The sequence below is a fragment of the Sceloporus occidentalis genome, unplaced genomic scaffold (genome assembly GCF_023333645.1).
Source record: "Sceloporus occidentalis isolate IW3139 unplaced genomic scaffold, rSceOcc1.0.p SCAF_95, whole genome shotgun sequence".
In the NCBI taxonomy this organism is placed as follows: Eukaryota; Metazoa; Chordata; class Lepidosauria; order Squamata; family Phrynosomatidae; genus Sceloporus; species Sceloporus occidentalis.
Genome location: NW_028317075.1, coordinates 1,965,275 through 2,253,632, shown reverse-complemented (window position 1 = coordinate 2,253,632; position 288,358 = coordinate 1,965,275). Strand labels below are relative to the sequence as shown.

The 288,358-nt window shown below is 37.7% G+C and overlaps 1 protein-coding gene and 1 non-coding gene across 4 annotated transcripts; both read left to right on the top strand.

Moving 5' to 3' along the window:
• The first annotated feature begins 111,217 nt into the window (after positions 1–111,217).
• On the top strand, positions 111,218–238,355 carry LOC149284317 (ephrin type-A receptor 5). Of its 3 annotated transcripts, none has more exons than XM_089496869.1 (16): positions 111,218–111,277; positions 134,161–134,824; positions 181,614–181,769; positions 182,809–183,144; positions 206,920–207,044; positions 209,962–210,121; positions 212,218–212,323; positions 217,008–217,075; positions 218,052–218,177; positions 225,046–225,231; positions 228,201–228,262; positions 228,392–228,601; positions 228,905–229,054; positions 231,364–231,551; positions 236,806–236,967; positions 238,250–238,355. In XM_089496869.1, the coding sequence occupies exons 1-16, from the start codon at positions 111,239–111,241 to the stop codon at positions 238,353–238,355; spliced, it is 2,844 nt and encodes a 947-aa protein (XP_089352995.1). In that variant the 5' UTR covers positions 111,218–111,238. The 3 variants fall into 3 exon arrangements, with proteins under 3 accessions (XP_089352995.1, XP_089352994.1, XP_089352996.1); XM_089496868.1 differs by having other exon boundaries at positions 231,364–231,557; positions 236,812–236,967; XM_089496870.1 differs by lacking the exons at positions 111,218–111,277; positions 212,218–212,323; positions 217,008–217,075 and having other exon boundaries at positions 134,164–134,824; positions 209,962–210,117; positions 218,057–218,177; positions 231,364–231,557; positions 236,812–236,967.
• Positions 234,301–234,430, top strand: LOC149284318 (small nucleolar RNA SNORA35). The gene has a single exon (XR_016277858.1). It is a non-coding gene; the product is annotated as a small nucleolar RNA SNORA35 (small nucleolar RNA).
• Positions 238,356–288,358: the final 50,003 nt, after the last annotated feature.

Below are 288,358 nucleotides of genomic sequence, written 5' to 3'. Positions count from 1 at the left end.
GGGCACAGGGATGCTGAAAGTGAGGTGCATGTGTTGGCTGCTTGTGCATGATAGGAGTGTGATTGCTATAGTAAATATACATGATTACTAACAGCAATAACACTCCTATCATGCCCAGGCATACCCAGATTCCAGCACAGCTAACATCACACTCATCCTAGAACCTGGGCATGATAGAAGTGTAATTTTCGGGCCCCAAAATTAAGGTGCGTCTTATACATGGGAGCGTCTTATACATTGGGAAATACGGTAAACATGATTTTGTTTTCCCCAAAATCTGCTCTACTCATCCGTTCATTATTACTAAAAGTTGTGTTTGTTTTCTTCAACTCTTGTCTTTTTTTCATGGGTCACTGACTTTAACCCAGCTCTCACTTTTCCACGATGAACTGATTTTTTTCTGTAAATATTTATACAGCACTTCAATGATATCTTTCAGGTTTGCAGAAGTTAAAGTCCACATGAAAGAGTCTATATAGTATTGATTAACAGAAGGTGAAAATGGAATCACTGACAATGCATGAAAAGCTAACTGACTTGAAACACTTCCTTTATTTATAAGGCTGCAATGTCATATAACCCAAGCTCTTTGCTGATGAAAACATTGGTAACAATATAGTGTATTTTAAGGCATAGAAGAAAAAAATCGAATATGGGGTTGACACACAGGGAAAGATTGTGATACACTTTTGCATCACTGGTAGTAGCGGAGTCCCAGACACCGGAGAATGAAATTGGGACTGTGGGATTGTGGTCCTGAATTTCACTGTCCCACGGAGCTCTATCTCTGTCAAGGAAAGTGGGACAGTAGTTGAGCTTGGGATAAAGTGGCAAAATCAGGACTGTTCTGCGCAAAGCGTGTAATGATATAAGTGGATGCAACCATATCACTGGACAATTTTGATGTAAAACTGGCAGCTTGCTTTTACGAGTTCAAGAAATCTATAACAACATTAATCATGGTAAACCCTTAGTTCCTTCCCTCTAGATTAGACCCCCCATACATCTACTTGCTGTATCATTACATACTTTGTTATTTTAAGAACAGACACCTTCATGTTATCATCTTATATTTCACAATTATATGGGTGCTTTATCCTAAAATTTATGTTACAACCAAGCTTTTAGATAAGCTCTTTGGGGCTGAAGGAAGAAAAATGACAACTTCCAGCCTTAACTTGTCTGGACCATTGTTGAAGGGACAAGCAATTTTAATTCAAGGTCATGGATAAATAGAATTGGGGTTCAGTCATCCATGCTAACTAGAGGAGACTAATCTGCTGGGAACTTAGCTTGTCCAATGACATTATAAAGACTAAAATTTACTTATTCAAAGGTGCATGAAAATCAAGTATGTTTATTTTTTAATGGAACTAGAAGTCTATGTGTGTTTATGTGACACACATTGAAGGAAAACGTATAGCTTGCTATGGTCTACAAAGATGCTTTAAGTATACAGCATGTTGTTAAAAAGTTAAATTATGTGTAGAGGATGGTTTTTGTTTAATTTCTAACGTTTAACTTTGATTGCCTCCTAAGCTCTTTTAAAGCAGGCATTCACCACCATATTGTATATGGTGCACGTGGACGCTTGGGGGAAGGCTCACACAGGATCCCTGGAGCAGTTTTTGTGTTGCTGAATGCCTCCATCAACCATAACTGCCCCTAAATTAACCCTAAACATCCCATCAACCATAACTGCCCCTAAATTAACCCTGAAGACCCCATTAACAATAACTGCCCCTAAATTAACCCTAAATACCCCATCAACCATAACTGCCCCTAAATTAACCCTAAACACCCCATCAATCATAACTGCCCCTAAATTAACCCTAAACACCCTATCAACCATAACTGCCCCTAAAATTAACCATAAAGACCTCATTAACCATAACTGCCCCTAAATTAACCCTAAACACCCCATTAACCATAATTGCCCCTAAATTAACCCCCACCTCCCCTGACTTTCAGCAGCCCAAATATTAATTTCATACTTACTGTTAGATGAGTTGCTGAGCAGTGTGGATGCTATATGGAAAGGGGCGGAGCCAATTGTCAGTGTGATTGCAGGATTGCAGTCAGTCACAGTGGAGGGCGGGAAGACTCAGGGCTGGGCGGGCAGTGTGTTGTCTGGGAGCTGACGGCTGGAAGCTCCTCCCCCACTCGCATAGCTTTTACTGTGCGAACAGGGTTCAACTGGGCGGCTCAGCCGGTGCTTTAGCAAGCGCGGCAGCACTTGAGCCATATAGGGTCTTTCTTCCTATCGCACGTGCGATACAAGGCAGGCTACATCAGGGGACAGGAAGCTTCATGGCACATAAACCCCAAAGCGCAAAAGGAAAAAAAATAGCAAAAATTCATCAAAAATGTTTTTCGTTTTGCGCTTGGGGGTTCACGTGCGCATGTGTTCCTATGGAGGAGCCTCCACTGGCCACAGAGGTATGAACGCTGGCAACACTTATTTCAGCTATGGCAGATTGTTTACTGAGTAAAACTTTCAATTTAACTGCCATACATGCCATCAATAAAGAAGTTGTTTTTATCTTCATTTAGTGTCCAGCAATTTGTGGACTGTGGGGCATCAAACCACCCATATTAGTTATAATATTTAAACAAAATTCATTTTGTAGGACAAAATCTAGACGTTGAATGCAAACTGCAAGAAGTCAATTTTGTTTAGCTTTGAAGGAAAAAACTCACCATAAATACTACAGATTGATCTTCCTTCCTTCCTTTTTCTAGCTCCTGTACTTGCACAAACCTGTCACTAAGAAAGGCAAGACTGCTTTCACAAGTGAACTTATATAGAACATGTACAGGGAACAGACCATGTGTTTGCAGTTCTCAAGTTAACCACCGTTGACAGTTACACAGACCAGTGGAAAACTCTACTTAAAAAGCGCAAAACCTAATCTCAATCAAACTAACACTGCGTCATAAAAGCCATAGACTGAAGCAACTTAATTGTAGACTGACATAGGACTTTAAATACAATTTGTTTACTCTGTCCCATGATGCCTTTACCAAAACCCTGTGAAATCTAATATATATGCAAATTCACATACAGATTTTTTTAAAAGGACACAGTCATGCCTACATTCATTAAAACTCAACTGATATAAAGCCTGGCAAAAATGTTAAGTTGTTGGGGTGACATTTCAGTTAGTTGCACTGACCTTTCTCAAGATGTCTCAAGAAAAGTATACCCGACTGAAACATCTCCCTAGTAATTCATCATTCTGATTAAATTTCACTCCTTAGAGTGTTGTTCCTCATGAACATGTACATATGATGTGGTCCTTGGGTTTCATTTGGTAAGGAATATTTTTACTTCTGATTTATAATGATAGTCTCTCTGCTCCTGTCTCATTACATTAGTAAAATGAGTTAAAAGCATACATTATTAAAAACAATGTTATCAATAGTAGTAGTAACAATTTCCCTTTCAATGCTAACATTTACATTTTAATAGGTAGTCACTGTTATTCTATTCACATTATCTTTATTGATTACAGACAATATTGCAATTACAAAGTACAGTTCTGGTCCAAAGTAACAAATGCAGTGCAATTAGAAGGAGCCTTCTTCTATTGGTTTTCATGATGACTGCTACACAATTAGAACTCCAGAATAATGCCTTATAACTAACTAGAATAAAAGGGTCCAATCGGCATATCAGATAATTTACAGATTCACTATATATTGAAATGTTTTAAATGCAGTCTAATATTTTACCATAGATAAGCATGTATTGCTTGTTAATCTAATTAACACACCCCGGATAATGCCACTATCTGTTACCAATCCTTTAAATCTCTCCATAAGTATACTATAGTTATAGAACTTACTAACTAGAGCTAGGATCACTTGCTGGTTCTTTGTTTGGCCTTAGTTGCATTTACCAAACAGACTTGTTGGACATTTCAGGAAAATCTTAGCAGCAGAAAAATGATCTGATTGTGTTCTTGTAAAAAAATAAAATAAAAATAAATACATTTTATATATATATATATACACACACATTGGTGGTATTAGAATAACAATTAGTATCTAAAAATACAAATCACAACAACAGGGTACAACTGGTGAGACATCAGGACATACTTTAAAGATTTAGAACTGTTCTGTGGAAAGCACACATTGTTTAACTTATTTGTGGTCAAGGCAAATTCAAGCTACTGTGTCACCAGCATGGGGTTTAGAGAGCCAATTTTGTGACCTTTCAGTATTTTATGAAGTAGATCTTTATTTTGCTTCTCTTTGTTTTGATAGTAAAAATAGTAAAAATGTAGGTACATTTTTCCGTTGATTGCGTTTAAAGGAACTTTGTCTTGCATTTCAATTCTAGCTTGCCCTTGAAGGGAACTAAGATATGTTTGACAAAACTGCAGAGTACCCCTTTTAACCAAGGGGGAGAGCAATTGGCCCTACATTCCATTCCATTTATTTATATAGCCCCAGTAGATTCTGTAGCGCTGTTATAATAGTGTAAAGTGAAAGTAGATAAGACAATTTAAATATCATTAACAGACATAAAACACACCGGTACAGATGGAGAAGAGGGCACTGTTCTTGTGAACTTATCATCTATTTGGTGGTTCAAGGGGGAGAAAGACAGTAGGAGAGATCCGATTCAGTGAGGATGAGTTGGTTGTAGCAAGGGACAATATGGAGAACTGTGTTGACCTGTGTATGCAGATGGGGGCTTATCATTTTTCCTCAAGTGACATGGAAACTCTGTGCCCTCCATCCCCATTTGCTGTAGTGAAGGATTGGGGTTAAATAATTTAAATCTACTATATGAGGAAAAATGGCAAGTCAATGTAAATTGAATGTAGTCATTTACTCTGCCATAGGTGTGGTGCAGAGCTGACTATGATAATGTTCTACACATAGGTATTGTCAACTAAGTTTAAGGCTTAAGCACTTATTTCATCCGCAAATTGGTGAAATTAACCCAAATGGAACCTAGCAAAGATATGAGGTGAAAATGCAAGCAAATAATTAAGGACTATCAATAAAACAATCCTCTGTGGTAGAGTGACAAAAAAACCAGGGGCTCTTATCTAGAATCCACTTTCCAGGGCAGATTTTTTTTGTTGCAGCTTTGCAGTATACCTATTTAATGTTACCTTCAAATCTGATCCTTGTACACTAGAGGGTAGCAATGCTAGAGCTGTGCCGTTTCCTGCCTTGGATTTATAACTCTATGTAGGGTTTGGTGGTGTTCTTTTCTATTCTTCAATATGATTGACATTGTAATATTATGTAATTACCAAATGTGTCTATAACCAGTGGATGGTATTAACATTGAAGAATATTTTGTTTTCACTAATTTAGTTCACAGTATGTTTTTTTCAATACTTTCTTTTTTAATGCTCATTGAACCATGCTGGGCGCTTGATGTTAGCCACACTACGATCATAGAAATACATGAAAATAAAGTAGAATTACTTAATACTAATGCAAGCACCATGTCCCAGTCAATTATTACCTAAATAGCCAGCCTTATATCTCCTATGGTAGTACTTAAGGGATTATTGTAGCAATGTTTGAAAAACTTTGTTATATTTCTCATGAACCTGAAGTGGCATATTACACAGGCTGCAGACAAGAAGCAATAATAGCTTTATTCATCCGGGGACTGAATGCCTGATAATGGGCATGCAATAGGCTTATCTTGGCTGACAAAATACCCCCTTTCATGTCTGTTCAATTAGAGATAATTGTGGAAGGCATTAATCATCTCACATATTTTCAACAAAACTTTGCTCAGCTAAAGACATCACGCACATGATGGTCGACTGCACATCTGCAAATTAAACCTGCTGCAGTCAGTGTGTGACCAATTTCAAAAGCAGGATGTGATCAGAACCAGGACAATAGACATTTTTTTTATATATATTCTGAATGGAAGGGATTTTAAGCTTGGCATAGAAATGCAACAAGATGACCCCAATCTAACCTTTTGATTTTGGATGGTAGCATCTATTCTTAAGTAACACTTATTTTTATGTATTTATGTATACACACGCTGTGTCCTCTTAGGCTCAAGGCTATTTTGTTGCCTGTGAAATCTGTAAAACACATGAACACTTGTGATCAGCTAGAATTGTCTTTTAAAAAAATTAAACCCTGAACAGTTGTTGCAAATTCAGAGATCACATGGCTTAATTTGCATTTATTAGAATAGGCTTTAATGTCTAGAATTTACATCAAACCTAATTATGATAGAGGCAGCTGGCAGACTTAAGCCAAGAGGCAATTGAAGCCAGGTGGTCTAAATACACCATACACACATATTTACAATCATAATATGCATGCACTGCTGCTGTCAGAAAAATCAAACACAAAAAACATGCACTATGGTTAATGGTTTGCAGGAGAAAGACTAAGGGATCTTAATAGGTATAGTAAAGAAGACAGTAGATCTGATAGAAACAGTTAAATACTTAAGGGGATATAACAACATATGGGAACAAAGTGTATTTTAGAATAGAAAGGTTAGATCACTTTTAGGCTAGAGTTTAAAACTGGAGGGTCAGAGGTTTAGCTGTAATGTAAGGATGTTTTATTTTGATGAGAGGGTGGTAGAACAGCATCCCATCAGAAGTGGTAGAGGTTAATACAGTGAGGGAGTTTAAACATGCATGGGGTAGGCATAAAGCCATCCTGAATCTAAGACAAGACCAATGACTAATTAAGGTCTGTGTGCCTACATCGGGAAAAATGGGCAGACTAGATGGGCCGAATGGTTCTTATCTGCCGTCTTGATGGAGAGACCTCTGAGGTCTCAAAAACTTATGTATCTTTACATAAGATGACTCAGATGCTACTTACCTGGGCAAAAACATATGTGTTTTCATAGTACTTAAGTTTGTCCCGATATAGGAGGACACTCCATTTTTAGAAAACCTAAATGTTTTGTGGGTATGACAGTGTTCTACAGTCTAAAATTACTGTGATATGTATATAAACAAAAGATGTGTTTCAAAATAATTTGATACAGTGAAATAGTATCTGACTTATAAATGACCTAATGAGCTATCAATGAGCCACAAGGTCACATAGAAAGATTAGTAAAGGCCTCTTCCCGCTCCCCCTGAAACTAAAGATCCTGTCTTTGGCCATTTAAAATGTTGGGGGTGGGGTGATAAAAAGGGTAGTCCTGTGGTAGAGGACTTCCTTACATTTGATGCATATTATAGGGGGGGGCAAGAGGGAGGTGCGCTGCACCTATAGAGCTGCAGCTTCTCCTAAGGTAAGTACTTATGTTTTGACCCTGAGTTACCAGATGCATACAAAGTCATCACAAAGTACTTTAACCCCTTCAGGACCGACATTGGCAAACTGCGTCTTCCCTTGAAGGCCGCATTTTTTTTGTAAATTCCGCGCTCGTGATTCGCTTCAAAGCGATCACGTGCACGGAATTGAGGGGGGGTGGCTGCTACGGATCGCTGGGGACACCCAGCGGTCAGTAGCAGCCGCCCCTCGCGATCCCAGCGTTCATAGCGACGCTGGATCGCGCATCATCGATGACGTACCTGGTACGTCCCGGTCTTAAAGGGGTTAATATAGATCCTTTACTGCTATGACTGTATGGGGCAGAGAGCAAACTTATAATGATAATTCCCTCCATTAAATTGTAGTCTTTGTGGGACAAAGTGTTTCCAGTTTTGTTTTTTTGCAATTAAAAAAGTCAGTGCTACTTGAAAGTCAACAAAATGCTGCAGAAAAATACAAAGTAGAAGATTTTTAACACTCAAGGTTACTAAACACCGAAACAGAACACCAGGATATTCTGTATAGTGTTCCCTGGGGAGGAAAACTATTTGTTATAGCATTAGTGTAACATGATGAGTTGTCAATTGATGGAAGCATATTGAGATATTTAAAGATATGAAAAAGATCAACCCTCAAGGACTATCTTTGTAACCTTCCTGTTCCCATTTATTGCCTTGTAAAACTGACAGCTTTGGAGTTAAAGTTCAAAAAAAGATTGTGCCTGAGAGTTACTGATTACATTGGACTTCATAAACAGTGGATACTTAGGAGGAAATGTGAAACCACAAGATGTTTTGCTACATAACAATAGATATTGGTCACAGACTATTTTTTATTTTGTTAATTGAACGTATCCTAGTAGAAACAACACTATTGATGTCTGTGTATAATAAAACATAAGGGTGATTCTTGAAAGTGTTTGTGAGCTGGGATGGAGTACCCCAAGACACATAAAACGCTTCAATTAATACAATAGTATACATTTTTCCTCTTTTTAGTATGGCTTCACATTTGAGATATTCTTTATAAATATACATATTAACATTAATGATTTTTAGCATAGCTGTTTAAATGCATAAATTTTAAGCTTGCTTGCAGGGCCCTCTTTACCTAATATAACAGTTTGTCTTAGTCTGTCAGTTCTAGATTTGAATGTATGTACTATAAGAAAGGCTGTTTGAATTGTTGCCGCTGTATAAATAAAAGATAATGATAATCCTAATGAATGGTTCGTTCAGAAAAGAGATAGGTGTCGGATCTTAGGCAGGATTTTGGTCCATCAAATTTGGGACATCACAAAGACCTTTCTTCTATCGAGCCTGAACCCTACTAGGCTGCAGCTGGCCTGCCCATCTCTACTTAGGCAATATTTTTTTTTACCATGCAATCAGTAGACCCCATTGATTTTAGATATTTTCTCCTGAATATTAGCATTCAATTTATGTCCAAGTATATTGATCTCAAAACCAATGTGGTGAGTTTGTCTGTCTGAGTTAGCATGTTAATGTCTGTCTTTCTGGGTATGCATGTCAATGTCTGTCTGCCTGGGCATGCAAGTGTATGTCTAGGTACGTATGTTAATGTGCATCTGTCTGGATATATTAGTGTGTGTCTATCGGAGTATTTGAATGTGTGTTTGCCTGTGTATGTATGTTAGTGTCTGTCTGGCCATGTATGTTAGTGTATAGCTGATTATGTATTTGTATGTCTCCCAGGGTATGCATGTGTGTTTGAGTATTTTAGTGTGTCTCTGCCTGGGTATTTAAATCTGTCTGTGTGTCTGTATGTTAGCATCTGTCTGCTTATGTATATTAGTGTTTGCCTGGGTAGGCATGTGTGTCTGCCTAGGTATGAAGAAGCGTCTGCCTGGGTATGTTAGTGTGTGTGTGTCTGGGTATGTTAGCGTGTGAAGTCTTAAATAGAATATACTATGAATAATAATAATCCTCTATTATATTTTTATGCTCTGAAATACATTTCTTCACCTAATTCCTAAATTGTCAGCAAACAAAAGCAAACAGAAAATTCAGGTTTGTCTGGAAAAAAATGTAGCTTATTTGACGGTTACTGATACGGAAACACCTTTGAACAGCATAGATGGACTTTGAGCCATTTGGGGCTCTCTACCTTCATATCTGCTGTACACTGCTGTTTATCATACATGTAATAATTTATTTCATGGAACCCCATGTTTTTTGTTCTAAAGACAGGAGTCATTAGAAACAAATTGCAGGTTCCCTTGTCCCAGCCAGATGTAACCCATTAACTGGGTGTATTTCGAGCTGAGATAACCAAGATGAGGGATTTACTGATTCATATACTGGGAAGCTTGAACACTTAAGGTAAGATGCTACTCATGATGCTTCACTGATATATAGACCCTTGAAAGGTTAAGTAATACTTCATAAACTTTTAAGATGGGAGATGACACATCTACAAATGAAAATAGATTTATTCTGTCTAAAAATGTCACAAAATACCATTCAAGTGCAAGATAGAAATGATAGTCCATTAAATGGATCATAACTTAAAAGGTATGATAATTTTTGCACAATCAGTACAACCGCAAATCACGTTTTATTATGTTTTATTCGAAAACAAAATGTATTCAACAGACTTTGCAAAATATATTGTCAAAGCTTAACATTTTGTGGATATTCTGATGAAGTCATTAATTTGTAAAGTCCTTGCTTCATAAAATAAAAAAGAAAAAGAAAAGAAAAAGAAAAAATGTCGGTGCGCTAAGCTAGTCTCAGGCTCAAATAATACAAATATGTAATACGAGGCCTACCAAACAGGTGTAAGCATGCAGCAAGAAACAGTGTATTGGCCGTACAATGTATACAAAAAACAAAAACTGTCTGCGCTTCTTACCCTAATAAAGTTGGCAACAAATATATAAACATAATATAAATGAGAGGTTTTGGTTATATGAATTGGCCAAAGCATAATTAAGCTCGCCCGCCACGTCAAGGCACACTCTCAATAGGGTGAGATCCTACTCTCACCTCCTACATAGTGGGCACACAAAGCAGTTTATACTGCTACCAAAACCTTATTAATGTGTTGGGGAGGTGCAATTAAACCTCCTCCCCATTAACCCCTGGACAGCAAGCTGCAACCAGACTGATGAGGAGCCAACAACCTCAAATATGTGATCTTCCAATATCTTCCAAAACACCTGGTAACCCACAACTAGAAATGAAACACAACCCCCGCTGTCCATCAAGGAAAAATACTAATAAAAAATAAGAATAGTGATGTGTATAAGCGAGTGTTTGTCCCTCAAAAAAACATATTACTCCTGGATATTGGTTAACATAATAGGCCTTATTAAAGGAACCCAGCGAAACCTTAGCTGGATTTAACAAAGGTAAAAATATACATGATTATTGATTCAATCACCTGTCTAAACTTATGTTGCATTGTTAAAATACCACCGTAAGTACTAAAAAAAAGGCTGCATAGAGATCCAATGAAGCAATCTCTGGGGGTGTGCCAAATTGTAGCACATCTTAAATTGATACTTTTAAATAAAACTTACAGAAACCACATGCACAGTATGTCCTAAACAAATGATTTTATTTAATTTCCAGTTGAAAAAGTAGGTCTAGTTTTTTTATCCAGCATAAAAAAGTAAAACTTACACAAAGCACATGCACAGAGGGGCCTAAACAAATGATATTGTTTAATTCCCTGTTGAAATGTAACATGTACCAGCATTGCAATACAATACAGAATTTTAACGTGTATGTAGCCCAGGGATGGCAGATAAGAACCATTTGACTCATCTAGTCTGACATTTTTTCCTGCTGTTTAACATGTTATTACCTAAACAGTAAAATGACATACTGATAAATGTTATTCTTCTATGATTTTATTTTTGGTGATTTCTTCACATTAGTACAAATTCACACAGGTACACTACTGTATGCAGGGCCGGCCCGACAATGGAGCTGAGTGGGGCAACTGCTCCAGGCAGCACTTTTGAAGCCCTTTTTTTTTTAAAGTGGAAGAGAGAGAGAGAGAGGGGCGCCGAGTGGTTTTCGCTTACCAAGTTGCCAGTACACGCTCGGTGCCCCTCTCTCTCCTCTGCAAGCCCTCTAGCTCGGTCTCGGTGCCAGCTTGTAATGCTGAGTGCCGGAAGATGACGTCATTTCCGACGCTCAGCATTACAAGCCGGCACCGAGACCGAGCAGGGAGACTCGCCGCAGGACTGCTAAAAAGGTAAGTACAAGGGGGGGAGTAAGGGTAGATAATAGGGAGGGAGGGAGATGAAGGATAGATAATGGGGGGGCGGCATTTTAAACTTCGCCCAAGGCAGCATTTTGTCTTGGGCCGGCCCGGACTGTATGAGTATAAATTTTATACTACTGTATAAAAAAAAAGTAAATGCCCGTTGGACCATATTATGATGTGCTGACAAATATATTCCCATTAGAACAATTTAGGTTAAAATACAACAATTAAGTAACTGAAAAGTCACATTTACAAAGCAGTGTAATATGATAAGCAGTGTAATATGATCTGCCATCAACCAATGAAGTGCACCTGCACTTCATTGGTTGATGGCAGATGGGCGCCCTGCTGGTGACCAATAGAGTCGCTCTTACAAACTTTTAAAATCCTGGTGCTGAAACTCGGCCTGGGGAAACCACTGGTCTCCACGCTCCAGGAGTTGAAGGTCCGTACGAGCAACGAATAGAGTAGCTTGTACCGACCTTTAACTCCTGACAGTGAAACTCCGTCTGGGAAGACCCCCTGCTCCAGGAGTTAAAGGTCTGTACGAGCGACTCTACTGGTCGCTGGCAGGGAGCTCCTCTCTGGGTTGATGCTAGAGGAGACCCCTGCAGACAACCAATAGAGTTGCTCACGCGGACCTATGGATTTCTGCTCCCGTTAACCCCTGCAATGCTGCGTAGATAGGGTAGGCTAGATGGGGAAGGGACCAGGGAGATTATTAAACGAAGATAAACACAAATATTCTTCATGTTGTGTGTCTTCATCTTTGTGTACGTTTTGCCGCCGCCATGTTCGTTTCTTTGGTATTCGGGGTGAACAACGAAAACCACCCTTTGTGTTCATTTTAATGTTCACCTGAATTTTTAGTCTGTTTAAGTTTTCTTTAGTTGATTAGTTTCTCACAAAGTTCATGATTTTATTATTTTGCAGCAAACATGGCAGTTTTTTGGGGAGGGGTTAAATCTATTATTTTTCTACAAAATGTGAACTTTCATATTAAATCTTATTTACTAACTTATTTACTACAATTTCTAATATAAATATTAATACGCAACATATATTTCTGTAAATGCATATATGCTACATAGGGTTAAGTAGAACGGTCACATTCCTAATATCCATACTTTATTCTTCTTTTATCCAAAGTACTAACTTAAAAAATACATCTGTTACGTTTTGTTCTGCTGTGTGCGAGACCTGCCATGTTGCTGCTTATGATATGTTATAAAATGTTGTCACTCTCCAACATATCTGTGATGGCAACTTCACAGAGAAACAGCAAGGTTGTAAACAATCTGTAGTGCTAGAGGCTCACTGATTTGATAGTAGGATACTAATGAAATATTTGCTGGGGGCAATGGTGAATTAATGAATATTTGTATAAAATTAGCTAGATATCAGAGCTAAAATTATATAAAAATCGAATTAAGTTGGAAACACAACTTTAAAAAAATAGATGAAAATATTATATTTAATTTTTGGTACTGTTATCCTTTACGGTATCCTTTATAAAAGCATTGAGAAGAAGGGCAGATGAAGTGTAATTTGTATAGAATAGCTAATTATGGAACGTTTACTATTATGAACAGATGCACACTGGCAAAAGTACCACGTATCTTTGAATTTTAAAATAAACAAAGTTCTGTTTTTATTGAAAATATTGCTTGCCAGTCAAAGGACGTGAACTGTATACTAGGTCTAGGATTTAGTTTAATGGTGACTGTCAAAATGCAAAGGTTTAAGCTGACAGGGTATTTTGACCAAGTAATGCGAGATAAATCCTCCTAATTTAGCCCATTAGTCTGTCCTGTGGTTAGATGACATTATGTTACTAATGGATTCTCTCTGCAATACGACACTAGCTGTGCTCCCCATTGGGAGTCATAGTCATATAATACACATGTACTGTTCAGTTCTAGAAGGATATTCTAATAGCCTCAGCACTTTTTTGTTAAGTAACTGACTTGTTTCCATGCCTGGAATGTGTGTTTGTAATGCAATCTTTGTTTTCCTGGGGTAAATGGGCTTCTTCGGACACCAGGAAAGCTAATGATAGGGATTGTGGGACACCAGATAGAATTCCAGTACTTTGCATGAAGGTTACATACATGTGATCTTTCTGATTTTGACTAACAACTACAAATATTCGTTATTTAACTAATAAAGGCGCTCTCTATGCTTTTTTTTTTTACCATAAACTTTTTAAGGAATGCACAATGCATATCGTATGTGTACTTCTTTAGGACATGTATGATCTTTTCTCTCCTGATTATTTGCAGGGTATGAGTGTATCGCAGTTCTGAAAGTCAAAATTATATGAAAAGTAACAACAATTCATTAAAATATACATATCCTTCCAAATATTTTGCTCAGTTTAATAAATATCTATTAATAGTTTACACATAAATGGTTTCACTAATGCTTCCTGTGACAGAAATATTTTATATATATATATATATATACAATATTAATCACACCTATCATGCCCAGGCAACAGGCACATGCTGGAATCCGGGTATGCCTGGGCACGACAGGAGTGTGATTGCTGTTAACAATTATATATATTTAATATAGCAATCACACTCCTATCGTGCACAAGCAGCCAATACATGCTGAAACCTGGCTAGTTGCCCCCCTTGAGTATTGATGCTGTCAGCACAGATAAAATGCTGCCCTGCAGGATGGGGTCTGCACATCACTTACAGCGATTCCTCCCCATTTACACATCCATGCTATCACACACCTATTCATTCATTCACAAACATCAATTCCCTCATTCACAGATACTCATTCATTGACAGATATTCATTCCCTCAATTACGCATACTCGTTCATAACCCTCCGTCACCCTCTTACCTGCACTGCAGATCTCTGTACCGCTCGCAGACTTCCACAGTGGCCGCTCCTTGCCTCTCTGTTTCTCGCACTCTGTGCGAGCAGCTTCTCTTTCCCGCCCAGGGGAAGCAGGAACGGGGCAGAGTCATGTGACGTGACGTAAATTCATGTGACTCCGCTGGGTTCCTGCTTCCCCTGGGCGGATTCAAGAGACGTCAACATACGGGTAACCAGCAGGGCCCCTGCGGAAGTGAACATTAATCCGGCCCTGCATCCGGGGACATGTCCGGGGACATAATTTGTCCAGGGACAGTGTCCTCAATCCGAGGACAGTCCTCAAACGGCTCCCCAGACAAAAAGTTACATTGTCGCCCCACCTGTCATGCACAGAGTAGGCAATGGTAGACAGACACATTTCATTCAGCCACAAGACTGACTCCCCTCATTCATATTAGAAAAAAAAATAGATCCCCACAGATGACAAAGGGGCAGGTCACAGGGCAGGCACATCCACTATTCATTATAGAAATAAAAAAAGGTTCCCCCATAGTTAGAACAATCAAACAGGTGTAGCAGCAGAAGTAGTAGGGCACTGGGCCTGGGCAGGCAGATACTGGCAGATGATAGGTACATGAAGCCCCGTGGAGCAGGACTAAATTTCCCCAATATTATACATTATAATGCCAGATTTGGTCACCTATATTTATTTTTCAATGAAAATAATATATGATAAAATTATAATAAAAAATTAAACAGGCAACTGTCTTAATCAACTCTACTCAGAAACAGGGGGAAAAATGTATGCTGCAGCCCCTGTAATACACTACAGTAGTCACTACAGCTTCTCCAATCCATCCTACAACAGTACATTTTCTGCACCAAAATAAACTATTAACTAACCTGCGGTAGCCGAACAATGAGCAATAATCTCAGCCTCTGCTAAACTGTCACTGTCTCATACTCCAACTCTAATCAGTCTGTAACAGCTGCTTCTGACAAGTTAAAATGGCGTCCACACATATATCTAATGCTTCCCCTTGTAAATGCTGATTGGCCAGAGTGAAAAAAGTAAGGATTGGACCCAGCCATAACAATCAATGAGACCACCCCCATTTTTTTGGCTAGTTTTAATTTTGATATGTACCCTTCCCACTTTACCTCATCAAGGAGCGCCAAAACAGCTTGTAATGGTGACAAATTGGTTTGTTATGGTGGCGGGTACACATGGCAACAAATGGATGGATCCTAACAAATTTTCAGAACGTTTACAATTTGTTTTTGTTAGTTTAGTTGGAGATGCAGGAAACTGGCAATTTCCTTTAAAAATTAAAGTTTTTACGAAAACGAATGCACAAGTCTAGTATTGAAAGGCATATGTCAATATTTGCATACAACACGGTTAGGTAAGGTTATAGAGAGTAACTACTCACTTACCTTCCTGTAAGGAAATATGTTCAATGTGCAAATTCCTTAACCCCTTAACGGCCAATGACGGCCCACGCACCACAGACACAAACGGTCAGGTAACGACCAATGACGTGCCTGGCACGTCATTTCATTAAACAAGGTTAGAAAGTGATCTACGTTCACTTTCTTCACTTAAACAGTGTTGCTATAATGCCTCGATGTCAAGGCATTCAGCAACACCAAGATCAGCATCAGGGCCCATGTCGGGCCCCTCCCCAGGGCATCAATGTCCACCATAAAGAGTTTAAAAGAGTTTAGGAGGCGATCAACGATCACCTTCTAAACTTTAATGGTGTCGCTGAAATGCCTCGATAACGAGGCATTCAGCAACACCGAACACTCACCCCAGGACGCACTGTGACCACTCCGAAAAGTTGGGAAAGTTCGCTAGATGGTTTTTGAGAACTCTGGCTCCAGTTGCAGGTAGAATACAGGTACTGCATTCAACCATGAAAGTCAATGGAGCACAGCTTTCTAATCACATTGTGATTAGTAAAATATTTAAAAAAAATAAATTAAAAAAGCTAAAAAAATTATAAAAAGTGGTAATGTTTAAAAATAATTATGCATCACAGTAAACCATCCAGTTCCAGCAAAATGTTGACACCCCTGGGAGGGGCCAGGCATGACCCCAAGCCGATCTTAGTGTTGCTGAAAGCCTCGATATCGAGGCATTACAGCAACACCGTTTAATCGAAGTGACTGTTTTTGCCTGACGTGCCTGACCCGTCGATGGACATTAAGGGGTTGACATACTTCCTTATGTGACAAGGGTTGGAGAAAATAAATTTCTGCAAGTGTCCTATCATTTCTGAGTAATAATACAGTTTGAAAGCATACAGGTAAGTTGCTACATTATGTTTAGTGACCCTTCATATACCTCTTAATGGGTATTACCAACTGGAACATACTGAACAAGTATTCATAGAAAATCAAATTACTGGCGTCTCTCGACCAGTTTGCAATGCATCACATGCTGACCTTGTCTCACAAAACATATTTCATAAGTACTGGATGAGAGTTTAATTATATGGACTTTATTTGCTTGCCTGTCATGTAGTATCTATACAATGGATAGTGACTTAAGAAAAATGTAATAAGCATCCCAACTTGGCCTGGTGACATAATTAGGGTTCCTAATTTTATTGTCATTCGAGTTTTTGGAAAAAGATTTAAGTACAGCTGTAAAGTAAACAACTATTAGGGTCTTACATTTTATTTAAAAATAAGGAAATAATAATAAAAAAGTATTTAATACATATACTTATAAATGCAACAATGCAACAATGCACCATGCAATATTTCATGCAAAATTCAATGGCCTTTGGGTAACAGAAATCAATTTGTTCACATCTAAACTCATGGACTACAGTAAGATTTAACTTAATGCTAGAATGCTGATTTTTATGGCGACAAACAAATGAAAATCTAAACAAAGTGAAGCTTTTATTTTATTTTTTACTATGTATGAAACAAAGCCCATGCTGTAGAGCTACAAATGTAATTTGTGGGATAAATACACCTGAAATTGGGAAGGTTGTCACTGTTCACTCATATGTTACTGCAGATATACAAGAAAATAACCCTGGGCATGTTTGCAATGCAAAGGAGCCTGACACATGAGATGAAATCATATTTGAATCTAGAACCGAACGCTATGCATCACTGTTATTATTGTTATTATACTTTGTTATGTACTGCTTTTATATTTTTGAAATTTATGTTTTTCAGCTGCTATTGAACATTTGTATCCCCATTTAATTCCCGATGATCCCTCAGTGAACATTGCACTAGAATCCTACTATCAGCCAAAGTAAGATGTTTCTGGTCTCTGTATGCACTGGCTTACCCAACAGTGGCAAATTTAATATTAATGAAAAAGGAAAGAAATGATTATTGTGTTTTATATAGCGGTATGATTTGAAATAAGGAGGAAATCTATAATTTAATGGTTCCTTCTTAATATTTTAAAACATATTTACATTTCCCCCTGGCATATACATAAAGTATTTTCAAACTCTTTATACTCATTAACCCCTTCACAACAAAAGATATACCAGGTACGTTATCAAGTACTGACTGCGCCAACGTTAAACCATCGATCCCGTCACAATGTTTGGGGCAGTTAAAGGCTATATAGTTTATTGAAGACCATTACCTATCATTTTTCCTACAAGCTCAAAGGCATCTCCATTTATTATTCCATTTTTCAATATGTAAAATGTGGATTCCTGAGATCTTTCAAGCATACATGACTTTAGGTCTCGTTCTAGGATCGGATGGCCAAGTAAAAAATGTATCACTAACGTCTAAAGATAAAGTTCCTCTGGGACAAATATGGCTATATGTTTTTCAATGCACATACTATTTTAATGTCTACCGCTAGCTCAACCAAAGGGACGTCCGAGCCGGAGCCTTGCTGGATATGTTGCCTCCTTTCCTTATCTACTGCATGATTTTGCTCAAATTGTACACACCTGATGCATACTGTCCCATGCAGTTATTTGAGTTTGCTCCATAACCTTTTTACCCCTCAAAATTACACCTCTTAGAAGCCTCTAGTTTGGATAGATGACTAAAATGTTTCTAATGACATTTTTATCTGGTGGGTAATTCACTGATCCAGAAGGTTTTGATAATGTTTAATAATCGTATGACTTAATTGTATCTGCCTACACAAAGGGGCACTGTTCATATCACTCAAATAATGAATAATAAAAGGTCATCATCTAACAGAGAATAAATTAGAGTATATCTTAGTATGTTAAATACCAAAACATCAAACTATATGCTGTGTAAAAAGGAAGGTAATTATTGAACAAGTCTAACACACCCTTGATTTTTAGTTAAATGTGCAGTCGAAACAATGCTTTGTACATCATTTGTGTCATTGAAAGTTTCATATTCAAAACACATAAATTGAAGTGCTTTCTTGGTGAAATCTGTGATTATCCATGGCTACTGAGAAAACGATTCATGCTATTCTTATCATAGAAATGTTTCAAACCAGGTAATGTGTAAATATCCACTACAGAATACACATTAATGTTTTTTATTAATCTAATTAAGGCAATTATTTGTGTACTGTACCAGATTGCAGCCAAAGCCAATCTTTAGGACTCATGACCTACATGAACTCAAAAGGGAATTAAGGTTAGGCTTAATGTCCGTTGACTGGCTCCAAGCCAGAGTGTACGCTCAGTAAGTACCACTTAACACATTGTGGATCATTAAAATGTAATATAGCCGTAAACATTGAAATTAAAAATTAATCAGTTGTGTGCATAGATGGGAAATAAACAAGCACTGCATTATTTAATTTTCTTATTTTACAGGTTTATTGGGCAAGTACAGGATAAAATGTATATAGAGTTTTAACACAGTGCCAGAAACCCTAGAGCTCTATTGTCATGTAATTTGGTATTTTGTATTTTGACTTCCAGGGAGGCGGTTTATGAAGATGGCTGCTTTTTACACAAGCCCCTGGATACCAAAGTGAATCTATTGGCTTTGCATAGAATTCTCCTTCAAAATAAACTCTTGAACTAGCAACGCAATAACTGAGCTGAAGTTCGGCATCTACAATTACCTACAATTTTATAATCAGTTATAGCTTTGTAATTGTTAACCTTTTTTCTTCTTCTTCACTGTTTAGTAAGTGTGTGTATTTTTGCATCTCCAACTGCCTTACGTTTATATGCCTGATTTTCTTATGGGTCACAACATTTTTGATTTTGGTTGCAATAGTCTTCAAGTAACTCTCTGGATAAATGTGGTCCTTCATTATATTGTTACATTTGGGGTATTTTCGGCACATCCTACAGCCACTTTACCAACGGGAATGCCCCCTTCCCTCTATACTCGAGATTTGATTCGATACAAGATTTCATCATACACCTTATGTACAGTATAACGATTATTGTAACTCCCATATCCCTTATTGCACATTTTCTATTGTATGATCTTACCACCTGCTTATTGGAAAATAAAATTCAATGTTAACTGAAATTATTTTCTTCTGTTAGTCACCTTTGCATCCCTACTGAGTATTTTTATGTGAACTTAATTGAACGTTCTATTTACTATTCTTAGAAAATTCACTTATTACATGCGCTGTATTATGAACAAATATTTAGAGTTGCATATCAATAAACTTTAATTATAAAAATGTTTCAATAGGCATTGTACACATATGGTGCTAGGTAATGCATATATAAATGTCCATGCATGAGCTGTCCCATTTCAAAAATCTTGAATGTTAATATCAAGGTACACATTTTATTCATATATATTGATAAGAGCCTGCATGCTGACGTATTATTTTAGGTGTACATGCATGCAAATGATCAGTACACCTGGCTGATCAGGTTTGGTGGGACTCAGGATGGGTACCATGCCCTTCTGATGGGGCTTTTAGGCACTTTAACCACCTCACCCCAGTTGGCAGTGGATTTACCTCCTAACCCCACATCCTGTTTAGTGAGCAGGTGACCTGTCTTCAGGTATTTTTCTGTCATATTTTAAGCCCCTATCGACGTAAGGGGGTTGGATAAAGGGTGTTTATTTTTTTACCCCACACCTGCACTGGGCCAGGAAAATTGGTGCTACTATTGTCCCCCTTGATTGTGGACCCCTTCATCTTTTTATGTTTTTGTTATTTGTATATCAAGGGTGAATTTTGAGGTGAACTCACATTTTCAACTTGCCGACAATTTGCAGGTTAATGAATTTGTGATCTTGTCTGCATTTTTAAACTTGCATATACTCACCTCACCTGCATGCAAGTGTTTCTGAGTTGTGATTTTTTTTTTTTTGCATGTGCAAATGCATGTTGGCTTTTATGAATTGTGATTTGTCCAGTTTTGCAGTAGCAAACACGCATTTTTGCCAACTCACAACCACTCGCAGTTTACTGAATAGACCTGGCTGTGAGCGTAGGATCACATTCACCTTAGCTCGGAGAATTCAGAAAGATGGACATTAAAACTGAGTGTGAGACAAGACGTGAAGCAATTTGCAATTTAATATAAATGCTCCAAAAACAGATGATACGGTCACTAGCTTTCACTACACATTACATCATGTAAACCTATAATGCACAGATACATTTCCAATCAAAACGTATTGCATATTAACCAAATTACATTTTTCCTATAGAGTGCAAGCCAGTTCTAGGGACCCATCCCAATGTTCATCAAGAGACCCAAAGGCAGTAAAGCCACCCTCTTTAAAGCCTCCCAAGATCACTGCTAGCAAGACTTTTTCCTCCTTTTATAACTCCTGCCCAGTCAACACAAACCTGAAATCTGGGCACGAGGCCCAAAATAATTTTGGAGAATTTTTTGTTGTGTTTTTGGATCATTTCTTTTCTGCCCTTAATTATAATATAATCCTTGCTTGTCTGTAAATTCATTTATTAATTTGTCATTTGCATATTAATTAAGCTCTGTTTGGTAATTTTTTAGATGTATTAGTTTTATAACATGTGTTCCTCTGCCCATAAAACGTATGTTTAGCTCAAATGCCCAGTATTATGGAAAGGTGTGCCACATTGCGTGAACCTGCTGCATTCCTGTTCCCCTGGGTGGTAAAAGAGAGGTTCTCCAGACAGCATCTGAGTGCCACAAAGTGTAGCTGCCAACAGTCCCAAATTTGCCAGAACAGCCCTGTTTGTTTTGGTCCTGTCCCGTCATGACTCCACCCGAAGGGTGCATGTACTCTCCCTACTTTAGGCAAGTGTGACAGAGGTAAGCTGTGAGCCCATGCAAGCCCAGCTTGCAGGCCCATGGATGTGGACAAGTGCTCGGGCCCCTATAGTGGCGGGCACCTAAGACATCTTTAGAAAATGCCCTGCTTGGGTGCTCTTCATGTTCCACTTATTTTATGGTGAGGTCTGTCCAAGATTCCTGATCTTTCATTGCTTTCTAAGCTCCTTTAACCTCATGACGAGCCAGGCATGGCAATTGTCATGAACTGCATGCATTTCAATTCTCGTCAAGGGCGTTAATGTGATACCAGTACAAATTAGTGGGGGACCTCTTTTAAAGGCCTGTAAACCAAAGGTCACTAAGGTGTGCCTTAATGGACCATTTGCATGATTATATGTGACCAGTGACTTTCTGTATATTGTTATCCAGTCAAGTGGTCTCATGGAGACAAATACCAATTGTAGCTGAAGCTATCTGTGTGAATTAAAACAAATTATATTTTTTTCCACTCAACAGAAAATTACTAACGACAGATCTGTACTTTATGAATGAAGCTTCCAATGCATGAGTAAACGCAAAAACAATAGCACCATGTTTCAATTTCCATTGTGATTGTAATCAACAAAAGACTGACACTGACAATACCATGCAAGCGTGAGCAGAGATAACTATCTGAATGCATATTGTGGAACCTGACAGAAAAATGCAAAATGTATACCGTTTCAAACAGATGTATAATCTAATTAAATAAGAAGTGCAATCATATTGTCAAAACCCATTAATCACTGCTTCGAGAAGGAGAAGCAAAGATATGACTTCCCTGACACCTGCACTGATAAATCCACCTACAGTATACAGTAAAGAAAAAAACATGCACTGAATAATCTGCATATAAATGTGATTAGTAAATTATCATTAAGAATTTTGGTAAACTGACAAAAAGAAGTTCACCTTTTTGTTCACCTGTTAATATCCAAATGAATTTAGAAATTGCAGCTGACCTCATGAGCCTGTGTATAAATTACAGGGGTCTCAGGCAGGCAGAAGAAAAATATCTGTATCTTGATTATCTTTGTCAATTAATCTCATCATAGCTGAAAAGTTCATGTATTTCTCTGACTCACAAATCCAGAAACAACAATATGTTGAAATGCTCTTGATTAAGATCTTAGAAGTTCTCTGGAAATAGCTTTACTTATTTTCAAATCACAAAATGACAATGGAAATATCAGCATTTAATAGCAAACCTCCAAACAAATGCATTAAATGATCATGACATTTTAGTATTCTATTTTCTGTCGAAGTTCAACCTTTACACCAAGTAAGTATCCAGGACCAGACTGGCCATCCGGCATATCAGGCAAATGACTGGTGGGCTGCTGGCCATTTGTGCCACAATGTGTCAACTGGATGGACGTTTCCATGCCCATACCATACATGAGCAATAAAACCTGCGCTCAGACAGACCATCAACAGCCAGTAAAAGTAATCTGCTTGCATATGCATGAAGAAGGTTAGATGACAAAGTCAATGTTAGTAAAGATTGCCTTTGTCCCTGTTCTCTGCATTTCTCCTCTTCACGCTGATCATGAGTAGGGGAGAAAGAGAGAGACAGAAAACTGTGATACAAAGTGTCTCTAGCATTTCAGACTTGTTACAGTCAATATGTCTGCAGCAAAACATTTTATGTTTGAAACAGTATTAAAAACATGCAGCATTTGTGAAAAAAGGCCAATCTACAATACAACTAGCGTTGGCATTTGAAAATTAAAAAAAAGTCAAAAAAATTATAAAAAGTAGTTGGCTAGTAATTTTGTTAGGTAGTTAGCAATGAAATTAGGTAGAAGTGTAAGGGGTTTATATTTGATTCAGATGCCACTCACATCCAGTGATTCACATGGCTCCTATGAAAAAATGCCAATTTGCAATACAGCTAGCTTTGGCATATAATGATGGCAAAACCCTCAATAAATGCTCTAGACTGACTCCTTATAAAAAAGAAATTAACTTTGGGGGCTCTAATTGGGAAATGCAACACAATACAAGTGCTGAAACATGGAGTCTTAATTTTATGCATCCATTACTATGAGTCTTAAAGTTTTCCTAAAACATGCCAAACCTGTGCATTATGGGGCATCGCTGTAGTCGGGGGATGTAGCTGAATAGATATTAGGAGTATTTTGTAGACGTGTTCATTCGGATTCATACAAACTTTACACAATTTTCCAATTTTGTAAATTCGTACGAAGGTCCAAAACCAGCAGGGACCCACAATGAAACCAATGCAGAGAACTCTGAATATTCATTTGTATTTGTTGCTTTCATCGCACTCTCTCTCAATGTCTCCCTACCTTCACCACCGACCGCTTCAGTGTCCCTGTCTCCTTTTTCTGCTGCTCCGCAAACTCAGGACAGGTGTATGAATATATTTGTTTTTTTCATTTCTCATTTGCACTAGCAAAGTTCCATTTATAAGAGGTAAAAGTCTTTTTTTCAATTTTGTTATGGTTTTTTTTTTCATATTAAACTATGAACTATATATATATGAAAATCATATCATAAGTAAGCCATACCTATCCTAAAAAAACAATATGTGGGTACATTAAATGAGAAAGATAGACATTATAGATAAAAAAGCATAGGAGAAATTTTGAAAATTATGTCATCCACAAATGTCCACTGCATGATTATTCCTCCTCATTAAGACATCTCTGTCCTGTTATATTGCTGATTGTTTTTAGTTGGTTCAAACAGCATTTGTTAGGAAGGGTAAAGAGAAGGGACAGAACTTCAGGGCAAGATATTGATTACATAATGCTGGTTGTGCTGCTGACTGCCTCTGACCTTAGCTTTTAGCAGGCAAACTTTTAAATGAAATATATCACTTATAATTGATATAATTACACTAACTGCAATCAAAACAATCACAAGCTTTGGATCGTTTTAGTAAATTAATTTAGTTATAGTAAAAGCTGTGACAGCAACATTTCCACTATAAAATTTCATGTGGATTATAGACTGTTGATATGGGACTACATCAATAAAAGTTTTTAGGGCAAAGGGAAAATGGCATCAAACTATGGCCCATTATGGAAATTAGTAAAAGTTAAAACAGTATCAAACAATGGTAGGTTTTTGCTTTATTATCCAAAACTGGACCTTTTTTTGCATAGATAGATAGATAGATAGATAGATAGATAGATAGATAGATATAATGATACATGTATTTTGCTTACATAGCATTGTAGAAGCAAAAGTGCCATGTTTCCGCTCGTTTGTTATTGTTATTTGCGAATTGTTTTATGAAGTGCTCGTATGAGTAAAATATCTGCTATGCCAAATACCTGTTAGAGTTAGAAGTGTTTCAGGGCATGATATACTAATGTTCTGTAGGGATACAATTAACTTTAACAAGCTAGCACAAAGTAGTCATTGTAAAGAACCTCTGGACATACTAACTTTGTGTTTTCATGAAACTTGATGAGACTGATGATTTGTACCAGTTCTGGTGATTTCTGAGTTTATTTATGCTGTAAAAACAGAATTATTATGACAGAGAAATAAGGTAAACAGCGGGAAGGTATTAATAAATTTCACATATGTTCAACAGCTCCGGTTTAAGACCAATGTTACACTGTGTTTTTGTTTGGACTGATGTCTTTAGGGATTAAGAACAAATACACAATTATTCATGTAGAGTGAAAGCATCCTTTCAGTAATTTACCAGGCCCCAGCACTAAGTAGTAACATGTTGCTATGTAACGTAAAACACCTGTTTTTTTTGTGAAGCTTGTGTGGTATATTAATACTTAAAAATTAAACTTAGTAGACGTCACTTAAGTAATTAAAAAAACAGTTATCTGTCACATACCTGGCTGCCGGTTCCTCCGGGTCCTGGGATCTGCAGCCGCCACGGAGAAGGGGGAGACCTCGCCTTGCCGCAGCAGCCTCAACCGCCGCGGAAGAGAGGGAGACCTCGCGGCTCGGGTCGGCAGCCGCAACCGCCGCGGAAGAGAGGGAGACCTCCCGCCTCGGGTCAGCAGCTGCCGCGGAGAAGGGGGAGACCTTCCGCCTCAGCACAGCAGCCTCAGCCGCCGCGGAGAAGAGGGAGACCTCCCGCCTCCGCGAGACAGCTTCCGCCGCCGCGAGGACGGGGAAGACCCCGCAACTCCAAACGGCAGCCGCCACCTACCGGAGCCAGGTCCGGACCTGCCGCGTGCACACGTTCTGCACGCCACCTAGTGGCGCCAGCCGGTACTACCGGTCCTTTTAGGAACTTGCGATCTCGCTAATCCCAAAATGGCCGCGGACCGGAAGTGACGTAACGGCACTTTGAAAATTTGGCGGGAGAACGCTAATTGGTGCCTGGACTTCCTCTGCGTATTTAAGAGCCTCAGAAACCTTCCAGCTTTGCCTTCTAATGGTTGTACCTATCTTGCATAGTGTCTTCTCAGTACGCGTTCCTGTTGATTTCCCGTTACCGACCCGGCTTGTTCCTGTTTTCGATTTCCTGGCGTTTGACTCTGGCTTTCCTCACGACGATCCTGACTTCTGGCTTCCTGACCTCGGCTTACCCTGCAACGATCCTGACTTCTGGCTTCCTGACCTTGGCTTGCTCTTCGGCTATTCTGTACTGGACTCTGGTGTTCTGTCTATTGAACTTGCATACGCTGCTCTACCTGATTGCAGGTTCTACTTTACGCTGTGCGTGACATTATCATTTCCCATTGCTGTAGAATGTGATAAACCTAGTGGTAGACATTTCATTGAGAGTCCCAGTGGTATAGGCAAGTGGACACTAGATTTTATCCTTGCTTCAAGATCTAAAGGCATAAGTTACCTAATAATACTTGGACTGAAGGAGGCAATATCACCTTGATTCATAATTTTAACTAATTTTTAAAATTTCATATCACATATTTCCAAATATAAGGATTCCAAGAAAATAAAGGAGGAATTCTCTTCTTGAAGGGTCCTTCAAAGTCTGGTAAAGGACACAATAAAAGAACAAAAGTCATCTTATTTAGCATAGTTAGCTGTAATGAAACACTTTTTTGTCTTAAAAGTTGCTCACAAGCCAGATTTATATATATATATTTTAAAACTGGCATCAGTTTAGGCTAGGAATCAATGCACAAGCATTTAGGTGGTCATTCAGGATACTTGAACAATGGCTGAAACTTTCCAGTATGGCAACTCCCAAAAAGTTATTGCAACTTTCTAAACAGGGTCTGACCGGCGATCACGAGGCGTTACTAGCAAGTGGCATTTGCCTAGTGTGCCAGATGGCAATGCCAGGCATGCTGCCATCTGGACTGATGACTTGGCTTTTTAGTTAGTTAACCCAGAATGTATCTGTATTCTTGAAAAATGGCTAATAAAGCCTACATTAGAAGTTTAAGACAAAACAGAATAAAAATGTCCTATAATTCCAATGTATGATCAATATTCATATAACATATAAATTTGGTTCGCAGAGTAAATATGTGGCATGAAAACACATGCTAAAATATGTTTTTAAATTCTTCTCTCTCTGTAAATCTTTTTTTATATTCTTGTTCTGTTGTCACTATGTTTATGCAAATTTTATAAAAATTACAGTTCAAAGAACGCATGTCAGATACTGGCACTCAAGACGCAGCACTTGGCTTTCGCAAGGGAAAATATCCACTAAAAACTAGGTATGTTCTATAAAATATATATCTTTTCTGAAACTGCACCACATGAAATATCTCTATATGTTTAAAAGTTGCTGCCACATTTTTTTTTTCCATGAATCCTTTAATATCTGTTCTATAAATGTGTTTTTATCCTAGCAATATTTAATTCAAACTCGATATAATTTAAAGGAAAACAAGTGTTAAACCATATAGAAATAACAAACTATTTTTAGATTTTATGTGTAAATATAAATATCCTTTAGCAAACCTGGATTATACAGTGCCTTGCAATTCAGACAGTTGGCATTTTTCCTATTTTGTTGCATTACAACCTGGAATTAAATTGATTTTTATTTGGATTTCATGTAATGGACATACACAAAAAAAGTCAAAATTGGTGAAGTATAATGAAAATTAAAAAAAAAAAAGTGGTGTGTCCATATTTATTCACCCTTTTGCTATGAAGCCTCTAAATAAGATCTGGTGCAACCAATTACCTTCAGAAGTCACACAATCAGTTAAATAAAGTCTAGCTGTGTGCAATCCAATTGACACATGATTTGTCACATGATCTCAGTATATATTGACCTGCAACACAACTGAGCAAGGGGCACCATCAAGTGACACCATGAAGACCGAGGAGCTCTCCAAACAGATCAGGAAAAAGTTGTGGTGAAGTACAGATGAGGGTTGGGTTATAAAAAATACTTGAACACCCACAGAGCACCATTAAATCCATTATTAAGAAATTGGAAGAATATAGGACCACAGCAAACCTGCCAAGAGAAGGCCGCCCACTAAAACTCATGGACCAGGCTAGGAGGGCATTAATCAGACAGGTAACAAAGAGACCACAGTTAACTCTGAAGCATCTGTCCATGGGACCACTTTACGCCTTATATTCCACAGAGCTGAGCTTTATGGAAGAGTGGCCAGGAAACAAGCAAACATGTTGGGGAGACTCCCCAAACATATGGAAGAAGGTACTCTGGTCAGATGAGATTGAACTTTTTGGCCATCAAGGAAAACACTTCTCATCACCCCAACAACACCATCCCCACAGCATGGTGGTGGCAGCTGCGGAATGTTTTTCTTTGTCAGGGACTAGGAAACTGGTCAGGATTGAAGATATGATGGGTGGCGCTAGATACAGGAAATTCTTGAGAGAAACCTATTTCAGTGTTCCAGAGATTTGAGACTGGGTCGGAGATTCACCTTCCAGCAGGAAAACCACCCTAAGCATACTACTAAACCAAAGCTTGATTGTTTTATGGGGAAACATTTAAATGCTTTGGAATGGCCTAGTCAAAGCCCATTCTTCAATCCAATGGTATGACTTAAAGTTTGCTATACACCAGCATGTTGAATGAGCTGGAGCAGTTTTGCCTTGAAGAATGGGTAGAAAGTTGAGCGGCCAGTTGAGTTGCTTTAATTCATTTTAACTCACATGCCACTAATCCTTATACTTGCACCAATATACAACATATTAATAATGTTATTTTATTTGTTGTAGGTACTATATATATATATATATATATATATATATATATATATATATTGTATGTATAGTGTAGGGATTAATTAAAATGTAAAAAGATAAAACATAGGTATATATGAAAAATGTTTGATACCATATGCAGATCTATTTACTGAACAGTGAGCATATGTGAACTTGCAAAAAATGTCAGTGTGATGTAGGGTTTACAAGTGATAAAAATCCTTTTTGGGGAATGAATTCCATCTATGGGGTAAGATAAATGAGTGTTACATTTTATTGGAGTCATAATTCCCTGAAAATACAAGTTGCTTTGCGAGTGTTAGCATGCAGCTGAAGTTGACATGGGACAGTCTAATTAACCCTTAACTCATTTCATAGGTCTAAATGATAACGATTTACGTTTGTTTTTTTACACAAATAGTAATGGACTTTTTTTGGTAAGTATTTAGAATTTTTTATCATTATAACTAATCCGTTTTTACAACCAACTCTAAAGTGCTTCATAGGTATATCTTACTAAGGTAACAAAATGTTTGTTTACTTAACACTTTTGATTTTTTGTAAAATATTCTATCATTATTGTTACATATCTATCATATGATATATCAAATCCTGACAATGTTTCTAGTAAGCTGAACGGTGGAAGGCGTTCACAGGCTGCATGTAAAAGCCAGAAAAGAGGCAAAGGTCGTGGATATAAATTTTATTTTAGTAGAGACAATAACAAATATACAGAATAAAACTGACTGTCCAGTCGTATAAAATACAATTGTAAATTTATAACAACCATATACTGCCTGTAGACAAATAACAGCTGGTGTGGGATCTAGCAACAAATAATAATATTAATGTCAAAGCTATTAAAGGGATTGTGTTACCTAAGCAGTGCTCACATGTTTACTGAATCCGAGGCATACAGGCCTTAAACAGGTTTTCTAATGTAAGCCAGATTTTGTGTTTGTATCCCAAACTGATGACTTTGTTCCCCCAAAACTGAGAAATAACCAAACTGAATCATTGTTTTAGTTAAAAGGCCAAGGAGTTGTAAACCAAATATTAACAAGTCAAATATATACAATTAAATACTAAAACCATCAGCACACATGATGTTTTTCTACCCAAGGCCTGTCTTCTTGCTTGTGGAATACCACATACTGTTGTACTCTGAGCTCGGTAGTATAAGGATATCCCATCATTGATGCCTATACCGACCAAGAAGTGAGGGCACTCCATGCTACTTGAAAGTATCCACTATAATTCGATGATTTTGCTAACTCAGTGACCTAAAGTCAAGATCTTTATTAAACTGAAACAAGAAGAGAAAAGATATGAGAGGGTTAGTAAATTGATTCTTATGTCACTGCTTTTGCAAAATCACTGATTTTTATTGCAGACAGGAGGCTTATATTATGCATGTTTAAAGCTACGAAATAATGTTGATTTGGAAGACCAGTCTGCAGCCTTAAGAATATTGTGTAATCTAGCCTTACTTGCCATAGCAGAACAGACAGAATGAGGTTTATCAGGAGAAATGCCAATTTACGCTAACTAAATTTACGCTAATTAAAGCTAAAGGGGTGAACTTCGCCCACTGGATTCGTCAATACCTCTGGAAAGGATAGTATGTCGAGAACTCCAGAATATTGGGGAACGACAGCTGAGTGCGCCAGAAAGGTACAAGACAACTGTCGCTTCCTGGAGTCCTAGTGTTGAATGTACTTGAGGGATTGTGGAAAAGCGTAATGGTAGTTACGGACCAATTCTGAAGAAAGCCGTCTGCGGTAGTGCTTCAAGGTCAACTTTATAACTTAAGAAAAGTGGAAGTTGAGGAGATCTAAATATAGTGGACCTAGAGTTTGTAAATTTCATTAAAGAGAAAACTGTTGAGTGTCCAGTTCTGTGGTCTGATAAGAAGCTGGAGTTCTAGTCCGCTATGACATTGGATAGACCTGGGATATGCTCTGCCTGTATAGTAATTGATTTCACTATGTAAGCAGAAGTGCCAAAAAGTTTTTGATACCAAGATGCCAAGAGTTCTGACCGGGTAGCTGCCCACTGGACCTGCCTCCCCCAGCCCATCCGGGCACAGCTTCCAGATACCACCACTTCCATGCTGACCAAAAGGGGGGAATCTTCCGTGCTGGGACTATTAAATAAGAACCACAGAACAAACAAGAGCCAAACACATCCATGATTAAACATTACAATATTACAATACATTTCAAGGGGAGGGAAGTGCCTGACCTTAGGCTCTAGGCAGGAAAAGAGGTAGGAGTGCCTTTGTCCTCACCTTTTAAACCCAAGCATGCAACAATGTTGCACCCCAGTGCCCAGTGAGGGCCACGGTTATCCTGACCTCCCCATGACCTTACCTGGGCAAGGAGTCATATTCCCCCTTTCTCTATATTTCAAGGGGGGCTTTCTCTAAAGTGAAAACATAATTAAAATGTTCTTGTTTTGGAGGGTACATTTTTACAACTAAATTATGCTATGTGATAGACTGTTTGCCTTAAGCTAAGGGAAAATGTGTCCCAACCTAGTGCTTAGAGGGTTAATGTATCCCCTAACACCTCTACTCGTGTGAACTTTAAACTCCTAGCCTAGGGTCTTTAAATGGCATTTTAAATCACATCATATATATTCATTAAAACAGTGATGTTTCAAAACTGCGCACACAGAAATATTTCATTAGTCACTGTACTCAAAACTAGCAATTACAAAATGTAAAAGGGGATTAATTAGCTTATGTGAAAACCAGACTGTTAAACCATTCCGCTTTAGAGATACCAGTTGGCGTCCTATCTCTTTATCGTTACAACAGTCACAAGATCAATGTTATGTGAGTTTCATTTTGGCTTCTCAACACAGACCATCTGTTTTTGATGAAAGCTGGATGATAGCAGAAAACATTTTATGTTGTCATATGTGAATTTCAAAGACTACAGTTGATCTCACCCATTCCTGTAGATTACAAAATAATGGACTTCCACCCATTTTGCAGGAAACCAAGTGTGGGAGACAATCATTTCATTGTAAACACACTCATACAAAGGAATTTTCTTGAATCGATTTAGGAACCAAATGGATCTGGGTAAGATATTAAAAATTGCGGAAAACCCCAATAAAACTTAAAACCCAGGGTGACAAATTTATTTTTTTAATTAAAAAATAAAAATAAATGTTACGTTTTATCAGGGTTAACATACACTCTTTTTTGTTTCATAACATATTTAGTGATAAATAGATTTAGTAATTTTGTTTATATCCTAATAAATATGAAATATGCCAATGAAAAGTATACTTCTTAATATACCATTAACATGTTTTGGTCTGATTTTGTATGCCGAAATTGTGTAAAGTATATTAATATTGAGATTTGTTTGGTATTTTTTAAGGCAAATTAACAACATATAGTAAAGCTCTTTTATTAAAACATACTGGGATTTTATCTATCAACCAATAGCTGCTAGCAAACTGATTACTATTCTTTGTTTTTAAGATTCTGCAGAATTCAGGAGAACCAACTAATCGAGTTTGCTTTATATGTCTTTATTACCACCTGTCTCCATGGTAGATAGTGTATGTTAGGCTGGGTGGTGATGGGGTCAGTAGCTATTCTCAGAGCAAAATGAAATTGCATAAATCTGCATCAATATTAATTTACAAGCTGATATACAGAAATATGAATTGCTTGCCTCCTTCATATCCAAAGTAACCTTGATCATATAATTCTGACCCTTTCTGCAAGAAAAGATAGAAACTGATTATACTTTTGCATCGTGGTTTGTCATCTTTCAATAAAGATGGTATCAAAACAAAAGGAACCAATAAAGACTAGAGCTAGACCACCCTGTGTTTCAGCTACTGCAGTTCAAGTTGAGCTGTCATCTATCATCAAAATATAACTGGTGAAGTAATCCAGAGAAAGTATTTATTTGCATAAAGGAGAAGGGTTAATTATAGAAACATAGAAATAGAATTTGACGTCAAGAACAATTCGGACCATCTAGTCTGCTACTTTTCCTGCAGATCCTCAGACCTTAATCAGTCATTGGTCTTGTCTTAGATTCAGGATAGCTTTATGCCTACCCCCATGCATGTTTAAATTCCCTCATTGTATCAGGCTCTAATATCTTTGAACTGGGGAGGTTGTTCAACTTATCTACCACACTCTCAGTTAAGTAAAAACTCCTTACACTAAATAAAAGACTGGCCTCTTATTCTAACTTTTCTCTTCTGAAATAAACCTCCCTCCTCTACTTGTTAAAGCTTTTTAAAATATTGCTATCATATCTCCCCTCTCTCTTCTCTTCTCCAAGCTCTACATTTCGAGATCCCTTAGTCTTTCCTGATCATTATTATTCCGCAAACAATTTACCATTTAACTAGGCCTCCTCTGAACTCTTCAGTATGTCAATATCCTTTTGGAGATGGAGTCTCCAGAACTATACACAACACTCTAGGTGAAATTTGACCAGAGATCTTTAAATTGTCAGCACCTCCTCTCTCTTTCTGCCTCTGGGGCCACTACTTAAAATACCTAATTAGCTAAGGATATATAATGTGCTATAGAATATGCATATTCTGTTGAAAATAGGGAAGGACCTAACTCCTACATAAATTAATTTTAGCTTCTACCAAAGTTCTGCTTTTTTAAACTTGCATGTGCTGTCATATACTTACTACACATGTGTGAGTTTTTTTATTTTTTTGCAATTGCTAATGCAAAGTGGGCTTTAGTGAATTTGCTAGTTTTACCAAATCCCAAACGCTCATGCTTTAGTGAATTGCCCCCTTTGTGCCTAGACGACTGTACAAATTCAGGTAGGGATAATTAGTGAAGGTACACGATGGATATTTGCTCAGGTTGAGACCAGGGCTGGGCTGGCATTGAGGAAGGTATCTATGAGGAACAAGGATCCATTGTATCATATATAATTAAATCAGCAGATCCAAACAGAGGTGCAAATCATCTTTTAATTATAATGGGAATATTTGTTTTACATGCTTTATATATTATCATACACAATTCATTAAGTGGTTGCTACATCATTGTCCATATTTCTAAGCCAGAGAAAATTTCTGGGGGAAAAAACACGTTGTGCCATAGATGCAGTGACTAAGATTTATGTATAGCATCTTGCTCTTCATTTTTTTTAAGCAAATCACTTTCCATTTGTGAATATAAAACCATAAAAAGCTGTGTTTAAGTATATATATATACAAAGGTGTTAGTGATGAACGGTGTCAGTGATTTACTATTTCATTTACTTCGACCTCTTCCTATGAAATAAACTTGTCATGTTTTTTACATTTAACATAAATCTTCCATGGGCTTGGATTGAGTATATGCCATCTCAAACAGAACCATTGTTACTGTGCATGAAAACCATGCAAGTGGCAGGACAGAAGATAACTAATTAGCTAGCTGAGCCTGTAACGTGTCTCTTTAATGGACCAGCAATCATAGCAGCGCATAGAAATTAATATTCCATTAAACCTCACATTTTCCAATGTGTGATCCAGCAATTAACCTTGAAATATCCCTGATAATTGGTCAATAAAAATATAAACATTATTGTAATTAATGCAAATAGATTTAAACATCAAATTTGCATATCCATTAGTATTTAAGTTAGGCCTGTGATCAGTTAATTAGATGGTAATGGTAGGATTCGCTGTACTACGAAGAACAACCACCTATAATTCTACACCTATATATAATTTTAAAATGTATTGTCCAGATCCACTTAAATTTTTTGTCTCACATTACTTTAGATATATATACCACAAAATAGGTTCCCGATAGCCAGTGGATTATATTAAGAGATTCCTTCTAATGTTAATAAGGGAAACGGTCACGTTTGCAGCTTTTAGCTTTGTGATTTTTGTGATATCAGAAAAAGCGCAGGACTGGAACTGGCAAGGCTGATGCCGGAATAGAAGCCCACCGGCAGGGCACACAACTGGAAGCTCACTGGCAGAGCACACAACTGGAAACGCAGCTGGCAGCCCTCAGGCAGGGCACACAACAGGAAGCCCACTGGCAGGGCACACGACAGGAAGCCCACTGGCAGGGCACACTCTATTATTCATTCTATTTCAATCTGCATATTTTATTTAAAAGGACAAGTTGCAGTAAATTGTGGCTTCAAGCGTCCCGTGTATGATGACTTTTTTTTAGTGTACTGATGTAATCCCATCACATTACATCGATATGCATTTGAAAATCAGGAAAAGATAGGCATGGATAGTGGGCTGATTCGGTGGCGCAATGGGCCACTTGACTAGACTTGCACCCAATCCCTTAGGCTGCCAGGATACAAGGGTGTACAGATTTGAGATTAAAGATTGGTGGGTTAAATTTCAGCTCTAATGTGTATGGCTTTTTAGTTCTAATGTGTAAATGTGTCCTCCTTTAGCTATATGGTCCAGAATCAAATGTCTAATCAGGCTCTTTTGTGCACATTTTGAGATTTCCATATTTATCAGGCAATAAAACTACAGCATTCATGTGGTCTAGCACCACTTTCTGAATTTCTTAAGTTGATGTAATGACCTAGTTTTTCAGAGTTGATAGTAAATCATTACTGATTTCTCATATAATTGCATCCATAATATATGGGTAGAGGTCAGGGCTTCAACACGACTTTATATTTTGTGACCTATTTGTAGCTATGCATATAATTCTGTAAGGATTTAATAAGAATGTATTTCATATACAGTTTTATTTAGTGTGACTCTTAAGGCTGAAGAACACTGTAATACACTCATACGTAGTATGCATTCTGCTGACATAGGGAAAACAAAAAAGGCATTTAGATGACAAAGAGGGACTACATTTTTTAACATTTGTATGATCCTCCTTTTTAGAATTTAGGAATAAATTATATTAGAAAGTATTTTAAAAGCTCTAGCTGTTAGGATATTGTTCTCTATTTAACATTCTACACTGCAGAATTTGTAATTTGTGTTAAACCTCTTGCATTAACTGCCTGTTATTAAATCAACAACAGCCCCTGTTGATTTTTATCTCTATTGAGCACATTAGCAAATATTTTCTGCTCCACGTTATGCATTAAAACAGGTGCTAAACAGAAGCTTTTTATTAACATTATGAATAAAAATATTGCTTTCATGTGCCACACAAATGCTTTAGTAATATTATATATTGATATTGATATACATCAGGCTCTGCTTGAACTGAATGAGAAAAAATAAAAGTAGGCACAGAAAATCCAAACATAAAATGTATTTAGAATTAAAGTGGCTATATAATCTTGACAAAATAAAGATGTGGTACAAATACCTTTATTTTTATGTATAAATGAAGGATAAAATGGTAGCATTGATGTAGTTAAATCAAGCTGTAAAAGTTGAGTAGGTACATACTAGTGAGATTTAATAGGCATTCTATAGCATGTTTGAACATTCCTAGGTTTTGGCTCCTGAAGAAAATAAGGACAGAGGCTGTTCATTGATGGGGTGCTTAGTAAATACTGGGTTTCCAATATATCTCCCAGAGAACATTAGGTACGGTACACTTAAAAGAGGTAAGTGGTGAACCACTGAAGTTTTTCAAGAGAATGTGGTTGACAAAAGGTCTTCAGGGACCCTTTTCCACTAGATTATTTCTAGAGAGTGTGAGCTCTGTCAAAAAATCAATGTCAAAACAAAAATCCCATATGCACAAAAACAACAAAATGTGAAAAGAAGGCCATATATGACAGTCCAGGTTGGAGCAAAAAGAATACAGTGCTCTGTGACCAAACAAGGGGAAAAACAGAGTAATATATAATAGAGAAAACCTATAAAGACAGAAAAAAGGCTCAAGGAGACAGCGCTAAAAAAAATATAAAATGTATTTAATAAATACAGACAAAGCAAATACAAACAGGACGCGTTTCTTTAACCCCTTAATGACAATCCACGCACATGTACAGGGTGACGATGCAATGCGTTAGTGACAATGCCCGTACATGTACGTGGTCGTGATATTTGCCGGTGATTGCAGCGTTTTCGCTGCGATCGGCGGCATTGGGGTTTTCTTGGAAGCCTCACAAGTGAGGCTGTCCAGGCAAACCAAAAAAAAAGTTTTTCAAACCTTCCGATCACCGAGATCGGAGGTTTAAACAACAGACTGGCGATGTAAATCACCGATCTGTTAAACATGCCCCCGAGCCCGATGCAAATCGGGTGAGGGTCATTCCAGGCTGCCTCTTCATTGAGGCAAGCCTGCAATGCTCCAGAGGGGGCTTCACAACCTCCCGATCCCCGTGATTCACAGTGAATCACGGCGATCGGTGGGTTAAACTAAAGACCAGTGACTGAAGTCACTGGTCTGTCAATCATGCATTCCAGCCTGCCTCTTCATTGAGGCAATTACATTTTTTTAACTATACACTGAGGTTGTGTATAAAAAATTATATATATATATATATATATATATATATAAATATATATATGGTTACATGTAAAAATAAATCCCTACTGTTACGAAAAAAGTGCAAATAGATATATATGTATAAGTTTTTTACGCACAAGTCCTACCATTAGCGCTATATCTTCCCAAAAAATTCCCACACGGAAAGAGTTAAAATATTGGCATTATAAATGCCCATAGGGTGTCTAGTATTAACAAATTTATGATTTGATGGGGTAAATTGAATTGGTCAGCTTCAAAGATGCCCCAAGTATGGGACGTGGGCACAGAGTGACCAGATGTCTAAATGGCAAAAAAATACACACTTCACAAAGGTGGCCTTTTACCTACCAAATAGCCCAACAAACCCATGCATGTGGGGTATCACTGCGCTCAGGAGATGTTACTGAACACATATTGGGGTGTTTTTTGACACGGACATATACCAGGAGCGGTAAATTTATACCTGAAGTACAACGTGTATGAAAAAAATACAAAAAAATTCTACTACCCTAAAGTTTGACAAAGGCTAATGGTAGAATTAGTGCATGGAAAGGGTTAAAGTACCAGCATTTGAAATGCCTTGGGGTGTCTAGTTTTTAAAAATATATGGTTTGATGGGGTAAATTTCATTGGCCGGCTTCAAAGATACCCAAAATGGCACATGGGGCAGAATGACCAGCTTTGGGGAAAAAATGGTTTTAAATAGCAAAACGCTACCTGTACTTATTGCCCCATAACTTGCAGAAAAAAGCAAAAAAACATAAAAACATTGGGTATTTCTAAACTCAGGACAAATAGTAGAAACTATTTAGCAGTTTTTTCATTAGTTTTTGCAGATGAGTAAAAGTTTTTTGTTCAAAAAGTGAGAAATCTAAGAGAAGAAGAGAATCTAAAGAAAGCCCTGTTTGTCCTGAAAAAAACCCAATATATAATATGTGTGGGAGCACGAAATGAGAAAGAAGAAAATCACAGCTAAACAGCAACACTGAAAAATGTTAAACGAGCCATTGTCCCACAATATACTACGAGTAAGAACCCCTATTGTCCTTAAGGGGTTAAAAAACTTCTTCAGCCGTGGAAGAAGTTTTTTTAACAAAACGCATCCTGTTTGTTTTCGGCACGAGTCTGGCCAGGCACAGTCTTTTTAGTGGTGAGTATTACTTCTGTTTCTTTAAGCCTTGGTAGGGCAGGTAATTACTTTCTATTGCTCCTGAGACTGATTATTTATATGTATATTTATATCTGTATTTACTTTAATATTTGGTGTATTATTTATATTTAATATATATGTTTATATTGTATTGTATAATTTGATCGTATCTTTGTTTTGTCTGTATTTATTCAACTAATTTTATATTTATTTAAGCGCTGTCTCCTTGAGACTTTTTTAGTCCATGGTTGGCACCATGAAAATTCCATCACCTACCAGCCTTAGAATAGCCCACTGAGGAAAACTATAATAAGGGCCCTGAAGGTTAAAAGGATGTGACCATCTTAAAAGTGCCATCAACAGTGGATGCTCCCACTCCCCTCCCTTAAATCACTACTATGATGTGTGCCCGGATGGACTAAATCCTATTTTATTCTTATTGGATCTCATCAGTTGAGGATAGGAAAAGCTCTGATCCATGCATGCAAATCTAAAATCAGTGATTAAAAATGACAAAAGCATGCAAACAGTACAAAACATAATCATTACATGCATACCTGAAACTGCACTGGTATTTGTAACATATTTATTACATACATCCAGATGGAACAGTGACCATACTTATAATAATAATAATAATACAAACATTGAAAAAAAATCACAGAAATAATTGGCTGGGCTGAAAAAATATTCATCTGGTTCCTTTGTTGGGGGGGATGAATTACTCCTACAGTGCTTTCCATAATTTAAATAAACATTACAAATTATGCAAAAATAGCAGTTATAAAAAAGATTAAGACATCCTTTCTCACTTAAAAACTAATGCTGATTTATATTATGTGCGTATGTGTTCATTTCAAGGATCTTTATAATAGTCAATGAATCCATTTATAATATAGTTTTGTTTTTATTCATGACTGGGCTACCTAACAATCTAAATGGAAGCACAGAAATGGACTGAGTTCTAGAGTGGAAGCAGAAACAAGACAATTAAAGTATTATCAGAAAGATTGACTCATCTGAACATGGAACACTTGAGCACATTGAACAGATGGCAGATGAGCATAGGCGTTTTAAGAAGGTAGTAGATCACTTGAAACTAACCACTGGAACAAGATAAAACTGTGTTTAAAACCATTTTCTCCTGGTTGTAGGTAAAGATTTGAGATCGTGCACCTCGCAGTGTACAATGGTTAAGGAACATGATGACTACCAGATTAATATGTATCAACTTTTGTCTACACCTGTTAGGCACTACAAGAAAAGGCAGTTAGTCTATGGTTTGATTTGTACAGCATAATTAGATTAATATGCCTTTTGTTGGCTTGACTCTTTCTGTTTGGCTATAATTAGCTATCTTGTTATAAAGAAAACGAGTGAATGGAGGTTCTCCCTAGTGAATCATTTGGTCACAGCAAACACATATTTAAAAAAGTATAAGAGGGCAGCCCTTATTCACATATCTTTAAGAAAACAAAGAGTTTGTCGAGCCTGTTCTCAAGCTGGTTATAGGAGTGATACAGTGCCCAAGCCCCAATGCTTTTCCTGCTTGATCTTTATGGCACATAGTTATAGAGGTGCTACTGTGCCTAAGCCCCAAAGCACATTACCTGTTTGTACTTCATCAACACCTTCTCTATGGTGGCTTCGCCCACCTGGCCAGTCACTGCCACGCTCCCCAATATTGAGCCCATTTACTCATATTGCTCTCTGATTACAGTGTCATAGCTATAACATAGACACCAGACACTTGTTCTCTGGGGTCTATTGAAAAGCTGTGAGTGTACGGAAGTTGGTTACAACTTGTTGATTTGGACAAAATCCCTCTCTGCTCATAGACAATTGACTGCATCGAGAAGATAAAAGTTACTTTTAATAAAGCAAGCAACTTGAGGGTTAGTGAATCTTTCTTTATTTTTGGAAATAAATAGGGCAATTGAACCTTACTTGATGCCGGACATCCTTAAGAGTCATTGCATGGAGGACGCCACCCCAGATCTAAATTCATGGGGGCCGCTGGAAAGTTCTCCTCCGTCAGACAGGGGGCAGCGTTCCGTTACAATACACCACTGCAAATTCAAAAGAATGTTGTTATATCATAGCTTTCTAATATTCTTTTTGGAAAGTCTGGTTTATAATCCAGCTAAAATTGTATTTTTTAACAAATTGTGTTTTATTTTGTGGTAACGACACTAGTCTATTATTTAGTCAAAATGACAATTTACAATTAAACACATTTTTACACAATGCACTTCTTATCTGTTTGTCTCTACATTTTTAGCCATCTAGCAATTCAATGGCATTGTTTGATGTATAGTCTAACATTTTAAATACACAGCTGGTATTGATTTAGATGAAAATGATCTTTATAGCCTAAATGTGTTCTTACTCTTAGACAAATTCTGCTTATGTAGCAGAGTTTTACGAGTGGGGTATGCATGTAGCAGATTCATTACTGATACCTTAAAAGAAGTGATCACTAATTAAAACATCTGTAAGCCATAACTTTTAAGAATTTCATTCTGCTTTCAATGTCTAAAGCCATGGAACTTGGTTCATTTACTTTGCTTATCTTATCCATATTAAGGATTTCACCACAAGATGACTTGGTCCTCTTTGCAACCTTGGTCATTTATTATCCACTTAGTTTCAATCATGATTCATGTTTTCTAAGAAGGCAGGGTAGTCTATGATAATATCACAACTAAAATCTGATTGCAATAATTCACAACAGGACCACATGGTCTAAAACAATTTCCAATTCCTGGCTAGTTGCTCAGCCATCAAAACCTAGAATGACTTAAATAACAATAGGACAAGCATTATATACAGAAAAGTGTCATTAGAACAGCCACAGGGATTTCAAAAGTATATATTTTTTATGTTATACACTTTCTAGAAAATAGAATATAATCATTATAATATTATTATCAGCGTATTCACTGAACATTGTTAACATCAGTCTGGAGTCAGGATTTCTATAGTTCAGCTGATTCTACACTTTCACAAGTATTTTAACATCTGATGTTATTACATAGAATATTATATGCTTACGATCTAAAGATCTAACCTTGGTTTGATAAATATACTTTCTAACCTAAACCATTTAACATGTATTAATTTTAAAAATATGTTGCAATATTACATGAAACACAACTTCTGCTTCACCCCAATCAAAAGTGATGGGATATATATTTTTCACCAAAAATACATATTTTAAGTACAGTGTCTTTGTAGTAAAAGACTAATTCATAGTGTCCTACAGTCTGTCTAAAAAAACAAACCTATTACTTTTTTTATAGTGTTTTATACTTACCTGTTGGGTTGTTTTTTGTTTAGTTTTTTTTGTCACTGGCACCCACCAAGACATATATGTGCATCTACACTTTCTAATAAAGATACATTTACTTCCTTGAGAAGCTCTTAAGACATCAATCATATTTCTGGCTTATTGAAAAATGCAGAAAACAACTCATAGACTTTGAAAATGACCTTTTTTTTAATTTGTTTGAACCTGTAATTATAATGTCTTCTATACACTGTATGTAGGAACATATTTGATTCCCTTAAGTAGTTGTTGATTGTTGTATAACAAAAACTGCCTGTGTCACAGTTATATTTATATAAAAACTAGAGTGACTAAAAATAGCCTTCTGTTGATTTAACATCACTACAAATCTGTTTTCTTGTTATATGTTTGTTGTTCTTGAGTTTTTTAACGTTATTGTTCTAGTCTCCATTTTATTATGATGCAGCATCTCGATATACAAATTCTTAGAATCATTATGTAGATCTACCAGTTTGTATAAAGTATAAATATAATCGGAGTATAGTATAGCATTTTCAATTACTCTAAATATACATTTTTAAGATGCCTTCTAAAAATGTATAAATGCTGCCCAAAATACGAATTTCTGAACTGTAACATACACCTTATCTATTTTCTAGTAATATATTGCATTTAAATGGTGTTATGGTTTGAGCCTAAAAATACATATAATAATTTACAATTCTAGGAGCACTGGGCATATCCACAACATAATTTCACTTGGCTAATTCTTCGCAAACATGTCTATGTTCGGATATTTTAAGTCAATTTGCATCAAAGTGAATTAAAACTGTCTACAATTAAGCCAAGTGTTACCTCTGCTTTGGCAAAATCTCATTCTTTCCAAACTTCAATATTATAGATTATTTCTCTTTTTTAAATACCAGCAACCATCATCAGTAATCTAAGGATGACTAGTTATGTGGCTAATACACTATATACCAATAATTTAGTACATCTCTGTGGGATCATTTGGGCAAATGTCCAGCCCTGGATCTAAGGGTAGATGTAGTTGAGTTATTTTGGATATTATTTCAAACATCTTTTTCTAAAGAGGACTAATATAAGAACATGACCAAAGTATATGAGTCAAGGTGCCTATCTCCTCACACCCAATCCAGCATAAATTTGAGCAATTAGGTTGCCTTTTATGTCATCTAACTGGACTATAATACAATATATTTTTTTCGATTTCCAGATGATGTGCAGATGGTGACGTTTTAGGTTACACTGCTTTTTCTAATCTTTCTGCCCAATTCTTTCTCCTATGTAGCCATGTATCATATATATATTTTTATTTTGTTGTGTATTATGAAATTAGTTGTAACACTGAGGTATGACTTGGGATACCTGAGGGACTAGTGAACACAACCTCTCTATTAGTGTCAAAAATGTGGCCCCTACAGAAAGAAGAGTGGAAGTTACAATATACAACACCATACTTGTAAGCATAGAAAAAATGCTGATTCTAGAATTTGCAATTTGTCTTGCAATTCTCAGAAGAATAATACTCTTGTTCCCTATCTTCCTAAATCATCTTACATTCCTGAATATTTTTATGTGTTCCTATGTCTCTTTCATTTACTTAAAAAACCAACAAATAACATACATATAGCTATGAGCTGTATTGAACCTATAAAACAATGATCCTTAATATGGCGCTCAACACAGGTCATCTTTACTTTAAGAAGGTACTGGTCCATTCTGTACTGGACATACATTGAGATATACAAGTATACCCTACCTCCCATTTACTTGCAAACTAACAAAATATGTATTTTCTTGAAACGAATAACACTTATTTTTAATCTGTCAATAGTGAGTCTTGCCAGACATGGTCAATAACTCATCGTATTACTAACATAACAATATGCAGTGGTGATTCTTGACCTTTCCTTCTGTTTTTTGGGGGTCTTATTTATGCTCAAACTGTTTTGTGAATGTCTATTTCTCACAAATATTGCCAAAATCAAAGGAATTCCTTTCTCACTGCCAAAATTAAGATCCTCTAGTGTAAACTAATACCAACTTGTCTCAGGCAACATATTAAATATAATCTGACACATGTAGCTCTGTATGGAGTAACTGTGATTTTATACCGGTAATTTCAAAAGAGTTTTGGTAATCCATAGTATGGAGTATAGCCCCCAAATAAACCTTGGGTGCTTTTTAAATTTCTGCAATGACCAGCAAATTATCCACCATCTGAAGATATTTTTTCAATAGAGCATTGCTGGGCAGAGAGATTCCAAAAAACATATTAGTATATAATAGTGCTGACAATTTACTGAACTGAATAGTGCTTTGGTAACATGCTGTTGGGCATCTCAATATTTCATTGCCATATCTGCAATATCTGTAATGTCTGTGGCCTGGAATGAGCATTCCATTAAATTTCTGTGGAATATTAAACATTAAAGTCTTTTAACCCTTTATTTATCTTTCCCAAATTGATACTAGCCAGTAGAATCATAGGGAAATGTAGTTGTAGCTAGTCACAACTGAATCACAGGAGGGGGTGTCCACAGGGTGAATCTTCGCTGTTCATTATTAAAGAGTATTTTAAGATGGTGTAGCCTGAGATAGTTGAAGGGTTTGAGATTGAGCTGGAACATGAAAAAACACAGGTGCTATCTGTTTTTGTTTCTACAACCAAGGAAGGCTTGGCTGGTGCCAGATAATTCCTCCCGCCTCATGCGGCAGACTCCATTAGTGTGCGCCCCCTAGCCACGCTCTGCAAAAGTGTAAGAGCTTGTAGCTCTGTGTATCCACGCAGAAGCCGGACACGCAGTATACTTTTGGATTGCCAGTGCCACGACTGATTTAATTCCCCAGTCTGGCTCTGAGGACATCTGTAGGCCCTTCTTTACATTAGAATGTTCATTGTTATGGAAAATTAGCATGACGCTCTCACTATCAGCTCCATATAATGTGGTTGGTTGATGGTCATCTCAGTAATCTTAGACTTAGATATTTGCCAACTAAATAGGAACCTTCCCATTCCAGTTTAATCTCAGGTCTAATGTTTAGTGATATACATAATAATAATCATATTTTATTCACTTGGTAATTTCTGCTGTGCTGTGTGTGAGCGTTGCCATCTTGCTGTTCTATAAAAAAAATCTGCTATTCCCTTAAGGAGAAGAACTACATGGTTGTACACAATCTGTAATGTTAGAGGAATATGCACAGTCTGCTAAAACAAGGCAGGTAGAGTCCAGAAAGAGTGTTACAACCTCCTACGTGAGTTAACAGTGATATTGCAATGTTATATTCTCTGATGGATAGTGGAAAATGAAGGGAAATTCGATAAAAAGCCATGGCTATGCATTGGATACCAGAGCTGGAAGAGATAAATATGAATAATTCAAAGTGGATCTGTATTTTCAAATCTTACAGTTTATAATGCTATATTAAATAAACTCTTGTAATGGTGTTTACATTAAGCAATGCACATGTATTAGAAGTTTACCCTATGTGTATACCACCTTACCTTCCTGTTCTCAAGATCGGCATTATTATTACTTTCCCTGAAGTACAATCTCACCCATGTTGTTATGTTGCTGATTGTTGTTGATTGGTGCAGACAGCCCTTACAGGAAGGTGAAAGAATGAGAACAGAGGACAGAAAAATTATCAGATATTGCCAGACCTCTTTCAGGCATGAAATAAAACTTTAAAACTAAATTTGCAGGCCTGTATACCTTGGTCACTCAAGTGGCAGATCCCTTTCTTTAGTGTGAGGCTGTTTGAATCCAGCCAGTGCATGTGTATGTCATTCACTGGCTGCTGTCCTTAAAGTGCCAGGATGATTTTTATCCCCAGTCTGGGATATATATACATAGATAGATAGATAGATAGATAGATAGATAGATAGATAGACAGTGTGATTAAATAATGCCTTATGTACATTCAATTTAGAGTTTCATAGATTACATGTTTTACTCCCTAACTAGGTAAAAACTGCTGCATATTCTAAAATATTTGTTGGAGAATTGCCCTCTTTATAATCAATAGCCTTTTTAATACATGGAGATTTATGCTTATCTCCTGCAATTTGCCATTTTGTATGGCAAGTACATACCTAGTACCTCCAATTTTTTATTGAAATTATGATTCTCCAAGTATGAAACTCTTTAGCTAATATAAGCATAATTAGCATGTGGCTTCTTGCTACCCGGTTGTATTTTTTGTAATTTTACAGTCCCAAATCTCATCTGCTGGTTATCTGGACGTTCTCCCAATGTAATACAAACCCACCTAACATAAGTGAGTAACTTTTTGGATCAGAACATTTGACAGGCTGAGTTAAAGTATTAGAAGGGTTCGCTGAGTTTTTTGTAGTTTTGCTGTATTGTATTTACACGTGAGGTGTCTTGTAAATATGTTTCATCTGAAATCTATTGCCATTTCAAACAGAATGTTTGGTGACCCTGTTGAAAGTTTGTATTCATTTTCTAAAAAGTATTGCTGTGTCTAGATAAATTAAAAGAATGGGTTAAATTGTTATCACAAGTACTAAAGAATGCCAAAATCTGAACTTTGCTGCACACTTGACCTCTGAAAAGGATCAAGAGCTCAGAACATGTAATTAAAAAAGCAATTATGAGTTGAAAGATGGTATAAATGTGCCTTTTCTCCAAAGATCAGGGATATAGAACCGCAAGAGGCAACTTAAAAGAGTGGTCACATATATGTAAGAACATTTCACACTGGACAAGAATACTTTTCATTGAAAAAGCAGCAATATTGTTGTCAGCATGAAATTAACTTCAAAATCGTAGGGTCATGTTGCAAACTCTTACACCTCACACTTATCTCATTGAGGAAACTCTTGTCATGGGCATCCAGAGGGGGGCAAGAGGGGGCACTGGAAATTCATAGACAGCCACTGGAGCAGCAGCAGGGGAGGGAGAAACAATAGGCTTAGATTAGGTTATCTAGATACAGAGAGCATCAGAATCCCTGCTTGGGTAGAGACACGCTTTGCATGTTGAGGACACAGGCTAGTTTATTTCTAACATGTAGTGCAAAGTTATACTCCAGCTTAAACCACAGTTCTCATGACTCTCAGACGGTCTAGTATGTTAAGCGTCATGAGAAAGTGAATGCTCAACAACAGCCAAATGGCTTTTATATCGTTATGGACGTGCTGCTGTGGAATCCACATATAATGCTCCTCAGCCATCCATTTGGTTGGCCAAACATCATGTGAATTGTAATAAAAGCACAAATGTTGGTCATAACTGCTGGGAACAAGCACATTAACTTTTCTTCACTGCAAGACCACTGATGTTATGGAAGCAACATTGCTGGTTGATTATTATGGGAATAGTAGCTAGTAACTGTAGATTGGTGCTACACACAGTACAAACACTACTTTTAGTTTTCTGCATCTACAATAATATTCAGCCTGCCATATTCCTGCTCCAAATTTATGGGAGTTGTAATTATAGAATTAACTAACATTTCTCTCCCACCAGGAAACCCTTCTCCTAAGCCAACAAAGGTAGGAAATGGGGAGGAGGTAAGGTGGTATTGGGATGTTAGAGGGGAAAGGATATTTTGCCCCCTAATTTGGTATGGCTGCAAAACAGTTAACTCCTGGAACCATCATTAAGGTACTCTAACCAACCATGTGTTTCTTTTTCTTTGAAATGCTTATGTTGTCATCTGTTCCAATTTAGGCCAGCTGGACATAACTCATGAGCAGAGTTACAAATCTGCATTCCACTACACTGAAAGGTGATGAGGTCAATTGGTCAATTGAAGGTGCACTCTCTGCTTGCCAATAATGCCACTGATGCTCCACGGTTCTGTAATGTGGCCATGTGGGCAAAATATGGACTGGGGACAGGTACCATAAAACCATGCCGTAATGTGCAGCCTGTCATATCCAGCCACCCGTCTCCCCATTCCGGCCCTGAGTTGGTGTATGAGCTTGCAATGTAAAGGAACAAATTACATGACTGCCTTTTGCAACAATGTGCAACAAAAACAGTCCTTTGTCAATGCTGAAGTGCATATCTGTATACAAATTGAAGCTGATCGTCCTTCAATTGGCCACCTAAGCACACAGCAGTTCTCCAGGGTCTGGATGAAGACCTCCCATTAAAACTGGCCCATGTGTACTGCCGAGGCCTGTACAGACACCACCCCCTCTGCACATAACTGGGATTGTAGATACCTAGAAAATGGTCACACAGCCACACATTAAATTTAAGAACAGAATTAGTTATGCTGGTTATTTTAATAATAAATTATTCATTTTGTAACATATGAAGTATGTTTTTAGAAAATGGTTATAAATATGCAACACTAAACAATATACTATTCTGTTATTCAAGGTGCCTGTCTATCAGCACCTTCTCAGTTTCAGTAGTTTGTTTTGAATAGCTTTGGATCTCTGTGTCTAAATATGGAACTCATAAATCACCCAGTTCATAAACCAGAGTTCCAGGCATCAAAAAGTGACAAAATCAAATGAAAAATTGCAAACATGTTAAGCCAATCATTTCAGTTCTAAATCTGTGTGTTTTTAATATTGTTCTCTTATAGCTATTTGTTCTTTTTAGTTTTACAAAATTACTTTGATGTAAACTACAAATCTGACATGCAACATAATTAACAAATGAAATAATGAAAAAAGAAAACATTGTAGAAAATGATATAGTATATATCTTATATGAACATAAAAAAATATAAATATAATATGTGTTTAAAGGTACACCTAGCTTCTAAGGGTGAATAGATAAAGTACCCTAGTTTATACCCTTATTTTGCTTGCAGGCACATTAAGCTTTGTGAACCAAACAATGCCTCATTCTAAATTCTACTGCAATTGTCAGCCATATACATATCTCCCAATAGTATAAATGGCCAAAGTGGAGCATAGGCATGGGCGTAGAAACCCCTAAAAATCTGGGGGGATAGCATTTCTCCCCATCAGATACCTCTTTCCTCACTATCCCCTAACCCACTTTCTCCTCATCTCTTTTTTTGCAAACACGTACAATAATATATAACCTGAAACACTGGTAAAAATAATGTACGTTTAATACATTAAATATAGGAAGAAACATTGGACCATAGACAAGCATTTCTTTGGGCCCCGCTCCACACTCCCTAGCATGCAATCACTCCCTCCGCTCCCACCGGGATGTGGGAAAGACTGTGAGTCAATGCAGTCTTCCCTTCTTCTGACCCTAGCGTGACATTGACAGGTCCTCTCCCAGTAAATAGCCCCAGAGTCCCTTTGTCCCCTGATTCAGTAAGCCATACCTCTCTTTTACTTACTCCCTGTAGTTCAGGTATAGATCAAATAAACACATTTAAACAGAACTGCAGGTATAGATCAACTGAATAAGAAATAAAAACCCTATATTTGCATGTATACAATTATAATGTATGGAAACATAGCATAGCAGGTGTATATATATCAACAGAACACACAAACCCAGCATTGCAGGTATAGATCAAGTGGAAATCACATGTAAACTCAGCGCTGAAGGTATAGATCAAATACACAACACATGAAACAGCATGTGCATGTATAGATCAAGTGAATAAGACATACAAACCCTATATTTGCAGGTATACAGAAATAATGTATGGAAACATAGCATAGCAGATAGAGATCAACAGCACAACACATTGTAGGTATAAATCAACTGGAATTCACATAAAAACTAATTAAAGGTATAGATAAAACCCCCTAAATTACAGGCATAGATCACAGGTCGCACACCCCAAAGGCCACATTCCCCACATAGAACCTGACCAGCACCCAGATTACACAAACATATTACAGTCCAGAGTGAGCCAACTTTGTCCCCAAACAGCCCAGCGTGAGCGATCTTTGTCCCTAAACAGCCCAGCATAAGCCATCTTTGTCCCTAAACAGCCCAGCATGAGCCATCTTTGTCCCTAAACAGCCCAGCATAAGCCATCTTTGTCCCTAAACAGCCCAGCATAAGCCATCTTTGTCCCTAAACAGCCCAGCGTGAGCCATCTTTGTCCCTAAACAGCCCAGCATAAGCCATCTTTGTCCCCAAACAGCCCTCCCTGTGCCATCTTTGTCTCATAAACACCCTGTCTGTGCCATCTTGGTCCCAAAGGCTCAAACACCCTGCTTGATCCATCTTTGCCTTTCCCTAAATCATCCATGTTACACATATCCATTAATGCATTCTCACAAATCATTCAAGCAATTCATCCATGCATTAATTCATTCTCTCACTCATCCACACAATTCATCCACACATTCATTCATTCTCTTACTCATTCACACAATTCATCCACATATTAATTCATTCTCTCTAATTCTCACTCTTTATTTCAATATTCTTACTACCCCCTTTCTTACTTTCTATCCCCCCTTTCTCACTATCTACCCCCTCTCACTCCTTCTCACTATCTACCCCCTCTCCCCTTCTCACTACCCCTTCTCCCCTTCTCACTTTCTACCACCTCTCCCCTTCTCACTTTCTACCCCCTCACCCCCTTCTCACTATCTACCCTCTCCCAACCCCCCCTTTTGTAGTTCACTTACCATGCTGAAGTCCTGTGGTGAGAGCGTAAGGCATCAGTTTTGCTGCTCTGCCGCGGTGCACGTGGCTTCACTGCTGAGCACCGGCATATGATATCATATTCCAGCGCTCAGCGTGAAGTGCCGGCATCAGGAAAGAGGCCTCGCGCTCCCACCACTGCAGTCAGGGCAGTGCTGAGGTGGGTGGCGGCAGGAAGCAGAGGAGACAGAGGGCCGGCGAGCGGTTGTTGAAAACTCTTTCATGAGCGACAGCTCGGCTCGCCCCTCTCTCTCTCTCCTACGCCTGGGTGCCGTACAGCGTTTCGATTGGGGGGGATTCCTATGGCCCTGGGGGGATTTCTTCATTATCCCCCCCCCGCATGATTTACTGGGGGGATCTGTTTATGTAAAAAAAATGCACTATGCCGCCTAATGAGGATCACTTGGGAGGTATGCATATATTCCTTTACAGAAAATAATGTTGTTTTTTTTTTAAGTTAAGTTTGTTTTAACAAAAAGGTCAATATATGTTTATAAATGTCACGCCACAACTGTTTGCAGATGCAGGTGAAGAAGTATATAATCAGGATATTACTCGGGTCACAGAAGCCAAGCTAAAGGATTGATACATCATAAGAAACAGGATAGCCCCACTTTATGTTGTAGTGTGTGCCATTGTTCTTCTTCATCCAATCACCTGAAATCCCACTTCCTGTTTCCATTTTCCAGTTTTTAAAGCTTCCTGCCGTCAATGCTCTTTTGTTTTAAAATCAGTTTCTGTACTAAATAAAACAGTAGGGGTGATAATCGGTAGGGGTGATAAGAGTGCAACACTTAATCTAACTATATAAGGTATTTACAAATCAGCTAATATTACAGCAACATTAGGCTGCTAGTTTTGTTGTGCGCATATTTTGAGCATATTTATTTTGGAAGCATAAAAAGGTAAATGATCATTACTATTATCATAAGTTAAATTTGCATACTCTTCCCTTTTTCATTTTCATTGGAAATCACAGAGACAAAATCAGTGCTGTGATTGTTCTAAAAACATTTTAAATGTTTTAATAAAAAGGAGTGCAATATTTTTTAGTTAATCCAGCCCTTACCTGAACACGTGTAGTTTATTCACTAAAGGTGGAGTTAGCAGGATAGTTGCTGTTTTAACACACTCACTTCACTATTCATTCTGAAGGACCAACTCTGGCACATTTCTTCAGCAAGAAGGACTTAGTTGACTTTGTAGCAGATTGCCTCACAGGTAGATTTGACACCATTTGCCCATTTGGACTTCAGAGTCAAAAGTCAGTTAGATACATCACAGGATCCCTTCCAAGTGGCCTAGTTGGTGTTGGTATTGTCAACAGGAACAGCAATGGAATGTCTGGCCTCTCTGGGACTGCTTCTATGCTCCCCTACATGGGTTGCTTTGATTTCCCCCTATCCCACTGCACACAGGACAGGGGGAAAAGTCTGAGCAAAAAAAGTTTCCGTGTTTAACTTTGTAACAACAAACCTAGAAGCCACCGGCACTCAAGTGTTTATGTGCACTTTTTTGGTTTGAGAACCCTATTAATGGTTAATTGGAAGAGGCATATAAAGCCAAACTTCTTTCTTATCATAGATATATTTATTAGGTCTCAAATTCTAGCAATTTTATGTTAAGTAACTTCAATTTTAAGTAACTGATTTTTTTCACCTCCCATGATGTGCCTTCACCTGACAGGTGAGTTTGCTTGCTTTGGCCAAATATAGCAGTAAAATCTCATGTTTATTTAATGTTTATATTTGCAAACTTGGCTTTGACTACTGGTAAATTGTTCTTCTTCAGTTAGGAAATGGGTAGATACATTTTAAGAGTTCATTTTAAAGATGCTATTGTTCTCCTAATGGTTCTTTAAATGGTGGAAATGATACAGTTCCTGGCCATCTGTTTTGCAGACAAACTGTACTTTATGTTATAGTCACATGCATTATCATATTTTTGCAGTTCTCCTGGAGTAGCCAACTGAACAACACATGTTCCTTTTTACCTGACAACTGAATTTTGACTTTGCTATGAGTTTTTTAAGAATTCCATTGGAACCATTAAAGTCTTACTGACTCAGCTCAGCAAGAACCTCACATGGTCCCGGCACTGGATATAGGTTGAAGGCCCAGGAACCTTATGTCTTAGCCCCTTCGCTCCCACTTATACCCCTTCTCCCTTATAATAAAAGTCTGACACATCTGCTGTTTGTTTTATAAGGCTACAGTTTTATTAAAACAAAATCACTGTGACACACATCTTTTTTTAAATGTAAGTCATATTGATAAGGATTAGGTAACATCCCCAAAGCCCAGGGCTCTTCCCCAAGCACTTAGAAGTCACTAATGACCGCATGGAGGTTACCCACCCATCTTGCTACTAAGACCTATGTTTCACAATTCCTGTGATGGGACGCCCTGTACCCCAATTGGGTACTCCCGCCAAACATTGCTTCCTCCTGCCGGGACACCAGCAATTATTATTAAAAAAATATATATCCTAAAAGGACAACAAAGTATCATAGCAGCGCACCCCAAGAATCAGACAGCACTCATGTTGAGGTGAAAACAGGACTCAGTTTATTTGGAAACACAGGGGTATTTAAACACTACAAGGGGGTAATTGACATACAATAGCAATTGACACAGCAAGCCACACAAAGTTCTCCATCAGGTCTTCCTTTGCACACGGCTCAGTATTTGCACTCAGCCCATCTCAGCCCAGTAGGGAGTTGCTACTATAGTCTGTGAGGAGGATGGTTAACACGGGCGTTTCCCTGACTTCTGACTGCAACCTGCTGAATATCAGATCCAGGTGCAAATACTGGCCATAGAGGTCTCTGTCCTGTAAGTCCTGACTCTGTGGAGAATAAAACTCCACACATAAACCCCCTCCCAAAATGCAAGTGCCGCAAATCTGTTTCCGAGCTCCACAGTCTTCAGAGTCTCTTGTACTATGGGAAACCTAGTGGACCCCCCTACCCACCTCCCCAAAAACAGAACACCTTCCAAGGCCAGGGCCCATAGTCTGATGAGAAAAACATATCACTTAAATAAATAACTTAACCAGGTAACAGAAAAAGCACCCTCATTAATCACCATTTGGAACCTCAGTTTCCCGCCTCCTGCAAGGTCCCAAAGCTAGCAACCTCAAAACGGCGTCTGGGAAAATCTTTCACTCACTTGTCCTAAACGGAAAAGGAAGCACTCACTAAAACCCACTCCTTATATAGCCTACCCAAAATTCCTGTCACCTCTATGATTTTAACCCTAGCGTAACCTATTAACTCCCTAAATGCCAGAGCTAGCCTCTAACCTAATCAAGGCTGGGTCTTTTGGGGCATCCGGGGATCACTAGAATGTTGTGCCACTTGAATTTGCAAAATTGATAGTGCAGAATAATGTACTGATTCATTAAATTTGTGACTAGCATACATTTACTTTGTAGCTTTAACTACCGACTAAAATCATTGTCTGACCAAGGAGCCCTTACTGTAAATATATAAACCAGGGGTGTCCAAGTTCTTTCTTCAGTGGGCCACTTCATCAGAAATGTATGTGTGCATGGGCTGCACTCATTTTTTACTGAGAGAAAATATGGCCTTTTAGCTTTATAATGCATATTAATACAGGGTTAATTTGGCTACAATGAAAAAAATCAGTGAAAAAGTTTTTTTGATCAACTTTTATATGTCATTCTATCAATGCTGAATTACTTAAAGAGTAAAACACAGTCAGTCCACAAACCATTTTAAACAAGTTTAGCCAAATAAAACTGCACAAGGCTGGATCACACTGTGGGTACGAGCTGGATTTAAGCTGTCTGCTGCACACTGGAGGCAGGGCCGGATTAAGAGCATCATGGGCCTGGTTCTGAGAATTTTGGGCCATTTTATGGAAATAAATAAAATAGACAGAATCTTAACTCATCAGCATCAATGTGTACTGAATAAAGATCACATCAGTGCTTGGCAGATAATATAAGATAGAATCTTATGTGATAGGACAGGGAGTAATCAGTACACAATTTACTGTGATCCTTTTTGATAAAATATGCAGATTGAAACAGAGTAAATAACACAAAATCTTTACTTTTCCTCTCACAGATTTCTGGGCCAAGAAAGTGTTGTCCTCTGAAGTGACTACAAATTCAGGAGGGCGTTTTATCTCTGGATAAGTAAAAATTAAATTGTTTATTCCTGCAGTAAGTAAAGTGGCAGAAAACAGACAACCAAATACACACCAGGACAGGTTCTACCACACCGATACCCAAACATACACACACCAGGACAGGCTCTGCGACACCGACACCCAAACACACACACCAGGACAGGCTCAGCCACACCGACACCCAAACACACACACCAGGACAGGCTCTGCCACACCGACACCCACACATACCAGGACAGGCTCTACCGCACCGACACCCAGACACACACACACAAACCAAGACAGGCTCTGCCACACCTACACCCAGACACACCAGGACAGGCTCTGCCACACCGACACCCAAACACATACACCAAGTCAAGTTCTGCAACACCCAACAACGAAACACACAAACCAGGACAGGCTCTGCAACACCGTCACCCAAACACGCACAGGCTCTGCTACACTGACACCCAGACACACACCAGGACAGGCTCTGCCACACGAAGGATAAAACATTTATTTTCTACACTGCTTTGTCATTAATTGTATTTTTGCCCTTATGTATTGATGCACCAGCCAGGCCCCCCTTTACTATTGATTGTACCCCCCCACATCCTTGTGTATTGCACCGCTTTGTGCATTTTTGCCCCCACACCCTTGTGTATTGATTTGTGATGCTCCCGCCAACCCCCTCCCTTGTGTATTGATGCCCCCCTCAATGGTTAATGTGATGACCAACCACCCTCTTGTCTATTGATGCCCCAATGCCATGTGTATTATCCCACAGCCACACACACCCCTGTTTATATTCATTTTGTAATGCCATAACCCAGCCACCCCCCTTGAATATGGGTCCGTTTTCCTATAACCCCTGACTATCTTTTTGGTAATACATTTTTGTTTTTTTTCCTGCTCTCCTCTGATGTGATGACCCTCTCCTTGCCACGAGGAGCTCTTCTGTGAGCCCGCCCCCGAATGTCACGTGTTCAAAGCGGCCGCCTGGCCGCGAAGTTCAAAGCAGCCGTCGTGCTGCTGTAAGACTGCCTCCGCCTGCCACCTAATGAAGATTGCAGCCGGGCGGCCGCTTTGAATGTGGAAATTTGCCGGGGGGGCCAGTCCGGCCCTGCTCACGTGGGCCGCTTGTTGGATGCCCCTGATAAAAACCATTACGCTAAAGATAGAGAACAGGGTAACATCAGCAAGTTTAGTGAGCCTCTCACCAGATTAGGTTCTGATAACTTCTATACTACCTAAACTGAAGGAATGCTTCTGAGCCTAGCTGGAAGTGTTTTCAAGTTATTGAAAGGTGCTAATTAAAATTAAAAAGTGAAAATAAGTTTGGAAAACATTCCTTGCATTCAATACGGAAAATATTTATTTTTAGATTAGTTTTGTATAATCTCTGAGGAATTTCATTGATAATAGTAGGTATTTACATAAATCCTGTGTTAGAGAAAAGGGAGTGATCAGAGGTAAGATTATCATGGGTGTGTGCCCGCATGTGGCTGGGAACAGTGGAGGGGTTGCAGGCATCATCACTCCCCAGCGGCTGAGTGAGGACCTGGAAGAAGTCGCAGTAGGCCTATCTCTCCAGCGGCAGCTCCCAAGTTTGGGAGCAGAGGAACCCGTCCTCCCTCCCCAGTGGCTGACTGAGGGCCTGGGAGAGGGCACAGCTGGCCCATCTTCCCAGGGGCAGGAGGAGCACCAGGGAGGGGATGCAGGCGGCATTACTCCCCAGCGGCTGAGTGAACTCCAGGGAGAAGAGGCAGTCGCCACTTCTCTCCACTTCTCTCCTCCTGTGTTAGTCCTTGCGAAGGGGGAGAAATGTCACAGAAGCCTCGGTGCCATGTGCTCCTGGAGGGGCCTGAGGGCCAACCTCCTTCCAGACTATGGTCTTGGAAGGGGTCCTGTTTTTGGGGAGGTGGGTACAGGGGGTCCATTGGTACTACTTCTAACCCCTGGTACAGAGGTCCACATTTCCCCAAGTACCAGAGACTCTAAAGACTGTGGAGCTTGGACACAGATTTGGGGTTACTGCATTTTGGGAGGGGGTTTATGTGTGGGGTTTCACTCTCTATCGGGTCAGGACTTACAGGACAGAGACCTCTATGGCCAGTATTTGCACCTGGGTCTGATATCCAGCAGGTTTTAGGAAAGGCCCATGTTTACCAACCTTCCACATAATACAATAGTAACCCCCTACTGTGCTGAGGTGGGCTGAATGGAAATACCGAGCCATGTGCAAAGGAGGACCTGATGAAGAACTTTGTGTGGTTTGTTGTGTCTATTGTATGTAAATTACCCCCTTGTACTGTTTAAATGCCCATGTGTTTCCAAATAAACTGAGTCCTGTTTTCACCTCAACATGAGTGCTGTCTGATGTTTGGGGTGGGCTGCTATGATACTTTGTTGTCCTTTTAGGACAATAGCCACAGTGTAGCTAACCTTCGGCTAGCCACAGTGCCAGCGCAGCTCCTGTGCAGCAATGCGTCCCCCCTTCTTTCTACAACGCTGCTTCTGTCTGGAGCTGAAGGGGTCCGGCAGGATGAAGCAACATTTGGTGGGAGTACCCAGTCGGTGTACAGTGTGTCCCATCACCGTCAGGTTGGCTGAGATGTATGGTGTGTGGGGTTGCATGTGTCTCATGAAAAAATAACAGACCATTTTTTTGATCATATTTTTTGATGGAGCGTGACACTTCCGCACCTCCTAGGGGAGGCGTGGCCACACTCGGCCTCTAAAAGGAGGAAGAGTCAGCATTGCTATGGAAACACCATAACAACACAATAAAAAATCATCCAGGTAGACCTTCTCAAGATCAAGGATTACTGCCCTATAAATAGTCACTGCTCTTCTTTTTCTTTGGTTTGTTATTTGGAAGCTGTCATTTAGTGTGGTCTGTTGCTGTTGTTTCAGATTTCTTTCTGCTTGTTGCCTTAACCACAAATTACCCGGACTTTTGCTATCGTCTGACATTGCCTCTCCTGCTTCTGGATAATTCTTTATTTGCCCTTGTGCACCCATTCACCATCCTTATAGTTGTTACCACCTTTAACTATTTGTTACAGTGTGTCTGTTTGCACATGCGTGCAGCCTTTCTCCTGCCCCTGGACATCTGCGGTAATACCATAACAGTATAGCTTGGAGGACAGAAGAAAAAGAGGTAGTGTCCTAGCATATTAATAATAGCATCACAGTGCCATGCATAGCAGCTATATTGTCACATAACCACCCATCAGTTTTAGCACATTGTCTTCATTATGTCCCTACAAGTTCTGCACTCCAGCACTGAAAAGGTTAATTACACAAATGCATGAATGTTTTGCCTTCCAGCAGCAAAGAGGTTAACTACACACACAAACACACACATAAAAGTGGTATTCAATGGCAACCAACCATAAAAAAACTGGTCAAATAGTAATACAAGCATTTAATCCTTTAAGTGCCAGAGGTCTGGCCATATTTTTCCCCTTGAGAGGCCAGGACATCTTCAACTATTTCACATCTTTTCGTTTAACCATAATTCCCTGGAAAAGTTATGTATATATATATATTGTGTATAAGGTTCATTGTTAGCTAGAGGTGAATTTTACATTTTGGAAAAAGATACGAAGCCTTCAGTACATTATCTTCTAAAACTACCTAAATGCATGAGGTTTGTTAAAATTAAAATGTTTTTAAAGCTACAACATCCACTGAGTATATTTTTATTGCACGTGAGTAGGTTTTTTTTGGTAACCATAAAATGAAAATTGGTAATAACACAAAACCATCACTTGCCGGATTCCAGGGTAAAACTTGTGGAAAGTGTCATAATAAATAAACAAAAGTATATATTACCAGAAAGTTTGCATCTGGGGAAATAAAAGAAGCATACCTTTATCATTTTGTCACAAACAACTTTGAAATATAAATTTTTAAGCATTTGTTTTTAAAAAAATTCTTGCTAGACAAATACATGATTACATAATTTTCATATGTTAGCTGAATGAAGGAAAAAATATTGAATCATTATATGAATCTCCACAATTCTACAATACTACATGTGCTACATTATATAATCGTACGGTCACAAAGCAGTTTCAAGCAGTGTTCCCTCTAAGCTGTGCGCTTATGCGCGCGCACATAGCTTTAAGAGGGAGCGCACACAAACAAAAATTGTGCGCACAACCAGTAGCGTACCGAACGGGGGGGGGGGGCGGTCCGCTACTGGTTGTGTGCACGGCACCCCTCCAGAGACGGACAGTAATGTCCGCCGCTAGAGGTGCAGGCTCGGTTAGAGGGAGATCAAGGATCTCCCTCTAACCGTCTTAAAAAAAATCAAGGGAGCGGGAGGTCTGTTAATGCAGGCCTCCGATCCTGCTCCCTTGCGATGCGCGTGGCAACTGATGCTGTGCGTTGGGATTTGATGTCATATCCCAGCGCACAGCACTGAAGCCACGCCCACCGCCTCCACTGCACTGGAAGGAGAGGACACAGAAGAGGAAGAAAGAAGAGGAGGAAAAGTGACAGGTAGGAAAACATAAATATTTTACTTATCACATTGTGATTAGAAAGCTGGGCTCCATTGGCTTGCATGGTTGAATGCAGTACCTGTATTCAACCTGCAAGTGGACCCAGAGTTCTCTAGAGGGTCTGGAGACCCTCTGGCAAACTTTTCCAACTTTGTTATTTTTTTTAAAGGATGCGCAAGTGGCAAAATCACTCACAGTGGCGGTTGTGACCGCTCAGTCACTCCTGGGGTAAGTGTTCTGTGTCGCTAAATGCCTCGTGATCAAGGAATTTCAGCGACACCATTGAAGTTTAGGAGGTGATCGTTTATGTTGACGCCATGGTGAGGGCCAGACTTGGCCCCTGATGCCGATCTTGGTGTTGCTGAATGCCTCAACATCGAGGCATTACAGCAATACCGTTTAAGCGAAGAAAGTGATCATAGATCGTAAGCTTGTTTATTGAAATGACGTGCAAGGCATGTCATTGGTCCTCACGTGACCTTTTTGCGTGACGTGCCTGACGCGTCAATGTACTTTAAGGGGGTTAGTTTGCTGAGAGCATAGTAAACAAGTGGAACAGCTATGAAGCGGAAATGCTAGATGCTGCCACAGGCATTTCGCTATCCTGAATACAAGACCAGGCCACAGTCCGATTAAGGTTTGGGTCTAAGTGGCAGAAATAGTGTGCAGACAAGATGGGCCAAATAGTTCTCACTTGTGGCCAAGTACTTTATTATGGGCTTGCATGCTTCAAATGCCCAGGCCTATTTTTAACCCCAGGTCTGGCCTGTTGAAGACTGCAGCTCCCACTATTTCACTAATGCACTTATATTGCACACATATAATACACAGGCTTAGCAGGCAACATATTTTTTTATAATTAATATGGCTTCTGCTAATAAAATACCAAGCAAGTAAGATCACACATGCACTCTTTTTTTAAATCAATCATAAATTGTGCTAAAAGGTAACTCAACTTGTTTGCCTTGCAACAACACAATCTATAAAAAGCATCAAATTCATATGCTTCATCAGAGCTACTAATTTTATCATTGGTATGATTTCACAGTTTATCCTGATGTGCAAATTAAATGTGAGTCAAGTTACTTGCTGAGGAAAACTGATTTTCTCCCACCATTGCTCCGTGGGTTGTGTGAAATGACGTTTAGGTCTTAAGAGACATACAACGTGAGAGGAGGTGAATTGATCATTAAAATAAAGGCTAGCTACAGCATTAAACTCAGGTTCTTTAGCAAGATTTATGCATACATGTCAAGATTTTGAATGCAAGAAAGGAAATTTTAGTTTGGGGTATAGTTAGAGATATGGCTTTATTAAGACATTTTAGTTGTATATGTGTGTATAATTTCTTGTTTAAATAAGATTCACTTAAAATAAGAGCTTTAAGCAAGAACTTTTTATATTTTATTTAAATATAGTAAATTATATTAATGCAGTTTAAGTTCATGGAAAAGGAACATATCCAAGGTAGGAAATAAGAAACAAGGAAAACAGTATACTTTTGTCAAGTGCCTTTTGCATCTACTATAAAGTCAAGCAGGACCAGACTGGGGACAACAAGGTGGTCCTTGCACTTTAAGGCCTGAATATGAGAGGCCCCACGCTACATTTATATTCTGATGCAGCCATGCATATCTAGCCGTTTCTTGGAGCAGCACATCGGGTCAGTATGGAAAGATCTGCCTGCCAGGCATTTGTCCAGTGGGCCAGATGGCCAGTCCAGACCTGATCTTGATTTCTAATGTGATTGTTGCCGGTATGAGATATTGGAAGATTACACTAATTTCTTGCAAGTCTGACAGCTATTTTCTTAAAATATTGTTATGTCCTGCCTATAAGTCTCAGTTTCATTTACAACTCTTCATCAGTTACTGATCAAATTATTGTTTAAAATCATATATGTAAAACTAGTTAGGCCATCGTTTATTTAGGGAGGAAATATTTTAGACAAGCTGATGGGTATGATAATCATGACTTTCTAAACTCAACCATCTATTAATCTGATCTGCTATAGACGTCAACTTTAAATTACGATTTTATTTTTTACACTAAAACAAGTGAGATGAGTGCAGCATTTTAGCCGTTTACTAACCTTTAAGAATTTACACAAGTGATATAATTGCACGACTAAGCCAACATAAAGCTATGGACTATTTGAAACATGCTATATTCTTAGTTCTTGATCTCTCAAATGCGCGCCATGGTCTCTGGTATTTGTTAAACTACAAGACTTTTATTTTACAACTTAGTCATAGCTCTTAACACATTTAGTGATATGGGGTAGAAATCACTATCTATGTAAAACAATTCCATATACTCAAAGACTGACACATTAAATCATATAAACAAAATGGACTGATAGGTCTGTCATAACAGATAAAGTTATAACTGAGCTAATACATTTCTTTAGGATTTATTCAGGTTTCATTTAAGAAACTTATACCCCATATCTTAAAAAACGGTTTAAGTTTGTACTGGCTGGATAATAATGATTACTATAAAGAAATACTTATTTGAGCTGAGACCCCCTTCGCTTACTAATTTACTAACAAGTATTGCACCATTGCCTAGACCGCGCGCTCATGTACCTGCACTGGCAGCAAGTTAGTTCAGAGTTTTTATCTCTGATCAGTATTAGGTCAATATGTCTGTATTATGTGAATGTTTTAAACTTATTTGATATTTTTTATATTGATGGGTCTTCAAATTTTGGGGTAAAGATAAGGTAGAACATCTAAGGATGTCACTAAATTTAGTCTCATTTAATGCCAAAGGTCTGAATTCTCCACAAAAAAAGAGGGTATCTGTATTAAACACGATGTCAAAGCAAAATACATATCGCTTTTTATAGAAATACTCATTGTTCATATTCTTGGATTGACATGCTCTTAACCAAGCCACCATAACTAGACACATTTTACACTTCAAAAAGCTGCTCAATTATATATATCGAATTAACCCTGAATATAATACAAGAACAAAACTGTCAACGATCTTAGTAGACAGGTCAAGCGTTTTCTTGAAATTAATGATAACTTTGCGGTTTTTGGTGCACCTTTAATCGTATCATGCAGGGCCTTTTCATAAAACTAGGCCCTGTGGCTTTCCTTGGCTTGTCATTTGCTCTTCTGGTCCTTTAAGGCATAATTTCCCCACTGCTGTTTTTAATGAAATAACTGAATAGAAATACATACAGGCAATCATCATCTCTATTTTAAAACCAGGAATAGATCCAGCTACTCTGTCAAATTAGGCAATTTCATTATTTTATTTTTTTCTAAATTCTCACAGAAAATTCCAGATATTATACATCAAGACTAAACAGAGTTTGTTTAGGGTAGAGACCTTGCCAATAACACTTGTAAACTTTTTGACTTGATAAATTAGATTAATTTACATAACATTAACACAGTCTTTCTTGCAGTGGATGCTGAGAAATTTCTTAAGGATGTACTAAGGGAATCTGGAATAACAGGGCCTATTAAGTCAAATATAATGTCCCGCAAGCTAAAATAGTCAGGCCGAGAATAGATTCCAGCTGGTTTGACATCTGAAATAGTACTAGGCAAGACTGCCCTTACCTCCACTCCTTTAACTTATAGCAATTGGAGCCTTGGCAGCCTTGATAGGATTCCCAAGATTCATGTTTTACCCTCTGTGGGGATGGCATTTTTCTGACTATAACTCATCCAAAAACCTCTATCCTTGTAAGAAAATTATGACCCTCTTACAGGGTTACTCTTTAAAGAATGTGTGACGAATAAAGCAGAAAGACAAGTACAGAAAAGATAGTATAGAAAATGGTTTGTTGATATTGAATTAAGACACTGTTACAGGTTATAAAACATATAATATACGCAAAATGTTTGATTATAATACAAAACAAAAGGAATACTCAAGCATTAAAATGATGATGTAGTTCTTTCAATTTCTCCTTCATCATTGGGAAGCCTCTCAGCTCACAGCATTCTCACAGACATCATCTCACATGGCAGCAACTCAATGCATTTAGGCATGTAGATGTGGTCAAGACAACATGCTGAAGTTTAAAACGAGCATCAGAATGGGGAACAAAGGGGATTTAAGTGACTTTGAACGTGTCATGGTTGTTGGTGCCAGACGGGCTGGTTCGACTATTTCAGAAACGGCTGATCTGCTGAGATTTTCACGCGCAACCATCTCTAGGGTTTACAGAGAATGGTCTGAAAAAAAGAGAAAATATCCAGTGAGCGGCAGTTGTGTGGATGAAAATGCCTTGTTGATGTCAGAGGTCAGAGGAGAATGGGCAGATTGGTTCGAGATGACAGAAAGGCAACAGAAACTCAAATAACCACTCGATACAACCAAGGTATGCAGAATACCATTCTGAATGCACAACACGTCGAACCTTGAAGCCGATGGGCTACAGCAGCAGAAGACCACACCTGGTACCACTCCTGTCAGCTAAGAACAGGAAACGGAGGCTACAATTTGCACAGGCTCACCAAAATTGGACAATGAACATTACCTGGTCTAATGAGTCTCGATTCCAGCTGCGATGGCAGGATCAGACTGCTGGTGGTGTAATGGTTTGGGGGGACATTTTCTTGGCACACTGTGGGCCCCTTAGTATCAAATGAACATCGTTTAAACGTGTCAGCCTATCTGAATATTGTTGCTGACCATGTCCACCCCCTAATGACCACAGTGTACCCATCTTCTGATGGCTAATTCCAGCAGGATAATGCTTCATGTCACAAAGCTCATATAATCTCAAACTGGTTTCTTGAATATGGCAATGAGTTCACTATACTCCAATGGCTTCCACAGTCACCAGATCTCAATCCAACAGAGCACCTTTGGGATGTGGTGAAACGGAAGATTTGAATCATGAATGTGCAGCCAACAAATCTGCAGCAACTGCCCGATGCCATCATGTCCATATGGATCAAAATCTCTGAAGAGTGTTTACAGCACTTTGTAGAAAGTATGCCACGAAGAATGAAGGCAGTTCTGAAGGCAAAAGGGGGTCCAACCTGGTACTAGCAAGGTGTACCTAATAAAGTGGCAATATCAATAATTACTGATTAGATAGATAGATAGATAGATAGATAGATAGACTGTAGATGACAAATGCCAATCGATAATCAAATTGGAAACAGATGGCAGACTAGGGGGAAAGCCTTTATGCATATGAGGAAAATGATTCATAATTTAACCTCACATGAAACATTATATATAACAAATAAACATTTTAATACATACATACGCACCAGGAGTTGAGAAACCTGCCCCTGAGTGGCCATCTAGCCTTATGGCAGTTGCTGGCAGGAATGGTGGGCTTTTAAGGGCCCTGCTCGTGACCTTACAATATGTATATTAGTATATAGACAAAAATCGGGGCGCATAGATATGTGGGAAAAAATAAAACAAATATAGTGTAATAAGTTCGAACGAAAAAACAAAAATTAAGATATTTGTTGCACTCACAAGTGTACTTGAAAGTGATAGCTCGTCAAAAAATCCAGACTCTTTTCTGTCTTGGAACTTCTGTGTAGAAGATAGGAAACGAAATAGTGCAATAAAAATAGTGCAATAAGAAACGCGTTGAGAAACTTTATAATTATCGAAATTTGGACTTTACAAGGACTTGCTGATTACCCATTTACCTTCGTGGAGGACACTGCTTTTACGCATAACCCATATGTTATGCCCATCTGTTTGTAAGTTTTTAATCTATATTTATTAAACAATACCTATTTTTATTGCACCATTTCCTATCTTATACACAGAAGTTCCAAGACAGAAAAGAGTCTGGATTTTTTGACGAGCTATCACTTTCAAGTACACTTGTGAGTGCAACAAATATCTTAATTTTTGTTTTTTCGTTCGAACTTATTACACTATATTTGTTTTATTTTTTCCCACATATCTATGCGCCCCGATTTTTGTCTATATACCGTTTGTTGTAACACTTATGAGGAGTGTTTGATCTACGGGAGCAGCAAGATCTGTAGGGTATTGCACATTATTTTTTATATTTTTTAAGACACACTCACTCGTGAAGGTGTTCCTTTTCCGTTTAATATGTATATTAGTGTAAGTTTTTCAATAATAAGAATTCTCTTATACAAATCTAACACATTCCCTGGAGTTCACATAAGGTGAAGAAAAATGAGTCTTGCAAAGTATTTGTTTATATTAAGAGGTAAAATACATATGTTACCTTAATCTTCTTTTTAATCAATGTATTGCTTCCAAATATATTACAGGAAAAAGCTATTAGAGAACTGTTTCTGAATAAGAAAACTTTACAAACATAGGCAAGGTATAAAATGCAAAAGTGCTGCACATTATTTTTTCAGTACTACAAATGTTGCTTTTATCTCATTTATCATGCTTTTTATAATGTACCAATATCAGATGCTTAGGAACGAATACGCATCTTGCTTGTTAGTAGGTATAGTTATGTGATATTTTTGATGTATATGCCTCTTATCTTGATGAGCTAAAGCACTAGTGTTATGCATGTATTTCCATCTTCACTCAAAGGTTAGTCCATTCAGCTCATCATAACCAATCACTCAAACATAAAAGCCATCATTAACAGCTCAGATCCTCAGGGACTGATCAATGAGATAATGACAGAGGTCAGTAGTCTCCTAGGATTGTTTGCCTGGCTGCCCCCTACGTGAGACATAATTAACTAACTAAAAGCTTACATTACCTTCAAAAAATAATGTGTGATGAATGCTACAGTACAAAAAAATAACGATAAACCTAGGCTTAATCCATACTTACTAAAAAGCTGCTTCTCTTTAAGTCATTTTGTAATTAGATTAATAAAGTTGTACTATAAATAGTATTTATATTATGTTTGCCATACAAGATGGAAAAACACAAAGGTCTTGAACCTTCTTTTGGAAACCATCAGCTTGGCTGTTGTTTAGTTTGACTTATAATTATTCACGGACAATATTTACAGGGCTGAACATAATTTAGATAAATCCATTAATTTATTTCACTAATGTAGTGGTTAGTTTCCAGAAATGCATTGGTATTCTAAGGGAACTAGGGTCTTGCCTTAAAAAAACGTTTATATTAAGTACCTCTTTTATAATGTTTCTTATCAAATATCAAGTTTTTAAACTAAAATGATTGGAAGCATAGCTTCTGTGGAAGCAGTGTCCATATTTGTATCTTAAATATTATTTTTAGCAGGGTCTACCTAACCTCTTGTTCTTAATTTGACCTAGGCACCTGCTACTTCTGGTTAAGGCCCCCCATTACAAATAAGTAACATATACCAAAGAAAAAACACACTGAGACGTATTGGATTTTTGAATCGGCTGATGCATTTATTTACCAAATGCCCCAATGTTGTTTATTACGAAAACAAACACCATAGCAGCTCAGTATTAGAATTTCAAACGTACAATAAAGTTTATTCTAACTCTGCGTCTCTCAACAAATGCCACAGGTCATTCTGAACTCCTGACACAATGGGCCAGGACAATAACATAATGAATACTCTTTGAAGTAATAAAACATATGGATATACCTCTAACATCTACCATCTAGCCATTTTCAAACCGCATGCTCATACCACCTCTATTTTAGGTGAACTTCTAAATTCCAAATAAAACTAAACCAACTGTGCCAATCTGTCCTATTATCCTAATATATCATCCTAAAAATACTTCATAAACTGGGGAGGGAATCTTTTTCTCTCAGGTAATAATGCTTCCTAACCAGTTTCCAACTTAGACTTTCCCGGGTATATATACTTTGTTCCTTCCCTCCAAAATTAGACTTCTCATTAATGCTGACAGTCTCTCTGCATGGCTGGGTCATGTAACCCTTTCCGCCTAGGGGTCTCTTTCTTATAAATTATTACAAGTAACAAGGACTGTTAGATTAGGTTCCTAAATGCTAATACGAATGCTAATAATAATACTGACCCTGAAACCTCATGTAACGAAGAATGAATATTAAAGGACTCCATGAATCGATGGAAATGCTTTCCGCACAGCGTTCCCCAAGCCAGCACTGGAGGTGACTGGAGGTGAGTGTATCACGTGCATATAGATGTGTTTGCCTGATAACTAGCTGGGAGGGGGTCTGGGAAAGGGGCAAACGCATTTGTGACAATTTTGTAGACTTCCCAATGCTTCTGCAAAAGGGACACCATGAAAATTTAAAGGGGCCACACAGTTATCATATGCGTGCGCGATGGCTGGAGTGTCCCTTTATACACTCAGTTTGCATAAGTAAGCAAAAAAGTATGACCCAGCTATTTATGCTCTATGGGTTTTTCCCAATAAAAAATGATTAAACATAACACCTTTTCTGAATGCCATTAGAACAGATGCATTAAGACTTGTTCCTAATGTGAGATAGATCACAGGGGACACAGTATTAGTAATATTGTTTCATACTATTTCTCAAAACCTTAATTGTCACAAAAATAATGCTGATGAGCATGTGGTGCATTACTCATTAACATTTACATTTTTGTATTATTCGCCACAATGCCAATAAGAGGCTCAGCCAGTTGTAACTTGCTGTAGGCTAAATTGCACGTTTGATATTATTAATATGAATCCAGTCTTCTACCTTCAGCAGTGGGGAGAATTACTATTATAGTTATATTTTGAAATAATATAATCAACATATCCATGGGGAAGATTACTTACAAAATCAAAACAAAAAAAATAAGTGAAAATAACAAGAGGCTATTACAAATTAAGTATATTAATAGTTATTGTATTTTTTATTATAACAATGTTTTCTAATGATCATTATGATTTTTTTTTTCTGTAGTTGATGTGTGAAAATCCAGACTGATTCAGTTTATGTTGCGGTGTCTAATATTCTCTTTATTAATAGATCCTGATGGATCCAGTAGTGAAATGTGTTGGGCAGTCTGCTAGACAATTGTAAGGTTATGTTCATGTTGCCTTTATGGAACATTCGCCTTCCTGCTGTGCTTTCTAAATGATTTATTATTAAAGTAAACTACTAGAATAATTTAGGTTTACTTATTTGTTTATTTTGGCCACTATTAGTACGATTTTAGTATGGTATAAAACAATATTGGAGGAACTCTGATGGTTATATAAGAAGCAATTCTGGTGCAAAGTGTTATATGTATACAAAAAACAAAATACTGTCTGCGCTTCTCACCCTAATAAAGTTGGCAACAAATATATAAACATAATATAAATGAGAGGTTTTGGTTATATGAATTGGCCAAAGCAAAATTACGCTCGCCCGCCACGTCAAGGCACGCTCTCAATAGGGTGAGATCCTACTCTCACCTCCTACATAGTGGGCACACAAAGCAGTTTATACTGCTACCAAAACCTTATTAATGTGTTGGGGGAGGTGCAATTAAACCTCCTCCCATTTAACCCCTGGACAGCAAGCTGCAACCAGACTGATGAGGCGCCAACAACCTCAAATATGTCCAAACAGGGAAAAGAAAAAATGTCGGTGCGCTAAGCTAGTCTCAGGCTCAAATAATACAAATGTATAATATGAGGCCTACCAAACAGTGTGAGCATGCTGCAAATACAGTGTGTTGGCTGTACAATGTATACGGATATATGGATAATCCTTAGCATAAAATGTTGGCTAACATTATTGACTTTTCTGTACATTATGTACCATGGCTTCAGAAATAATTGGAAATGTGCCTACTTTGTATTATTAGAATAGTTTAATGGGATGTCCAAAGGTATTCTGGAACAGCATCAAAGATACCCTTCCTTAAGAGTTGATTGCACAACCATTGGTAACAATGACAAACATTTCTTGTAGATGTCTATAAGCTTCTTGGAACTATCTGCTGGTAGTTTCTCCCAGCTTTTCCGCTTGAAGGTTTTCAATCGAATTGAGATCAATACCAGGCCAGGATCATAGCAGTATAAAACAGTCCTCTTTTCCTTTTTAACCAATCTTTTGTGCTTTTGAATGTGTGCTTTTTCCTGCTGGAGGACCCATATCTATTTTTCTGACACGAGGTAGCACATTTTCCTGTAAAATGTCTTGGTAATTGTGTGATTTCATGATTAATATGTTCAAGGCCCCCAGAGGCAGCAAAGCAGCCCCATAATATTACAGATCATCCACCATGTTTTACTGTAGGTAGGATGTATTTTTTGTAAGCTTCAGTTCTTCACCTATAAACATATCACTGGTCAGCATTGCCATTACTTGGATTTCATCTTTCCAAAGAACATTTTCCCAAAACGTATGTGGTTTCACTAGGATTTGGTAAAGATCAGTTGTGACATTTTATGTTTTGCTTTTAGCAGTGGGGTCCTACTTGGCCTTCACCCATAATGCATTTCTTGGTTTAGTGTGTGATGTATGGTTGCAAGCATCACTCTAGCTTGCTTCAGGTGAGGCTTAAGCTGTGTGGATGTCTTACGTGGTGTTTTTTCCACAGTTCGCATCATCCTTCTAAGACACCTATGATCAATTTTCCCATTGCCACCATGTCCCAGGAAATTCTTGACAGTTTCATGAGCAGTAAACTTCCTAATAATATTGTTGAAACAGCAATGTCAAGCTCTTTGGAGATGATCTTGTATCCGCATCGATAATAATGTTTCTGATGCTCTCATACATCTCTCTTGTCTTGAAGCCTCCTTAGTAATGATTATTTAGGCTCACTTGCATGGCCTTTTTAACTCCTGAGGGGTGTGTGATGGGTGTTTTAGATGACTATTCTACTGGGCCATGTGGCTGTGCTTGACTCTGTGCTAAAGATTGTCAACCCACCCCAGTGGGTAGAGGAGGATCAATCTCTGTTTTTAATACCTGTGCTTTTTTGGGTCACACATTTACATGTATTCAAGCTGAAGACATTTTAAGACATAAGATTTTAGTTTTGATCTGAGAACTGGACCATCTTACAACAAGTACAGTTTTAAAACATGAAGAAAAATTGCCAAACTAGAAGATAGTATATTTGTACATTTACTGCATCTCTCTCATTTATTTCTCAACTACTTGTTTGGTTAATTGGAGTTTGCTTTAAAGAGATCATACATTTTATGGCTCTATTTTTATGTACAATGTGCTAGTTTTACAGGAGAAAACCTTGTTTTATCATTTTCTACAAATAAGGTTTTTACATTTTTGTCTTTATTGTTCTAGCATTGGTTTATTGGTCTAGCATTAAGGATTCTTTATATGAATTGATCAGTAAGTGATCTCGACATTAGACTGTATAGATAACATTATTTTTTCGTAACACCGGGAGAGAAAAGGAGTTTAAAGGAAGTGATTTGATCAATACAGAGTGATTTCCATAGACTTCTGTTATTCATAACTTTGTTCTCTTTAAATAATAATGAAGTGTAAGTCATTGATCCCTATCACTATGATCAGTAGCATTTGACATAAAAACAGTATATGAATTTGGCCCATCTAGTCTGCCCATTTTTCTCTGATGTAAATTAGTCCTTGGTCTTGCTTTTATTAATTACAGACATACGCCTATCCCATGCATGTTTAAAGTCTCTTACTTCACTTACGTCTAGGAGGCTATTCTACATTTCTACCACCTCCCTCAGTAAAGTAATATACAGTATATTTCAATGAAAACAATTTTGCATATAATTAAACCTGTAATTGTGTACAGGGCAGAGCATATCACTGTGGGATAACAATCTATCATATGATTATCATATCCAAAACTAATCCCTTTGTAAAACCTATGTTTGCGTTTCGGATATTAAAGGGTTATGCGCAAGAGGTGTCCCCCTATCACATGGGTAAGACAGAGCTAAATCTGGTTCAATATTTTATTTATTATTAATAAATGAAAATAGCTTTTGTTAATGGCATGTAATATTCCATTAGGAATGAATGAATGGTTGAATGAACAAGTGCATGAATGAATGTGTAATTGTGTGTTAGCGTGGATGTGCATGTGCAAGTGCCTCTGTGTTAGCATAGATATATGTATATATAAGTGTTTGGGGGCAAAGATGGCACAAGCAACCTGTTTGGAGGCAGAATGGCACAGGCAGGCTGTGTGTGGGCATAAATGGTACAGGCAGGTTGTTTAGGGGGCAGAAATGGCACAGGTAAGCAGTTTTAGGGCATAAATGGTACACACAAGCTGTTTGGGGGCATAAATAACACAGACAAGTTGTCTAGGGGGGCAGAAATGGCACATGCATGCTGTTTTTACAGCAGAAGTGGTACATGCAGGCTGTTTGGGGGGGCATAAATGACACAGGCAGGCTGTTTGGGGCAAAATGGCACAGGCAGGCAAAGATGTATATATATATATATATATTTATATACACCGATCAGCAATACCACCTGCCTAATAATGCCGCCAAAACAGCCCTGATCCGCTAGACCTCTAAAGGTGTCTAAAGGTATCTGACACCAAGACTTAGATAATGCAGCAGATCCTTTGAGTTCTGTAAGTTGCGAGGTGGGGCCTCCATGGATCTGACTTGTTTGTCCAGCAAATTGGTTTGATTGGATTGAGATCTGGAGAACTTGGAGGCCAAGTCAACACCATTATAACTCGTTATTGTGTTCCTCAAACCATTCCTGAACCATTTTTGCTTTGTGGCAGGGCATGAACTTGTTGTTGTGTTCCTCAAACCATTCCTGAACCATCAGGGAATACCGTGTCTATGAAAGGGTGTAGACAAGGGTGTACAATTTGAGCTACAGTAGCTCGTTTGTAGGATTTGCCACAGACACACCCAGCCTTCACACCCCCACGTGCATCAATGAGCCTTGGCCGCCCATGCCCCTTTCGCCGGTTTCGCCAATTTCCCTTCCTTGGACCACTGCAGACCAGGAACTTGCAATTGCCTAATTGTCTGCTACTAACACATCAACTTTATCAGTGCTATTCACGTCACCTGTCAGTGGTCATAATGTTGGAGCTGATCAGTATATATATATATATATATATATTGTTTGGGTGGCCCCTCCTGCCCCACTATGTATACCAAAGGGTACATTAATTGACTATTCCTAGCCTAAAATAGGCAGACTAGATGGGCTGAAAGAATCTTCATTGTTGTCAAATTCTGATTATTGTATTATAATGTATTTATGGATTACATTAATTACAACATTACTTGTACATTTCACCTCATCCTTGTTTATTTTTAATTTTTTTATATTATATTGGACACTTTTCTGTGATCTTTTGTTTCGTGAATTCATATTGATATCTTCCTCCCAGCCATCTAATTAGATCCTTTCCCAAGACACAGATCATTGCTCTTAGATACAGTAGTTCAGATAATTATGATTCATTTTTATAACAGAATAAAATATGAAAACAGAGAGTCATAGTTTTAATTTGTAAGCAGTACCTCTTAATATTGATTATCTCATATACATGATATATCTGATGAAGAAATGGATGGTGCAAATGATTCTCTTGAGTTTAATTCATTTTGAAATGTCAAGAAGTTTTATTCTGTCTTTACAATTGGATAAAACTTTTATAACTTGTTTTAGCTGGAAAAAATGATGGTTTTGATGTGAGTTCTAGATAATCCTGGTGCAGTCTACTAAGTAGTTTAAAATTAAAATTTTGCAAAAAATGTACATCTAAACGGTTAACATTTCTTTTTATGCTAAAGTGATTCTTATATTTCTGCTTCTTTATTTAAATACTGTAGCTTCATCCTGTGCTATAATTGTCGAACATTACGGCTAGTGCCTTAGGATGTACTAATGCACGTGTGTGTGGTAAGTTAATGTGCCGATAGCACCCTGCTGGGTTCATTAATGAATCCATAAATGCTGCCTCTTGTCTTAGATCACAGGAGCCCAGTCCTATATCCCTAACCCCTCAAAAAACAGCATCAAGGAGAATGAAATTAAAATTGAAATAAGAATAAGGAAACAGCTTTGTTAACATTTACCATTTAGAACATACCATCTTTTAGATTTTTCACACAGTAATTGGATCTTGGCAATCAGACTTGGTAGTTGGATAATTTGACTAGCACTATAGAGAAAATATTTTGCAGGGAGAAGGTGTTGTCTTACATTGTCAGGGAGCAGGCAGACACTCAGCAAATGTTATACAGTGTACAATATGGTTACACCTTGTTAAGCAGTAACTTCTTTGGATTTTCATTCTGTTCCTGTGTGTAGTTAAAGTGTCACCCCAGCCATCATACACATTTTAATCCATATGATAGCTGCGTAGCTGGTTTAAATTTTCATTGTGTCTGCTTTGCAAATGCATGGGGGATTTTTCAGAATCCCCCCCATAACCATTTACCCCTTTCCCTACCAGCTAGCTAAATACCATGCAGAAGATTTGTTCAGCCAACTAAATCTCACTGGACGTGATACATTTTTCACTTACTGGCTCGGTGAATGCTGTGTGCCTGTGTGGCAAGTACTTCCATTTATTTCAGTGGAAGTCCTTTCCTGCCACTGATTGGCTGCTTAACCCCTTAATGACAATTGGCGGTTCTGGCACGACACGGAAAAACAAGTCGTTTAAACGGGTGCAGAAAGCGATCTACGTTCGCTTTCTGCACCCAAATGGCGTTGCTGTAATGCCTCGACCTCGAGGCATTCAGCAACGCCACGATCGGCACCAGGGGCCATCTCTGGCCACTCCCCGGGGCGTCAACAACCACCATACATTGTATGGCGGCGGACGCCCGTTTTAAAAGCGTTTAGGAGGCGATCAACGATCACCTCCTAAACTTAAATGGTGTCGCTGGAATGCCTCGATCAGGAGGCATCCAGCGACACCAAACACTTACCTCTAGATGGACTGTGACCGCTCCGGAGAGCGGTCACAGCCGCAGCTGCCGGTGATCTTCGTCATCAGCAAGATGGCGGCGGCCCGGGAAAAAAAATAATAAAGATGAAAAAGTTCGCTAGACGGTCTCCAGACCCTCTAGAGAACTCTGGCTCCACTTGCAGGTTGAATACAGGTACTGAATTGGCCGGGTTCAACAATGTCCCAATTAACACGGGGGGAAGGATGGCCACACATCTAATTTCCAATTAGAAAAATGCACACGTACCAAATGTGGCCTTTTAGTTCCCCCAAAAAATGACAAACCCATGCATGTGGGGTATCACTGTACTCAGGAGATGTTGCTGAACACATATTGGGGTGTCGTGTGACAGCGGCATATACCAGGAGCTGTAAATTCATACATTACATAGGTGTGTGGGGGAAAAATACACACAAAAGAATACTACTGCAAACTGTGAAAAAATTCTGGTGGTAAAATGTGTGCATGCAAAGAGTTAAAATACCAGCATTTAAAATACCCTGGGGTGTCTAGTTTTCAAAAATATATAGTTTTGTTGGGCACACTGAAATGGCCCGGCTCAAAGATGTACCAAATAGGGCATGGGCAGTGGATCCCCATATGCCAAAGTTCAACATTGAAAAATGCGCATGTCCCAAATGTGGCCCTTTTGCCCCCAAACAGCCAGGCAAAATCATTCATGTGAGGTATCGCTGTACTCAGGAGATGTTGCTAAACACATATTGGGGTGTTTTATGATACTGACATATACCAGAACCTGTTTATTCATACCTGAAGTAAAATGTGTGTGAAAAAACAAATGCAAAAAAAATTACTACCATAAAGTTTGACAAAGGCTGATGGTAGAATTAGTGCTTGGAAAGGGTTAAAATACTAGCATTTGGAATACCCTGGGCTGTCTAGTTTTCAAAAATATATGACTTGATGGGGTAAATTGCATTGGCCGGCTTCAAATATACCCGAAATGGCACATGGGGGGAAGAATTACCAGATTCGGAAAAAATGGCTTTGAAATAGCAAGACGCTACCTGTACTTATTGCCCCATAATGTGTAGAAAAAAGCAAAAAAACATAAAAACATTTGGTATTTCTAAACTCAGGACAAATAGTAGCATCTATTTAGCAGGTTTTTTCATTACCTTTTATAGATGAGTAAAAGATTTTTCAACTAAAAGTTAGAAACAGTCATTTTTTTCTAAATTTTTCACCATATTTTATACTTTTTTTTTAATAGTAAATAATATGATACAATCAAAACAATGTCATCTAAAGAAAGCCCTTCTTGTCCTGAAAAAAACAATATATAATGTGTGTGGGTTCAGTAAACGGGAAAGAAGAAAATTACAGCTAAACACGAGCAGCGCAGAAATGTTAAAACGGCCATTGTCACGAAGGGTACAAAACGTAAAATCAGCCTTTGTCACGAAGGGGTTAAAGCAACCAATCAGTGGCAACAAATGTCGGATCATGGAGGAGGTAAGTGCTTTTTTTAAAAGTTAGGAAGAGCGAATAATTAAGTACTCACATATTACTTTAACATGCATTCTTCTTCAGAAAGGTTGTAAGGAACACTAGACTGTCACTTTAAATCTGAAGATCATCACCTCTTCAATTTATGACAATAAGGTAGGGTGGCAGAGATCCTTTAGCTGTAAAGTCCACATGAAAAAGTGAATGTGAAGCAGTAAGGTGTTAAATTTACTACACTCACCCGTCGGCTTATTACTGATAAATTAAATCAGGCATAGATTTGTTGCCAAGTGCTATAAGGTGCATATGATGGCTGGAGTGTCCCTTTAAGAAACACATCTACAATATGCACTGTATTTTCAGAGCTTCATATGTAACTAGCATTATTTTCATAATGTCCATAGCTAGGTTTTGTAGAAAGAATACAAACATACAGTAACTTTTTTATATACTAGTAATAGAAAGTTTTCTTACAATAATGGTTTATTCACAAACAAATTCAATACAATTCTGTTGCTGGCTTTGTGACCTCATCCAAATTAAATAACCAACATAAAACTTTCTATAAACGGCAAGCAGTAAACTTTAAATGTTCAGAAACCTTGACATCCAGTAAGGTCATTACATATATATTTTTTAACCTTGATCATGTTTGCTGGCATTGCCACCTGAGGTCACACATATTATACATTACATACAGCAACTATCAAGCCTTAATCATTTTAGACTAGAGGTGAGGTTGGAAAAGTACATTTCTGTAAGCATAACAAATGCTATTTCCAGAATCCTCATTAGTGAAAACAGTGCTTGTTTCAGCAGAGGTTTAATCCCTCACTAATACCTACAAAACTACTATATAGATATAGTATACTATCCCCGACAGAAGTCAGAGCTCCAAACTATAATGAAACAAATAAGTGTGGATGTAGAGAAAATCCTGTGAGTGTAGTTGGAATACAAACCAATTTAATTAATTGCAAGATACACACAGAAATCCATCTGAAAAAAACGAAAACAATACAAAGAAGTCAGGTGAGATGTTTGGGTAATATGATGTTGTTTGGAAGGTTAATGCAGACATACATAGCTCATCTAGAATTCCACAGTGCACTTGGTTTAGATCATTTTTTTAAGATTGAAGAAATGTAAAAAGAAACCGGCTACATTATGAGTCATCTATTGACCAGGTGGATGGAACATGTCCCCCAGAAGTAGCTAGCTCAAAACATGGGTTGGAAATTATGTTCAGGGAACTATTCTGCTAGTCCTTCAGTTATATCTGCAAGAAGAAATATGCTGTAACAGAAAAGAGCAGGGACATTTTTTAGTCTACAACATATTAGTTTTACTTACTATATAATCTACAATAAGGCTAGTTTTTCCATGTGTGGATGTGCTATGCGGTGTTTTTTCCACAGTTTGCACCAACATTCTTATTAACATTGCAAACTGTTGAAACAGCGATACCGAGGTCTTTGGAGTGTGTACCAATAATTGTGTCATGGCATTCTTTCCATTTTCTTACTTTTTTCCCATTTCTTTTCTTTTTAATTTATATTTGTATCTATTTTTGAGTCTATAAAGAACAAAGCTGTTTCACTAAATACTTTTAAAAGCGATATTGTACATGTTGTACAAAATATTCAAAGTTGTCAATAATCCTGACCATTACTGTATCTAGGCAATAAGTAAATATCTTCATTAAAACAGTAAAATGATATCATAAAACCATTGGTCACTATCAGGTTATTAAGCTCTATTAAGTATAGTGCTGAACACATTTTTTGAAGAGTGAGAAGCACTGTTGCAATTTAGTCCCCACTGCTGCTGATCACAGAGTGATTAGAAAGCAGGGTTCCACTGCCCTGCATTGTTGATCGCACGGCTTATCAGAGGTCTCAGGAGGGTCTGGATAGGCCCTCTGGAAACCTTCTTACTTTTAGCATTGTTTCTGGTACTAACACCGCCAACAGAGAGTGTCTGAACAAAGGTTTGGGCATTCTCTGTTATCATGGTGTAAACGGCACTCGTCTAATGGCGCTGTGGTGTCATATTGGTCAGCAGGAACTCAGCAATGTTGGCTCTTGGTGATAGAGGAGACCATGATAATCTGATCTTCTGTGTCTCAGATTTGTATATGATATTAGTGAACTAAAGAAGATACAAAAAAATGACAACTACCTCAATATAATTAGTGTCCAACATAAACCTCTGTTTGGCAAATGTTTACTTTAACTCTCTTCTTCTATTAAATGGACACACATATGTAGCCCTATACTATATCCTATTTAGATTGTTTACTTTAAAACTGTAGTTAACTGATATTCAGGGGCTGCCATTTACTATATAATTTCAGTTTCACACATTATTTTCTTTAATATGGTATGAGATTTTCTTGTTGAAGTGGAGTTTAAATCAGTTTCCTTGGCAAACTAGGAGGTGCTCTTTTTGTGTTTTGTATATTTCAATATTTGAAAACACAATTACTTATGAATAACTTGAACAGTTGTATCCATTTAATTAAAGTTCAAAATGTATATAAATTGGTAATTAGGATGCAATAATCTGAGTGATCTTGAAAAATTATTCTTCATGCTGTTAGCGCTCCAGTGCATATAGTGTTGTGTGGTTTTGGTTTATTACATAAAATACCTTAATGTTTGATTTTAAACTACATGAACGTGGATAAATGTACCTACAAAGTGAGTAACTATTTTAAGAAAAGAAAAACTGATAATAATTATTGTATAATTGCTGAATGGATGTGAGTTTCCATATTCCTTGAAACTTTAAATTAAAATATCAATTCAAGTAACTAGTTTAGTGCACATCTGTTTCCTAAACACTACAAATTACTTCAAAGACAAGATTATGTACACATCCTTGTAACACAAACTTGCAGGCTAATGTTCCCATTTGAAGCATGACAACTTCCTTGCTAGAGATATAAAAATGTTCCATTATTTACACACAAGCCACACAACTTTATCTATAACCAACCAGCATCTCAACTCATTCATCAAGCACTTAATAAATCAAGGAAACCTAACCAAGAGGTAGAGATAACAGGAGGTTAGGAGATAAACCATACCTGAAACTTTACTACTGCAGTTTAGACAGTAAACACAAATCTGTCAGCCTCTGTACATCTCAAATTGAATCCCTAGTGGTGTAGTCAAGGACTTACAAAGTACATGTAAAGGTGACATTAAAAGGTGAATGAAATATCTGTATACATGCTAGTCATTTCTTAAGCACAACCCTGGTCATTTATTTATGTAAATCTTGAAATCTCTATGTAGGACAAGGATCTAATAAATAAAAAGTAATTGATGCACACTATGTTGCTGAAGAGAAAACCACTAAAGCTTCCAACCAGCCATGGCTTCATTTTCTATAACCAGACCAGACATGAGGTTGAATCCCATTTTATTAACTGCTAGAGGCAAAAGTACTCCAGCACACAATTTTTGCACTTGCCCACCAAATGCATATATTTATTTATTAGAGCATTGTGGTCTTGAATGTAAACATTTTAAATAAGACTTGAACTCAGAAATGTCTGGGTTTTGCATAGAGACCTGTCACGTCGATGGGACCCGTTACTGGCAGACAGGTCACTGCCAGCTGACACCAGGGTTCTGAGCGACATGCACTCATCCGATCCTGACTGCGCAATTCCAGATGGTAAAGTCTATAGGCACGCCGGTGACGCATATAAGTAGGCACACACGTGACACCCAGCTGGAGCCAGGGCAGGCTGGGGTGCTGGATTTAAAAATCTGAAACTGCTAATTTCAGGTGCCCTTGTGTCAGGGGCGTACCTAGAGTATTTGGCACCTGGGGCGGATCCTGTATGTGGCACCCCCCACACACACACACTTTAAAACTGCATAGCTTCTATCGTTATATACTGACGCAGACACTGAAGGTGGTACAGCATTACTGGTATTATTATATACTTAGGCAGACATTGAAGGTGGTACAGCATAACACCTATCACTATATACTGAGGCAGACAATGACGGTGGTACAGCACAACACCTATCACCTATCACTATATACAGAGGCAGACAATGATGGTGGCACAGCATAACACCTATCACTATATACTGAGGCAGACATTGACGGTGGTACAGCATAACACCTATCACTATATACTGAGGTAGACATTGACAGTGGTACAGCATAACACCTACCACTATATACTGAGGCAGACAATGACGGTGGTACAGCATAACACCTATCACTATATACAGAGGCAGACATTGACGGTGGTACAGCGTAATCCCTATCACTATACATTGAGCCAGACATTGACAATAGTGCAGCATATCTCTTATCACTATATAGTAAGCCAAACATTGATGTGGTGTAGGCCTACCACTTCATTGTCTGGCTTAGTAGTAGGGATGCACAGAAACAAATTCTGGACTGAAACCGAAAATACAGCATTTACCAGGCCGAAACCGAATATGACCCCCCACCATAAAAAAAAAATCTCACACTTTTATTTAAAGTAAGTAACACACCAAAATAGGAAAAAAAATTAAATAACAATATTAATATATATATATATATATATATGATTGTTAACAGCAATCACACTCCTATCATGCCCAGGCATACCCAGATTCCTGCATGTACTACCTGGCTTGGCATGATAGGAATATGATTGCTAACAATGAATTCTCACAAACTCCTTAATTTTATCCCTCATTCAGACAATTCATCCATTCTCTCACTCATTCTCACAATCCATCCACACATTCATTTATTCTCTCACTCATTCTCACTGTTTATTTATTCCAATACACTTTCTTCCCCCCTCCCTTCTCACTCTCTACCCCCCCTCCCCCTGAATTCTTTCCTACCTTTCCTCCTCTTCGATCTCCTTCTTCTGTCTTCTCTGTCTTCTTCCGGTTCAGAGGGCACGGACGGCAGTGGGCGCGGCTTCAGTGTTGTGCGCCGGGATCTAACAACAAACCCCGGCGCACAGCAGCAGTTGCCGTGCGCATCGCAAGGGAGCGGTAACGGAGGTCTTTAACAGACCTCCGGCTCCCTTGAGTGATTTTAAGCCGGTTAAAGGGAGATCCTTGATCTCCCCAACCAAGCTTGCTCCTCCAGTGGCGGACATTACTGTCCGTCTCTGGAGGGGTGCCCGGTGCCAGCTAGGTACGCCACTGCCTTGTGTGGTACTGTGTATTGCATTTGCTGCGTTTGAGTCGTATGTTTCTGATATTGACCCTGACTACTTGCCTGACTACTCTACTGCCTAGTAATTCTGCTTCAGTTTGATGTTCCTGTGTGCCATACGTGGCTTGGCTTACTACCTGCTCCGTGATTTGACCTTTGGTTTGTATGACACATTTGATGAACCAAACCCAGCTGTGTCTGACTCTCCATCTTGCATTAACACCTGGCACACTGTGTTACCTGCCCAGGATTTTTTCCTACAGTATAACTATACAGGTATACAGCTTCCCAGGTGCTTTGCCTATTATAATCAGTGCTGAACTTTATCTGAGCCTCTTCACTGTTAGGATCGTCTAAGTCCATGTCCCCTGAGATGGAACACAAAAAGGTTTCCTGAAGAGTTACAGCTTTAACCCACCTATTTTATTATGTCTTAAGGGCCAATCCTGACAGGTTTTTCACAGCGTGTTAATGTCTAGAAACCTTGTTGTATTTGTAAATTTGGGGGTCTGTGATTTTACAAGCAAACGAAATTATGTTCTAAGTGTGTTAAAGGGGCAATTGGCCAGTATAATGGAAACAGAGAAATAGGCATTCCTCTTTCATAATCTTTTTATTTTAATTAAACAATTGATTTCTCCTAAACAGTTACTTATACGTGTCACACTCATCAAAATAAAAAGAGCAAGGCAGAATATCAAGTGTGATATTTTTTTAAATATGCAGTTGCAAATTTTATTTTCATTGCGCTCTGGTGCTGCATCAGTGGTAATTCCCATGTGACAGCAGCTCAGCTGGCATTATCACAATGTGAATAACGTCAACAGCTGTGTGACAATCAATATTTCTATAAACTGAAAACTAGATTCAAAATAAAACATCTGCCCAGAGGCGTATGTTCGATATAGTTCCCTTTTTTCTACACTATATGGACAAAAATATTGGGACACACCTCTTAATTATTGAATTTTGGTGTTTCAATCAGACCCATTGCCACAGATGTAAAAAACTCAAGCACCGAACCATGCAGTTTACAAACATTGGGTCATTCTGAAGGGCTCAGTGAATTCAAGAATGGTACTGTGATAGGATGCCACCTTTGCAATAAGTGAGTTTGTCAAATTTTATCCCTGCTAGGTATTCCACGGTCAACTGTAAGTGGTGTTATTAAAAATTGGAAGCGTTTAGAAACTCAGCCACGAAGCAGGCGGCCATGTAAAATTACAGAACGAGGTCTCTGCTGATTCCATAGCTGAAGAGTTCCAAACTTCCACTGGCATTAATATTAGCACAAAAACTGTGCGGCTGGAGCTTCATGCAATGGCTTTCCATGGTCGAGCAGCTGCTTGCAAGCCTCACATCACCAAGTACAATGCCAATCGTCGGCTCAAGAGGTGTAAAGCACGCCGCCACTGGACTCTGGAGCAGTGGAAATGTGTTCTATGGATTGACAAATTACGCTTCTCTTTTTGGCAATCTGATGGCAGAGTCTGGGTTTGGTGTATACCAGGATAACATTACATGCCTGACTGCATTATGCCAATTGTAAAGTTTGGTGGAGGAGGGAAAATGGTACTGGGGCTGCTTTTCAGGGGTTGGGCTAGGCCCCTTGCTTCCAGTGAAGGGAAATCTTAATACTTCGGCATACCAAGACATTTTGGAAAATGCCTAACCCTGCAAATGCTCTACTGGATGAATGGGCAGAAATTCCCACAGAAACAATCGTGTGGAAACGCTTCGTAGAAGAGTGGAAGCTAATATTGCTGCAAAGTGTGTGTGTGTGGGGGGGGGCAACTACATAATGTCTATGTATTTAAAATGTGATGTCATAAAAATACTTTGTCCATATAGTCTATGTTATGCTACTCTATTTTATATCACCAAAGCATCCCTCTGTAGGAGTAAAACTTACTCATTCGTCTCCTGATATTTTTAGGAGCTGGGAATGTTTGCTGGGTATGAGTATATTATAGCATTCTACGGCCCTAAAGGTAAAGCAATGTTGGAATGTACACAACCAATCCCGCAAATCATATACACTTGATAATGCAGCATTGTCACAAGTTCCCAGTGTGTGGAACAATGACATAGGAAGAGCCAAATAAACCCTTCATGGATCTGAAATAGAATTTCTAGCAGACCCTGCTGAGTCTCTCTGAACTTCACTGAGGATTTTTGAGACTTTCTCATCTTTCTTAACAATATGTTCCGAGGATACAAGAATTTGTGAAATGTCCCTGCCAAATGGGTCAGTTCTTTTAGTTCAAGAATGAGATCCAGCCAATCCAGAAGACGTCGATGTAGTCTGGTTGAATGTTGTCTGTGGCCTTTAAGGTCTGCTTTAGGTAGAGATAACGTGTTGTACAGCACTGACAAGCATGCATCAGTCTATTAACCAAATGTGTTTCGGGGCTTCTAGAATGAGCTTCCCTAGAGTAATGCTTAAAGAAACAAAGTTTTAAAGTAATTTTACATTTATGTTCCCCATGCATTTACTGTGCCTCTGTGGGGTGTTTCTATGAGAAACAATTTCTGAAGAGATTAATTCCTCAGTCACCAACATATTTCATAGTCATCCATTCATACAGCATGGACAGGGTGTCATTCATCTTCAGTGCTAAATCCAGCCACCAGGGAAGGACGCTCTGTAAGTACATGACCTATTATTATTCGTCCCTAACCAAGGTCATTCACTGAATCCAAAAATCAAGAGGCCATGGGAAATAACTGAATGCAAAGTCAGCCAAGGAGATGCTTGTTAGATCTGTGAAATAACAAGAAAAACAACAGTTGGTCAGATGAAATAATTGGAAGCTACACATTTGGCAAATTGTGATTGTGCCTTACCTATTTTTTGGATGACTTTCAATATACCATTATCCTGCATAAATATGCTAACCTAAAATACTAACCATTTACTAGCCAATCACAAATAATCCATAGTAGTTACTTGCAAATTATGTCAATGACAGTGAAAAACCAAGTAGCAGAATTATCCTTAGATAAGTATTAAAGTGTTTTTTATTTTATACAAATAGATTTTGTTTTATACAACACCAGTTGGGATATAAACATATAGTTAAAGCAAACTAGAATAGAAAGTTAGCACTAGGGCATGCAACCCTGGGTGTCATCAGATATGTGCATATCTGTATTCAATTATGAAAAGGTTCTGGGAATCATACATTTCTATATTCTAAGCACGGCTAAGAGAATATTCTGTATTTTTTTAAAAATATATTTTTTAAGCCTAAAAATTCTATTTGAATTCAGGTACACTACATATACGGTATGACAGCGTCAATGTAATTTTTATTAATATAAAATCATAAATATATGATACAAGTGTTCTTAGAAATTTCCAACAATTATTCTATACTGGCAACATTAAACTATGTAACACTCTGCTCTCGGTGAAGGTGAATAGAAATTGGTAGTTCTTAAGATGTGCCATGAAATAATTTTATGCTTATCTTTTAATAGCAGTAATTATTAATTTTCTGTATTTAGAACTTAAATAGCAGTGATGTTTATCTAAGAAAGAACACATAATGAAAGCAACAAGGAAAAAATATTTCACTGGAAACCCACTATTAAGACAAACTATTTAATGTGACAGGGTTGAAAAAATGGGTTTCTAAAGGTTTTTAGACTATTCCGTTTTGGAATTTTCTAAAAATAGGTTAAGAGCTTTGACGCAATTTTTGTTTAGCTGTACAAAAGCCTTTCTTTGTTTCCACATTAGCTTGATAGCTGAAATGTCAAGTTTAACAATGAACTTGGAAGGATATAAGCACTAGAGGAACCCTGTGTAGGGTGACTGCAATTGCTATCTGGGTACAGCATCATGAATGGAGAGATGGTTTCAGTGGTTTTGACAGTCAAGTGCTCATGCCTACTGACTTGACTATTTTTCTAGACTATTCTGTGGGGCACCGGCAATTGTGACTGCATACACATCTATATATATATACAATGTATCCCTCACGCACATATGCAAATACACTACATTTAGTGTGTATGAAGCTGATGTCAGGGTGTTCTGGAACCCTGAATTACTCATACACAGTTATTCTGAAATTATATCGCCTATGCAGTTCAACCAGCATTGCGCTTGAAATTGTTGTTCATACATAAAAGTGACACCGCAGCCAACATATGCACTTTAATGGAGGGTTCGACAAACCCCAGGTGCCAGGTCAACATGGCGACTAGAAATCATTTCTGACACCCAGGCTTTTTCAAGACCAGTGGATGGGCCAGGGTGGGTGATTGTGTGTTAACATAGGTGGATGTCATTGGATGTCACCCCCAGCTATTTCTGGCCAGTCAGCTCCAGCGCTCCGCATGGGGTGTAAGGAGACTCCTGTGCGAATACGGGGAGCCCTTTTTGCCACGATCGGCTGCTTTAACACAGGACATAGATTGGGACACAGAGGGGAGGGGAAGTGGCACCTCAATCAAGAACACTCTCTGCCCCCTACCACCTTTTCTAATCTAAATGTTATTGCGATTTATTGGGCCTTATAAAACTGTGATACACTCATACATACAAAACATTCTGAGTTCTTAGGAGAATCAGGGGCACAGGAAATTTAGAATAAAACTGCTACCACTTGGGACATGTCTCTGTAGGAACAATACGGCACTGTCCAATGCCCCACCCGATTCAGGTGCCCCATGCAGCTGTCTGGGATGTCTGGTGCTATGACCTGCCCTACATGCCAAAACACTTTTTTAACTATATTATAACACAGTAGCGTATTTATCTTCAATGCTGCCCTAGGCAACCATTCTGCACCACTATCCAAGTGCTCTGCTGTTAAAGGAAGTGGCAATAGGGCCATCAGATGTCATGTTATGTGGCAGAAGGGATACCGCCCCCTCGGCTTGCTACCCTAGTCAGCCTAGTCCAAAAGACACCACTGTTATACATATACATTTTTAGGACAGGCTGGAGCCATCATTATGTCTGGGGTGCTGCATAAGGCCCCCACAGGCCACCACATGGGTACCAAACTAACAATGCCCTTAAAACAGATGTAAATACATTTATTTTTTTTTAAATTGAGAATGCATTAATGTACTTAACTTGTTATCTTACACAGATCTCTTAATACCATAAAAATAAATTATTAAAAAACTAAAAAGGCAACCAAATTCTAAAACACAAACTTTTCTAACTATATCCCAAAACAAATTGATCATTTTCTAATGGCTTTTATCAAGGTATCTGCAACAATAGAAATGCATATCTCCCTGGGGTGTTAGAGAAAATATGATTTATTTGAAAGCTGAACCGGCCGCTCCTCACATTTCTAGCTTTCCAACGCACTACCACTTCTGGATATACCAGCCATCTCATCGACATTAAACTAAATTATAGAGAACACTTCATGGAAGAATTGGTCCAGAACTGCATACTCAGTGACTGTTTTGGGAAAGAAAACGAAAAAAAAAAACCCAGCCACAGTGCTTCGATAATATAATGCACTGATAAATATTTTCAGAAATTAATATTTCCTAGAAAAATTCATTGAAACAATACGCTAAAATATTAAAGTCTAGTTCAAGTTACCAGCGCTTTATATTCAGCAAATTTTATGATTACACATAATTCCTATTTAGCCCCATAACTATGGTATGAATAAATACTACAATAATTATTATTAAATTATTATTCTGCATCACTGGCCTGGTGTGACTTATTCAAAGTATATGCATTTATATTTATATATTTATAATAATATAAATTAAACCAGAAATAACAAACCAATTATAAATGCTTGTCTTGTAGGATACACAATAGAATGAGTAACATCAATTTTAAAACTTTTTTTTTATCCAAGACATTGTTATGTTCAACCAATCATTTAATCAATCTTGTAGTACAACTCCCATAACCTCTAGTCCAATGCCACCTAATCAGGTTGCTGTAGTCCAAAACAGGGCAGTGTCTGTCCAGCCTATGTGCACTATAAATCCCATCATTCTCAGAAAACTAGAGGCAGATGGTAAGCTAAGCACGATGGGGGTTGTAGTCCACAGCAGCTGAAGAGCCAGAGGCTGGCTATCAATGACCTCAGATATGATGCATTGCTGGCTGCACAGATCAGGTATCACCAGCCCTGGATATATTTCAATTGTACTGACAAGTAAGACGTATTATGGAGATTCCTTGTAGTTCTGCAGCCTCTGCATTCACATCTCCTTTGCCTTTTTCTCTCTCTCTCTTTTATATCTCTCTCTCTTGTCTCTCTGGCAGTGTTTGGTTGTGTTGTAGGGCTCAGGTCTGTCTGAATAGCTGAGTGCAGGGTATCTGTCTCACAGTGAACACTGGAGTTGCATACAGAAGGATGTGAACAGCAGTAGCAGCAGCTCTGAGAACCACATCCACACACAGACAGCAGGCACAAAGGCTCCAGCACACACACACACTCACCCCCCCCCCCCCGCCTCCTGTCACAGTCTGTCTGCATGCACAGATTCTCTAGGAGTTCAAGGGCTATCTCTGTACTTGTGATATCTCTCCATTTCCTACACAACACCTCTTTTACTTGAACCAGAGTTAAAAGTGAAGGAAGAAGCTGTCTGGAACACTTGAAGGCATCCATTTCTCTTTTCTTCTTCTCCCTTTCCCAACAAAACCATGTTTTTCTCTTGTCGGTGATGTCCTCCCTAGATTAATTTTCACCTCCCTGCGCTTCTTTAATTTGGACATCATTGCTAATTGCAGTTCTTCCTCTCCTGCTCCAGGAATCTCTGCTCCATCTTGTTATTGCCTATTTTTGGATTTTTAAAAAACTTTTTTTTTGGGGGGGGCATATGTGATGTGTGCTTCTCTTGTCTCATCCCCAACGTCCTCCTGTCCTCTCAGCCATCAAACACAACGCATATAAAACACATCAAAATCAAAGTGCAGAAGAAGAGGAGGAGAGTAGAAGACACAACAGGATTATTTGCCAGAAAGGAGGAGGAGGAGGAAGGAGGAAAAAAAGCCCACGAAAAAAAAATCTTACACCTGATCGCATACCAGCAAACGAAACCCACACTAAAAACCAAGGGATAAGGACAACTTCTTGGTTAGCAATTTGATTCATTATCCAGAAGGGGGTTGTGTGACTTTGGCAGCAATCTGAAGACCAGCAGCTCAGCAGGATCCGACGGACTGTACGAGCAGAGAGACACACAGAGCAAAAGGTCTTCTTCTCTGCATCAGCTGGTGGGAGAAGATGCTTCGAACCACTGGTGCCAAGCCCGGTGCCCTCCTGCCCTGCTTTTATGGTGGATATTCTTGGACTGTTGGGACATGGGTCGGATTTAGTACTCGTTTAACCCTTTGGATATGGCTCATCACTTGCACTAACCCCAGGACCATCGCTAGTCCCAGCAATGAAGGTAAGAGTCCCCATCACACCTCCAGCACCATCACACCGGTAGCCAAAGGGTTTAGTTATGTATAGATCACTGGCGTGAACGACGAGCTTCACACATTAACAACACACATAGTCATTACTGGTGTGCAAGATCACTGACACATACACATCCATCAATCCAGCAGAATAACGAGCGAGCCATAAAAAGCACCCATTTATTTAACGCACGTACTGCCTCCATACTGTTTTACTGTACATATACAACAGGGTTATTTATGTCTGCAACCATTATAAAGAAAACATAGTTATTAAATGTCACCAGAATGTCGATGACGAATTATATTCACAAACACACAGCAAGTAACAGTTACGTAATGTGGACACACACACACACACTACCATTATATAATGTTTTTTGGCCATAGACAGCTGACTCTAGCATCTGATTGAATTAAAGAATTTTGGAGGAAATACATACAAATAACCTGTGTGATAAAAAAAAAACAAAAAACCTGAGGACTTTAAATATATACTTAAAATAATAATTTTCTATTTATGCATATGTTTATTTAATGTTTGGATTTTAAATACACTGAGTTTTGTTCCACCATAGCCACATACAGGTGACTCTCCAGACTAGTCTCAGAAGCCTTTCTATTAGGAGGGTAGAATACCTTTGATCTTAGTGTTAAAATAGTCCACTCTCCAAACCTGTTGATATTTTTTAGAGACAGACAGCCAATCTACAATACCATATTTCACATCATCAAAAGTATTATTTTTTTATATTAATTTATAACATATATATATATATATTATGGCTAATATCTATAGATTATTTTTTATTATTCTATATTATATTGTGCTAGTATTCAGTAAGCACAAATATTCTGCTAAATATTGCAGGATTTTATTGTTTATATTATTTAATAAATGATATAATAATAATAATAATGTTTTAGCATTGGTATACTAACCCTTCTTTTTTGATAATGTATTATTCCAATTAATATTAATTATAGAAATTAAAACTATAAGAGGGAATTTATTATGTATTTCAAATGAGGGGAAATATTACAATAAGAGATAACAGTGTAACCTAGAGGGTCAGAGGTCTAGATGTAATGTAAGTTTTACTTTACTAAGAAGGTGGTAGATAAGTGGAACAATCTCCTAGCATAAGTGATAGGCACAGTATGGAAATTTAAACTGTTTAGGATAAGCATAAAGCTGTTTTATGTGACCATGGACTGATTAATGTCTGAGTCTTTACATCAGGAAAAATGGGAGGACTAGATTGGCCGAATGGTTCTTATCTGCCATCAAATTCTGTATTTATATATGAAAAAAGTTAAATGCCAGTGGTGATGGTATCATAGCTGTATTTTAAAACCAGGATTTGAAGAAAGTTGCTTGCTGGGCAGTCCTGTTGGAGATGTGAATGCAGTTGACTCTGGGGTCAGACCTGCACTGTAGGGATGGTATTGATAGGAAAGCTGCATCTTTATCCTGTAAAGTGAATCAAGTGTGATATCTTATTATACTTTTGAATGGGTATACACTCCTCTGGCGTGTTTTTGTCCAGAGATATTTTTCCATATGTAATTAAAGAAAACATATCCAATTATGAAGACATATTGAACGCCATCACGCGAGAGGGAAAAAACCCACCAGGAAAAAGTCACATTGGACAATGAATTAGAATTATTTAAGACATCGCCATCCTTTTTTTTATGCACTTTTAGTAGCAATGCTTTTATGTTTGTGAAATGTGATTTTTTAAAAGTGTTTTAATGTGCACAAGCGCGTGCTTCCCGTATCTTGGTAACAGTTGCTTTATCGCTTTGCCTTGCTTTCAATGGATTACAAGTGTTCCCACTGGTGTTGCTATTTGAATTTGGAAATAGTTCTTCCTGCAAGTAACTGTATTGCAAACAACTTGTAAATGTAACATGCAGTAATTTCCTGTACTCAAGTTATTTTTTTTTGTTTCCGCCCAGACATCTGATAGAATACATCAAGTTTAGTAGACACGGCACAAGCGACTTGGATTACAAAAATAGGCCAAACTCCTTAATGTTACAATAAGTATACAATTCAGTTTTGTTATAATGATGACTTTTCAGTAAAGAAAAAACATAATGCCTCACTATTTTGTATTCATCAATACTAAAAAAATATTAGAACCACATACCACAGTTCAATTAAAAACAAGTTTAATGGAGATAGATAGATGGGACTAGATCCCAACTAGTCTGCCTAACACATTGTGGGTTTTTTGTTTTCTGATGATGGCTGCAGAATAATTATATTCTGGGAATATATACGTAAAGTTGTTTTGGTATTGACTGATACTTATAAGAGATTTATAATGTGGCATCTAAAGGTAATTGTTTTTTTATATAGTCATGTCAATGAGAGATCTCTTGTATCCTGATAATTAATTATATTCACTAGGTCTTCAACTCCTTTGCACTTTGTTATAGCTGGAGAAATAAATGCAACATTCAGTTTAATACAATGTTATTTTTTCGAAACCTAGTATGACAGATACATAGAATAAAAAATAAATATACACATCTGTAACTCATTTTTACGCTATACATAAACTGTTTCCAAGGCATTCTCCAACATTTCCAGGATATTTGTATATTTGTTTAAATATATTTTTCTTAAATATTTTACAAATATTTTCATTTCATTTAATTTTGTTATCTCCCAGGAAATCAAAGTGAAATTAAGGATTAAAAAAAACCCCAAACATATTGGATCTGTAGAGAATAAACAGTGGTTCTGAAATGCTGGGGGGGGGGGGGTCATTGCTGTGTTAAATCAGGTTATAGACCTAGAAAGTTTTCAGTAATATCTTTTATTTTCGGAAATGTTTTTAAACACAAATTGATAGAAGAGGGCTCTCAGCAGCTGGCCATCTTTGCCAATTATAATTCAACAGCTCTGTTGGCTCACTTTCCAATGGAAAACCTTAAATCCATGGGAGATATCTTTTGATTCTGTATTCAGAAGTCACTTAAAGAATCTCATCTGGTGCCTTCCTGTACACAAACAGCATGAGAAGTACACAGCGAAGTCTACAACTCATTCTTGTATAACAGCTCCTACTCTAATTCCACTATTTGTGTACATTATCACCAGTAAATAGACAGTAAAAATACAATATGTGGAATATATATAAAAAAAAAAACTCCAGAGAAAAAACCTGAAAAAGCACTCTCAGGAACTAAAACAAGTGCTATATTAAAATGTCAGTCACATATTGTTAAAGTAACAAATATCAATAGCGGTCAATGTTCTGGTCCCCTCCCCGTGGACCTCTGTCAAGACCTACAAGTAAAGTAGTATAAAAATATTTTTATTTATATATATATATATATATATATATATATATATATATATATATAACACCCTTGGAGCCCAACTTACTTTTAGCTACTTCCACCTTGTTTGTATGCGATTGTGTTTTAAAATGTAACAATACGTGTTTTTGAATTGTATTATAGCAGCCATAATAATATGCAATAAATTAGCCTCTTCCTAACATGAAATAAAACCACACTTCCTTGCTAGACATTGTACTTATGTATCATGATTACATAGAAATTTAGCAATTAACTTTCTAAAATTTTACTACTATGTTATGTGGTACTGACGTATAAGAACAATATTTAAAATAATATATATTAAATGAATAATATATACTGTAAGTTCTAGAACACAGCGTGTTCAGACTTTTACACAAACTTCAATATGCACTACTTTAGTTGGATATTTGATATGCATATAGGAGTTGAATATTAGTCAATGAATGTCATGTTTATGAACGTACACTTCAGTCATCATATTCACTTTATTGAATATGATAGTTGAGTGTCACCTTGTACCATACATTTGTACATGCAACTATGGGGATATACATGCTTAACGCATATTTTGCTACTAGTGCACATATGTGGACACCCCCTACCAGCCAGCTCCAACGCTGGATCACGTGAGATTTCCATGAGGTCTAATGAGACCCCCCCACACACACACACACATGGGCAAAAACACTTAATGATTTGATTTACAAAGTACTTTAATATGCATTCTTCGTTAATGAAGTTTATTGGGGCAGTAATACCATATTTTCATTAAGCTAGCACTGTAGCCGTTATATGCACTTTAATGTATATGATAGTTGTATGACACCTTTAGGTTTAGGTGGTGTTGCTTGTGCAACTGTATGGGGGGTACTACAGAATCACCCCCAAATGCATTTGTCCCGTCATCCACACCTTGCTGTTTTGCATGCAGGAGATGTGTCCAAGCACTGGCTAGGCGACTGCTGCAGGCAGGGCGGGGGGGGGGGGGCTCAAACCCCCTGTATGCATGTGTGGCAAGCGCTTCCATTGATTAAAATGTAAGCACTTCCCTCACATTGATTGGCTGCTTCAAGCCAATCAGTGGCAAGACATGTCAGACCATGGAGGAGAGCTGCAGCAACAGGGCTGCAGCTTCTAGGTCAGATACACTCTTTGCAACTACTTCTAAATGCAGCTTATATACACTACTTTTTAAAGCTATATTATCTCATCTGCTTCTGGAGCAGATTGTACTCATATACATTATAAATGTCAATATACCAGAAAAAAAGCTCATAGGTTATTTATACACAGTACTATATTACTATAAAGAATTCTTCCAAAACTATAATCATGTCAATTATAGAGTGTGTGTGTTTTTAAATACCTATATTCTGTTTTATTATTGTACGTGTCGCAGATATCTTTTGGGAAATAATCATATACGTATTTGGTTTTTTCTCACATTTATTTATTTATTGAGCCCTTTTATGTGTATATTGGTAGCAGACATACCTAAATGTTCATAATAAGAGGTTGGATTTTTTTTCCTCTAAAATCTAGTAAATATAGCATATTAAAATAAATATTCAGTTTGCATTAAACTAACATTAATTATAATTAAATATATTATAACAATTTCATTTTGTGTAGTATAAGATAATATTAATATTGGTGTAATTAGTGATATATTCTGACTGACATGTTCTAAATTACAGAGCTCTTTTCATTGTTGTAATAAACTTTTATTTTTATTAATAAAATTACTTTTCTGCTTTTCACTGCCTGATGGCAAATGTAAATCCAGCTGCCTATTTTATGTTAAGAATAAATAATAGTGGAAATATGAAAGATAGATTTTCAAAACACATCTCATTAATGGACTGTCTGAAAACATTGTTGAAAAGGATTCAAATCCAAGAACAATTAAGTGATCTACTATAGATTGATTTAGTGAGTAGGAAAAGAAGAACTATATAGAATTACAATGTAGAATTCCCTTAGTACATTGTAAGCAATCTTGCTTGAAACCAAATTAAAGGAGTCACATACACATAGTTTGTGGAACAAAGTAAATGCAAGTCAAATGAATTCGAGAACTCTAGAAAATTAAATAGAGATCGATGCGGAAACATGAATAAACAAACACGCATTATAGAAAAAAGTAAATAATTTTACTATATCAACTCAATTTAGTGTTTGAAGGTATACCACTATATTGGGGCCCATCCGAAACTAATGAGGTTAACTTTAATCCCTATGTTACAAAACTCTGCTCTAAGCCTATTCTTTTACTCTTAAACCAAGCAGCACAAAGGCTGTCTTTTTTTTTTCTGCCAGCGTCTTTGCCCCCCCTGACCCTGTCCTACAAAAAGCAGGAGACGGCCACAAAGCAAACGGGGAGGGCACAGGAGGCAGAATTTTCTGAAATTGTGTGAGGCTTTTCAGCTGTTTTCAGAGGATGAAAACGTTAAGCTTTTCTTATGGTAAATAGCCAATGGAAACTGGTGAAGTACATAGGTTTCCTATAATTTGATGACTTCCTCTCCTATACCGAGTCAATTATATGACATCTGGATTTTCTGAGTTCTCTAATGATAACCATATCACTGGAACACAGTGAGGTCAAATATATTTATTCTTGATCAATAAAAAAAACAATGTTATGCATTTTATTCATCAATCTGAAAACCCTTAGTGATTGATCTGGGTAAAGGAGAGTAATATTCTATCGTTCCTTAAACTTACCAGCTCCATTTAAGTGCCAGATGGTTAAACAGATCAAAACATTTAATGTCTTGACATCTCAATGGGGATCTCATATATCGATCTCTTTCTGATAAGGATTATCATATAAGGATTTTTATATTAAAAAAATATTAAAATATAATGTTATAATATGTACATGTGATAGGAGAATCATAGCTCATTTCAGGAATAAAATAATTGCTTTTATCTTAGTCAGAAATGTTTACTTTTCTCTGTAAGGGACTGAGCAAAATGCCAATGACATTAGGGTTCTAGCAGACTCATTTTTTTTTGTAATTAACATTCAAGTGGCTTTAGAAGCATCAATTTAACATTTTGAGCATATGACAGATGTAATACAGACTTATCTTAATATGATATCAACTTCAATTATTTGCATGTGATTTTGTGCTTTTACAAAGAAATATTGCAAAAAGAACAAAAAATATGTTTTTAGCAGATTTTTTTTTAAAAGCATGGCTTACTGGGAGATATACATAAGTGCATTACTTGCCTAGCTTAAGACACAGCTATTTGCGTACCTACAAAGAAGATGTTCACCGTATTTGGACTAAAATTCTGTTTCATTCCTTAAATCCTTGTATTAAATAACTATATTTAATATATTTAATATCCGCAATTTACTTTCACTGTTAAGATGGGAGAAACTGAGTCAGTTCAAAGAGTTGAGCGTTTCTCTTTCATTAGTGGTTCTTTGAGAGGTTTGTGACAGTGTAGTTCATGCATAGGCTGCATTATGCATACAAAGCATTATGTGTGCCATGCATTGGGAAACAAAGAGGATCTGTTTTGTCTCACAAACATCAAACATGGACATTAGTAACATTGATGGGTAGGGGTTCCATCCTTGAAGTAATGATACATACTCGTGGGGGCCGTAAGTGGTCTTATTAATAAGGTATTGGATTTCGGTTGACCATATTTTGGAAAATCACCATAAATTGGATATTATTGCCTCACATATCTTAATTTCTTTATTGAGCAGGTACGTGAGGCCGAGGAACTCCACATGGTGTAGACAATGGGTTCTTGATGGGACAAGGCAGATATGGACAAAGCATATGCAGAACTAGCAAAAGACCCTTCCCCTTGAGATCCAGCATACAGTTATGAATCCCCTAAGGCTCCAGGGCAGACACCAACAGTGTGGTTATCTCTTTTTCACAGAATACTATGAGAGTATTGTATTGATCCTGTTTTAAGAACAGCTGTTAAATTACAACATGCATCACCCTTAGTATAGATCTTGCTCAGGGTGGTAGTTATCGTGGTTTACCAACAGCTGGAATTATTAAAGGCTGTTTAACTAAAATGCTGTGTATATCACAATCAGGATTTTTTTTTAGACTGTTAAAGTGTACATTTCATGCGTCATTTAAAATTGCCAATACATTTCTCTCTGTAGGTTGTACATATTGTCATATTGCATTATCTCAGCAGAAAACAACAGTTAAGCAGTTTGAAGCAGTCTGTTACTTTTATTAGGACCTCAAGAATCAGGAAAGGTTTATTTTTATAGTCCTTATTTGTAAAATCAGATGCTATTGTAATGAAATTTTTGTCTGTTTTTTTTGTTTTTCCGTATGCATCTAGTTATTCATTGCTTCATCAGAAAAACATTTGCCGTGCCAGGCCTCATCTGATTTATCACTACAAGTAGAAGCCAATAAAAGTTACAAAATAAGAAAAATGAAACATGTTCTTTAACCCCTTAATGACAATTGCCGGTCCTGGCACGGAAAAGCATGTGCTTTACGACAATTGACGTGCCAGGATCTACTATCGCTTTCTGCACCCAAAAAGCGTTGCTGAATGCCTCGACCTCGAGGCATTCAGCAACGCCGCGATCGGCACGAAGGGGCCATCTCTGGCCCCTCCACGGGGCGTCAACATCCGCCATACTTTGTATGGCGGCGGACGCCCGTTTTAAAAGCGTTTAGGAGGCGATCGACGATCGCCTCCTAAACTTAAATGGTGTCGCTGGAATGCCTCGATCAGGAGGCATCCAGCGACACCAAACACTAACCTTTTGATGGGCTGTGACCGCTCCGGAGAGCGGTCACAGCCGCAGCTGCCGGCAATCTTCGCCATCAAGGAAGATGGCCGCCGTCCTGTAACAGGAACCACAAATTTTAAAAGTTCGCTAGATAGTCCAGACCATCTAGAGAACTTTGGCTCCACTTGCAGGTTGAATACAGGTACTGCATTCACCATGCAAGTCAATGGAGCCCAGCTTTCTAATCACAGTGTGATTAGTAAAAATAAATTAAAAAATAAAATAAAATTAATAATAATTAGAAAAAAATAGTAAAAAAACAGTAAAATGTAAAAATCATTTCCCACTGATGTCACTGGGGAACCTCCAAGTTGAAAAAAAATGTTAAATTTTTTTTAAAAAAAAATAAAAAAAAAATATATATATATAAAAAATATATTTTTGTGAGCAAGTCCTAAAATTAGCATATTAGCTTAAAACAATTCTCGCATGGAAAGAGTTAAAATACTGGCATATTAAATGCCCGTGGGGTGTCTACTTTTAAAAAATGTATGATTTGATAGGGTAAATTGAATGGGCCAGGTTCAACAACGTCCCAATTAACACGGGGGGAAGGATGGCCACACATCTAATTTCCAATTAGAAAAATGCACACGTACCAAATGTGGCCTTTTAGTTCCCCCAAAAAATGACACACCCATGCATGTGGGGTATCACTGCACTCAGGAGATGTTGCTGAACACATTATGGGGTGTCGTGTGACAGCGGCATATACCAGGAGCTGTAAATTCATACATAAAGTAGGTGTGTGTGGGAAAAATACACACACAAAAATATTACTGCAAACTTTGAAAAAATGCTGGTGGTAAAATATGTGCATGCAAAGAGTTAAAATACCAGCATTTAAAATACCCTGTGGTGTCTAGTTTTGAAAAATATATGGTTTTGTTGGGCACACTGAAATGGCCTGGCTCAAAGATGTACCAAATAGGGCATGGGCAGTGGATCCCAAATGCCAAAGTTCAACATTGAAAAAAGCGCATGCCCCAAATGTGGCCCTTTTGCCCCAAAACAGCCAGGCAAAATCATTCATGTGAGGTATCGCTGTACTCAGGAGATGTTGCTGAACACATATTGGGGTGTTTTGTGATAGTGACATATACGAGAACATTTTAATTCATACCTGAATTAAAATGTGTGTGGAAAACCAAATGCAAAAAAATGACTACCACAAAGTTTGACAAAGACTGGTGGTAGGTATGGTGCATGGAAAGAGTTAAAATACTAGCATTTGAAATACCCTGGGGTGTCTAGTTTTCAAAAATATATGGGTTTATTGGGCACACTGAAATGGCCCGGCTCAAAGATGTACCAAATAGGGCATGGGCAGTGGATCCCCAAATGCCAAAGTTCAACATTGAAAAATGCGCATGCCCCAAATGTGGCCCTTTTGCCCCCAAACAGCCAGGCAAAATCATTCATGTGGGGTATCGCTGCGCTCAGGAGATGTTGCTGAACACATATTGGGGTGTTTTGTGATAGTGACATAAACTAGAACATTTTTATTCATACCTGAAGTAAAATGTGTATGACAAAACAAATGCAAAAAAATGACTACCATAAAGTTTGACAAAGACTGGTGGTAGATATGGTGCATGGAAAGAGTTAAAATACTAGCATTTGGAATACCCTGGGCTGTCTAGTTTTCAAAAATATATGACTTGATGGGGTAAATTGCATTGGCCGGGTTCAAAGATACCCGAAATGGCACATGAGGGGAAGAATTACCAGATTTGGAAAAAATGGCTTTGAAATAGCAAAACGCTACCTGTACTTATTGCCCCATAATGGGTAGAAAAAAGCAAAAAAACATAAAAACATTGGGTATTTCTAAACTCAGGACAAATAGTAGAATCTATTTAGCAGGTTTTTTCATTACCTTTTATAGATGAGTAAAAGATTTTTCAACTAAAAGTTAGAAACAGTCATTTTTTTCTAAATTTTTCACCATATTTTATAATTTTTTTAATAGTAAATAATATGATACAATCAAAACAATGTCATCTAAAGAAAGCCCTTCTTGTCCTGAAAAAAACAATATCTAATGTGTGTGGGTTCAGTAAACGGGAAAGAAGAAAATTACAGCTAAACACAACCAGCGCAGAAATGTTAAAAAGGCCATTGTCACAAAGGGTACAAAAAGTAAAATCAGCCTTTGTCTCGAAGGGGTTAAGCAATATCTTTATCTAACAGACAGCTCTTAATGTATTTTCACTTGTTTCAGAATAGACAAATAAGTATGTATCCACAAGTAATGGGCCATGTATTCCCTAATTTTGCTTTGGGAATCAGTGAAACAAACCTGGTTGCATTAGTGTTCTCTTCTGCCTCAGTCCTATTTCTTTGATAAATGCTGTTTAGTTACTTAACTCCCAACAAACACCTGGCATCTAAGACCAAACTTGTCAGGAGGGCTCAATTCCTACACACGCTTACTGTCTATATGCGCCAAGGCCCTTCAAAATCCTATATGACGGCCATGGCATTGGCGCATGACATGCCTACCAAATGCCCCTCATTAGTTGGAACGTTTTAGGACCAAATATGTTCAGTTAGGATAGGAGGGCTTGGTGCCTACGCATGCACATTGGGTTCATGCTTCCAGGCCCTTCAGGCTTCCTCCCATGTGACAGATATGTTATTGCCTCAGCACATACTTACCGAATACCCCTTTTGTTAGGAGGAATCCATTGCCCCTCTCTCCTCTACCGATGAACCTAATTTCTAAAAGTTCCGAATGTTGGGTAGAAAAGAGTACCGTATTTGCTCGATTATAAGACGAGGTTTTTTTCAGAGCAAATGCTCTGAAAAATACCCCTCGTCTTCTAATCGGGGTCGTCTTCTAATCAGACCTCAAATAGAGTCTGATTAGGAGACTAAGATCCAGATCCCCCGCACCGCTGCAGGGGACCTGGATCCTCCTGTCTCACCCCCCCCCCCATCATACACACTTACCGGTGCTTCCTGCTGTATTGCCGGGGCAGCGGGTTGACGTCTACGCGATCCGCGTAGACAACGTCCGCTGCAGCCGGAAGGAGGTGTGGCTAGCAGCGGGGGTTGTCTGCGTCCGTCGCGTAGACCTTCCCCGACTGTCAGAGATCTCTGATCTCTGACAGCCGGGGAAAGTATACGCGACGGACGCATACAAACCCCCGCTGCCAACTCCACCTCCTTCCGGCTGCAGCAGAAGGCGACGTCAACCCGCTGCCCCGGCTGGAAGCACCGGTAAGAGAGGGCTGAGAGGGGAGAGAGGGGAGAGAGGAGAGAGGAGAGGGGAGGGGAGGGGGGGGAGAGAGTGTGTGTGTGTGTGTGTTAGTTAAATGGGGGCATAGGGCATTTCTGGAGTGGCGTTAAGGGGGCATTTAATAGAGCACTCTGCCTCCTGAAATGCCTTATACCTCCCTATATGCCACTCTGCCCCATAATATGCCTTTTAACCCCCTAAATGCCAGAGTGGCATATAGGGGTATAAGGCATTTCTGGAGGCAGAGTGCTCTATACAATGCCTTTTAACTCCCTTAATGCCACTCTGCCTCCTGAAATGCCTTATACCTCCCTATATGCCACTCTGCCCCATAATATGCATTTTAACCCCCTAAATGCCAGAATGGGATATAGGGGTATAAGGCATTTCTGGAGGCAGAGTGGCATATAGGGGGTCAAAAGGCATACCATGGGGCACAGTGGCATATAGAGGGTTAAAAGGCATATCATGGGCCACAGTGCCATATTGGTGTGGCAAGCCTGGGGGCAGATGTGCGTAACTGGGGGACAGGCTGGAAAATACAAGAAATAAAAACAAAAAAAATATTTTTCTCAATCATAGCTTTTATTAAAAAAAATAGTTTACATGAATTAACATTTACTGGTAAAACTTTTTTCCTTTATGGTCGTCTTATATTCAGGCTTTTTCTTTTTTCCTAAGTTAATATTCAGATTTTGGGGGGTCGTCTTATAATCAGGGTCGTCTTATAATCGAGCAAATACGGTATATTATAGTGTTTTACAGCTCTAATATTTTCAATAATGTGAATATAAACAGCAGGAAATGTGCTTATAAATTACATTTTGTGAATTTTCTCCTGGGTGCTCTGCTCATTTTTTTTAAATCTCTATATAGGTCACAAAGTAATCAAATGGAAGCTGTAATATGGAAACACTATGTAGTTGTATAGTAAAGACAGATTGATATTTTTTTACTAAATACGATTAAAAAGTTTAGGGGTATTTTGTTATTTAATAACCTTGTCTACCTAGGAGGTTATTATGCTGGCAGCATGGATAGCAGACCTGTTTATTAACCCTTCACCTCTCTTTAATGGCTTGCTGTCTGATGAACCTTGCACTAACTTAAAAACAAGATTGTTAAAAAGGGAGCAAACGACTTGAGAACAAACTACCTGAGCCACTAATAAAGAAGATGATGCTAGATGCACGTTGTGAATATTGTGAGATGGGAAAAAGTAACACATATAATTGTAACAATCTCAAAGGTAAGAAGAACTGCATCATTAAAAACAACTTTAAAAATGTAAAGTTTCAAGTATTTATTTTTCGTAAAACATTTTTATGCTTTATATCGTGTGGATACATATTTTTGTGTGACCACCATTACGACTTTAAAACACAGAACTCCAGTGTTCTCCTGGTTGTAATATTTGAGCAAATAGATTTAGTTAAGGACAAATATGAAACCATAATTATAGGCAGTGATGAAACTACAAAACAGATTGACCCTCAATGTAGTCATTAAGACACCTTTTTCCTTTTCTATGGGCATTGAACAGCACTAGGAATCACACTACCATGAGTTATAAACGTGCTCATTTCAAAAAAGAGGAACACCTCCTTTATTTGGGACTTGCAGACCTCCACCACCTTAGAAACTGTATTATTAACCATTATTTATCATATGCCATTTCACATTGCTGTACAATTCAGTTAACAATTACATTTGCACATACATGAGTTTAGGATCCTACAAACTTGATGGCTCTTTCATACAAGGTTCGTAGCAAGGATGATGGTGGACATATAAGAATCAAAAAATGTGTTGAGTAATTCGATTCATGATTCAGATATTCAGTGACTAATGACTATATAATGCTAAATAAATAAATATTTACAATTTGTTTCAACACATAGTATAGCTATACTTCAAAGCCTACACATACAACCTAGCACCAGTGTGCTATTTTCTTTGCATGTTAGTGAGAGCACATCTGATACTTTTGCCCTATTTCTGTTCTCAGGGGTCAGTCTAATTTCATGCTCTCACGATACGTGAGAAATTTAAACACGTTTATTCAAAAGCTCAATCAATACTGTGAATTTGTGCGATAGCTGATAAAATGGATAATAGTGCCCCCAGATGCTGCCATAGATCTCCTGCAGATTGTGATGCCTTCTGCCCTAGTGACACCTGCATCTTGTTATACCACCTTAAAATCAGCATTTAAGTGATGCTGTGACTTGTGGCAGATGGCATTCTGCAGACTTCTCTATACCAAAATCAATGGCAACCATACTATACTGGTGATCTATATAACTGGTGTGGATAATATTGAGTGCCTGCCTTTAAATCTAGTATATTATTCACACCTAAAATAGTTTAGTAAATTAACTGAAATTCATAGTTTTGGGGAAAGGTATTCCTCCCCATTATTATCTCTCCCCTGTGGTTTTGTTGCCGATTTTTATAAATTCAGGCAGGCATCATACGGATGGATGAGAAGAAGGGAGAGACCTTCAGTACAAGAAATTGACCAGATACTGGTGGCTTTGCCACTGGCTGCCACCAACTTCAACTTCTTTGTAGTAAAATTCTAAATGAAATATCTAAAATACATGTAGATTGATTGACAAGTAAAAAAAAAACAAACATAAGCTATTGTTCAGATAAATTCATTTACTTAGGCTAAAAGTTATGATGGTGACAGTAACCATTTCACTTATGTGACAAAATATTTCCAAGCACAGCAACTGCTGCCTGAAACATGACTCTACAACTTAACCTGAGGGGAAGAGGAACTTAGTTAGCTGACAACAGCGATCGCATTACAGCTAGGTACTTTTTTTATTGTAATGCTATCTTTCTACGTGACGCACAAGAGTACAAATTCTTAAACCCAATATGCTATTCAGTCATTCGCAATTCATATAAGTGTGAGGGAAGATGTGTGTAGATTACAAAGAGTGAGAGGACAAATTGGTTAAACAGAACAGACGGGCAACAGGGTGAGGAAAACAAGTGCCCTTAAGATACAGTTAGACAACATAAGGCAAAGGAGAGGGTGCGGACCATTTTTTTTGTATTTTTTTCTACGTGCCCATTCACATCTTTTTACCTATAAGCCTACTGTGTCTACTAAGTCTGAGACACAGTCCCATCATGTTAAACAACACACACCTCATTTTGCTTTAATTGTTCAATCTTAAGGTATAATTAAAGCAGCGTATCTAAGGTCACACAGAGGGAAAATGTGCCTTTCATGCCCATGCAGAAATCATACGTTTAACGTAAACGTCCACACCTTAAATTTCTATGCCTGTGCATTTTGTTTCCATCGGAAAAAATACAGAGAAGCTAAAGACACTGAGCTACCTGACAGAATTCTAGAGGAGTATGATATAATGCATGCTATATATTGTATATTATATACCGGTATATATATATACTTTCATATGTATATGCATTGAATCCAACATGTTTATATTTTAACTTGTGCTCCAATTTTCTTTAAAATTTTCTTTAATTTAGTTATCCAGAAAAAGTAAACCAGCAGTAAAAAGACTCCATGTTTTTTTTTATATTACACTGAAAATGGTGCCTGTGCATCGTTATTGTTCTTAGTGCCTAGCTTTTATAATAGCTTTTCCAAAATCTGCAATTCTTTGTAATTCTGACTCTTTTTTTCCAGATTTATACTGCAGAATTACGACACCTTTTGCAGTTACGTACCCTTTTGGCCCCTTGGAAAAAAAAGACTGCCTTTGTGTCAGTAAGAGTAGGAAAATAAAATCTGTCAGCCTTCCGCCATGACATCTGCTCATGGTGATCTTTTTTTTTGTTTTTACTAATTCTGCTTATGAATCATTTCTTCTGGGAAATAAATCTCCTGCAGCTGAGTGTGTATAGAGATACTAAAGCTGTAACACTAGCACTGCTGGGACTGCACATTGACTTGATTTTTTTTTTTTTAGGATCCTATATTTACTGATGGTAAAATGAATGTTCTCGTAAAATGGAAGGTGAAGTTATTAACTTGATTTCATCATAACTAAGGCATTAGGAACATTCTTAACAGCTGTCTGGGAGTCATTTGGAGGTGGGCGAGCTGTATAGAAGTAGAGGAGGACTTGTCTGCCTCATCTTTCAGAAGTTATGTGAAAACCACAAGACAAAAGGATAGGAGGTGTTTTAGCTGGCTTGTGCCCATACCCTCTTGATGATCTGGAATGAGACAGGTGTTGTATGAGAGCCTGGCTAGAGCCAACACTGGTTTGCCAAATCTCTAGTCATTACCGTTTGCTTGCATATGAATAAGTGCCACAAAGTACATTTCAGTATCATGTCAGTGCTATTTCCAACTCACATTATGTTTTTTCTGTACTGCCCTATATGATTGCGGTTAAAACAAAATCTGCTGGACCTTGAAAGCCTTGTAGATTTCTCTATTGACAAACAGGGTGGGCCTGTTTAGTAAAGGTTGAATCACAAGAAGCACTTGTTTCTATGGTGGCACAGCGGCGTAAGATTAGATAAGGACTTCTATTATTATTTTTAGTATACAACGTTTTGCACCTTTTTTTATGTGAGGCTAGTACTCATATTTGTGAACTCTCAGGGTTTGACCCTGAGCCCTAGGGTTTTTTTCTGCAATCTTAGGATCTCAGGGTGACAGGGTCTGGAGCTTACTCCTTCCTATTGTACACTGCTGGGATCATAGATAAGGCTCCCAATTGGTGTTTTTTTGCTAACTTTATGTTATGATAGATATACCAGCTTAAATTGAGGTGATTCAAGTGCATCATTAAAAAAAGACAAGTCAGGATTTCCGTGATTAAGCATAGAATCTTTACAATAATATTTACTATTTCAATTCTCAGAGTTAACTCAATTTGAAAGTTCTGGAGTGCAAAACACTTTTGAGGCCTACAACACCTTTCTTACACTACAGCATCTTTAAAAAATGAATACATGGGATATAGTCAATAAAGATGTTATGCCTTGGGGTGCATGTGCATAGATGGGAACAGACATGTTGTGGAATCAGATCCTATTTCACTCCCTTGACCAGTACAGTACTCTACCTTTGGGACAACAATACTCTATATGTCACTTCCATTTCAACACTGGAGTAGACAAGAAATGAGGTACCTGGGCAAGGTTCTGAAGAGTTTCCCCACAACCGCACCCTATGTAGACATATTCCTATGGCACATATTTAGCCCTGCGCAGAACTTCCAACAGAAGAGACTAAGGATGTGTCTACAAAGCTACATGGTATACCTAAACCAGCATACACATTCAAATGAGAGAGTCCATGTAACCTTGGTAAGAAATCAAAATGTGGTGGACCTTTTGTCGTTGTATATGTCTTATTGTTAGACACGTCCATATTGGAATATATATAATTCTGCGTGCTATTAACTTAGCAGCCAATTTCACTCATTTGTGGTATGCCCATAGCATCTTCTGTAAACATATTCCTGCAGAGCCTAATGCGGCATAGACAAAAAAGTTTGATTTAATTTATTTCCCGAGAGAGTAAAAGACATAATATAATTAGGTGGCTGTACAATAGGGTTTTATTCACATTTGCTTTTTTGTTTTGAAGGATTATTTAGATTGCAATTGACTTTCTTTTGGATCATTGCATTTATTCATTTACTTAATAGAAATGTGTAAAATGTGAGCTGGATAAAAAAATCTACAATCCTACCAAATTAAATAGGTTGATTTGCTTTAGTATTATTGTCATTAAGATGGTCTGCATGGCCATGTGCACTTGTATATCTCAAAAGGTTTCTATTTGCTTAGTAAAGTGGTTTAGTAGAATGTTCTGTTGTTTTATGAGCTTAATGTTTCCAAACATTTGTTTAACGGCTGTTTATGTGAACGTTTACTGGCGCTGTAATTTATTTTTTAATATGCATATATAGATATACAATATATGTACAATAAATACCATTATAAATTGCCTCGTAAAACCTTAAATACCAAATGTCACAAGACAGCAGAGATGCATGGTTGTTAAATAAAAAATAAATAAAACAATATTTATCTTGAAGGTGTAATGCATTGTACAACCCTCTGGCACACAAGAGGTTAAAGGCAAATGGTCAATGTTACACCAGTACTTTTGTATTTAGTAAAACCTATTGCGCATGTTCTGATTTTGTGCTTGAGTACAGGTGACAATTCAGGATGCTTTTACCTCTTGCTAAGCATTTTTTAATTAGGACGCTGATTAGAAGGCATTTGGTTGCCACCATTATCAAGTCACTACAATAGAATATTTGTGATCACAACATTCCAAACTTACAAAGCGGGCAACACTCTATTTACAAAGAGTGCTGTAGGATGCACCATTTTACTTACATGGCCATATCTGTGATGAATGTGACAATGGGGATCGGCGTTAAGGTGTTTTAACACAGTGAAAAGACATGTAGTAAGTCGAAAGCGTGTGATTTATATCAGAATCCAAACTCGAAGAGGTCAAAATGCTCAGCCTAGGATCTGTTTGGTTTTATACGAGCTCAATTTCGGATTATATGTCAAATTGACAGTTGTGCTCATAGCAATGAAATACATTCAGGAGAAGCAAAGCATTACAAATCTCATTCAAAAGTCCTTGAATTCAGGTATTGTATAGCAGAAAGTGTATGCGGTGATTTATGCCAACTAGACAGAGTATAAATTAATATTGATCAAAATTAAGCAATCCTAATTTTTAATTAGAAATGACTCAGTAAACTTTTTAAATGCACACTAATATCCTGTAAATTCCCCTGTGTTAAGGTAGATTTTAATCAGCACCAGGGGCTGGCCAAAGAGGCACACTTTTGTTTTAGTTGTGTGGCCAGTGTGGGGGTTTCACAATATTTATAAATGTGACTTTGTGCCCTGTTGATACCTGGGAACTTCTCAGATTAGGCTACCCCGAGCACTTCTGAGCGAGTGTTTTGGCAAGGAGGGGCTAGCCACATGCAATGGACATGGTTAGACATGTGAAGGGTGGCGCTAGCATTACATGGGCATATCTGGGAACTCTCCGTGTTCAACACCCGAATCCTCTGGGTCGTGGAAGGGGTTTCCCCTTTAAATGGGGGTTTTTCCCGCAGTGTCTGCGGGACCACCCACTGACAACAGCAGGGCCGCCCACTGACATCAGCAGTACCGCCCACTGACATCATCATGATCTCCCACTGACATCAGCGGGACCACCCACTGATGTCAGTGGGCAGCCATGGCTGCGTCCCGCAAGGGTAGGCTCTGGGTAGCCTACAAGTTCCCAGGTATGTACAGGGGTTGGGAGGGAAATTAAGTGGGGAGTGGGCATGGGTAAATCCCCTTACCCAAAGAAGGACCAGGATGAACCGGAGACTCTGGGTGAAAACCTGGAGAGATCTGAGTTATACTTATTGATAAAAAAGGAACTGAATAAAGCAGTTATAAGGAGAGGATTTTCTTTTAGTTAAACAATTTCAGGTTATGCTGTTTCTGTACGTATTATTGTGACTTTTAAGGCTGTAGAATGCTGTGATACATTCATACCCACTGCATTAGAGTTGCTCAGTTCCGGCCTTGGGAAATCTCTGCCCAATACATCTAGATTATAAAATGTGTTTTTGTAAGATGTCTTTATTCGATAATTGCATGAGTGTCCCTTTAAAATTCAATGCTTGGTACTGGGTAGCATTTCCAAACATAAAATAGAACAAGTTAACCTTCTTGTCAGGAACTCACGAAGAGTATTCGTTTCTAAGTGTCAAAAGGAATTTTAGAAAAGTGGACCATTACTAGTAAGTCTTGGAAACGATAATGCTATTATGTGAAAATCAAGAAAATATCAAAGCAATAAAATGTTATATAGATAGAACAGATGTTACTTAGAACAGGAAAGCATCAAGACTGGCTCAATATTAAAGTAATATTTACACAACTAGCATTCTTTAGGTCAAGTCTCCCGAGCCTCAAACAAAACAGCCAGAAAGAAAATGCTGTATGTTTTTGCAAATCCTGATGTAAGGATACTGATACAAGCCTCCCAGTTAGTATGAGATTAATAAGACAAAGATCAAGAACTCATAAAATAATTTAAATCCTTACAGCCATAGAATATATATATATATATATTTATATACAGCATGCAAATCAATGGTTCTTGAGAAAGGCTCATTGAGCCGAAACGTTGAACCTTTACTAAGCTAATAAACGTTACAAAGAAGACCCGCGGAGTGCATCAACTTTATTTGCGTGCTGTATATACTTTTTGGATTGTTAGCACTGGGGCATATTACAACTGCTTCCAGTCAAGTTAGTGCGTTACATACCATATCTTTTGTTTATATATATAAATCTGCCCTTTGTTAGATTGGGTTTGGTTACATACCGTATTGGCTCGGATATAGGCCGCCCCCGTATATAGGCCGCACCCTAAAAGTTTGGTGCTTTTTTAAAGAAAAAGTTTTTTTCTTTAAAAAAGCACCAAAAAAACATGCTGCCACTCTGTCCCCCCCCCGAGATATGCTGCCACTGTCCTCCCTGCCCGAGATATGCTACCACTGTCCTCCTCTCTGCCCGAGATATGCTGCCACTGTCCTCCCCCTCCCCCCCCGAGATATGCTGCCACTGTCCTCCCTCCCCGAGATATGCTACCACTGTCCTCCTCCCTGCCCGTGATATGCTACCACTGTCCTCCTCACTTACCGGAGCCGGAAGTTGTATACGCGTATTGCGTAGATGTCCCCCGCCGGCCCCGCAAGACACCCGGGAGTCTGCTCCGGTAAGTCGGGGGGGCAGATGCACTTAACAACCTCCTGTGCCGGCACCCCCCCCCCGTGCGAAGTGCTGGCAGGGGCGTATCGGGGATTAGGATGCAGGTCCCCTGCACCGCTGCGGGGGATCTGTATCCAAACCCCGCTGCCTGCCCGGCGCCCGGGACTGCATGTCCTGGGCGTCGGGCGCTAGACCCCGAATATATGCCGCACCCCCACTTTAAAGACTTAAAGTGGGGGGAAAAAGTGCGGCCTATATTCGAGCCAATACGGTATAATGGACATATAAAGAACTTTTATACATTTTCCACGTGAAGGAGTAAACCCCTGCCCATCTCCAACTGACTATACACTGTATAAGATAAGAACTCATATATATTTATATATATATATATATATATATATATATATATAGATGTATATATATATATATATATATATATATATATATATATATATAGTTTTTAAATTAAATTAAGTGCGATCCAGCAGATCATTCAGTTGGGTCACATAACTTTATGTGACTGGCACTAGCAGCAGTATCGTCAAGCTGGTGTTGTGAGAGAGTTAGTGAGTGTATGTGTATGACGTGGTGGGGGATAAGCTTATATAGAGTGGCTCTTCCCTGTAAGCCCGAATGGCTATTTCTTCCTATGATGATGTATTTTTAGAAGCAACCTCAGAACTACTTGTGTTGTTAAGGTTGTTATTTTGTTTTTGTCCCTGATTTTACTTTGAAAAATGGTCATTTTCCTTACGACTGCTAAATCAAAACAAATCAATACTGTTCAACAAATTATCCAGAATGGGTTATAAACTCTTAAAACAAAAAATAAAATAAATAAACCAGTGTCAAGGCGGAACCAACATCAGTATGTTTAAAAACAGATAAGATGTTTTGATATAAGCCATCCTTTATGATAAAGAGACAAAAAGTGTTATCTAATTATATTCATTTATGGTTTCTAAAAAGACATGATTGTGGGCTGCAGTTTGTAGATCAATACTCATTGTACAACCTATTATAATTTACATGAAAACGTATGCTGCGCTGAAGCACTTAATTACTATAATTGCAGCTCAGAGAATTCTTGGTAAGTATGCCAAGAAATTCCATATTACAACTTGCAATCAATGAGATGTCACATGTTAAATATATTTACATCTTAAACCCTTTGTATGATAACATAGCAACTGTGCTTTTTTTTTTTGAAGTGCCAGTTAAAATAAAATAGGCATAAAACATCACACGATACCAAAAACTTAGATCCCGTTTTATATTGGCTTATTATTAATTTTGTGGCGTACTCAGAATAGCATTTTACTATTATAAATGTAAGAATACAAGGCAACAGGTCTGAGATTTCAGTCTCTCTATAATTTTTCTTAAGTCAGTGTGGATAAAATTAGGATACCTACTTTGAAACTTAGGGACACAAACACACACACTCTCGCTAACATGTTTGTATTCTGCTCAACATCCCCTTCTTCCTATTTGGCTAATGACAGATCGTCCAATCCCTGGACAAGGTATCCATTCTCTAATTTATTGTAATTATTATTTTCTTTTTAAGAAAATCATTTTATGGTAGATTTACAAATTTTAGTGTTAATGCTGTATTTCAACATCTTATTTAGAAATAAGTATGTTCTGAGTAAATTATACTAACATTCAATACAATTTTGTAAAGGTTGTAGTTTTTTTTTAATCTCTAACAGTGATTGTTTTAGAAATATTTCATTGTATGGTGCTTTTTGGACATCATTACACTATAAAATATATTGTGCAAGTGTTGAGGATTTGCAGTTGAATGTTATTTCATGCTGGACTGAAATAGATTTAACAATTTGGCTCACAGAGTTCCAAAGGGATATTGGACTTTTTTTTAAATCTAATCGCAAAACCTTTTATTCAATATTAAAAAAATTCTGCAAGACACGTTTTAGTATATTGCATTTTGCCCAGTATTCGTTTAGAATTGCTAAAGATACTCCAGTTTGTTTTTATTATTTTACCCCCACTGTTTCCTTTAAAATAAACCACACTGCTAAGTTAAATACACAAGTTGTCTATCTAATGTGTTGATTCAAACTACGACATATGGGGTTTCTCAGGTGTAATTCAATATACGTTTACAAAGGAACTCAAAAAGCCTATAGCAATACATTATTTCTGAAAACCTCCTTCTTATTCGTCATTCAGTTTAACTGGCATATTTGGACTAAACAATAGCTGCTATTTTATCTAAGACATGCTAAAATAGTTAAAAAGTGGTAACAATACACTGTTTTTACTAAATGTAAGCATCCCATTCCTAAACCATGGGCATTAATATGGAGTTGGGCCCCGTTTGCAGCTATAACAGCCTCCACTCTTCTGGGAAGGCTTTCTGTGGGAATTTGTGTCCATTCAGCCAAAACAGCATTTGTGAGGTCAGGCACTGATGTTGGACGAGAAGGCCCGGCTTGCAAGTACATTCCAGTTTATCCCATTCCCTATTCAGTGGTGTTAAGCTCATGGATCTGTGCAGGTGACTCAAGCTTCTCCACACCAAACCATGTCTTTGTGGGCCTTGCTTTGTTCTCTGGGGCACAGTTGTGCTGAAACATGAAAGATCCTTCCCTAAACTTGTACCACAAAGTTGAAAGCATATAATTGTCTAAAATGTATTTGTATGCGGTAGCATTAACATTAGCCTTCACTTGAAGTCAGGGCCTAGACTTAACCCTGTAAAACAGCCACAGACCATTATTTCTCTTCCACCAAACTATGAATTCCACTAAACTATGCATTCCAGAAGGTAGTGTTCTCCTGGCATCCACCAAACCCAGATTCATTCATCAGACTTCCAGATAGTGAAGTGTGATTCATCACTCCAGAGAATCAGTTTTCACTTCTCCAGAGTCCAGTGGCGGTCGGTGCACTTTACACCACACCAGCTGATGCTTGGCATTGTGTATAGTGATCTTTGGCTTGTGTGCAGCTGCTCGGCCATGGAAACCCGTTTCATGAATCTCCCAATGCACAGTGCTAGTGCTGATGTTGCTTCTAGTGGTAGTTTGGAACACTGCAGTGAGTGGAGCTACAGAGGACAGGTGATTTTTACAAGCTACGCACTTCAACACTCAGTTGCCAAGCTTTTTGAGTGAGACTGGTCTATCGCTTTGTGGCTGCGCTGAGTTGTTGCTCCTAGATCCTGCCACTTCACATGTACAGTGGAGTGGGACAGATGTAGCAGGGCAGGAATTGTGTGCTCCTCTCGTGCCACGGGTGGCTTCCTATGACAATGCCACTTTCTACATATCATATGCTTTTATACAGATGTATGGTAATTCAGACTCATTTCAGATTACTGAGAGATTTTCTTTTGTTTCCACAGTGAATTTATTGGACTCTCGCTCAGTCATGGGTGATCTTGGATGGATTGCATATCCGAAAAATGGGGTAAGTCTATTGATGTATAACACATATACATTATATTTCAAAAGATTAGTGTTTTAGGTTCAGGTTTATGATGAAAGTATAAAAAAAAAAGAAATAATAGTTGTAGTTTAGGGCCATATTTTTTAAATGCATATATCAGTGCATCACACATTTCCAGGTACTGTACCATTGTCCTGCCAACCTGGCAGAGGGATCATAAATAATATTCCTACCAGTAATAGGAGACTCTTCAGTAATCACCAGAATTTTTGATAAATATCAATATATAAATATAAATATATATATATATATAAATACACGTAGATGAACATGCCTAATTATCAACAATTAACACCAAACAGTATAGTACCAAAATTAAAAGGAAAAAAAACAAAATTGCATGAGATTCTTCTTTCCTTTAGACCCTGTGAGTTTCCTTAGTTCTTTTATTCACCTTAGTTCTGTGTCTACATTTTCAATTCAGATATATGTTGTCATCTATTGTAGAACAAAAGCACACACCTGCTTTTCTTTGGTCTAGTCACTCATGGTCCCTGATGGCTTCTAGGAACTTCCTGCTCTATAAAGTAGATAACCCTCTTCAGTCTAGAGAGAATAGCAGTGTTCAATGTGTCCTATACTATACAATAACTGATTCTGATTGCAAAAAAGATGGTTTCTTTATGTTATCAGCCCCCCGACCAACACGATAAAACTCACTTTTAGCAGAATGTTTTTATTGCCTACTCACAAGCTTGGACTACAAATTAATGGATGTTGCTGTAACTACACTTTGCAATTTAAGTAGATTCTATTGATGTCAATGTTTTCAACACAATGATAACATTGGAATAGACATAATCATACTGATCCATCATCACATTCTCTGTCTTTGCTAAAACTGGCCTAGTTTCAACTCAGAGACTCAGAAGTGGGCTGATCAATTTATATACATTTCTCGTAAATTAGCAAAAATGACCTCATTTATTTTGCTTAATTCTAAAACTTCTTATTTGTATATATGAGGCAAAGAGTTATTAAACTACCCATAAGAAATTATGGAGAGTTGGAACTTTCCAACTCTTTGCTATGTTTTTCCATGGAGCAGTCGTGAATTTTTATAGCATTAATAATTAGGTAATATAATGAAACACTTTGATACCCTGTCCCAGAAATGAAAAATATAAATTATATATATATATATATATATATATATAATAGAAACCACGCACACAACTTCCAGTATATATGTATATAATGGATTTTTGGTAAATATATCAAGTTAAGTAAAAAGTCTGTATTAAATGTTGTTTGTACCATAATATATGCAGAATAGGTGATTTCACCCTGAGCGCCATGTCAGTGTTTTGCAGGGCTTCTGGACTACCACTGCTTAAGAGATAATATTAATTAATAGCTAATATACGACAACCCTACAGGATTGCATTGGTACAGCAGTATGGCGATACATCACCGCCATGTTGTTTTTATATGGAGTTGTGCTTTATCAGTAGTATATTTTTCACAAATGTAACAATCCATAAATTAAGCAGAGACAGTATGCTCTGTTTACCAGACTTCCATGATTTAGCTGGACCCTTTAACTTGGTATAAATGCATTATGCATGAGAGAACTTTCCATAAAGGCAAATCTGATAACCTTGTTCCATCTTGCCAAACAATCCATATTAATGCTTTTATTATGTGCCACTTTGGACTTTTTTTTTTAAGCAAAGCTTTTTGCTTGATTGTAAATATCCGCGAAACAAATGTGATGTTTGTGGGCATTGGCTAATTATGTTTTCAGATGGAATAAAACAGATGTAAATTATAAAAAGCATTTTAATCAAGATGTCTGCATGAAAATACTTTCATATGGAAAATATGGTACTAAAAAACCCTTGGATTGAAGCAGTTAAAAATATGATGCAGGTGAAAACAGGTTAAAAAGTATAAAAAAAAATTTTAATCTAACAGCAAAAAATAAACCTGTGAATGAAAAAGCACACATATTAAGCTATCCTCTCAATGTATAGAAATGTGATCCTACAGAATTTAAGTGACCTCTCAGCTATCATGTCCCTTTAATAACCATATACAAAGTAGTAGTATTGCATCCAACACAGGCATACTATTACAAATGCTCAGTGCATTATTGCTAAAATATCCAATGATGAAAACAAGATTGATGCTGTCCACAGTTTTCCAAAATGTTGCAGAAATTCCCTTCCAATTCAGTCTATTTAATACAATCATAGTAGCCGAAGTTATAATAGTTTTCACCTCATTTTTCTAGCCGGAACATATTTCTACTAATGGTGCATTATCATTAAATATTATCCTACTTAGAGTTCTTTTTAGAAAAAAGAAAATAAACACATTTGTCAGGATTAACTAGGTACTATTTATTTTTTCTCCTTGTTGAGTTGTATAAATTACTAAATGCTGTGAAGAAATATATGTACTTCTGTAATTCTCATTATTACAGGACAAAAAAATATATTTTGGTTTTTTTTAAAAATATAGCTAGCTGTAAAGTCTTATAGGTGGTAATTTAAACACATGCTATTTTAGACTTTCCTATAATACAGAGAAAGGAACTACATGTTGAACTAATAAACATGTTGAATTTAAACAGCAATTAAATAGAACCTGTCTTGCAAAGTTAAGTAGGCTAAAGGGCAAGTTCAGATGAGAAAGAAAGTCATCTATTTGTCTGGAAAGCCATTTCTAAGGCTCAGGGACTCAAGCGAACCACGGTGAGGACAATTATCTACAAATGGAGAAAACTTGGAACAGTGGTGAACCTTCCCAGGTGTGGCTGGCCTTAAATTTCCTCTAGGAGCACATTGCTGACTCATCCAGGAGGTCACAAAAGAACCCAGACTAACATGTCAAGAACTGCAGATCTCAATTGACTCCATTATGGTCAATGTTCACAATTCCAAAATTAGAAACAAGGAAAAAAAAAAAAATAAAGCAAAAAATAGCATTAATAGGAGAGTTGCAAGGTAAAAACCTCTGCTGACAGAAAGGTAGACGAAGGCTCCCAAGATTTTTGTTATAATATTATGTGGACTGATGAGTCAAAAGCGGATCTTGATGGAAGACATGGGTCCCATTACATATGACGCAAAGCTGACACAACATTCCACAACGGTCAAACACAGTGGTGGTAGCGTGATGGCCGGGGGCTGCTTTGGGACCTGGGCAACTTGCCATAATTGATGCAACTATGAATTCTCTCTACCCAAAAATCCTGACGGAGAATGTCTGGCCATCGGTTTGTGGTCAAGCGCAGATGGGTTTTGCAGCAGGACAATAATCCGATGTATAGAAGCCAGTACACCTCCGAATGGCTCAAAAGAAATGAAGATTTTACTCTTGACTTGGATCTGTTGCTGTGACATGACCTTAAAAAGTCAGTTCATGCTGGAATACCCAACAATGTGGCTAAATTAAAACAATGTTGCCAAGAAGAGTGGGCCAAAATTCCTCCAAAGCGATATAAAAACTCATTGCCAGTTATAGGAAACATTTGATTGCAGCCAAGGGTGGCACAACAACTTATTAAGTTTAGGGGGTGATTACTTTTTCGCATGGGTGATATAGGTTTTAATTAATTCTTTATCTTCCATAAATGAAATTATAATTTTAAAACTTCATTTTATGCCTACTCACATTGTCTTTGTCTTATATTAAAATTAGTTGGATGATCTGAAACATTTAAATCGGGAATGGGCAAATACTTTTTCACAGCACCGTCTATACAGTATAAAAAATGATTTTTCCACCTCGTTAGTTTTCATAGCTAGTAGAGCTTTGCTGTCCCTGGAATGTTCTGCTGTACTGCTTTTCCGTGTGTGTGTGTGTCTTCAGAGGTTAAAAAAGTACACTTTAGATTAGTCAGCATGAGCACATTAGTGTTTCTATCTGAATCTAGAGATTTAATAGAGATGCCTTTCCATGCTCTGCCAGCTCTGTGTGGTTTTTAAGAAGCATGTGTTTCACCAGAGATAGAGACTAGTGATAGGGAAAGGAGGGTAGTTGGCAGTCTTGAGCCATGCCATGTTGCTGTGGTGGTAACTGGCATGTCAAGGGCACAACATGCTACTATAACATGTTCCTGTGCTGTATTATGCTCCGTAACAACATTTAGAAGGGGTGAAATGGAATAAACTTTGTGATATTTATATTGTAACAAATATAAGTGTTTTAATGAGTGTTTTTAAGTGTTTTGTACTTGAGACAGTTGGGTTAAATGTACTAAGCTCTTCTATTTCTTGTGACATTGCTAACTCAGGCACACAGTTTAGGGGTATTAATCACAAGGCAACCTATTGGTTAGCATCCCAAGCATCCTGCTTAGAAGGAACACTCGCTTTTGTGGCACCCAAATATCTCTTTCCTTCTTTACATTCTCCTTGTTCCTTTTTTCTAGGAGCTCAACATGTTTGCTGGATAAAACAAACATTTATATGCTGTCTAGGGTCTAAATAATCAGGTTTCATATATTTATCAGGTTGTATCAGTTTTAGGATTTTTTTCTTCCTTAGCATTGTAACACCGATCAGCCAACATTATGACCACCTTTCTAATATTATTATGACCACCTGCCTAATATTGTGTAGGTCCCCCTTTTGCCTCCAAAACAGCCATAACCTTTCGAGGCATGGACTTCACTAGACCTCTAAAGGTGTACTGTGGTATCTGGCACCAAGACATTAGCAGCAGTTCCTTTAAGTCCTGTAAGTTGGGAGCTTACAACATGATTCATCAGACCAGGGCCCCATATTCTATTGCTCCATGGGTCAGTTCTTATGCTCATGTGCCTGTTGTAAGCGCTTTCGGCGTTGGACAGAGGTCAGCATGGGCAAAATGACATGAGCCAGCGTTCAACCCCCCTCCCCCACGTACATCAATGAGTCTTGCCCGCCCATAACCCTGTCGCTGGTTCACTGCTTTTCCTTCCCTGACTGCTGCAGACCGGGAACACCTCACAAGAGCTGCAGTTTTGGAGATGCTCTGACCCATCTAGCCATCACAATTTGATGTCAAAGTCAGTGGCGGATCTACCGGGGTCGCAGGGGTCGCGACTGCGACCGGGCCCCGGCGGCAGGGGGGCCCAAGCCAAGGGGCCGCCCGAAATCTTTTTGAAGTTTTTTTTTTTTTTTTTTTTAAATAAGGCAGGGGCGTCCAACATGCGGCCCGCGGGCCAAATGCGGCACGCGAGACCTCGAGGTGCGGCCCGCGTAAGATCGGCAGCCAGGGCAACCGATCTTACACGAGCCGCACCTCAAGCCCTGCTACTTACTTGTGGGAAAGTCTTCTGGACAGCACAGAGGAAGCGGAGTTCACGTGACATCCTACTTCCTCTGTGCTTTAGCAGAGAAGGCAGAGGGAGGCCGCACCCCCTGCTGAAGTCTGTGAGCGGCATCTAGGGAGCTGCAGTGCAGGTAAGGGGGTGGGGAGGGTGTTTGAATGAGTGTGTGTGATTGAGGGAATGAATCTGTGAATTAATGATTATATGAATAAATGAGTGTGTGTGTGTGTGATAGCATGGATGTGTAAGTGCTGGAACCTAGGCATGATGGGACTGTGATTGCTGTTAGCAATCACAATCCTATCATGCCAAGTCAGCCAGTACATGCTGAAACCTAGCTAGCTGCCCCCCTTGTGTAGTGATGCTGCCAGCAGTATGGGGTCTGCACTTACAGCCACCCTGTACCAGCATGTACTGGCTGACTTGGCATGATAGGAGTGTGATTGCTAACAGCAATCACAGTCCCATAATGCCTAGGTTCCAGCATTTACTGGATGGATGTGTAAGTGCTGGAACCTAGGCATGATGGGACTGTGATTGCTGTTAGCAATCACACTCCTATCATGCCAAGTCAGCCAGTGCATGCTGAAACCTGGCTAGCTGCCCCCCTTGTGTATTGATGCTGCCAGCAGTATGGGGTCTGCACATCACTTACAGCCATCCTGTACCAGCGTGTATTGGCTGACTTGGCATGATAGGAGTGTGATTGCTAATAGCAATCAGAGTCCCATCATGCCTAGGTTCCAGCATTTACTGGATGGATGTGTAAGTGCTGGAACCTAGGCATGATGGGACTGTGACTACTGTTAGCAATCACACTCCTATCATGCCAAGTCAGCCAGTACATGCTGAAACCTAGCTAGCTGCCCCCCTTGTGTAGTGATGCTGCCAGCAGTATGGGGTCTGCACATCACTTACAGCCACCCTGTACCAGCATGTACTGGCTGACTTGGCATGATAGGAGTGTGATTGCTAACAGCAATCACAGCGAGCACAGTCCCATCATGCCTAGGTACCAGCATTTACTCGTTGCCTGGGTATGATAGGAGTGTGATTGCTGTTAGCAATCACACTCCTATCATGCCAAGTCATATTGCTAATTTTGTCCAATTGTGTGTTACCTACTTTTATTAAACATGTGAGTTTTTATTATTATTTTTAAAGGTGGGGGTCATTTTCGGTTTTGGCTAAGTGAACCCTGAATGTTTTGGTACAGAATTTTCATTTTAGTTCATCCCTAGAATAAATCTAGGGAATCCTGAATTTGTAGTCGCAAAACTTTCAAGGCCCAGAAATCAGTTGAGAGGAAGAGTAAAGGTTTTGTGACATTTTACTTTATTTTAATCTGCATATTTTATTAAAGGCCATATTTTTTGTCACAGTGAAAAATGAGTGCGGCCCGCGCACGTATACAATTCTGATGAAGTGGCCCACTGCAGAAAAAACTTGGACACCCCTGGATTATGCCCTTTGTACATGCGCCCCTTTTTTTCTTTGATTTTTTTACAGATATGATTCAATATGTAAATTGAATTTGTTGGGTAAAAATCATGTTTTTTGGGGGGGGTGAGGGGGCCCTTAACAGATTCTCGCACCCGGGCCCTGAGGCGTCTAGTTACGCCCCTGGTCAAAGTCACTCAGATCCATACACATTGTTTCTGCCTAATATATCCCACCCACTGACAGGTGCCATGATAACAAGATATAAAGGGTCATAATGTTATGGTTGATCGGTGTACTTTCTTATACTTTTTATGACATGGCGTGGCATGGACAGAATTCTGCTTGTCCATGGGTCCATCTGTTGAATGATTTTCTAGGTGGCTTGAAAGACTAAAATTTAGAGGGGTATCTTTTTATAAAGGACAGTGCACCTACTGCTAAGCAGTAAACAAACTAACCAGGAGCCTAAGTGTTGACTGCACATCCATGACACATTACCGAGAAAAAACACTAACTATATCACTAGTGTATTTGACAACAATATCTTTGACATCTGACTGGTATTAACGGGGGGCTTGCAAAGTCTATTATATTATCGCGTAATGTCCTTTATATAGCAGCAACTGTGCACATATGCCTCTAAATAAAATAACACTGTGGAGAAGATATGTATGTGAAAAACCAGTGCAGTCAGGATAAGATGTAATTCAGGGTCAAGCAATAAACATAAAAAGCTATAGTGAATGATCTTCTTATTTGCAGTAGCAGAAAAAAGTAGCAGAGCTTTTAATCTTGCTTTTGGTGCCAGATATCCTTCAGTGGAAATATGAGAGTATATTTTATCAATGCAGATTTTATATGGGAACCATAATATGTTATAATATGGCATCCATTCAGAGTTCAATAAAGGAGTTTTCACTTAATGCAGCGAAAAAGGTTCTTAACTTACTTAAGAATAATAAAGATGCAGCATTCACTACCCAGGATGCCTTTACATTTGGGCGCATCACCTTTTAACAAAAAAAAGAGAATATACAGCTATATAACTGGCTATAAGAACAGGATTAGCTCTAGCTTGTTGATCCAGTGTGATATCAGATTGCCATTTTGAGTTAAAAAGGATTTTTCCACTTTTTGAATCACAGTTGGAAATCTCTTCGATTAGGATTTTTTTTGCCTTTTTCTGGGTTGATGTTACTATGTAATATTGTATTTTAATATATAATCTTCAGGTAAATGGTTAAATAAACATAAAATGAATATATATATATATATATATATAATATTGAATTTAACATAGCTATAATATATAGATGGAATGTCATACATTGGAACGGTATTCATCCCTGTTCAATTAATAAGTTGAACAACAGTGCTGAAGGCATTACTGAGTAAAGAGATCTATGTAATGTTTGGCTTCTCCTTTCAAACCTTTTAGTGACATTCCCCTTGAATATTGATATTGTAATAAGCGCTGTGTAATGTGTTGGCACTATATAAATAAAAGATAATAATAATAATAATACTTCTTATCTAGCTCCATGTATATAGCTTGTTAGAAACAAATAATCTGATGGCATTGACTGACTGGTCCTTATTCCATCTTGCTTCCGAGAATGGGTACTTGGGTTATGCTAATTTGCTTTGATGAGGACAGGGATTGTCGTTAGGCTTTTGCAAAAAATCTATTAAAAATGCTAGAAAATGAATGTACTTTAATACTCAATATGCACTATATATATATATATATATATATATATATATATATATATATCCATAAACCCGCATGATTATCCAGAACTGATCAGTCTCCTAATCTATAAACTACTTTTCTTGCTCTTGACTTAAATATTTTTTTATTGTGAAACGCACAAAAAGTTTTCAACCAGCCCAAAATGAATAGTCACCAATCTGATCACAATAATGAAAGATTAGTAATTTTGTGTCACAAATCCTTCTGGATCACGCAATTAAAATCATAACCACACAGATAATCCACTTTGATAGAATCAATTCATTATATGATGCAGCCTCCTTCTGTCGAGCTATCAGCTTTATTTTGATGCCAAATTGAACAACTGGCCCTTCTTGTGTGATTAACTTCATTGGTGTCGTGTCTGCTCTGTGCCTCTTGGCTGGTTTGAGAGTACATTTTACACTCTCAAAACATAACATTTGGGAAGAAGCATCCCAAAGAAGCCAATCAAATCACCATTAAAGATGTGTAGTCAGATCTGGGATTGTCTCTGCCAAGAACCATTTCCTATCCAAATTATACTTTATTAGATCTGTCAGATGAATTTACCTGAACGGCATGTAATCAAAACACAGAATTCACAAAATTAAAGTTAAATCTTGGGAATAGCATTATGCACACAGGGGTTTATTTCAAATCAACGTGTCACATTTCAAGCACACCAGAGAAAATTGGATGCGGAAACAAAATGTGCAGAAAATGTTAGCGGGTGAATGACAGCAAAAACAAACAAAACAAGCCGTAATTCAATTGGCGGCACCAGTGGGGTGAAGGGAAGCTGGTACAATGTTAAAGGTATTTTATGTCTACAAATTAATACTCCTTTAATTAACAATATATATTTCCACTGTGGAAACACAGAAGTCATACTATAGATAAGCCTATGAGGCCCTTGTTTCGTAAACATGTCCATGTTGTTTCATGCAAAAAAAAACCATTGCAGTAACACATTCTAGTTGACTTATCCTAAACTGATAATTGTGTAACATGCTAGTCCAAAGACCCGTGTTAATAAGTGCAACGTAGATTAACTTATTTTTTCAAGAACTCTAAAGTTCTTTCTTCAGATAAAATTGCCCCAGTCTTGGTGCTTAAAATTTTTGAAAAATCAGTAAATGTTAAACACAATTAAATTGCTTGATTTGTAAGACGATTAAGTTGTCTGCATTTCTCGGACACACAATCATCAAATGCTTTTAGTTACAAAGCATAAGAAGTAACACCCAGTATTTGTATCTGTTATGTCCTAATATTCCTTCCTGGTAATTATGCTAATAAACCCAAAAGACGCTATTTCTCTATGCACTCCTATCAAAAGAGGACCCACCAGATGCCGTAACAGATTTTTTTTCATTTTGTTGCTTTTTATGTGGCAGTTCATTGTTATATTTAGTATGACATTTCTGCTGCAGCTTAGCACTTTGAGTTCTTTTTGTGCTTAATAATTGAAGGATGAGTGCACACATTATTAAAAAGCTTAACGCATTGTACACCGCGTTGGCAATTATTCAGTGTTTGAGTGACATTTCTTTATGCATTCGGTTCGGCATCTTTTTAGAATGCAAGCTGACTAACGTGAACTGAACTATCTCTGACAGTTGTGCTAATTGTTTTTGGTTTACAATTCTTCCTTTTTTTCCTTTTATATTTTTCTATTGATAGGATCCTCATGTGCAACAGATCCATATAATCATCTTTGATTGCACATTATGAAGAAGTGTGATTAACTGTGAAACATTATATAAGCATATGAAAGTTAATGACAAATCTATAGGAATAAATATAAAAATTATACAGTGTGTATATATATATATATATATACATATTTATTTTAAAGTCTTTCAAACATCTAAAAATGAACTGGCATTTTAAGGAAAAATACAGCTTAAAAATATTCTAAAAATATATAATAATATATAACAACATTTTATTATTATTTATTCACTACTCATAATGTTTATTATTATTTTAATACATTATACATAATATGTATTTGTTATCAACATATGTTCAAATTTTAATTAAAAAAGCTAGAAATATTATACCAGTTTCTTTTTTTTTAATTCACTTTCGTTCTTCAATATTGTTATTATTATATATTTTTCAGTTATAAGAAAAGGCATAATAACACATGGTGTCCACATTGTCAGAAGAAGATAAATGCTCAGTAAAAACTCTTTGGAAGCAAAGCCATGACATGAAAGCAAGATAGTTTTTTTGGCAAAGGAACCAATTACTGGTGGCATAATTTATGAGCAAGCAAGTAGGAATGAAATATATATAATATATATAATACCTCAACATTTCAAAAAGCTGAAGAGGGACATATTTTAGAGTTATTTATTTTTAGAGGTACAGTATATCTTATTTACACAATTTAATTTGTACACATGTTCATATACGCATTATTGCGACTTTTAAGGCTACAATCATACAGATAACAAACACAAAGAAAAATCAGTTTTATGTGTCTCCTTAATAGACGTACATCAGAGGTCTGTAGCATTCATGCCTAGGGTTACATGGTATGTAAGTCAACTTGATTTTGTCTATGGCTTGTCTGAATCAATTAATTATTTTTTATGTACATGCCATAGCATGATTTACCCACTGAGGGATCCAGTTGATCCTTATGATTACATGATTGAAGTGCTGTAAAAAATAACTAGTTTCAAGAAAAATGGATATAGCAGTATTATCCAAAGAGAAAATAGAGTCTCCACCTTCACCAAAAAATGTAAACTTACATAAGCTTCTGGAGATGACCCCCCTTAGGTTCCAAATGCTTATTCAATTTTAAATAATATTAATACAGGGGTGGGTGAATTTTTGGGTTGTGTAACATTGCCGAGAACAAATCAGATCATCTATGCTAGTAAATAAATAGGTCTTTTAATTATTGAATAATTTATAGTTAAAATGATTCCATCCTTAATGGCATAAGAGGTCATGTGCTTCCGAGTCAGTGTTTTAATCTCGAGGAGAAAGTAGTGGCTTTTGGCCTCATCCAATCACTTCCCAGGTTCTCACTGTTTCTTCCTCCAGTAAATGTATGGGGTAGCCCTTTCATTGTGATTAGCTATTCAAGACCCCTTTTTGAAGTCACCAAATATGTCCCACAAAATCCCTGTCAGTGCTCCTTTACTTTACGTTGTCTGCAATTATTATTTTTTTTATTAAGTATCCTTAGTGCATTTGCGCATATGGACAATAAACAATTTAAATAAAAAACAGTCCAGAAAGCATTAAAAGCACAGGGAACAAGCGCACATAAAATGCAATGTATTCTTTACTTTTACATTTTATGTTTATTTTTCAAGCCATAAAGTGATACATTACAATAATGGTATTGATTCCACTTACATTTTTCTTTTATATCTGCTACATAATGGAGTTCGATTGACTTTTCTGCTGTAAAAAAGACATCTTAGAACCATTTATACAGACAGTGGAACCAGTCTAATCTTCTTATCTTAATATCACATTTCACCTAATTGTCACAATGGAATTGGTCCATGATTGGTCCATAACTCTTTCCATATGCTTTTCATTCACAAGTTCTAATTTCTCCATAGGATTTTATTTTTATTATTCACTCTATGTTTAAATGTGAATTACATTACGTTACATTATATTATGTATATTTATTTTATATACATTTTATTGGTATTTGTTACATTATAAGGTTAATATTAATTTATACACAATACAACATATTTTTCTTCTCTAGTTGCATCATGGATTGAAAGAAGGTGTTTTATAAGATATTTTGATTCATGAGATTATGAGGTCATATGTAAAACGTTAACAACATATTTGGCTTGGTCGGGACTATCCATTGATTTCAATAAATGTCCTACAAAGCTATGGAAAGCCCTGGATTAGTGTTTTATGACTTTACAATCAAAGAAATAGTTTATGTACCTAAGATCATGATAAGATATTAAACTAGGGCTGCATTTTGCAGTCTGTGTCTAGGGACATATGAAGCCTGTGATTTTGTGGTTATTTTACATTACATACTTAATAGTTCACTTCAAGCCATCAGTATGTTGTGTTTTTGTGTGCATCTTATTCCATGTCCATATTGACAAAAGTGCTGAACATGTGACTATGTGACTACTAAGTCAAATCATTCAATAATAACATCTTGTCAAGATTATTGTAGCTCTTACCAACACTAAACACAATAGCACTAATAATAACACCAAACACAACTGCTTCCTACAATTATTAAATTATTCATTTATGTTCTCTATGGCAAACGTACTAAAGACTGTAAAACTGAGCACACACCAGGAATATAGGATGTCCAGTGAGCCTCCCAACCGCTTCCCTACGTTACATGCCACAAGGACAGGAATACGAATGGATGTACCTGGAACCTTCCAAGGGTGGGCTACCTAGAGCTCTCCTTCTTCTGGGAAGAAACTGACCCTAAGATCTGTGCTTTCCAAGTATTTTAGTGGGTACGTGTTGGAAGAGACAATGAGCTACTCTTATATAGAAAATATATTTGAACATGTGTATGTCTATATGTGATGTATTTAAGCGCACAAAACATGGGTTTTGAAAAACTCATGTCTGGCAAGAGCCACTGTATGTTGTTTCATCATGTTGCTGCTCACTAGTCTCCAAAACGTTCATTTTAAATAAATTAGACTGCGTATAAAGATAAAAAAATAATTTAATCCAACTGGTCTTAAAGTTCTGATTAAAATAAAAACTTGTGTTAAATATTCTTATTGACTTGGTATATAAATCTATAACTAACAGGGTGTTAAAAAAGGATGTGGAAAAAAAGGTTATCCAAAAGGATATCTACAATTTAATAACGGCTAACTCTTCAATGCTCATTATGATGCCCAGAACTCAATTAACTTTCCAGCCAAGCTCACAAATTAAATGAATTCTGAAGAAATTTACAGCTCCATAAATAATCACAAATCCTTGATCGTGACCTATATTAACTCTGCAGAAATCAAATTCAGGATGTGCAAAACATATTTTATTATTTCTGAAATATCCATACCTTGTCAAATTTTGGATCTTTATAGATACTTTTGCCTAGTTACTCTGCATCAATCTTGGTGCACATAATTATGTGTAAATAGACCTAGATAGAGGAAAGAACTGGATGTTTATTTTTTTTATATTCCCTAAACAACTATTATTATTGCTAAATCTTTAACATGAAGCATGTTGTTTTTATTGTTTAGTAATTTATAAATCAGGAGACGATCTCACCTTTCATCTCAACTAAATGTGCATGGGAAGTTTTTAGCATTAAACAGTACTGCTTAGCAATTAAAAATCTGTTCTTAGGGCCATCGCTCTTTTGCTGGATCACTAGAGCCTCGTGAAGGTCAGTCTCAGTGAAGCTGTGCTCTGCTTGGCATGTATTGTATTTATATGTGTTGTGTTTCATGCGTTTGCAATTCCCAGTCTTATTTGTGCAAATTAACACCAATCAGAATGCTCAATAAGCTACAGCATAAGCAATGACCTTTTGGGATGAGCAGTGCTGTCACATCATGGTGGAGGTCTCTCATTAGTGAATTAATTCCCCATATTTTCACAGTTTGTCTACCGAGTGACTCTACTGATAACAGAAAAACAATTTATATAATATATATTAACAATTTATCTAATTACCTTTATCTTGAATTCCTAGAATGCACTTCATACTACATATAAATATATAAAAAAATACATATCCAAGTTTTCTATTATGTTTTTCTGGGTGTTTTTTTATTGGCTTTACGTTTTTTTTTTTGTTTTTTTTATTTTTATCAAAACCCCTATTACCAGGTTCCTTATTTATTTATTTACTTTTTTTTTGTTGAAAAGGATTTCCGTTACAGAGTAACAAAGTAATTAGGGCAAGTCCCAATAATGATCAACTGGGATGGATGTTTAAAAGGGTTTCTCTTTACACAATTCTCTGACCTTTCTGCTTTGTGCTTGTAGAACACCAGTGATGACTGCCGTTGGCATTCAAAAAAGCAGAACGGTTGTTCTCTTTAGAGTTCCTGCCACCAACAGCAAACAATGCTGACTTTGCTTAGCTCCTCTTTTTGAATCACATTAATGCTACTCACGCCAACCAGACTGAAAGGACTTAAGTGTTTATTAGGGGAATATAATCATTTAAGCCTGAATAAGCTTTAGAGGCCTAATGTGGCAGTTTGGTCAACAGAAATGAGATGTAAATTTGTGCTGAATAGCTTCTGATTACAGAAAAAAAAGATTAATGCAAGATTTGAAATTGATTTATGGCTGCAGTTGTCAAGACGCATGTCATGAATGTAATACTATCTTTGTGAAATGGTTTAGACAGATTACAGCCCATGGAATAAAACTACACTGTGCTTTACGAGTGATATTTACTATGTGCTTTTTATAAGACTGCTTAATATATATATATATATATATATATATATACTATTAATATAAGGTCAGTGCTTACTAATAAATAAATATGTGCTATTTTAAAGCTAAGCATTAATCCCTACCGCATAGTTTGTTAGTACGCTTGGATGTATGCGCAAGGATTGTTGAACAGACATGATATTGTCGACAAACCTAGTGGCAGATTAGTTAGTGAGGGTTTGCCAAAATCTGTGCTATTGAACTTGGATCTCCCCATGCTGAAAAACAATCTTCAAAGAACAACAAAGAATTGCAGAGATTCTTCTCACTGGAGAGTCCAGTCTCACATAACTAGAACATCTAGGCCAGCGGTGGTAAACAATTAGCTTCTAGGTGTTGTTTAACTACTATGATGATTAGCAAGCCATAGGCTAGTGGAACATCTTAGGAGTTTTAGCTCCATATAGGTGATGTATCTCCTTGATCTAGGCTTTTGAATTGTTATCTAAGTCTGTCTGTTTTTCCAACTATTATCTCCTGGGACACAGGGGTGGAACAAGTTCAGATGCGGCTCCAGGCAGCTGACATAAGGGGCCCTTTACCAAAATTATATATATATATATATATATATGTCTATCTGTATATAGATAGATGTATATGGATATCCATATTTTCTTTCTACAATTTTGAAAGTTTTTTCTTAATTCACATGACACAGTCACAGCATAATTCATCAAAAGACTGGTATTCCACAGGAATCATATTTAAGGGGACCACAAACATTTAGAAGGACGCCACAAAGCCAGACTAAAATGATTACAACAAACTGAATGTCTACACATAACCAAGTATATATAATTCCTTTCATGCACATGGATCCAAACTCCTAGCTGCACAGAGTATCTCTGCTCCTGTGACTGCAGGCTGTTTGTAAGGGAATAATTATGCGGTAACTTTGAGCCTTGCCTTTTCCTTTCAAGAAGAGAATTATGTAGCTTCTGCTCTTACTGACCAGAACATGTGGCTACAAAAAGGAATATCTTAATAACTGCAGCCACATATGACAGGAAGTGAAAAGCTTCTTCTGCTTCACTAATCATGTTCCAGAATTGATGCCTGTCTGTATTTCTGCAGGGGTGGGACCCCATGCACTAAGTGGTCCCCCATCTAGGCCTCAAACATATAAATGACACAAATAAGCGGCAAGTGGGGGGCTCTTGTCACCACGGGTCCTATGGCAAATGCTCTTTTGCCTCATTGTTAATCTGCCCCTTCCACTCGACTAGTGCACTTCCTTGCTCTGTTTCGGTACAGAATATTTGAGCTTGGAATATCATCAGGCAGCATCTAGAAGGAAGAAGACAGACTAGAAGGAAGGAGACAGACTACTGCAATACGTGAGTATATATATATATATATATATATAGATAGATATAGATATATATATATATGGAACCTTTCTAATACAGCTGGCCCATAAAATATTTAAAGAGCTGGTAAACTTTTACTGTAAGGGTGAAAATATTTTCCATTTTCTGTAGGAACGGAAAGAAGACAGGTGTATCTGCTAAGTGATACCAGTAAGAATAGATTTAAAATCCATTCAATGTTTTCATATAGTGTGATGATATTAGTGCCATTATTTTAGTTGTGAATGATGACTTCCTAAGCATCCTAGCAGTCATCAGCCTGAGTTAATATTGACTTACTGTAAGTCATTGTTTGCTTCAAATTAAATACTAAGTTAGCAAGCAATAATAGGATTAAGGTTTAAGATGCAAGATCCCAGAAGGAATGACTTGAACTAAGTGTTTAATACGTTATTAAAAAATTTAAAACGAAAAACATCTTCTCCATGTTATCAAACCACTTACTTGTGGCCCGATTCAGTGGGGATTATTTAAATTGTTTTAATGATATGCAAATATATGCAATGATAGATGAAAATGAGAATATATCTTCCATTCCCACACACGGGTAAAACAATGCTATTTTCTGAAGGATGTATTTGGAAAGAACGTTGATTATCAGTGTGCCATGAAAAAGTGTATTCATTCGAAACCAATGGATGTTATTGATCCAAATAATATATTTGTAGGTTGTCATATGCATAAATAACAAACTGAGTAATGAATAAAAAAAAACCTTAGAAAGATAAAAGATATCTGAGCTAATAATAATACATTTTGAGTTGTAAATTTTATCTTGAATGGACAAATGTACATGCAAGCAAAATTTTATATATATATATATTTATATTAAAAAGGAAGAATATTTGTTTCAGTCTATATAAGAGGGGTTGATCTGATTTAGAATTTATAGAAACTTTGGCAACAGATGTGAACATATGGATGGCAGAATCTATTGAAATTTTTGAGATTCAGCAAAAAAGGGATTTTCGCCATTGTTCATCAATCGATTTTCACCATTGTTCATCAATCGATTTTCTTCTAGGCAATGCCCCTTTAGCTACCCTGTTTGATTATAGGCAAGGCTAGATGGATGCCGTTTAGAAGCAAATGTCACATCTGGGTTAGACTGCTATGGAATATAACATCAATAACGATCACGTTATTTTTTATTTGTGCCAGCCCTCTCACAAAGCCAGTTTGTGTATGGCCGAAACATGCATCAGGAACTATAGACAGAATACAACCTTTTCATATACAACCTCTAAATCTGTCCGTTATACTCACTTATGCATTCACTATCATGCCTAGTGAGAGGGAATAGTAATTGAATAGTGTACCAATCTACCTTTCTAAGTAGATCATCTGTTTGTAAATGCCTGCTTCCCTTTTGAAGGGGAAAGTGGAAGTATACACAGTAGGTGCCTTAAATTTTAGTCTTGAACCTATGAGGAGGTTATTCTTTTTTATTTCTCAATATTTCTGAGTATATTAATAAAAGTTTTAATTATTTAGTTGCTTTAGATGTGGTCACGGTAACTGAATAGGATTAATTTCCCTTTGTTCCTCCAAATGTGGCACAAAACCATGTTTTTTGCGGGATTTTTGTAAGCAAGGTAACTCGGAATAGCTTTAGGTTTCTCCCTATAAAGCTATAGGTTTCTCCGGGTAAAGTGTTTGTGTGGTTGTCATCAAAACATAACTAGCAAAACTATGAAAATTACCCCAGCCTCCCGGAAGGGAAAATATGCCCCGACCTCCAGCACTCAAATGGTAAAGGATATGTCATCTTGAGCATTGTCTCTGAAAGGATGAATGTGTGAAGACTTGTTAACTGCTTTACTGCTAAGGATTAAAAAAAATTACTTAGAATTAACAGAGGTTCACTTTCATCCTCAGAGAAATGTGGGTAAAGCTAAAGTATTACAATATATACAGATAACTAAACAAACACTTCAAACTCCTTCCAGTATAAGTAATAAAAACATAATAAGGTAGAAACTTAATCACAGACAACAGAAAGCGAGCAAGTTTCAGCAGAAACAAGCAAGAATACCTTTTATTCGATAAAACCAACATGTTTTTGGAAACTGAGCTCGAGATTTTAACTGCTTTACTATAAAGATAAAAAATAATGGGTACCAACTAGGACTTTCTTCAAAATGTGTGCAGTGTCACAACATACACTTTTATTGCTTACACTTGCTGGTAATTGGTAGGAATCATGACAACATACCAAGCACAGATCATTAGATTTTAATAGAGAAGACATTTCTTTACCACACATTAAGGGCTTGTGTGAGTTTCTCATTAACTATTTGGTAAGAAAAAAAAATGCATGGAGACTCAGAGTCGTGCTGAAAGACAAGCAGGTGTTGAAAATCAAACATGGAAGGGGACACATTATGGATTGTCTATATTAAAATAACCTACTTGAAACACTCAGTGTGTTTGTAATATATTTTCATACATGCTTAACCAACAGGGATAGACAGGAACATCAGCTGCCAGAGAGAGCGAGATTATTTGTTTCTGTGTTTTATGTGTTAAAATGTTTTTTTTTTACTGTGTATCATTACCGCACTTTTGTCTAATGAATTATGCAGCCAATTTAACCAGTTTAAAAATATTGAAATGAGCTTGATTCAGAAGCATTGTTGGTTCTTATAGATCATTAGATCCGTAGGCCACTTAATGTGGTGTAGCAACTCAACAATTAGCTACCTGAATATACTATAACAGGGCATGTAACTGAACTCTTGTCAAATAGGGGGACATATATGAGTTTTTTTCATTTTCCATTTAAAAGTCTTTAATTTATCTGCATGGTGATAACATTCTGTAGGATGGATTTTGCTAAATAACAGCTGGACTACTTACTTGGTGTGCACACTTGGTGTGGACAGTGCAATATCCGTGATTTGTTTTAAACTAGAGTTGTACTAGTCTACCATTGTCTAATAAATCCAATCTTATTCTAAATGTGCTTTGGGGAATGCTTTTTTTTTGGGAGCAAGATAAAACAGGCATGGGAAAAAGAACGTGTTGCTTCTCATGAGATATAATGAAAGTTAATTTTGGGACACTATTTATAAAAATGTCTTTGTTTGACCTAAAAAATTATTCCAGAACATCAGTTTCTCTTGGACTTTGTTTCTAAAATCAACTGCTGTAAGGCAATGAACTACATCCAAGGGAGAGAATTTGATGGCAGATAGGAACCATTCGGTCCATCTAGTCTGCCCATTCTCCTGATGTAAAGGCTAAAACCTTATTCAGTCCTTTGTCTCATCTTAGATCCATGCATGTTTATCTACCGCCCTTTCAGTAAAGTAAACCTTTCATACATAACACCAAATATATTCATATCGTGAAAAGAAACTATGATCTTAGGAAAACTATTTCTGTGGTGCAATAGATTTCTGTTTTGGTGCTACTTGAACCTAGTTTTCTGATCTTGCGTTAGTGAAAAAGCACTGACATAGAAACATTGCTTTCATGAATGATTGAAGACCCAACAGTTGAATTGCATTTGTGTTTTGCTTAGTGTTGCTATCATAGACTCCAAGGAATATTTAGCACACAGTAAATGCAGAACAACAAATTTCATCCTCCCGTTACACATGAATTATGTCTTAAATTTCAATCTGTGCTTTGTGAGGATTCAAAATGATGCAATAAATTCTTCTGATGGATTAGTTTGTGTAGAGAATATACTGGGATAATTGTTTCAGATCCGTCACCTTAACAAATAAGTAATTTCTCTTGTAGTGATAGGTTGTTGTTTTTTTTTAAAGCAACAGAAGGATGAAGCATACTATTATGAATGTTTACACAAAAAAACCCCTCTTTTGAAATATTATTAAGCATTCTTATTTAAAGAAATGCATAACCATATATATTTGAATGTAAAAGGTAAATTAATTGTTTTAATAGCATTTTCCTTATGTCCAGAGTGGAAAGAATGAATGAAAAGGTGTATGTGTCACCGTAAAAGCTGTCAAACTGTGTTACGGTGTCATCAACTGTAAAACGTAATTATTAAAGGTACCAATTTACTGTATGAATAAGTTTAATATATATATATATATATCGGTATATACACATATTTTTTATCTTTATACATTATTGAATATCAATATTTTTATTGAAAAAAAAAGAAAGATTAGGACCTGAATGTGAAAACTAGCAGTAATTAATACATAATATACTTATTTCTACAGGGGATAAGAGAATTATACCATTTAGAGTATTCTAAGCCATTTTCTGTTAATCAGAGAATAAATACAGGGTTTATTGTTTGCTTTCAATACAGATGACAGTGATAAGGTTGGGACACGAAAGTGAGGCTTACGCAGAATTGGTTAGGAGTGTGCCAAGATATGATTGTGTCTTTTTCCCCCTGTGGATTTAAGGAGATAAGCAGCCTTGGGAAATTACCATTTAATGCATCTCTTCTCATGCTTCTTCAGTAGTTGTGTTCATTTTAATGGAAGCCTATCTCGGGATTTGTATTGGATTAGCTGGGTACTTTCACATTCTCTTTGTCTTCTGGAAAGCAGGTCATGTGTTATGGCATAATTTCATCACACATAATTATTGAAAGTCTACAGAGTCTATTACATCAGCAAGGATGAATGAAATGCAAAAGTGCAGATTAGCTGGGTTCTATTTTATAACCTTTTGTGTGCCAGGTGCCAAGCAGTGCATCGGCCACTCCCTTACTGAAAAGGCTGGAAAAATTTACAGATACAGCGTACATACAGGGCCGGCCCGACAATGGAGCCGAGTGGGGCAACTGCTCCAGGCGGCACTTTTGAAGGGGCGGCACTTTGCCGCCCCAATCCCTTTTTTTTTTTTAAAGCAGAGGAGAGAGAGGGGCGCCGAGTGGTTTTCGCTTACCAAGTTGTCTGTACCCGCTCGGCGCCCCTCTCTCTCTCCTCTGTGAGCCCTCTAGCTCGGTCTCGGTGCCGGCTTGTCATTTCCGGTGCTCAGCATTACAAGCTGGCACCGAGACCGAGCAGGGAGACTCGCCGCAGGACTGCTGAAAGGTAAGTACAAGGGGGGGGGGGTGGTAGATAATGGGGGGGCGGCAGGGAGGGAGAGGAAGGGTAGATAATGGGGGGGGGCATTTTAAACTTCGCCCCAGGCGGCATTTTGTCTTGGGCCGGCCCTGCGTACATACTTCTGACAATGCTATGGACACCAGATCGATACCATTATACTGAATTTAATTAAACCATATCTATGTACAAAGTGCAGTTATTACAATTAAAAGTAAGTAATATATTTAATCACATCATAAACAGATATAGTGTATACAGCCTACCCCCCATCAAGGTTTCCAAATTAAATTCACCACTACCTTGTATCATTCATAATCACAGGCCAGTGTCTGCAGAAGAATGTCTGCAAATGAAAATGTTGTATTTTAGTTAATTTTTCAAGGAGCCTTTCTTATAGTAAAACCCAGAAGGTCATATCCAAGACTACCAACAGGTTCTTTTGCCAGCAGTATGTTATTGTTGATATTCCTGGTTAAATACAGGTGACTCAATTATGTGTATCGTTAAATAATGACAGGTCAAGGTTTGCAAGAGGACCGGTATTAGAACCATTTGGTTAACACATTTGGCGAGTTACTACATACAAGTACATTCAGAATATTTTTGCCTCCTGACAAGTGATAGTCATGAGATAATCAACATTAATAAGTAGCTGCAATAAAATGTTTGTGGTGGACTATTAAATGTTTAATATGTAAATGAAATTGAGCCCATTAGTTCCAATGCCTGGTTACCAGTGTACTTCCTGAAGCTAGTACAACTGGGAGTGAGCTCACTTCTTCATGAACCTTTGTTTACTACTCAACTTAGAAGTCCACTCTGATCAATGGCAGGTGTAACGTTTGTTTCTGCATGTAAAGCATGTGTATTTTGTGTTGCATACTGTATTCCTAAATCTGATAGAAAACTAATTTACCCGACTTCTCAAGAGTGTGTGCCTACCTTTATGAAACTACAGCCTAAAAGCAGACAGTGTGAGCGACAGTAAATTACCAGTGACGTAACTACAGGTGTCACAGAGGTCGCAACTGCGAAGGGGCCGGTGCCTCTGGGGGGCCCGGGGCAAACACTGTGACCACCTGTTCCTGTTCAATATAATAAAGAAAGGGCCTTTCTGACCTGGACTGCGCTGGTATCAGGGTCATGTGACCCTGCGGTGAAACCCAGGCTGTTTGCACAGTGTGAGAGCAGGCTGATGGAGGCATGTTTGTTTGTATGGATGTAAGCATGAATGTCTGAGTGTGTGAGCCTGGATGTGTAATTGTGTGTGAGCGAGCATGGATGTGTAATTATGTGTAAGCATAGATTTGTAATTGTATTGATGATATGGAGCTAGTCAGAATGTAACTACTTATTTATTTTATTTATTTTTTATTTATAATACTTTATAAAGCTATATCATACAATATAAACTGCATAGTATATTGATAATACATTTTTAAAGTCTGGTTTGAATTTTGGTTGACATTAGTTTTAGTGTGCTCTACTGAAGCCTTAAAAAATGTAATAACCTTTTTTTTTACTTTATTACACAGTGGGAAGAAATTGGAGAAGTTGATGAAAATTATGCTCCAATACATACGTACCAGGTATGTAAAGTGATGGAACAGAGTCAGAACAACTGGCTTTTGACAAGCTGGATCTCAAACGAAGGAGCCTCAAGGATCTTCATTGAGCTTAAATTTACCCTTCGTGACTGCAACAGTCTTCCAGGTGGTCTTGGTACCTGCAAAGAAACCTTCAATGTGTATTATTTTGAGTCCAATGAAAAAGATGGCCGCAATATCCGGGAAAACCAATATATAAAGATTGATACTATTGCAGCAGATGAGAGTTTTACTGAGTTGGACTTAGGCGACAGAGTTATGAAGTTAAACACCGAGGTTAGAGATGTAGGACCTTTAACCAAGAAAGGGTTCTACCTTGCTTTCCAAGATGTTGGAGCTTGCATTGCCCTTGTCTCTGTACGTGTATACTACAAGAAGTGTCCATCAGTGGTACGAAATTTAGCGTTATTTCCTGATACAATAACTGGGGCCGATTCTTCACAGCTATTGGAAGTATCAGGGATGTGTGTTAACAATTCTGTGACAGATGAAGCTCCCAAAATGCACTGCAGTGCTGAAGGAGAGTGGCTTGTTCCAATTGGAAAATGCATGTGCCAAGAAGGTTATGAAGAGAAGAACAACACATGCCAAGGTATGTCCCAATTTTAAAAAATAAACTAAAACATGTGGAATCAACTGGTATATATTCTGCAAAGAAAACATTTGGAACATTTTCACCTGCCTAAAATGCCTCACTTTGGAAATCTCATCACCAGTAGAGGAGATCTCAGAATGGTGCTGAAAGAAATCATAGTAAATGTCCTGTTTACATTTGAAGCCTATACTCCCAACTTCCAACACCATTTTTTATGTTCCTAACAGTCCCTGCTTGTTCCTGATTTCTGCTGGTAATCTGTAAAAAAAATATAATCTAATGAAGAAAGGAGTGAGGATACTTGCTGGTGGGCAGCTCTGTAAAACACTATTTTTACCACCCTAATCCTATGATATTGCTGAAATTTGATATACCATCCAGAGCACAGTGGAGTAATGATTAGTCTGAAAGACAGTAAAATAAGGAGAAAAAGAAAGCCTCTAGGGGTTGAGGTTTGCTGGGTTTGGGAATATTTCCAAAACGTTGAATTTCTCAGAAAAAAAATACAATAAATATTCTGGCTGTTGTCCTGGGTGACTGCCAGCCAGGCCACGCTCATTGTTTCCCTCAAACACATTTCAGTTGAATGAATCTAACTCCCAAATGATTTATTTAGCTGTTTGGTGAGCACATTGACTACACAACTGGCGGAATAGCTTTCCTAATTTACAAAAAAAAAAACTGGGGCATGTTATTTGATTTTTCAACAACAGAAAAAGTAGTATATCAATGGCTAACATTTTGAGCTGTTTCATTATGATAGTAAAAGAAGCAGACATTGGTGGTGCGGAGCGGTATATCCTGGCCCAGGCCAATTTGGCCTAGGGTAGCAGAAATGGGGTGCAGCAGTTCTTAACTAGGGTCCAATCTTACTCTCTGATAATTGGCACAAGTGCATGCTTCTGCTATAGTGGTAGCTATAACAAAGTTTAAACTTTGGTTTTTCCTCTTATCATCCTGATCTCTCCACCAATTCATTAAACAACGATCAAGAAGTAGGACTCTACAAATCTACTTCCATGATCACACAGTGTGGTGAGCTTTAGGGGGATCATCAGAGGCTCATGCACATAACTTGCAAGGTCTCTGTAACAGTTCGGGTTCCCCTTCCAATATGTCACTGATGGCACTGCAGCAATGGAATGCTGGAACTTCAATTCAGGCAATTTAATCCATTTACTGAATCTGCCAGCTAGGAGCCAGAGATGATGCCTCCTGCTGACATACTGGTGACCAGGTTGTTGGTAGACAGCCTGATCTTCCTCATGCAAAATTGTGAGGATGTACTGTACATACTAGTGATTGCAAGGTACTAGATCCTTAAGGCAGAAAATGATTAAAAGCAAACTGATTTGAAGCAAAGAAAAAAAATAGCTGCTCCTGAGAATCATGAAGGGATGGCTCAAATTATACAGAAACCAACATAATTAAGATCTCCAGTTTTTCATCCTGTGAAAACGTAGAGACACCACATAAGTAATTTTACTTTTTGTTAATATATTCGTTTTTATTTCATTAATATTTATATTTATAATATTCAGTTGATTGAATCAATTCAGTTAAATCAATTATCATTATTATATTAATATTGTTATTATTTAGTATATTTATATGTATATTTATTATTATATAGTATTTTTTTTTAAATACCATATATTATGTTTCCCATCTTAGAAGTTTAGTTAGAGGCTACTAATTTAAGAGCTTCCCCTTTTACCAGTATAGTTTGAGGGCTTTCAATAAGTTTAATAAGCTGGCCTCTATAGACGGGAGCACTGAAATCTTGAAATCAGGCCCATTCTGAACACACTACTGGGATCCTATTTTCATTGGTTTTAGCTTCTAGAAAAAAGTTGTGTAATTCTTATGTAATAATATAAACATAATATGTATAGTTTGGAGGAAAGAAGAGAGATGCAAAACATTAAACTACTTAAAAAAGAGTTAGGAGTACTAAGTAAGGAGGAGAAATGCTAGAACTAGTGCTAGTAAGGAACTAAATGCTAGTAAGGAAGTTTAACTTCTTTTCTGCTGTCAAATTCTGTTTCTATATAAAGCTATTTTAAAATTTATCAGGGATAAGCATTGATTTAAACCACGTGTTGAAGCACTAATATGCTAGCATCCATTCACAACACAATTAAAATAATATTTTTTTATATTGTTGTGTTAGTAAGAACAAAGATTAGGGATAATATAAAAATGTGTCACTTTAATGAACAGTATTACTCTTATATAAATAACCCAGTGGGGTTTCAAAACCATAACTACATATTTTATATATAATTAGGTGAAATTAGCCAACATAGTATTGCACAAGAATTATATTACTTACGTTTAAGACACTTTGTCCCACAACATTTTACGCCACGTCCCATGCTAATTCAATTATGAACTTGGTTGTCTCTACCTCTCCTTCGGGACAAGGTCTTTGACAGATTTCTGAAAAAGCTACAAATAGTAATAACTCTTAGTCACCAAACTGGAATGTATTTAAAGAAAAAAAAATAAAGGCCATGTGCTGTTGTATAAAACATTTGATTCTCTAGAGTTGCACATAGTTTACCGTAGAATTTCACAAGTGAACCTAATGTTTTTTTTACCTCTTTTCTGATTTACTACTCCACGTCCACTAGCTTATCAACATACTGTGTTGGTTGTCATATATATATATATATTTTTTTTTTTATTTTTTATTTTTTTTATTTTTTTTTTACAAAAAGTAAAGTTCACCAAAATAAACTTGATGAAACATACAGTGCAGACTTATTTAAGTGTAACCGTCAAGTTAAATACAGAAAAAATCAATTATCACCTGATTGAGATGTTGCAAGGCGTTCAGAACAATATTATTTGTTTAAATAATAATATATGATATGTATTTTTATGTGAATTACTCAAAAGCACCGATCATCTTGACGTTGCAAACTTTAGGTTTAAGTAGTTTATTGTTTAAGCTTTAAGTGAATAGGTGGTCCTTTCGAACCATGATAGAACACAGCCCGCCCCTCTTTTTATGCTGACATATATTAGAAATATATTTGCTTTTTATGTTTTCTGCACATAAGTAGATTTTTACATAGATGGTTTGTGTTTTGTTCTAAAATAATGAAACAAAAAGAAATTATGAAATGCTTCTGCAAATCTTCTTAGCTTCAAATATAGGTGTATGTTTCCATGTTACAGTGCATACATGATAGCAAACGAAATGTACCTTTAGCTTTTGTCTCAGTGTAGAAAAACTCATGTTATATGCTAAAGTATATTCTATAGGGAAGCCTAAAAAAAAACCTAAACAAAACGTAATTTTGCAGATTTTGACAACTAAATATAGGCTTATGTTCAGCCATACCTACTTGCCCCTTCACAGTGGCTTAAACATTTTGTTGAGCCAGTTGAATGCATATTGGCCAAAAATGATCAGTGCTTATAGTGACACGTACATTATGTTAATAAATACAAGAAGCTTAAAACACTATACATTTGGATATACAATCGATAATCTTTGGGTTACTGGAAAACCCCATGTTATAAATTGTCCTTAAAGGAAAGATTTTATCAGGCTGCACATTATTTATTTATTTCGGGGTTGTTTCTACATTATTTTTGCTCTTAGAGTTCAAGCATGATTTAATATGTCACAATATCTTTGCCTAACTGGGTCTGATTGTCTGACATACTTCCTCTAAAACAGGGCAGCCGTCCTTTCAAGCATGCTGCTGCCCAGACAAATGAAGTGTCACAACAGTTAGAACTTGTCCTTGTATTGTGACAGCAGTTGCTTCCTGCAACAAAGCCAGCAGCAAAAGAATTTCTACATCAGTAATACCACAGACTCATCTCAGGTCATTACAATCTAAGGCCACACACACAGGTACTTATATATATATAGCCTCGTACACCAACTAAAGCTTGAAATAATTAGTTACTCATTCACGTGACGTGTTTGGGCTTGGGAATAAGGATTTGGTCGCTGGATGGGCAAAGAGCTTAAAAAGTACCAGTTAATTAAATAATAAGTAATACAAGCTAGGTAATAAATTGTCTGTTTTTACAAAGAATCCAATTTAATCCAAACAGTAAAACAGACTTCCAATTTATGATTTAGTGAATAAATAAAAAAATTAAAAAGTGGTAGTTAAATACTGTTTAGCCCTTGACCATTCAGTTCTCTTTACTAAATTATCAGTAGACATAATTCGTATAATACTGTATAATTTGTTTTTTATAATTGTTCACCACTATTGCCATTTTTGCCTTTTAGTAGTTTTTTTCTTTATCATTGTGTGAAGGAAACACTACAATGTTGATTAACATTTAAGATTGTATTCTGAGTGCAAGTGTCTCCTATGTATGCAAAATTCTGTCAAATATTTCTTTTTTGCTTTTGAGATATTTCAACATGTAAATATTTAAACCTGTTTACAGCCAAAAATTTGTATAAATATCTTCCAATTAATTCTTAAGCAAAAGTCTTGAATTCATATCATTTGCCATTTACTTGTACAAATTGACTATTGCCTTGAGTTGGTAGTTGAGAAGAGTCTGCAACAGCATACTGATAAGTTGGACAGAATGTTCAACTCACATATTTACTACTGCCCAATTGTTTTTCAACTAAAGCTATACTACACTTGCATTAAAACTTGACTGTAGTCGGACTGGACGGCTGTGGATAACGAAGGGACACACATTACCTGGAAAAAATAGCTGGGGATTACTGTATTTCATACATATGGTACTTTTTTTTATTTTCTTTTCTCTTTCTTCGTTATTTGATGCTTACATATTGCGAATAACACCGTACTTTAAGTATGGTAAACATAATGTTATATTCATGTTGTACAATGTTATCTACATGTTATGGTTCACAGCGGGTCCTTGTGACTCCTCTGCATTTTTTTATGCAGGCGACTCTACATGCACTCACACACCCTTCACTTGTACTTTACCAGCCTATTTGTCTGTATTCACGAAAGTGATACGATGTTACCATAGCCTTCTCCGCCTTGTGACGCTATCACACCATCTATGTTATAAGTGCAATTTCCGACGCGATGTATCATCGACCAGTATTGTACTTTATTGACTGTTTGTGGTTTCTGGAATGTACGCATGTACTGGGTTTTTTTTATGACCAATAAACCACACTTTTCAAAAAAAACAACAAACAAACTTGACTGTAGTACCTCACAGACAAGATATATTTTAATGAATACACAACCTGGTCTGGCAGTGGTAGCATACAAGAGCATGTGGCTTGAGTCGTCATCAAGTTAACCCTCAACTGCACTTTTTAGTAAATAGTCCCATTTATAAAAGTGTACGTTGAATGAGGCACAGATCCCTCTTCCCCTTGATCCTCACCGCCTGGATCTCTTTCCACCCAGGCTAGACCATAAGGAAGTACTGTACAACTCTTCTACAATATGGAGACACATGGAAAGACACAAGCACTGGTGATGGCCATAAAATAATTAGACATTCACTTCTTAAAATAAATAATAATAAAAAGGCTTTGTGTGCTTCTGGATCCACATTCAGCTCAAATAAGGATCATAATGTTTAAGCTTCTGATTTTACAAAGTACTTGTGTTTAGAATGGCTACTACGCACTGCTTGGTTACATAGAGATTTTTTGTTGATGTTTCACTGTTCTGTGAACATTTAACTGCAACAAATGTTGAACAGCACAAGTTTGGGCTATAAATAAAGTGATGTGTGGATGCAGATGGCTGTTTTATGTTTTTGTAATTGCTTTTTGGGAAATAAGAGGAAATATAATACAGTAAGGGGAAATACTTAGTGGTTATTTATAGAAGTTTACAGAATCAAAAATAATGGAATACATTCTGGAAAGACCATTTAAAGGTGTATAAAAGTTTAAACAGTTTTTGTTAATGTAAAATGTCTGCATTTTTTTGTGAACTAAAGCAATGTTTTATGTTACTTTTTGACTATATTTCTTGTCATAAAACAATAATATATTAGGCCAAAACAGTAAAATATATAACTTTTTCCATTTCATATTCTGCTATTTTTGACTAGACAGTATCAAGTTCAGTTCAGTCCAGCAACAACAGATTTCTTATTCAAAACAAGATGTCACTGTAAAACAGTTGTACAAGCCCCCAAAAGTACATGTTATTACAGTTACCTGAAAAGATTAAACATCTAAAAATATTGGCCCCTCTATTTATTTCCAAACGTTAAGAAACAAATCCAAGGTATACAAGCATAACAAAAACGGAAACTTATAATTTGAAGAATAATTTATGAAAATGTTTACGGTTTAATACCACAATGACTTTTCTTTTAATTAACGGATTGGTTTGAGTACACGTTTTAATTACTGATGTTACTCAAGAACCTCTGTACTCCTGCAATGATCAGGTTATAGATGCAATGTCTAATGCAGGAGGCCAACATTACTTTTTTGTGAGAATATGATCTACATTTCCTGCTTTAGCTTTTCAGGTGTCTTTAAAGTTGTAGTTCCATAATGGTTTGAAAACATTTTGGTTCCTCATTGTGTATTTACACTGTTGCAGTGTCTGCAAAGTGCATGCTCAGCCAAAACGTTGAGTGTCTTGTTCCCAATTATTTGGATTTTATCCCAATGATCCACATACTTGGTAGATTGTTGGGGCCACTGGCAGTACATTATCAGCCGATATATGGGAGCAGTTGTGCAATATGCACCAGGGAAGTGCGTCCTTGAGGTGTTAATTGTTGCTTTGTTATAGTGCTAGGAGATCGCCATATAAAGTATATCAAATTAATGAACATGGCTGATTCAAGAGAAAAAAAATGGCTCGCCTGACGTAAAATAAAAAAGGAAGAGAGACATAGACAAATGAGGGAGTTAGAACAGATTAAACTGAGAGACAAAATGAAGGTGTTAATATAATATAGGTGGCATGTCATTCTTGGCTGTTTAGAAAACCAAAAGAAAACTTTTAGAGGTGACTAATAAAATGAATCAGTATACGATAAATAAATTAATGAATATCTGGGATAATGTTCAGCCGTTTCTTTGAGATGTCAGTGACTTATACAATATGTGTGGTTTTGCTTATTTAGGTAGTTAAAATGATAAATGGGCAAAAAATACCAGCTTGCATTTAAAATATAATAATGTTTTACAGTAATTTCATTTTGGACTTCTCCATTTGCTGAAAGTGACCTATTCCTGCTTCTTCTTTCCACGAAGTTTGGCTTCAATTTGACAGTTTGATTTAGATGTTTCTTCAATATCCATAACCAAAAACACTCATACAAGGCATGCTTTGTACTTCTCTTTTGTTGTTCACAAATGAGAAAGCCCAATAAAACATAGGATCTGACTGTGAAATTTTGGTTTGTGAAATTCTTGGTCCACGGCCAAGTAAAAGTCAGCTTATGTGATATGAAAGTGGATGTTTTACAGGATGCTAAAAACTGAGCTGTATGTATATTTTCACCTAATGAATGCCAAAGTTAGTTTACTTTTCAAACACAGTACTCAGATGTATAAAACATCATTGATGGAAATAAAAAGAAACTATAGCAGGAAAGTAAAAAAAAAAATAGTGTTCAGTATATTATTTTGATAAAACAAGCATCATTTTTTTTGTGCAAAAAACCTACATTTTCATTCCTCAAAATAACAAACATTATGAAGCTATATGAATTCCAGAGTGCAACAATTTAAGGTTGCTCGCACTTTTTAGTGGGAGCATAAACTACTCAAAGGACATAACAGAATGCTTTAAGACAAGAAATGGATGTGTCCAGTAGCCTTTTGTACTACATGGAGTTTTGTTTTTCACATTTTGATAATTGTAGACAAGAACAAACCTAAATTAAATTCCATGTACCTATCAATATTTTTATTGAATTTATAACACCTTATTTTAACTTTTTTCAAGATTATTGTGTGAAATTAGTGATGAAAATGTTTGGTTTCCTTTTTCTTAAGAATAATTACACATCTATTTATCAAGTGGTGCTTTTGGACAATAGCTGCCCTTGGAGTTACTAGCAATTTAACACTGAAAATGATGCAGTGATCCACATTGGTGCTTGATAAATGGAGCTGTTCATTTTGTTCTGGGTGGTTAGGGAAACCTGGTCTACTGTGTTAATATTCACCATATTGTGAGCTGGATGTATCATTACCCACAAAGCCCATTAGGAGAATATTTTTATTTATAAGGGCAGAGTGACAGAGTATAATGAGTCTGACATTCCATTACATTTCTTATTCCAGCATTGTGTGCTCTGTAATTTAAGCTCACTTACATTTGTTAAGCATTTTTTTTTCTTACAGAGGTTTTAAAAATATTAAAGAAGATATATATAAATATATATATATATATATATATATATATATATATATAGTAATATAGAAATTAGGTACATAACACACATGGCGCTACCATAAAAAATGGTTTTCAGAAAACTGAATATATAGGTTGTAAATTTCAGGGGTTTTTTTTAAAGCTTCTTTCCTCAAGGGTTCAAAAATATAATTCTGCCCCAACTATACCAAAAACAAATATCTCACTGCTATAGAATAATATACATATTTCCTTAAACAACACAGAATATCATTAAAGGTTATAACCATTGACTATATTACTATGGTTTTCTGTTGATGTAAAGTGAGATTGTCCTGGTCTATTGCATTGGTTCTAGGGTATGTTTGCTAACATAGATAATTGCAGAAGTTTGAAAGCTGAATGCTTTGAAATCCTTTTGCATTAAGCTTGGTCAACTAAACTCATCTTTCAGGGGAAACTCACAGGGTGGCCCTTTATAATTCATAAGAGTGTATTCATTAAACCAAAGGTTTGATGGTACTGAGCTGGTCCTGTATTACACATAGTAAAATTGTTGAGATGACTTTCAAGAAATTGTACTGGGCCAGTTCAGCACTTTTTTGCAAAATGAGCTTGTTAATTACAGTGAAATCAGGGAGATGGAATGTTCAACTCTCCAGCAAACTCCCAGGTTAATAAATCCAGTGATTTCCGTTATTGTATATTTTGGTTTTTAAGTTATTATTTTTTTATTTTGTATTTCCACTAACCAAAATGCCTTGAACAACACAATGAAAGGAGAAAAGTACTAAATCTGCTTTTCTCGTTTGTTGTGAAGTAATAGGGTGTTTAAATAGAGCCCATATTGATCTAGTGGAGTTTTGGTCTACAAAGAGACGTTTTACATTTTCATAAGTAATAAGTCACATTTTAGCATTTGTTTAACAAATGTACTATATCTTAAAGCATAGCTAGTACATGATGCTGATTAACCTATGGTAAATAGGTATAGCTATAGGTTGAGCTAATTGCCTTTCCTTATATGGGGCTACAGGATTTGACAGCTGATGAGAATCAAGTAGCCCATATAGTCACCAGATACTTAATGTTCATATCTGGGATTAACTAGTAGTGTTTAAAGTACTGGCTGTCAGCACTTAACATACTTGCTGAACCTGTCCATGAGCATGCACTATAATTATCAAACCTATTACAAGACTGATGACAGAACGTTAGAGAAGGGATTGACAGATGTACCAAATGAGCGTACCCTGAAATTAAATACTTCCATCTCTAAGCATACAGTAGCTTTAGAGAGCTGAAGAAGAAAAAAGAAAACCCCAGAAAAAAATGGTATGAATTGCAGAATTCTATTTTGTCTGTAGTGAGGAATATTTCTTTAAAACCTATATGACATAGTAATCGGTATTTAGGGTAGAAAACATACATCCTAATTATGAGCTACAGTGGAGTCAGATTAAAGAAGTCATCGGTTAAAAAAGATGTAAGGTTACTAATTGATTCCAAACTTAGTAAGCATATGCAATGTCAAGTAACCAGCTTCTAAGGCAAATTGCTAGCATTTACTAAACGGTATTAATGTGAAAATATGATTATGTCTAAACAAACAATTAGGTATATATGCAGTAAAATTATTGGCACCCTTTCATATAAAAAAATCTTCCCTGTGGATGGGGTGGCTGCCAGTAAAGTATCCAGCCTGAGCAATTACCTGGGGCTGCAACCCAACCACACCCCACCATTGATCTGTGTAGCAGTCATCCACTGTGCTGAATTCCAGGTTGTGTCATAAGTTAAGGATGTGAGGTACAGAATATGTTCACGAAGGCTGTGTGGGTTAGGCACTGTGTTCCATAGTGTGTATGGATCGGTTATAAGGAAGATCTCTGACCTTTTCAGCTGGATCATGGGGCAGTGGTCCACTGGGTAGCCTGATCTCTCCCTTCTCCTCATTCTACCCGTGCAAGGGCTACCTTAACCTCAAGGAATCATGTAAACATTACGTTAAGATAGCTCCTACCGGTGTATACACAAACAGAAGGATTTCAATACATATACAGTCGTGTATACCTTCTTTGAATTATATGGTTTTACATATCTGGACATAATAACAATTATCCGTTCCGTACCAGGATTAAAACTGAGGTAAATGCAACCTCAGAAGAAACATGACTTATTACACCGTGTCATGATTTATTTGACAAAAATAACACCAAAATGGAGAAGCTATATGTGAAAAACGAAGTACATCCTTACTGCTTCCATAGGAAATGAGATGCTAAGTGGCAGGCAGATGCTGCAAATCAAATGTCTGATTAATTGACCATCAGCAAGTGACCACCCAAAGTTTTAGTAGTTTGCTGGTCTGGAGCATTCAGGTGTGTGTTAACACAATGCCAAGGAGGAAAGACATCAGCAATGGTCTTAGAGAATCAATTGTTGCTGCCCAACAATCTGGGAAGGGTTATAAAGTAATTTCCAAATCTCCCAGGAGTGGAAATCCCAGCAAAATCATCCCAAGGCCTTGCAATGCTCAGAGAAATTGCAAAAAAACCCATCTCAGACTCATTTACAACTCAGACTCTCCAGGCTTCAGTTAAATGTTAAAGTTCATGACAGAACAATTGCAATAATACTGAACAAGTATACGTTGTTTGGAAGGGTTAGATTTGCAGTGTTGCATCTGAACAAACCACGAGACATCTGGAGCAGTGTCCTTTGGACAGACAAGACCAACGTGGAGATGTTTGGCCATAATGCACAGCACAAAAACCAAATCGAAACGTTGTGATGCGACCTTAAGAGAGCTTTGCATAAATACATGCCTGCAAACTTCAATGAACTGAAGCAAAGTTGTAAAGTAGAGTGGGCCAGAATTACTCCACAACGATGTGAGAGACTGTTAAAGTCATACAGAAAACGATTACTTCATGTTATTGTTCCTAAAGGTGGGTCTACAAGCCATTGAATCATTAGGTTTAACGTTAGGCTTAATGTTGAATAAATCATGACACTGTGTAAAATGTCATGTGTTGTATTTACCTAATTTTTAGGCCTGCTAAGGAACAGATGATTGTTATTTTATCCTGATATGTAAAACCATATAATTCAAAGAGGGTGTGCTTTCTTATTTTAGCCTAGACTTGTTTTGTGTAGTAAAATGTCAAATTTATTAGCAAAACATAATTATGCAATATTTTATCTCACAAAAATGCATAAACACACAATAACATTAGATTCATTTTATTTTAATATACCTTAACAATACTTTTAGCCTAGCTGTGTATTATTGCATGCTGTTACTTCCAGTGTGGGCATTATTTTCTGTTTTTCTTGCAATGCAATTTTGTGCACAGCTCTGTTATTGAATTGATATAATCGAATCATATGCATACACATTATTGTGTTTACATTGCTACAACTGTGAAATCAGGTTTGAAAGTACGCTGCAGAGGGAAGATATAACAACGCACAGAAAGGTAAGCAAAAAAAGCTAAATAAATGCAATTACCTATGCATAGTCAACAAACAGTATCACTGAGCAGCCATTTTTAAAAGTATATACAAAGAATCAATGGCAGTAGTTTTGTGCATTAATGGTGAACCCGTTCCAAAATACCTATTAAAGGGTTATTTATATAGATTATTCCTGCTGAAGGAATCCTGCTGATTGCTCAGGTTCTTATGTATAACACCAGTAAGCACCTATGGTGTAATCATTTGTGGGCATTAGCCCGAACTTATGAGGTTCCACCGGCCTTAGCAGTTGTCCATGGAGATCAGCTACAGAGTCTTTTTATATTCCAGTATGACTGGGAATTGTCCTCTCCTGAGTTCAAGAGATGGGTCTAGCAGTACAAGGGGGTGAGGCAAAACACAGATGAGAAGTTGGCAGAGCCAACTGAGGAACCAAATCTGGAAAGATCACCTGTATGGTGAGGATATGTCTAAAGTGCTAGCTAATTAATTAACCAAAACGGGACTGTAGATAGGAGTGAGAATAAAACAAATCCTTATATTTTTTTAAAATGTATTAAAGAAGCACAACTAGACAATTTTCAAAAGTAATTTATTTACATTGATATTTTGTATATAGTTTTATTCTAAAAAAGGCTGCATTTGAATGGTAAGCTGGTGAAGGGAAGATCTGCTTTACAAATGCCACTAAGTGATCAAAATTAAGAGAATTGTTTGTTTTTGGTGTGTTTGTTTCAGTGTAAAATAATACAGAGTACATGGTTCAGATGTCAAGTTGTTGGAACAGTCAGGGCCATTAGATATTACTGTTCTCTTCAGGGGAATTTTATGATAACAGTCTGACTCAGTGTGCTTCATTCCGATTCACACTGAAGCTATCAGTGAAGTGTTTGTCAACTGATGAAGTCTGGGTTTCGGTTTTTAAGTCTGAAAAAGGAAAACAAATATCTCTGGAGTAGCTCCTCATGCCTAATAATTAGAGTTTTGTCACAGTGACTGCCTCCTGTTGAATGTATCTTTCATCTCCAGTACTGAGATTCCTATGTTCACAGTGCTGACAGGACTTGGCATTACTAACTGGCAGATGTTTCTAGCCACTTCAGGGTTATGGACACCCAGCTCCACTGCTGTGAGTTAAATTGGAGTAGTGTTGTTCTGCCTTGTGGGATTTCCCTCAAAGACCAGTCTAAAGATTGAGTGGGAAAAAATCTACGGAAAGCATGGCTGGTTCAGATTCACTGTTTACGTTTCTAATTATCTCACAGATAATTACGCTGATATTTCATTCAATGGATTTTTACACACTTACACATATTTGGGGGTATATAACTTTTCATTTTTCATCTTTTAATTGGTATAAAACACTTTATGAATTATCTTGTCTAACAGAATAATTCAATTTTACACTTTGGTTCATAATAGTCAGACAGCCATGATAGGGGTTTTTGCTTCCTCTGTGTTATATATTTCTGTACCCATTATATATATACCTATCAGACCTGCACAATGTTCAGGAGGAATTTTAGACCATTCTTCCTTACCGAACCGCTTAAGTTTCAGCTGGCCATCCCGACATTATCCTGTATGATACCTTGATAAGCTTTCAAATTCATTGTCCTCTCGATGATGGCATGCCAATATATTTCCATTAAAGGTGTTGTTACATATAACAAAGGCAATAAATAAAGCAATTTTTAAATGGGCAGTTTTTTTATATATATATATATATATTCCAAAATATTTTTTTTTGTGCGTTTACATTAAACAATCAAGTGCTATTTTGTTTTTCTGTGTTCCTGTTGTCCTTTGATTGTTAAAAACTTGGGAGAAAAACAATAGAAGATGTTTATGTAATATTCACAATTACCCATATAAGCATGAATGCTGTTGCTGCAAATTATGCACTACACGGTCCATTATGTCTTGTATAGTAAAGTAAAACAGTACAGCATATAGGTAAGTAATCAGGCAATAGCTATAAAATTGTACCATGAGATCTGAAAAACAACAGAATATATTGTGTTGAGTATAATTACCTATTCAGTAAAATTTGAAAACAATTATGTAATTGCAGAGTAATTATGTAACTGTCCTCTAACAGAAGACATTCAATTATTTTTTTTTAAATAAAAAAAACTGAATATTGAAATTATGAAGCTTTGTTTGACTTGCTGTTGTGTAAATGTAAATGTTAAAACAAGCTGTTTTCCTTGAGCGAGGTAGATTATAGTGTTGATGTAGATATATTTTATAGTGGAATTATGGCTGTAACCATAAGGGATACGGGCAGATGCTTGGCACGAAAGCTTAAAACACCAAATATGTATGGTTTAGACCCACTAGAACTAGAAGGGGTAGGCAGACCAGTAGAGTGGCATAAGCCAACAGAGACCATGGGCTCAGCTTGACAAGCTACCTCGTAATCCATAAACAATTGTAATGTAATCTTTATTACTATTTACCAAGGAAAGTGAAGTCCACAAGAGACATAGACATTACATCTAGACCAATTTATTATTAATGTCAAGGTAGTCTTTCACTTTAAATATGCAGAACATTTTGTAGTTATTAAAACAATACCAAATCATTATAATCGCTTATTGAAGGTTATCTTGCTATGATGATTAATGCATGTCCACAATCCATGTTAATAGTACTCAATATTGGGTTCTAACCCTGAAGCGATCAGTTTCAAGGTCAAATATGTCTTGCTGTTATTCAACTTTATAGGGTCTCCACATCTAGAATGGGAATTGTCAGCAGTTAGAAAATTGGTTCATAATTAGTGTTCTGTAGCTTCGAGGGATGATTAAATTGAGTCTACAATATGCTGAAACTGCCAGGTCTCCTATAAAGTGCATGTACTGTACATATGCATACATCCCAATCCTCCTTTTACAAAAGGGTATAAACTAGACGGTTCAGTGTTGCGTTTATTTTATATTAGGAAGACTACTGGTGTTGTTCAATTGCCTATTTGATATCAAGAATATTAGTAGTTAACCAAAATCCTTAACCAAAATCAAAGAATAGTTTACATGTACCTTATAATTATTAGTCATTTACTGTGTTTGACAAATATTGGCAGGAATAAGATTCTCAATTGATAATAATGCTGAATATCCTAGATAAACGTCAGAAGCCATTTTTTTGCAGTGAGATAAAAGTCTAGTAGTGCATATTGGGGAACACATTGTGTGAAATTCTAAAGGTATCTGACATTGATATAAGTTAAGAATTCTGAAAAATGTGTTAAAAGTTGTGTACTACTCTTTTTACCCATCCTCCATTGTTCTGTGCAGATGTATGCTTTTTGTGGATTCTTGTAGATATACTTCTGCCAACAGGTGTAATTTGGTTGCAACATATTCTTTGGGTTCATATGTATAAAGAACAATTCTAAGGAAACCAAGGGAATATTCGTTTTTACAAATGACCCTGTATGTTGTTGAGTTTCCAAGTTAACGTTCTATAGATTGGTCTATAGGTTATTCACTTTTGACACGCAAGCCCAAGCCTACTCTAGCTCGCCTTGTAAAGAATTGGAAAATTATTGCCTTTGGTCCATCTAGTCTGCCTATTTTTCCTGATGTAAAAACTATATATATATATATATATAATATAAATTTAGTTATAAATATGACTAAATATATATATGTACTGCCATTACAACTGTAATAAAAGTTTACCTTTCAAAAGGCAGATGGTCTCATTCTGTTGATGATTTCTGTTCTGTAATAGTATATCCTACAATATGTGCAAATTTCTTTTGCATATTAATCGTTTTGAAGTAATCATTCTCTATTCATCATAGATTTTAAACCTGTCATTAAATTGAAATGCTTTCAACATAAGTCAATTATACTGTTGTTTCCATTCCAGATCCCACAAGTAGCAAAAATCCCTCAAAATGCAAATGGTATACATGTATTGCATTAACATCTCTTAAAATTGTGGATATTATAGACAGACAATTACAGGTTTAACTTTGAGAATATACAGTATAAGTAGCATTTTATATTTCCTTAAAATATTCATTACTGAGCCGAAAGTAATATCTGTGGGTCTGTTTAACTGAAACATTTTCTTAGTTACTTTGTGTACCTAAAGAAAGCGTCCTTCTAAAATTGTTTAACGGTGCTATTCCAACTGCACGCCCTTAATACACTTTTAATACACAAATGTGAAATAAATGACATTCCCAGTGAAAGCAATGTGCGAAAGAAAGACATACAAAATCTGTTTGTGCCGTGGGGCCCCTGGGGTTCTAATGTGGCATTGATCTTGAAATGTCTCATAAGGGACACGAGTATGAAATGGAAGTAAAAATCCCCCCTAATAAAAACACACACACAATAAGAAGGAGCTATTTGATGTTCGCTGAGGGCCTTTATTTGTGAATAACCATCTGTGGGTACTGGTTGGGCCACCATTTTTCCATTTTCCTAACCTGGGTGAGCATTGCTTTCCAGTGCATTGGAAAATCCTGAGCCTCCAGGCAGCTGAGGTGGAAAAAAATGCTCTTTGCAATAGACTTGTCTATTGGGTCAATACACAGAGTTTTATTAATACAGGACAACATTATTGAAGATAAATAGTTAAATGAGGATTTTAGCAAAGGAATCAAAGAGAAGGAGAAAGGATATGGAACCAATCACAGAGACAGAACATATGAGATCACTTACTGTCCTTTAATGTCCAGTCGTTTCCTCACTTTCCAAACTATATTGTTTAAGTTAGACAGGTTGTCCTGTAAGAGACAAATTATAGAGCATCAGGGTGGACATGGAGGAGTGTAGATGTCTGTTATACAGGGTGGGCCAAAACTAGATATACAGTACTGATCAGATCATGGCGATTTATTTGTATTTATTTATTGTTCATTTTCATTTATCTGTTATTTATTTTACTTTACAGGTATTGCGAACAATGGAAGGTTCTAGGAATGTTGCTATAGAGACTAAACATGACCCGATCAGTATTGTATACTTACTTTTGACAATACTTATCACAAACCCTTTCATATTTGATATATGTGATATATATATATAGAGAGAGAGTATCAGACCTGGACGAGCCATCTGGCTCACTGGGTAAAAACCTGGTGAGCCAATACCGCCACATACCACTTACCGCTACTGCAGCTCCAGGGGCAGATTGTGTCCTTCATTGTGCGCCTGTGCACTGCATGAGTAAAAAATATAACCTCCGGCATTTGGCTTCTGGCTTTAAAATGCCAGAGCTGTCTGGCCATCCTGTAGAGGAACAGCCAAAATGTAGGGTCATATATGGATTTGTACAATGCCAAATTACATTCTAATGTGAGCTTAATACAAGGCAGGACTGTTTTTGCTGTATGGAAGAGTAATACTACATTTTGTAGATGTTCACATCCCCCCAAAAAAGATATATTTTTTCTATCCTAATAGGGCTGTGTTTTTCCAGTGGCTTTTATTATTTTTCTGTGCATTGAAAAAAATGTTATAAGATACCTAAATCAGTATGGGTTGCTTTATAATGTGAACCTTCTATATATACTGAAATCAGAAACATAGAAATAAACCCATAAATTATGTTTGTCAAACTGATGAACATGCTGTGTGGATTAACATAAATGTTTTTACTCTGTAGAATTTATTTTAGTAAACCTATCTATCATGGGAGTAGCCAACAGGCAGCTGTCCAACTTTTGCTCACCCTAGGTCAGCAAGAGGCTGGCAATGAATCATGTGATGTCAACAACTGTTGGAGTGTGCTACATCTTGGCTATCCGTGACTAAAGTAAAATGTATAGAAATGTTACTTTTTTGTAAAAAAAAAAAAAAAAAGAAACAAGCTCAAAAGACACTTATGATTGTTTCAAGTGTTCTGTTTTTGGAGTACTATGTTGATTAAATTAATGTTTATTTAATTTGTTGGTGCCTCATTATAATTTGTAAATAGAACATATTTTGCAAAAACAAGATTTAAAAGGGATTTGTATAAAATATGTTCTAAATGATTTAATAAGTTTAGCAGTAAAAATTCAGGAGGGTTGTGAGGCACGCAGCCCATCCAGGGAGTGTTAAAAGGGTAGGATAAGATATGAGCCCATTACGGCCTCTCCCCTTATCCCCTGCCTTAATGAGGGAAGTGTTTAGTGAATAAATAGATAGTGTCCCCACCTCTAGATCCTGGAGGCAGGCACCAGGAAGGTTGATAGCACCATGCACAGAAATAAAAGATGTTTAAAATGTACGTTTTAGGCACCATCCAGAGATGTAAAATCAATGCCTTCAATAACTTATCTTGGAAAAATGGCAAACATGCAATAACAGAAAATGGAATCCAGTCTGCACCTTATGGCCACAGATCCTAAAATGGCTGCAGGTCCATTTACATTACCTGTGAGGTTACCAAGTATGACTATGCCACAGTTATTCATTGCAAAATCAATTTATGCTTGTTATTAATATCTTTAGTGCAGATTTGAAAAATTACTTAGCCTAGACTACTTCTTCAAATATGTATCATATTTGAAATGAAAATCTGGAAGTTAAATTACAGTGTTTCAAAAATTGGTCTCCATAGTAATGAAGAGTGGATTTTACAAGTCAGGTGCCATCTTTTTTACATCAAGACCCTTGAAGTGTCTTTATTAGTCCTAATAATGTTTAACCCTTTAAAGATCAGCTATAATGAAATCAACATTCTCCTTGGAGTCACCTAAGAAATAATTTGATATGGTTCCAGACAAAATTTGATCAAATGAACAGTGCTTGTCAACATGTAAAAAAAAAAAAAGACATTAGAGCTTCAACTGTTTCCTCTGGCAGAGATCTTGACCTTTAAAAATGCACCTTCGTACCTTAACAAAAGACCAGTGGAATAAAAAAGAAGCACTTTAAGCCTTAAACCAACTTGACATGAGTGCATTGTGGAATTTGTGATTATCACAGCAACTATATGAATGTCAGCGTGAATGTCGCTGTGTCTGTTAGGGTTACAAAAAAGGTTTTACACACTAGACCAGTATACAATTGTTCCGAATCTCTGTGAGTTTTAGCTGCTCAGAGACATTTGGCAATTAACCCCTTAAGGACAATAGGCGGTCCCAAAAACCCATTGAAAACAATGCATTTTGACCCCGTACATGTACGGGCTTTGTCACTAAGGGGTTAAGAGCTCAGATGTATGTTATTTTCAGTTGTAATCTTTGAGACAAACACCGTTTTTTATGTATATGTTTTTTTTGTTTTATTGGGGGAAAAAGTTTTTGCGCAAGTTTTATGCACACATTGAAAATCTTAGATTGTAGCAGAGGCGTGATGTAGATTTAATGATAAAAAGGTTTTCTGATGCTTCTAAGGATTAAATATATTAATATCCTGCATTCAGAAAGCTCACTCTAAATATCTTTCTAATTTCCGTGCATTATTTATTTGATTTTTTTAAATTTTATTTTACCAACAACATAGACAACCTGCAAAAATAACAGGCAATTGGAAATAACTCTTGCATACCTAATGGTATTTTGCCCATTATTTTGTTGTTTCATAAAATAGTCCATTCTCTGTGTACAAAAAAAGTGTCACCTCCACATGATAAAACCTAACCCATATTTAAACTGTTGAATTATACTTAAATGATAAATCATACAAAACATCACAATCTAACTATTTGATTAAAATGTCCTCTTTTGACTCTAGTGTCTTCTACTCATGCTACCTTCTGAAGATAGAAAAACAAATCAGCCACATTAAAGAGGATGGAATATATTGCCTGGAGAAACTAAATGCAAAACAGATCAAAATAATTGTCCCAAGTAAACCCTACTTTTTAGGAAACCCACTTCAACTACTTATACAGGGCTGGTGAATGTAGCATTTTTGCCAGATGATGGGGTCATGATGTGGAAGCCCCAAGCCATGCTAAGAATTAAAATAATTTAACTGGCAGTGTCAAGCTGGTAGAGGAGGGTGACGACTCCAGCTGTTTTTCACAGGAAAGCAGCAATGACATGAAACTGAGCTGTATTGAACAAGAAAAAACTAATTACCTGCGCTCAAATCCAGACCAACTGAATATCAATGACAAGAAGGAGCGTAGGCTTAATATGGATCACATAATCACCCCTTTATAGTGAGCTCAACTCAAAAAGGTCTTACATTTGATACCTTTTTTGAGGCAAAACACTTTCGGAGCATTGGCTACTGCTACAAAAAGCTGCTACTCCTTGTCACCTCTCATATCGTTACAGTTATCCATATTAACTTGGGGCCCTCAAAAATACAATAAGGCTAGATGGCAAGTTCTCAATTCTTGTTGCATCTCTACGTGTTGATGTATATTTGTCATATATGTGTGAACCATCTCATTCAGACGGTACAGCCCTGCATAATTTGTTGGCGCTTAATAAATAAAAGGTAATCATAATAATTGTTGGTTGGCTACTACCAGATAAATAGGCTTACAAAGTTAAAAACAGGAGTACAACATGCTTGCGCTCAAAACCAATTTACTAGGCAGCAGCATTGATTCATTATACTTGCAAATTGTTTATTTCGATCAGTTGCACAACACAATATCCCTGATGTAGCAGAAATAAGGAATTTAAATTTCACATAGATCTGTAATGTGGATGGATTGTTGAAGCTGCATCTTGGAAGATTTTGTAGCTCAAAATGTGCAAAATAAATGTATATTTTCCCGCAGGGATGCAATATTCTGGGATCTAGCTAAGTTAAATATAATACTGTCAGTGTGCATGCTTCCAAAACTGTACTTGCATATGCTGCTGACTGTCCTAATTTCAAGGGACAGCCAACAGCTGGGAGATCAGGCTACTTGTGGGCAATGACCTCCCCAATAGTGATTGTTGTCTCCAATGGGAGTTCTGGAATATGACATCATATACTAATTCCATTTTCAACATATAACAAAACATCAACAGATCTTTGAAGACTGATATGTAACAATAGCAGGCTAAATGGCTAGCAAGGCTAGCGAACAAAAAGAGTCACCAAAAGCAGTTGTGTCTAATGTTTTATATACCGGAAGAAATGTAAATACCATATACAACAAGGCTTTCCATAGACTAATTCAACTTATCAACCCCCCTTTCTGGGAAATTATTTTTTCTTATTGCTGAATGTGCATACACTCAGATATATATATGAGATATATGTTAAAAGATCTAAAATGCAGAAACAAAAGCAATGCTTTTTTCATGGGTTTGAATTAAAATTTTTTACATTGAGATAACCTTTTGTTATCTAGTTGTAAACCTTAAATAATATTAACCTGATGGTACTATTGCTGTTAGGTTTCAGGAAAAAAAAAATCTCATGAATACTCATGTCATATGGGTCAACGGTGTTCTAAATTTTACATTTTTTTCCTTAACCTCCACTTGACATTGGTTTTTACAGATTATACAGGTCATAAAACACATACCAAACAAAATATACTTTACAACCACAAAATGTCATAATCACTTGTCCAGCTGCAGTATCGCCGGCCAGATGTGAATGTCAGTCACTGGTTGGTGTTGGCATTTTGAATGACAGAACATTTCTGTTACATTACGGAGCCATGCCTCCTTCTTTTTATTAGCAGGCATATACACTTACATCAATCATTTGCTGTTTGCTCATTTTTGTGTTAGCATGTTAAACCTGATGCATACGAGAGGAGTTCTACAGCGCACTGGTCACCCCTCTGGCACTAATTGTTACTGTCTATCTTCCGTTACATGATATCTGTAGCTATTTATCAAACCCAGCATGAATGGGTTCTAATTCATTAAGTAAGACTTGGGCATCTTTTTTAAACTCATGTATGATAAATTGATACATTCTATGAAATAAGTTCTAGGGCAGGCACTGGAAAACAGTTGGATTGTAACTTACATTATATACTGCATAATAGTACAAAGAATTTGAGGGTGTAAATAATGATGATTTAGTTTGAGTCATATTTATTAATGGGATACTCCAGCCAACATATGTACTATAATGCATAGGATAGCTGCACGTTAAATTTTCATGTTGCATTTGCACTTTCCCACAGCACCCAGCTTAATCCCATGCGGGAGATATGAAAATATATTCACTGCAGAAGACATTATGTTGTCTTTTGGGGAATTCCTGAAAGACTGTAAGTTCCTGTTGAAGGTAGGGCAGCTATAGAAAGTGGGTAATGTAGGTATTTGTCCAGGGCATATACTGACCTTGGGCAGCCAGTCTGGGGCAGAAGCCAGGGGTAGATTGCACTTCAGTTTCCCTGGTGTACAGCTGCTCAAAGGGCCAGTTACAGGGGAGACTTTTGATCTAGGCCCCAACCAGCCCATTTCCAGTATAGTAAATTGTGTGTATCCGGCACAGCCTTCATAGCATGCTTTATGATGCTGCATGTCCTTCAGAGGTGGAGCACCGTGATGTGCATTACATCCTTGTACTCATTAGGAAGAACAGTGGCCGCAGAGATAGATTCTGGAGGCACAACCCTGGGTAAGGCTTAGGCAGCACCCAACATAAATATATCACTGACTTTCACCTTAATTCTACAGACTACCTTAATTCACTCTTCACCTTGTGATTTTCCTGAAAAGTGGACCAAAAAAGTTTAAAAAAGCCGTGGACCAATTTGTTTCCCTCTAAAGTTGAAATCGCATTAAAACTTTTAGGAAGCTTTTTTCAGTCTATCAGTGCCTACCTTTGTGACAATTTAGCATTCCATAAACATTTATAACCGTGCTAAAAATAAAAATTAGGAAGATTTTTTATATTTAACAGTAAAAAAATTTGGTACTTACGGGGCATTTATAAAAATGTAAAAAAATGGGGGAATGAAGTGTCAGTTATACTTAGCATATTAAGGTATATTTCATTGTTTATAAGTTGATATCCACATGGTAAAGGACATACTTTGTATCAATTATCCAGTTTCTTTTTCTTAAGTTTCCAGTACTTCGATCTATTGCAGAGTGATGAGAAACTGGATCAGGAAAGGGTTAAATGACAAGAAGGTAAACTTCACTGTATAATGTTAATTGCTCACTGGACGGGAGATGCACTTTACAGTATAATGTTAATCGTACACTGGACAACGTGGGTTTTTTCCGGAGGTCACAGTTGTGTCCTTTTGTAGAAACCCAAATGAGGTTTTGTTATTCAAGCATAGCTAAATCTAATCTCATCTAGTAACAATGGGAGAACACGGACCAGAAAATGATCCAATTTTCAGATTTCATGGTCAGGAATACCTTTCGGAAGCAGTAGAAGTAGCATTTAGGCTCTGTAACTAAGGTGGCATGCCAAACAGCTCTAATAACAAAGCAACAACATGGAAATATACATAGTTTTTACAATTTTACAGCTGCAAAGTGTGAAAATTATAGTGCAGGCTTCGGAAAACTGATGTTGAGCACAAATCAAGAGGAAAACAATTTCTGAATTGGCAGACATTTGTATGGCAAATTTGTTATGTCTTTATTTTGTTCTGTTATTTGGTACATTAAAGTATTCTTCAGAACTGATGTTTGTTTTTTTCCTGATTTTTTTTTCCAGATCTTGCTATTATAGAGCCAACATAGAAAAAGATGGTTAGTTAAGATTTCAGGACTTAAGATGTAATCCATCTGGGCAAAAAATGTTTTACAGATGTATTATTTTGCTAAACTTACCCTTACACACTGAATGATAAGTTTTAAATTGTCTGACTAAATGGCACCATGAGGCCACAAGATCCTATATGGCAGGTTAGCTGGTTAACTTTGAGGCCATTGGAAGAAGTTTGTTATAACAGGCTGTTAATAGTATTATTAATAAAGTTATATTAGAGGAGTCATTTGTTCTGCGTTATCAAGTACATCAGTAAAGTTTTTAAACTTTTTTGATATATATATATATAAAAATATATATATATATATTCACCGATCAGCCATAACAATAACAGGTGAAGTGAATACTCATAGTTTTGAATACTCAAAGTTCATTTGTTAGAAGCAAGAAAAATGGGCAAGCATAAGGATCTGAGAGACTTTGTCAAGGGCCATATTGTGATGGCTAGACTCAGAGCAACTTCAAAACTGCCGCTCTTGTGGGATGTTCCCGGTCTGCAGTGGTCAGTACCTATCAAAAATGGTCCAAGGAAGGAAAATCTGTGAACTAGCGACAGGGTCATAAGCATCAATATTTGGTGTGACCACCCTTTGCCTTTAGAACAGCATCAACTTTGTACAAAGTCAGGGATTTTTGTAGGCATATAATTAAGCATATGACAATTATAACAGGTGCTAATGATCATCAATTTCATATGTAGGTTGAAACACAATCATTAACTGAAACAGAAACAGCTGTGTAGGAGGCCTGCAACTGAACATAAGTTAATGTCAAAAGACATAAGCCATAGTAAAGGTACAACATCAATGCACAAGGTAATTATTCTCCATTAGCAAGGTCTCTCCCAGGAAGACATTTCAAGGCAGACAGGGTTTCCAGGTATTCCATCCAAGTTCTTGAAGAAGCATAAATATATGGGCAATATTGAGGAAACTTAGTGCAGCAGATGAAAGACGCTTCATGCCTACTTGTGCATTGGCAGTAAACAATGGGACACTGGTTTACCTGGTATACTGTCCAGAGAAGTCTGGTGAGAAGTGGTCTTCATGGAAGACCTGTGACCAGAAAGCCATACCTCCAACGTAGAAACTTGGGTGCAGAAAAATGGTTGCAGGTGCTCTGGACTCATAAGTAACAATTTGAAACGTTTGGCTGTAGCAAAAAAAGTTTGTCCGCTGAATGCCTAGAGAATAAATGTTTGCAGGCAAAAGTGCATGGTGGAGGTTCCTTGCAATTTGGGGGCTGCATTTCTGCAAATGGAGTTGGGGATTTGGTCAGAATTAATGGTCTCCTCAGTGCTGAGAAGTACAGGCAGACGCATATCCATAATGCAATACTATCAGGGAAAATACAAAATACAGTCATTACGAAATATCTTCAGTGCAAAAAATAGAGAGACTACAATGATGTTGAGATCAGGCCTCTGTGGGGCCCTACAATAACTTTTGGGACTCTGTTCTATTTTTTGCACTGAAGATATTTTGTAATGACTGTATTTTGGAGGAAGTTGACATGGGGCCAATCAGAAGCTGTTTCCAAAATCATCAAATAAGAGCAGATAAGGGATTGCATCTTTTGTTCCTTTAAGTTCCTCACTAAGTTAAAACACATATTGTTGCATATTTTGTTCTTCTTTACTATTGAAGGCTTCTGATATTATTGTTGATACTATTGATATTATCTGTCTTATTGAACATAGCTAAAACGTTAATAAGAAAGTTATAAATTATAAAATTATATTTACCTGACATCAATCATTACAGTTATTCAATGCTTAGTAATCCATTTTCAGTGTTTGTTTAAGTTAAAGGAAGGGAAAAAGATTAATTTAGAAAAAAAATATTCAGTTCGGATACTTTAGCTTGTAATAACTGTGTGCTGTAGACATGTTATTGATTTTACACGGGACTCCTGGGAATCTTCATATTAACTAACAATGCACGAGTTAATTAGTGGTTTAGTAGTATGTCTAGGAATCAGTGGGTCTAATTATATTTTTTATTGTACAATCTATAGTTCTTTATGATAGTAGAAGCATTACTGACTAACAATTCCATGAGACAAACGTGTAGGAAACATCCAGCTTTTTAAGGAATGCTAATTCAAGGGTCCTTAAAATTCTCTCATATGGGTGAGATTTTTCATACATAAAGTCTTCCAGGGGAATAAATTGTGTGTAATGAAAAAAAAAAAGATACAGCACATTAATTAATGTTCGTTATTAGAAACAGTGTTACTGCAGTGATGGGATTTATAGTTAGATCATAAGCTATATAAATAAAAGATAATAATAATAATAAAGTGTGTGATTCTTAATGGAGCAGGATTGGGACTTCTTAAGAAAATGTGCAACTAAGCAGTGAATTTTTATGGTCAAAGCAATAATTTTTTATGTGTATGTATATTTTATTCAAGTCTAAGAATTAATTATGTTATTTTTAATTAACAGAGTGATTATAGATTAAACTCCAATTAGCATGTGTTTATTGAAAAACTGAGTAGTTCTTAGCAGCTTAAACTTACAAGCCTGCCTATTTCACCACCGCCTAATCGTAACTTGTGTTCTACTCTAGAAATCAAGGAGTCTCGCCAGATGTACTTCTCTACATTTGTCTTTTTAGATCTGTCTGTTTCTCTGTTTGTTACCATGTGATTGTACAACATTTAAGAACACAATGAAAGGTCATAATGTACAAATGACTTTTTTTTTTCCATAATTTTTCTTTTTTCATTACACATTCCAAGTGTTTTTTTCTTAAATCTTCTCTCTATAAAATCTCTTTCTATAATTCTAATTTACCCTTTATCTCTGCCCATCCTTCTTTTCTTTGGTTACAGTTTGTATATTTTGCCCCCCCCCCCCCCGATTGAAGTAGCATCCAATTTTGGCCCCCCCACCCTAAATAACACAAGAGACACTTCTTTATTTAAAACTTTTATTAAACGTCAGCTATAGATAAATATGTGGAACACATATTGCCACAGCACCGCGACACTGAACGAACTTTATTAATGTTTAATTGTTAACCTTAACCATTTATTTGCCAGACTCATTTTGACATAGTATATAAACAGCTTTAATACCATTCTTTTTACCGTCAAACCAAAAAACAATAACAATTATAACCAAGTAAGTTACTGGCTGGTAGGGGCGTATCCACCTATATCCCTGCTGGAACTGCCGGCGTCCCCTAGGACAGCAGCCACACGACCATACGATTCACAGGGGAGAATGCCCCTGGAGTGTCCTGCACTTACACCTCTGTGCACCACAAGTAACCATACCTATAGATGGTTAATTCCTGCCCCTTACCAGCCTCAAACCTGAGCACCCGGCTGATGCAGAACATAGGGGAGGCTAAGTTACCCCCTCCCATGTCTGGCCTTGCTCCGGCTATGGGGTATTAACTCTTTCCTTGCCTAAATTTTGCCTAGTCATACCTTAACCTATTATTCCAAGCACTCTAGGGAGGTACCTTGTCCTGCACTTCATTCATGGGGCCCCTCCGTCCTATTCTTTCCCTCTGGGGTGTACTTCGAAAATAAGATGTTTTTAATCTATTTTTCTTTGAAATCTGTGAGGTTTGCTATTATATTGTTTGGAATCTTTAGTCAGGGATGATACCATGTATTTAGCCAACCTAGAAAAAGGATGTAATATAAGCCCTTGGGACCTCAGATGATTTAACCCTTTCATTGCCAAATGTTTTACTATACAAGGTGCACTTTGTAGGGGGTAACTTCCTACTATACATTGTTCTGTCCAATTGTCTAGAGACTGTATGCATAAAAAGTTATTTTAACCCTTTCTTTACGAAGGATGTTTTATGTCCAAAAACCCAGGCTTTTCGGCAATTTAACCATGATTCTCCTTCATTTCATGCACCCACACAAATTATATATTGTTTTTTTCAAGGACAGATAGAGCTTTCTTTTGATACCCTTTTAGATGCATAGTCCAACATTAAGGAAGTCTCTTGTGATCACATCATCACTTAAGACTTCCGATGATGGGGAGAATGAAGGACAGTTAACGAGCACTGGTGAGGAGCAGTCCCCTGCACAGGGAACTGTCCTTCATAGTGATCCAGCATGCCGCAGGATAACTTTTTTTTATTATTCTTTTTTTTTAAACTTGACTGAATTTTGTTGAATATGGTTTTATTGCTTCAGGGGGAGTTATCATTATGGAGTTCATCATTGCTTATGCCTGTTTGTAAAAACCCACCAGTTATCCTTAGGTAATACATTTCTATTTGCATACCACTCATGATCAGTTATGACCCTTCCTTTTCACCTTCCATATTTCTTTGTCTAACTCCTCTGCAGGCAAAATAAAGTTCAAATTATGTATTGAGTGATACATGGTTGCAAACTAAATAGAGATTGTGTCAGTAAAGCTGGGAATAAAAATGTGATTATATATATGTTATCAAGTTTGTAGAACATTACTGCTTGTACCAGGGAACGAACAAATAGTTTGGGCTGGCTTGAAAAGCGAGTCCTTTATCTAATTATTTGTTATATAGATTGATCTTAACACACTTTCAAAAATGTATTATTGCAAAACTGTACCACTGTATGGGTATAATCAATATTTTTCCGCTTGCCTGAAAAAGAGCCAGATGATCTGCTGTACTACGTCCAAAAGCAAAGTCTATACCTAATATATTTTAATTTGAAGTTTTAATAATGTTTTAGCCTACAATCGTTTAGCACAGACATGCCTCTTGTTCAGAAAATGAAATGTTTATCAAACACCTTTTCCTGCTTGTTCTAAGCTGAGGTCAAATGCAGCCTCACATTATTTATGATATAAAATTCAAAATGTGGAAGAATGGAAAGTGCGTATCATACAATTCCAGTAAAACGGAGAAGCAGGTGGCTTAAAAACAAAAAGCATATATAAAAAACATTATAGTGTAGTATATATATATATATATAATAGAAAAACATCTATATATATGTAAATGGTCTATAAAATGCCCACTCACAGTATTCTGAGAAAACCACTCGCCATCCACCTCGGATAATAAGAGCGTGGACTAAAGTATAGACAGATATATATAGAGGCAAAGATATAAATCAAATATATAACATTTTTTACAATATATATTACAATATACATCAGCATCTTAAATTCAGGTAAGTAGTAATAGGGATCCCACTCCTTATGACTACTTACTTGAATTATTACCTATTTAGCACTGTTGTATCATTGCTGCTTCTCTTTGGTCACTGGTTTGGCGCAGTGTGTTGTGTTCTATTTTTCATAAACATAAAACTGCCACATTGCAGAAAAGTTTATTTTATTCACTTTGGTCTAAGAAAGAACAAAATCTGTATACCATACATTAGTTATAATCTATTTATTATTTTATATATTTCCCCTTATTTTACAAACAAATATATATATATTTTTTCTGTTACTCTTTTATGTTGGCGAACCTAATATTTCCATATAATTTTGCATTTCTAGGGAACTGAGACAATGCGAAACTGTCACACTTTAATGAAAATAAAAGTCATACAATGGAACCCTGGAATTAATTCCAAACTCCTTTGTCTTGGCTTGCAGATTCTGGCAGCAGTCTAAGTTCTGTACTATGTTTGCACATTACCCAAGTAGCAGATATTTGGCAGGGAAAAAAATCAGCTTTTTTAACCCTGCTCACAACAAGATCCCAAGGAACATATTGTATTATAAGCTCATTCTGACTTTTGCCTTACTAAAAAAAATCAACATTTATTTGTAGTATAGACCGCATTAAAATAAATCATCTGCGTTAATTTGGTGAATAGATTCAAAGTTGTTTTGTTGGTTGTAAGGCAATCTGCAGTTTATGGAGAGAAGGCATTTTCTGAATAGGGAATGCAGCTGCCACTGATGACAAAACTGAATTATGAGGTTGAAACTGGGACCCCATAAATTGTCTCTTACCCAATGGGGCCCCTGTTTAAACATTGAGGGCTCTTTTATTTTTGTGTTTGATCTATCGCCTCTCTTTTCCTCTGATTCTCTTTTTTTTCCACCATGTCATTTTTGACCGTCTTTTATTTGCTGCCTTTTTTCTCCCCACCCTCATCTTCTGTTTTATTTTATTGTTTTCACTGTCCCTGTTTGTGTCCCTCACTTTCTGCATGTCTTTGTCTTCACCTTATGTTTCATAGATTTTTCACAGACAAATAGGTAGAGAGAGGATAGAAGGAACTCACCCTGATGTGTCCAACAACCTTAGAGGTGTTTAAATAGTGCAGGAAAACTAGAGCAACTACATAGTTACTCACTTAGTTACACAAGTCTTTCTTATTATAGAAGTAAACAAACATGAAATACAGATACATGAAAGGGACCTTAAATACATTGATTCTATTAAGAATATTTAAATTGTAACAGTTATAATAAAACGGATGCATTAATATATATATATATATATATATATATATAATCACAGGTTTATATCTATAACATTTGGAGTAACAGCTGATAAAGTACATTTTATGATATCATGGATAATATGTAACATTTTTTTTAAAGTTAAAAAAAATTAGTAGAGAAAACTACTTCATTTTCGCGATACTCTTTGCTGTCACATTTAAGAAAAAAAAATGTTTTTAGGTCAGTGCACTATGATTTAACAAACATTTTTGTTTTGGTTATACACATATATATACTACATTAGCTACATTATCAGTGTCTGTATACGAGTTGTTTCAAAGGGAGTTAAGGATATCTTGGGTTTAGGTCTTCTTAATGATCCACTAACCCAAGGCTTAGCGAAGCTAATTAATTGAATGCTATTTTTAATGCACAGCTTGAGTGGCAGTCTTTGTCCCTCTGTTTTCAGAGCTGCAAGACCTTGACTAAGCATCCGTATTGCAATAAAATTGTTCCACAATCAAACCTACATGAATCCGTTTTTGACAGCATTAAATCTGGGAAAGCACAGAGGGTGGTCAGAACAGCTGCTGTTAAATGTGCTCTAGGCTAGTACTTGGAGACATGTGGAAGTCAGGAACCAGGATACCGATGTCAGGCACTGTTCAAATAGTCAGGTTACAAGAGACACAGAGAAAGACAAAACTTTATTTTCTCGTGACTTTCTGCTAAGCACCTGTTACTTAAACAATATTTTACCGAGAACAGAACAATTGCTTCTGTAACTTATGAAGTACATGAATAAAACAAACAACCCATTGTTATCCACAATGCATTAACCTGGTTTCTATGCGAAATTGACTTGGCAGATGAACTGTAAAATTTTAAGAATATGAATACATGTGACAGGAACAGTTCTATTACTATGAAGTGAAGGTGGTATTGGAAGACAACAGTGATCTATTGATATGGTAGTTATTTATATGGATGAGGTAAATTCCACTATTCCTACCATTCAGAACACTTAAGCCTATGGAAATGCTGGTGCTCGCAAGTAATATAAATACATACAATAAAGAAGAAAACCCCTCCTTTGTGTATACCATGGGAGCTATCTTTTAATTTTAATATTAATAATATATATATATATATATATATATATATCACAAAATTAATGTGGTAGGTTGTGTAGGTAACAGGTCCATCTTGTGTTTTTGTTCATTTGAAATTCACAATTTATGTCAGGCTGTTTTAAAATCTAAGTTATTTAAAGTTTAAGAGAAACAACCCAGGGGCACATACTATATTTTTCTTACTAAAATGCTAGGAAAACTCAGGAAGCCTATTTTTTTTTAACTTTTTATACCCTTAAGAAATGTCAGAGCTTTCACTGTTGGTCACTTTCTTGCTTTCCTTATACAATAATGTTTCTCGTATCTGTCAATCTAGTATGTTGCATTGTTTTAGAAACCACAGAGCCGAGATGCATGTAAGAAAATGTATTCACTTAAATATGTTGCTTGGAGAATTTTGTTCCTTAGGACTTAAAATCTAATCATCGCTTGTTGAAAGAGCAGAATAATGTCTTGCAAATAAACTACCTCAGGGAAATGCTATGAAAGAAAATAAATGAACCAATGTTACTTAATTTACTAATATCCATGCATCTCACTGTTCTGGAAAATGTTTGATATCACTTTAAAGCGTATTGGTTTAATGGTTAAGTTCTTAAAGGTCATAGTAAAACTTTTCCTTTTTGGCTCAGAACGACATTGTTAAGGTTAATAAAATATCAACACCTCCTTAATGATGTATTTTGTAACGGAAAATGGAAACATTCATTTTCACATTTAATTAAGTTTTTACCTGCAGAGGATTTATTTTAAAAAGTCTATTTGTGTAAAGGAATATGTGTAAAAATCTATTGCTTGCACATTTTTTTTCATAAAAATATTTTTTTTATCAGAGATTAAAAAAAATGCGGTTATTTCAAATTCAGGTAAAAGTAATTAAAATATTAATACAAAAATAAGATCATAAAATACAACCTCAATTAAACTGATATTTTGGGGAAATATACCCATTACTACTTCTTTAATCCTTTGAAGTCAGGGAACATGTTCCCTATGGGAGGTGGGGGCAGTTTTTGTAGTTTTACTATACTTATCTTACTTTATTTAGGAATATATATTAGGACAAGTTAAGCTATCTATAGATATCTAAGAAACTAAAGGCGACAAAATAATTTGCCAAAAGCCCCCAGCCCCTTTTATAAATTCTTCCAAATCAATGTGGTTGTATATACATGCAGATTGCCTGAGCATACAATAGACGTGTTTTGGAGTCATAAAACTCACACTCTCTCTCAACTTCTCTCTACTTTCTCTTCTTTTCCGCAGCTCCACTCCTTCTCTTGCCTCTTCTTGTTCTTCTGTCCTCTGTTATTTATTTATGTTAATATAAAGCTGCAACTAATTTATCCTAGCTGTTTTGGCAATGTGAAGGTTAAAAATTTCAGTTGCAGAAATCACTTAGCTTATATATAACCATTATAGCTTATATAATAACTATTTTTCTCTTTGCATTCATTTTCCCACAATCCTGAGCCAAATCTCAGCTGGTGTTAACCTACTTTACAACTGCATCAAGATAAACCTTTTTTTTTCAATAAATATTAAATATTTGTCTAGCTATCTGTTAGGTTTAGCTAATGGAATTGGAGGAGACCTTCAGACTGAGTTAAAGAAACATCAAGAGGACTGTGACTACGTTCGTGTTGAAGGTCCTCCAAAGATATAATGTTAATAAAAATAGTTTCATTCGTTCTAGTGGTGATCGCATTGTGATCAACAGAGCTTGGTTTGATGACACATTTGATTATAACAAATCTATTTTGATTATTGATTTCATAAACAAAATTATCTTTGCCCTTCATCTTCTATTACACAGTCTGCCTTTGATTTGTCTTTATTTTTACTTCTATGCCACCATGTAGCCTTGCTTTACACTTGTCATTAGATTCACAATGTATGCATCATTAATGTTAAAAACCTAACATATTGCACATAAAAATCCATCCGTCTCGCTGACAGTGGATTAGCTGCTAAAAGCCAGCTGTTTTTCTCAGAGCTCACAAATTAAGGTTAGGTATTTAGTCTATCACAAGTGTTTGGCCTAAAGAGAAACTCTAATTTTCCTGTGGCTTGGACAACTACAACTACTTGTGGTCTGAAAAGTAGAGTTGCGGAGGATGTGTTTATGGCACAAATTACTGCTTTGATCCAGTAGCATTTCCAGCATGTACCAGGATAAATCGCTTATTTTATCTTAAGCCATTTAAGACTTGAAAATATGACTTCATTGTCTAGTGCTGAAAGTTTTGGCAGCCTTAAAAAAACATCATAAAACAAATAACATTTTTGCTATCTATATAGATTGGAGACATCAATAAATGGGTTTTGTTGTTAAGATGAAGCAAGGGTACCTTTTATAAATGTGTAATATTTTCCTGCATGAAAGTTGAACTCTCTTTCCGTATCTGGGAATGATGCTGTCAATTAAGAAGCTCTCTTTCTAGTGTTATTTTGATCTTTACATAAGGTTGAAGTATGGTTGTGAATAATTGGAGTACAATGGGAATAAAAGAAAAAAAAAGGTGGTGAATGGACCGCTGGGAAGAAAGAAGGAAACAATACCTGAAAATGCAGTTTCCAAATGCTGAAAAAATACTAGAGAACTGAAATGTAGTATGCCAACCCCTGTACTCTTGGGCATATGAACAAAGGTGTATGTATTTTACTTTACCATAATAACACGACCAGCAATAAATGCTTAATGTCTTATGAGATGAGGAGTGAACATTAGGCAATCATAGTTTTTTTGTGAAGGTTATATTCACCTCTTTTATCACTAAGACCTTTTCTAATGTTGTTCTGCTTCTAATGTTGTTAAGGCCAATTCATGTCAATAGATCATATTTTGCCACATTTCGTCTGGGCTTGAGGGTCGAGGTAGATCATTGGGTCCACTGTCTGAATCTATGAGGCAACCGCTTTGAAAGATAAAGTAAAACATTTTAGTCTCAATAGCTACATTCCTTTGCCTAATGTGCCAGCCATCCCATATCAATGTATCTCTATAAAAAATAACAGTGGGAAATTTATGATGCCTCCTGCATAGACCTTCATCGCTTGCACCCTCTAGCTGCCGCAATGTGAAGATCTCTGGGATAGGGTATCACATCTTCACTCTGTGCAGTCTACAGTTGCATGGGGACCAAAATAAAAAAGCGTTTTTGTGGAAATATTCCGAAGCATAATTTAGACAGATATCTTACATGATAGTTAGTAGGTGGCTAGATACATAGATAGACAGATAGACACATATTCATATTCATACTTCCACACACTTTTGTATTATAACTCAAGCTTTTGTGTGAATCTGATACATTGAATATGGCGGAAAAAATCTTTAATGCATGACAAAGATATGGGTTTCTTGTGCCTTTCTAGTGCATTCATTCATTTTTATTATTTATTTATTTTTGCTAATGGTATATCAATATGTTCACAAGATATTTTAATACCATAAAAAGGTAACACGACCATTGCAATCTATCAGTCTTTGCTCTCTTTTGACATGTTAATGAATTCCCTGTAGACATGTAACAGCTTACCCTAAGTCTTGCTCTGTGATGGAGTACAGTTAATTCCTTCTACAAAATCCCAAGAGAAGATAAAATGTTTGTGGTGTCAGCATACCACGATCTTCTTTCCACTGGATTGTCCAAAGTATCGATTAACAAAACAGTATCCTGAAACAAATTTCCTTGTCAGATTTAAATAACTATTTTGTAACGTTGCTTCTGTTTTTTTCTTTTTCCCCAAACTGGTTGGAAAAAAGTAAAAAGATGACAAAACACACTTTTTGTGTTATTTTCTTTAATGTATTTATACAGTGCCAACAATTTACTCTGCTCTTCTTACAATACATATATTTCATCCGCAACACCGCAACTTCTTTCTCTGTCACTGTTTCTTATATGCCACTCTCCATACCCTTTAGAGTCAAATTTAAAGGGTGCCATCATTGCCTCTTCCCACTCCCCTATCAAGAATTTCACCTGTGCTTTACCCCTTCTCTGGAATTCCCTTCTCCATTTTGTCAGATTTTCTCCCTCACATGCAAATTTCAAAGCTGTCTGAAAACTCACTTCTTTTGAGCAGCATATAACCTGCCCCTTAAGCCCGCAGCAACTGCGACCAGGCCCGCCACTCTAGGGAGCCAGGCAGCCCCCACCAGGGCCGGCCTTAGGGGTGTGCGGCCGCAGCAGGGGCGCTTGCCCGGGACTTAAATTAAAACATCGGGGGGGGTTGTTTGTTTTTTAAACTTTATTTAACATCCTCCATGTTAAATAAATAAAAACACAAAAAAACCACGATGTTTTAACTTAAGTCCCGGGCAGGGGCACCGATCGGTCGCTCGTGAAGTTTTCAGCAACCGCTTGGCGCCCCCACTCTCCGTGACTCCGTTGCGGTGCTGGCGTTTCATGTTGAGCACTGGAATATGATGTCATATTTCGGCGCTCAGCTTTGAAACACGTACCTCAGCAGAGTGGGCAGATGGACGCCTAGCGCCCCCACCGCAGGACTCCGGCAACAAGGTAAGTAGGGAGAAGGGCGGTAGGAAGAAGGGGCAGAGGGGGGAGGCAGTGAGAAGGGGGTTAGATAGTGAGAAAGGGGGGGAGGGGATAGATAGTGAGAGGGGGTACATAGTGAGAAAGGGGGGAAGGCAGTAAGAAGGGGAGAGGGGGTACATAGTAAGAAGGGGCAGATAAGAAGAGAAGGGGTAGTGTGAATGCTTCCATACATTATTATTGTATACCTACAAATAGAGGGTTTGTATGTCTGATTCTGTTTATTTGATCTATACCTTCAATACTGAGTTAATGTGATTTTAAATTGATCTATACCTGCAAAGCTTGTTTTTTGTGTTTATTCTCTTGATCTATACCTGCTATGCTATGTTTCCATACATCATTTATGCATACCTACAAATATAGGGTTTGTATGTGATCTATACATGCAAGTGCTGTTTATATGTGTTTGATCTATAGTTCACAGGGAGGAAGGAAAGGAGAGGTATGGCTAAGTGAATGAGGGACAAAGGGACTGGGAATGATTTCAGAGGAGAGGACCTCTCAAAGTCATGGTCAGGGTGAGAAGGGTGGAAGACTGCACTGAGAGAAGGGGGGAAGACTGCACTGACTATCACAGTCTTCCCCTAATCTGCAGTCAGTGTGGCAATTTTTTTGTTGGTGTGGTAGCGGAGGGAGTGATTGCATGCTAGGGAGCGTGGAGCAGGGCCCAAGGAACTGTTGGTGTGGCAAAGCCTGTCCTGGTGTGTGTGTCGGTGTGGCAGAGCCTGTCCTGATGTGTGTGACTGGGTGGCAGAGCCTGTACTGATGTGTGTGTGTTTGGGTGTCGGTGTGGCAGAGCCTGTCCTGTTGTGTGTCTGGGTGGCAGAGCCTGTCCTGGTGTGTGCGTTTGGGTGTCGGTGTGGCAGAGTCTGTCCTTGTGTGTCTGGGTGGCAAATGTCCTGGTGTGTATTTAGTCATCTGTTTTCTGGCCCTTTACTTTCTGTAGGAATAAATTCAACTATTTAATTTGTACTTATCCAGAGATAAAACGCCCTCCTGAATTTGTAGTCACTTCAGAGGACAAAACATTCTAGGCCCAGAAATTAGTGAGAGCAAAAGTAAAGGTATTGTGTAATTTACTCTATTTCAACCTGCGTATCTTATTAAAAAGGATTAGTGGCACTAAATTGTGGCTTCAGGGGTCCCGTGTATGATGACTTTTTTAGTCACATTGCTCCGCCTAGAGGATTGGCTGAGCGCCGCAATTCAGTTGGGGTGGTCTGAGGTCTGAGTTTCATCCCTGCTGTGTTGTGAGTCTGTGACGGACAGACTTACTCGTTGTGAGGGTGATCTGACCAGCCAAGGCCCAAGGAGTGCCACACTGCCACTAGTTTGTTTTTTTAGTACCAACTAAATGGTCAAAGATTAGTTACTGTTTTGAATCTTTCATTAAAGATATAGCGCTTTATAAATTGCATGATGTTATGATTCATTTATTATGTATTTATGTAATGCTAATTGATTACAGTGACAAAAGCATGCTGAAATAGAACTAATAGACAACAAGAAATGGTATATTACATTTGTCAGAATTTGGTTTAACACAAAATAAATTAATAAATAAATAAAAATGGGCTGCTCAGTCTTAAATGCCTGGGCCTATTTTTTGTCCCAGTTCGGGCCTGTGTATATGGTAAACTGTAGGTGGAATTGTAGGTCCCAGTATGTACAATCCACCATGGGCGCCAAACACTCTAGATACGCCCCTGGGTCTATTCACTAAAGGAGGAGTTGACAGGAAAACTTAAAAGATAGTTGTGTTTTAGCCCCCAGCTTCACTGCAATTATGAAAAGACAACACCTGTTTCACAAACATCAGTCTCCTCAAAATTTGAATCATGTATTATACAGTGGTAGCTCGGTCCTTCTTTCTGAAAAGAACCTGCTAGTGTTGGTCCTTCATAATGAATAATGATTGGGGTTAAAACCAAAACCCTCCTGCAAACTCCATTGTCTATTCTCCCTTTAGTGAGTAAACCAAAAAGACTTTTAGGATCAAAACATTAGGGCATCCATCTCTAAAGAGTATACCTTCTACAAGTTATTCCATGCAGGTACACAATAAGCATTGCACTTGGCGATAGGGAAGGATAGCGGCTTTTCCTGTTCCAAATAAAATATTATAAATCCAAAAGGGATTGATTGCATGCAATGCAACTAAAAATGTAAATTAAAATATGTTAAAAATGTTTGTTTTGGATGAAACCTATGCCGATTCAATGGTTTGTTATTGCTGCTTATTAAGTACATGTGTTCTGCTTTAGTAATTTTGTGTTCTGTTTAGTAATGCACTTGGAAGTAATTCCTTATATCATGCATAGATGACTTCACAATACATCTGGTTATCGCTTTATATGCTGAGATTTGCCAGATGTGAACAAGATATCTTGGCCTGTGCATTTTGAAAAAAAAAGAGAATTTAACAATAAACCTCATGCAGTGTGTAGTGGGGTGCTGATGCCCTCCCTGACCATATATTACTGTTTGGAGCTGATATGTCATCAGGAAACATCTGCAGTTAGTGAGCTATCCCGATAGGGCAGTGAGCGATGCAGAACAATTTACACGCTAATAAAACATGAAACCTCTACATAATAAAATTTAAGTCCTTGTTTTCTCTTTAACATGATGCATTACCCACCTTATTGATTGTGGTATATTGAGGCAAGTGGTTTTAGCAATGTGTGGATGAGGTTTCTTTTTTTAAATACCTTTTTGTATAGTCTAGCATTACACAGTATGATGCATCCTCCAGGAAAGTGCTTCATGAGACCGAGGAGATATACTTTCATTTTAAACTCTTGTACATCTTCCAGTTTGTCTGAAAGGATGATCAAAGAAGGCTTTTTTTCACATCTAGGCTTGCTATATTAAAGTTATTTCCCTTGAGTAAAGCCAGTTCTTTCTGGAAGTGATTGAGTCTGCGATTCAGGAATTCAGTGACTACATAAACTTATAAAAATTACACTTTTTTTGTAACGTGTAAAAGGTTATGAGGTAAAGCATCGGCAAGTGTCCATGTTATGACTACACTTGTGTCTCTGGTGGTGACATGCAAAACATATTTAAGTTCTGGATGTATTTCTGCACCGGCTGGGTCTGTTTTTACAATGAGCATAAGAAGATAAGAGAGAAGCATATTAACAGCTAAAGGAACATTACAATAATTAAAAAAAAACATAGTAACAAAGTGACATGATTTGGGGGATATGTAAAAAGTGTATTATTATTAGTGACTAATTCTCATTTATTTCTCATTTCCTCTGATCTGCATAATTGGCAGCCATGATAGTAAAATGTGGTCATAGAATCCAAACTGAATGTTAACATGCATAACAATCTTTGAACGGTAACTTCAAGGACATTTGGGAGGAAGCACAGAATAATATTTAACAGTTTGATTTAAATGCTGTGAGAATATTCCATAATGTATTTGACAAAGTAGTATGTACGATTTATTAAAAAAAAACATCTGAAATCAATCTTTACCTGTCTTAAAATCATATATAAATATTATTTCTAATCAAGACCAGTTTAAATAGTTATAAGAGACATGACGGTCTGAGTGTAAACGAAATCTTTCCAATTATTATTTCATTATATTCTGCGTTTCTTATCAAAATAAAGGATGGGAGAAAATCACAGCCCTTGTTGTTTAACAAAAGCTACCTCTAGTCCAGACAAAGACAAAAGAAAACCAGCCTAGAAGGCTACCTATTATTTCACAGTTAGAAAAACCAAGTACTTTATTGTGCATCAGCAGTGGTAGCCCCAAAGAAAAATATTTCTATAACCTTAATAAATGATACTGATATGTGTCTACATTTTACCATCTTCAGTTGCAAAATGTAGATTTTATTTTCCATCTGTTGTCACTATGTGATTTACATTACAGCTGCCAAGAGGGTTCTACCATTTTATATGCAGTTTGTAATGCAATAGCAGGGTTTCAATTTACTATAACAATGACTGAAGTGGGTAACACAGTTCACATAAAAACCAGACCTGTATATATGAACATATGAGCTTTCCCTAGCTCTGCTGCTGCTTATTAAAACAAAGCTGTGCTGTACATTTCCTTCTTCTCTTATGAATTTTGAACCTGCCAAATTAAATGTCACTCTTTATACTGATGTAAATATGTATGTAGACAATTTCTGATGTTCCATTGAGTGCATTTTGTGAAAGATCATCTTTTTATGAATATAGCCTAAAACATAGATGATTAACACACCTTCAGGTCAGTGAGTTTAATCTGTAGCAAGTGAAACTGTATTTGGCCATGCTTAATCCATGTATTTGGGGTTATAATGGCCTCCTTACCACATCTACTTCTTGCCTCCTTTAAGAAGGAGTGAAAGAGCTTGGAGGTCAGACAGTTCTTGGACGTTTCCAGGAACCTTAAGAAAAGAGAGTGTTGCAATCTGTGTTGCAATTCATCCCAAAGGTGCTAAGATCAGGGATCTGTGCACACCACTCAAGTTCCTCCACACCAAGCTTGTAAAACCATTTGTTTACGGGCCTTGATTTGTGCACAAGGGCACAGCATGGTCAAACAGGAAGGAGGCTTCCCCTATCTGGTGCCGCAAAGTTAGAAGCATACAATTGTCTAAAATGTCTTTGTATGCTGTACCATTAACATTACTCTTCACTGGAACTAAGGGACCTAGCCCAAACTGTGTAAAACAGCTCCAGACTATTATTCCTCCACCACCAAACTTTATGACAGGCATTACGCATTCCGATAGGTAGCATTCTCCTGAGGTCTGCCAAACCCAGATTCATCCATCAGACTTCCAGATAGTAAAGCAAGATTCATAACTCCAGAGAACACATTTCCACGGCTCCAGAGTCCAGTGGCGGTGTGCTTTATACCACTTCAGTCAACACTTGGTAATGCACAACATGAGTATCAACTTGTGTGCAGTTGCTCGGCCATGGAAACCCATCTTATGAAGCTCCCGATGCACGATGCTTGTGCTGATGTTGCTTCTAGAGCCAATTTGTAACTCTGAGTTCTGCTACAGAGATTTTTTTGCACTATGCTCTTTAGAACTCAGTGGACCACTCTATGAGTAAGCATGGTTTATGGCATCATGGCTGAGCTGTTGTTACTCCTAGATTCATTCACTTCACAATAACAGCACCTACACTGGACACCTGGACTGGGGCCAGGGGAGGGCTGGCAGTCTGGGGGGCAAGTCTAGTGAAGTGGCCCATTGCACCACTGAATCATCCCACCATCCATGCCCATCATTTCCTGATTTTCTAACGTATGTTGATGTTATGTGAAAAGATTGGGAGTACATCAGTACACTAAAAAAAGTAATCATATACAAGATGCCTGAAGTGCCATTAATCCTTTTCAATAAAATATGCAGATTGAAATAGAAAAAATAACACAAAACCTTTACTTTTCCTCTCACTGATTTCTGGGCCTAGATAATTTTGTCTTCCAAAGTGACTACAAATTCAGGAGGGCATTTTATCTCTGCATTTGTAAAAAGTAAATAGTTAAATTTATCCCTACAGAAAGTAAAGTGCCAGGAAATAGATGACCAAATACACACCAGGAAAGGCTCTTCCACACCGACACCCAAACACACACACCAGAACAGGCTCTGCCACACAAACACACACACCAGGACAGGCTCTGCCACATCGACACCCAAACATACACATACCAGGACAGGATCTGCCACACCAACATCCACACACACACACACACACCAGGACAGGCTCTGCCACACTGACAACAAAACACACACACCCCAGGAGAGGCTCTGCCACACCGACACCCAAACACACACATACCAGGACAGGATCTGCCACACCAACATACACACACACACACCAGGACTTGCTCTGCCACACCAACACACAAACCCACACACAAGGACAGGCTCTGCCACACTGACACCCAAACCAGGACAAGCTCTGCCACACTAACACCCAAACACACACACACCAGGACAGGTTCCACCACAACTAAACATGCACACCAGGACAGGCTCTGCCACACCGACACCCAAACACACAAACCAGGACAAGCTCTGCCACAACGACACCCAAACCCACACACACCAGGACAGGCTCTACCACACTGAAACCCAAACACACAAACCAGGACAGGCTCTACCACATTGAAACCCAAACACACACACACCAGGACAGGCTTCTTCACTGCAGACTGGTCTCCTCCGACATGTTCTTCCAGCACGAGGAACTGTTCCGCGTGAGCCCGCCTCCTTGAGCGGCACATCATGTCTTCAAAGGGGCACAACGAAGAGCCTTAATGATGCACAGAGCGGCATGGTGCAGGCTTTAAAATCAATAAGCGGCCGGCGGAGGCGGTCTTGCGGCCGCTTTAAAACTCACAGCTGCATCGGCTGCAATGGCACCTCAGTGTGCTGGTCCACCGCAAGTGGGCTTTTGCCCCGCATTAAAGACGGCCCCGGCAGTCGTGCAGCCATTTAGTTTAGATTCAGGGCAATTGCCCCGGGCCCAGCCTGCCCCTGACTAAGGCAAATCTAGCAAGGCAGCATGCACCCTTGTGGTAGAAGTGGCATCCTATGACAGTGCCACGTCACTAAGCTTTTCAGTGTGTCCCATACTGCTGCATGTAGATAGCATGTGCTTGATTTCATGTACCTGCTAGCAATAAGTGTCATTAATTAGTAGGGGTGTCCATATACTTTTGGTCATATAGTGTTGGTTGACCACTCCCCCAATGATTTGTTGGTCTTTATAATATAAAAAGACAGATAAGATAAATATATTTATATATATAGTCACTGACCACACAGAACCATTCCACACGGAGTAACCTTTTATAAGTAGATGGGGGAGCATCTTCTGCCCCCCTGAATACGTGCTTACCATACTGAAATCTTAAGCTTTGACTATAGGCTGCACCCCCAGCTTAAGGCAGTATAATTTATACATTATTTCTGTAAGGAAACCAAGCAAATAATATGTAATTACATTGTTTGAAAAAGTAGTCAGTGTTCACGAAAGAGAATTAAAATTATAGTGGGAGGATAAATAGTACTTGGTGGTAGAAAATTTTATAAATGTTAGACTGTCATGCTTAACTTTGATAAGATAAATGCACCTTAAACCATGCAATAATGCCAAGTAACATGTAACGATTTCTCTCTTATTTTATCAGACAAAAAAATAAACAGATCTAGATTTTAACATTATTTTTTATAACCTCAGTTCCCTTATATAATAAAGCAAAGCAATAATGACAGTAGCTCCTGGGGAACATGCTCTTGTGTGTTTCGTTGACCTAGTGCACAGTATATTATTCTTTTTCAATCCTTGTCTCAGGCATACAAATTTTATGAATGATGCTCATTTTACATTATTCCAAAATCCATTAAGGTTTAAGAGATCAGTTACTGCTGACATGAATTATGTGCAACAGATGACAATGAAATTGAAAAAGAAATAGGAGTGTTCTTTGTGGTGAATACTAAATATGAAGGAGTAAATTTGCTTTATGAAATTTAAATAATTGTTCACATTCTTAAATGGTACAATGGTCTAAGAAACCACAAAAGTATTAAAGAAAGATATTCAATAATCCACTGATATTTATTATCTGCATGGACCTATATGCTATCAAGCTGATTTCCTAAAACCAAAGGTGTCAGGTCAACCAATGTTTGGCTGTCCATCACCATTGCACTGACCGCATGCTGTGTGCATCTATGCCTGAGGCATGCCACCAGACAGATGAATTGAGGACAGGTAGTGATTTTCTTCAACTGTAACCCCTGCCAGGTTGTCCCTAGGAGGAACAAGCGTATCAACTTGGCATAAGTCAGCATCACTCAGTAAACTTTGAGAATAAGGTCCTCCATTGGTTTGGTAATGTGGGTCAATAAATAACATTTTCAGAATTAGATGCTGAACAAAGATAGGGTGTATTCAGGATGAATATTCTAATTTTTTTTAATTATAAATAATACACAATTTTATTTAGAAAATATTTTAAAAGGGTCACTGTGTATTCTATGGGTTATGTGAAGCAATTAAAGATCCATTCTAATTAAAAAAATTATGTGCTGCAAATAATATCACTCATCACGCAATTATGAAATATATAGATGTGTCTTAATGGCTGAGAATATTAATTGGAAACTTAAAACTTTTAATGAACTTCTCTGCTTTTTAAGGGCAATTGTATTTTAATAAACTTAAGATGCTACTTTTCCAATACCTTAGCAAACCTTTCTCTCCTCTAGAACGTAATTAGTTACATTATTTTAAATTTACAAATCAGTCCTCTTGTAATTAGTCTAATTAAATATACCGATATATTATACACTGGAGAGACCATCTGGATTAAAGAGAAATTCTTAATAGCATGAGGATTTTTACACACATCTCAGAAAAGCTTTTGTCCTGGGCTATGACAAGAAGGTACAAGTCTTTGTTGAAATCTGTCAAAGTTATCACACACATGAATTAGACCTAGAGGAACTATACTGAATAGGGGGCATGTCTGGTTCACAATATACGTGATTGCGAAAGCTGTCAGATGGCTCGCACATTTACCACAGGTTTTCTACAGACCGCCTGTCAGGAATAAAAGACTCATTGATACGTCTTAAAATATATTTCTGCGTATTCACATAATTTTATGGGGAAAAAAGTATTAATTATTCGGAACATGAATACCAGATGAAATAGAGGATTTTATTTTCAAGTTAAGGCAAACAGGTTGGTGTTAAAGTGTCCAATACTTTATTGATATTCATTCTTTTGTGGTGAATACTCTTGTGTTGTGTGTCATTAAGATTCTAAACCATGTTTTTGCCCTCTGCCCTGTTCATTAAGCTGCTAGAATTGTCTCTGCGAGTGGTCCTTTTTGTATTTTCTTTTCAGCCCTTAAAAATACTGATTGCTTATTATTGTAAACATTACCCCACTAGACTTCATAAATGTTTAACATATGAACTTTCATTAAAATACAGTGCAATCTTTTGCATCAGTTACATGGTAAAATACATGTAAACACACACACAATGGTCAGATGTTAAGACAACACTTAAATCAACTGTTTTATTTGCCAAATCAGGCTGTCTGTTTGACAAGTGCTGGAAGGGTCAGAATTGATCCTTGACCTCCACCATTGGATTTCTGGGACCTCGTGTGGAGATTCAATATTAAAGATCATGGAATGTATTCTGTATCAGTTTTCAAGGCGGGGGAATTTACGATCAAATGGTACCCCGGGGCAACAGAATAGTAAGGAAAACCATCAGACATAGGAGCTTATGATTATATATATATATATATATATATATATTAAAGCAAAATTGTTTTTTTTTCTTATGCTGGCCTCATTGATAGCCTTGCCTAGACAGAGTGCTTGTAGAATTGTGGCCAAACTGCTAAAATCATCACTATTTGAAGAAATCTATTGATTGACTTTCTTCAATTTTTTTATTGTTCTAATAAGCTTAGTATTAAGGTGAACTTTATTATTTCCTTATTAGTATACACAGTTCATAATTCTAACCTGCAGCAAGTACAAGGACAGAAGGAATATAACTATAAAATGTAACCTGCTTCTTTTCATTAAAATACAATATTCCGTTTATCCACAAAATACTCTCACATTGTATTGACATTGTCTTAAGGAGAGATGTATGACAGTATCTGAGGTACTTAGTTGGAAGAGGTGTAGGTAGGGATTTTTTTAACTTTTTTCATTCATTCATAGAAATTTACATTTCATTTATTTACTTAATACACTCCAGAAATGGGAGGCATGGTTTGCACGTTTTTACCTTTTAACCCCTCTTTGGGCACAGGCTTAAAGGTAAAGGAAGATGCTTAGGTGTGCTCTATGCCTTCCCATAATATCTTTATTTGTAATGCTGCAGTCCTACAGAGCACAGGATAGGGAAGAGGGGTAGGTGTAGATAGGCTTTACGCCCGCCCTAGAGCAATTTATATTAGCCACCCATGCAACATAGTGTGGAGAAAGGAGAGCTCACTGGCAACTGGTTAATGCATCAGCTTGCATGAACTAACTATTATAGTTATTATCAGGGCCGGTCTTAGGGGTGTGCGCAATGGTACCAGGGGCGCCTGCCCGGGACTTAACTTGAAACATCGTTTTTCTTTTTTTTTAAACTTTATTTAACATCATTCATGTTAAATAAAGTTTAAAAAAAAAAAAAAAAAACCCCGATGCTTTAATCTAAGTCCCGGGCAGGGGTGCCGAGCGGTTGCTCGTGAAGTTCTCAGCAGACGCTCGGCGCCCCTTACTCTCCGTGACTCCGTCGCGGTGCCGGCATCTCATGTTGAGCGCCGGACTATTCCGGCGCTCAACATGAAATGCCTGCCCCGCGGCAGAGCGAGAAGACGGATGCCTCCCGCTCTCACCGCAGGACTCGGGCAACAAGGTAAGGGGGGTGTAGTTTGAAGGGGTAGGGGGGGTGTAGTTTGAAGGGGTAGAGGGGGGGGTGTAGTTTGAAGGGGTAGAGAGGGGGTGTAGTTTGAAGGGGCAGGGGGGGTGTAGTTTGAAGGGGCAGGGGGGGTGTAGTTTGAAGGGGCAGAGGGGGGTGTAGTTTGGGGGGGTAGTTTGAAGGGGCAGAGAGGGGGGGTAGTGAGGGGGGCGCCAGAGGAGTAGTCCGCACAGGGCTCCACAACGCCTAAGGCCGGCTCTGGTTATTATTATATTATTATTATTATTATAGTTTGGTGCAAGCATCAATGAAAGTTGGAATTACTGACTATACATGTTGGGGATGAATGTATCCATTTGGGGTTTTTTTGTATGAATAGTGGAGTCTATTATGCATTTTAATGATTGTAAATTGATGTTTGCACTCTTTAGGTATTCGATTTATAAAATTAGTCTTATGTCTTATTTTACTCTTCCTCCTGCCTGACTCTACTCAAAGCAGGAAGCATATTTAAGTATGACATGTTTAGTGACAGTGCTTAAACCTATTTTTAATGATGCTTCAGTTGAGCATAGTATATGCACCAAATCTCCAATCTTCTAAAATAGGGGACATTCAAGGTTGTGATGATTTGTATCCTGTGTAGAGTTGTCCTTCCTAAAGAGGAACAGTGGGGCAGTTTGTGTTAAAAAACCATGAATGATAAAATGCCTCTTCAATTTTGTCAATGGTCTTAGCAAAACTCACAGAATATAACGCCTTGGTTTAATCTTCGCTGACATTTTGGTTTGTGTGATATTCCAGTCACATAATGATTAAAAATATGACTGACAATATCAAAACATTTATGTAATATGCTGTTCCTTGTCTTTTAGCATGTCCACCAGGATTTTTCAAGTCTTCCCCTCAGAGCCCTACCTGCAGTAAATGTCCGCCTCATAGTTATACTCAGGAGGAAGCCTCAACTTCATGTGTCTGTGAAGAACACTATTATAGAAGAGACTCTGATCCACATACTATGGCATGTACAAGTAAGCATATACTAATCACATTAATTATTACATTTTTTTCTAGGATTTTTCCAGAATAATTCCAACAAGCTAAATGTGTATAATATAGCTCAGTATACTTGAGCCTGGGAGGTTTGTATGGGTTTAGTCATCTGGACAGGATAAATACTTTGTTATAAGCTTTGTAGTTGTTAACCAAGAAAAGATAAACAACACTTTTAAAGAGCAGTCTATAATATAGGAGAATCATGGGTCTACATAAGGTTGTTTCAGATTCACCTGAAAAATGGAAATCTTCAAAAATATTTTTCCAATCTATGGCTACTATTTCAAGCAATCCTAGATAATAATACAGCTTAGGTCTCGTGAGACTGGTGTGCTTTCATTGCTTAAATATCTCGATTACGGCTTTTGGGGTAAAAAGATTCAGTAATTTAGAGAAAAATACTGCTATTAATATCCCATTCACTTATTCAGTATATCAATCATACTAATAGTGGTGGCTAATTACAGAAGGTACCTTGATATATAGGCTTGAATATCTAAATAAAACGTAAGTGTTACTATTCACCAGTCATGAAAATGAATTGACAAAAGCCATTTTGTCCTCATTAAGTACATCACATATGACATTTTTTTCATTTTGACATATTTTATGTAATTTTTCATTTAATTGTGTGGGTTAAAAAAAATGTAAAAAAAATATATATTACTGTTATTCTTTTAACAATTGCATTTGTTGCACAATATTTAAACAACAAAATCTTTAAAAAAAAACAACTTTTTTAATTCAATGTTTCATTCTCAGTGAGGCTATTTCATAGCTGAAATGGAATGTCATGGTTGGTTGAGTTCTGTTGGTAACCAACCATGGTATGTTTCATCTCGGGAGCTGTGAAATCAATTGGCAGGTGTATGCATTGTGCTATAGCAGGTATCCTACTTACCATGGTTTCAGGAATCTAAGTAGAGGGATACATCTTATTTTTAAGGTTCAGTAATCGCTTGCTATACTTGAAAAGACATTATTTATTACAATCTTGTTCTCTTGTCAAAACAGGACCACCATCTGCTCCAAGAAATGCCATTTCAAACATCAATGAAACCAGTGTTTTTCTTGAGTGGATGTTTCCTGCAGACACTGGTGGAAGGAAAGATGTCTACTATAATATTGTATGCAAGAAATGCAACACTCACTCTCGTCTGTGCGAAGAATGTGGCATTCATGTACGTTACATTCCTCAGCAAACTGGCCTGAGAAACACATCTGTAATGGTAATAGACTTAGAGGCCCACACTAATTACACCTTTGAGATTGAAGCTGAAAATGGCGTGTCTGAGCTGAACCCCAATAATAGGCAACACGTCTCTGTTAATGTCACAACTAACCAAGCTGGTAAGTAACGCTCAAATTAGCAAAAAAACTATGATTTTGATATAAAGGCTTTATTTGAGTGTATTGTTTAGAATTGCAACTGTTTTATTGTTACATGGTGATCAAAACACTGTTATTTTTATGACATTTTCACTTATGACATGTTATTCTCTTCCACCTTAAACATATACATTATTATATATTTTATTTTATTTTTATTTAGACATCTTTAAAAGGGCACTTCAGCCATCATATGGACTTTAATGCATACAATATTTGAGTGTTCTCTTGAAATTTATGTTAAATACCTGGAGGGATTCATTAGAATCCACCCTATACATTTGCTCCTTTTACTTGTTCCCCCTAGCCAATTGGCTTCTAAATGTAAAACATATTTAGTTTTCAAACACAGGTCATATATGAATGAAGAAAATAGTTATATATAACTGAAAGAAGCTGCTTATTGGAGCTGAAGTGCTTTAGACTAAGCTTTAACCTTACTGCCTATTTTTGCTTTATCATATTTGAATGTGTATCTCTATCTCAGTTAGTGTATTATGGGCAAAGCAAAAAATAGTATCATTAGTGCCTATATGGGCTTATTAGTGCCAAATATAAGGTTTTGCATTTATGTGAAATACTGACATTCCCTTACTTCACAATCGATTATGAATGAGACTCATTTCCCAAAAATGTTAAATTGGTCCTTTAAAATTTAGCAACATTACATTAAATACATCTCACCAGTATAACTATAGGTAGGGGACAACAGGGCTGCAAGTGGTATTATGACCTTAGCAATCCAGTCACCAGGGAGGGTCCAATGGTTGCTATGGTGATAAGACCATTTGTCAAACTTTGCCCCAGAATCCTCTACTGGTGTTGTTTCTAAAAGTATTACACACATAAGTATATATATATAAAAAAAAGTTCTATTTGTGGCAACTTATAAGACATATTTGTCTTGCTTGTGACACCTGGACCAAAAATTTGAATAAAAATGCATTAGTCTCTGATTAGTATAAATAATAACTAATACTTATAAAATAAGAACATTTTAAAATAATAATACAAAATATAAAAAAACAAAGCATGTCTGATTGAATGACAAATGCTTCCTGGACAAATATTTGGCAGAACAGCTTTTAAAATATTATAATAAAAGTGACGTTTTCTCAGATTATCACAGCATCAGAACCTTTCCCATTCCAATGTTTTTGAAATCATAAGGTTTTAGCTTTGTGATATGTACAGTGAACAGTTTTCCAACATTACTTTACTCATTTGTTTTGTGGGTTTTTTTTGCTTTTTTTTGCACTAAAGTGGATACATGATTTAATATTCAGCATACGCATGGTTTCCAAAATCATCCTATCACATAAGAAAAAAAAAACACACACTGCAGATTTGCATTATAACCAGTTTTTTGTCTTTTCATAATACACATTTTAATCTGGGATATTTTTTCCGCATGTCAGACGACCTGCTGCTCAGACAACATCAACCCTTTTGCAGAACAGCTGTTATTGGTTAACTTTACGGAATGGCAAAAAAAAAAAAAGAGACAAAGGAGACTTTGTTTAAATAGTGATATTGGAAGCTCTTTAAGGCAGACTCAACAAACTATGACAGAAGTAGCAATAATTAAACAGTAGTCTAATGATCTTGCATTCTCATACTCACCAGGAGTCTCCTGCATATGTTTGCCCAGTACCCAATTAGAATAAGTGATGTCCTTTTTTTAGATAACCTTTTTTCTATACTTGCCAAACCAAAATTGCATGTTAGATTTAGGTTAAAAGATTCACATTTAAGATCAAGATGATTTTGAGCAACATATGCTCTGCCACAAGGCTTTGGACTTTTTATCCCTAAACATAAAGACACTGTATACTTCCCCAGAGTTGCCATATAATGATTTCTTTACATGTGCAGTGCTGTGAGTCTATATAATTTTACAGCATACAATGAATTCACATTCATTTATTTTCAGTTTGATGTTAGATGTTTCTGCTGGCAGTCCTGTGTACCAAAAAGTCTTTGTCATATTTCTCTGCTCCATACTGGTTACATTTTTTAATCTTGACAAAATATTATTAGACATAATTATTTACAATAATATGTAACAGCATGGTGCGTTGTTCCATTTTCTATGTGTAGGATAGTGATCATAGTGTGTTTGGCATATTCACAAAGTCTTTTAGATTTTTATAAGTATGAGACATACTTAAAGCAAAAGATAATGCCGCAGGGACCTAAAATATTACTAAAAATATTACTGTTGGTGTGTGTGGCATAATTCTGTTTTGCATTTACCTAACATTTGCTGTTGTTCTCTGGCACAAGATGTTTATTTCAGACATTTATTTGCTGTTTTGCTCTGGAACAAGAGGTTTTTATGAAATGTAACCCTACAGATAAAAACACATCAAGTACCTAAGCACTCATTAGACCCACAGAAAGTACACACCCACCTGAATTAGTGGAAGAATAACCATAAGAGTGTACAACTATCTATTGGGTAGTCAGATTGGTAGGAATAAAATGTCCAGCTCCCATTTTCATGAAGCGGGCAAGTTACTTCGAGCAGGCAGGAAAAGCACACATCAAACAAACACAAATTCACAAATAACTGAAGGGACTCTGATGATGAGCTCTACTTTGGATATGTGTGTCTATTTACGCTTGTGTTAGTGGATCAATAGACAATGAAAGAGAATAAAATTATATATACTTGAAAATATATTGTGCCATAGAAAACTATTATCTTTCTCATGATCTAAAATGTCACCTTTTAATATATCCACGGTTCGTATATTTAGTCATTAAAGTCCAGCAAGGCATGTGTTTCCTCATAAATGGTTACAACCATTTGTGGACATCTAACATTGAATACATGGTTTTAATAACTAAATAAGAAAACAAATACCATACCATGTGTCCCTATTGTGCTACTTTAAAGCAGTTAAACATTTTTTTAATCAAAACCACATTGGTAAAAATACAACAGAATGTAACAGAAATTTGGATCCATGCATAAAATGCAGGCGATTCCTGTTTTCTCCACCTGAAGCAAGCTGTGCTTGAACAGTGACTTCATCTGAGTACATATGGCTGCATGTCTTCTCATAGATGAATTATGTATCAGTTGAATATTTTATAGTTTTATTTATAACTCCCCGGTTGGTAATTGCTGCTTTCCTTTGGTTTATTAGGCCTTGGAAAATACTTAGATTAATGAAGAGTTGTAATCCATTGTAATAACATCCTGGGAATTTCCAGAATAGCTTGCTGGTCTTTCACTTTGATCACACAAGCCTTTTTCAGTATTTCTTTATGTACATACAGAAAATACATAATACATAGGCAACACAAAGAGATATATGTTACATATGTAAAAGGAGCTTATTGCATTAAAATGAAAGGTGATAGTTCTATATTTTATAATGTAACACAGCACATGTATTCCTTTGGTAAAATGCATCAACATGGCTTTTAAGAGACTTTAAATAACGTGCAGCTTGCATAGGTCTGGAACCCTCTGGATTTATACAGATGCTTGGCTTCTGAAAAATACAGCATGGAATTAATACTGATTCCAGAGATGTGCTGAGGAAAAAAAGTCAGTACAATTATTACTAATATCAATTTCACCTGCATGAAAAATTGCAGATACACTGTTACAAACAAGCAATGTTAAAAAGGCCATTGACAATATTGAAATTGTGTATATATGTGCAAAGTTTTAGGCAGGTGTGGAAAAAATGCTGAGAAAAATCTAAATTAAATCAATATTTGGTGTCACCACCCTTTGCCTTTAAAACAGCATCAATTCTTCACTGGTACACGTGCACATATTTTTTTAACCCCTTGATGACAATTGACATGCCAGGGACATCACAGAAATGTATGATCTTAACATCAATTGACGTACTTGGCACTTTATGGTGTTAAACGAGCGCAAAAAACAGTCAGAAATTGCTTTCTTTGTGAAGCTGATGTTGCTGCAATGCCTCAACATTAAGGCATTCAGCAACACCAAAAAAAAATGTAGGTGCCTTGTTTGGCCGCTCCAAGGAGCAATCATATTCATCATGTTTAAAGGATGTATGCTTTTCAAATATGGTGGCCTCCAGCGGCTAAAAAATGTACTCAGCCAGTGTTGCTGAAGTAAGGATATAGAGGCATTCAGCAACACAAAAAAAGTCAGGGGAGGTTGAAGAGATGTCAAAATTCCAGATTGAAAAATGCATATCTCCCAAATATGACCCAACAATCCTATGCATGGGTGGTATCACTGTACTCAGGAGATGTTGCTGAATACATTTACCAGGAGCGGTAAATTCATACTTAAAGTAAAATATGTGTAAAAAAACGTCAAAAAAGTATTACCACAAAATCTATCAAAAGCTGGTAGTAGAATTTGTGCATAGAAAGAGTTAAAATACCAGTATTTCTAATACCGTATTTGCTCGATTATAAGACGAGGTTTTTTTCAGAGCAAATGCTCTGAAAAATACCCCTCGTCTTATAATCGGGGTTGTCTTATAATCAGACCTCAAATAGGTCTGACTATGAGACGACTAAGATCCAGATCCCTCTCAGCTGCAGGGGACCTGGATCCTCCTGTCCCCCCCCCCCCGCCTCACTTACCGGTACTTCTGAGTCCCCAGTGTGTAGCTGGGGCAGCGTGTAGATGTCTACGCAATTCGCGTAGACAACTTCCGCTGCAGCAAGAAGGAGGCGTGGCTAGCAGCGGGGGTTGTCTGCGTCCATCGGTGCGGGGAACTCTGATCTCTGACAGTCGGGGAAGGTCTGCGCGATGGACGCAGACAATCCCCTGCTGCTAGCCACGCCTCCTTCCGGCTGCAGCGTAAGCGCGTGGGATCTACACGCTGCCCCGGCTACATGACAGGGAAGTCAGAAGCACCGGTAAGTTTGGGGGGGCGGGGAGTGTTAAATGGGGGGCATAAGGCATTTCTGGAGGCAGAGTGCTCTGTGAAATGCCTTTTAACCCCCTTAATGCCACTCTGCCTCCAGAAATGCCTTTTTAACCCTCTATACGCCACTCTGTCTCCTGAATGCCTTAAACCTCCCTATATGCCACTCTTCCCCATAATATGCCTTTTAACCCTCTAAATGCCAGAGTGGCATATAGGGGTATAAGCCATTTCTGGAGGCAGAGTGGCACATAGGGGGTCAAAAGGCATATCATGGGGCACAGTGGCATATAGGGTTAAAAGGCATATCATGGGGCACAGTGGCATATAGGGGGTATAAGGCATTTCTGGGGCAGATGTGCATAACTGGGGGGCAGGTTGGAAAATAGAAGGAAATAAAACCAAAATATTTTTCTCAATCATAGCTTTTATTAAAAAAAAAATTGTTTAGATGAATTAACATTTACTGGTAAAACTTTTTTCCTATACAGTCGTCTTATATTCAGGCTTTTTCTTTTTTTCCTAAATTAATATTCAGATTTGGGGGGTCGTCTTATAATCAGGGTCGTCTTATAATTGAGCAAATACGGTACCCTGGAGTGTCTAGTTTTCAAACATATATATGGTTTGATTGAGTAAACTGAACTGACTGCCTTCAAAGATAGGACATGGGCACAGTATGAGAAGATTTTAAAAAATGGCTTTGAAATAGCAATATGCTTTATAACTTTATGCTTCTAAACTCAGGACAAATATTTTTTTATTTTTCACTATATTTTATTATTTTTTATAGTAAATTACATCATTTGTGTGGATACACTAAATGAAAGAACATTACAGCTAAGCAGCAACACTGCAAAAGTGTTAAAACTACCATTGTCATGAAGGGTACAAAAAATAAAAAACACCTCTGTCCTTAAGGGGTTAAGGAACTCGGCAGGCAGGTTGTTCCAAACTTCTTGGACAACTAACCACAGTTATTCTGTGGATTTAGGTAGCCTCAGTTGCTTCTCTCTTCTCATGTAATCCTTGACTCGATGATGTTGAGATCAGGGCACATTGGGGTCCATACCATCACTTCCAGGACTCCTTGTTCTTCTTTAAACTCAAGATAATTCTGAAAAAAACTTTGGCTGTATGTTGTTATTGGGATTATTTTTGTGAAACAAAGACCTCTTCATCCAGATAACTCAAGATTTTTTAGATTATGCAAACATTTTTTAATTATAGTACTTCTGAACAGCAATAATATCAGCAGCGTGTACTCTCACATCATGATTGCAAATGTTAATTAAAATTGCTTAGAATGCATTACTGTAATTAGCTACTAGTCAGGAATTTTAAAATTGACACAGCGTCCTCCACTCTCGCATTTTCACATGTATTGTGTGCACACAATGGGTTTGGTTTTGAACTGCTTTTTTTTCAGTTTTTTTTTGTTATTGCACATAGCTACCCACAGTTAAAAATGAAGGCACCAAACAGGCTTTCTAAACATATTCACTTATATTTTCATTACAACTATATTCAAATATTAACCAAACTGTATTTTATATGTAACAGCAAGTATGCTTATTTTTAATTTCACTAGAATTAAGCATTTAACTTGGGAATAACAAAAATATTTTTTTTAAAGTATTTATTCATTTTTGTGCCGCTAGGATCATTAGATCTCCTGAATTGGTATTACACAAAATTATTATTATATATATTCTGATTTTTATTGTATTAAATTGTTTCACATATGTACCATTGTACCTGTTTTGTTAATGCTCTGCAGGATATACTTAATAACTTAATAACAAAAGACATCTCACTCTGTTCTTCCTGGTAAAATATTTTATAAACAAATAAAATGGGATTATATCAAAACATATGATACTAAAAAAATATTTATGTAGTATCAATAATACTGAAAAAAAAACATGTAGAATTTGTTTGTATTTGTTAAACAAAAATGTATACTGATGTTCAATTTTTTTAATTAGTTTATTTTCAAACATATTCCATAACACTGTACAATAGATGAACACAACACACAAACTGGTCACTTAAATACAATATAGGAGGCTATAACAACTTTACATCTATACAATTTCCTGGTGCGGAACATCCTTCTAAATATGTACTAGTTGTGACCCTTGGCATTAGTTATTGTAGGAGACAGTCTGCTTTAATGAGGGTGACAAGGTCATTCTGCCTTTAAGAGTAGTGCATAGTATTTATAGGGTAACGAGTACAGGGAAACTGGTTAAATTGAACACAGCAGAAACAATTCCCTCTAATTTACCCTTGTTGCAATCAGTGATATTCTGAAGATAACAGTTGTTTTGTGGATTATCAATATTGTAATCAGCAAAACTGTTATCTTCAGAATATCAATTTCAGAGCAAGTAATTAAACAGAATTGAAATTGTGCAAAGGAAATTTCTTCATTCCACTCCATAGTACTCCAGTTTAGGCTATTTTTCCACTTTAGGAAGAATTTTTCATTTTTATATATATAGTGAATGATTTCAGCAGATGTTTGTGTTATATCAGGTCTACATTCACTTGTCACTAGCTGATTTGTCTGTGGCCCAGAAGCACCGCTTTAAGAAGAGGGCAATCAGTTTTTTCCTGTTCAAAATTCAATGGGTATCTAAATTAGTGTCCTCAGGTAACAGTTACCCATTAATTTCTGCACATGTATTGAATATTTAACCTGTCTTTTAAAACTAATGACCACAGTCTCAAAAAAATATTTTATAGTTGCAAAAACTGATTTTTTTATGAGCAAACCTTTCTTTATAGACCTGCCTAGATGAAAAATTCTGCATTATGTTCGGACACCGATTTCTGCATTCAGAAATGTTTTGTTTAAGAGCATGCTTAACAGTAGGGCATCTTTTATAACCTTTGGGGTATATAGTTACTTTGAAATATAAATAAAACAAAGTGGAGTGGAATATTCGGTTTCCCTGTGGAATCAGAGGCTTAATATTCTGTAGAATGAAAACATGTTAGACTAAGCTGTCAGTGTGAACGTAGTTTATCTTGTAACATTGAACTTAGTCAGTTCAGGTTCATATTTACATATATTACCAAAAGAGCTATTGTCAGAACTAACTGGTAGGAATCATAAAAAGCCCCAAAATGTCATTCTTTACTGAATATATATCTATATATATGATCATATGAATATCATAAACATTTCATGTGAGCAGAGAAGTGACAGTATACTTACTGTCTGTTGTTCTACGTCTTACCAAGTGCATTGCCCGCCTTTCTTACCCCTTCCTCTTACCCCTTTTTTGATGTGCAGAGCGCTGAGATGATGTTTATATCTCAGCGCTATACCTTAGTAAACTCTGTTAAGATACTACACAGACCTCAATGCTAAAACTGGGTCAGTTTCTGGAGAGGTCTCCAATCTCCTCAACAGGCCCATTGAAAACTACAGCATGCTAGGGAGGCCAGTAAGGCACAGTAAGACAGTCGGTCACTGCTGGACTCCAGATCTGATGCCATGGGCCTAGTCAGCCTAAAATAAAATAAGAATTGCAGACAAGCCTTTTTAAAAACGCTGAATGTGTTCTGGAAAATGTAGTCATTTTATCCTAGAACCTATACCTCACAGTATAAGCTGGGAATATTCCAGTGTAGGCTACCTGAAATTCTCTCTCTTCTGGCTTTGCATAAGGTTAGGAATAGCTGCACTTTGGCTAACCTGAGAGACCCTTAAGTGAGAGGGAACATGGACAAAGGAGCAAAGAGGGTAGGAGGGGGGAATGGGGAAGGTTGACAAGGAGTCAGAGTGGGCACACACCACACCGCTGCCTGGAGAAAGAGGAAACTGACTCAGAGACACAAGGAAGCAGGGATTAACCCTGAGGCTCTGGGTCTGACCCAGAAGTCTCTCTCCCTGAAGGGGTTTTGAATCAGTTCGGGGTACCGTTCTACACTGGGTTGCACGTCTCTCTCTCTCCTTTTGAAAATCAGTGAATCATACATAAAAGACAGTATTCAAACTCTAACAAAATTCTACATATCTTACCATCAAGACAAGAAACAGATTTATTGCATAATTTGAGTTGGCATGCAGGTGGTTGCAATATTTATGAGTCCTGTAATTATATTTTTTGCAAAACGAGTTCTCCTGAGAAATAATTTTGCCTGATGGTAAGTGATGGGATAGTTTTGCATTTTGAAAACTGGCAGTCATCAGTATTCAGAAAATCCTCCTATGAATGTCACAGTGCAGTATTTGTGAGTGGAAGGACGGGGTTCTATAGAAACAGGGATTAACTTGTGCAAATAAAATTCTTATATAAAAAGTGCCATACTCAATAAGATGAATTTCCTTCAATAGGCCTGCCAGAATAACACAGACGCTTCTCTTTCTCTACGAATCTGTCTACCTCTTGAAGTCCATCCACAACATAGTGGAGTCTCCGCTCACACCACTGGACAACCTGTCCTCCATTCCTCCAATTGAGGGAGAGGGTGTGCACGGGGGCCCCACCCTGTTACAAAACTACTCCAAAGAGGCTAGGATAATCCAGGGTAGGGTGACCACATTTTATTTCTGCCACACACACAGGTATAGATAGATAGATAGATAGATATATGCATTTGTAAACTTAAATATTATAAAATAACAGCTGAACTGGCACTTATTTTTCATTCTTTAACATTAGCCCCTGCGGCCAATATATATTAATATTAACCCCTGCTAACAATACATTTTATATTGAAAAAAATTGGGCCCTATGCAAGCATTTCCTTGGGCCCCGCTCCACGCTCCCTAGCATGCAATCACTCCCTCCGCTCCTGCACCAAAAAAATTTTTGCCACACTAAATCAGAATCAGACATTCAAACCTGTATTTGCAGGTATACAATAATAATGTATGGAAATATAGCATTTCAGGTATAGAGCAACTGGAAATCACATGTAAACTCAGCACTGAGGGTATAGATCAAATAAACAACACATGGAAACAGCACTGTAGGTATAGATCAACTGAATAAGACATACAAACCCTGTATTTGCAGGCATACATAAATAATGTATGGAAACATAGCATTGCAGGTATAGATAAAACCCCCTAAATTACAGGAACAGATCACAGTTGCACATCCCAAAGCCAGCCCTGGTGTCCACACTGCCCACATAGGACCTGTCCAGTAAACACATTACTCACATAGAACTTGCCATCTTTGTCCCAAAACAGCCCAGCCTGAGTCAACTTTGTACCCAAACAGCCCGGCCTGTGCCATCTTTATCCCATAAACACCCTGCCTGTGCCATCTTTGCCTTTCCACAAATCAATTATCCATCTATGATACACACAAACACTTACAGTCACTCACCAATTCACACTTTTATTCACATAATTCATTCACACAATCATTTTTTCGCTCATTCACACAAATCATTTGCACATATTCATTAATGCATTCTCACAAATTCATACAATTCATCCACACATTAATGCATTCATACTCTCACTCATTCAGACAATTAATTCACACATTAATTCATTCGTTCTCTCACTCATTCACACAATTCATACACACATTAATTTATACTCTCACTCATTCACACAATTCATACATACAATTCATACTCTTACCCATTCACACAATTCATACACACATTAATTCATACTCTCACTCATTCACACAATTAATCCACACATTAATTCATTATCTCACTCATTCACACTATTCATCCACACTGTCATACGATTCTGTCATTTTATCACTCATTCACACAGTGCATTTACGCATTCATTCATCCATTCTCTCATTCATGCTCACTCTTTATTTCAATATTCTTACTACCCCCCTTCTCGCTCTATACCCCCTCTCCATTCTCAATATGTACCCCCTCTCCTCCCCTTCTCACTATCTACTCTCCCCCTTCTTATTATCTACCCTCTCCTCCTTTTGTATTTCACTTACCTTGCAGACGTCCTGCGGTGGGAGTGCGAGGCCTCTGTCTCGCTTCTCTGCCACGGTGCGCGCTGCTTCACTGCTGAGGGACAGAATGTGACATCATATTCCGGCGCTCAGCATGAAATGCCGGCACCGCGACCAAGCTAGAGGCCTCGAGGAGGTCTAATTTCGTTAAAAAATAAAGTTTGTACGAATCCAAATGCAGAATTCTATTACTAAATGCATACTTTCTTGTACTGGTGAATGCTAAAACTAATGTTCATATTCATATTTTTCTGCTGCACAAAACCGGCCGATATGTTGTTGCCATAGAAACTGAGAATGATTTCTTAAAAGTGTCTGTGTTGTTTTTCGTGTGATTAAACCTTCAAATAAAATAATAAAATGACATCTGCTAAGGTTTATTTGCTTAACATACTAGAGAGTGGAACATCACCTTTACGTAAGTAGGAATAAACATTTCAATTTGCAGTATGTCATGTTTGGCAATTTGCAGTATGATTTATTTTACTGCATAAATAACATCCCTAATCTGTTTTAGTTAAGGAATTAAGTGATGGTATTTTTTATTGTTGTTGTTAAATGAATCTGCATTTCTGCCCTTTCAGCAATCTATATCTCTGTAACTGTTTGAGACATTTGTGAGCTGGTTGCTCCTTTGTTTGCTGGATTTTAATGTTTTGCAGGTATACGTAGTTTGTGTTGAGTATACTGAACTATACTGGCTATACCGTAATCATTTTGCTCCTGGTTTATTAGCTCAATGGGTTTCTACCCCAGTCCTCAACAGCCAGTACATTAGATTTTAAGGATATCCAACAAAACCACTAACTGACATAGAAGTACGGAGACAGCCATATTTTCAAAGTATGGCTCTGGTGGTTCTAGTTAGTGCCAGGACTCAACATACGGAACTAGGCCTAGTGCAGCAGGGCTGGCAAGTGATTTGGTTACTCAGTTAGATGGATGGGGAGATCAGAGACGTCCCTTTAAACCAGCCCAGTTACGTTATGGACAGTGTAGCCGCCAAAGCATATCCCAGCACTGCTGTGGATTCCCCTTGTGCGTTGCATTGTAAAATACGCTACATACCTTGAAAGTGCTAACCTTCTACACAGGACATTCATCTTTCTAATAACGTATGGTAACCAAGTATCCTTAAAGTAAAATTGTTAGTCTTAACAAGGAACTACTTGATTAAAAATTTTTAGAATAACTTCTGTGGTCTGATTCGCATGGGCCATTGCACAGGAAAAGTAACCAGTCACAGTCAAAGCCAGTTCAAAAGTCGAACAATTATGAGAAGGGTTAGACAGGCATAGGACTAAAGTTATATATAGCTATATATAGCCAGCACTGCCCACACAGCCAGCTAGCTCCACCTCCTCACAAAGCCATCCCCCGCCTAGAAGAGGAAGAGCTCCAGGTGTTCTGCCCTGTGAAGTTCATGAAGGTCATAACAATTAGGTCATATAAAGAGACAGCACATGTTGCATATTTAACCAGTAAGAAAGTGCATACAGCAAACAATGACTACTGCCCTTTAATTTAGATGCTTTGGTTTACAGTTGAAAAATTACATTGTTATATTTCACAAAATTGTGCGATTTATATCTCTAGCTGAGGAGGAGCATTTGCTTGAATACATTGTGGGGTTTTTCTTTCGATTCTTGGCTAAATGGAATATTCTTTGTAAACTATTACAATATAAACGAATGATTAGAAAAAATGTATTGTCATCACTCTGATCTTAATATTTGATCAGCATCCTGTAAATATTTAACATGCGTTATATTCAACAATAAATATGTATGTTAGTTTAAAATTAGGCGCTGGCGTTTGCAATTTTAGCAGCGTAACTTGCTGCTTGTACAATGAAACAGTCTGACTGTATCATTATTTATTGATTAAGTATAACCTTTTCTATTGATAATTGTGGTTGATATGGAACATTGGTTATAATATATGTGCAGTATTAAAGTTAAAAAAATATAAAATATAATAAGGATTTGATAAATAAACTGCTGAGCTATGAAAAAACAACCAAAGTGAAAAAGTGAGAGGTTATGCATAAAAAGTGATTCTGGTGTTTAAATAGGGGTCGAATTACCATAGCAACTAATGGAACGGTTTTCTAATAGGACCATTCCATTGGCTGTGTTAAAGCCAAACTTCAAAATTGGCATCAAAATTTTCATATATAACCCCTCATGTACTGTATATACCTATAAAAAAGGTAAAAAACATTGACGCATTGCAGGCATGCAACCCAGCCATGAATACTTCATTATACAAAGAAAGAATTCAACGCATATCCAGCAAATATAATTTGCTGTCTATGCACTGAATTATTGTGTATTTTTGTGCTTATTGGTCAATATTATTGTAGAAGCAACCCAGGAATCTGAATGTGTATGCCTTTTATGCATTTTAGGTTGTGCGCTCCTCTATTTTGTATATTTCATGCAGGCTTTATTGTATGCGATCTTATAAGATCTTGCTAGGAATATTTTTCGTTACATGTCAGCTCATATCTCTTTTATTAGTATCTCTTTTAATATATTCTTAAATATTTATGTATTACACTACAAGCACTACAGAAAGTGTGATGGCGTGTTTATACAAAACATTTCCATCTCAAGTTTTTGCAGTAGGGTCAGTGTGTATATGGAATCTATAAATGAAATGGTACGTAATGTAATTAAAAATTTGTACATAAAATATTGATTTCTGTCAATGCTTAAAAGCTGCTACTCTTAACAAAATTAATTACTAGCTGTAATGGCCTCTTGTGAGTTATGATATATAATTATCACTCTAACATGACATTTTTAATTGGTGTTTTTAATGGCTTCAGAAAGTCCTTTGTTGGTCCTTACATAAATGCATTATTAGGTTATGATGTAAACTGTCTGTGTATAAGATAAGATAATATAGATTATGGATAGGCAAAGAATGTTGAATGCAGTAGGTGATGCATTGCTTGGGAGGATGCTGGTGGAGGGGTGGCACCTTCTGGTTTGGGGTGCAGGTAAAACCAAGTGGGCTCATCCAAACCTTGTGCATGCTATTCACAGATATGCACTGGCACAGATATTTACACAACCGCAGGGACTGGGTCAATACAGACGACTGTAATGACCCAGAGCACCCATTGATGTAATTAAGGAGATATTGCGCAGTAGCGGAGTTGGACATGGCCTTGTGCATGGTGACTGCACCCTCCATTGTGTTGATCACCTAGGCTAGTGCGGCCACATACCAGGGCCCTGACATAGCAGGCACCCTGGAGCAGGCATGAGACATAGCTCAACAGAGAAATAAGTAGGATGCTGCAGGCTGGGAGTAGGGAAGCTAAGCAGACTAACAGCAGAAACATAGCAAGCAAGGGAGACAGAGCAAGGAACAGGGAGACCGAGTAAGAAACATAGCCAGACAAGACATACATGGTACAGGGCACAACAAAGTACAGGGAACAAGGCAAGGAACACAGGGGATGGAGTGAGGAGCCGAGATCCTCAGACACTTCTTCTATAAGCAAGGATGGGATATCTTAAGTGGGACATGGGGAGAGAAGAGAGGAGCCGAGATCCTTAGAAGATTCAGAGAAAAAAGGGCAAAGGCACATAAAAGACTGACACACATAAATAAAGGACTAGCCTAGGACTATAAGATAATAATTGGAGATTTAGTCACATCTTATGGCCATAGAATGCTTAGCCCACCACTATGCCAAAGTACTCCAATATTGCCGGTTGGACCTAGCCGGTTAGACCTAGCACTAAACCCTGCCTACTAAATTACTAATAAGCTGAAACTAAACATTAAATCTAAACAGAGAAGGACATACCTTTAGACTGCAGACTGATACAAATATAACAAACGGGTGGTGCACCCCTTATAAAGGAAACAGAAGCTGAAGCTAAGAGCAGGACTGAAACAAAGTATCAGAAGTAAACAGCAGAGCACAGGGAAATCCAGAAATGGATTACAGCAAAGGGGGAACTGTAGCGAGACAGGGGAAACTAGAGAGAAGCAGCTTCGCAAACTGAATGGGGTCTGACATGCACCCTCACACATACACACTAATGCTAACACTTACACACATGCTTACACTAACACATACCTACACATACTTAGTAACACACACTTACACACTTATGCTAACACCCCCTTTCATACACAATTACACATTAATTCTAACACATGAACACTTACACATACATCATGCCAGCATACAGACATTCATGCTCACACATTCTTACTCACATATATGCTTACATATACATTCATGCTTACATACACACACGCACATTTGTGCTCACACACGCTCCCTCTGACACACACTTACACACTTATGCTAACACACTTATACATACACTCTAACATACATACATAGTCACTCCCTTGTTTACCACCCTATTCTCTCCCTCACCCTCTCTCAACAACTAACCTCATCCGCAGCTTTCTTTCTGGCTGCTCATACAGTGAGGGAGCTGCCTTTTACCTTTGAGTCACGTAGCTGCTTTACATGACCCCGCTGCTTTCACACCTATCGGGGCCAAAATTCTTCACATAGGGCAAGTCTGGTCCAGGTAAGAACAGCCCTATGTGAAGACCTTTGGACCCCCCCCAGAGGGCAATTGTCCTCAAGCCTCCCAAAGCCTGCCCCATGTCCCCATTCATATGCCAGCTAATGCGTACTTAAGTTATTAAAATAATAAAATCATCTATTTTATTTGGGGGTTTTTGCATGACAACAGAGCAAATTTGCATGAACCTTTAGAAAAGCTACATACTGAGTTGACAGTCTTACCAATTAAATATACAAATATACAGTTATAAATATACACCACAAATGTACATATCTGTGCATGTTATTACTGTAAATTATTGCAGCAGGCATGTAATATAGAACAAAAGAATTTAAACATTAAAAATCAGTGTTGTAGGATCATTCACAGTTATTCACAAAGCCATCAGTTAATGGCCATAGTTATAACAAGGTTAAATTTTTAGATTTTAAGTGTCTTTTTAACATTTTTGTATCTATACCATTATCAAAAAATGTACTGTGGAGAACCAAGGGCTGTATAAACTCATAGCGCTATATAAAACAATAAATAATAATAATAATAATAATAATTTCAGATATTTTACCTTTAATGTGTATGTATGACCTTTAATATGTATGACTTGTGAATTGCATACATCTATGTTTTTTCTCTTATAAAGCAAGCTGTGTGCTCAGATGGTACACTTGTTCCAACATATTAAGTTGGCAGATTGGGTATTGTCTCTCAAGCTGTATCTGTTATGATTGTGTCTGTTCCACAAGAACATAAATTATTGGCATTATCTATGTAGACATGTCATTGGTCTTTTTCCTATAGATAGTTGCTGTCTAAGAAAATATGTGATTTGAATATCATATGCTGATCTAGAATACAACATTATACAGTTATTTGTAGAACAGTATCATGTTATCTTGATGGAGTAGACTATATGTTACCTTTGTTTTTATGGGGTATAGTCCCAAAGGGAATTATATAAAATCAATAAAAAAAAACCAATACAGACTAAATTTTCTACATGTTGAAAATTTGACCACTTTTAATAATAAATAACTATATTTAATGCCTAACTAGTGATTCCCAAGGAATTGTTACTAGCTTTTGCATTACATTTATTTATATAACGCAAGCAGATTCTGCATCTGTACCAAGACATATTAGTACAGTAGGACATGAGGGCCCTGCTCTGTTTATAATCTGTTATTCGACTTATTAATATAAAACTATAATGCTCAAATATCTAGCTATTAATTTATAATTTGAAAAAAATATTTTTCTTTTAATATATTTTTTGTTTATGCTATCTTAGTTTAGGGTAGCAAAACGTGATAATAATCCCATTAAAATGTAAAGTACACAGAGTATGGCAAGAAAAATGGCAAGTAAAACACATGCTATTTTTGTTTATGTACATTCTACATTTTAAAATGTGAACATTGGTTATAAAATGTGTGGTAATAAAAAGTATTAAGGTAAAATAAAAAAGTAAAATATAATAATAAGGATTAGATACATAAACTGCTGAGCTATGAAAAAATAACCAAATTGAAAAATTTGAAGGGTTATAAATAAAAAGTGATTCTGGTGTTCAAAAAGTGGTCTAATCACCATAGCAACCAATGGAATGGTTTCTAACGGGGCCATTCCATTGGCTTTTTTAAAATCAAACTTGGCATCAGGATCACTTTTCGCATATAACCTTTGATGTATATACCTTTACATTTCCAACCCCTTTTTGTGACAAGTTGGAAAAAAGTAAACAAGATTGACGCATTATAGGCCTGCAAGGAACATACCTTTGCAATTCTCTGGGTATGTGCTGAATTTTTCATTTTTTGTGTGTACTTATTGGTCATTATTATTGTAGAAGCAAACCGGGAATCTGAATGTTTATGCCTTTTATGCTTTTTAGGTTGTGCACTCACCTATTTTGTGTATCTCATGAAGGCTTTAGTAAATTTAGCAATTACTTTGACTTTTAGCATTTAAGTTGTGAAATATAGTTTTCTAGTATAGTGTTCACTGAGGTATGTGTGGATCTCAGTGAATATTAATAGTGGATATAATGCTTGCCCAGGGGCCCATTAAAAGATTCAAATTTATAGACATGTAGTCTAATAATCTTGAAAATATATAGTCAGGTCCACTATCAGAAATCCTGGGGCCCGGTACATCAACCCGCCCCATTCCCAACCCACTGTCACACCCATTGCTCCACCCATTACTATGCCTTAAGATAATCACTATACTATATCACATTACTATACCTCCCATAATCACACCTTATGAGAACAGGGGCAAGCCTAGGGTTAGTGGCATCTGGGTGCAGTATTTCTTCAAGGCCCCTATAACTAACACGCATACATACTAACACACAAACTTGCTTTAACACCCACTTGTTCTACCACAGTACACTTATATACACAAACATTCTTTCTCCTGCTCCTCCTTTTCTTCTCCCTGGCACCACTAACCATAGGTTATCCCCTAACTCTACAACACCATACACTGACACATAAAGTCACACACACACACATTCACATGCCAAACACTAACAGACTCATTGTACAAAACATTTAACACCATACCTTAACAGACACACATGCTAACATCATATGCTCACAAACATTAACACCTTAAAGTAACACACGCACTAACATCATATACTCACAAACATTAACACCTTAAAGTAACAGACACACATGCTAACACCATACAGTCATGCCAACATACACCAATAGACACACAATCTTTAACACTACATGCAGATATACACATTCATGCTAATACCATAGAGTAACACAATGGCTGCAGTATATTTCTGATACATTTGACATTCTTTTTAATGGACAAAATGTGCTTTTCTTTCCAAAACGTGAACATTTCTAAATGACCACCAACTTTTGAACAGTAGTGTCCGTGTATATATATATATATATATATGCATCAGTTCCAGAACACTCTATCCAGAAGAGTGCAGTGCTAGGAACAGCTAGAACTCTGGTAGAGTACACTATGTATAGTGTGTGTCTATGTGTGCATATATACACTGTTGTATATTATATATACGTACTGACTCTAACGCAACAGTACAGTACACATACATACATACACACACACCACTGCCTCTGCACTCAGTGACATAACAAAAAATGCTGGGCCCCCTGCGAGACATATGGTTGAGACTTGAGACCCTCAAGCTCAGAAGAGTATTAAGTTATGATGGCTATGTACAGACATATGCAATTTCATTATTTGTTGTTTTATATCGCACCATCATATTCCACAGCACTGGACAAGGGGTAAACTATTAACTAAATTGTTATCTACTCAAACTTGCTTGAAACATGCCCTACAAGAGAAAAAAAGTGTTTATTTTTTATTTATCAGTCAGAGGTTGCAAGAATGACTTACATACATTCTATATCAGATAACCTTGTTGGTATAGCCTTATCCCCTGGCGTACTTATTTTAACCATATAAACAGCCTGCTTCTGTCTGCATTTTGCTCAGTTTAAAACTAGGGACATCTAAAAGCTCTGTTCGAGAAATAAATCATATCAGGCAATTGCGATTTCAACAAGAAATATGTGTTTTCTCTGCTTGCTCATTATTTGCTTCCATAAGGTCCCCTGTGTGTATTCGGGAAAATTCTATTACCTATTAATTTTAAACACCAAGCCAATCTAAAAAGTAATGATTCATACTGCAGAGGTTGGGAATTTAGCTGTCGGTTGAAACCACCATAGAGTTATGAATTATACTTTCACAGTGTTTGGTTCTGTACAAAGAGTAAGTTCACAATAGTACTTAAATTGAATGAATCACTACAAAAAAAACGTTATATGAAATGTAACACCTTCCTCTCCGGTTTTGCGGCAATTTCTGGAAATCGTGCTGTTAAAAAGTTACTGTCTTACAAAAAAAATGAAATCCTTTTCTTTTGGAATACACAACATTACTGATAGAAACACTGGTAAACTCATAGTATGATGCTCATCTTCACTATTAGATGCTTTGTACCTCCCTAGGGCAGACCAAAAAAAATATTTTACTTTGAGATAACGATCATTGAATATCATTAATTTGTGTGGAAGTTTGCTCTATGGGTAACTGGTTTGTGAGCATTAGTTTTAACTTAACTCATATTGGTTTTTGATTTAATGTTTGCTGCAGTTTTATCTCAGCTGAGTTAAATTGAGTGATGTCTGGAGCAAAGCCTCCATAACTAAATAACTTCCTGTTCTGTACTATTTCCCCCACCGCCATATCTAAGAGTGCATTACCATAATAGCAATCAAGCGGTTTCCTTACCACAAGGGAAGGGTGGTTGTTACAAAAAAGTCTTGTTCACTAGAATTCCGAATGTAATGCAAAGATCCTTGCCCCTAATTACGTGAACCAGGGAGCTGGTAGATGTGTTGGCCAATTTGCCACAATGTATAATCCGGCAGCTCTACATTTGCACGTAAAGGAAATTTCGGTTACAGGTATGATGCCTCTAAGTAGCTCCCTCAGGCCCTTCATAAATCTACTAGTGCTAATGCAGGGATCAAGATATCAGAAGGTCATTGAAAATTACTTTTTGAGACGAGTCCAAATAATTTTATATATAATTATATCCATATGATTGTATTTTTCTTGGATGTTATAATGGTATTTGAAGCTAAAAAATAATTTCTCCATGTAAAATAAAGTAAACTCTTTCTTTATGTATTTTACAACACGTCTAAGGAAATATAGCCCACCCATATTCCTATGCTAATCTCCGATTCAGTACTTTCCTTCAACAGGAACCACTGCATCCTTCCCTTGGCTGTTTTTAAATTCAAAGAATAATAACGACACCAGCCGTCCGGACCTGTTCGGTTTGTGTGGGAAATGTCTTCCCGTGCCAAACCTGTCACTCTACATGATACAGAAATCAGTCTTGTTGATGAATGTTCTAATACCGGAGCCAATTTTTAACACGGTAGCTGATTCATGGCCCACAGAATAAATCTTTTAAAATGAAAATAACCTGCAAAATACCTTGGAAGTACCCCATAACAAAACATTTTAGACATCCAGACATAAGAATTTTTAGCTAGCCAGACATACTCGTATTTATGTTTTTGTTTTTTTTTCAGATTTGTTTGTTTTTTGTATTTACATAGGAGAGAGAGACGTGTGATAAACAGTTTTAGCATAACATAGCTATCATTGCACAAATCCAAAGGTCCATATGACAAGAGTACCACTTAAGTCTGCCACTTAAACTTATGTATGGCCAGAATGAAAATCATATAAACATGTAAGTGCTGTGCTTGCAGATTTGTGAGCAAATACATAGATATATATATGGACATAACAATCATCTGTTCCTTAGAAGGTCTAAAAATTTGGTAAATACAACCTCAGATGAACAACAACACATGACATTTTACACTGTGTCATAATTTATTCAACAAAAATAAAACCAAAATGGAGAAGCCATGTGTGAAAAACAAATTATGCAATATTGCTTCCATACGAATTAAGATGCTAAGTAGCATACAGCTGCTGCTAATCAAATTCCATTGATTGATTGATCATTAGCAAAAATGATAAGACCACCTCTATAAAAGCTGAAGTTGGGTGACGCAACAGGACAATGATGCCAGCACGCCCAGCAAATCTACAAGGTAATATAATGGCCCAGTCAAAGTCCAGACCTTAAGTTATTGAATCATAAGGTCTCCTGATATGTAAAACCATAGTATTCAAAATATATATATATTTGAAGAAGAGGGCATACCAGGACGTCTTCACAATGCCAATTTTTAATAAATGACATTACGTTACATTAAAAAAATTTCAGTCCCAGCATGGGGACTTTTATCCCCCCCAAGAGAGATTGTAATTTATTAGAAATTATCATTGCGAGGAAGACAGGCTGTGCTCGCCTTCTTCTCTTATGCATAACTTGTGGCAGCAGGTAGCATTGAAGCTCATGGAAGTTGTGTACTTAGTTTGTTCAAAATATATATATACAAAAAAATAAAAATCTTTAGTACTTTTTTTTTATATATTTTTTTTGTCTATCCAAATGAACTGTTGCTTGAATAAATCATATTCATTGGTTGCTCCAATTTGAAATCTACAATAATTTGAAGCCACATTTCTTTCGACCTATATATTACTATTACATGTATTTTGATTATTTTTTTAAAAAAAATATGTGCCTCTATTAAGTCATCACTTATGAAGACATTACCATAGGTGAATCTGTATATTAATACATTGATTGTATACATATACAGTGGAAACCAGGTGCTCTCTCTTCACGTGAACCGTAGCAAGCATGTGGTCACAAATTAATATTAACAAAATGCAATAAAATCATATAATAAAACATAAAAAGGTGTTAACTGGTGGCAAACATATTACACCACCCAATACACATACTGAGGGAGAAGTGGGTGACTCTAATATAATAATAATAATAATGATAATATTCAGAAATCTAGGCTAATCAAACACAACTTACTACAATAAATGTATAAGTTTCCATCATAGCTTTTATTAAAGAAAAAAAAGCACTTATCATTTTGTCGTATTTAAATGGCTAAATACTTACTCTTTCAGAAATGCATGGTATGCAGGTTAAAAAAACATTTTTTAGCTATTTTCCTTAAAATATGGTGCCACATTGTTTGTCCTTCCACGTTTGAGATTTCTGATGTTCTGTAAGAGCTGCCCTTGCAGAATTAGTGACCTTTAAAAATGGGTTCTAATACATTTGTGTTTTCCTTTCAAATCATACATTGCAGTATCCAGTTGCAGACTTTAAGATGGAATGATTGCAGGCTTTGTGTGGAAGCTGATATTAAATTACATTGTGCTTCAGACACAAAACTCGAAAATACTTTTACCTTTCTCCTTCAGACCGATGCATTGTAACACAGATGTTCTTTGGATACAAGAGTTATCACAGGAATACCTTAGGGATCAATTTAATAGACTTAATTGCTCCTTATCTCACTGTTACACTTTAACACTTCTATTAAAGAGAGCTTGGAGGGGTAAAATTACTAGGTTTATCATCTACTCTTGGTCTAGTGTTACCTGTTTTTTATCTTTGTTTTATTCAGTGCTTGAGAAGAGTTTAATTTGCAGGCAGTGCCATATGGTGGATCCTACCATACTTTTTCTCAATGTTCTTTTAAATAACCATATGGTCCATTTGCTGCAATAGTTTGGTCCACTAACTTTATATGTCAGTGATTTAAGACTTCTCAGTCCGTATAGTATTATATGGAAATTTAATTTGCTTAATTCACTAGATTAAAATTGTCCATCATTTTCACAGAGATGTTGCTCATAATCCAGAGTGCTGCTTTAATGGAATATAATGAAGCCTATGGCATTGCCAGGTAGAATACAGATAATAGATAACTTTTTATAGGTTGGGGTTTGACTATAAACAGCTCCAAGTTGTATGATTCTGATTAAATGTGCCTATAGGTAAGCAGTAATGAATTTACCATATTTTTCTTCTCTGGTAAAAAAAAAACCCGAAGAAAACATGGTGGCCATTCTTTCACAAGCGCAATCTAATCCTTTCAGGGGCAGTGGAGTTATAGCTAACAACTCAAGAAGTGTTTTGTATTTATCCATATCAGGCTTCTCTTCTCATCCAGCACAGACTTAATTTTTCCACTTTTCATGCATTCCACCAGAAGTTCACACAAGCTAAGGAAGAATCAAAGAATAAAATGACTTAGAAAAGGCATTACATCTCCAAAGTATTTGTCATTAATTCATAAGGTGGTCCTTGTTGTAGTGTATTAGAACTTTGGTTTTCTGTAGCTAGCTTCCACCACTCCTGAGTATCACTGTAGATATATGCTTTGTTTATATGCTCGTAATAGCAGTGGAGATTTAGCCCAATGGGTACTCAGCTACTGACTTAAGTTTCAACTTTGGGGTTTCCCGAGTGAACTCATGGCATGCAACTTTACTTGGAGCTTCCACATTAGTTTAGAACTAAACTATAGAATCACCTTTTTTATTTTCACACTCCACCTTGTTCTGTACAGGATGAGATATAGGTCATATTCTAATGTATATATTTTGGGTAACCATAGCGCTAAGTATTAATTTCTCTCATATTGTTCTAGTACACCAGATTTTATTTTGGATACTGTTTTTTAAAGTTGTATATTCTGAAATGGGCTATTTATTATCTACTTGAATTACATATATATGTATGTATATATATATATATATATATATATATCACATATAGTCACATAACTTGTATTTAACAAAGTACTATTCTATTATTAATACATTTGTTGTTTTTTTTCTATTCCTTAGCACCATCTCCAATCAGCGTTGTGAAGAAGGGAAAGGTTACTAAAAACAGCATTTCCCTTTCTTGGCACGAACCAGATCGACCCAATGGTATCATCCTTGAATATGAAATCAAATACTTTGAAAAGGTCTGATCCTTTTTTTTTACTGTTGCTAGTTTTGGTTAGGGAACTGCCAACTACATAGGGAAATAGATTGTTAATTGATTGCCTCTGCAATAAATTACTAGGCTGACTTCCAATGTGTGTTTTCCATTAGTGAGGCACATCAGCTGAGAAAAATACATTAAAAGTTCAAGTCAACATTATTGGCAGACTTTGCCCGGGTAAGGAAAGGTCACTAACATGAAATGATACACAATCCTATATAATTAATATTAATTATCAAAACACAATACAGATTGTAATATATTTCATTATTATTTTTACTCTAACCACTGACTAATAAACATTTCAGAAATATTTTTGTTTGAAACAAAATAACTATATTTATTTTGCAATAAAACTCAAAGTCTGATCAATTTTGAAAGTGTACAGGAAATGAACGCATGCTTTAAACATCCAGGTTGGTAACAGTGACTGATTTCATAGATTTTTTAAAGATATTTTGGAACAGTAAATGTTAGATGAAAAATTGAGGATTTCATGTAAATCAAGTAAGATACGGGAACTGCATTAAAATCATGCCTTATATTGAGGTTAAAATAACATAGTTTCACTTATTTATTTTCCTGAATAAATTAGATTTAAAAATAACTTTTTATCATAAATGTGTTGAATTATTTAATTGCATTAATCATTAAAACTCTGCATACAAATATAACGGTTTGGAATGACAGCAAAATCAAGAAATTTAAGGTGTCTCTGAAGTGGGTCTGTCTCACACTCTCGTTCATTCTCTCTCTCTCAAGCTCTCTAAATGTTTTCCTGCCTTCTCTGCTGACCACTTCTGCCAACCATTTCCACTTCCTCATCGTCTTTATTTTCTTAATTCTATCTTCAATATGCTATCTTCAATCTTCTATCTTCGTCCGCATCTTCGTGGACATAACCTGGTGGGAACTTCTGCCAAAATGGAAGCGGTTGCTGTGACGTCCTCTTCCCGATCCTCCATTTGAACTCCCCCTCTCCCCTGATTGGAGGATCTGGGAGAGGACATCACTGTAAGTGGTGCTATTTTGGAGGGAAGTTCCTACCAGGTTATGTCTGCGCAGATGCGGATGAACATAAAAGATTGAAGACAGCAGATAAAGGAGATAAGGGAGAAAATGAAAGATAAAAGGTAAAGAAGAAGATGCGGAAGCAAAAGTGGTTGGCAGAGGCGGAAGTGGTTGGCAGAGAAGATAGGAAAACATCAAAGCGTTAAAGAGAGATTGTAGAAGAATGAGAGTGTGAGAGAGTAAATGAGAGAGTGAGAGTAAATGTGGGCACCCAGCAACAAAATTTATTCCTGAATTAAAAATGCCTCAAAATTTTTGTCTGAACCAAATGGGCACAGAATGAAATCTGTTGCAAATCATTTTTGGCCCATTCGCAGATGTCTAGTAATGAATCTGGCTTAACCAATTCATAGGATTTGGCTCAATCTGCAATAATTATATACACGTTAAGAAACCCAAAACATGTTCAGTTGTCTATTTAAAAATAACTTACTTATAACGATATAACATTGTAAATGATTAGAGTTATAAATGTATAGATCTATTCCCTGCATCCACCGATGGAGACCCTTAAACACCATCTTTATATGGTGGCACCACTTCTGGTGTGTCACGTCTGTTATTGTGAAGTGTGTAGGTGCTCTTTTTAATTAAACATAAAAGAAAAAAATGCTAAGTAAAAAAATATCTTATGTAATATAATAGTAATAAGATTTTTAATACTATTTTAATAAAACATGAGAATTTTGAGTTTTGGAAAGCCTTGCCAACATTGCATATAGCAATGGTATTCTACAATGCTACTTGTCATGCCACAATGCTACAACTCTTGTCATAATGGAGGCTTGTAGCCATATATGGCCAGAGAAAGTAAACCCATTATATTAAATCATTAATTAGGTCTGTGGCTTAAGCTTCCATTTAATGCAACCCTCCACATTAAAACGTTTGATATTGCTGTTGTAGTGAATGAAACTGGTAGTTGTATATATTGTTCTGTGTTGTGCCTACTGGCTTTTTAATGGCATTAAATAACAGTGAGAATTGAAGGTCAGCATCCATATACCTAATTTGTTCTATGGATTTAAAAGCTCTGGAGGTTTGAAACATATGACATGCCTTTTTTTGAGGTTATATCATACTGTTTATTAATATTTCTCCTTAATCCTGGCAAAGGCTAGTGAATGAAAATGTTGTGGTAGTTTAAGAGTTTATAGTTCCCTACTTAACTAAAACTTTATTAAGTAGTAAAGCGTAGTTCTATAACAATGATGTGTGTTTTTCAACACATTAAATGCAGTGCTAATTTTAGTATAGTTACTAGAAGTTTACAGTGTGTTTCCTTGTAATGGTGCTGTTTAAGTGGCATAATACGCAAATAAACCTGCCATTTTCATAAGCTTTACATACACATTAAAAAAAACGGGAAAACATGTATGAATGTCTTTAGTTTCTTTGGCAACAACTCATCAGTGTTTTGTTATAAATGACAGGTATGCATTCCCTAAAAAATAAGAATAATGCTAAATCTGTCTTAAATCTGTCATGATTACAGAAATATTTCAAGGGTTTGGGCATTCCTAAGTTTTACGACTAATGTATTAAATGTTGTAAAAGTGTTAATTTCACCAAAGTAGCCGGACTTTTAAGAGCTTTGTCAGGATGTTAGTTGAAGGGCATCAGTGTTTACCCATCTGGTGATCTTCTCCATGCATCAGACCTTATCCTCCATTGGACATTAATGGTAAGTCTGGGAAGAAGCCGATGCTAAATTGTAGAATTTATAATTGAACGATTAAATATCCCACAAGATCTTTGACCGATTTGTCTATTTGTCCTTGTATTGGTTTCATGTTCTTGATGTTCTTTTTTTTTTCTTTAACAAGGACCAAGAAACAAGCTACACAATCATCAAGTCAAAGGAGACAGATATCACAGCAGAAGGGTTAAAGCCTGCATCCTCCTATATATTCCAAATACGAGCTCGCACTGCTGCTGGGTATGGAACCTTCAGTCGGAGATTTGAGTTTGAAACCAGCCCAGTGTGTAAGTCATTTTAATTACTGTCATCTCATATCCATGTAATAGTTACCAGAAAGACTCAGCAAATCAATACTGTAACGGGACTGTCATTCGTACACTTCCTCTCTGTGGAACTAGTGTATTAAGTCGGGAAACTTTGTGTTAGTCACTCAGATGGGCTTAATAATATATTGGCCCTTGGTTTCTTACCTGTTCTAACCCAGTTGTGGGTAGTACTTATTTATCTGTCCTTGGTTTATAGGAAACATTTTATAATGTCCCCCTAATACCCCAAAATATATAATAAATTATTTGCATTTGGATGGGATTTTTGCAAAGAAAATTATACAGGTATATAGTGGTTTATAAATTGATGATTAGTTATACCTTGTTGGTCCAGGGAGAAATCAATTAGGATTTGAGACACAACTGGAAATCACTTCAAAGTGGGGTTTTTTGCTTTCTTCTGTCAAAAGCAAGGTTAAACATGATATACCGTATTTGCTCGATTATAAGACGACCCTGATTATAAGACGACCCCCCAAAATCAAAATATTAATTTAGGAAAAAAACAAAAAGCCTGAATATAAGACTACCCTATAGGAAAAAAGTTTTACTAGTAAATATTAATTCATGTAAACTAATTTTCATATTTAATAAAAGCTATGATTGAGAAAAATATATTTTTTATTTCCTTTTATTTGCCAACCTGCCCCCCCCCCCAATTATGCACATCTGCCCCCAGGCTTGCCACTCTGCCCCCAAAAATGCCTTATACCCCCTATTTGCCACTCTGCCCCATGATGTGCCTTTTAACCCCCTATATGCCCCTCTGCCCCATGATATGCCTTATACCCCTATATGCCACTCTGGCATATAGGGGGTTAAAAGGCATATCATGGGGCAGAGGGGCATATAGGGGGTTAAAAGGCATATCAGAAATGTCTTATACCCTCCTATATGCCACTGTGCCCCATGATATGCCTTTTAACCCCCTATATGCCCCTCTGCCCCATGATATGCCTTATACCCCTATATGCCACTCTGGCATATAGGGGGTTAAAAGGCATATCATGGGGCTGAGTGGCATATAGGGGGTTAAAATGCATTTCTGGAGATATATATATATCTATATACTGCTAACAGCAATCACACTCCTATCAAGCCAAGGCAGCCAGTACATGCTGGAACCTGGGGATGTTAGAAGTGTGATTACAGCCTCCCTATGCCATGCTACCACCACCACCCCCCTTACACATCCATGCTATCACACACACTCATTCACAAACATTTAAATACTCATTCATTCCATTAATCACACATACACACACGCTCAAATCCTCCCCACCCCACCACGTTTCCTGAACTGCAGATCTCCCACTCGCAGACTTCTGCAGGGGCCGGCTGTGCGAGCAACTTCTCTGGCCCCGCCCCCAGAGGAAGGAGGGGGGAGGTAGATTATGTGAGGACTGTGCTAGCTTCCTGTTCTCCTGCTGCTAATAGCAGAGACGCTGCTCGCGATCAAAGCCCGGTAAGCAGCATGGCCCCAGCAGAATGAGGTCTGATTAGAAGACGACCTCGATTATAAGACGAGGGGTATTTTTCAGAGCATTTGCTCTGGAAAAAACCTTGTCTTATAATCGAGCAAATACGGTACTTCAGTGTTCTCAACTTTTTTCTTAAAAATTCAACCATATATGTAACTGTAATTTAACGAAAGCAATTTAGTAAATTCATATATATATATATATAATACAGATAAAATAACATTAAAAGGGGATTTTTGGTTTATATATAAGTGATAGATGTAAATATAAAAATAGCAGATAGAAAAAAAATCTATAAGATTAATATTGATTTCTTTAATGATGGATGGAATGCAATGCATAGCAATGCATGCTATGTATAAAAATATTTTGATATAGCCAGACAGCTTATTAGTTATCAGCTGTATCATACTACACAAGTGCATTTAGGATAATCAATCAGGTTCTTGCAGTCGATGCAATATCTTAATCCCAACAGTTTGCTAAATTTGCAGAGCCACAGAAAGAAACTCAGAAGCCTCCTGTGTGTTGGTTATTGAATCCATAATCTCTATTTTCTGTTTATCTACTCAGCATTTGCTGCAACCGGTGATCAAAGCCAAATACCTATAATTGCTGTTTCGGTCACTGTGGGGGTTATTCTGCTGGCCGGTGTTGTCGGTTTTCTTCTCAGTGGAAGGTATGTAGGATTGTGTTTTGGTGCAGAAGCTGAAATGAGATAACATATTTGGGTTTTTAACATTTACCTACCTGCGCAACTTCTTTCACTCTGCTCTTTCATTCATACTTTTGTTAAGGTTTAAATTTATGATAAAAGAAGGAAAACAAAGAGCTTGAATAGGGCAGGGGTAACAAATGCTTGGTTGGATGTGTCAATACCTACACAAACAATAATTTACTTCATTTTAATTAACATTAGGATATTTTTTGTGAATTATTCTCACTATCTTATTACATGGTAAACCCCAGTGAAGGGAATTTTAAAGTGTATAACTTATGTAGTGTCCAGCTAAACATATCACCTGACATGTAACATACTACCGCCGGTTAGCACCAGTGCTGGCTCGGCCAGTGTTGCAGGGGCACATCTTTCTTGCCACCAATAGGCTGCTTCAAGAATTGTCAGACCATGGATCAGATTGGGATCTACAGCTAAACTTTATTTTATTTTCATGTTTAAAGATTTACAAAGTACTTTAATATGAATGTTTTGTTAAAATGTCTGGGACACTGGAGACTCCGTTAAAGTCCGTACCTAGTGGAATGGTTATTGTTGTGTACTAGTGTAAACTCTTTTGCTTGAATGCTCATTATGCATATTCCTCAAAAACTAACTCTTTATTAACTTGTGGAAAAAAAGCAAACATCGTCACCAGAATGTATAGACTAGATTTGGGCACCAGGGGGCTCTTCGTGTTCGTCTTCGTGCTCGTCTTCGGGGGGAAAAAAATCTTCGTATTCCGCAAATATTTGCCTGTTCCTGTCTTCTCTTCGGGCGAATATTCGTGGACATTCTTCGTGTTCGTTTTTTCTTTGTTTTTTCCGGTTAAAGGGTTAATACGGGGGTAACGCAGCTCTGGCACCAGGAGTTTAAATGTACGTATGAGCAACTCTATTGGTCGTCAGCAGGGGGCTCGTCTGCCATTGGTTGATGGCAGACGAGCCCCCTGCTGGCGACCAATAGGGTCTCTCGTACAGACTGTTAAACTCCTGGTGCCATAATTTACCCGGCACATCCCACTGGTCTCCCTCCCTGTTCAATTAGTTAAATGTCCGTACGAGCGACCAATAAAGTCCCAATGCTGCAACTTACCCTGCAGATGCCACTGGAAATCCATAGATTCGCTGTCAGGGGTTAACTTACAAAGACCGTGCGAGTGAGCCTATTGGTCACCTCTGGTTGATGCCAGAGGAGGTCCCTGTAGGCGACCAATAGGCTCATTCGCACTGCCCTTTAACCCGTGAGGGCGAACCTGCGGATTTCCACTTCCGGGAACTGCCGCGATGCCGCAAAGGCAAGGTAAGTTAGAAGGGGGGGGGAATGGTAGACGAAGACTAAGATCTTCGTGGTGTGTGTCTTCGTCTTCGCCTACGTTTTACCACCACCGTCTTCTCTTCGGCGTGTCTTCGGACCGAATACGAAAACAAACTCTTCGTGTTCGTTTTCATGTTCGCCCGAAGACGAATGCACAAGAAAATCGGAATTAGGCAATTCTGTTTTAAAGTTACTTACCCTAGCCTCATTGTGGATCAACAAAGATTAAAAAACAACATATGCTCTTCTAAGTGTAAAATAATTATAATTATATTCGTACATTTATTACAAAGCTTTAGTCTCCTCAAAAGATTGAATGAATTATAATGATCTATGGCATCACTGGTTCGATCTTGGTATAAAGGTCAAACACAAACCAAGTGAATGGAGGAATTTTAATTAGATAATTAATAATTTCCCATTGTTGTCTATAGAAGCCTCTGCTTCGTAAAGTTCCAAGATATACTCCACAGTCATTTTTGATTGGCTTTACCTATATGCGTAAAGAATAATTCATCTGGCTTTCTAGAAGGTCCCTAGATAATTAGACCCGAATCAAGTCATAGCATACATGTATTTGCATATAATACTGGTACTTGGTAACTAACTTGCAAGAAAACACGGGCACTAATGATTTACCCCTAATTACATATTCATACAGTTTAAATAGGTTTGTATATTAAGTATTTTGCTTGCATAGCCTCTAACACTATTAGCTCTGGGGGAATATTGCACTTTTTACAGGTCTATTACATTGCTAAATGGTATAGCTAAATAGTAGATAAAATATATAATTATTTTATGCAAGCATATATATATATATATATTATATCTTAATAGATTATTTTTATTATTTGTATATTTTTTTTTATAATATATTAGATTTTAATGGCAAGAATATGCAACATGTAAGTTGATTTATGAACACTAAACTGGAACATTTGTCCACAAACTGCTATGTATGGAGAATTTTACAAGAAAAAAATCTATAAATTCAGGAAATATCCAGGGAACAGCTTGTCCAGGGAATATTAGAAGAGTCCCGTTTTTCTTTGATAGTAGGACTTAAATGCTCCATTTTAACCTTGCAAAATTTCTCCCATGGGTTGCCACCTAATATGAATTAAAGTTTTCTGTAATTCATTGTTTATGCTACTGTATATAATTAAAGAGTTCAAGAGATATGAGGGCTAACAGCTCTGTCTACTGCCTTGCATAAGATAATAAAGGAGGAACCATTTAGCGATGACAGAAGAATATGCCCTGCTTGTTTAAGCATCTCCTGTATCCCAATAGAAAAGACATTCCTTTTTTATATAATGACGGGTTCTTGGATTCAGTGCAGAAGCCCCTGATATATGTCATATCTGTCAACATTATTCACAGATCATTTTATGATCTGTGCATTTCAATGCATGTCAGTGCAGCGTTAGTTTATTTTGTTTTGTAGAAAATATAAAAGGTTAGACCTGTATCTCAGAACAAAGCCATGGGATCCTTCCACCAAAGTTTCAAGTATCTACGTGATAAGGGCACAGAGCTGACATTTTGTTTGTTCTGGAAAGGTGCTGTATTTTGTGGCAGTTATATATTCTATTTTATGTCTATTTACCCTTTTTACTTAATATAATGACGCTTCCATTTTTTTTTTACATGCACCAGTATATGCTATACAAGTTTTCATTTAGTACCAATCAAAATATGCTGCTACATCTCACATCATAATTAAGGAATAAATAAAAGATGTGTATCTGGGTCCCTTCAACAGAACTTCAGAATTGGTCCATGCATTGTAGTGCTACACAAATAGAAGGCCCTGGAATTCAGCATTAATAGAAGGGCTAACAGCCCTGGCAGTAAACATTGATAAAATGATTGCTTTCCAGATTGCTTTTCCCTCCGTCCCTGCCGCCCCCCCCATTATCTACCCTTCCTCTCCCCCCCCCTTGTACTTACCTTTTAGCAGTCCTGCGGCGAGTCTCCCTGTTCGGTCTCGGTGCCGGCTTGTAATGCTGAGCGCCGGAACTCAGCATTACAAGCCGGCACCGAGACCGAACAGGGAGACTCGCCGCTTCAGAGGAGAGAGAGGGGCGCCGAGCGGGTACTGACAGCTTGGTAAGCGAAAACCACTCGGCGCCCCTTTCTCTCTTTCGCTTTTTTTTTTAAAAAAAGGGCTTGGGGCGGCAAAGTGCCGCCCCTTCAAAAGTGCCACCTGGAGCGGTTGCCCTACTTGGCTCCATTGTCGGGCCGGCCCTGTATATATATAGTATACAGGTTTGATTTCTTTAAGTCTTGAGTGGCATATGAGAGGGAGAAGCTTGTAAGTGAGGTCATACTAGGCTTTAAAAGGAAGCACTAGAAAGGTACCTTTTTTGGATAATGTGCCCCCCCCCTCCATTTTCTCCTTTAGTTTAATCTAAGTGCCTGTGACGAGGGTCCTTGAGGTCTGACATCAGCGCAGGGGTTTGCTGCCTGAGGTACAGCTAACTTTTTTGGCCCTAGCAAAGTAGCTACCTACAGGACTCTCAATGGATCGGGGACCATAGTGGGTAGCACAGTGGCTACTGTGCAGTAGAGGTTATGGCGTTAGCCACCCAGCAAGATCAATATTACGCATATCATGTCAGCAATCTCAAGGACCGCATATCATAATTTGCGGGGAATATATTCAGTTAGCCAGTTCAGGCTACCAATTTGACGATGTTATGTTAGAAATAATATGGTTATATTTGTTAGATACATAGCCAATTATCTTGTCCCAGTGTTTTCATAAAACTGTGATCATTATAATCCAGCATACCTGTGTCATTATTATAGATAGATTAATTACATTTTAACATTGCACACTCAAGGTTGCCCCAGATCTCAAAAGGATTCCTTCTTCTCTTAGGTCATTCTCAGATCAAGTATGCAGACTTTTCATCATTGTATGCGTTTAGGAATATAAGGCTATCCGGAACATGTATTATTTCAAACATAACAGTTTTTAAAAAAAATAAAAATATTATTTGATTCCTGGACTGAATCATCTGCTGTAACCCTGCCCAAGAGCAAATATTAATGACTGAATAAAGAAATGTATTTTGACCTCCTTTATCCAAAGAACCAAGAAGTCTCTTCACAACAAAAAGGGAGAAAAATGTGCCACTTGAGAAAAATCGTCCTACGATGTAACAAACATTCTCTAATGTTCCTTCTACAGAGACCTTGAATTTAAAATCTGTTTTGTGGCAAAAAAGGTTTTTACCATGCTATTTAGACTGAAGAAAATACATCAGATATGTGAAGGAAATTCTTACTCTAATGACTCAATCTTTTTTTTTTTTAGGCGATGCGGTTACAGTAAAGCTAAACAAGATCCTGATGAGGAAAAGTTGCATTTTCACAACGGTCACAGTAAGTAGAATATTTAAAGTAGTTCTCAAATGATTACAAACAGGCTCAAAATGAGTAACTTATCCATTCACAAAATCATCTTAACTCTCAGCTCGACTGCAGTTAAAGTGACTTCAAGTCATAGTGAGTTTCTATCACAGAAGGCTAGGTCCAGTTAAAAATGCGTTCCAATTCAACTCCAGGAGGAGACCAGAACTCATTAAACTTAGAAGGACTGTCATACTTGAAAACCACTAACTTTACAGACAGATTTGCAAAGACTTAATGCACATCACTTCCAACCAACTCAACTGATACATTCCATGACTAGCTCAGTGCAGTTCATCATGGAATGTGTCATGCTGTTAAGTTTTTGAGTCCACTGCTACTGATTGTCAGTCTGATTTATATATAACTGTATTTGGCACAATAAATGCCAACAGCATCATTCTTCCTCATTGTAAATAAGGAGTAGGAAAATAACAGGCCTCGCAACTTGGCAATTGATGGTATAGCCATTTCACAAGCTGTGCCATAGACACTGGCACCTGTGAGCCACCAGGCTACCTGGCCCATGCATCTGTTAACCAGTCTACCAGTCATTTGTCTAAATAAAGTGTTTGATATGTTTAGCTCTTTTGATCGGCTCAGTAAAGAATGCACAGTTGTTAAGGAAACTTGCTTTATACGTTGATTATGAATAATATATATGTATTTTGTTAAAAATATGAATACATTTAAAATATATATATGTTATTGTTTTAATAAAAAGGGCATACAATGATCACACTGTACTATTTACAATCTTTAAATAATTCTACTTACAATTTTTGTAAACTTAATTAAACATCTATCCCGCATTTGTAATTTTAAAACACCCTATTGGTTTAGCTTAATTAACATTAGGTTTTAAACCGTAGACATATTTATTATTGCACATGCTTTTTATTGGTTACCTATATAGTGTCATACCTAATATGATCTTTATACTCTGCAGTTAAGCTACCGGGAATAAAGACATATATTGATCCTCATACCTACGAGGATCCAACCCAAGCAGTACATGAATTTGCTAAGGAGATTGATGCCTCTTGCATAACCATCGAACGAGTTATTGGAGCAGGTATGGAATATTATGAAATAATGTTAAATCTTTAAGTTTACTAAATGTTTGTCATTTCTTGAATTACAGTTATTGCTGTCATTATAGAAACTATTAGACTTGTGAATTCGGATTTGTACAAATTGCAAATTTACAGAAATTTGGTAAATTCGGTAGATTCATACAAAGCTACAAAAATGAGGGCAGACCCCCCCACACATCAGACAAAAACAAAGCAAAGTTCAAAATTTACATCCAAAAAAAAGTCCACATTGAATCACACTCTCACTCACTCTCTCACACTCGCTACATGTTTCCCTATGTTCGCTGATGAACACTTCTGCACCTTCTTTTACGTCTTCTTCCTCATCTTCAATCGGGGAGAGGACATCACTGAAAGCGCTGTCGCTTTGGCGGAAGTTACTGCTGGGTAATGTCCGCGGAGATGCAGACAAACATAGAAGAATGAAGGTAGGAAATTGAAGAGAAAAGATGAAGAAGAAGATGCGGAGGTGGTCAGCAGAGTGAATTAGAGTGAGCGAGAGAGAATGCGGGCAACAAATTTTGTTCCTACATTAAAAATGCCTCTGCGGAACAAAAATGTGTTGCCTGAAAACGAATGGGCCAAACTGTAATGTTTCTGTTGGTAAATGCAGGTAAGGAATCCAGTATGCAGGAAAGGTAGCAACAGGAACGGTTCGGACAGAGTCCAAAGAATAGTTGAGCAAGCCGGGTCAGGAATGGAGAAGGTAACGTAGTCAGGAGTAAGGCAATGGATCAGCAACAGGAGGATCCTCAGACAAGCCAGGTCCGGAGTGGAGAAATCAGAGTAAACAGGAACAAGCCGAGTCAGCAACGAGAGGGTAATCAGACAAGCCGGGTCAGGAGTGGAGATATCAGAGTAGCCAGGAACAAACCAAAACAGGAGTAAACTCAATATGCAGCAGGGAACAGCTCAGCTGGGAACAACAACCGAGCACTGAATGAGTGTCAGTGCTCAGGTTTTAAACTTGCCGCCTCTCCAAGCCCCGCCCCCAGCTGATGACGTGGAGCTGTGCGTGCAGCATGATCTCTACTGAGGCATAGAGAGAGGGAGGGGGCGTGGTATGTGTGCGTGCTCCTCCTCCCTATTCTGGAGGGGCGGCATGGGGAGTAGCAGACCCCGAGTGCCCGCCGGACGCGGGCACCGAAGATTGGGCACCGGGGAAGGTAAGTGGCGAGTACCCGCTATCCGCGGGTACTCGGGAGAATGGCTCCGCTGCGGTTCGGGACGAGACCGTCCCGGATCGTGACAGTCTCCCCCCCTAAAGAGAGACCTCCGGGCTCTCAAAGGACCTGGTTAGTGAGGATGAAGGGAATGAAAGTCCTGTACTAATTCATCGGCATGTACTTCCCTGGCATCCTCCCAAGAATTTTCATTCACTTCGTATCCATTCCATTTTATGAGGTACTGGAGACGACCCCTGTATCTTCTGGAGTCCATAATCTGCTCAACCTCATATTCCTCAGATTCGTCGACGACGATGGGAGCAGGAGGATCTGGGTGTCTACCTGGAAAAGGATTCTCAATCCATGGTTTCACAAGGGATACGTGGAATACTGGGTGAATCCGCATAGAAGGGGGGAGCGTTAGTTCAACTGCCACGGGAGAGATGATTCGTAGGATTGTGTAGGGACCCACGAACCTGGGTCCTAGTTTTCTGGAGGGACAACTTAATTTGAGGTGATTAGTGGATAACCATACCTTGTCCCCAGGTTTGTATGCAGGTGTGACACTACGGTGTCTATCCGACTGGAATTTGTAACGTTGTTGAGATTTGATAAGGGTGGTACGTAAGTCCCGATAAATATTAGTCATCCTCGAGATCTGATTGGTTACAGCAGGAACTGCACTGGAGATGGGGGAGCCAGGAAGCATGGAAGGGTGGAAGCCATAGTTAGAAAAGAAGGGGGACATCTGTATCGAGGAATGAATATGGTTATTGTAGGCAAATTCTGCCAGTGGTAAGAGTTGATACCAGTCGTCTTGTAGGTGAGACGTGAAGCAACGGAGATATTGTTCTAAAGTTTGGTTCGTTCGTTCTGTCTGTCCGTTGCTCTGAGGGTGAAATGAAGTAGATAAAGAACGCTGTATGTGTAATTCCTCGCAAAAAGCCTTCCAGACTCGTGACGTGAACTGTGTTCCTCGATCAGAAACAATATTTTCAGGTAGACCATGAAGACGAAAAATTTCTTTCACAAAAAAGGTAGCTGTTTCTTCAGATGTGGGTAAGTGTCTTGCAGGAATAAAATGAGCCATCTTCGAAAATCTGTCGACGACCACCATAAGAGTGGTGTGTTGATTAGATTCAGGTAAATCCGTGATAAAATCCATGGAAATGTCGGACCATGGCCGCACCGGTACTGGCAGAGGACACAAAAAACCTGCAGGCTTATGGTGAGAACCCTTGGAACGAGCACATATATTGCAGGATCGTATAAACTTAAAAACGTCTTCCTTGAGATCAGGCCACCAGAAGGTTCTTTGAATTAGGTCAATAGTCTGTGTGATGCCCCCGTGTCCAGCTGCAGGGGTATCATGAAAATGTTGCAATATCGTAAGACGTATTTCAGGAGGAGTGTAAATTGCATCTTTGTGATAGTACAACCCTCCTCGGCACTGTAGTTGAGGGAAATCAGATGGATTTAGGTGGGAGGAGAGAGAACGAAGTTCATCCCATAGAGAACGTGTTAGCGTTAGAAAATGTCCTGATTGTAATACAGTGTTCTCGTCATGGGAGGGTAATGTGGGTCTCTCGAACATACGGGATAACGAATCAGCCTTCGTATTACGGGAACCTGGTCTATATGTAATGTGTAACTGGAAGCGGGAGAAGAACAAAGACCATCTGGCAAGTCTGGGTTGCAGGCGTCTGGCAGTCTTAAAAAACTCCATGTTCTTATGATCCGTGTAAACAGTGATGGGATGAAGAGTACCCTCCAATAAATGTCGCCACTCCTCCAGTGCCAGTTTCAAAGCCAGCATCTCTCTCTCCCCTACCCCGTAGTTTCTTTCCGCAGGGTTAAGTGTACGAGAGAAGAATCCGACTGGGTGAAGTTGGTTGTCTGACTCATCTCTTTGGGAGAGGATTGCTCCTATCGCAGAATCAGACGCATCTACCTCGAGTACATATGGTCGTTGTGGTACCGGAAGAATCAATATGGGTGCCGAAGTGAATCTCTCCTTTAGAAACTCAAATGCTCTTTGTGCAGATTCAGTCCAAACGAACCTCCTTTTGATGGACGTGAGTGATGTGATTGGTTGAATGACTTTAGAGAAGTTTCTGATGAACTTTCTGTAGAAATTAGCGAAACCCACAAATCTTTGAACTCCTCTCCTGTCTGTAGGAGGGGGCCATTGAAGGAGCGTGGTTATCTTTTTTGGATCCATCTCGACCCTTGTAGGAGACAAAATAAAACCTAAAAATTCCACTGATTGGGTCTCGAAAACGCATTTCTCAAGTTTGGCATATAATCGGTTCTCTCTGAGACGCATCAATACCTTGGATACATGTTCTCGATGGGCCGGTAAAGATTCTGAGTAAATTAAAATATCATCCAGGTAGATAACGACAAATTGATCCAACATGTCTCTGAATACATCGTTCATAAAATGTTGGAAGGTAGCAGGAGCATTACATAATCCAAAAGGCATCACCAAATACTCAAAGTGACCATATCGTGATCTAAACGCAGTCTTCCACTCGTGTCCCTCCTTAATCCTGACCAGGTTGTAGGCTCCTCGTAAATCGATTTTGGTAAACACAGAGGCAGAGCGAACGCGTTCCATAAGTTCAGATATTAGAGGTAAAGGGTAACGGTTCTTGATGGTTATATTGTTGATCTCGCGATAGTCCACGCAGGGGCGAAGGCCACCATCTTTTTTAGCAACAAAGAAAATACCTGCTCCGGCAGGTGATGTAGAGGGTCTTATAAATCCCTTGGCCAGATTCTCGTCGATATAGTTCTTGAGCGTAACTAGTTCCGGTTCAGACATTGGATAGATGCGACCAAAAGGAATAGGAGCACCGGAGAACAATTCTATCGGACAATCATACTCCCTATGGGGAGGTAGTTCGTTAGCTCCTTTTTTCTCAAACACATCAGAAAATCTTGAGTATTGAGGTGGTATCTTAGGTATAGGCAGTGAACTAAAGTCATGAGCCACATTAAGAGACAAAGAGGGTTGATTGTGTTGTGAGCATTTATTAGAGGTGAACCGTACAGCACCGGTCTCCCAGTTGATAACAGGATTATGAGTCCTTAACCAGGGTAGACCCAATATGACTGGAAAAACAGGAGAAGGCACCACATCAAATATAATCTCCTCCATATGAGTAGGACTAATACGCATACATAAAGGTACAGTCTCTTTAGTAATAGGACCAGTCTTTAAAGGGCTTCCGTCTACCAATTGAAGAAAAATAGGTGATGTCTTCTCCCTGGTGGTCATTCCCAGGCGTTGTATGAGGTCAGCATCCAAAACATTACTGCTGGCACCAGAATCAATCATGGCAAAAAGGTTGATGGGTTCGTCTTTCCACTGTAAAGATATTGAAAGGGATAAGTGATTGGAGAAGTGTAAGGATGCTTTCTTGTTAGTTTGCATAAACCGAGGGTTCTGCTTACCCTTAGGGGAACGTGTCTTGGTTCCGCATTCATTGGCGTAGTGACCTTTACCTCCGCAGTACAGGCATAAGTCCAGGCTTCGGCGACGCTCCTTCTCAGCCATTGATAGAGGTCCCCTGATGAGGCCCAATTGCATTGGTTCCTCCCCATTGTCCTTAGGGGTTACCTTGACTGTCTGCCGTATGGACGACCAATTTGAGAAGGAGGTGGTTTGTCTTTCGGCCTTTCTTTCCCGTAGCCTACGGTCAATTTGAATGGCTAGGTTAGCAAACTCATCCAGAGAATTGGGTATATTGGTGCGGGCCAGTTCATCCCTAATATTCTCTGCCAATCCTAACCGAAATTGATCATGCAGTGCAGGTTCGTTCCAGGATGTCTCCATAGAGATCCGACGAAATTCAGCAATATACTCCTCCACAGGTCTTTTACCTTGTTTAAGTGCCCGTAGGGTGCTGGTAGCGGAAGTGGATCGGAAGGGATCCTCATAGAGAGCGTCCATAGCTTGGCGGAAGGAGCCCCATGACTCTAAAATAGAGCTATTACTACGAAGTAGGTGGTGAGCCCAAAGTTGAGGTTCATCTGACAATAGTGCAATAACCGTATGGATCTTTATATAGTCCGATGAGTAAGTACGTGGTCTTAAATTAAACATAATTTGGCAAGACATCATAAAAGTAGTGTATTTCTTACGGTCACCGGAGAAACGTTCAGGCATAGGAATTTGAGGTTCAGGTGCAAATGCTCCTTGCAGAGTCATGGATTCAGGTGCCATAGAAGGAGCCGAGAAAGGATCGCCTTGAGCGGTAGAGCTGCCTTGCCTCTGGTGCATCTCCTGGCGTATCTGAAGCTGTCCTGCTTGAACATCTTGCAGTGACTGATTAAACACGGCCATTTGCTGGGTAAGTGCGGCCACAGCCTCAGCCAAACCTGCGGATTCCATAATGGCTCGGTTGTTATGTAATGTTTCTGTTGGTAAATGCAGGTAAGGAATCCAGTATGCAGGAAAGGTAGCAACAGGAACGGTTCGGACAGAGTCCAAAGAATAGTTGAGCAAGCCGGGTCAGGAATGGAGAAGGTAACGTAGTCAGGAGTAAGGCAATGGATCAGCAACAGGAGGATCCTCAGACAAGCCAGGTCCGGAGTGGAGAAATCAGAGTAAACAGGAACAAGCCGAGTCAGCAACGAGAGGGTAATCAGACAAGCCGGGTCAGGAGTGGAGATATCAGAGTAGCCAGGAACAAACCAAAACAGGAGTAAACTCAATATGCAGCAGGGAACAGCTCAGCTGGGAACAACAACCGAGCACTGAATGAGTGTCAGTGCTCAGGTTTTAAACTTGCCGCCTCTCCAAGCCCCGCCCCCAGCTGATGACGTGGAGCTGTGCGTGCAGCATGATCTCTACTGAGGCATAGAGAGAGGGAGGGGGCGTGGTATGTGTGCGTGCTCCTCCTCCCTATTCTGGAGGGGCGGCATGGGGAGTAGCAGACCCCGAGTGCCCGCCGGACGCGGGCACCGAAGATTGGGCACCGGGGAAGGTAAGTGGCGAGTACCCGCTATCCGCGGGTACTCGGGAGAATGGCTCCGCTGCGGTTCGGGACGAGACCGTCCCGGATCGTGACACAAACCAAACCGAAAAATTTGCCGGAAATGTTTTTGGCCAGTTTGCACATGTCTAGAAACTATATTTCTTATTATGTGGGTGACAGCTGGAATTGGCATGATGTCACTCACTATGAGTTTTATGAGGAAAAGGTTGTGAGTTCTAAATAGTAATACCCAATTATTTAACACAGCGGTGCACAAACCTAGGCCTTGATGGCCACAAAACAGAGCATAATTTTTGGATAGCTCAGCTTGAGTTGCAGTTATCTCAATTATAAAGGAATTCAATTACTGTTTTGGCCAAAGAAACACATCATTTCTGACCTGCTTGCAGTCCTCAAGTTGTACACCACTGATTTAACTGTTTGAGTATCCAAATATTGCGCAATTGTTAACATTGCAGAGAGTTAAAATATTAGGCCTGAAAATCGAAATCATTAATACACCTAATGCTTAAATTAGTGTTGTTCATCAGGGATCTTGTATACTAGAGAGGTATCCTGGTGGAGTAAACTCATGTCCTATTGGAAGATCCAGTTGTATAATATTATGTCTCCTAAAGCTGTCATACTTTCTTACGTCTGACTTCAACAATTTTATTGGTGTTTTGTTGGTGCAGGTGAATTCGGGGAAGTTTGCAGTGGACGAATTAAACTGCCAGGAAAAAGAGAGTTTCCTGTGGCAATCAAAACCCTTAAAGTTGGATATACTGATAAACAGAGAAGGGACTTTTTGGGTGAAGCCAGTATCATGGGTCAGTTTGACCATCCAAACATCATCCACTTGGAGGGCGTTGTAACAAAAAGTAGGTATAACCAAAAGTGTTATTGAACATTAACTTAGTTTTGCCTTTAATGGTCATTTGGAATACATGGAGACTGAATATATTATGTTTGACCTAGAAAAAAAAGCATTATGGATGTCATCTTATGAACATCAAGTCTAGTGATATCCATTAGAACTAGAATGTACATAACAAAGAAGATAATTAGAAGTACAAATAAAAAACTGTTGCTGTTAATCTTAAACAGTACAGTATTTGAGTTGTATAAAATAATATCTCTGGATTACTTTGTAGACTGTAACGATAATAAAAATAAATGCCTGTACCCTGCAAGTTTCTATTTTTCAGTTGCAAACTAAAGCTTCAAGATCTAGTTCAAACATTTGCATTATTACGGCTGTGACTTTTTTCTACATGTTCCGTAAACATTGAAGAAACAATTTAATATAGCTTTATTACAATTGCACTTATAAAGCCCTGTTGCTTAGACTATGATAAAATAGACAGCTTTCCAATGAAATAAAAAAATCTCAATTCCACATTATATTTCATAATTTCCTGCAGTGCAAAATTGTTTGAAAAAAATCACTAATAGCTTTAAGGTTTTTTTTATAGCTAATACATATTTTACATTATGTCTTTTTTTCTAAATTTCATGTAAATTGAAATGAAATTCCAGCTTTGCAGTGTTATTTTCTTTGTGATCTTGTTAAAGCAGCCACTTGACTTATAACGTGACTTCTAATTTGCTATGTTATTTGTGTCTTTAATTTCATGCCTCCTGATCCAATGCTAATGTGCTCAACAATTACTTTCAGACTGTAGCACGGACGAGGAAATCGAAAATAATGAAAAAAATAGAAAAAAAAAGAAACTATTATACGGGACTATTGCAATCAGGATGAGTTCAAGTAAAAAGGTTTAGAAAAATTAGGCATAATAGTTTTTTTTAAATACACTGAGGTACAAAACTATTGCTATATTACTAGTAGATAAAGATTACATACATTATTAAAACTGGCCGCCAAACAATAACAGATTTATTATTGTTGTATGTAGCACCATCATATTCCATAGCACTGTAAGTAGCATATAACATAACATTTGACTTAAAGAAACAACTGTTGAGGAGGGCCAAGCTCAAACAAGCTTACCATCTATAAATGATAAGGCATGGGATGGGCATTAAACCTACTTAGGATAGACAGATGGCCATCCTGAATGTGAGATGAGACCAGAGACTTGTTATGGCATTAGAGCAGGAAAAACAGGCAGACTATATGGGCCGAAAGTTTCTAACCCATGTTTCCATCATCAGCTTCTTTCTCTTATCATCAGATACTTAGTAGCCACCAAAGTGTTTCAGTTCTGTACATGGCCGGCTTTTTTTCTCTGGCACTCTAGCAACCAATGAAAAGCCACTCATAACAAGAATGACAGTGTGGATATTTCACAAACTCACAAAGAAACAGTAGTAGCTAGAGGCAACAACAGATGATAAATAACAGTATTTATTAGAGTTAAAAAAAATCAATGAAGAAGAGCGTAGGGGTATGTGTTTTACACTATTGCATTATTTGTTGTTTGTTTGTTCTTTGGGTGCTGATGCTTCTTGCCTATACATCTTGGAAGGTTCACTGGTAACCAGCGTCATCTTTCCCATGGGGCAATTTCATGTGTATAAACAGATGATTTGGATTGGGGCTCACCATATGCAGTACTACAGACCTAAAAGCTATTTTTCATAGATACATGTAACTTTTCTGCTTACAGAGAAATCTCTCTGTGACATAAAGATTAAAACATCAGTTGAAACACATAGTGATATGACATAAAAATACAGGCTCGGGGCCGTGGGTGGCAGAAGGAAAGTGGACAGGGAGTAGGTGTCACTAATGACCATATACCACTCCCCTGGCCCCAAACTGAACCGGAGATCATGGAAGAAGGGCTTCACCTGGAGACTCTGGTTCAAACCTGGAGATGTGCAATGTATATTGACTGCTGTGAGCACTAAATCATAGTTACATTTATTTTTAATCCTATATGCTTTTAAACTGTCAAGAAATAGAATAAAAATGAAATTAGGGCCTTCTTATTCAAAACAAGAACAAAACCTCCTAGCTACCTAGGCATAAGTGTATATATATATATCTATATATCTATATATATATATATCTATATATATAGATATAGATATATAGATATATATATACAAACAGGCATTTCCATTGGGAATAAACATTTAAGGAAAATACTGCATGCCCTAGATATACATGATGTGATTCTTTCATTGACAGCTTCTAAATTATATTTGTTTCATATTAACAACGCTTGAATAGATAACATGTTACCAGCATAATTGCAATAACAGCAACAGTTTTGCCAGAAATGAATCCAACTCTTAATATGATCAAATCTTTCTAGCATACAAAATAATTAGACTGCAAACAATATTATTCTTGCTTTCATATGAGATTATCGTGTGTTTATACAGCAGGATAAAGTCCCAGGTTGCCTTACTAATATTAGATAAAGGAAATATTCAGCTCTTCTGCATCATCGTCTATTTTCATTTTCACCCTTTTTACTTGCAGAACTCTTTATTTACTCTATATTTTTTATTTAATTTCCTGCTTCACTTGGGTAAAAGTGATAATACTGTCCTGTCAGCAGGTTTCATATTTTGCATGCAAATTTTATATAGACGCCATTAAAAATAATGTATAAGATGAAGATTCCAGTTGCTGAGAAAAACAATTGCTTGCTTTTTAAATGGCCCTGCATGGCTACCGCTGTGCTGGGCAAATTTATCGGTAGCGAGCCATTACTGCGTGGACAATCTTTCAGTGTCTCCAGATCTTATATAAATATATATACCGTATATATATTTATATCGGAAAATGCCTTTGATTAACGAGAAGTTTTTAAAGTATAAATCCCTAACTTAACCTAAATCTAACTGTGTTTTTTTTATATTATTTACATAGGCAAACCAGTAATGATTGTGACAGAATACATGGAAAATGGCTCACTGGATACTTTTCTTAAGGTTAGTGTCTGTCTATTGGTTAATTTTTTTTTTTTTTAAAGAAAAAATTATTTCACCACGGCGTTTTGCACGTTTTTTTCTTAAAACAAAAATACAAATGTCTTAACTGTTTTAATATTTACTCCACAGAAAAATGATGGCCAGTTTACTGTAATTCAGCTGGTAGGAATGCTGAGAGGGATTGCATCTGGCATGAAGTACCTTTCTGACATGGGATATGTACACAGAGACCTGGCAGCAAGAAATATTCTGATAAACAGCAATTTAGTATGTAAAGTTTCAGATTTTGGCTTATCCAGGGTCTTGGAGGATGATCCTGAAGCAGCTTATACAACCAGGGTAAGATACTAAAAAAAAACCTAAAAAAAAAACTATCTATAATATAATCTAATATAATGCTAAATCAAGAGCAGAATGACTGGAACTAATTTGTTAATGCATCTGTTTGGAATATGGTGAAAATAGGGTTATGGTGGGAGTGGATGGAACCATCATCAAAACATGCCCTTGTTTTTTACATCACCTCTATAAAATTAGTTGTCTAGGTTTTTTTCTGTAGACTTCGTTGTCTTGGGAATTTTTGACTTGTAATTAAAATAAGAAAACAAAAAATAGATTACATTTTTTTTATGATGTCCAAAGGGAGGAAAGATACCAATCCGATGGACAGCACCTGAAGCCATTGCGTTTCGTAAGTTCACCTCTGCAAGTGACGTCTGGAGCTATGGGATAGTCATGTGGGAAGTCATGTCCTATGGAGAGAGACCATACTGGGAGATGACAAACCAAGATGTAAGTGCTTTACTGAATGTTCCTATTTATCCAGATATTTTACTATATGAGCTAGCACGCAATATTTTTCAAGACATTGCAGTTGGACGTAACACCACTGCAGTAAATATGAACTAATTTATTAGCTAATAACAGCACGTACATCAAAACATAGCTTTCTTCTACATACTGCTTGATCTCGAAATTGAAAAATCAAACTGGAATTAAAGATGCGGCAACATGGTTTTTTTTTTAAATATAATTGGCTTATTTGGAGTAAGAAATATGCATTTACACATCAGATGTACTAAACTGATCACATAATCAGTTGCTGAAACTGATTGCAAGTGCACGTCTGAATCGATTTAGGGGACTGTTTATGCACATCAGAATTCCCCAGAACCATAGCGATGATGCATTTGATATAGATGGAACAATAAATTCACACCTGTTTTGATTCATTTAGATGCTGTGCTTTCTGAAAACAGAATTTTATTCAAAATATAGGCTGCTCCCAAATCTGATGTGATGCCTAATTTTATTACCGGTGTTGTCTCAATTATTAAAGGGGTCCTGGACTGCCTTTTGCCTGATGAATCGACATCACTGATTTAATGCAATTTAGAGAATAAAGTTGGACCTGAATCTGATGCAAAGTTGTATTTTAGGTCCTCAGGTCTCCCATAGGGAACTTGAAATCTGTCTTTTGGATGATCCGACACCAACTTTTTAAATCAATATTAGAGAGTTAATGGACCACTTGTGGTCCCTTTCAGCCACCTGCAAAATCAGCAACTTGAGTTTGCCCCTCCATCATTACAAATAAAACATGACCATTTTAACCATGTCGTAGTGCTGGCCCCTTGTTCCATTTAAGCGATCCTGGGCGCAGGATTTATCTGTCTATCTCTTTGTTCAAACAATTTACAGAATATATATTAAGCTCTTAAGTGGACCTTTAAAATGTTTGGGTTACAAGAAAATAAGACTGCCCAATTAGTTGGAAATTAAATATCCACTTATTTTCATTATCTTACCTTTAGACGTTTGTTAAGCACTGCTGACAAAGGACCATACAACACTATGGCCAGATTAAAATTTTGGAACAAAGTTTATTGGAGTCTCCTATATTAAAATGACAAGGCATGTCTAGATAATTCCCTTCATCTAAAATTAGATTTTAAGAGGTATTTTCAAAATTCACAAAAAGCAGTTACAATATCCAGATCCCCCAATCCATTAATACATGTATTTGAGTCCCTGTCAGCTTTCTTTTTTTGTAATATTGAGCCTATTGACCTTGTAAAATTTAATATTTCATGTGATACACTATAGGATTAATGATATAAAGGAGGATTTTATAACTGATATTAGCTTGTTTTTAATAATGTTTTATCTTATCTGAAAAGATACAATAGACGTTGGCTCTCTGAATACGCATGATATATGAAAGGCTGTTATTCTTCAGTGTCGCCCTGGCTTTATATGTGTATATTATGAATAGATAATTTCACTCTTTATGTGCGTACATCACTTTCTGATCCCATGAAACTTAGATTTGCATCTAAATATGATTGACTGGTTCCTAAATATTACAAAACACTATCCCCCACATAGTGCTTTCATTTAGAAGGTTCATTGAGTGGCGTTTGACCTTAGAATACAAGGGATAAATCTATGCCCCACACTGTAAATTATTAGTTTTTGTGTTAAACATTAGTTTTTGTTTTTTTTCATCCACTTAATAATCCTGAGTTTTCCATTTTTGGCTATTTAAATGTGAAAGGCAATGATAATGTTAAACAATCAGGTAGTTGCTATAGGGGACTCTCTTCAGATCTGTATGTACTACAGAATTATCACGCAAATTACCTCAAGCAGTATAAAACTCACTAAGAGTATCGTAGAAATCTGCCTTTATAATGAAATCACATAAGAACAGGTTACAATTAAATAAACTAGTTTCAGTTATAAAGCAAGTAAACCGTTCTTTGTTTTTCGTATTGCATAGAAGCTGCACAATTATTTTAGAACAATCTGGGATAACTTTGAGCGAAAGCTCAATCTGTAGAATTTAACAATTGCACATATACATATAACGTGTGATAACATCTAATTGTTTCTTTAAAATATAAAAACAACTAAACAATGTAATTTTAATTTAAGGACTTTTTCCCATACCGATCTCAATTGGTTTAATGTCTATGTCATTGTGTTTACATAAGGTTACCCTTCGTAATGCCATAATTAACCTTGATGTACACCTTCCCTTCACTAAGCTTGTAAGTTAAAAAATGAATGTCTGGAAATAATGAATTTGTCTTTATTAGGTAATAAAGGCTGTTGAAGAAGGTTACCGTTTGCCAAGTCCTATGGATTGTCCTGCTGCATTATACCAGCTCATGTTGGATTGCTGGCAGAAAGACCGGAACAGCAGGCCCAAGTTTGAAGAAATTGTCAACATGTTGGACAAGATGATCCGTAATCCAAGCAGCTTGAAGACACTTGTTAATGCATCAAATGGGTAAAAATAACATAATTTTACATTATTTAACCCCTTCGTGACAATTGCCGGTCCGGGCACGTCACTGAAAATCGTGACGATTATGACAATTGACGTGCCAGGACCGGCACGTCTTTAAACGGGTGAAAAAATCGATCCGTGATCGATTTTTTCACTCAAACGGTGTTGCTCTAATGCCTCGACATCGAGGCATTGAGCAACACCAAAAAAAACATTCCCGCCCCCCCCCGATCGCTCCTAGGAGCAAAAAAAAAACATGTTCGAAAGACTGCACGTCTTTCAAACATGGCGGCGCCCGCCGCCGAAAAACGGGTTTAGGAAGCGATCGCGAGTCGCTTCCTTTGCTTAGCTGGTGTTGCTAAGATGCCTCAGTATCGAGGCATCTTTGCAACACCTGTTTAGCAAAGGAAGCGACTCGCGATCGCTTCCTAAATGCTCAACTTACCTTCCCGGTGCCGGTGTCTTCGAAACACACGCGGTGTTTCAAGATGGCGGCGCCCATCAAGCCGGGGGGCGGAGCCTGCTGACATCATCGGGGGGGTGTTGCTGGATGTCATGGACATCCAGTGAATAACACCCCTAGTGGTCAGATCACTCATAAGAGTGATCATGATTTGATAAATCAAAGGCAATGTTTTCTAAACATTGCCTTTGATCAGTATTGGATCTGCCCCCCTCCTTCACTTGCTTCTAGTGAGGGAGAGAGACAGATCGGTGTGTTCTGGTATTTCAGGTATTCCCTAATAAAAATATATATATATTGATCCAAAGGCTCTTATAAGAGCCACCCATATAATATTAACCCCTTCATTGCCATTGATCACTGCATAAACAGTGATCTTGCATAGTGGCAATTGTTTTTGGGGGTTTTATTTTTTTTACATGTTTTTTTAGTTTTTTTTAGTTTTTGTTTTTTTTTTATTATAGCCATTAACCCTTTCCTTCCCCACTATTTTTGCTGCAATTCTTACCATGCAGCGGTATACGGCTGAGGAGGCGTATGCCTTTTTGGCCACAGATTCTGAGGCCACTGATACAGCGTCAGATTTTGACGTTGGTCAGTTCACAGATACATCTAGTGATGTATCTGTGGCTGTTAGGACGCCTACCACACGTAGTCGTGGCAGTGCACCAGAGGCATGGGTAGCGCCTAATAGGTACAAGCCAGCTATCCCTCCTTTTTCTGGAATTCCTGGCATCAATATTGATGTTACAGGATTCACTCCACTGCAATTTGTGCAGGTTTTTTTGGGAGACGATGTCTTGGGAGACATTGTCACACAAACAAACATTTATGCCCAGCAGCACCGTGCTGCTAGCCCTAATTCTTTTTGGGCAAAACAGCCATGGACTCCCATTGACGTGCCAGAATTTCTTAAATTCTGGGCACTCACAATGTTAATGGGCATTATAAAAAAGCCCTCCATCCGCTCCTACTGGAGCACCAGCCCCATCTTTAGTACCCCCATTTTTGCCCAAACTATAACTAGGCAAAGGTATGAAATGATTCTTCGTTTCATGCATTTTAGCGACAACAGCCTGTGCCCCCCTAAGGAGGACCCCCAGTTTGATAGGCTGTACAAAATCCGCCCCCTGATTACCCATCTCGCTGCCAGGTTTCCAGAGGTTTATACACCTGGAAAGAATATCTGCGTGGATGAATCCCTAATGAAATATAAAGGAAGGTTGGGATTCAAGCAGTATATTCCTTCCAAGCGCTCCAGGTATGGAGTGAAGGTGTATAAGCTCTGTGAGAGCGAGACAGGATATACTCATGCCTTCCGGGTATACGAGGGTAAGGATAGCTACCTTGACCCTCCAGGTTGCCCAGATCATCTGGGCACCAGTGCCAAGATTGTTTGGGACCTAATATTCCCCCTTATGAACAAAGGCTACCACTTGTATGTAGATAACTTCTATACAAGCGTCCCTTTGTTCAAGCTGCTGTATTGTTTCGATACGGTAGCTTGCGGTTCTATAAAAAAGAACCGCTTGGGTTTCCCACAACGCCTGGTACGAACCCGGCTAGGAAAGGGGGAGACCTCAGCTCTACGCCAAGAGGAGCTTTTGGCATTGAAGTTCAGGGACAGAAAAGAGGTGTGCATGCTGAGCACCATCCACGATGAGAGAACCGTGGAGGTTTCCGTCCGTGGCAGAGCTGGGGTCACTACAAAGCCAGTGTGCATCAGGGCCTATAACAAGCACATGGGTGGAGTTGATCTGTCAGATCAACTCCTACAGCCCTACCTCATTATGAGGAAGACAAAGGCCTGGTACAAGAAGGTTGCAATTTATCTAATGCAAATTGCAACCTATAACGCTTTTTTGCTGCACAAAAAAGCAGACACTGGGCTGAAGCTGTCTTTTTTGCAGTTTCAGCTCGAAGTAATTTCAGGTATCTTGTACCGTGATGCACCTGGTCCCCAAGTAGTGATGGGAACCAACAGAATTGGGGCTACCCATTTTATTTTTAAAATCCCCCCTACAGCAAAGAAGCAGAATCCCCAAAAGAGATGCAGGGTATGCTACAGCAGGGGGCAAAGAAAGGACACCCCATTCTACTGTCCAGATTGCCCTGGAAAACCTGCACTCTGTGTCGGTGACTGCTTCAAGCTGTATCACACAGTTTCCCATTTTTAATTTTTTTTTTGTTCCTGCTCCATTTTTGTATTTTTTTTTAATTTTTTGTTACATTTACTGTTTTTTAGCTTTTATTTGCTCCACCATTTTTAAGCGTTTTTATTTGCACTGTCAAGTGAACCCTGTGTCCATTCCGTGGCATGAGGGACCACTTAAGGTGCTAGATCAAATCCCTTCTTGGAGATAGGCCAGGCTTTCTTGTAACCTGTCCCTACTGATAGTTGGGTACAAGCATTTTTCTTTACCCAGATGTAAAATTCCTACTGAATTTGAATTGCTCATGTTCCAAATGTGGCCCTTTTGCCCCCAAACAATCTGACAAACCCATGCATGTGGGGTATCAATGTACTCAGGAGATGTTGCTGGACACATATCTGGGTGTTGTGTGACAGCAACATATACCAGGAGCTGTAATTTCACACCTGAAGTACAAAGTATGTGAAAAAAACACCAAAAACAATTACTATCCCAAACTTTGACAAGGGTTGGTGGTAGGATTAGTGCATGGAAAGGGTTAAACTATCAGCATCTAAAATACCCTGGGGTGTCTAGTTTTCAAAAATATATGGTTTGGTGGGGTAAATTTAATTTGCTGGCTTCAAAGATGCCCCAAATACCACATAGAGACAGAATTACCAGATTCAGAGAAAAATGGTTTTGAATTAGCAAAACGCTACTTGTACTTATTGCCCCATAACGTGTAGAAGAAAGCAAAAAACCATAAAAACATTGGGTATTTCTAAACTCAGGACAAATAGTAGAATCTATTTAGCAGGTTTTTTCAGTAGTTTTTTATGATGAATAAAAGATTTTTCAAATAAAAGTGAGAAAATGTGGTTTTTTTTCAATTTTTCGTCATATTTTATTATTTTTATTATAGGAAATTACATCATATGGTGTCTGAAGAAAGCCCTTCTTGTCCTGAAAAAAACAATATATAACTTGTGTGGGTTTAGTAAATGGGTTAAGAGAAAATTACAGCTAAACACAAACACCGCAGAAACGATAAAACAGCCATTGTCACGAAGGGTACAAAAAGTAAAATCAGCCTTTGTCACGAAGGGGTTAAAGCGATTTTCTCTTGTATAATTAATATATGAAAATTGAAGGTTAAAATGAAATATAATTAAGCCAGCACAGTTGTATATCTACTTTTAAGTATTGTGGAATGAACCCCTTCCTGATCCATACCTCCTAACAGTTTCAGTTTTCACAAGACAGTCCTGATTTCTAGGCATTGTCCTGCTGTGCCATTTAGTTTCCCCACTGTCCCACTTTTGTGGGTGGTGCGCAGCATGGGCCAGTTGGGAAGGTCCTCTGATGTACACACTGACTGGCCCAAGTAGGACGCTAAGTAGAAAAATCTGTGGAGGTCTGTGCTGTTACTAGCATCACGAAGTGGCAATTTGGATAAGGTGGGTGGATGGCCATGCTTAGGGACCTTCTTACTGTTGGGCCTCTTGCCATACCCCTCAATGCAGGTCTCCCAACTTGGGTGCCTGAAATGTTCCGGGGTATCCTGTTTTGCCTATACTATATACCTCACAGGTCTGCAAGGTTATTCTATTAGTATAAGTAAAATTAATCATATAGCCACCGTGCAATAGCGGTAATTATCACCTATTAGAAGTTCTTGAAATAATTTTACCTTAGTACAGTGTTCATCAGCCCTCTCCTCAAGGCACACCTAACAGTCCAGGATTTAGGTATTACTCAGATGTTATATGTCATAATTAACAAACAAAAACACCTTAAACATCCCTGAGTAACACCTAAATCATGGACTGGTAGGTGTGCCTTGAGGAGAGGGTTCGGGAACATTGCCTTAGTACATTGTTCTAATTATTTTGGGGACAGGCTGACAAGGCAAGATTGAATGTTGCTGCATTTGCTGAAATACTAAAACCAACATTTTCAACTTACCTCATTACAACATCTGCTAACTGTGGCATGGTAATATGAAGTGTGCCTTTAATGGAAGCATACAGCGAGGAACATGGGTGGGTTGGGAAGGTCCTCTGACTGGCCCATTGAGGTGAAAACTCAGGTCTGGCTTTTGCAGCTCCCTTGCAGATACTGCTTGTCTCTTGGAGACACTAACATTGACAGGTGGCCATGCTTCCCATCCCACTCTCTCCCAGGGCCTGTACCACCCTGCCTCTTGCCACACACCCCAACACAGGTGTCCTGAGATTTGAAATGTTGGAGGTATGCAATATATATATATATATATATGCCTAAGAAACCTATCTTATTTACATATCTTAGGGCAGCCATCTAAAGTCCCTGTTCTCATGATTTGAATTATTATTCTTGTAATTCTTGCTCATTTGTTCATTTTTTTTCTCCATTTTAACAGAACCTACAAGAGGTTCAGGGCAGAAAAAATTATCATTTTGGACACACAAGACCACAAATGTCTGCTTCCCTGATCTCCATTACTAAAAACAAAATATTGTTTTAATAAATTAATAATGGTTAAAAAGTATAGGTGATAGTTCTATTTTTATAACAATGCAGTGAAACAAATACATTTTTGCCAGTGTATATTCACAGGCCATAATAAACGCTTGACAAATAAGAATTTTCTTTTGTCATATATGTCTCATTGCAGGATTTCAAATTTATTAGTTGAGCATAGTCCTCTTGGAACCGGTGCTTACAGATCAGTAAACGAATGGCTCGAAGCAATTAAAATGGCAAGGTACACTGATGCCTTTGTGGAGAATGGATATAATTCGATGGATGCTGTGACCCAAATGACTTTAGAGTAAGCAGCAACTTTTTTCCCTATTAATTTCTGTATTTACTCAAATGTCATTATACAGTATTGAAGGAACAGTCCAGTCTACAAAATGTTATTTTTATTTTACTGCATCTTTAGTTATGGAAGCTAGAAAATGAGACTTCTCCAGTCCTCTTCTGGTTGCCTCAACTTAAGACATGAAGCATCAGTATATAAACTTCTTGCACACGCTCAAAAGCAGTCCCATTTAAGTCATTGAAGCAGCTGCCAGTTGAATGTATGGTAGCTAACATTGATGTTATATATGATTGACTTCTCCTATTGATTTCAATAGGGGCTCCACTGCCTGCTTTAAATAGAGGCGGTTGGGGAAGAGTTCAGACAGAACATCTAGAACTGGAATTATAAGAATGTAGGGAACCTGATATTGATTGAAAGTGAAACTCTCCCATTTTTATTTTCTAAATCCCCATATAGTAAGATGGTAATTTTAACACATTGTATGCTGGTTCCTGCATTTTGGTTGTATACATTGTTACAGACCTAAGCATGCAGAACAGATTTTCTTTTTCTAAATAAAGTTTGAAAATGATCATTTGAGAACTGAGACTAATTGTCTATGTAGTCTCGGCATGCTGATGACAGCTGCTTTACCATTGGGCCACTTATTGGACTATTTTGGGGGGGTTGTAGACCTACAGGCCATTGCCATTAGTAATCCCAATAACTGGTACTTATTCATATTTATTACAGAAACTCCATATTTGTGTTATTTTAATCTAAGTGGTAGCAGGTAACCTAGTACTAGCTTAAGTAACTACACTTTAACCCCTAGATCCAAGCAAACAAACACCTTTAGGCCAAAGTCTGTAAACCACTCTTGGCATTTACTCCTTCTGTGTTATTTTTAATGGCCTGTACAGTTGTTACCATGTACCATGTAAAGCCCTAATTACCCTTTATTTTTTTAGGCTCCAAAATTGTTTTCCACTTATACTAAGTTAGTACTCCCTATAGGGGCTAATCTTTATTATTGCATGTTTATGGAAAGCTTTTTAGTAAAAAAGGATCATTTGCTGCAATAAAACAGCTAATAAGGTCCTTAATCCTGTATCATTGAAACGTATGACATTGGGGGGAGGGAAACTGAATAAATAATCAATTTTCTTTTCTTTAGGGTGGTAAACATTATAATTTACCGTTCTAATATTTGTATGTGAGAGATATTAAATATAGGAAAGATACGGGGAGATAATTGCTTCGATCCTTTGTGTCTGAGAAGCTTTGTATGTTTTTCCTTTTTTAGAGATTTGAGGAGATTTGGAGTCACTCTTGCCGGCCATCAGAAAAAGATAATGAACAGCATCCAGGAAATGAGGGCCCAGTTCTTAAATGGAATGGTGCCATTGTAATGGTGGTGTTCTCCAGTCCAGCAAACCTGCACTTTGTAACCTGCCCAGAGATTTACAGATACAATGAAAACTGAGATTTAAAAAAGGGAAGTATAGTGCTATCGAAAACTGAAAAAAGCACGATGAACATACAACCAATAACCCCAAATCAGTATTTGACTCAAACTTCCATTTATTTTTTATTTTGTCCGTGTTATTCTTCTTCTCGAGTAATTGCAACATGCATGGGATCCAGAATATGGACAGTAAGAGAGGTTAGCCATTCCATTGGCTTCTACAACAAATGACTTCCCATGATGCTCTGTACGGAAATTGTATATATAGCATCTTGCTTTCAAGCAGCGCGTTTAGTACTTCCAAGGACTTACTTGAATGGGTCATATACAACAATGTTTTGCAGCCAGGGTCGACCTAGGGAAAAAGCTGCGGTTTACTGACGTTTACTAAATTTCAATTGTTTATAAATGTGTATTGAAGAGCAATATGTCTAGATTTCTTTTTCTTGATCTTAGTTGTCTTGGTTTTTTTTTTATTCTTTTTTTTCTTAAATTAAAAGAAATGCTGTTACACAGCATTGAGTTATTAAAGCTAATGTATAAACATGTTGCTTGATCAATTGCAAATACAATATATTTATTTTCTGTGTTCTGGAATTACTGTTAGTTTGCTCTCTGGTGAGATTAATACATGATGTAATGAAAATGTATATACTGTATAGTTTGCTACACATCCAGTATTGGGTTTTTTTTTTCACTTTTGCTTGTAATTTTGTGGTTATCTTGAAACACTTGACAACTTCCATGACGTATGAAAAGAATGGTTAAAAAAAAAAATAGGAACCTCAGATTTTTTTTCCGTAAGGTAAACATTGGTATTAATGAAATAACTAAATACAGGGTACGTCTGTTACATCTTATAGGAGGCAAAAATGCATATATTTAATTCTGCCTCTATCATTAATATGTATAGCTTCCATATTTTGGGTTGCATATTCACTGTGATATATTTTCGTACTGCAAGGTACTCTAAAGTCAAAGATAACTAATCTTTTCAATCAGATGCTGACTGAGTTATACTGTATAATGATTTAAATGAGAACTATCACCAAAAATGAAAACCTTGATTGTAAAGATTTTTTTTTTCATTTATTGGTAAAACTCATGTCTCTGTGGAATGTTTTTCATATAGATAGCTCAGTATGCCCCATTGCAACTGCTGGCATCTGTTGGTCTCCTTTTGGCTGTTGGAGTCTATGAGGAGACCCAATAGGTAAGAATGGAAATATAAGCAACCGTTCATCGACAACTTTATGCACGAAGATTAATGCTTCCACAATTGTCAGTTGAAATCCAAGATCTGATTTCAATGAATATATATGTATATACATAATTGTTTAAAAATCCAGTTGTCCTCTTGCTTTCCCCTTTCTGTCTATTGTATTAAGATATATAAACAGTTTATTCAGTTTCTTACTGTTTCCATGAAGTCTTAATATAAACATGCTAATTTACATTTTCCCTTTAATTGTAGTCTGACACTTTATGCTGAGTTGACAGTTTTGATCTGCACAATGGGAAGCCTATAATATCCCCCTACCTTTTAGCTTCTGGTGCTGCTCTTTACATTATAATACATACATCCAACAAAATTAAATAGGATATTAAGTTTTCATGTTTGGCTCTCTTTTCATGTGTGGGGGAGGGGGTTGACTCCATGCCACGAAAATTATGTCACTTTGTATAAGGGATGTTTGGCATAATCTAAACTGATAGAAAACACACTGCCAAGCATATGAACCACAAATCAATATTTTAATAAAAAAAACAGTTTATACAGCAAATGCTTTTTTTGGATTTTTATTTTTTATGAATGTTTTGGACTGCCATCTTTTAGAGCCTGTAAGATTTTGATTTCATTATTTTTTTTTTAAATACTGAAAAATTATATAATTACTAATTGATAGAATATTCTATTTTAGCATGAATGTATCATACATTATTATAAAATCTTCCAGAGATAACAGTAAAGCATAATCATATTTTTCCATTTGCAACTTTATTTTTTATGGAAAATTATTAACTATAATAAGGCAACAAAGACATACTTTTGCTATTTGTCATTTCGTAAATTATACTTAAAAGAACATATACATTATATTAGTCATTGCTTTTTGGATGTAAGGGACAGGACCCACCAAAGGATTTCTCTGACCCTGGGTCAGCCATGTCTCGTTCTGTTGCTTGTTAAAATCTCACAGACTGCCTAGGTTGATTATTGGTTACACAGCCTCATTACCACCTGCTGATCTTAAAATGGCAGGGATGATTATACTAATCCAGTCCAAACCAGTACTTATAATTAGGTAAAAGAAAAAAAAAAGAGAAAATGTAAGTTGTCCTAAAGGGAGGTGCTGTTGGGTACCGTTTCTCCGCTATGTTTGGTAGGTAAATGGGGAAAGTATCAAACAAGTCAGAGATTCAATAATTGAAGAGAAACAACTATTTACATAGGTGCATGTTAAAACTGTAATAAAAATATTATTCCCATCAGATCTATAACATCACATAACAGTGAATTTGTAGGCAAGTACTTAGAACAGTGGTGTACTGTTGCCTAGACCAACTAGGCCTTGGGCTGCGATGCATATGGACCACATTATGGGGACCTGATCATCATGTTGAGCGATCAAGCTCCCCAACACACTACTGCTCCTTGGGCTGGTTGGGCCTTGTAACCCGCCCATATACACTATAGAGCTCTGGGCCTAACCAACACAGCCTCCTTATTGACTTTATTCAGTTTCGCACATGCAGTGTGCCAGGATATGATATCATATTCAGCTTGGTAGACGGCTGCCACCTAGGTAGGTGATTAGGTGCAGCCTAGGGCAAATGCATACGTTGTGACATATGTCTTTTTGTTTTTTTCCATAGTGTTGATGTAATATCATACTATTATGTTTTATTGTGCATTATGTATATATTATTTATTAACATACTAAACAGTTTTTAGAATCATTAGCATACCTTGAAACTGTCCAAGTTTCACTGCTTCTTCAGGCCTCCAGGGTCACGGTGTGAAACCTCTGGGTCAAAGGAGCAGCATTTAGGCATGCGCCATTCCCACCCATTTCCCTTTCCATCCCCATAGACAATTAAAGAGTTTGGGACTGGCCCCACCAACAAATGAAGAGGGAGGGCTCCAGGTAGCTGAAGCCTGGAAATTCTCAGGTGTGATCATTTCTCTTTCGTTATTGTTTTTTTTTTGTGTGTGTTACAGTTTTATCAAGAGAATTCAATGTTGTTTTATACCAGCCGACTTTTAAGGGCTGAAATGAGTTGCAAACAACTCTGTCAACAACATCTTTCAACAATTACATGTTAGTTGTGTCTTAAAAGCAAAGTTTCTGTGACGTTCTCAGAACTTTTTCTGACCCATAAACAACTGGAATTAGTAACAATCTACAAGATATCTTAAATATTTGTACTCCTCCAAGACTTCAAATGTCCCAGTTGCCCTTGGTGGAGGCTTAGTTCTACAGCTGAACCTGGCTTTTTAAGAGCACTCAGCAGCTTAAAAAAGACATGGCATTGAATTAATCATTAACAAGGATATTCATTTCCAGATACACTTGTGTCATTATATTTTTTAAGTTATTCGATGTATGTTCTGGGTCTGATCTCTGACAGATGCATGGCATTTAATGCAAAATTCCCTTTACTACCAATGATTCTGCAGCATATGTTGCATTAAAACCAGTTGCCTGGATTCTTCCTGCATTGTTTAACAGACTTCTCATAAGCCGATATACCTAGAGTCTGTTTAAAACTGTAAGACGATACTGCAAAATTATTATAACCAATATCTTAGGTTGGGGCAAGAGTTTAATTACGTGATTAGCAAAACGGCAGCTCTAACAATACAGCACAATGGAGAATAGAAGAGATACCAGTATTATTTTTTATTCTTAAGTGGAAACATTCCAACTTGATAAATATGTTCTGTGTAGGTATACTAATTAGGATTAGGCATAATTAGGAAAGTGATGATTCCTCTATAAGTGAGGTGATCATAAAAAGTAGTCATTAATAGAAGAGGCATTGCTTGTGAATGAGCTAGGTATTAATGGATAACGTTGAATTAAAAAGATAAGAGATAAGTGGCTGTAACAGAAATTAGAACATTTCTCATGAATAATAATACTGTAAAGGTATAATGTAGTAGGTCTATAGGTTCAGTGAATTAAGTATTTTTGTAGTAAGATAGCAGGGCTATTTACATACAGTAAACATCACTCTAAACAACTACTTTAACCCCAGTTTTGCCTTACTTAGAGAACAATGGTCATACCTGGGAACTTTCTACCCAGAGCCCCTCTTGCGGGATACGGGTAGGAGGTCCCACTGATGATGATTGGCAGTCACATTGACGTCACAGGGCTGTCCTGTTGACATTGCAGATGTTTCCATTGACCTCCCACTGATGCTGCTTTGTTTGTGGGGGGGTGGAGAGTGCCACAATGCAGTCTCTGGGTAAAACCCGGAGAGTTCCCAGGTACGGCATGGTATATACTGTGAAACGTCCTGCCGCTTGCTATATTGTTCCACACCTTCAGATATCTTCTAATTATATTTTCTTACAATATAATTACAATAAGGCTGGAGTTTTATAATGTAGATCCTCAGAGACAACAAATATCAGCATGCAGTATACTATATAAAAAATTATGGTTCTGGAAAAGATGATAAAAGGCGAGTGTGATTCTCAAATAGATCTGTTTTCCCACAGATATGGCCATGTATATAATGTTTAATTGTCAATATTAACAACTTAAAAGGCATGTAGCACATTGAACAGTATATTTCACAGCTATCTAAAGAATACCACTTCACATCGGACTTTTAAACTTGGCATAATTGTATAAGAGCATGGTTAATAAAAAAATGGAGTGAGCTGTTTTTATTAGTATATATATATGGCAGCTTTTCGGCCATATGGTAACTAGGGATCAGCTCTAAAATAGAGGAATGACGGTAAATATCCTGTTATTTTACTTCAGATATCTTCTCAAAAATATATACCACTTTCTAGAAAAAAAAAGTGTTAATTAATGGTAGTTGGATAATAGATGCGTAGAGAGTATTTATGTACTGACAAGTGTTTTATCATGAGTTAGAATGGCGGTAATAAATTTCAAAACAATGCTGTTTGGAGAACTGTAAGTTACAGTCCTGAGCCTTCAACAACCAATCATATGGGCAAATCTAATATAATTCTACTTGCATTCAAGTGTCGCAAGTGTTGAACAAGAAAGCCAATGTCAAATGTCTAACAACTTACCTTGTCTAGTCTGGGAGCACTGATTATGCCTGTATCGCTCTTTTCATATATATTAATTTAAAAAAGCAAATATTTTAGCTGATTATTGTTGGGAATGGCAGATCTGTATGCTTCTTGTACAATACTGTCATAAACCTCTGTGATAAACTGGTGTTTTTGTGATCCAGGAAAGCATACAATGCCGTCATCTATGATCTGTAGAATGCAAAACACTTCTGTGATTGCTCTTCTTCCCTTCTCTAATTTTCTGTGTGCATCTTGGCCGTGTACATGTTGTTTTGTAGTGTAAGATATTAAATTTTATATTTTTTCAAAAAAATAAAAAAAACTTTGAATAACCAACAAAATGTAGCATTCTTATTTTGTATTTACTTATAACCAGGCCTGGACAGGCATCTGGCCTTCAGACTGGCTATCTGTGAAATGCCCAAACAAACATATCCTACCTGCTGCTCCAGCACCAAGGTGTAGAGCACAGCCACACATATCCAGCACTTGGATGCACTTACATTATCTGTTGCTACTGTCCTTAAAGTGCCAGGGTCGTTCCACCATCCCCAGTCTGTCTCTGCTTGTTACATTTTACACTGATATTTATAAACATGGCTTTGTCTTATTTTTTTAAAATGTATTCAGCGGGACATACTTTGTCTTTTGTAGCTCTAGAAACATAACAAGTCTATAGCAGCTTTAGTGCTAATATTTGAAACACATAAGCCATGCCAATGCAAATAACAAGATTGCGTTTGAAACCAATAATAATTGGGAAAAAGCTCCCTAATATACCCTACCTATACTGATCTACGTTCAGCGACTTGCACACAAGGACTACATTACAGTGTGATGCAGACACAAAAAAACTATACACAGTTACATAACAATAGGGATAAGAGCGCAGCTGCAACTGAATTAAGTCCCTAAGGACACAGGTACAATGCACCACTCACAAGCCCTGGCCCTTGGCGTGGCACAGGAAGATCTGTGCTTTAAAGGGTACTGATCTCTCTCTTTTGCTTAATAGTCAGAGACACTGAAAGCATCTTGCTATAACGTATTAACCTGGTGCTCGCTGTGTCTCTGCTCAACATCAGTGGGGAGCATTAGACTGGAACCACACACTGATTCGGTTCCTTCTTTACCCTGGACTACAAAGGACTGATGCCCTTTTGCCCATAGTTTGAAACCATGAAACTATGAAAAATGTAGATATTTAAGCAGGAATTGACAGAAGCAAAAATATTTTTTTTCCTTTTCTTTCTAAACATTACATATTGTTGGTGATTCTTTGTATGGAACATCAGAATGTTGATGATTAATTCATTCATTAATTTCAGAAAACAATGGGCTAATTTTAGGAAATAGGAAACAATAGGAAAGTAACCGTGTGTGTGTGGGCCCTTGCAATTCAAACATTTTTTACACGTTTGCCTCACATTATTGTGATATTAAACATGCCTTTTTCCTTTCTGATAATAATCTGACAATATATTTTGAACAACTTCAGGGATGCACAAATCCAGTCCCAGAGAGCTACAAACTGTCCATACTTGCCTGAATATAACTAGTTAAATGGACCACCACAGTTTAAATAATATTGCTTGGAAAAGAGGCCATTACATACCTTGGAATTAAACCTTTTGGGAATACTTGGACTAATTACAGTCTGTTATTAAATCCCTGATTTTTCCCTAAGGCTAGGTTTCCACTTGGGTTTTTGTCCTGCGTTATTTTCTTGATGAAAAACTCCAGGAAAAACGCCAAGAAAACTGCCACTGCATTTACCTGCGTTTTGGCGTTTTTTCTGGCGCTTTAGCCTTTCTGTGGAAATTGCTTTTTTGACCTTAGGCAGTTTTTCCAGCCTTTACAAGTTAGAATTATCACCCAGCTAAAAGGGATTAGGATAAATGGCAAGTATCTGCCCCCTCCTGATGTAATTTCCTTGGTAGAGTTCTACTTAAACACGCCCCGGCGGACCCTTTTGTCTCTTTTCTGTGGTTTGTAAGGCATGCTTTATTCCGAATGTCTGCTCCTCTAGGAAGATTGGCCCCAATTGATGGTGCAAATTGTTTGCTGTTGCTTTTGGCACGCAGGATCCAGTTGGGTATGTTTGTTTGTAATGGCATGTTTGTTCCAAATGGTGTAAAATTCAATATGAACTTTGTTTTGTGTGAAACTGTTTGTTTCCAGCCTATTTCTCGTAGGACACACAGATACTGGGTCCATCCTCTGCATTGTAACTGTGGAAAAAACCCACATGGCTTTTTCATGGCGTTTTTTCTCTCCCATAGACTTTTATTGGAGAAAAACGCCAAGATTTCCTTGCAAAAACGCCAGAGTGTCAACATGCTGCGATTTTGAAAAACTGCCACAGAGCCCAAAAAAGCAGAAAAACGCCAAAGAGGACTGAAAAAACGCCGAACAGAAAAATGCCAAGTTGATATGGCATTGTGCGATTTCCTATTGAAGAACAGCTAACATCTGGCCGCAGATAAAAAACGCCGTGTGGATGAATTGGCGTTATTATGGGAGTTTTTGCAATAAAAAAGTGGAAACCTAGCCTAAGATAACCAACGAACTTTTCGTGTGACGTTACCAACATCACATGATACACTGTTCTGTGCTACATACTAGTAGTGTATAACACTTTGCTACGTAATGCAATCCCCACTGCATCACCCAGCATGATACTCAGTGGGGACCTTCACTTGATTTATGAATCTGAGACACTATAATATTTTTCAAATTATGCATTTATCCCCTTTTTCTAGTTCATTATGTGTTTCCTTATGTTATGTTTATTATTATTATTATTATTATGTTTCCTTATGATGTATTACGTATGTAGTGTAACTACCCTTTTAAATTTTCTGCTTTGTAAATAATTCTATTTTAAAGCAGAAGGTTACTTGGTTTCATATTTAATATTTTCAAAAGAAAGAAAAAGAAGCAGAAGAAATAGACTTCCGTTAGAGTATATGGAGAATGCATCATTTTATCTATTTCTTTAATGAACATTTGTAAGAATACATATATAGTAAAAGTGAAAATGTAAGTACGTGAACGACTTACCTTGTTAATGGATTTAAAGATGAAGAAAAATCAAATATTTTGATTTTTAGTAATAGCGTCAGTGATAATGTACGTTTCCTGCAAATCACTGATGAATATGTTCAATTGGAATTGATGATGGTCTCATGTTTCACTTATTCTTAGAGAAAAAAATGCAAGCGAGACAAGATGTGATATTCTTGCTACATACCTAAAAAATAAACTATTGATTATGATTAGCAGTTCCAAAGTAAACATTTGCATTTAATAAACAAAAATAGGGTGGAGGCATTGATAATGATTATTATGTGAAATATTGCATGTCCGTGGGAACTGACTGTATTGTAAGATTGAATTATGTTAATCAAACAGTAAAAGCAAAAAAGAGCATATTGTGACTGAATATACCAGTATTTAGATTATATTTCAACCTTCAACTCATTAATTTAAATTGTTCTTTAAATGCAGTCATTAGTTTCGACTGCCATCAAAAAAGGCTTGAGTGATCTTAGTGTGATTGATCGGAACATTTCTCTACATAATGCAAAGGCAAAATTGGTTCACTCCTTCATCCTATGTCTCTATTAAATAAATGCATTTTAAAAATGCTGTGAATTAGCATTTACAATTTTAAGCCATGCTCTGCTATTTCTCCAATTGTATAAAAGTAGAGTAATTGCAGATACCAGACATTTCAAGATATGGTTGCAAAGTGCTAAAACGGCATTGCATTTGGTGACTAAGGTAAGAAGGTCGAGAATGAGTGCTCGTGCCTGTATAGCCTACACCATGTCAATGGTTGATGTAAAATGTAAACATTTAAGTACAATAACATTTCATTTACACATTTTTGCTGGTAAATTGGCTATCACAATGTAGACTGAAATTTCATGCTCCACTAAAGAGGAACTATTGCAGTCACAGCTTGAAGCCAATGAAGGACACAATGCATTGTGTAACCACTTGTATAAAAACTAGCTATCTCAAATAAGCAGCCATTGAGTGGATTGAACAACTTTTTTCTATGGCATCTTTTTTGAAGCACCTGGCTTATTTTTTTGGACTGCCAAAATTTAGATTTAGATTTGCTATCCCACAGGTTGTGCCTTTTTTGTGCCAATATGGTGGACAGTGATTTATCCTCCTAGGATCCAAAGGGTTCATTGTAAGGACCCTGCCCACGACATGGGGAATTCATAGGCAAGAAATTTTTGTATTTCATTTAGTTTTTTATTTTATTAGATTAACCCCTTCATCTGGCAGTACAGGGCATGGAAGGCTAAGGAAAGGTGCAGGACTGGCTCAGTACCTCTGCAAAGGGTTAATGACAATTTAAACCATCCATCCCAATGGGCAAAAGATGATGGGTAGGGTGGCATAAGTGGTGTCAGGACCTGAGCAAGCAGGTCAGGTAGGAGCCCAGTTACAGGGGATACCAGGGGCTTTGTCTGTACCCCTTAATGCATCATGACAAGTAGGTAGGTACAGACAGGCACACAACAGACTGAAAAGCAGGACTGGAGACAAGGATTAAAGGGAAACTGTAGTCTGGGACACGCTGGGGTCTGTTACACAAAACTGGATTGTAAGCGTAGTCAAGGCCATACACAGGAGATCAGAACGAAGTACATAGAGCTTTAGCTGCAAGCAGACTAACAGAGACCAAAGCCAAACCATACAAAAGGCCCAGACTGAAGGGCAGAGCAGGTATAAAAGGACAGGGCTAAACTCTGGTAATGTGGCTCAGCTGTCCCAAGTAATTAGAAAGGAGTGCTCCTGAGAGGGAAGGGTGGCCACTAGTGGCTGCAGGTAGACATGACAATGAATAATTATCGCATAGTCCAGGCTGACAAGTGGGTTAGGTTAACCTTTTGGAGAGGCATGGAATAGATTAGTTCCTTTCCCTTTTCATCTACCCTCTGTCCTATGACATTATTTAAAAATTACTCATGTGCAGTCTAGTCTCTCTCTTCAAGGTCTCCCAGCAGGATTGGGTACAAGGTTTATTCGTAGCACACTTTGGTAATAATCATTGTCTGCTCCCTTGGTACCCAACTTGATTCTTGCATCGACTCAACTCTCTTACCATCAGCTACTAAATTTATGAGATTAGGACTTTAGCTCAGCTCATGCCAGTTTAGTGCTGCAAATTTGAGTAGACCCCCCATATGGCACATTGCTAACAGAGTCCTATTTATCTAATGAGCTCCTTTCCTCATGGCCATTTAGGAGACAGTGAGTCCCTCTTAATGATTGAGACTAAGACATGCTATTGTCAGGCAGTATGACAAGGAGTCAATTTGCACCCTTAGTACATAAAACCATAAACATAAAATACCTAGATGCTTTATGAACAAATATGAACCTGTCAATGCTTTAAAAATATTATATTGTTATCTGTTGAAAACTATTCCACTTTCACACAAAATGATGCCTTCACTGTGTTACAAGAAATGTAAAAAAATACAATCAAAATGTTAAAAAAAATAGTTACAATTTGAAAGTGTGGATATTCCCATCCACAGTAATTAAATCATGATCCTTATTTTTCAGGGACTGATAATCTCGTACAAGACCCTAAACCTAGTTTATATTAAATTGCAATTTCAAATTTACTTGATTAACTGGTCAACCCATGTTATTTTACGAGCTTGAACACATGTCTTTAACACTTTCATCTGTAACATTCAGCATCCCATTTTCGTTTTACCCAGGAGTGTTTTGATACAAGTCTCTGATTTTCTGAAAGCAGGGACAATGAGCTTTTTTTACCCATGAAATATGTTTGCTGTCAACTTGCCAAAAATTGCACAGAAAACCTTCAGGAAGCTACATCTAAGGGGAATGCTTTGTGTTTGCTAACAAGGGTATCATTTACATATAAATTATAGTGTGGAAGTTGGAGAGATTTCACTATTGTGAAATATAAAGAAGTCAATCTCCTTTTTATAAGAAACCTTTCATTGGGAGTTTTTCTGGGTTGATAGGATTTCATTTTCTTTTGCAATGACCACCTGCACCATTCCCAGGAATAGATGCATTTCAGACAACTGTGAGTGGTTTAAAAATGGATCGAGCCAAGAAAAAAGTAATTATGTGTAAATGTGTTTTTTTTTTCCGTTTACCAATCAGATTGGAAACCATCTTAATTTAAATGATAAAATATATTTTCCCCCACTTCAGTTTAATATTTATGCCACTCTAGAAGAAATCCTTGATTTCCTCAAAGAAAAATATTGCCTTTTGCACCTTACGAAAGTCTTGACAATAATAAGTTTGTGAAAGAAATCATATTTCACATCTGATACATAACTAGAGCTGTTATTAGTAGGAAATGATGGTGAGCATTGGGCATTATAAAGCTCGGAATAGTGATGTGTCTGTAGTATTTCAGTTTCTTCATCCAGATGACCGCCATAAGGACTATCTACTTAGATTCCAATTGTCATCTGTTTCATATATATACATGTACCAGTAACAATATAAACTTTGTATTATGTGGTGCCAAGTTCTAAGGGTGGATTGCAGTTGATAACCCTAAATACGAAAACTATATCAAATACAGATAGGACAAATTCTTAAACAAGGACAAAGAAAAATGTAATATAATTTAACCTCTTTATGCCTCAATGGATTTACTATTATGTCCTCAAAAAAAGGTGTCAAGATGATCATTTGGGCCGAATAGTGTGTGCAGACTTTTTCTGAAGACAGCCTGGACTCTGTGTCGGCAGCAGCCAGGATCACAGCTCCATGCTGATTGCAAGTGCCATCCCAGCAAATCAAAAATCGAGTGTTCCATCCCAGCAAGTGTCACTTCCACCAGTGAAGGGACTGGGGAGAGCAGCAAAGACAAAAGAGGGTCTCTACTGCTGTATTAGAAATGCTGGACTGATGTGTCAATACAAAGGAGATCAAAAGGAGAATAGAGAGAAACAAGATATCTCCCTCTTCCAAAAAAAAGAAACTAAAAAAAAATAGAAACAAAAACAAAATAAATAGCAGTAGTAATAAAAAAATAAATACAATCACTGGAGTCCAGAAGGTACAAGAGAGATCCCAATAATAAAACAATAATACTACACTCACTAATACACTCACTGGCCACCTTATTAGCTACACCTGTTCAATTGCTTGTTAACACAAATAGCTAATCAGCCAATCACATGGCAGCAACTCAATGCATTTGGGCATGTAGGCGTGATCAAGACAACTTGCTCAAGTTCAAACTGAGCATCAGAATGGGGAAGAAAGGGGATTTAAGTGACCTTGAATGTGGCATAGTTGTTGGTACCAGACGGGCAGGTCTGAGTATTTCAGAAACTGCTGATCTACTGGGATCTTCACACACAACCATCTCCTTTTTAATGTCAAAGGTCAGAGGAGAACGGGCAGACTAGTTCGAGATGACAGAAAGGCAACAGTAACTCAAACAACCAAGGTATGCAGAATACCATCTCTGAACAAACAACACGTTGAACCTTGAAGCAGATGAACTACAGCAGCAGATATACATATGTGTGCCAGAGTGTATGTTGGAAGGGGGGCAAGGGGCAAATAAGGCAGGCAAGTTGTTTGGGGGCAATGATGGCACTGACCAGCTGTTTGGGGCATAGATGGCACAGATAAGCTGCTTGGGACAAGGGAACTCACAAGCTATTTGAGGCAAAGGTGACAATGTGAGGCATGTTGCTTGGTAATGTTGGGGGACTTTGGGGGCATTTTTCACACCAGGGCACTGTGATTTCTAGTTACACCCCCGAGCAGTACCCACGTTACACCTCAGGTGGAGTTTACTAATTAGACATATGTAGATTGAATCCCTGAACATTCAACAACTGGTCATAGAGGGAGGCACTGTACAACAGCTAAGCATTTTTGGTTATCTGAATAGTATTGGTGAGGTGCAGAGAGTGTATGGGGGGGATTTGTTGGTTAATGTACAATGAGCAGTTCTGTTATCGTAAGGCCGGCACCCTTCTATTAGATGGGATCATAAAGATATTGCTTTATGTTTCAAAAGTGATGGCTCCAACTCATTTAGGGGCTCAATCCTTTAAGGCCAATACGGATTCTTCCACCAGGTGTGGGGGGGTTAATAACAAATGGGTGAGTTGGAAGTATAATGCCAGTGGCTATGGAGAACAGATTGTAATTACCGACAGGTTGTGGGGAAGCACACAAATGTTTTTTGTGTGTTGGGCCTGCTAGTTTCAAGGTTTGCCAGGTTTTATTACAAATGTCCCAATCAGTGATGGGGAAGTTTGTGGTGCTGTTTAGAAGAGGACAAGACCCATGTTCTCTTATATGTTTTTCTGGGCATTGAAATAGATTCAGTTTAGACGGAGCGTAGAATCCCTTGGATCAAGATTTTAGAGGTTTTAACATAGTAACATAGTTCATAAGGTTGAAAAAAGACCAAAGTCCATCAAGTTCAACCTATATACATATTGTGTCCCTACTGTGTTGATCCAGAGGAAGGCAAAAAACCCTTATGAAGCAGATGCCAATTGCCCCATACCAGGGGGAAAATTCCTTCCCGACTCCAAATATGGCAATCAGAATAAATCCCTGGATCAACGTTCTGTCCCTATTAATCTAATATCCATAACCTGTAATATTATTGCTTTCAAGAAACACGTCCAGGCTCCTTTTGAACTCTTTTATTGAGTTTACCATTACCACTTCCTCTGGCAGAGAGTTCTATAATCTCACCGCTCTTACTGTAAAGAACCCCCGTCTGTGCTGGTGTAGAAACCTTCTTTCCTCCAGCCGTAGAGGATGTCCCCTTGTTATAGATACAGTCCTGGGTATAAATAGGTCCTGGGAGTGATCTCTGTACTGCCCCCTTATATATTTATACATAGTTATTAAGTCCCCCATAAACCGTCTTTTTTCCAAACTAAATAACCCTAATTCTAATAATCTTTCTGGGTACTGTAGTCCTCCCATTCCCCTTATTACTCTGGTTGCCCGTCTTTGAACCCTCTCCAGTTCCACTATATCTTTCTTGTACACTGGTGCCCAGTACTGTACACAGTATTCCATGTGTGGTCTGACTAGTGACTAGACTTGGGCACCAGGGGGCTCTTCGTCTTCGTGCTCGTCTTCGTAAAGAAAATAATCTTCGTATTCCGCGAATATTCGCCCGTTCCTGTCTTTTCTATTCAATATTCGTTTTTTCTTCGTTTTTTCCGGTTAAGGGGTTAATACGGGGTTAACGCGTACCGCAGCAGCTCTGGCGCCAGTAGTTTAAATGTCCGTATCAGCAACTCTATTGGTCACCAGCAGGGGGGCTCCTGCTGGTGACCAATGAGCTCACTACCATATATATAGCTAATATATTCTCGGGCAGAATATTATGCTACTCAGTGTAAAACCAACAGAGGGCAGTATTCTGTCCGAAGCTATATTAGCCATATGTGGCAGTGTGTTCATTTTCATTTATTAATTATTTAAATAAAATATAGTCCCATGATCCGCTGGTCTCCCCGCTGCAACAGTTAAATGTCCGCACTCGCGGACATTAATTCTGTCAAGCTTGCAAACTCTTTTTTTCTATTTATTTGGGGGTTTTTTTGTATTAAACCATTACACGAAAGGATCATGGGAATATATTTTATTTGAATGAATGCAAATGAGCACACTGCCACAATGTAAAACCAACAGAGGGCAGCATTCTGTCCAAACACATGTAGCTAATATATGTTCGGACAGAATGCTGCCCTCTGTTGGTTTTACATTAAGTAGCATAATAACCCCTGACGACGAACCTGCGGATTTCCACTTCAGTCAACTCCCGCGATGCTGTGAAGATGAGGTAAGTTAGATGGGGAAGGGACCGGGGAGAATAGTAGACGAAGGTGAAGATTCTTCGTGTGTGAGTCTTCGTCTTCGCCTACGTTTTACCAGCACTGTCTTCTCTTCTTCATGTCTTCAGAACGAACACGAAAACGCACTCTTCGTGTTCGTTTTCATGTTCGCCCGAAGACGAATGCACAAGTCTACTAGTGACTTGTACAGTGGTAGAATTATTTCCTTGTCGTGGGCATCTATGCCCCTTTTGATGCAGCCCATGATTTTATTTGCCTTAGCAGCAGCTGTCTGACACTGGTCGCTACAGGTAAATTTACTGTTAACTAAAACTCCTAAGTCCTTTCCCATGTCAGTCGTCCCCAGTGTTTTCCCATTTAATACATATTCCCAGCCTGGATGTTTCTTCCCCATGTGCATAACCTTACATTTATCTGTGTTGAACCTCATCTGCCACATCCCAGCCCAAGCCTCCAACCTATGCAGATCCATTTGTAATCGTGCACTGTCCTCTATTGTGTTAACCACGTTACAGAGCTTAGTATCGTCTGCAAAGATTGATACTTTACTATACAATCCCTCTACAAGGTCAGTAATAAATATATTAAAAAGAATAGGACAAAACTGACCCCTGTGGTACCCCACTAGCAACAGTCACCCACTCAGAGTATGTACCATTAATAACCACCCTCTGTTTCCTATCACTGAGCCAGTTACTTACCCACATACACACATTCTCCCCCAGCCCAAGCATTCTCATTTTATGTACCAGCCTTTTATGTGGCACTGTATCAAATGCTTTGGAAAAATCAAGATATACAACATCCAGCGATTCACCCCGATCCAGTCTTGAGCTCACCTCCTCATAAAAGCTTATCAGGTTAGTTTGACAGGACCGATCCCTTGTAAACCCATGCTGATATGGACATTTATTTTCATTGAGATACTCCAAAATAGCATCTCTTAGGAAACCCTCAAACAGTTTACACACAACAGAAGTTAAACTAACAGGCCTATAATTCCCCGGGTCACTTTTTGTCCCCTTTTTGAATATTGGCACAACATTTGCCATTTATTGCCCCCTTTACATTTTTATTTATCCACATTGGTTTTCTCTTGTTCCTGACTCTTTTATTCCCATACGGTATGTACCTTTCACAGTGAGAATTTAAGATATTCTTAAAAATCTCCCATTGAGTGTCTGTACTCTTGTTTTTGAGGACATTTTCCCAATTTACAGTGTTAAGGGCTTCTCTTAGTTGATCAAACTTTGCCTTCCTAAAGTTCATAGTTCTTGTGGCTCCTCTAAGAGTTCCCTTATTGAAGGACAAGTTATAATGCATCATATTGTGATCACTATTTCCTAGATGCCCCCTGACCTGCACATTAGTTACTCTGTCAGGTCTGTTGGTTAATATTAAGTCCAGTAGGGCGCCCCCTCTGGTCGGGTCCTGTACCATTTGGGACAGATAATTATCCTTACTTATAGTCAGAAACCGGTTTCCTTTATGAGATTCACAGGTCTCGGTTTCCCAGTTTATGTCGGGATAGTTAAAGTCCCCCATAATAACCACCTCACTGTGATTTGCTGCCTTGTTTATTTGCTTTAATAATTGATCTTCTGCTGCTTCCATTATATTTGGTGGCTTATAGCAAACCCTGATCAGTATTTTATTATTTTTCTTTCCATATATTTCTACCCATAATAACTCCACATTATCATTTCCCTCGCATATATTCTCCCACAGTGTGGCCTTTAGGCTGGACTTTACATAAAGGCAAACTCCTCCCCCTTTTCGTTTTTTTCGATCCTTCCTGAATAGACTATAACCCTGTATGTTAACCGCCCAGTCATAGCTATCATCCAGCCATGTCTCTGTTATACCCACTATGTCATAATTTTCTTCAGACATTATTAACTCCAGTTCGTCAGTTTTATTGGTCACCCCAGGTACATTTACTATCTTCCTTTTCTATATTGTAGTTCCCCCCCCCCCCCCCTTTCCCTAGTTTAAACACTCCTCCACCCTTCTGGCCATCTTCTCCCCGAGCACAGCTGCACCCTCCCCATTGAGGTGCAGCCCGTCCCTACCGTAGAGCCTGTATCCGATAGAGAAGTCGGCCCAGTTCTTCATGAACCCAAACCCCTCCTTCCTACACCAGCTTCCGAGCCACTTGTTTAGCTCCCTAATCTCCCGCTGCCTCTCTGGTGTGGCACGTTGTACAGGTAATATTTCAGAAAATACTACCTTGGAGGTCCTTGCTACCTAAGTCCCTGAAATCATTTTAAGGACACTCCGCCTACCTCTCACTTTGTCATTGGTGCCAATGTGCACCATGACTGCTGGCTCTTCCCCAGCCCCTCCCAGTAATCTGTCAACCCGATCCGCGATGTGCCGAACTCGAGCGCCAGGCAGACAACACACTGTTCGGCGATCCCGGTCTTTGTGACAGATCGCCCTGTCTGTCCCCCTAATAATTGAGTCCCCCACTACCAGCACCTGTCTGGCCTGCCCTGCGCTCCTCCTTCCCTCCTTACTGGAGCAGACACCCCTCTGGTGGTCAGAGGCAGTGACTTACTGCAGTACTGCTAACTCTGAACTAACATCCCCCTCATCCGCCAACCGGGCAAACTTGTTGGGGTCTGCTAGATCAGGACTAGCCTCCCTGGCGCTTTTCCCCTTACCCCGCCTTCTAACTGTAACCCAGCTAGCTGCCTGACTGTCCTGTACCTCCATCCCACTATCCTCCCCCACCTCTACCCGCGAGAGAGCTTGCTCAGTGAGCAGAAGACTCCTCTCCAAGTTGTCAATAGATCTCAGTGTTGCCAGTTGCTCCTCTAGACTCGGGATTTGTCCTTCCAAATGAGCAACCCCCACACATCTCGCACAGCAATATGCACCCTCGAAGCGCTGATCAAGGATTGCATACATTGAGCAAGATGTACACCTGACCGCATTGTCAAACATGGAGGACATCTTGGCAATGGGGATAGCCCAAATAACTGGCAACAACAGACAGTAAGGCGCAAAATATATATAAATATATTATATGGAATCACAAGGATTTATACTTTACCCTCCTTCTTGTCTTTTAACTCCTTCTTTGCTTGTAACTCCTCACTAAGATGTCACTAAGATGTCACTTAGGAGATTCTCCCCAGCTCAGGATTCGCTTGTGTGTCCAAGCTAAATGCAACTGCAAAAGCCAAGCAGAACTCACAGAGAAGGTTACTTAATTAGCAACACACCTGAAATAGCCCTTACCCCTTTTTTTTTTTGCTTTTTTCAACAAAACTTTACACTGAACACAACATAAACAAACACAGTGCTCCCCCTTGCAATAGTAATGAATATACTCTCCTTCTTTGCTTGTAACTCCTCACTTGATGTCACTTAGGAGATTCGCCCCAGCTCAGGATTCGCTTGTGTGTCCAAGCTAAATGAACATTAGTTCACCAATCATTGTTAGAATTTTGTTTGCAGAATAATGCAAATGGAGTGGATATTTTGCAGAAGGCTGTCAATGGCTATAGTAGGAGTTAGGCCACCACATCATTTTATTTGGGTGACAGCAGAATACAGAGATGATTTGAAAGCGTAGGAAAGTTTTTTGATGACATACACTCTATGGACGAAAGTATTGCTCTTAATTATTGCATTCAGATATTTCAATTACACCAATTGCCACCAGTGTACAATCAAGCATCTAGCTATGCAGTCTGCATTTACAAATATTTCTGAAATAAATGGGTCGTTCTGAAGAGCTTGGTGAATTCAAGTGTGGTACTGTGTGAGATTTGGGGAGTGGAGGAGTCTGGTATGCAGGATATGCCCAGTCCAGGAAGCATAGGCTATGCTTTCAACTTTGAGGAAACAGTTTGGGCAAGGCCATTTCCTATTCCAGCATGACTTTGCCCTATTGCACTAAGCAAGGTCCATAAACACATGGTTGGAAGAACTTGGCTGGCCTGCACAGAGTCCTCACCTTTGAGATGAACTGGACCAGAGGTTGTGACCTAGACCTTCTTGTCTCTTTTGACTTCACAAATGATCTACTAGATGAATGAGCAAATATTCCCAACAGAAGCCAGTTTCAAACTAATGTCTACATATTTATCACAAAAATCTCTGTTGGTGTAATGGTCAGGTGTCCCAATACTTTTGCCCATATAGTGTATTTTAAGACGTCATTGTGGTTTTCAGATGGGGTTTTTAATAAAAAATTGTCCCTATGGACTGACACATCTGGTGCATTGGGTAATGGAGAATGTTTTATGTGCCTGGTTTGCAGGAGTGTGGCCTTCGCAGTGATATGATTGGGGTAATTAAAAAAACCTAGCACTTCTGGAATTATTTCCCATAATTTTTTACATTATTTACAGTTGAATACTTTGGTGAGGGCAGTGCACGTTCCGACAGAAAATTTAGGTTTCACGTGTCCTGGTCCCAGAGGCCGATCAGAGAGAATTGGAGGTGCCCAAGTGGATATGGAGCTTGGTTACTAGTGGATCTTGAGGCACATTTCAGGCTCTGTGGCATGGGCAATGTTGGTGCACACAAATGTGTAGCGGGAGTGGCAATATCTGTGGGATGGTGTAGGGAATCTAGTTTTATAGACGGATCAAGTAACGTTGTTGCAAAAGGGAGTTTGCAAAAGGGTATCTATTTGCTTACATTGAGAAGGGATGGCGGCTTTGGCTTTTTACTTTAACCAATTCTAAATACAACCTGGTGTCATGTGTGTTTTAGTATCTGTGTCATGGTTGTTTATGTATGCATATGATGGTAAAATTGTGGCAACTAAGCTGCTTCAGATGGCAATATAAGGGTCAAACATTTTTCCATTAAATTACTATAAGGACAAATGTTATTTCCATTAGTTAATTTATTTGACTTATTATTGAATACCTATGAAAACAATGTAAGTTCATTCTAGGTTTCTCCTATCATTGTTTTACAAAAATAACTTTATTAGTGATTACTGTATTACAGATATATTTGAATTTGCCACTCTAACATTTAGTCAATATGCTCCCTATAAATAGAAAACAAGCTATTTCTTTGACAGAGTCAGGTGCATAGAAATGTATTGCTGTATAAACTCATACAATACAGATTGGTATAGGAGGAACTGTCAAACATAAATCTTCTTTTGTTTGATATATTTTTTGTTTACTTGCGCTTTCCAATTTTATCTCGTGGCAGGAGAAAAAAATATAGGAAATAATTACGGAATCCAATGTCATAAAAATGTTTATAATTATTTCAGGAGGACAAGGCGAGAAAAAATAAACTGCAAGATGACAGCCTAATTTTGATGGAACTCAAATGTGTAAAGCAGATTATATTTTCGTTTAAAAAAAAAGAAATTATAATGCTATCTTGAAAGTTTGGATCATGATTTCGTAAGAGAAGAATGCACTGCAAAGGTGAAATTGGATGTAAAATTGTATTTAGATTTATAAATGCTTTGCTGTCTTAGTGATCTTATAATATTTTTATATTTCAAGCATATGTTGATCATGTTTATATGGTGTACATGGTGTACACAAAATAGTAATAATAAAAAAAAATAGTAATACAAATTTATATTAAAAACCCACCTTATGCACCTAACACAGGGCAATGTATATTAACTTTGTGTTCCCAGAGTCTGCATGTTTATTCCTCTCCATAACTGTGGAGGTGCACATCACTACAGGTGAGGATAAGGTAGACCATTGTATTGCTTTGTTTTGTTCATTGCTTCAGACAACTTTTATAAGGATGAGGAGAGGAAAAGAAGAATCTTCTATACAGGAAATTCATGAGATAATGCTGGCTCTGCCAGAAGCTGCCAATATTAGGTTCCATGAGAACTTTTAAACTAAATGCCTTCTTAAGAGTTACATCGATTGACAAACAAAAAGTATAAGCTATAGGTAGTTTTAATATATGAATTTACTTTTGCTAAATTTTGGGAAGAAGTCAGCTTGATAGCCTCCCATTTCTGGTAAATGAAGAAGGCTTGTTTTCTTATTGTGCTACAATGTAACATACCATTAGAGGAAAAATTACATACTAATGAGTTATATTGAGCAGGTTGTTTATGCCTATACTAGAATAAGTGTAGTTGATGGTGTGCCTTAAAACAACAAAAAGCGTAACCCAAATCAAAATCTATGTGGCTGTTGTGTTAAAATATGTGGATACTACATTACAGGTCTGTCAACTGTTATATTATGGCTAAATAAAATATAGCATTATTGCATTATTTTTATATTTATATAGTTTGAGTTAAACTTTGTTTTGATATAACGTATTCCCATCACTAGGATGTTATTATAAAAGTTATAAAATTTGATATGGGCACCCTAAACTAACAGGACTCAAATAGCCAATTAAGTAGTAATAGAACGCTGCAGTAGATTCTGTACCATTATTAATAAAGAGGAGAATACCAGTCAAACAATAACATTAAAATTAACCATTATTGATAAACCAAATTGACATTAACATGAACAACCGTACGGCATACTGTTTAAGGGTCCTACTTTTGCAAGTAAACTGTCTATTAAGAGGTTAGAGAGGTTTGAGGCAGAATGTGAGGGACATCTAAAAATGTTTAAAAATATGAGTATGTCATTATAGAACAAATACATCATATAACATTTGCATTGCCACGTTTTATTACAATATGGTACTACATGCTATAAGTGAAAAACAATATAAGTTATATGTTTGTTCTCAAAACATGTAAAATTGTTTAGACAAAACAATGTTTAATAACATTTGGTATGATTGCCATTTAAAGTATGTTTGCTGAATAGGCAACAGTACATTTTCCTTTTAGAACCCTTATCCCCAGTTAGATAAAATGACATGTAAAGGATTAACTACCGATCGGAATATTTTTTCTCAAGCACGCAGATTGCAAGCATTATTAAAAAAACATTCTCTTTATGATGTATGGAGAATATTTCACACAACAGAAAAAGATTATACTTGCTTTTCAAAGACACACTCCGCTTATTCACGAATAGATTTAATCCTGGGAGATTGTGGCCTAGTATCCAAAGTTAAAAATATTAAAATACATGACATCACATGGTCAGACCACAATCTGGTAACAATGGATATCGATGAAGTAGGAGAAAAATTAAGTAATGATTGGAGATTAAATCATAATTTAATAAAAAAAAATGGCAGACATTAAACATATCAAAAGATTAACACAACTTTTCTTTGCAGAAAATGATGTGGAAGAAATGTCCGCTTCAAATCTCTGGTGCACATATAAAGCTGTGATAAGGGGGCATTTTATCAAACTAGGCCCAGAGGCAAAAAAAAAAGCAGAAGCTAAACTTTCTGATTTGTATATTTCTTTATTTCAGTTAAATAAAATTAATAAACAGACTCCATCTAAAATTAATACAGAGAAAATCGAGGTTCTAAGAACGAAGATAAATATAAAGCTCATCGAACAGACTAATAAAGTGCTAATGGCATTAAATTCCAAAAGATATTATAAAGGAAATAAAGCTGATAAAATGTTAACAAATCAGTTAAAAAAAAAGAGAGAAAAGAAAAACATATTTAAAATAGTATATAAAGGTAGGACCTATATGGCCCCAGACGAAATAGGCCAAGCATTTAATAAGTCTTTTAGGGCTTTATATAATTTACCAGATAACTTAGTAGAGGCAGACCTACGGGACTATTTTTTAAAAAGATCTTTTCCCAAACTATCAAGGGAAACTCTAGATAGTCTAAATAGTAATATCAATTTAGAGGAGATCCACAACAGGATAAGAGAGCTAAAACAAAACAAATCTCCAGGCCCAGATGGGTTTGACGCAAATTTCTATAAAACTTTTATAGAGGAAATTTCACCTTACTTACTAAGAGTATTTAACGAATGTATAGAAACAGGAGCTCTTCCAGAAGAATTGTTATGAGGTAACATAATTCCAATCCTAAAAATTAATAAAAACCCGGAAGAGCTAACTAGCTACAGGCCTATATCACTTCTTAACCTAGATGCCAAGATTTAAGCTGGAGTGCTTGCACAAAGGCTGAGTGTAGTCCTCCCACAATTGATACATGTAGATCAAGTCGGTTTTATTAAGGGTCGGTCAGCGGCCAGCCATGTGAGGACCTTAGCGGGTATCTTTGAAGAAAATTTGACAACAACTATACCTCAACTGACCCTGTCGTTAGATGCTGAGAAAGCTTTCGACAGGGTCAGTTGGAGATTTATGGCCGAAGTACTTAAGGCCTTTGGATTTTATGGGAGAATTCACCAGGCAATAATGGCCCTATACAATAAACCTATGGGCAAAGTGGTAGGCCCGGGTATTAAATCTACATGGTTCTCTCTTACTAATGGCACGCACCAGGGCTGCCCCCTCTCTCCACTCCTTTATGTTTTAACTCTGGAGCCACTGGCAAGGGATATTAGAGCGGATCAAAACATTAAGGGTTGTCGAAAGGAGGGAACACAAAAAATAAAACTATATGCAGATGATATATTACTCACCGTTAGGGACCCAACAACTTCAACATATTATGAAGTGGATAGATCAATATAGCAGCGTATCTAATTATAAGTTAAATATTGATAAATCGATTGCTCTAGCATATAATCTTGATAGTATTCAAAAGCAACAGATTGAATTATTGGGTTTCAAATGGGCTAAAGATTCTCTTACATATTTAGGAATAAGAATTAATAAAACATCAAAGTCCTGGATGGAGATTAACCTCCTCCCCCTAATCAAAGCCATGAATGCCTCTTTTAAAAAGTGGCAAGGTTTATTTATTTCATGGTGGGGGAGATTAAATGTGGTCAATTCATATGTTTTGCCTAAATATATTTATATATTTAGGATGATCCCACATATGGTTCCCACAAACTGGTTAGATTTAATCCAACAATATATCAATAAATTTATATGGGGATCAAAAAAACCCAGGCTAAAACTGCAAGTAATATCAAAAAAGAGGAATAACGGAGGTTTAGGACTCCCTCTGGTGAGGGAATATGCATTAGCGGCTCTGTTTACACATGCCATTCACACCCAAAATAATAAAGCGATACAGGAGTTATGGTATAGAGAGGAAATACCAAAGAAATATCCTCATAAAGAACTCCAGCCTCTGTTCTGGATCTCCTCTAGGAAAGCCATAGAATATACTGAATTGGGAACCAGTTTAGCACTTCAACATCTTGTAAGTAATTGGCATTGGGTTAAAGCCAAACTTGGACTTGGAGATTTGTTAATAACTAGCCTTCCCCTATCTATAATAGAACATACGAATGAAAATCTAAAGTTAGCTATTTGGAAACAAAAAGGTATAAAATTAATAAAAGATCTAATGGAGGGAGACACACTTAAGACGTTTAATCAACTACAATTGGAATTTAATCTTCCAACAGAGGAATGTTTTAGATATCTGAGGATCAAGAGTTATCTTTCTGATTCCCTATTCCGGAATACGAATACAATAGCATATAATTTGTTTAAACAAGAAGCAGAAGGAGAAGATAATAGAAAATTATTGACAAAAGCCTTAAAATTGATTAGGTTATGCAAAAAAGAACATACCCCTCCAGCACTAGCAAAATGGGAGAGAGATTTAGACATTAAAATAAATAATGTAGAGTGGAACAAAGCATTAAACATCACTTACAAAAATATACATTGTTTAAACTTGAACGAACTACAATACAAAGTCCCCTCTGTCTTAGTAAAAATGTTTCCTAATAATCTCCCTAATTGCTGGCGCTGTGGCGCAGAAAGCGGGGATATGCTCCATATGTGGTGGAACTGCAATCCAATTCGTAAACTTTGGCAACAAGTTTCATATAGGTTAGTAAATAATTTTGGACAATAATGGAAATTAACGCCTGAGAGAGCCTTACTTCATTTAAACTTGCCGAATAACGGAAAAAAATATATAACATTCCTTCTCCATTTATTAACGGCAATTAAAATAGTGATCGCCAGAAATTGGAGATCTGCAGCTCCAATTCTGTGGGTTAAAATAAAATCACAGCTATTACATCAATGTCATATTGAAAAAGGAATATTAGCGCAAACTTTCTGGAACATTAAAACCTATAATCTTTGGGAAGAGTGGATAAATTTGGTGGCCGACGGTAAATTAGACCCTGAAAACGAAAGTAATTTATCTAGATAACTCCCTAAAAATCGCACACCTTGGGTATTGATAATAATTTGATAAAGACAAATGGAATCATTTGTAAGTCTTGTATGTCTTCGTAGTGTAATTTGTTACAGTTTTTTATATGCAGAAGAGACAAATGTTTATTCTTTTTGTATAGCACTATGATATTGTGCTGAAGATGTAATTAATTAACTGCATTTTGTTAAATAAAAAAAAAAAAAAAGAACCCTTTTTCACATCTCAACTCCTATTATCCCCAACACACAGATAAACTGCCAGTTCTTTCCTATTTTGCACACTGTGTTCTAAAATTTCACTAATTTATTCCTGGTGATTTCATGTGCATCATTAAATAATCACAGATGACCTGTTGTTGGTCACATTGCAGTATCAATGAAATCTTGGTGTAGTTCCATGGGGTCACCAATGTTGTCTTTGCACAGTGTTCGTGCATATTTTGTCATATTGTTTCTTAAGTCTAATGCTTCAAATACAAAGAATCTTTTCTTGCTTAGTTCCTAATTATGTCCTTCAGGTTGCGCCTACCTTGGCATGTTTTTATAACATCTACTATCGTGCTGTTTCGTTTTTTATACTTTTTTCCAGGTTAAAGTGTCAGTTTAACAAACTTTTGAGACCACTGAAGCAAGCTAAGCAATGTTTCAGAGAGAAGTGCTGCTCTTTGACTTATCCAGCTGCTTAATAAATGAACTTGTTCAGCGATGAATGCCTGGTTATTTGTGCATGCATACACACTCATGAACCAGAAGGGCAAGTACATTGTGTTCCAAATACTTCTCTACCTTGTGGCTGATCCTGTCACCACTGTCTGTCTATAACATGCAGAAGAGTTGGCCATCCATATACATTTTGAACCAGGAATTCAACTTTTAAGTTGGAAAAGATAAGGCACAAAATCCACGTATCATATATCTATATCTTGGGAAATTTGGAAAAATAAGTATAGTAACCATTGGCTATATCACTACCAATGGCAGACCTTAAAAGCGTAACATGTAGTTGCACATCTGGTTAGTTATCTTCCTGGTCCTGATCACTAAAGATAGCAGATAACCATTAGGGCTTCTCTGTATATGTATCTAATATTAAATTGTCTTGTAAACTCCTCATGCTAATAATTAGGTATGTAGATACAATTTTTGTGTGTTACTTATTTGAGGGTATATAACATAATCCAATTATACTACACACTGTTTGGAATGTATTAAGTGATGAAGAGGAATTCATAACCTTAAATAATTACATTTAACTTCCCCAAACATTACTTAGAAATAATAACATTACAGCCCTTCAGAGGATCATTTTAAATTGTACAATTCTCTATTCATTCCCTACAATTCCTGACAAAACAGGATTTTTTTTCCCTTTAAAATAGGAAGGAGATATTGGAAACAGGCGGAAGGCGACTATGGAATCTTCTGCTAGACTGCTCAGAGGATAAACCACATTAATTAGTTTTCATTGCAAGTAGTTATATAGCCTACCACGCCATTTGGGTGCCTTCCAGTGAGTATCACTTGTGTTCTGTTTAGTGTCTGCAGTTTGAAATTGTCTGTATCATCTCAAAAGGGCTATACTATGCTAATCTACTCTTCCCTTAGCAGACATGAGCTATCAGATGGTTTCTTTGTTACTCACAGAGGTGAAATATGGTGAATGTAATTAACATTCAGTTGCTGTGCTTACCATAATTAGAAGGCCAAAAGTCTCACAATGATAGCTGCAATGTCGGGTCCTAGGTCATAAATGTAATAGAGAAATAGATTAAGGCACCAGAACACATTCAAATCCAGAATTCAGTCACAGCTGGTTATAGCAAAAAGGGCCCTTTCTCCCACTAGTTTATCATTCACACTTCACTGATCTTTATGGAAATGACCAATACATCAGGCAAGCTACAAATAGGCCCGCTGAGGTAATGTTAATACCTATTCTTATCAAATAGAATCACCATGGAGCTAATCTTCTACAAATTATTTCAGGGAATAGACATTTCATGGGCACATTAACGTGTGCCTGAAAAGGGGGCCATCAATCAGGATAGCGGTACAGCTGATTTCTGTCCAGAACTGCTTTGGCGTTTATTAAGCTAAACCAATTTACATCCTTTTGGAACAAAATAAGCATGAGTGTCTTAGAAACCAAAGCAAATAAAGAGGACAGAGGCTAATTAAAATACAACAACAAACACAGAATCATTTAGCATTGAAAGAAAGATGGAATTAATGATGCTTCTATTAATTTAGTTAGAATTTTAGATTATTTTTTTGCAATTTTCTTGTAGCTTCCCATTATACTTGGTATATGTCCTCGTTGTTTTATTAATAAATGTGCATCCATTTGGGCTTCTTAATCATTTGTTATATTTTTGAATTAGCATATTGAAGCCCACAGCAATGTACAAAGTATTAGTGTTTACACTGCATCTCCTACTAAAACTTGTGGATCTTTACTGGGACCAATAAGGTGATATTTGCCATAAACGGAAAATGGTATTTTGAAGCAAAATGGGGTTAAAGTATTGTAACAACACAGGTAACCTAGAAATGACTGTATTGTGTCAAAAGATCCATATAGACATTACCGACCAGGAATGCCTATTCGCTCAATGGGTCATACCCTTCTGGTAGGCACACTGGAGCACAGAAGGAACTGAGCAGGGTCCCTGTTAGTATCTCAGATTGCTCTCCCTGCTGGCTGATCATACGGATTGTGATCAATAATGCAAGGCTATGGAGCCCTGCGTGCTAATCACAGTGTCTCTTACTTCCCATAAAGTGAAAAAAGTAAACAAAAAATTGTGTTATTTTTTAATGAACTATTAATAAAAATAAAATCTAAAATAAACAAATAAATATACAATACAGGGAGCTCAGTGATGTCATTGTGACATTACTGGAATACATAAGATGAACGTGAGATACCTAAATCTTGTGATCTCTGTCCATATTGCACTAATAGCAGTGCAAAATAAATCAATTAAATAAGTAAATACATAATTAAAATAAATAATAATTACAAAAATAAACAAATAATAAATTAAATAAAAAAAGCCTTGACATCCCATTGCCCATGTAATAAGGATAACCCCACCACATTCATCCTATAGGGTACTATAAAGGGATGGATGTTGCCCTCTAGAACATAAGAAAATATATGTATGTGGGGTATATCTGTAATCAGGGAATGTTGTGGAACATAAATTGGGTCATTGTTCATCAGTGGCACCTACTGTGTATTAGAAATTCTAAGAAAAATTGCAGAAATATATCTATTTTTTATTTTAGTATAGTTTTTTTTGTTTCCATACTAGCACTCACAATTATATTATGCATGCTTATATGGCTTCAAACAAAAGCCCTATTTTTTCAGGGGAAAAAAGATGCATAATGTGTGTGGCTACATCAAATGACAAAACCCTGGACCTACATATTAACCCTGGACCTACATATAGTAAAAATGGCGAAAGAAAAATGTATGGTATATAGGATACTAAAACTCTTTGGTGTGGAAGGGATTAAAATATTAATGTACAGCATTATACATGATATATCCAGCCTTATTGCAAAACTTGTAAGAGATGCATACAGTAGCGTACCTAGCGGGGGGCGGGGGGGGGGGTGGTCCGCCCCGGGTGCCGCTCGTCAGGGGGGTGCCACGGGCTAGGGTGACCATATGTCCCGGATCCCCGGCAGCCTCGTCACTTTTTTTTTTTTTTACACGGAGGAGAGAGAGGGGCGCCTAGCAACCTCTCGGCACCCCTCAGTCTCCTTTGCGAGGCCTCTAACTCCGTCGCGGTGCGGGCATGTCATGCTGAGCGCCGAAATATTTCGGCGGTCAGCAGTGAAGCAGCGCAGCGGCAGAGCAGGAAGCAGCGGCAGAGCAGGAAGGTAAGTACAAAAACCTTTAACTACAAAGGGGGAGAGGGGGGTAGATAGTAGGGAGGGGGGTAGATAGGGGGAGAGGGGGGGGTAGATAGTGGGGAGGGAGGGGGAGAGGGGGGAGATAGTGGGGAAGGGGAGAGGGGTGTAGATAGTAGGAGGGGAGGAGGGGTAGATAGTGGGAGGGGAGGGGGATAGAAAGTGGGGAGGGGAGGGGGGGTAGAAAGTGGGGAGGGGAGGGGGGGTAGAAAGTGGGGAGGGGAGGGGGGGTAGATAGTGAGGAGGGGGTAGATAGTGAGGAGGGAGGGGGCTATATAGTGAGAAGGGAGGGAGAGGGGGGTAGATGTGAGAAGGGATAGAAAAGGGGGAAAGGTAGATGAGTGAGAGAATGAATGAATGTGTGGATGAATTGTCTGAATGAGGGAGATAATTAATGAAGTGGTGAGAATGCATTAATGAATGTGTAAATTTGTGTGAATGAGAGAGAATAAATGATTGTGTGAATTAATTATGTGAATGAACGTGTGAATTAGTGAGTGACTGTTAAAGTGTTTGCGTGTATGATATATGTAAAATTTATTTGCGGAAAGGCAAAGATGGCACAAGTAGGATGTTTGAGCCTTGGGGACCAAGATGACACAGGCAGGGTGTTTATGGGACAATGATGGCACAGGCTGGGCTGTTTGGGGACGAAGTTGACTCATGCTGGGCTGTTTGGGGACAAAGATGGTAAATCCTATGTGTGTAATCTGGGTGCTGGTCAGGTTCTATGTGGGCAGTGTGTACGCCAGAGCTGGCTTTGCTTTGTGCAACCTGTGATTTCAGTCCAGAATTTTCGTTTCGGTGCATCCCTAAACCAGACAATGAAGTGGTAGGCCTACACCACATCAATGTTTGGGTTAGTATATAGTGATAGGAGTTATGCTGCACTATTATCAGTGTCTGGCTCAATGTATAGTGATAGGGATTACGCTGTACCACCGTCAATGTCTGCCTCAGTATATAGTGTTAGGTGTTATGTTGTACCCCGTCAATGTCGGCCTCAGTATATAGTGATAGGTGTTATGCTGTACCCCCATCAATGTCTCCCTCAGTATATAGTGATAGGTGTAATGCTGTACCACCGTCAATGTCTGCCTCAGTATATAGTGGTAGGTGTTATGCTGTACCACCATCAATGTCTGCCTCAGTATATAATGATGACAGTAATGCTGTACCACCTTCAATGTCTGCACCAGTATATAACCATAGAAGCTATGCAGTTTTAAAGTGTTGGGGGGAGGGGGGTGCCACATACAGGATCAGCCCCAGGTGCCAAATACTCTAGGTACGCCCCTGGATGCATATCTAAATGATTAAAAAATTCTGCTTTGTGCAGCAGATAGTCTGTGGAATTTTAAGGATTTTGGAGAATGGAAAAATATTAAGACCAATGCTTATAAATGTGCATTTTTTTTAGCTCTGTTAATATTATTCTGTCAATATGGGAGAAAGAAAATGTATTTTCTTTCATTTAAACAAGTCATTTTCTTGTTGCATATTTGGCATGTGGCAATAACATATCTGCATATGCTTAACTGGTAAATGTGTGCCATAAATGAATGGAAGCTGTATCAATATCACCTGCCAACTTCACCCTGGCAAACAATGAAGAGTAATAATTACAGGAGATCTGCTAGACTTCACTAAAAATCTGTTTTAACATTGAATGAATATTTAATTATAACAATACAGTTGACAGGACTAGAATTTTAAAATGTGTCCCCATAAAACAACAGCAAGGTTTAACAAATATGCAGATATTGAGGTTTAGGGTTTTTTTGCATATCGAAGATAAACAACAAAAATTTAGTTATGACATAACATTAGCCAGCTCTCCATGAGGGGGGGGGTATATTTTAGCACCCGCCTTCGCTGATTGGGAGTTCTTTTTTCAATTTTATATATTTTTTTTAATGTTTATGGGGTGGTCTTGCAAATTCCCCTGAACTCACCTTTGCACATCTCAGGTTTAAGAATCTGTGAGTTACCTGTTTTTTTAAAAAGAAATATATATATAAGTATTTATATACTCCTCTTACCTGCAGGTGAGTGTATATAAGTTGAGATTGATTTTTCTGAATGTTAATGTGATATATATGGTTTGCAAAACTAGAAAGACATGGATTTACTACATGAAGGTGTTTTGAAACTAACTAAATTTATTTTTTGACTGGGTAAATAAATGATAGACCGAGTAGGAGCAATAGAAATAGCCTATCCAGATTTCACAGAAGACCAAATTAAAGTGTTTTGGGGTTTGGATTTAAAAATAGTTGAGTGGCCGAGAGAAAGGAGACATACTGTAAGGTTGTAAGTAATTGTGTATATGCAGAGGAAGGTTTTGTAACTAGTGGGGTACCCCAATATGCATACAGTACATTTTAATATTTTTAATAGTAATATTACAAAAGGTCTTAATGGTAAGATATGTATTTTTGCAGATGATACAAACGTCTGCAACAGGGTAGACACTTATGTGGAGAAGCCATATAGCAAGTGGTTCACGTAAATAAGAAGAATGGTTGAGAGTCTGGCAGCTAGGGTTAAATGTTAATAAATGTAAAACAATGCACTTAGGATGCATTAGGAAATTATAGCATTGGGGTCACTGTGTTGTCAAATACAACATAAGAGAGACACCTAGGAGTAATTATTTCTGAGGACTTAAAGGTAAGTCAGAAATGTAATACATTGTCAGAAATATCAAGCAAGTTGCTGGGATGTATAGCCAGAGGCATTAGTAGCAGAAAGAGATAGGTGGTTCTGACACTTTATAGATCTCCAGTCAGACCTCGTCCAGAGTATTATTGTCTCAGCCATTGCCACGTATTAACCGCCAGGCCACAAGCCTCATCGTTTGAGCGTGAGTGCATACAAACTAATGGAGAAAAGAGGTACAGGAGAATGCAAACCATCATCCGTTATGACTATAAAAGTGCACCAAGCAAACTCTTTAGTGCTTGGTTATTTGTGTAGACCAGTGGGTCTTCGGAGGTAGCGGGCGTCTGTAGCATTTGCCAGCTACTTCGCTTGGTGAATCAGCCTTGCAGTAGGCCATGCTCCAGCCTGTCTGGTAGTGCAGGATCACATGGTTGCTCATCTACTCACGTGTGTGGGGCACCCACATATGACATCATTAACCGCTGGCTTACCTCTAGTGACCTGGAATTACCTCTTTATCGACCTAAACTGCCTATATTAACCCTGGACCTTCAGTATCTCTTTGCCTATGGTTGGTGTAACACTCCTGTGTTTTCCAGTATCATTTTGTTTATTCTGTGGTTGTGACCCAGCTTGTTCTGACAAAGTCCACTGATTTATGACTTGATGAAAGACATCCTCCGGCTACATTTTGACATTGTCTGTTTCTTCTGCAATTTGGCCTTGGTTTCTGCTGACGCTGCTTCCTCCGGCTTGCTCACCTATCCTGCGTAAGGGGTCCTGACCAACTTAACCATTAGTTGTCAACTGTATCCCTTTACTCACCTCCAACGCCTTTTTCAGTTCACACTTGACTGCCTACGATTTTTGACTGTTCGCCTACTAATATTCTTCCTGCCTGCCATGACCCGTGCCTGTATGAACCTGAAGCCACCTGCTAACCTTCAACCTAGTGGTGTTTGCAAGGAGGATTTAATATTCCGTCCCTACAAAACTGCCCCTTAAGGACAGGGATGTAATATTACATCTCTAACTAACTTCACAGATTGTGGCGAGAGCAGCAGCTGCTTCTGTCTGCCTAGCAGTCCGGGCAGACCAGAAATAGTGAAACTGCCCCCACCCGATCCCCCCCATGGCTTAACCATGCAATCGATGGTTTACCGGAAAACCGATGATCGCTTCCATGCTACCACACGACTCACAGATCAATAGACAGTGAACTAATCTGATCACCTCAACGCTGCCCCTTACACTATGATACAATTATAGTCTTTTGAGGTTAAATTGAAATATGAGACCTTTATTGTGTCTCAAATGAGAAGTGATCCCAGTAAAGATCAAAATTCCATACTTTATTTAGATACAGTTAATTATAGTCCACGCTAGGTTTGGAGATCCTTTTTTAATCTCTGTTTGTTTAATTATCATTCAGATATTTTGATAAATTAAAATATTAGTCTTAGGGTATATTAATAAAAGTGAAGTAATTTATAATTAGTTATTTTGTGGATTTAGTGAACCCAATTTTTTGCCAACTGAAAATCACTTCCATTTTCTTGAATAGATCTTTGCTCATTTTTTTGATTATGGAGCCTCATCTATCAACCTTTTTTTAGGAGATACACCTTTTTTGTTATATTTTTATACAACTATCTTTTATCTATCAAACTAATGTGCACACCATTGTGGAATTTGTTTTTAATTGTTTGTCGCCTTTCACAACACATCAGCTGCACCCATTGTCGCAATAATTTATTGCTTTCATCTATCTCCACTGTTGAATCGCAACCAGCGGTTATCACAAGGGAATGCATTTATTAGCAAGTAGAGAACACACTATTTCTTCTTTCTTGACAAAGGAATTGAATACAAGAGAACAGACAAAACACTTTAACCTTGCTTATGTGGGAGTAAGAACATACTATTTCTAGGCCTAGGGGACTGTCCCGTAAGTTTTCAAACTACATTTAAGAGCTATAGTTACTATTCTTCTATTCCAAAGTGAGGGGGCAAATTGAAGATTTGAATTTTAACAAAAAATTAAAACACAAAACATTGTGGAAGAAGGGAAAGACGCATAAACCAAAGGTGTATATGGCGGTGTATCACTAACAAGAGGCAGAGCTAGGCAACATATTAAAAAAACACATCTGCAGATGCTGGGTTTTTGTGGGAGTAATGGAGACCACAAATGTGGTATCCTACTCAGAGGTAGCTGTTGAGCTATTTCCAATCTGGGACCTTTATTGTTTGTAAATGGTTCTGACCCCAGCTTACTTAGTTCCATTGTTCTTATATAAATGCTGCACTTAATTTTTGTTATATTAGCACATGTTGTTCCTCTGTGGCACATATTGGTTAATAATCTATCAACATCTGGTGTAATTTAGATGTTTTAGTCATTTTGATGTATTTGTTCTTAAACCATCTGTTTATCCCCAAAAACTGACCCTAACTGGCCATCTGGCACAATGGGCAAAAGCCCAATAGAGCAGCAGATCAGGTGATGTAGAGTGTGGCCACTGGCTGGATATCCAGACATTGCCTACACATACGTCACCAGTCCTTAAAGTGCCAGGGCCGGTTCGTCATAGCCAAATGTTGCCCTACCCAAATGTTTCTTAAGTTGTTATAGCTATATGTGCTCCCTGATCTATATAGCTCCAGTTTTTCTTTGCTATATTAAATGTCTCAACACACTGTAAATCTAAGAAGAAATGCTAATCTGTGCTGTCTTTGCTTAACCTAGCAAAGATTCAGTCACATCCATTGTCTGAGTACCTGCTGTTCAGCAGATCTGTAGTAATTTTGGAACTCTGTATGGGAGTTACTTCAATCATAACTTTCTGCCTAGCCATAGAAATTCATCAAGATAATGTACCTCTGCATTCACCTCTCACCTTCAAATGATGAAGCCAGTGTCTGACCACTGACTGTACATTAAGCATTATATCGAATACTCAGCAACTGTATATTGCCCTCGTGATGATACTTCCCAATCCCTTGATCACAGAAAAGAGACCTGACTCAGTAACTTTCATATACTGAATGGTGTTTCAGGCTGTGGAAAACAACCGCTTGAGCAAATTTTGTCCTTACAGTAAGAAAAAAAGTTTTTAATATAAAACTTTTTTAATATAACACATTCATTTGATCCTCTATTTGAAATGTCTCACTTGTATACTTGTATATACTCTGTGGTCTATCATGGGGCTTGGAGCTGTAAAATTATCATTTTGTGATTCATTGTAAATGTGTATATTTAACAGCGTTATGTTTTATGTCTCCAAAAACCCGACATAACCTCAGTTTCCATCTGTTTAGTGGAGTTGGTGCACCACTATATCCAGGCATATATTCTAAAAGAAGGGACCATACATTTCTGGACTCCTGCCACTTCTTGGGTTCCCTACTTCCTTCTAATGTCCTTTGAACACTAAGGTATGTTATATTGCTGCAGATCAGACATGAATCACTATCTGGACTTCAGGAAGAAAATGCTAAGTTCTTTCAATAGCAACACTCGACAGGTTGATCCTAATAAAAGGTGACCAGATGTTTAACATTTGAACATGCAATAATATCGCTGATGTTATGTTTAAGGGTAGTATCCAATAAAATAAATTGGGTGATTTTAGAAATGGCACTGACTATGGTAAGTACCTTCAATAAAATGCAATGCAATAAAGTTTCTTTTAAAGTATAATTTAAAAGTTAAAAGTGAGACAATTCTGGGAACTAGTGAAAACCAGGGACAACAGACTCAATCAGACCTGCCCCCTAAAACCAGGGACACCTGGTGGGGTTATGATAGGGTTGTCAGCCTGGTGCAACTGCTCAGTTAAGCTTTCACCCATTCACCAAACCATTAATCTATCCATCTAATAAAATATAATTATAATGTATGAATATATACAAAATTAATTGTGTATTTTATATTGTTTATTATGTGTACTAAACAGAATAGTTGCTGCATTGAGGTAGCATAGATCAGGCAACACAGACACATGGACTTATTAGCACCATCTAGTGAGAGAATTGTGGAACAGTATATAGGTAGAAGTAAAACAAATAAATACAATAAAGCTAAGAAGCATTTCATTTTATAATTCTTTTTTACTAATGAATCACAATTTCTACTTATCTATATTTAGTATTGACTTATCACTACTGTATTTCATCAGGTCACTAATGATTATAAGGGTTGTCACCTGGCTGGTATCTCACCGGCACAGCAGGTATTTAGAGCACCCTGCCGGGATCGGTATTTTTTGCAGGGCAGACCGGCAGGGTGATTGGCAGGAGGGGGAGCACCCATTAGAGAGCCCCCCTCCTGCCGCTTTGTCTTTAGCGCATCGCTACGTCACGTGCCGCGACGGCATGATTGGCGGAGGCTGAGCGCTGGGGGGAAGTGATGTTTAATTTCATGACGACACTGGAGTCTGGCAGCATCCGCAGACCAAGCCAGCCTGGGCAAGCTCGCTGCCTGTGGACTCGGAGGGAAAAGCCTTATGTCCCTACTCCTGCCTGCCCTGATAAAAGTAAACTAAGGTAGGTGCACATTATGTTTCTGTGACAGGAAATATTGGGGGGGAGGGTAGGTAGGTGCACATTATGTTTCTGTGACATCACGCTTATATAATTAATAATGCAAATTAGCATGCCTGGCATTTTTTGGCAAGAAAGGTGGCAACCCTAATGATTAAATCATTTGATATTGTCCCATACACATGTCACCAACAGGAAGTCTTAAAGAAGATTTATTGTGTTTTATCTGGTAGCATAGATTTCTGGTCAGCTTAACAATTCAATTTAGGGAAGTAGGCCCATGAAGTAGTCCCATTCTTGGAGCTTTAAGAGCAGTGCTGGATACATTAATGTAGATTAGCATTGAGGAAATGTGGTTTTATTTTATTTTGCTCATATAAGCTTAGTTTATATGCAGGCCTGAGGCTGCCACAGTGGGTAATCGTGTGATTTTGCATGATCTTCACTGCTTAAACACCACACTGAGATGTTTATTGGCATCACTAAAGAAGTCCTCCTTGGCCAATGAAATCCTTTCTGCTATAGACTTTCATTAGTAAGAGTGCCTGGGTGCTTAAGACTGAATCTTTCTATTGTTTACCACAAGGCAGCATGATAAGGAGTTAGTCAACTAAAATATGAAAATAGAGCCAGAGTACATAACACATGGCTAATATGCAGCCATTCGAAAAAGAAAAAATGCAAAAACTAAAACTGTTTCAAAAACAAAACAAAAAGCAGCACAAACGTTTTAAGAAACTGATATTTGTGATAAAAAATGTTTAAGGTAGAGGTTCCCCTTTAAAGAAAACCTAGTAGTAGCTGAGGAGGTGTGCTGTTTTTCTCTCAACATTTTGTTATTTAAACATTCTTAATAATAGTTATTAAGTATGCACATACTACAATAGTGCATAATGGTTTAATTTTGCAGTATGAATAAAAAAAAGTTTAGTTAAGTATTTCTTTTTATAAAGTGTTTACTAGCAGGAGATGACAACCTAGTTACATCCAAATTATCATTTAATATGCATGTCACATTTAAAAGCCACTAGCTCCACGAATAGAAGATAATTGTCACGACACAGTGTAGGAAGGAGACACCGAAGTCAGGTAGGACTGGTAAGGGATGGTCCAGAGAGCCGAGGTCAGGATGCTGCAGAGCAGGAGCATCGTGGGGTAAGCCGAGGTCAGGATACCGGAGAGCAGGAGCGTCGTGGGATAAGCCGAGGCCAATAACAGGAAAACAACTGGAACGCGTAGTGAGATGCACTACCGAGATAGGCACTACAATCAGAAGGCAATGGCTGTAAGTCTGAGAGTCTCTTAAATAGTCACAGGAGTTTTGGCACTAATTAGACATTTCCTGCCAAATATTCAAAGTGCCCTTACGTCACTTCCTCTGCGGCCATCTTGTGTGTGATGTATGCGTAATCTCCCAGTATAAGCCAATGTAGTTCCTGCCGGCGCCACTAGGTGGCGTGAAGAGGAGCGAGTCCAGACAACGGAGCAGGACCTGTCTCCCGGCTGCGGCTGCCGGGAACACAGCATGGAGGAGGGCGGTCTCCCTCGCCGTCACGGCGGCTGCTGCTGCTGTGCAGAGGTGCGGGGTCTCCCCCCTTCTTTGCGGCAGTTGCGGCTGCTGTGTGGAGGCGGGAGGTCTTCCTCTCCCTCGTGGCGGCTGTGGTTGCCGTGCAGAGGTGGGGGGTCTCTCCCTTCTTCGTGGTGGCTGCGGCTGCTGGTCCGAAGCGGGGGGGGTCTCCCCCTTCCTCACGGCAGCTGCGGTTGCCGATCGGAGGATCTCCCTGCCAGGTATGTGACAATAATCCTGTAAAGCACATGACTCAGAGAACATTATTAGAATAAATTAACTGTAAAGAATGGACTTTTAATTACCCATGGTGCTTTAAAATCCCTGGAATCACTGTGGTTTTGGAGCAATTGGCGGTGTAGCACCCCCCAAAAAAATGGTCACCACAGACCCTGTAAACAAATATAGCAGCGGCCAGCTAATAAAGAGCTTAGGAAGTGATCAATGATGGTGGTGCCCATTAAAAAGCAAACAAGTTCCCAGAGGGTCAGTTCAGATCCACCCAAAAACTCTGAGATTCTCCTGCATGAAAAGTAAATGGAGCCAGTTTACTGATCACTGTGATTAAGATAAGAAATATATATATATTTCTAGTACAGGGGGACTCTGGCTTCTTTAGAAGTGGCAGTTAAGTATTTATTTACCACCATTATTTTGTTTTGGATATTTTAAATTAATTAATAACATTAGCCTTTTAGACTTAAATGAAGAGATTGTGTGAATGCGGTATAGTGGTGTATGCATACATTTTTTCTTAAATAACCTGGCCAAAATCATAACATTTGTAGTATAGAGTTTCAAATCCTAAACCTGAATAGAGTCTGGACTATAGACAGTAAAACTAAGTACTAATTAATTAATTATAACAAATAAAAAAAAAACATTTAAAAAATAAATAGTACCATACCAAATAAAATTGTCAATAGATGTTATGAATAGCTGTTCCATGTTATTGGAAATGTGGGGTAGAAATGTGTAAAAAGAGGGTAACAGCAACTGTCCCTTGGGCTCCCTGTTAGCATGTGCAATGTCAGAGCTCTACATGAGCTCTTAAGTGGAACAACCCCCCCCATCACAAATGGTAGAGGTTAATACAGTGAGGCAACTTAAACCTGCATGGCATAGGATTGAGTCTAAAATAAAATGAAGGTTTGCTTAAGGATTGAGTCTTTAGAGGAGGAAAAATGGGCAAACGGTTCTTATCTTCAATCAGATTCTATTTTTCTATTAGGGAGGGAACAATCACTGTGCATGATGGAGGCAAGCACAACGGGGCTGGGGTACCACAAGGAAATGAGGCATTAGGGCATCATTATGATAAAAGATGGCCCAAGTATGGTGTCAATGTTTTGATTGGCAATACATTGTACAAGGTGATGTACCCTGCTGCACTTTTGTATGTAATACTCCTTGCCAGCTTGTGGATGTGAGTGAGCTTGTCTCGGTGTGGAAATAGATATGCAACAAAGTGGCATTTCAGCCAGTGCTGATCTGACTCGTGATGCTTCTTCCTGATGAGAGGGATATTGGACACAAGCACAACATGGGCCCACACTGCTCTCCTAGCTCTATTTCATAGACTTCTTCTAGACTACAAAGGGTAGACAGGACATAACATGTAGTATATGTGTTAATGTACAATGTTGGAAGTGTCCTTAAAGAAGTGGGTCTTGAGGGATTTTTTTGAAGGACCGAAGGCATTTCAGAGGATAGGGGCAGCCCTTGGGAAATCTTGTAAGCGTCGATGAGAGCTAGAAATCAGAGGGGAGGATAGAAGGAGATCATTGGATGAACGGAGAGACCGGTGTGGAGTGTATTTAGAGATGTAGGTAGTGGTACCGCTGTGAAGGGTTTTAAAGTAAGAGTCAGGATTTTGAAAGGAATCCTAAAGCGAAACAGGAAGCCAGTGAAGAGACTGACAGAGGGGGATAACTGTTAGTAAAGCAATGGGAGAGGAAGATAAGTCTGGCAGCAGCATTCATGGTGGATTGTAGAGGGTTAAGAGAGCGACCTGTTAAATCAGAGTAACAATAATAAAGGCGGAAGAGAATGAGGACATGGACAAGAGCGGTAGTGGCATCCTGTGTGAGGAGGGGATGGCAATGTTTTTGAGATCGATATGGCATTTTTTAGAGAATGAGAGGTCAGAGTCAAGGGTGACACCAAGACAGCGAGATGAGGAGATGGGGAGATGATAGCATCATTAATATTAAGGGAAACTGATGAGGGGATCTTAGCATTGGAGGGTGGGGAGATGAGAAGTTTGATTTTGTAGAGATTTAAGGAAAACAAAGGAAACGTGCAGATATCCAGGTAGAGACAGATGTGAGACATAGGGTGAAAATGGCAAAAAAATTGTTTAGGGTCCTAAAATCCCTCATTACTGATGAGATTAAATAGAGTCCTAGGTTCACAAAAACTATGAAAGTGTCAAAAATATCCTTAGATGATCTATGCAGCTCAGATGTGTATTAAGTAAAGTATTGTCATTGTGTAGTGTATCATTTTATGTTATATATTACTAAGTATAAATCGGCCCTCATGTTGGAGCACACGTGAGTATGGAGCTCTGTCAGTCAGCAGCCCACCGTGCATTTGTCCGGAATGCCAGATTGCCATTCTGGGCCTGGTCAATTCCTTATACAAAATATTTTCATATTCCCTAAATACTCAGCTCCCCTCCTAAATACAAATGATTACTGCCAAAAGTGACAAGGCTTCATAACAATTAACTAGATTCTTGTTAGCATATTATAAGCACATTAAAATATATAAACAGTAATGTTTTACCTTAAAGAGAATTTGAACCTCCCACCATTTCACCCTGATGTTTTGCATTTAACTACCTTAATTGAGAGTACTAAGGTCATGACAACTTAATTTGCCAAAATTGGGACACATTGGAGACTTCATTAAAAACTAATTAGTGTGACTTTATTAAGTAATCCATAGAGAAGACAGAAACTGAATGAAACTAAGAATAATTTGAAATGTTCAATGTTAACTATCTGTTGCCCAGAAGACAATGACTTTATGTTTATTTCTGACTGACGTTGGAATCGAAAGAGTGCTATAGACCTATTTTCATGTTAAATGCATATTGGGTGACAGCCATTGGTTAAGGGTGGTCAAATTCATCCGTCTTTCCAGGACACATATATATTTGACATGTTGCTGACAAAACAAAATACTTCATGCATTAAAAATGCATACACTCTTTTTATTCTTTCTATAGAGGAATTCCAAAAAAGATAAAACAGGTTATTGTAATAATTTTCAATATTGGGGAGGGTGGAGGGAAACTATGCTAAAATATACTAAAGAAGGTAAATCACCATTTTGATGACCATAACCCTTCTCTCTATACATTTTTATAATGCAATTTGATTTACTTTTTGAACTGTTTGCCAGCTTACTTTCATTTGACACAACAAAGACAACCCCTAGTATTTCCAGCCAGTCACAGATCATTAATTTATATAGCACCATCATAATTTGTAGCACTGTATATGTGCACATAACAATAACAATTTTTACTTACATATATGAAGGTAGATGGTACTGTGTTCCAGTTCAAAACACCTCACCAACCCTACTTAGCCAAATAACCACAGAAAAGAAAGATGTGGATGTAAACAGTCCACAGCTTCATTACATTTAACACTGTGTACTGTGTTAGCCTATAACCAAATAGAGCATCATAACCAAAACAAATGTCAACAACCAGTTGCAACCAACCAGTGCTAACCACCAGACAACCATAAACTTGGTGGGCATGACCAATGTCATTGACCATACCACAAGAGGTTAGGAAAGGAATGAGACCTGACTTTCAATTCTTAGCACCAACTTCCATCTCCATCATTAACCAATCCTGACCGTCATGGACGCGCCACTGGCCTGCTGTGATAAGAAAAACATGTTAGTGTCAAGGCAAAAGGGAGAAAAATGACTGCTAGCCGTCTACCACAAATAGCACTGACCCAGGTCACCCAAAGGGCACCCACTTATTGCTTTAGGACCCCCACACTCATACCTGTGCCCTGTCCATTAAGATGCGCTAATTCCCAGGGGCCATGCAATCTAAATGGATAGAACTTTATCCTGCCCACATTAAGTGTTCAAGTGTATGAATGAAAAAGCAGACGCCTCTGCTTCTCTACAGATTTCAACAATACTGGCTCTGTCTTAAAAATATGTATTAGAACCTTATCTGAGCTCCCATCATAAAACTCCATAAGCGATAATAACATAAAAAAATTTGAGGAATACCTATCATCTCTAGAAATGTATATGATACACGGTCAAAAGATTTTTTCAAAATCAATATATAAAATCAATTTCTTTTGCTGTCTGTCCTTCGCATTGTAAATAATATATTTGATTAGATTTAAATTGCCATATACTGTATTTTCAGACACAGTACTGGTTTCATTGGAGACAACCAGCTTTCCTATGACATGTTACAAGCTGTTTGCACATAATTTGAACTGAATCACATTTTAAAAATGTGATGGGTCTCCAATTTTGAACATGACACTTATTACTCTTTTATAAATTAATGTGACTAGTATCATCAAAGGAATATAACGCTTGACGACAATTGACGGTCCGTGCACGTCACGCAAAAACATTCATTTAATGACAACTGACGTGCCAGGACCGTCATGGCTTTAAATGGGTGTGGAAAGCAATCTACATTCGCTTTCTGCACCCAAACGGTGTTGCTGTAATGCCTCTATGTCGAGGCATTCACCAACACCGAGAGTGGCATCAGGGGCCATGTCTGGCCCCTCCCCAGGCATCAACCTCCGTCATACACTGTGTATGGCATACACTGTTGCGAGGCATTCAGCAACATCGAACATCCACCCCAGGTGTGTAACAACCGCCACTGCAAGAGATTTTGCCACTCGCAAGATGACGGTGCATCCTTGGAAAACAGAAAAAAAGTTTCCAAAGTTTTCAAGAGAGTCTCTCCAGACCCTCTTGAGAACTCTGATTTCCCTTGCAGGTTGAATACAGGTACTGCATTTTATAGAGCCCAGCTTTCTAATCACAATGTGATAATAGTAAAATAAATTAAAATAAAAAAAATAAAAAAATTGTAACATGTAAAAATAATTTTCCACTGAAGTCACCATCAGAGGAACCTTCCAGTTCCAACAAATGTAAAAAAATATATATATATAAAATAATATTTTTATGAGCAGGTCCTAAAAATAGCGCTTAATCGTCAAACAATTCTCGCATGGAACGAGTTAAAATATTGGCATGTTAAATACTCATGGGGTGTCTTTTAAAAAATGTACAACGTGTGTGGGAAAAATACACGCAACAAATACTACTACAAACTTTGATAAAGGCTGGTGGTAAAATGTGTGCATGCAAAGAGTTAAAATACCAGCATTTGAAATACCCTGGGGTGTCTAGTTTCCAAAAATATATGGTTTTATAGGGCACACTGAATTAGCCAGGCTCAAAGAGGGTCACCAAATATTCAACACTGAAAAATGTGCATGCCCCAAAATGTGGCCCTTTTGCCCCAGTCAGGCAAACCCATGCATGGGGGGTATCACTGTACTCAGGAGATAATGCTGAACACATATTGGGGTGTTGGTTACATACCAGGAGAAGCAAATTCATACCAGAAGTACAATGTGTGTGAACCCCCCGAAAAAAAATACAAAAAAGCACTACCACAAACTTTGACTATGGCTAATAGTAGGATAAGTCCCTGAAAAGGGTTAAAATACCAGTATTTGAAATACCCGGGGGTAAAAAACTGAATTGTGCATGCCCTAAACATGACTCCCCCAAACAACCCGACTAGGGTGACCACATGTCCCGGATTGCCCTGGACAGTTGCGCAAATAGACTTTAAGGCCCGTGTCCCGGTCAGCCTCAGTCCGGGAACACCGTCTTTTTTTTTGTTGACACGGAGGAGAGAGAGGGGCGCCGAGCGGTCCCTCATGAAGTTTTCAGCAAGCACTTGGCACCCCTCAGTCTCTTCCACGAGGCCTCTAGCTCGGTCGTGGTGCCGGCATGTCATGTTCTGGCACTCAGCAGTAAAGTAGCGTGCACTGTGGCAGAGCAGGGAGACAGAGGCCTCGTGCTCCAACTGCAGGACTTCTGGAAGGTAAGTGCAAAGGTAACTACAAAGGGGGGAGAGTGTAGATGATGAGAAGGGGAGGAAAGGGGGTAGATAGTGAGAAGGGAGGGAGAGGGGGTAGATAGTGAAAAGTGAGCGAGAGGGGGTAGATAGTAAGAAAGAGGGTAGTAAGAATATTGAAATAAATAAAGTGAGAATGAGTGACAGAATGAATGAATTAGTGTGTGGATGAATTGTGTAAATGAGTGAGATAATTAAATAATTAATGTGTGGATAAATTGTGTGAATGAGTGAGAGAATGAAAGAATTAATGTGTGGATGAATTGTACGAATGAGTGAGAGTATGAATTAATGTGTGGATAAATTGTGTGAATGAGTGAGATAATTAATTAATGTGTGGATGAATTGTCTGAATGAGTGAGAGTATGAATTAATGTGTGGATAAATTGTCTGAATGAATGAGAGTATAAATTAATGTATGAATGAATTGTCTGAATGACACTCTGTCTATAAGCCCCTCTGCCTCCAGAAAACCATTGACCCCGCCCATCCCACTCTTAACCCCCCATGCCACTCTTAACCCCTCCCCCGACTTACCAGTGCATCCCTTTACTTGTGACCCGTGCTTCTGACTCCCCGGTGTCTAGTGGGGCAGCCGGTTGAGTTCTGTGTGCGATGCAGACATCCACTGCTGGTGGCCAGTACTTCCACCGGGGCTTCTATGACGAAGCGCCGGCATTACATGACCTTCCGGTGCTCCACCACAGAAGTCCCGGTGGAAGTGACGGCAGCAGAGAAGGTTGTCTGTGTGCATCCCGCAAACGTTCACCAGCTGCAGTATGCGCACAGACAACCTCCATTGCTGCCAGAACTTCTATGGCGGAGCACCGGAAGGTCATGTAATGCCGTCGCTCCATCATAGAAGCCCCCAGAGGAAGTGCCGGCAGAAGCTGCCAGAGAGGAGGATCTGGGTCCCCTGCAGCGCTGCGGGGGATCTGGATCTAAGTCTTGTAGTCAGACCTCTATTTGAATAGAGCATTTGTTCTGAAAAAAATAGTCTTATAATCGAGCAAATACAGTATATATTGGCAGCAAGGGCTAATAGTAATATATAGCGGCAGCAGGGGCTAATATTAATATATATCGGCAGCAGGGGCTAATATTAAAGAAAGGACTGCAGCAGCGTTGGAGCATCGGGGCAGAGCCAGGCCTGAAGAGAACGATGCAGACGGCCCAGGACAGGGCATGGGAGGCAAAGCAACCCGTTTTTTGGGCCTTCAGAGGCCTACTGGCGAGCATTGCAGCGGCATGGAGGAGGCTTCGGCCTCCGCAGCGTTCGATCACAGCGGGCCAGACGGGGTTAATGTGGTGGTATGATCATTGTGGTCATAACTGGTGGGAGGTTCCTTGCAGGGAGTGGGGCTTGGAACCTCAGGTCTGGGTTTGAGCATCTGAGTATGTCCCCTCCCAAAATTGGTGCATTGTATGGTACCTGGATAACTTGGCAAGCTGGTTTGGTTTTGGTGAAGTCATTGTCTGTTAATGCATCTATGTTTATTATTTCAGGTTTTAAGGGACAATGACTGTTAAATAAAATGGCTGTGGCCTTTTCAAACCCATATTGTGTGTTGGTGTTTTATTTAATTGAGTAACTGAGCTGAGCCTGGCCCGTGAGTTGAAGCTACATCTGTCAGAAACTGTGAGATGTTGCAATGCAATTAGCCTTAACATGTGTTGCTTCAAATGATACATATACCTCCTCACATGTCATATCTGAAAATCTAACTTCCTCTCCCTCCTTATTCTTGCTATCCACCTGCTCTACTGCCTCCCTCGAAAGAACAGGTGCTTGTGCTGAAGTGGATGATGCCCTTGTGTGCCTGTACCTACAGAGACTGCCCTGCAGATAGAACCATCATATTCTGCAGCACTATGCAATTGTTAACAAGATATGACAAGTAGTGTATAACATAACAATTCAAAGATTTTGCTAACACAATGTCGTGAATTACCGTATTTGCTCGATTATAAGACAAGGTTTTTTTCAGAGCAAATGCTCTGAAAAATACCCCTCGTCTTCTAATCGGGGTCGTCTTCTAATCAGACCTCAAATAGAGGTCTGATTATGAGACTAAGATCCAGATCCCCCGCACCGCTGCAGGGGACCTGGATCCTCCTGTCTCCCCCCCCATTTAACACCTCCCCACACACACTTACCGGTGCTTCCTGCTGTATTGCCGGGGCAGCGGGTTAACGTCTACGCGATCCGTGTAGACAACGTCCGCTGCAGCCGGAAGGAGGTGTGGCTAGCAGCGGGGGTTGTCTGCGTCCGTCGCGCATACCTTCCCCGACTGTCAGAGATCGGGAAACTCTGATCTCTGACGGCCGGGGAAGGTATGCGTGACGGACACAGACAAAACCCCGCTGCCAACTCCACCTCCTTCCGGCTGCAGCGGAAGGAGACGTCAACCCGCTGCCCCGGCAATACAGCAGGAAATTGGAAGCACCGGTAAGTGTGTGTGTGTGTGTTAAATGGGGGCATAGGGCATTTCTGGAATGCCTTATACCCCTATATGCCACTCTGGCACTTAGGGGGTTAAAAGGCATATTATGGGGCAGAGTGGCATATAGGGAGGTATAAGGCATTTCAGGAGGCAGAGTGGCGTTAAGGGGGCATTTAATAGAGCACTCTGCCTCCTGAAATGCCTTATACCTCCCTATATGCCACTCTGCCCCATAATATCCCTTTTAATCCCCTAAATGCCAGAGTGGCATATAGGGGTATAAGGCATTTCTGGAGGCAGAGTGCTCTATACAATGCCTTTTAACTCCCTTAATGCCACTCTGCCTCCTGGAATGCCTTATACCTCCCTATATGCCACTCTGCCCCATAATATGCATTTTAACCCCCTAAATGTCAGAATGGGATATAGGGGTATAAGGCATTTCTGGAGGCAGAGTGGCACATACGGGGGTCAAAAGGCATACCATGGGGCACAGTGGCATATAGAGGGTTAAAAGGCATATCATGTGCCACATTGGTGTGTCAAGCCTGGGGGCAGATGTGCGTAACTGGGGGACAGGTTGGAAAATACAAGGAAATAAAAACAAAAAAAATATTTTTCTCAATCATAGCTTTTATTTAAAAAAATAGTTTACATGAATTAACATTTACTGGTAAAACTTTTTTCCTTTAGGGTCGTCTTATATTCAGGCTTTTTCTTTTTTTCCTAAATTAATATTCAGATTTTGAGGGGTCGTCTTATAATCAGGGTCGTCTTATAATCGAGCAAATACGGTATTCTAATATGGAAAAAAGGGAAAACAAATATTGGAAGATTAGTAACATGAGAAATAGGGTGGGATAATATTCACTTTCTGTCTTTAATAAGATCTTGCCTTAAGTCACTGTGTTAGCAAAATCTCTGAATTTTATTGAAGACATATTATGCAAATTTAAAGCAGCAAGAATAATCTATAACATAAGTGATGTAGACGTATGTGGGATAGGTTTAAAATGGAAGTTACAGAAGGTAGACTCAGAGGACCAGTCTGCAGCCTTAAGGAGATCATGTAAACTACATCCATAAAAAACGCTTTAGGAGCCATAGCAGAATATACAGAGTGAGGGTTCTAAAGAGACCTATTAATACCTGCTAGCTACATAGTCCAAGGCACCCATCTAGCTAAACTCAGTATAGGAATGTGGTTAATAATATAAGTAATTGTGAGCATTGGGAGAATGCAAAGGTGCTGTACCTTAGATATACGATTGTAAATAACAAACAACACGTCGATTTGAATGGTTTGGTGTGTCTTGAAATAAAGAATGTAGCAGCATTGGGTTCAAAAGCTTTATTGTGAACATCAAGGGCATAAACATCGGAAACTCTCTTACAAGAAAAGAGATAAGAAATAATAAAATCGTGAGGTTCACCTAAAGTTTTTTAAGGGACAAAGAGTCATTGTTGGGACATTAAGATAGAAAGTGAAGAACTTTATTGACTTCCCAAACGGAAGTGGAAGGCCGCTGAATTGGCCATCCTGAAAAGGATGGTACAAAACACAGAAGGTCTATGGATAACTCCAGAAGGATGGGAAACCATGGTTGAGTGAGCAAGTAAGGTGCTATTAGAATAATTGTTGATTATTGTAGTCTGGATTGGGACAGCACCAGTCTGGAGAACGGTAGAAAAGCATAGTTTTAAACTAAAGTGTCTGCCGCTAGTTCTTGAGGGTTTGGCCTCCAACTGAAGAAAAAGAAGGAGTTGTAGATTCAGACAAGGAGGAATGAATGTCCACGTTCTGTAAGGAGCTCTCTGCATTTATCCCTAGGGGGATCAAACATTTTTGTCATTGGACCAACTAGGTCAAGTAATTTATCCTGGCGCTTTCCCAGTGATCTATCAAGACCTTTCCCAGTCTTTGCAAACTTTGTTAGAAATGGAAGGGCTGGGACATTTTGCCCTCAGCTTATTAAGAGTCATTCTATCAAGGGTTTTACAAAGTCATAATTCCATATATTTCATGACATGGCTTATGGGAACCCTTTCAGAATATCTGAATATCTTTCAGTATATTAAGACTAAAAAAACAACTCAAGCATATACAGTATGCATACATGTATGTATATATATATATATATATATATATATTTAAACATCTCTATACCTCTTTCGTACAAATAGAATGTAAGTTGAAACATTGAAATTATTCTAACCCTAGTGTTTACGTGATACCAGTTTTATATTTTTTGCATAGTATTTTCTTACAGCTTTGCTAGGTTTGAATTTTCAACAAATTCCATGGGAAGTTGGCTTCTCTGATGTATTTCTGTTCAACAACAAAGTACTAAAAGATTTATTATCCTCTTCCACTAGATGGTATTATGACAATGGTTATAATAATGTCGGTAGTGGTATGTGTATGGGAGAATTGATAACCCTTGCTTTATAAGCTTATCCTTCGTGATTATGACCATGGGAGACATTTTTTACCGACTGAACACTAGGAAATGGTTATAGCTTGGCGTGTATTCAATAGTACTGCTATTCTGTATTCTTTAAAGTTATTTTATCCATTAAACTGTTATGTTTCAGCATCATTGGTTTGTATATTCATATTTTGTCAAGTACTTCTCTTCCGGGAACGCTGTACTTTTTGTATTGTGCAAAGGCAAACAGAGAATTCTTGTTTTGGTGGTCAAAGGACTGAAATTATATTTTATACATCTATGTTAGGCAGGATGTATTATAGGTAGAATTAGAGCTATTTATACTGCTTTTCTAGAAACCATACATACACATGTTTTATATTTTAAGGAAACAAATTTACCCTTCATCTTGACAGTTTGTAAAATTAAAACAAATAATGATTTGTTTGTTTATGTTATATAATGTTATACGATCCGCAGCACACACAAAAAAGGAAGCCTCAGCAGCCAGGCTGGCCCTAGAGCAAATAGAACTCAAGGCAAGATGTTGCCCCACACCAGTACACTCCATGTCTTTTAGCCAATGTAATGCCAATGTAAGCACTAGACGTAGGCATTCGGATTTTTACAAATTAAAATTTTAATGAAATTTACCAATTTTGTTAACTTGTATATGTGTCCGAAAACAAGGAGGACCCCCAACCAATAAATAATCGATAATTAGGCAGAGCTCTGAATTTTCTCTTGCACATTTCACTGGACTGGGGGCCTGCCGAGCATTACTGGGACCTAACGCAAGACCACAGTTTACCACTGTGGCGCTTGTACATTGTGTGAGGAAACTCTCTTTATAGTTTAATAGTGT

Bases quoted from the DNA above. Each gene is read 5' to 3' on its own strand.
- LOC149284317 (XM_089496869.1), top strand. From the start codon at position 111,239: ATGGGTGATCTTGGATGGATTGCATATCCGAAAAATGGG. The intron at 212,324-217,007 runs GTATGTAGGATT...TTTTTTTTTTAG, and splicing joins GGTTTTCTTCTCAGTGGAAG to GCGATGCGGTTACAGTAAAG. The intron at 228,263-228,391 runs GTTAGTGTCTGT...TTTACTCCACAG, and splicing joins CACTGGATACTTTTCTTAAG to AAAAATGATGGCCAGTTTAC.